The sequence below is a fragment of the Trachypithecus francoisi genome, unplaced genomic scaffold, assembly GCF_009764315.1.
Source record: "Trachypithecus francoisi isolate TF-2019V2 unplaced genomic scaffold, Tfra_2.0 Lachesis_group3, whole genome shotgun sequence".
Classification (NCBI taxonomy): Eukaryota; Metazoa; Chordata; class Mammalia; order Primates; family Cercopithecidae; genus Trachypithecus; species Trachypithecus francoisi.
Genome location: NW_022681468.1, coordinates 120,855,486 through 121,063,831, shown reverse-complemented (window position 1 = coordinate 121,063,831; position 208,346 = coordinate 120,855,486). Strand labels below are relative to the sequence as shown.

Below are 208,346 nucleotides of genomic sequence, written 5' to 3'. Positions count from 1 at the left end.
TGGATCATGAACATGGAATATTTTCCCATTTATTTAGATTTTCTTTACTTAGGAGTGCTGCTTTGTAGTTTTCAGTGTAGAAGTCTTGCACATTTTTCATTAGATTTATTACTATTTATTGGTATTTTCTGATGCTGTTGCAAGTGGTATTTTTTTGACAGTAAATAAATGTTTATTGAACTTTACATAATCATGACAATAAAAACATAAGTGAATTTTAATTAAACTGAATTGTTTGCAAAACATATAGTTGGCATCACTGATGTAGTGTCTTATTTTCTTGATCCATTCTTTTTTTTTTTTTTTTTTTGAGATAGAGTCTTGTTCTTGTCACCCAGGCTGGAGTGCAATGGCGCAATCTCGGCTCACTGCAACCTCGGCCTCCTGGGTTCAAGCGATTCTCCTGCCTCAGCCTCCTGAGTATCTGGGATTATAGGCGTGTGCCACCACTCCTGGCTAATTTTTGTATTATTAGTAGAGAAGGGGTTTCACCATGTTGGCCAGGTTGGTCTTGAACTCCTGTCCTCTGGTGATCCACACGCTTTGGCCTCCCAAAGTGCTGGGATTACAGGCATGAGCCACTGCACCCAGCCTGATCCATTCTTTAGTTAAAAAAAAAATCAATTAACAAATGCATTTTTAAGAATAAAAATTAAAAAAGGTAATTTTAGGAGGCTTCTGATCTTTTTTGAGGTATATCTTACCTACAGTAAAATACAGAGATCTTAAGTATGCAGTTTGATGAGTTTTTTCCCTAAATATCCATTCATGTGACTGCCACCCGGATCAAAATATAGGACATTTCCAGTACCTTCAAGTCTCTTCCCAGCCAGTCCTGTCCTCTTCTCTGTAGGTAACACTGTTACTGAGAAGGCTTTTGTTTATAAATATTTTGTGTCATTATTTGAAACTGAAGAAGTAATTGCTTAAATTATTATAAAATGAGTATTTTCAGTAGAAGTGATAAAGGGTATTGTTTTTTGTGTTGATGTTAACTGGGGTTAAACCGTGATATGTATATGTCTTAGTCTGTTCTGTGGTGTTATAACAAAATACCTGACACTGTAATTTATGAACAGAAATTTATTTCTCATATTTCTGGAGGCTGAAATCTTCAAGATCCAAGTGCTGATAGGTTCAGTTGTCTGGTGAGGGCCATATCCTCCAGAGGGGAGGAATGCTGTGTCCTCACATGGTGGAAGGTGAAAAGGCAAGCCAGTGGAATGTTGCTAACATCCCCTTTGTTTTTCTTTTCTTTTTTTTTTGAGATGGAGTTTTACTTTGTTGCCCAGACTGAGTGCAGTGGCACAATCTCAGCTCACTGCAGCCTCTGCCTCCCAGGTTCAAGTGATTCTCCTGCCTCAGCCTCCTGAGTATTTGGGATTACAGGCATGTGCCACCATGCCTGGCAAATTTTTGTATTTTTGGTAGAGATGGGGTTTCACCATGTTGGCCAGGCTGGTCTTGAACTCCTGACCTCAAGTGATCTGCCCACTTCAGCCTCCCAAAGTACTGGGATTATAGGCGTGAGCCACCACGCCGGGCCTAACGCCTCTTGTATATGGTCCTTAATCTCATTCACAAGTGGAGGAGCCCTCATGACCTAATCACCTCTTCAAGGCATCACCTCTTAATGTTGTTTACATTTGGCAACACCTGAATTTTGGTGGGGACACATTCAAACTGTAGCACCAGGAGCATTATTCTCTTTTCCACTTCGTGGGGGATATAATTTGACCAGTGTTGTGAGGTTGTATAGTGAGAAGCTCACTAGTGAGGTTTTTGGTATGTATATTTAATTGCCCTAGTGAATGTTCCTTTGATCAGCCTTTCTTGTTAACACTTCCAAATATACTTACTGCTTCTAGCACAGTAGACTGTCTCCAGCAAAAATCTACTTATCAGGTCTTTTGATTAGTGGTAAAAATTTGAGAAATTGCGGTTGGGGAAAAATTGACAGTAGAAAGGTGGGAAAGATTGGACTCTAGCAGTAGTCTAATTTTGTACGTTAAGTAGTGAACCTAGCACATATCAGATGTTTAGTAAGTAAGTGATAAATATAAAACCACAAGTCCAGTCATGTCAGAAGATAACTGCTTGGTTTTCCAAAAGTGCGAATTATTTCCTGCTGTTAGTTTTTTCCTATAGTGGTTGATTGAGGAACACACACAGACAAGCAGTATATGCACGCACATATACATATATGTTTTTAAAACTTTTAAATTGGAGCATGATGTAACTTAGAGAAAAATGCACTAATTATAAATATATAAAAATTTCACAAAGTGAACATATTTGTTTACTAGAGTCCCCTTTGTGCTTTCTCCCATTCACTTCTCTCCCCAAAAGTAACCAGTATCCTCACTTCTAACACTGCAGATAAGTATGTAAATGTAATAATATAATATGTGCTGTATTCATCTGACTTCTTTTTCTCACCATCAGGTTTATGTTATCTATTCATATTGTGTAGGGAGCAATAATTATTTCATTCTCATTGCTGTAGTATAGCACTCAATTAGCTTAGGGGAAACTTAATCTGCTTTATTTTTTTCTTCTTAAAGCGGCTTTAATGTAGGGTTGGGGTGGCTTTCGTAATTGTCAGAAACTGCTTGCTGCCTGGAGGCTACTGGGAAGGAGGAACATGTTCTTCTAGGAACCAGTGAATCAACTTGGTGGTGAAGAAGCTACCTCCGTACATTTCCTCTGTGTCTTCTGAAATGAATTTACTTTTGCTAGTAGAAAGTTGTTGATTTTTCAGGTTTGTTTTTTAGAGTTATATAGTAACAGTAATGGCTAGCATATATTGAGCTTTATATTAGGTATAAGTACTATGCAAAGTGATTTCCTTAAATTACCTGTTTTTATTTTCATGAGAACTGATGTTTTATTAATGTACTGGAGAGTGAGGTCTTGGTCGGTGCGAGTGAACACATCCTTTAAATGTATGTTAGGCTGTGGCCTCCATAATCTAACTGCTTATTCTTTTCATGTGTAGGTATGTCATTGATGGTGCCACTGCTCTTTGGTGTGCAGCTGGAGCAGGACATTTTGAAGTTGTTAAACTTCTAGTCAGCCATGGAGCCAACGTGAACCATACCACAGTAACTAATTCAACCCCCCTGCGGGCAGCATGCTTTGATGGCAGACTGGACATTGTGAAATACTTGGTTGAAAATAATGCCAACATCAGCATTGCCAACAAATATGACAACACCTGCCTAATGATTGCAGCATATAAGGGACACACTGATGTGGTCAGATACCTTTTAGAACAACGTGCTGATCCCAATGCTAAAGCACATTGTGGAGCCACAGCATTGCACTTTGCAGCTGAAGCTGGTCACATAGATATTGTGAAAGAGCTGATAAAATGGCGTGCTGCTATAGTAGTGAATGGCCATGGGATGACGCCATTGAAAGTAGCTGCCGAAAGCTGTAAAGCTGATGTCGTTGAACTGTTGCTCTCTCATGCTGATTGTGACCGAAGAAGTCGGATTGAAGCTTTGGAACTCTTGGGTGCCTCCTTTGCAAATGACCGTGAGAACTATGACATCATAAAGACATACCACTATCTTTATTTAGCCATGTTAGAGAGGTTTCAAGATGGTGATAACATTCTCGAAAAAGAGGTTCTTCCACCAATCCATGCTTATGGGAATAGAACTGAATGTAGAAATCCTCAGGAACTGGAGTCCATTCGGCAAGACAGAGATGCTCTTCATATGGAAGGCCTTATAGTTCGGGAACGGATTTTAGGGGCTGACAATATTGATGTTTCTCATCCCATCATTTACAGGGGAGCTGTTTATGCGGATAACATGGAATTTGAGCAGTGTATCAAGTTGTGGCTTCACGCCCTGCACCTCAGACAAAAAGGTAACAGGAACACCCACAAGGATCTTCTTCGATTTGCTCAAGTTTTCTCACAAATGATACATTTGAATGAAACTGTGAAGGCCCCAGACATAGAATGTGTTTTGAGATGCAGTGTTTTGGAAATAGAACAAAGTATGAACAGAGTGAAAAATATTTCAGATGCTGATGTCCACAATGCTATGGACAATTATGAATGTAATCTCTATACCTTTCTGTATTTAGTGTGCATCTCTACCAAAACACAGTGCAGCGAAGAAGATCAGTGCAAAATTAACAAGCAGATCTACAACCTGATTCACCTTGATCCCAGAACTCGTGAAGGTTTCACCTTGTTGCATCTGGCTGTCAACTCCAATACTCCAGTTGATGATTTCCACACCAATGACGTCTGCAGCTTTCCAAATGCACTTGTCACAAAGCTCCTACTGGACTGTGGTGCAGAGGTGAATGCCGTGGACAATGAGGGAAACAGTGCCCTTCATATTATCGTTCAGTACAACAGGCCCATCAGTGATTTTTTGACCTTGCACTCCATCATCATTAGCCTAGTTGAAGCTGGAGCTCACACTGACATGACGAATAAACAGAATAAGACTCCGCTAGACAAAAGTACAACTGGGGTATCTGAAATACTACTTAAAACTCAAATGAAGATGAGTCTCAAGTGCCTGGCTGCCCGAGCAGTTCGGGCTAATGACATTAACTACCAAGACCAGATCCCCAGAACTCTTGAAGAGTTTGTTGGATTTCATTAAGTGACTGGATATGTAAAGTCGTTTAATGTGGTGCTAAAAAGTAAAGGACTTTAATCACAGACAGTAGAATTATGTGTTCATAAATTCTGCTTTTCTTTCCACTACCCTTCCTCCCATCCCATCCTTCCTTAGTTCTGTATTTGTTTTTCTTGCCTCATGGTAATTGATTTCAGACAGACTTTAAACAAAGCCACATTGTTTGGTGTAGTGATAAGGTATTTGGATATTGGTCACCTATTTGTCTTTTTTTTTTTTTAAAGGAACAGATATAAAATGTTTTGTTTATGTAACAAGGGACATTTATAATTTTGAGTTAATAATGTTTTAAACAGCTGCTTACAAAAGTATTTCTGTTAAGCCTATGTCAGCATGTTATCCATGCAGCAGTTTTGAGGATTTTATGAAGAAAAAGAGCTAAAAAGGAACATTAAAAGGAATGGGATATCCAGGTGTTCTGCACATGCCAAACTGCTGTAGATAGTTTTCACTCTTCCATTATTTATACGGAGTGATGCAGCACATTTTAGCATTCAGGAGGATTTTTAAAAAATAGCTGCAGATTAATCTAGAAAATGTGCTAATTTAATAGTTACAAATTTATAAAGTTAAATCCATTTGAAATTGTTGCATTATGCTGGGTAGTATATACAAAATGGTTATCATCTTAAACCAACTTTTCAGAGAATCTTGATGGACTCTGCCTTTAGGCTTGAATTCTTCAAAGTCTATTTTAATGAAATTTATCTAAATTGCAGCAGTCTATTTGATTCAGCTCATAGACATGTACAAATTATGAATGCTGTTTTCTTATGAAACAAATTGTCACAGTGTAGCTATACATTCTATTTTTGTCCCCTTTTCCCTTTTCCTCCTGTATCTTTTAAAATTTGGAAACTACTTTTCCAGAAGGCATTATTTATGCCTCCCTAATAAGGTATTTTTATTTATGACAGATGAAAAGGAACCAGGATATTTTTGAATTTTTTCACTTTCTTAGTTTGTGACAAGAAGTAGAAATATCACTAGTGTGGTATAGGAACTTACGTGTTTTTTATGATAAAAATAATTCTTAATGCCACTTGAAAGGTAATTTTGTCTGAGAGCTGCAAATTTTTCAACCACAAAATGTCACTTATTCCTACAGGCTATACAGAGGTCTTTATGGTTTTTTTGTTTTGTTTTGTTTTAATGGCAACATTTTAACTGTCAAACTAAAAGGGTATTCTGTGATTATCTTTTAAGCATTACAGAAATTCAAGTGAAAGTTACACACTTACTTCTATTGATGTTAAAAATGATAATGAAAGCAAAATTAGCTGTATCTGTAATTTTCTCTCTAGTGCCAAATGAATGCCTTAGCTACTCCTAGTGCATGGTACTGTAAGTGAAGACCTGCAGCTTTTTTTTTTTTTCTCCTTTAATGAAAAGCATTATAATGATGTAGCAGCATCAGATATAAACTTAAAAAAAATAAGGTTTCAATTAACATTTTATGTATGGATAATGCTTTGTAAAGTATAAGAGAAAGGTTGCAGTTGGATCAGTATAAAACAATGACCAAGCCAAAATCAGCACCTAGGGCCTTAAATAAAATAGAAATACCCCACAAAATGAAATATTTTGAAGGGTGGGAGGGGACAGAAGGGGGGACTATCCCCCAAGGATGCAAGATACTTTTTACAGTTGCTATCATTATACTTTGTGTGTCTTCTTGCTTCAGTTAGGAATATTTTGATGGTAAATTCTGTCATGGTAATAGATTTCTATTTTCCTAACCTGAGATTTTACAAGGAAGGTTTTTAGGTTGGCTTAAATGGAGGTATTTGAGTGAGCCCTAATTTGAAAATTACCAGACTTGATCCTCCTGGTATGAGTCAAGGAAATACTGTACCTTGCTCTTAGCAACTCTCAGTGGCCTGAAAGAGAAAATGCTCTTCTTCAAGGTGAGTGAATCATGCTTTTCCACAGTTCAGATCAGACCCTTTATTTTTCAGACTACAAGGCCTGCTTATTGGACAGTCTAAGGAATAACTTTGATACTTGGTATTCAGTTGGTTCCATTATTAATGTATATTATTTTTATTTAAACATCAAAACTTAAAATATCAGATAATGTTGCATGTTTTAAAAACACATTTCATCCCTTTGGCTACCCAGGACCAGCACTATTTAAGACACTGCTTATTTATAAAATGAGGATAATGATTATATGTACATATTCAGACATCAAAATTTAATGACATTCTATTTTGAGAAGGGAAGACAATGCTGGAGAAAAACTGTTGATTGAAATGCTGACAGGTTGGAGAACAAATTTGAAGACAGTGGAATAAACTATGAACTATGCTAATGGTAATTAGATTTTTTTTTTGTTTGTTTAGTATAGTGGTAAATTGTGTAGTATCCTGCTGAGAATCTAATTCTATCTTGTAAAATCAATCCAAATGTGTATTGTGAAACACCTGTATAAAATCATTTTTGAAATAAGTGATCTACATGCCTGTTTTTTTAAAATGTTTTTGGTAGAATTGTTTTAAAATATGTTTAGCCAGACCCTTCCCCAACTTAATTTTTTTTTTTAAAAGAAAATAGGTAAGAAAATGATAGTTCTATATCTTAGCCCTCTGTGAACTCTAGGCTGTCTCCATTTTGCAGCCACTTTGGTCATTTGATGTTTACTATTGGTATACTTATGCTTTGAATTGTATCTCTTCATTGATGGTATTACAGATTCAACCAAAACTTCTCTGTCCTGTTCAGTAATTGTTATATAAATCTGGATGAGCTATGGAGGCCCAGATGGATGTTTTCATTTGCAAATCATGAGAAACTTAAGTGAGTTTTATGCACTTGATAGAGTTGGCAAAATTGAGCTATTGAGTTTAAGTTAACTATTTAACTCAAGGAATGGGCAGCAAACCCATCCCCTCAATTGATAAAGAAGGGGGAATGTTTTTACATTAGAAATGACACTGACAGCATAGCTTTTTCAGTCCACCCTGGTTGCTCTAGTAGGCCACAGCCCAATCATGTTAAGGTTCTTTGCTGTGGGAATTTTAAAGAAACCAAACCCAAAAGCAGACCATCTGTAAGCTTTGGTCTGCTTGTTTCTGAGAAGGGTTTTATTTCATTATACTAATAGTGGACTAACAATTGGTAATTGTGAGAACTTAGGTATGATAGCATTGTTTGAAGTAAAATATGATTTGGGGGCAGCAGCTTTCTAAATACCAACTCTGTTTGACAAATGTTTTGAAAATTGAAATTTCAAGTGAGCAACACCCTGTTAAGAGTTTCCACTATGGTTGAGGCAGCTACTTTATGAATAAGACCACTTTGGGTTGTTCAAACAAGCATTTCTTTTCTTTTGGAATGGGGTGGGGTGAGGAGTGAGTTGCCAGACCTTTGATTACAGTTTGCTGGTTTAGAAACAGCCAGTCAGTGGCTGAATTAGTGAACAGATGAATGAAAGTATAAAGGACTTGTTTTTTTTATGGTAGATTTTCTGTAAGAATCTTAAATGTTCCTTTTACAGATTAGTCAGATGTATTGATGCACACATGACTATTCTGTTTTTCTCACTGACTATACTATAACATTAAAAAGGGGTTAAAGAAAACAAAACTCTGCCTTTTGTGCTGTGAAATATTTTTAGTCCAGAGGTTTTAAGCTATGTGTCCATTCCTGCTCTGAAAATGCATAGCTTTTTTCTGGATGTCATCTCTTGAAAGTAGAAAACTCCTATGTGTATATCACATTGCAGGGCTTTCTTATGTATTTCTGGCAGACTTTCCCAAATCTTTAGATGGACTGGGTTGTACAGCATGCCCTCCCCCAAATATGGGATCTGAAATAAATACTACACTGTTGATAGTGGAGATATATTAATTTTTAAAACTGTAAAGTAAATGTCTCTAGTCTAGGTTTGTGGTGTGTACCTTTGTGTTAATGTATAGGGAAGAGACAGTGACTTGATGGTTATGGGGAGTGTATCTTGATGTGTGTACAGGGGTAAGTATTGCTAAATTATTAACAGCTTTTATTCAGGGTGAGTCATGTGATGAATGGCCTAATCAGAAAAATGAAGGAGCGAAGATGCAAGCTTGCCAAGTGGTGAAACGAACGCGATTTTGTATCTATTTTTTATCAGGTGTTGTAAAATTTGTGCATGGCTTTTTGTTGTTGTTGCTTAGTAACTGGTAGAGAAGAAAAGATGAGGAAAGAAACTCAGCTTTCCTCACCAGTGTTTTCAGAGGTACACAGTTAGGGAGTAAAATCTGACTGGCCTAATCAATGGAAAAGACCCTGTCCTTTTCACCCCATCCTGCAATCCTCCGTGTAGAGGAACTACATTGTTGTATTCTAGTAATTCACTGTGATTTATAACAAACCAGTGATGTCATTCTATTGTGCACTTTTGTCAAACCATTTATGTGACTTTAATAAACATAGTAAACTTGCTGACTGCACCAGAGGTCCATTAGTGATTTATATATTGCATGACATTTTCTATTTGAGTTTGACATGTAGAGTCATTTTTAGTTTCATGGCAATTGACAGTCCTAATAACAGCTAATTTGAAACTAACAATCTTGCTGTGTAAAAGGAAAAAATGGTGTTTGTGTTCAGTAAATGTTTGAAAAAAACTACTTTGAGGTTTGTGTCTTTATTATTCAGTGTGCCGTAGTTGCGATGTTCTTTTGTTGAGTGCCTTAAAGTTGTCAAAGTTATATATGTGCACGGGAAAAAATTCAAATAGTAAAGAAAAATTCAAATATATTTTTTTAAAGTTCCCTTTTCATCTCTCCCCGCCTCCCATTTGGACGCTGCAGAGACAGTCACTATTAATAGTTTTTTGAGTAGCTTCCCAGAATGTTTCTGTGCACATATGTATTATTTCTCCTTTTCAGTTTTTAAAATGCAACACTATTCTGTATCTTATCTTTTTCATGTAATATATCTTAGGCATTTTTCATTTCTATATGTATAGATTTTTAAAACAACTTCATAGCATTTAGTTCTGTTGATGGATTGAAAATGTATTTAACTAGATTGTATTGATGGACTTTAGGTTTTCAGTTTGTGGTATTTCAAATAATGATGCAGTCAACATCCTTAAGTACAATACTTATAGGACATATTCATTCCTAGCACTGGAACTTGGTTTAGTGACTACTTAAAATCTTGACAGAAGTTACCAAATTGCCTTCCATCTTTCTGCATCTTTATTGACATCAGATATTACTTAATCATTTAGTTTTTTCAAAGTTGTGATTAATGAAAAATAGTATTTCATGGTTTGATTTGTACGCCTTTATTATGAGTAACGTTGAGCACTTACATATATTTATTGACTGTTCGCTTTGGGGTTGTGTTTTTTTTTTTTTCCCCTACTTGTTAGAAGTTCCTTAGAAGTTTGAGTACATTTTCTCTGTCATATAATAGTTGCAGTTTATTTACTTTATGGTACTTCTGTATCCAAAGTACATTTTTCTATAGTCAAATTTATCACAATTTAAAAAAATGGAGTCTTAAGTTTTAGATCCTGCTTGTAAGGCTGTCTCTATTCCAAGTTGTATGTCTTTCCCCGCCCCCCCCACCACCATGATCTATTTGAAAGAGACACTTTTATGGCTTCCTTTTCCTTCTTTCTCTTTCTCTTCTTTGGTTTAAAATTTTGATTTTCCTAGAATTTGTTTGGTTTTTGTTTGTTTGTTTGTTTTTTGAAACACGATCTCACTCTATCACCCAGGCTGGAGTGCAGTGGTGCCATCATGGCTCACTGCAGCCTTGATCTTCTGGGCTCAAGTGATCCTCTCACCTCAGCCTCCCAAGTAGCTGGGACTACAGGTATGTGCCACCATGCGCAGCTAATTCTTTTCTTGGGGGGTATTTTTTGTAGAGATGGGGTTTTGCCATGATGCCTAGGCTGGTATTGAACTCCTGGGCTCAAGCAGTCCTCCCACCTCAGCCTCCCAAAGTGTTGGGATTACAGACATGAGCCACCACACCTGGCCTTGGACTAGTATTTCTTCATTTGTCTTTTTTAAGTGGAGAGGTGGAAGTGGCTAACTTTTTTCATTATTATATGTTTATTTTTCCAGATGAAGTTTGGTGTCACTTCATCATGTTAAGAGATTATTTCGTTTAGCATTGAATTAACAGATTTAGGGACATCTGTGCAGTTCTGCATTTCTGAATCTTTTTTTTTTAATCCAAAAGAAAGCTGTGTCTGGTTAGGTAAATCATACACCTCTATCCAGAATTTGTTTTTTTTTTTTAGGTTTTTCTTTTTAATGAAAGTCTGACAACTATTTTCCTTTTATTAGCACTACGTACTTCTAAATATTAATGTTTTTACAAAAGCACTGTAATTTTTTTTTTTAAAGAAATACATTTTCAGTTACTTCTTTTGGATGTCCCAGATACACTAATCATTTGCAAGTAGCAATAATTTGGCCTTCTCATTTCCAGCATTCACACCTCAGGAGAGTATTAAAGGGTGGTATTGGAGCACACCCTCAGGACATGTTTGTTTTCAAATTTAGATTCTGAGTGGCTATTCCAGTCTCTATAGAGATCTGAAAAAAAACTGCAGCCCTCTCGTGTTATAGTTAAGGACACAAGCCCAGAAAGGCCGCACAAGGACTAAGTGTGTCATAACTGAGAGTGGGCTCTGGGTCTCTTGACCCACTGAGCAGTGCTCCTTCACTATGAGATGCCAGTACTAGGGAAGCTCACCTTCAGATCTCTGCTGGGTCACTCCCCGGCTGCAATACCTAATGAGACCACGGAAATTATCCAGACAGGTTTTAAAACATTTTTTTCTTTGTTTCAAGTACTGTCTGCTGTATGACAGATGACTAAAGAAAATACTGGCAGTACTATATTCCTTCAGATACTTGACCTAGAACATTTCAGTATGAGAGAGGCAAACTTTAGATAGTTCAGAAAACCTTAGCTTGTTGGCAAGTTTAGACAAAAATATATTTTCTAATTTGCCTGTGCTTTAAAACTGGTGTGCTCAGCTTTTGCCTTAATCAACGGCAAGATACTCTTGCAAATTGGTGCTTCCTGAACACCTACTATATTTCAGGCACTGCACCACAGATACGCATACAAAAATAAGAGACCAGCCTGGGCAACAAAGTGAGACCCCCTTTGTACACAAAACTTAAAAATTAGCTGGGCATGGTGGTGCACATCTGTAGTCCCAGCTACTCGAGAGGCTGAGGTGGGAGGATCACTGAAGTCCAGGAGGTCGAGGCTGCAGTGAGCTGTGATTGTGCCACTGCACTCTAGCCTGGGTGACAGGGCGAGACCTTGTCCCAAAAATAAAAATAAGAAAGATGGTCTCTCTCCTTGATAAGCTTGTTCTCCAGTTAGATGCACCTATTTGAAATATGATTTTCTGTATTTCCTCTAATTTTCTAAACAAATTATTTTTTGACTCTGGCTTGGGCCACCTTCTGAAAACATTTCAGACACATCACTAAGTTGCTGCACATCTTTTTAAATGCAGTGCCAGGGAGATAGTCCAGGAGTTTGAGACCAGCCTGGGCAACATGACAAGACCCTGTCTCTACAAAAAATACAAAAATTAGCTGGGTGTGGTGTGTGCCTGTAGTCCCAGCTACTCGGGAAACTGAGGTGGGATTGCTTGAGCCCGAGAGGCAGAGGTTGCAGTGAGCTGTGATGGAGCCCCTGCACTCCAGCCTAGGCGACAGAGCGAGACACTCTCAAACCATGCAAAGCTGATTAAAAGGGTAAGTCCCTCAATGATAGTGCTCCTCCTTTAAAAATAACTTTCTGCTTGCACTCTACTTTGGACTTGATAAGTTTGTTAGGTACAGTTTAGCATACATCTTATTGAAAAGTTTTGGAGTCCAGGTGCAAGGCTTATAATTCTCTCTTCATGCTAAATCAGCAAGGCTCTGTTCCTGCTTCAGTTTCAGTTTTGGAACATGCTGTCCTATTTTAGCGTGATGTTGAAACTAATTGAATAGACAGTGACACAAAAGCACTCTGCAGATTTTTATGTGGCCAATTAGGCCTGGCTGTCCTTTGAGCAGAGAAGAACCTAGTTGATGTTAACACTAACATAAAGATAGTTTGGGAGTTGTTGTTGTTTTTTTTTTTTTTGTAAGAAGGAGTGCAGAATAAAAGCTGGAACCACATTAGCTAGCTGAAGGTGAAAGCAAAGACCAGTATGATATTGAATAAGAACAGGGGACCATTCATACTAATGGCTGTATTTAAGTCACCCAAGGCACATTTGGATGGTGGGGAGACTGCTTGTTGGGGGCGAGGCATGGGTGCAGTGAGTTATGCCAGGAAAGGAACATGATTAAGCCAGCAGTCTCCATTACAGGCTGCTTGGCATCCTGGGCTTGAAGCCAGGGGACTGACTCAAGTCTAGTGTCTTATTCTCAGACAATATTGATGCTAAAACCTTTTGAATACTGATGGAGGTAGCAATTTATCTTGTAAAGACCTCTAGGGATGGAAAGGTCCACACTGTCTCCCAGAAGCTCTTCCACATGTCCCTGGGCAGAGCTATTCCATAGTGTCTCCACTGTGTTTGCGTTAGCACTTTGCTCTTTTCACCTAGATACCCGTCATGTTAAGAAACATTACCTTCCTTAACAAAAGTAAAACCCAGAAACTCCACTGGGGTTTTTCCTGATTTTCTTTGCTGGCTGCCACCAAGATAGTCCTCAGCACAGCTGAAGGGCATCTAAAGACAGGCCTGACAGTTTAAGAAAACGGACATTGAAGATTAGAGCATAGCAGAATATTACTATAATATAGCAGAATATTATAGCTGTTATGTAATATTAAATCCAGATGGCTGTTTAATGTGCTTAGAATTACCTCATAGAACTTGGATCTGTGGTCTGAGGAGGAACTTAGGAGTCTGTGGTCTGACTGAGGCAGTCCTGGGACCACTCAGCTCTGCAGAGATCTTCTGCTTTATGAGGCACAGTGGGCTTGGGCACAACCCCCTGTTTCTTCATCTTCTAGCTTGGATATTCACTTATCTGTTGATGACAACTCTCAGCCATTAGAGTCATCTAGGGAAGTTGGAAGCAAATTTGGCCCCTCTCCCAACCAGTGAAATTGGGATCCATAGTGGGTAGGGCCCTTGCAGTGGTCACTTTTAAAGCTCCCAGGTGGTTCTAAGGTGCAGCCAGGATTGAGAAACACTGTTAGCATAGACTTTGCTCCCTATAAGATGCATCTTTGTTTGCTCTACCAGGCACTCTTTTTTTTTTTTTTTTTTTTTTTTTTTGAGACGGAGTCTCGCTCTGTCGCCCAGGCTGGAGTGCAGTGGCCGGATCTCAACTCACTGCAAACTCCGCCTCTCGGGTTTACGCCATTCTCCTGCCTCAGCCTCCCGAGTAGCTGGGACTACAGGCGCCCGCCACTTCGCCCGGCTAGGTTTTTTGTATTTTTTAAGTAGAGACGGGGTTTCAACGTGTTAGCCATGATGGTCTCGATCTCCTGACCTTGTGATCCACCCGTCTCAGCCTCCCAAAGTGCTGGGATTACAGGCTTGAGCCACCGCGCCCGGCCATCCAAGCACTCTTAAGGCTCATATTGGACATTTATACTTCAGAGTAAATAGATTCAGAAAGGGAGACTTGATAACAGAAATTGAGAGGCTAAGGGTCTTGATACAACTCTCCGTTTGCCTACCTTTTGACCACTTAGTTGGTCTTGGTGTAGGTCTGGGGAAGGGTGTGAAGGGACTGTGGAGTTCTGGAATAAGGGCTGCCTGTCTCTGACTGTGAGTCCAGAGGCTGCAATTCAGTGACCTCTGGGCTGCATTTGACCAGCAGGTACATTCTGTTTGGCCTGCAGTGTGGTCACAGGTAGCAGTTTTTAAAAATATGAATGCCAACCTCTAAAAATCAGGTTTTCCATAAGAGTATTCTCTCAGATCTGATGATATTTGATGGAAGACTTGGTGCTAAATCAAACAACGCACTTCTGAGTGGGGGTTCATTAGTTCTTATTTAGCCAGGTTACCCCATTCATAATAGTGATGACTGAAATGGAATATGATTTAGCAACATTTCCTTCTGATTCTATTAGAAGGCAATGGGTTTTGATACTCAAATTTTAGTTTCACCATTTTCACCTTTTGCTGCACATCAAGCCCTTCTGAGGCTGCGCTTGAATGACAGAATCTGGCTTGGGAGATAGCAGTCCTGGGTTTAGTTTTGGTTTTGCTGTGGGAGCCTAGGGCTCTCTGTGGTTCTCAGTGTCCTCATTTATGCAAAAACAAGATCAAATTATTTCCACGGTTCTACTTACTGGGACTCCAAGACATGAATGGCACAAGAATAGAATGGAGACGCCTTGGTTGAAGTCAGAGTGTAAGAGGGTTAACAATGAAACTGGCCTGGAGAAGTCTGGGAGGCGCGAGAGGGAAGAGCTGGAACCAAGGGCAGAAGCTACAGTGAAACATTTGGGTCCTCACTGTCCACACTGGCCATAGATGGAAGGGTGATCTTGGGAGAGAAAGCACTCCGCCCCTAGAGACGCCACACACAAGCCAGGCAGCCACTTGGAGGGCATGTTGTGGGCAACAAATGGCGGATGAGTCCCTTCCGACACGTAGGGGGGAGGAAGCAAGAAACCCCCTCAGCCACTTGCTCTCCTTCAAAGGGGAGTGTGGCTCACTGTGATGTGTTCTGCCCACAGAATGGGATGTCAGTGCTTGGTTGTTTTTAAACACTGTATTTTTAATTTTTCAAAAATATTTACGACAGTAAAGGTCGTACTGTGCACAGGGGGACAGATGCCTTTGATGTGTCCCCCTTTCATTTCTACCTCAAAACAAGGTTAAGGCATAAATTACTCCGCTGGGCACCAGGCATGCCCCTTGTCCTTGGGGCATTATCACTGGTCATACCACTTGTCCTGGGGGCCGGCGGATGAGATATTTGCCACCGAGGCTGCACAGGCTCCGGGAGTCCTTGCACGCGCTTTATTCAGTGCATTCCAGAGGGCACCCCTCAACAGCGCTGGCCAAGCCCTTCCCTGTGCACTGGTTGGCATAAGGGAAGGATGGGAGGCAGTGTGTGTGTGTAGGGAGGGGCTGATACAGGGAGGGGAGGCTCCCACCCCTACACCTGCTGCCCAGCTGCAGCCGGGCCAGTGCGTCCATGTCTAGGGGCAGCCTGCAGCAAGAAGACATGTGGGAATGCACAGCCCCAGGGATCGTGTCATCCACATGCTTCCCATGAGGTACCTGGGAACAAAAGTGGCCTGGGAGGGTTGGCAGCTGAGAGCAAGGGGCCACAATTGGTGGGGGAATGTGTGAGTTGCGGTCAATGTGAATGCACGTGGGTGCAGAGCCCGGCTGCCTCTCATCTCAGGGCAGCGTCCAGTATCCTGGTCCCACTTGCCTGGCCATCAGTCTCCACATCTCAGAGTCTTTCTTCATCCCTGGCTCGCAGCTGTCACCATCAAGCCCTTGGGCTTGGGTTCATTCTTTGGGAGCCCCAGGGGCCTATGTATGGGGAAGGGAGTGGGTATGACTTGGGAGCCAATGGAGGGGTGGGAAGGGTGAGAGAAAAGGGCAGACTTCAGATCTGTTCTGTCTTGGGTCCTTCTGGAACTAGAGGCCTGGAGTGTGCAGATTGGGTTCGTATTTACAGTCTTCCTCCCTAGGTTTCTTTGAAGGATGGGGATAATTACGAATTCCTAGCACCTTAGTAGCTGGGGCAGCAAATGCCCTCCAGAGAGCCTGAGGGAGGCCTTGGAGTGGGCCTGGGTGTGTGGGGGTATCCCTTTAAATCCCTAGGGGTCTGTGTTGAAGGTGTCCCAGCCTCCCAGTAGGGCAGTTCCACTTAAAACCAGCTTGAGTTCCATTCTGGAGGGAGCAGGCGCCGTTGCTCAGGAGATGAGGTCAAGTGCAAAGCCAGCTGGCTTCCTCTCCACTCCAGCTCGGTGGGGCCACAGGCCTGGGTCTGAACACTGCCTGGACAGGTGTCCTGGCCCCCATCAACTCAAAGTCTCCTCTGGAGCCTCACTCCAGCACTTTGGGGGTGGAGTCCAGACCAGGCTCCCTTCTGCGCCTGGCACTTTTGAAGAAGCCGAGCTGTGAGGAAGCAAAGGGAGACGTCTCAGAGGAGGACAGGGTGGACAAGGCTACCCCTGCTTTCCCTCCACTATGCTTCCTCGAGATTCCTCCCTCAGGGCTTCCTTGAGTACCCCAGCTCCTTCTGAGCACCCCCTCCTCCAGAACTGCCTCTGTGGACTGGAACACAGTGGATGAGACCATGGGTGGCATGCAAGAAGTCATGCTGGCTCCTACCACCTTGCTGTGTGACCAGCCCCAGCCAACATACCTCTCTGGGCCTCCTTCATCTGTAGCAGGAGGAGGCTGAGACCCGGGGTTTGTAACCAGAGCTTCAGAGACAGAGATGGACTTTGGGAGGCTTGTTAACAGCTTGACATTGTTGGAGAAATTTTGTGCAGTTGTTTGTACTTGCTTTTTTTTTTTTTTTTCTTTCTCTATTAATAGGAACCTTAGTTCTCATCAGGTTCTCAAAGGCACCCACAGATAGGTCAGAGCCATAGTCTGAGTGCCCTCTGTTGGCCCTAACCAATGTGTCTGCTGTGGTAAGGGGGTGGGGTGCCAGCTCCCTTGGAGAGGAGAACATGGCAGTGGCCACGAAGCTCCAGGGGCTGGAGCCTGAGCCCACCAGCCAGGATGCTGCTCCTTCCCTCCCCTGCAGGGGACCTCACCTTCCACAGTGCCAGGACCAGCAGGGCCAGCAGCAGGAGGCCCCCCAGGGTGCTGCCCACAATGATCCAGATGGGGACCTGCCAGTCCTCTTGCTTGGAGATCTCAAACACGATCTGCAAAGGGAGGGGGGCCAGGCCAACAGCATTACTGTTCTGGGGCTGGGGTTGCAGCCCAGGAGGGGCAGGAGGGTGGAGACAGCTGGCACCTGGTGGGGGAGCTGCATCCTCTTCCTCAGGGGGATGCCAGAGGGATGGGTGGACAGGCCAGCCGAGGCCTCAGGACGACCAGCACCTGAACAGCCGACACTGGGTTCAGTGGCCCAGGTGATCCTGCCTCCTTGAAACACTTGCTGCCTTTGGCCTCAGGCCCCGCCACTCCCTGGATCCTCCTCCCACCACATGGGCTACTCCTTCTCCCTTTGCTGCCTCTGCATCTCCTCCCGCACTTCTAAAGGTCAGTGTGTCCCACGGTTCAGTCCTTGCACCTCTTCTTTTTCTAGAGTCACTTCCTGGGTGAACTCAGGGCTGACTTTCCCACGAGTCACGGTAGGCATGGTGCCAAGGCCCATAACACTTTTAGGAGCCCATGAAAATGTTTACATTTCTTTTAAAATTAGAGGAAAAAATGGAATAGAATCCAGCTTGGATAACATTTTTTTGTCTTTGTGCCAACACAGTTATAAACCATAATTTTAAATATTTTATTTCTGGCCGGGCGCAGTGGCTCAAGCCTGTAATCCCAGCACTTTGGGAGGCCGAGATGGGCGGATCACGAGGTCAGGAAATTGAGACCACCCTGGCTAACATGGTGAAACCCCGTCTCTACTAAACAATACAGAAAACTAGCCAGGTGAGGTGGCAGGCGCCTGTAGTCCCAGTTACTTGGGAGGCTGAGGCAGGAGAATGGCGTGAACCCGGGAGGCGGAGCTTGCAGTGAGCTGAGATCCGGCCACTGCACTCCAGCCCGGGTGACAGAGCGAGACTCCGTCTCAAAAATAAATAAATAAATAAATAAATAAATAAATAAATAAATATTTTATTCCTGTGGAGAAAGGTGTCCCAAAGGCAAAAGTGGCCAGGGCTGGGAAGGTCAGAAAGCAAGTCCAGGCCAGCTCCCTCAGTCCTGTGGCTATCACCGTCTACATGCTGGCTACTCTCACATTTCTATCTTCCGCCTGGATTCTCCACTGAATTCCAGGCTCATACCGACCGTCTCCTGGCCTTCCTGGCAACTGTAACAGGTCCCTAACCAAGCTCTTAACACCCCAGCCCCTCAAGCCTGCTCCTTCTAATTCTTTCTCACCTAAGCAAATGGCAGCACAATCCCTCCACACTGCTCAGGCCAGAAGCCACATATCCATCACTGACCCTAACTCTCATACCCGCACGGAGCCCAGCAACAACGTCTGTCCACTCTATCTTGGAAACACCTGGAATGTGGCCACTCCTCTCACCTCCTGGACCTGAGCGCCCTCACATCTCCTCTGGAGACTACAGAGCTGCCCGACTGCCTCCCGTGTGCAGTCTGTTCTCAGCACAGCAGCTAGAGGGATCCTTCTAAACAGGAAGGCAGGCCCATGCTCTGCTCTGCTCAAGCTCGCTTAGAGTAAAAAGTGCAGTCCTGGCCCTGGCCTGCAAGGCCCTCCCCTCTCTGGTCCCACCTGTCTTGCTGACCTCACCTCCTGCTCCCTCTTGCTCTACTCTAGACTCCGGCCACCTGGTCTCCAACATGCATGCCATGGCGTGCCTGCTGCAGGCACTGCTATCCCCTCTCCTACAAGGGTTTTCCTCACACAGCCGCAAGACATTTCTGTCTTCCTCATGGTCCCTGTCTGATGTCACTTTATTGGAAAGGCTTTTCCCACCTCCCCTGTATAAAACAGCATCCCCTGGCACTCCACCCTTAGATGTGTGCCTTTTTCTGGGTGGCCCTTATCACCAGTTGATAATGTTTATATTTATGTTTATTGCCCGCCTAGAATGTCAGCTGTAGGAGAGCGGGGGCATTGTTTTGTCCCTGCTCTATCCTCAGAACCTGGAACTGTGCTGGGAATGCAGCAGGAGCTCAGCTAACATGTGGAGTGAACGGATCACCTGCAACAGCAGACAGGGCCCTGCTTTGGCCACTGACTCGCTGTTCAACTTGAGGCGAGTCACTGTCCCTCCTGCCTCATCTGACATGCCTCGGTGTGCATACCTGAGAGATGGGGGTGGGGACAGTGCCTCACAGTGTTGTGAGGTCTGTCACTGTGTTCGGCACACAGCTGGGGACCAGCAAATAGCAGGGCCCTTATGTGTGCTCTTTCTGTCCCTCAAGGCGAGTACCTGGCTCTGCCTCCCCAGCGCTGGCACCTAGCACAGAGCCCAGCATACAGGGGCTTAATTTCCGGGTTGCTGGATTTCTAAAAGAGAAGTGAGGCATCCACAGAGTATAAGAGGAATTTTTTGGGGGGTTGGGTGGGGGTGGAAGAAGGAAAAGTCACCTAAAAGACAAGCATCAATGTGAGAAGAAGGGTTCTCTCTCTCTCTCTGTCTCTCTCTCTCTCTCAATCTCTGTACGTGCAGGATATGTGTGTGTGGGGGGTGCCTGTACCACACCTCCATGTCTTGGATGCCGGGAACATTCCAGCATCTTTCAAGATTCGGTTCAAACAGTCTCCAGAAAGCTTTCCAGGGACGTCTGTCGCTCTGAAGCGCTCCCCCGGGCCTGTGCTCACCCCTAGACTGCACTCACCCGTTTATTGTCACTGTTCCCCTGCCTGCCTAATTTATCTGTTTCCCCTTTTGGGGCCGAAGGAGTCGTAGGACAGGCACCCAACAAATGCCAAATGAATGAACACACAAAACAGCTCCTTAGGTGGATTCTGATACCCCTCTGCCTGGCATCCCCCAGCCCTGGTTGTGATTGGTTTTTGTTGAGTTGTTTTATAAGGGATGCTTCCTGACCCTGCCTCTTTGCTCTCCAGCACCTCCCTGGGGTCAGGATGGGAGCTTACTCCGCCTCTGTACCAGAAACACTCGTCTGGAGCCCAGGCTGGCATTTCTGGGGTGTGGCCAGTGGAGGGCAGCAGCATCCCGCGCCCTGCTGCCCCGTCTATTTCCACAGGACTGGGCTTTGCTTGCTTGCTTGCTTTTACAAATGTATTTCTTTTCTTTTTTCTTCCTTTGCTACTTCTTCCAGGAATGGGCTTTTCTTTAAGACTTCACTTCTCGTTGGGTCTCACGCAGAGTCTCACTCCTTTCCCGGACCCCGAATGAAGCCAGTGTGATCTGTAACAATCTGCTTTTACCCAACTAATAAAGAGACCAATCCCGAGGCATCTCCCATCCTTTGGTCTTCACAAATTCAGTTCACACTAGACCTCTGGACCTTCCCTAGTGTTGCCCCTGAGGCCCATTTGTCTTGCTTTTTCCCCTCTCCTCAGCGGCCGCCCTAACAGCCCTCGGGTCTGCCTGATTCTCTGCTGCTGGGACATGCAGCCAGGGGTTGTAGGAAAACTCTAGAGGAGTGCGGCCAACCCTTTCCCAAGCTGTCTGGCCTAAGCCCAGTTCTGGAGGGCTCCCAGGGGCTTACCTGGCGGCTGGGATCCTCCTCACGGAAGATGAAGGGGCTGTGGAACTGCCTCTGCAAGGCTGCGTTGACCATGATTTTCATGGATTTGTACTTGAGCTGTGCAATCAGAGGGCTCGTCAGAAGCTGGCCTGGAAGCTTTTCTTCCCGTCCCCTCCCCAGACAGCCCCAGGTGGAAGACATCCCAACAGCCACCCCCTTTCCCTTCTTCCTTCCAGCGCAGCCCAGGGGCTCTACTTACTGCTTTTAGGGACCTCAACCACAGGTTTCCCAGTAGATGGAAATTGATTTCCTGATTGGGGGCCAGCCGTATATTGCAATTGATGGAGACGACATCAGAGTTGCTGTGATTCTGAAAGAGAAGATGGGTCTCAGGGCTGAGCTGCTGGGCTAGGGGAGCAGGGGGCGGCAACACTGCTTGAATGACTGGGGCTCTGCTCCTGGGGGCAGGCGCAGAGGACAGGGGACAAGGAGAAATTTGGGAGTGGGGGACATGTGCACTGCGCCTGCCAGGGGATGACTGAAGGACAAATGAAGGACGGTATATCTGATGCTCCACTTGACGCTGTGCATTGTGACTGGCCTGGGTATATTCCAGGGACAGAACTTTGGTTCAACATTAGGGAATCTATAAATGTTTCCCATCACCATATAAACACATTAAGATAAAAATTCTATGATCGCTGCAACAGATGCAGAAAAAGTATTTTAGGAAGTCCAACTTCTGTTCATGATAAAAACTCCCAGGGAACTTCCTGAATCAGACAAAAGGGGTCTTCATAAAGTTCATGGAAAATGTGTATTACGGAAAAACTATGCATGGATTCCAAAACCTTTTTTTGCACCAAAATAAACTTGTATTAACTTGTTGTAACATATGTGAACAGGATCTAGTTTGAGGCACTAAGAAGGACAAGACATCAGTTTGAGAAGAGTCCTATCAGAGCAACATGAATTCTGCTACAATTGAAGCAAAAGCAAATATCAAATTTATGGCGAAACTTGAGTGGAAGAACAGTGAAATCATTGATGCGTTATAAAAAGTTGATGGGGATGATATCACAAAGAAATCAGCAGTTTGCAGATGGATAACTTGTTTTAAGAAGGGATTAGAGGGCCGGACACGGTGGCTCATGTCTGTAATCCAAGCACTTTGGGAGGCTGAAGCAGGCAGATCACAGGGTCAGAAGATCAAGACCATCCTGGCTAACCCGGTGAAACCCCGTCTCTACTAAAAAATACAAAAAACTAGCCGGGCGAGGTGGCAGGCGCCTGTAGTCCCAGCTACGCGGGAGGCTGAGGCAGGAGAATGGCATAAACCTGGGAGGTGGAGCTTGCAGTGAGCTGAGATCCGGCCACTGCACTCCAGCCCGGGCGACAGAGCAAGACTCCGTCTCAAAAAAAAAAAAAAAAAAAAAAATACAAACAGTTAGCCAGGTGTGGTAGCATGTGCCTGTAGTCCCAACTACTTGGGAGGCTGAGGCAGGAGAATCACTTGAACCCGGAGGCGGAGGTTGCAGTGAACCGAGATCACACCATTGCACTCCAGCTGGGTGACTGAGCAAGACTCAGTCTCAAAAAAAAAAAAAAAAAAAAAGGAGGGGTTAGAGGACACTGACACTGAAGATGGAGCTTGCAGCAGATCATTCATATCAATTTGTGAGGAAAAAAATAATCTTGTTCAGGCCCTCATTGAAGAAGCCTGACAATTAACAGCAGAACCATTAGCCAACACTATAGACATCTCAGTTGGTTTAGTTGACATCATTCTGACTGAAAAATTAAAGTTGAGCAAAATTTCCACTTGATGGGTACCCAATCTGTTGCACCTAGATCAGTTGCAGAAAAGAGCAGAACTTTCAATGGAAATTTTAAACAAGTGGTATCAAGATCCTGAAGCATTTCTTCAAATAATTATAACAGGTAAAAGGTGGCTTTGCCAGTACCATCCTGAAGACAAAGCACAAAAAAAGCAGTGGCTACCAAGAGGTGGATGTGGTCCAGTCAAAGCAAACGCGGATCAGTCAAGAGCAAAGGTCGTGGCAACAGTTTTTCGGAATGCTCAGAACATTTTGCTTGTTGACTTTCTGGAGGGCCAAAGAAACAGAACATCTGGTTATTACGACAGTGTTGTGAGAAAGTTAGCCAAAGCTTTAGCAGAAAAATGGCTGGGAAAATGTCGCCAGAGAGTCCTTCTCCACCATGACAATGCTCCTGCTTGCTCCTCTCAAAGGGATTTCAAAAAGTTTGTGGAAAAATGGAATTAAAAGATAAAAATTAAAAATTAAATTTTACTTCTCAACATAAGCTCCATCAAGTTCAAAACACTTTTGTAAGCAATGATACCAAACATTCAGTCCATTCTTAAATAACTAAGTGTCCTGGGAATTTAACCATGTCAATGCAGTCCTTTTTTTTTTTTTGAGACAGAGTCTTGCTCTGTTGCCCAGGCTAGAGTAGAGTGGCATGATCTCGGCTCACTGCAACTTCTGCCACCTGGGTTCAAGCGATTCTCTTGCCTCAGCCTCCCGAGCAGCTGGGACTACAGATGTACGCCACCACACCTGGCTAATTTTTGTATGTTTAGTAGAGATGGGGTTTCACTATGCAGGCCAGGCTGGTCTCGAGCTCCTGACCTCATGATCCGCCTGCCTCGGCCTCCCAAAGTGCTTGGACAACAGGCACGAGCCACTGTGCATGGCCTAATGCAGTATTTTTTTTAACATTATTAGTTGAGGAAAAATGGGTGTCCTTTAAATATATATTTTTTTAAGATTTAGCAAACCAAAAGAAGTTAGAAGGAACCAAATCAGGACTGGAAGGTGGATGCCTAATGATTTTGAAATCCCCTCGTGTGTGAAGCCTATAGCAATGATCATATTTAACAATCAAAATAAAAATAAATTCCTTTAAGTCATCATGATTAAGGTAATCCTGATGATTCTGTCATCATCATATCTATTTACCATTGCACTGGAGGTCTTAGCTAGAGTAATGCCACAAGATCATTTATAATATAAGGATTAAGTGGAGAAACTAACGTTGATGGGAAATCCAATCTTCAAACAGAATTCATTAGGTGAAAGTTGCTAGTGTTGCTGCCTCGCTGCCCACCTCAACCCCAATGCAGCCCAAATCTTTGGCAAAGCACGCTACCCTCAGTAAGTGCTTTGTGGGGGGCACTTGTCTGGGGAAAGTAAAACTAAAACAGCGAAGTTTGTTGTCTGGGTAAAGAACAGTGGAAGCAGGGTGAGAAACTGGTATCTGGAGGCAGAAGCAACCCTGAGAAAGCAAACCGGAAATGAGCAGGTGTTTCAGGAGGGCTATGGAAATTGAAGCTGATCTGCATTCCATCTCTAGGGCAGGAGGCCCCAGATGATGCGGCCAAATGCCTCCAGTACAAGCCATGTGCGTGTTCCAGTGTTCCGCTTCTCTCTGCTTCTCTGTATCCTATGGGTCTGCTTGGCCCAGGTGCAAGTCCACTGTCCCCACCCCTTTCTGCTCGTTTGCCTGGCACACCACAGGCTGTGACCTTGGCTTCTCAGACACCCACTCTGTGGGTTTGTTCCACTCCCTGTGAGATGGGGGACTCACACAGGCCAAGAAGTCTTTTCCTCCTTCAGTTTTTTCTTGGTTTGGGGCTGGGTACATATAGGTGCTCAGTAAGCTCTTACTGACCAGCTGTTGGATCAGGAGGGAAATGGGCCCCACAGCGCTGGCGGCACGCCTCTAACCCCAACCACTGTGGCTCTCTGCATGGGGGACACTCACCAGCTGCGGAGCACGACTCAAGTCTTCCTCCATTGGGGTGGGCCGGTACTCAGTGCTGTTCCCCCAGATGTTACAGGACGTGTTCGCCTACATAAAGGACACGGACACACACACACACATCCTCACAACCAGCTCTGGCAGATGCAGGTTCCCAGAGATGCTTCTTTTCTCCTCCTCTAGCCCTGGCCCTGGAGAAGGGAGCTGGGGTCTGGGAACCTGGGGACACACGTAGGGGGAATGTCTGTCTCCTTCTGGTCCCCTCCCCTGAGCCGGCTCCCAAGGGCATCGGTACCTGATCGGTGAGGAAGTCCCTCAGCTTCAGCAGGCGGTTGCCGCCCCTGGTGGCGATGGGAACGGTGATCTTCATCATCACCCCGTGGATGGGGAACAAGCCCAAGTTCTGGATCTGTGGCCAGAGACGAGGGGGTGTCAGTACAGTCAGTTGAGGGGGGCGGAAAACAAGGTCCACAGGGGCCAACCAGCCCCTGGGGGTGGCAATTCCTCCACCAGGCCTGGGAAAAAGGCCCACTCAAGGCCCCTGGTGTTTTCACTGTGGAAGCTCCTACGCTCTGTCAAATTGTGGCCGGGGACTGCACGGACGAGTGCAAGAAAGCCTGAGAGGGGAGGGGTGGCTGGAAGCTGAAGACAAGCCAGTGGGGATCCAGAGGTCGGAGAGCAGGGGCCACCTCCATTTTCTTTTCTTTTCTTTCTTTTTTTTTTTTTTTATAAGACTGAGTCTTGCTCTATCACCCAGGCTGGAGTGCAGTGGTGCGATCTCGGCTCACTGCAACCTCCGCCTCCTTGGTTCACGCCATTCTCCCGACTCAGCCTCCCGAGTAGCTGGGACTACAGGCGCCCGCCACCTCACCCGGCTAATTTTTTTTTTTTTTTTTTTTTTTGTAGTTTCAGTAGAGACGGGGTTTCACCATGTTAGCCAGGATGGTCTCGATCTCCTGACCTCGTGATCTGCCCGCCCTAGCCTCCCAAAGTGCTGCGATTACAGGTGTGAGCCACTGCGCCCAGTCCACCTGCATTTTCAACTCTTTTTGGCTGGGGTGGGGATTTTGTAGAGGCCAGGGTGAAGACGGTGACAGCAATGAATGCATTATGAGATGGAATCATTAATTAACAAAGGATGTATTACTAAATAGCGAGTGCGTGATTGTTCACATTCTAGCAGTGTCACATTTAGTGCCAGGGCAGCAGTGATTCTAAGCAGGAGTTTGGAATCAGAAAGATCAGGAATCTAATCCTGGGCCCACCACCACCTATGAGCTGTGTGGCCCTGAGCAGCTTACTAGGCCTCTCTTGAACAAGCCATGCAGGGCTCAGTGTGTCTGAGGTCCAGTATTCAGCTGTCAGCCTGTCCTCAGCTTTCACGCAGCCTAGGAGAAGTTGATAAACTTACAGCAGTTCTGGGTTGAGGGAGCTATCAGGGCCCACTGTAGCAGAGGCTCCTGAATTGCCTCCTAACTCTCATTCTCCCTTTTTCCTTAGTGACAGAACTGAGACTAAAAGCCACATTTCCCAGCCTCCCTTACAGCTGAATCACAATGTTTTGGATAAAGAGAGGTCACTGGAAGAGTGAGGAACTGCCAGGGAGGTCCCTTAATAAAGAGGGAGCATGCTCTTCTCCCCTTCCTCCTCCCTGCTGCCTGGAATGAGAATGCAATGGCTGGAGCTGCAGCCATCTTGTACTGTGAGGCAAACTGGAGGCTGGTAAGTTCACATCGAGGATGGTGGAATAGAAGACCCACTCCTGGATGACTCTGTGAAGCTGCCGACTCTGGACTTCTTTTATGGGAGAGAGTAAACCCTAGTGTGTTAAGCAACTGTTTAAAAATTTTTTTAAAGAATTTTAGGCAACCACACCCTATCTTCACCCATATGTCTCCCACTGCAGTCCAGTTGTTTTTCAGAAGACTGAGAGGCCCAGAGAGGGGAAGTGACGTGCCTAAAGTCGCACAGTGGGTGGGTGGCAGGGTTGAGACTGGACTCCGGGCACTAGTGATGATTCCACATTCCTCCCCTCCAGGATGGGGGTGCTCAGATCCCATCGTTCCCCCTCCACCCGGCTCCCCTCCAGCCTCACCCTGAAGATGCAGCTGAAGGGAGGCCCGATACCATCGTATCTCTCCAGCGAGCTATTGGGCTTGACCTCGTAGTGGCTCAGGCTGCTCCTCCTGCAGAGACAGAGGACAGGGCTGTCGTGAGCTCAGTCAGTGCTGGCTGGAATGACAGATGAATGAAAGAGGGAGAGGGCATGTGTCGGCCTCCCCTGGGCCACAAAAAACAGGTTCCCTCTTGTGTCGCTTGGGAGTGAGTGTCATGTTGGAAGGATTCTGAGCCTTCGCAGGAATTAGCGCTGCCATGGGTGAGCAATGTCTGCCTCCTGGGTGGGTGGGCGTGAGTCAGAAGAGCCAGTTATTTCATCCCTGCCCAGCCTGTTTGCCTAGGGGTGTAGCTGCTTTTCGGTGTGACCGTGCCACTGTGCTGCCTTCCACCCTCTAGGGATGGCTGGCGTGGGAGGGCCTGAGCTTCCTCTTCGTATCTGCTGTTCTGCCCTGACTTCTCCATCTGTCCATGAGCTCTCAGAGGACAGGGGCTGTTTCCTCCGTCCGACTGGGGGCCAGTAGCGTACCAAGGGGGCGGGGGTGGGAGCAGTCTGTCTTTTGGGGAGGAGTCTTTTCCCACTGACGTTGTTTAGATGTGCTGGCGTAAGATGATAATAAAAAGTAGACTTATGACAGATATTATTACTGTTTTTAAATTCTCTACAGACCATGCATCCACTTGTTGCCTATGCCAGGGGTGGACGCCTCCCACTGCCCCCACCCTCCCTTCTTGCCTCTGCTAGGAGCTCCCCAGGGCCGGGCCTGTGTCTCCTCCTTCCTCTATTTTGATATCCCCTCCCAATATTGGATGGGGGGCTGCACTCTCTGACCCATCAGGGACACTCTTGGCTCCAACCATAGTCCCTTAGTGCTGGTGTCTGGCCCTATTAGGGCTCATCAGAGGGTACCACCCCCATTAGGCCTCCGTCCTCCCACTCCCCATGCCTTTCCTCTCTGGCAGCCCCTGGAGCCTGGCCCACCTGGTGAAGAGGACGTCAGCCTCGTATTTGAGGTGGAAGCGTAGAGGGGCCACGTTGTCTTCCTTGGTGCTGTCCCGCTCGTTACTGTCACTGCAGGGAGAGCCAGGCAGCAGGATCAGGAAGGGGTTCAGCACAGGCAGCGGGAAGGGTCTGAGGCAGACTGCGGAAGGAGCATGCTGGCTTATCTGGGGCTGATGGGCACCAGACAGGCCAGACAGGGAACCTGAGGCGTCTCCTAGGAGAGGAAGGGCCAGAAGTGGGGATGGATGACACCAGCTCTACCTGCTGCCCCTTTAGGTGGAGTGAGGGGAGGGCTCTGGACTGGAGCTGGGAGGCCTGTGCCTGGCCTGGCATGGACCGGACCCCAGCCTGTTTGCCTCCCTCACCGGGCTGCCCGTCTGTCAGGCTGTCAGGCAGGCCAATCCTGCTGCCTGCCGGATTCTCAGGGTCTGTGGGAGGCGACACCTGTGGCAAAGGCTCGCCCATGGAGGAGGGATGGTGAGGAATTCACAGTAGAGTCGTTCATTTATCCCTGGACTGACCGGGGACAGCTCCCACAGGGCGGCCAGGGCCACTCTGCTGCCACGAGAAGGCTGGGAGTGAAATTCAGAGACATCCTCAGGGGGGTTCTGTCCAGTGTGTCTCTCTTCATATCTGAGCACCATGAACTACTGGGACAAATCATTTTAGACATAAAAATGTACGATTCTTGCTTGCTACATAGACCAAGTTGGATTCCCTTTGGAAGCCTTACCCCAGGATAGGGGTTTGGTTAGAAAAGGGAGACCCGCCACACACAGATGCACCCCCAGAGCCCCCTCCTACACACACCTAGTTCTCAGACACCACCCACAGCTGTGCCAGAGACACTGCTCTGCAAGTGCACGCTCATTTCTACCGTGAAGACGGGACTGGGTTTTTAAGAGCAGGGCAGAGCGCAAGGGAGACCTTGCCAAGTTTGCCACGTGGCGTGTGAGAATTCTACCACAATGCGCAATTCATTTAACTGTAGCTAGGACGCAAGCACATGTGGAGTGTGAGTGCCCAGTGCTTCTGTGACCTCTGACCTGCGCGTGTGTGTGCTGCAATGTTAGTGTTCGGTTTGTCTGGGGTATTTATTTCTTAGCTAAGGATTTTTGCCATTTATAAGGCTCCAGAGTGGACAGAATCCCTCTGTCCTTCCCCACATAGAGGTAATTCTGCACAAAAGAGACATGTATTTACTACTAACACAAAGTGATTCATGGTGTCAGCATATAGCAAGCTGCCTCTGAGAGGCCTGGGAGACAGACAGATGGACAGGAAGACCCACACAGAGTAAGAAAAGGCCTCTTAAAAATGGGAGAGAGGTGACTAGGACAGGAAGAGCCCTGGATGGGGAATAGGATGAGTAGTGTTCAGCTTCCAGCTGCACAATTCACTGCTGTGTGTCCTTGGGAAATTCACTCACCCTCTCTGAGCCTCTCTTTTCTTAACTTGGAAGATGGTGTGGGGAATAACCCCTGCTTTGATGATCTTAAGGGGCCTCTGTGAGGACTGAGATTTTTGCCTGTACAATGCTTTATAACCGTAGGGTTTGTGAATTACTGCTGTATACAGCGTTGTCTAAAAGTAAAGGGCTGACATTATTATTTATCACCCAAAGAATGAAGAGTGGCGGCAACACAAGGGGCAGCAGGTTGGCCCACACCTGCAACAGATGCCGGCTCACCTCCCCACCCCGTTCCCTCCACTCAAGGTTGGGGCAGTGAGGGACAGGGCGTGGGGCGGTGGACTCAGTGTTGGGAGGAGCAGTCGCTAGCAGCCAGAGAACTGGGCCCCAGAGTAGCAAGCTTGGGGGAGAAGGAGCAGGCACGGCCCTGACCTGCCTGCAGCGAGCTCGATCTCCAGGTGGTGTAGGAAGATGGATTTGCTGAACTCAAAATCAAGACGGAAAGCCACCTGCAAGGAAGCGGTCGCATGTCTGGGCATTGCCGGGACCAGCCCTGCCCACTCCCCACAGCCCACTCCCCACAGCCCCCTGCCGGGCTTGGGGAGGGAGAGCTTGCTAAGGGGTTGGGGAACTGCTGGCTGGGAACAGGCTGGGAAAGGGAGGACCAGGTGCTAGAGAACGTGAGCTGAGCTTCAGGGCTGCTGTGGGGACACAGCCAAAGACAACAGCTCCCACAGTGGGGTTTCTCGGGGCTGAGCCAGCCCCCCTCCCTCTTCCTCTTCTTTTGTTTTTAACAAAAGGCAGCCAGAAAGCAGCAAGTCCAGCTCCAGACTCTTTGTCTGCAGGATTTTTAGGGTAGCGGGCCTTGATGGCAGGAAGGGCCGACGGCCGTTACAGGATGTAGGGGCCAGAAGCGTTTGGTACGACCGCCTCACCCACCTCTTCTTTGTGTGTGATGGGGAGGGGATGGCCCGGAGAGGGATGAGGGCCAGTGGCCACCCAGCAGGCCAACAAGGCGTCTGCCCCTTGTCTGGCAGTGCTCCTGCCACACTGCTGACCTGGGCCCTGATGCTCCCCTTGCCCTTTGCCCCGCGGTGGGGAAACATGCGACCCTCCTCGCCTCCTCCCCGCCCCACCTGGGGGCATTACTGGGACTTTGCACAGACACCTGCTGCTCTCCCCGGTCTCACCCTCACGAGGTTTCCCAGGAGACCTCAGCAGCCCCTTCTCTGCAGGGGTGGCTGGGCATGGGTGGGGAAGCCTGGGCTGTGTCCTTCTCCATCCCCACTCCTGGGTTTGTCGGTGCCTCAACCCAGAAACTACACCTTTGACTTGTTTCTCACCAGGGAGGTGCTTTGCTAAGGAGCCCTCATCCCTGCTCCCATTTCTTCCACTTTCCCCAGCCATGCAGACCCTGCTCCTGGGAGCACAGCTGCTGCCTAGCTGGCTCCTGCCACGGCTCCTCTCTGATTCCCAAATCCAAGCAGCTTGGCCTCAATTAGATCTTCTCCTGCTCCAGAACCTTCTGTGGCTGCCCACTGTCCAGGGCTGATGTCCAAACACTCCCTGCAATCTGGTGTCTCCCTCCCTTTCCCAGCTACTTTGCTTTTCCCTTCACACACCCACCCTCTATTCACATGAGCTCTTAAGCACAGTTGGGTGGTAGGTGCTCACGAAATGGTAGTTTCTCTCCCCATCCCTCCCCATACACAGCACAGTGGCAGAGGCCAGAAATCTGAAAAACTTGTGAGGGTGCAGAACAGTGGGACTGGCTAAGGGGAGGTAGGAGACTAGTGGCTGGGAATGGTAGGAATTCTCTCTGAGTTAAAGGATGGGCTGCTAGCCTGGGGATGGCTGGCTAATTTGGTCACTTGCATGTCATTTCATGGGAGAAAAGACAAATAAAAGCCACCTCAGGCCTCCCACCCCTCCCTGGTCTTCCGTTCACTCCTGTTGCTCTTGCCTCCCTCCCCAAACTCCCTGTGCCTCCCAGTGCCCACCCTTGCCCTCCCCGACTGTCCCCAGCCTCAACCTTGGCCTTGGCCCTGAAGAAGGGGTAGCTGATGTTGCAGACTTTCTTCTGGAGCCTCCTCTCCTCATTCACGCACTCGATGTTACCGTCCGAGTCCTCCTGGAGGTGGGTGGCAGACATCATGGCAGCAGTTAGGCGGGGCCTGGGACCGGGTCTGGAGGCTCCCTTACCCCCAGCCTGCACCCCCCTCCGCAGGGGCCGCCTCAGCCCCTGATACCCATACAAAAGCCCGGACCACAGCCCTTCTGACATCTGAGATCCCAGAGACCCCAGAGGCCAGGATGTGACTTGGTTCCTGGTACTTGGCTTGACATGGGATGGGATACACTCAGAGGCTGTCGGGCGGTGGCAGGAGAATGGCAGGGGCTCATGTATGCGTCTCATGTTGCTCATCTGTTAAATGGGGGTGACAGTAACTATCTCATCTAGTTGTTATGAGGATTACATGACGCGATGCACATAAATGCAGCGCCTATCCTACGCCCTGCCTATTGTCATCACTCATATGTGGCAGCTACTGTTAGGATGATTATTTGTCCCTGCTGAGGGCTCTGCACTGTTGGGCATTACCTGGGCACACAGCTGTGCATGTCTCTGGGCATGCATGCACCCGTGTGGATGTGAGCCTGTGTCTGTGGAGACTCTGTGTGTCTGCATGTCAGTGCATGTGTGTGCATGTACCTGCTGCATGTATACGGAGCATGTGCGTTTCCCTGGATGAATATGTAGGCCACTGTGTTTTTGCATGTGTGTGCAAAAAGTGTGTGATCAGACTAACACATCTGCATTTGGCTGAGAAGGGTGCTTTCTCTACTAGAGTCCCCCTTGGCTGGATGTTGGAGAGAGAGAGGAGAGGAATGCCGACCTCGCAGCCATGAGCGTTTCCTGGGTTGGGGATGGGTGGCGGCATCTGTGAAGGTGGCAGGTCCAGGCTAGCCCTGCACCCCACCTGCCGTGTGTGGGGACACAGCACTTCATAGAACGTGTCTCCCACTTCTCTTTACCTCCACTCACTGCCAAAAGCTCTTCTGAGCCACAGAAACTAGCTCCATGATTCCCTCCCCAGGATTAGGAGCAGGCACGGGACTGGCCTTGGCCTTGTGAAGTCTGAGCCAGGGAAGCAGGGGAAGGGGGATGCTGGTGTGGGGCTTGATTCCCTCCGTATATCTGAAATCCAGACAGACACAAGTCCCCGGGCAGGAGGGGACTTCGAGAGACCATCAGGTGGGCTCTTCATCGTCAGCCTGGACTGTCACTCTGGGCAGTGGAGAGGGAGTGGGGTTGGGGCCCAGGCCTGGGCCTGACAGAAGGGACTGTGGCTGCAGATAGGCCTTGAGGTCTATTTGAGGATGGGGGAGCCCACTGAGGAGGAATGGGGGGCATGAGCAGGCAGCTCCTCGCTTTCCTGGGGTGGCCTCCCTTCACTCAGCTTCCCCTCCTGGCTGCAGGAACTGCTCCTGTGTGTGTGGCAAGCAAGGGGGGTGCTCGGGGAGGGGTGCTGGGCAGCGGTTCTGGGGTGGAGAGGACAGACTGGCCCAGCACCTGTCTTGCCCGGCACACTGGGTTCCACATTGACACTGAGATCCTCGAGGACCGGGGCTGTGTGTGAGGGTCCTGGGACCCCCAACACTGACACATGACATTGATGTCTGAGTTTACTCAACAAACTTGTCTTGAGGGTCTTCTATGTGCCCAGCTCTGGCACAGACATGGCTAAGACAAGGCTCTTGTCCCCTGGGAGTCGAGGGTTTCAAGAGGCCAGCACTTGGAGACTGATGTTTCTTCAGAGCACACAAAGGGCTGTGCCAGATGCTGTGTGGGCTGGAGGGCTGCCTGTGGCCTTGGAGAGCTTCCAGAAAGATACCCCAGAGAGCAGGGCTGAGGACTATCCTTGACCACAAAGCGCAGGCTCAGGCACCGGCACCAGCTGTGGGGCGGGAATTCCGCTCTGCTGCTCACCAGCTGTGTGGTCCCAGGCAGGCCTTAATCCCTCCCTATGCCTCAGTTTCCTTCTCTGTAAAATGGGGACACCACCATCACCACTACCACCACCACTACTGCTATGCCCGAGGCTGCTGCAAGGGTTAAGTGTACGCCAAGTGCTAGCACAGCGCTGGACGCCGTGAGTGGGCGATACATGGATGGTCACCAAGTAGGAGCAGGAGCCTCTCGGGCAGAGGAGAGAGGAATCCCAGTTGGGGGTCATGGTGGGAACCAGCAGGGCTTGCTGGGAACAAGGTGGCCCGTGGCAGGGTTAGGGGAGAAGTGGCAGGAGGTGGGTGGGATGGGCCTTGAATGCCACAATGAGGAGTCTGGAGTTTGTTCTGACAGCAGCTGGGAGTGATGAGAAGTTTTAACGTGGGGAGGAACTGGTTCTGAATCTCGTCAGAAGGACCTTCCAAGCAAGCCCGCAGGGTACACTGTTGGTAGAAGGTGTGGATGGCTGGTGGCACACGCGTGGTGTGTGTGCACCTAACCAGGGCCCAGGAGACAGGCTGAAGGGTATTCCTCTCCATGTTCCCAAAGGGCTCAGACTCCCCTGGTGCTGGTGGTTCTCAGCCCTGCCTGCACACTGAAGTCACCGAGGAAGCTTTAAAAGCCTCCCGACACTAGGCCCAAACCGAGAGCAAATCAGTTAGGACCTCCAGAGAAGGAGTCTGGGGGCAGGCTTTTTAAAGCTGTCTTGTGATTCTTTTTTATTTAATTTTATATTTTTGTAGAGATGGGGTCTCACTATGTTGCCCAGGCTGGTCTCAAACTCCTGGGCTCAAGTGATCCTCCCACCTCAGCCTCCCAAAGTGCTAGGATTACAGGCATGAGCCACTGCACCCAGCTTTCTCGTGGTTCTAACATGCAGCCCGGACCCCACCTGGCCTTCCTTTTCCTCTGCCTCAGGCAGTCTGGGAAGGTTGCTGAGGTCTTACCTTCTGGATCAAGCTGGCAAACTGCAGGTTTGCTGACTGTGAGATATTTAGGACTGTGCTGTAGGCGTTCTCGCCCCTGTTCTCCAGTGTGGCCTCCACTGCCACTCGCCGGCGTGTGCTCTCTATGATGAAAACTGTGGTGTCGAAGGACAGCGTGTATGCAGAGCAGTCCTGCGCAGGCTTCCTCAGCACCCTCTGGCAGTACTCCCTGAGAACAAGAGAGCACCAGAGATCGGGCAGATGGAATGAGGAAAGCAGGGGTAGAGAAGAGCCCCAGGGTTGGGGCAAAAAGGTGGGTCTGGGCACTTGACTGGCCTCTGCTCATGGGAATAGCCACTGGGAGAAGAGGGGAAATGGATGGCAGGGCTGGAAAGAGCTCACCCTTCAAGACCACTTCCTATTTCAAAGGCCCTTGGTGTTCCCACCATAGAGATCATACCCTCCGCTGAACCCAGAGCTCTTATTTGACCTCACCACTCATGCATCACCACTCTATGCATCCTGTTTCCCTTTTGGCCTTGGCTGCCAGGAAGCTCAGCACTAATGTAGAGATAATCCTTATTTTAGCCTAACTGGTTAGAATATGTGCTCCATTATCCTTCTACAAGTTTTGAATGTGCTATTTCTCTTTATTGTCTATGTCATGGTATATATGTTTTCTATCTAAATCATCTCATAGTTGAATCAAAGTTGAGCATAAATTATTGGAAAATATGTTACATAAATTAAGAATATGATATTGTTGATTATTTTCCCTGGTATGTTCGTTTGTCTCTTCCAGGGGATTGTGGGTCCCCTGCTCCCCCTCTGCTGGTGTCCCTGGCATCTTTCCATCAGAAGGATTGGAAAGCCCAAGGTGTTCAGCCAGCAGGCTCTAGAAGTCACCTTATTGGGGGGGCTGAAGGACAAGCACCCAGAACTCTGAGTCTCCTGTCTCTGCCTTTCATCTATTTTGTAATGGGGGCTCCAAAGAAAGAGTTTCTTTTTTTAACAAAATTTGAGATTAGATTAGACTAGTAGTTTCATATTACAGAGGAGACTTTCCTGAGGTTATGCAGGAGTTGGAGGTAGAGCCTGGGCTAGAACACAGGCTCCAAGTCAAGTGTTTGATCCACGCTGCCTGTGAGGAGGACATCCAGGAAACAATCCAGGGCCCCAGGAGCCCCAGAACCTCTGACAGTGAAGGGGAAGGGGCGAGGGTGGGGGTGGAAGGAGCCAACTCACATGGCCGTGGGCAGGTCACTCCGGGCATCCAGCACAAGGTCAGGGACACAGTGCTCATCCTCATTGCAGCCATTCCAGAAGGGCACCTGGGCCAGGGAGAGCCAGGTGTGGGCAGCTGGGTAGGGACCCGCAGCCCCTCGCCCTCCACGTACACCAGCATCTGTCTCCACCACACTAGACATGTGCTGGCTTTCCTGCACTGTCCCCAGACACCACACTGCTCTTTCTTGGGCTTTTCCATAGATGCCTCCCTCTTTAAAACGAGGCTCAAAACTCAGCTCCTCCTGGTTCCCCTCCAGTTCATAACTGAGCTGCTGGCACAGAACCCCCACCCCCACTCACCCAGCAGAGCAGCTCTGGTCAGCATTTATTGATCGTCTACTGTGTGTGGGCAAGGGCTTTGGTACTGGGGATACGAAACAAGGAAGACGCAGCTTCTGCCCTCAGCTCATGGGGAAGATTGGTGTATGAACAAATAACTAGTGTAAAATGTGCGAAAAATCCAAAGAGAAGTGCATGAGGAATAGAAGAGGCAGGGAGGAAAAACAGCTGTTTTGGCCTGTAGGAAGTCAGGGAAGGCTTCAAGAAAGTGACCGTGGGTCAGAGTTCTGAAGGACCGTCAAGGTAGCTGGGTGGACCGGGGTGGAGGTGGTGAAGTCCAGGAGGAAGGAGAGCCTGATTCAGAGGCCCTGGGGCAGGAGCAGGACAGTGAGTCGGAAATGATGGGTGGGTCAGTGTTGCTGTGATAAGAGGCACAGGGCTGAGATAGAGGAAGAGATGGTCATGGGCCTGTGTTTACAGGGCCTTGGGGTCATGCCTTGCAACTGGTAGGAGTTGCCAAATGCCTTAGGCAATGAGTGTCCTGACAGACCTCCTACTGAAGGCTGCCCTGGCTGCTGTGGGAGAATGGAGTGAGAAGATGGAGGTTCGAGGCAGGGAGGCCATTGAGGAGGCTGCCACAACATTCAGGCAAGAGGTGATGCTGGTGTTGGTGTGGTAGTGGGCATGAGAGGAGAAAATAGGTTACTGACCCCAGAGGCGGGATCAATAGGAACCTGGAGGTTGTCGGGGCTGAGGGAGAAAGGGGTCCAGGGTGTCGGCTGAGTTTCTTTTTTATGTGTCTGGAAGGATGCTCATGGCATTCAGTAATAAAAGCAGGGGTTGGCCGGGCGCGATGGCTCATGCCTGTAATCCCAGCACTGTGGAACAGGCAGATCACCTGCGGTCAGGAGTTCGAGACCAACCTGGCCAACATGGTGAAACTTTGTCTCTGCTAAAAAATACAAAAATTAGCCAGGCGTGGTGGCGCACGCCTGTAGTCCCAGCTACCCGGGTTGCTGAGGCAGAAGAATCCCTTGAACTCGGGAGGCAGAGGCTGCAGTGAGCCGAGATCGCACCACTACACTCCAGCCTGGGCGAAGTGCTTGTGGCCCACTGGGGGCGAGGACCTCAGCAGGCAGCTGGATATTCAAGCCTGGAGCTGAGGAGCGATAACTGTCACCACCAACAACATAGCCCAAACCAGGGACGAGGAGTCACAGAGTCATGTGTATCTTCAATTCACTACCTTTTCTCGAAGGAGCCCTCTCTGGCCCTCACTCAGATCCATGCACTCTTGCTTTAGGCATGGATCTACCCATCTCGCCCCCAGCTCCCCACCGCAAGGTGGATCTGCGGCTGGAAGTAGGCCGACCGCAATGGCAGCCAGCGAAGCCATATCCAGGGGTCGCTGTGGAGCCGTTGGGAAAGGGACTTAGTTCCAGATGGGGGCTTTACGGCATTCTAGCACCAAAGTTCATCCTGGTGACTTCAAGTCTCGAAGAAAAAACTGCCCGCTCCCACTAGGCATACTGTTTAAGAAGTTTGAGAACTATATAATGACCTTCAGAAGAATTTCTATCTGGCTGATTAAAATAAGTAATTTAATGTAATAAGCAACTGTTACCCTCAATAATATGGAATGGCTCACTTCCCCAAGAGGCCAGATCTTATGATATTAGAACAGTGCTGGGCATTTCGTAGAGGTAAAGTAAGACTTTTAGAATGATGGGAGGAATGTGTCTCACTTGCTGGGGGCTAGAAATCCAGATAAACCAGAGTTTTAGAAACTTAGCTGCTCTTCAAAGTTTTCAGCTCTGTTTCTCACCTTTTCTTTATAAGGTGAGAAAGAGATTTACATGAAGCCGCAACCTGCCTTTCCTATTTCCCTGCCTTGGTGATGCTGTCAGCTCTCGAGGAGTAAAAGCCCATCCTCCCTGTCTCCGCATGTCTGAATCCTGCCTAGCCTTTAAAGTCTGGCTAAAGGCCGCCTCCTCCAGGAAGCCCTGGCCTATCATCTGATTGCTTGATTGTATGTCCTCTGAGTGCATTCTGCCTCCTACCTGGCCTGTGCTGCTCATCACCACCTTGCACGGAGATCGTCCGTGTCAGAGCAGGGATTACCCTGTGTGTTAATCTGCACTGTAGGCTTCAGCCTTCTTGTGGGGTAAGTGCCATGTACTCATTCATTTGCCATAGTGACTTTGTAATTACTGCGAGAGGACAAAAATGACTTAGTGCACCCAGCTTTCCCCTTCTTCCAGCTCACTAACGAGGAATCCAACTTCGCCAGCCCAGGGGTGCAGACTTAGGAGGATGGAGGGGAGGTGTGAGGATGGGGGTTTGGCGGGGGACTGTGGGAGGCCTCGGGAGAGGGGTGTGGAGGGGCTGTGGGGGATGATGGGTGTGAAGGAGAGAAGGGAGGTTTTCAGGGGCATTGCTGCGGACTGTACAGTCCTTTCCTGGTGTTGAAGAAATGCAAGTAAGAACTTGAATAATTAACTGCTTCCTGGCCGGACTGTGTCACTTACACAGACGTTGCTCAGTGACTGGACCTCACAGAATGGCTTAAGAGTGCCGTGGTGTGTTTAAAAGTTGTTTCCTGAATCCTCAAGGTTCAGGCATTAGCTATTCCATTTTACAACTTTTGCCTGCTCTTACAGCACAGCAGCAGAATTGATCACTGCCTGACATTTTCCTTGAGTGGGATTTACATGGAGTTGCAGCTGCAGGGGGCATCTGAATGTTAGATGTCAAACATTTTGGATGCCCTAGAGCCAGGGATTAGAAAATGTGGTTGAGGGATGGGGCCGCTTCTTTCTGGAATGCTTAGGAGCTCTGTCAATCAGTTAAAACACTTCTTTTTGCAATGCTTAGGAGCTCCGTGAATCAGTTAGTCATCTAACAAGCAGAACTCCGGGCTCTAAGAGTCACTCTCTGGTCTCCATTGTCCTCATCTGTAAAGGAGGGAGGTGGGTGATCAAGATCTCAGATCCTTTCTCATCCAGTGATTCTTTGTATTTCTCCAGTGCTCACCCCTTATTCCCCTGTGCTGGGGATATGGGGAACCTTAAACAGGAGAAGGCCTGGGCCTTGCCTTTAAGGAATTGATCTGCTAATACTCAGCACAGGCCCCGAGGGAGGTGGGAAGGAGCCACACTGTGGGTTTGCCGAGACAGAAGGTGGGAAGGCGAGGTGAGGGATGGTGTCCTCTGCACCCGGCACACTCAGGCTCTGGCCTTTGGGGAGGAGGTGGAGGTGGGGGTGGGGTTCATGCCTGAGGTATGTGCCCTGTACCGAGATGTACCGAGACTCTGAGGGTGGTGGGCCAGCCGTCGTCCAGCATGGGGCCATGGTCAGGGTCCTCCAGGGAATACTCGGCTGAGAAGGTCACTGGCTTCACATAGTCAGCAGTGTCCTGGGGGGTGGAGACAAGGGCAGGGTTGAGGGAGGAGAGAACGTCATTTTATGAGCCAGGACCATGGATGCTGAGATAGAACTTTCACCTTCCTAAAGTGGCAGGGCAGCTGCCCTGTCCCCTCAGGATGAGTCCGCGGGTGGATGGAGGTTTCTAGCAGGTCTGTTGGTGGGAAGAGTGTGCCTCTGTGAAAGGAGCTCCAAGCTCAGCTTATGCCAACCTAGCTGCCTGGCTGTTTCACCAAGCTCCTGAGCATCCTTCAGGGCCAGACTCCCATTGCCCGGATACCTTGGCCTCCGGGAAGCCTGGCAGTGCCGGCCTGCATCCCACCCCACCCACCACTCTGTTCAGACCAGTTACGCCTGCTGCTCACGTAGCATTTGAACCATTTGACTGTGATCACTCTTCCTTCCCAAGCAAGGAATGGGCCTGGAGCCTCCCAGCATGGCCCTAGCACTGTAACAAGGGCTTCAGCATGTGGAATGAGTGAATGAACAAACTCATGAGCAAGACAGGGGCACTCAGGTTGGTTCTGAGCATAGATGGGAAGTAAAAGGGTTGCTTATAGCTGCCTAAAAATTTCCCCTTGGAACTTGCAATCCCTGATTATATAAAGGCAGTGGCTCTCAAACCTGAGCTGGTATCAGAGTCCCCTGGGAGCTTGTTAAAATATGGGGTGCTGGCCCCATTCCCAGAGTTTCTGAGTCAGAACACGTGAATTTCCAAGTTTGTGGGGAGGATGAGGACGCTGCTGGTGTGGACGCATCTCAGGGGACCCCTTAACAGGGATGTGCCTTCTCACACCTGCTCACGTCTCTGACCTCTGGCCATTGAACTACTGGGGCCAGGAGGGCTCTGAGTGACCCTGCTTGCATCTCTGAGGCTGGAGCTCTGGATAGAAGTAAACCTCTCATCCTCTTCCTTAGCTATAAAATGGGGCACCAGGCCACTACCCTGCTCGTGACATCACTGGCGCCCCTCTCTGTCTCTCCTCCCGTTTTGTACATGCCACTGCCTCCTGGACCTGGCCTTCAATTGTTAGCTGCTGCCTGCTTACCCCTCCCTTTGGGGCTGTGCCCCCCACTGGCTGCTCCTGGTTCTCTCTGCTGGACCTACTGAGCCCACCTTCCTTCCCTCGGCATCTGAGAGTGGCAGGATAAGAGGTTTTGGAAGGAGGTCCAGTGAGGTGGTATGTAGCATGTCTCTGGGGCATGAGGTGGGATTGTCGAGTGGCCAAGTTCAGGGGATACAGACCCCGGCTGGCTTCCTGAGGTCTGCTGGGGGCTCAGAACCAGCCAGGCACCAGGTGGACTCTCTGCCTCTCCCACGGCAGGTGCTCCTTCCTGTAGGAGCTTGGGCTCTGCTGATGGGGCTGCCAGCTCACCAGGACATGGAAGTTGATCCTCTCACAGAGCTCCTGGCCGGAGGAGAGCAGGACAGCTCTGTTGGTGAATCGGTCCCCGCCCTCGTCCAGGTGGGCCCTCGGTGTATACCGCCTCTCGTCCATGGTGGCATTGTATCTGATGCCTGCAGGAGGGGAGAGGGCAAGACCACAAAGGTGGAGCCACATGCCCATCCAAGACTGCCTCCTCCAGGAAGCCCCCCAGGCTGGCCAGAGGAGAACTATTCCTTTCCTCTCACGAGCCCCAGTGTGGGTGAGAAACTCCCACAAGGAGAGCCAGTGATTGCATGAGGAAGGAAAAGGAAGGAACCAAAGAAAAGGGGGAGGAAGAGGGTGGAGAAAGAGCAGGAGGAAGAAATGGAGGGAAAGTAAACACCGCAGACAAGGTAGGGAGACAAGATGTGGGGCCAGGGCGGTGCCATGTTGAGCCCCTGCTGCAGTCAACAACCCCCTCCGCCTCTCCCTCTACCTTCCCTGTCTCTCCCTGGGCTCTGGGATCCCCTCAGGGCTGGTCAGAGCCTTTGCTGGGTGCTTCCTGTCACACCAGTGAGGGCTGGCCAGCCCCTTCCCACCAGCTCCTCAAACATTTGACTCCATTCTGGGGCATAAAACCTGCAGCCTCCTCCCCTTCAATTAGGTTTTGTCAATTCCAGGAAAGACTCAGTCCCTTCTCCTGTTCTCCAGCCCGCCCGCAGGTTGCTGCTGGCTCTCCTATCTGTCTCCTCTCAGGGATGGAAGTTGAAAGAGAGAGGGGCACAGCCCCCAGGCCAGCCTTTGTTCTCATCTTCCTTTTGGTCTCTGTCTGGTCCTGTTCCTTGGCTGAGATGCTCTCTGAGTCCCCGTTTCCTGTGCCAGTGCAGACAGTCCTGGAACCTGCAGCTCACTTCCTGAGACCACCTGGACCTGGGGCTGTCAAGAGGAGGTATCTGACTCCAGACTTAGCTGGAAGTGATGGACCCTCAGAAGGAAACTGCCCTGCTGCAGACTCACACCCACTTCTGAGCAAGGCTCCCTGCCGCGAACTCACACCCACTTCTGAGCGGGGCTCCCTGCTGCTGGGGTCTCATTGACCTGGACTTCTGGTTTCCAGCACCCCCACTGTAGGACTCCTGGGTCTGCCTCTTCCTCTGCATCCAGGCAGACTTCTGGGTTTCCGCACCCCACTTTGCTCCACTGGCATCAGTCCTGTGTTCTGATCCAAACTCTGCACCCAGACTGTTTCCTTCTTCTCTTGTCCTCCCTGTCATGATCACCCCTGCTCACTGCCACTCTCACCCTGGCATGACATCCCCTCTTTGCTCTTTGTAATGACAGCATCAAATGGGGTCCAGTGGTCATCCAAGGTGGCTCTAGGGCGACCTGGCACTCAGCATCCATTTCAGGAAAAGCCCAGGCTTTGAAATAGAGTAAGGTGCAGGGGAAGACTGGAGCCGGGGGGTGAGGAGAAAGGAGAGGCCTGCTTTACCAACAGTTGTCGTTTGGAAGTGGGGTGCCAGGAAGACGGGCGTGAAGCAGAGGAAGGCGGCCAGGCAGGTGGCATCCCTGCCACTGCGCTTGCAGTCTCTGTGGAAGATGTTGATCTTGGATGGCTCAAAGTGGAGGCTGGCATTGATCTGAACCACAGGGCGGGACCTGCCGGAGAAGGGCCAGTGAGCTGGGGTGGGGCAGGGGCTCAGGCTGCCCTGCTGTGACCACGGGGAAAGACAAGAACCAGATGTGAGTGGAATCTGCAAAGCCACTGGAGGGGGTGAGGTGGAGGATGGAGGGGGCTTTGGATGTCAAAGGATTGGCAAGAGGGAGCACAGGGGAAAGAGGGGCTTAGCCACCTCACAGCCCCTCCATGCAGCCTCTCAGCACTTTCCCCCAGGGGCTGTGCTCGCTGTGGATCATGCTGACTCCCCTTTGTTCCCTCATCACCTTTTCTATCAGTGGTTCCCCACCTGGATGCACGTATGAGTCATCTGAAGAGCTTAAAAAAATCCTGGTGCCTCAGCTACACCCTAGGCAAAACCACATCAGAATCCGGCCTTCGCAGGTTTTAAAGCAGTGCCTCTGAAATTTTCGTATGTGTGCACGCCCCCTGGGGATCGTGTTAAAATGCAGATTCTGATCCAATAGCTTGGCACCGATTTTGCATTTCTAACAAGCTCCCAGGTGATGTGAACGTTCCATGGACCACACTTTGAAGAGCGAGGCGTTAAAGTACCCCAGGTGATTCCAGCATGCAGCCAGCACCCATCCACCCCCACACCACCCCATCCAGGTAACCAAGGAAACACAAATTTACCCTTATACCAGCCTAAGTCAAATGTAATTAGGAACGAAACCTATTGCCTCTCCCAACCATGAATGTAGATAGAAAGAAATAGGAGTAGAGTGGCTTAGAGGTTTCATAGCTTCAACGTGATGATCTGTACCAATACTCTGTTCTTCTTGGCATAAAGGTGAACAGCACCTCTGCGTTGTAGAGTGAAAGGGTGGATTTGAGTCTTGGCTCCATGGGTTCCTCACTAGACCTTGGCAGGTCACATGAACTCTGCGATGGGGGATTGTGAGGATTAGAGGAGGTGAGAATGTCCTTTGACAGTGTAGAGTGCTGTGTCAACACAGTGGGTTACATCTGAAGTTCTCAAACTTGACTGCCCATTGGAGTCACTTGGGGAGTTTTAAAAAAATTACTGCTGCCCAGGTCCCTCCACAGAATTCTGCTTTAATTGGTGTGGGTAAAGCCTGGGCAATGACATTTTAAAAGCTCCCCGGTGATCCTAATGGGCAGCCATGTTTGAGAACTATGGGGCTTGACCATAAAGTCTTCCCAGAGGACTCTGGCCCACAATTTCATCACTATTTAGGTAGCACATAAGTGTGGACTTCAAAGGCTAGAACTTGATCCAATCATTTCTGTGATTCTGATTATCCTGGGGTGTGTGCGCATATGTGTATCTTGTTTCCTGTAGAGGAGTTTATGTGTTACTTTAAAGACCTGCTAGGTTCTGTATACCCCTCTCTCCAGGCCTTGGTCATCTGCCTTGCTTTCTTGGTTGGAACCAACGCAGTGAACACCTTTACCACGCCTTGCAAGCCCAGGCTGCTGTTGCTGCCACCATCACCACCACCAAGGACCTAAGAGCCCCCACATACAGCACAGACCTTCGAAGAGACAGACCCTACTCCTATACATTAGTTGGGCTGCACAGGCCCTGGCTTCCCAGTGCTCCCTAGAGGGCCAGGGGACACCACCAGGACTGTTGGGCAGCAGATGCTCTGGCCATGACAAATGAGGGCTCTGAAGGAGCCACAAGTCTGCTGCTCCCCCTTCTTTCCCTACAATGGGCTGTGTTATGCCACACTGGAAATGCCGAGATGCTGAGCAAAGAGCAGTACGCGTGGTGAAGACAGGCTGGCTTGCTCGGCATCTGTGCTCCCTTCCGGCTTCACTTTTGCTTCTGGGATTGCACCCCACTCCCAAAGCATTCAAGAGGCTTTTGCCTCAGGCTCTGTTTTCTAGGGAACCCGGAAGAAGACATTTCCCTCTTGGGTTGTAGTAGCCTTGCGAACAGGAGCCCGTCCTTTCCTTTATTCTCCCTGTGAAGTTATATATCTCTGTTCAATGCCTTTTTAAAGTTGTAGGGCAGATAAAATTGCATTTATATAAAATTATAAGTAGCGGAAAAAGGACTGGGAGAAGATATGCCGCAATATTAATAGTGGCATTGTTAAGGTGATGGCAGGCTGAGCGATTCTTTTCCTTATTTTATAAATGTTCTTCATGTTATTGTATTTATGATGAAACATACCTCATCAACATATGTGAAAAAATACTCGAGGTCTTTTTTTTCTGGCTCAAAAAGTAGCCAACATATGGTAAAATAAATGGGTGTTTAGGAAGCATGAAAATGAAGCCCCGAAGAAAGGAAGCAAGAAGTCAGAGTGCTTTGGAGGAAAGAAATCTCTGTATTAGATAAACATTCCTCCATGCCAGGGTAGAAGGAAAGGTCCTCCCGGATGGTAAAAATATGCTCAACTTGCCCCTGCAAGTGTTATAGCTTGAAAAGCTGAAGTGGAAGACATGCTCGAGTAGCCAGAACTTTTAGGACAAATTCTAACAGCGGGGGCTTTTGGACAGGACTTCAATTTATATTGAATTTACACTGATTCCACCAAAAGGAAATGTGTAAGCAAGTTGGGGTAAGAACAGGGTGAGTCTAGCTGAGGGCAGTTAAAGACAAGAGAAAAAGATCCTGAAGCCCGTTTTTAAAACCCCTGCATTCATTGTGACCTTCAGGGGAGCCCAGGAGGTGGGAACAGTGGGGGAACCAACCAGAGAATCACAGCGTTGCCAAGGGCTCCCACTGCCAGGTCGATGAGCCCATCCTCATTGAGGTCCAATTGCCCGTGGATGCTGCAGCCAAAATACTGGAGGCCGGTAGCCAGCTCTGAGGCTGTGATTCTCTGCAGGGAGCAGGAAGAGAGGGGGAGGGCATGCACACCGTGAGTGTGGGGGCGGGCAGCCCTGAGCTGCAGGAACAATCAGGAGCCTGTTTGAAATCAGGAAGAAGCTTCCCCAACCCAAAGCAATCTCCTCTTCTGGCCTGTCATGGCACCTGAAATTCCTACCATTCAAGTCATTCTTTTGGATTAAAATATCGTGTCTTAAAAGAGTTCCCTATTAAGTGTAAATACATGTTACCTGCCAAGCGACCCATCCACGTCTCGCACACTGGTCTAGTTTTTAGGCTATCTTACTAATAAACCGTGGGGCAAAAGGATGATCCTCAGGGGATGGGACCCAAGACGGGTCGGTTTTGAGGTGGGCACGATTTCTAGCACGAAGCTTTTCCAGAGAAGAGTGAGCCCAGAAGAGATGCTCCACTGGTAGGCAATTGCATGTGTGCATGTCTTGGGAGGAGTGAGGGTCAGGTGCCAGGGATTTGTTGTTGTTTGTTGTTGGGGTAGGATAAAGGTAAGCAGGGAGAGGGTGCCAAAGTGGGTGGTGGGGGGGATCCTGAAGGTAAAATGTGACCTTTTCAAAATTTCCACGTGGGGAAGCCTGACCAGGACAGATTGCCATCTGTTCCTGTGAGAGGGCACGGAAGAAAATCCTGAACCAGATAAGGCACAGAAGCTCCTGGGACCCCTGCAGCCCCATTTGCTCCATCCACTTCCCCGGGGAAGACTGACCTGCTTAGGTGTCTTCAGGATGCTGCCTCGGAAGCCGTGGAAGATGTAGATGGCTCCTGCGTGGTTGTCCTCGAGGGGGGCTCCCACCACCACATCGTCGTAGGAATCCTGGTTGAGGTCTCGAACTGAGGCAATGGAGGACCCAAACCGGGCATTCTGGTAACTGTGTGAATCCTTGAGCGTTCCGTTATAAACAAACCGGTTCTGCAAAACCAGGGGCAGAAAAAGGCTGGGGAGGGCTTGGCAAAAGTCCTCAGGCTCATAATTCCCTCTGCAGGCTGCTCCGGCATCCTCTCCCCACTCCATTCCCCCAGATCCCCGTCTCTGGCTATATGAGCCCAGCCACAGAAGAGGCTCTGATTCTCCCCAGGCCTGGCTCCAGCACTGGCCTCGCTAGTAACCCATTTCCCTCGTGGCTACCCAAGTTAAAGCAGAGGCTGGGGCCCCTGAGAAGCTGCCCAGCCCCTGCCCAGCTGTACCTGTCTCAGCTCGTAGACGTACACCTTGCCTCGCTCGCGGCCCTCACTGAAGTACATGGGTGCACCCACCAGCAGGACATCAGTCACACCATCGCTGTCAATGTCCACCGAGGTGATCTCACTCCCAAAGTAAGAGCCTATCTGCGGCACGTGATGGGAGAGAGTAGTGGGCTGGCTGTCCAGCTCGCACAGCCCAGAGTCCTTGCCTCACCGGCAGAGGGAAGCCAAGGTCATCTTTTGACTCAGAATTTTTGGTGAACAAATGGGTCCTCCCTTCTCATGCGCTCCTTCCCTCTCGTCTCCCTCAGAGCGGACTGGCCTGTTTTCAGTTTGCTCTTCTCCCCTTCCCTCTTTTCCTTCTGTCATTATCCCCTTCCCACTCTTCTTTCTTTCTGTTAATTTTATTGGTGGCCATTTGTCTTGTGTGTAAAGTGAAATAATGGCAAAAAATAAGGAGAATATTTAAAAGTATGAAGAAGAAAACAAAAGTTACCCACAATCCTGACATCCAAATATAACTACCATGAATGTTTTAGCAGATTTTCTTCTAGTTTTTTTCCCCCTGAGGCATGTTGCCTATTTGTACTTGTGTTTTATTTTTACAGATTGGAGTAATAATGCAAATATAGTTTATACACTGATTTTTAAATAAAACAGTATATCATCAACACTTTTCTATGATGTATTATATTTTCTTTTTTTTTTTTTTTTTTTTGAGACGGAGTCTCGCTCTGCCGCCCAGGCTGGAGTGCAGTGGCCGGGTCTCAGCTCACTGCAAGCTCCGCCTCCTGGGTTTATGCCATTCTCCTGCCTCAGCCTCCCAAGCAGCTGGGACTACAGGCGCCCGCCATGTCGCCCGGCTAGTTTTTTGTATTTTTTTAGTAGAGACGGGGTTTCACCATGTTAGCCAGGATGGTCTCGATCTCCTGACCTCGTGATCCGCCCGTCTCGGCCTCCCAAAGTGCTGGGATTACAGGCTTGAGCCACCGCGCCCGGCCGATGTATTATATTTTCATCTACAACATAATCACTGATGATTCCACAGTGCTTAAAATTATGCATGTATCATAATGTATTTAATCAATTATTGCTCGACAGTTAGCTTTTTTTTTTTTTTTTTTTGAGACAAGGTTTTGCTCTGTCACCCAGGCTGGAGTGCAGTGGTGCAATTTTGGCTCACTGTAGCCTCGAACTCCTGGGTTCAAGTGATCCTCCCACCTCAGCCTCCTGAGTAGCTGGGACCACAGGCACTTGCCACTGCGCCTAACTATTTTTAAACATTATTTGTAGAGATGGAGTCTCACCATGTTACCCAGGCTGGTCTGGAACTCCTGTGCTTCGGTGATCCTCCCACCTCACCCTCTCAAAGTGCTGGGATTACAGGTGTGAGCCACTGTTTTTAATTTTTGATGTTATAAATCATTCTGGCATTAGTATCGTGGATGGTGAACTACGATTTCTTTCAGTGTCTGAGCACTTTCTGTGTTCCCCTTCCGTTTGGGGTGCAGTGCTCCCCACTTCAGTGAGGACACCATCCACCCCCTCCTCAGAAACCCAGAAACCCTGACTCCGTCCTCCACCTCTCCCACCTGCAAACCTGCCAGCAAGTCCTACCTGGTGGGTGCCAATTCATCAACTACTCCCTCCTGCTTCTTCCCTAGGTGAGGCGCCTTCTAAAGGGCCTTCCAGCCTCAGGTTGGCCCCTTCAGCCCACCCCCATGGCAGCTGGCGTGGCCTCTAACACCATTCCACCTCTTGCTTTTGGGGTGGTATCTAAACTCTCCAGCAGGACCGTGCTAGACCAGCCTCCCTCCCCAGCCTCTGTCCCCACAAGCTCCTGCTCCCAATGCAGTGCTCCTGGGTCCTGCCAAACTGAGTTATTTCTCTTCTCCAAAAGCCCCAGGCCTTGGCCGGCTTCCAGGCTTCCCTCTGCACAAGCTTTTCTCTTGCATGCACTCCCTGCCCCTGCGTCCTCCCCACATCATCCCCTGCCATCCCTCAGGTCTCAGCTGAAGTGTCGCTTCCTGTTAGAAGCTGTCCTTGACCTTCTCCACTCCGCTCCCTCCCCCTTTTCCATGTGCCTTCAGCTCCACACTCCTCCCACCAGCCCCTGTTCCCTCTGCTGGGATCCTCATGAGGGTGGGCATTGAACCTGCTGTGTTCCCTCTGGGCCAGGGTACTGTGCCTGGTACATAGAAAGTAATTAATTAAAGCTGGGTTTCTAAGGAAAGGGGAAGGCACCCTGTTCATGGACAAGCCCTGTTTGGGATGGTTTATAGCCTTGGGTTAGCTCATGTGAGCCCCATGCTACTAGGAGAGAGAGTCATCCTCATTTTACAAGGGAAGGAACCAAAACTCAGAGAACTGGAGTTTCTTGCCCAAGGTCAGAAGGCTGGTCACCTGGTCACCGCCAAGCTGGTTGGAATTGGGGTCTGTCTGACACCCTGGCCCATGACTCTGCCTACCCCATCCTTCTCTGGCTTAGTGTGTTTTCAGAAGAAATCTATTCTCAAGGATTAAAAGCTGTTAACTGAGGAGAAAGATAAAAAATTTAGAAGAGAGGAAAGGGAAATAGTACACATGGGTGGGAGAGGGAAAAGATGTGCCTACATAAAGTAACTAAGAAGCAGACAGAGAGCAAGTGAGGAGGGGGGGAGAAATTTGTCTAAATATGTGGCCTCAGCTATGTGGGTCACCGCGATTTGGAATTCACTTAATTTAGCTGCCTTCAGCACTGCGGTTTCTCCTTCGGATGTTGGAGGCGGAACTGGGCAGGAAAAATGTCATAAATTCATCAGCAAATTCCCTCCAGCTCTCAAGGTCTAGCCCTCCATTCCAAAAGAGTTGGCCCTGGGCGAGTGTGGGCAGGCAGGGTGGAGGGTGAGAGCTTCGCCGCCTGGAATGGCTCGCACCCAAGAAACAGGAGGAGGAATGGCAGGAGGGTAGCACTCTGCAGCGAGAGGGATTTAGGTTAGACTAGGTGAGGAGCAGGTTCTCACAGTGACAGGCCAAGGGCAGTCATGGACTTAGGAGACAGGGCTGTTCCCAGGCTCAGGAGAGCTGACAGGGAGCTGGGGACAACATGGAAGGGCCTGGACAGCACTCAGCTCTGGCCTAGAGAGGGCACGGATGCTGCTGGTTAGGAAGAGCCAGGACTGGTTTTGGGGTTATTGGGGGTCAGGAGATGGCATGATGCAGGCAGCCCCACCAAGAGGGTTCTTGGCTTGACCCAGTCATGAATTCACCATAGAACCCTGGAAAATCCACATTGCTTCCCAGGAGCCCAGTTTCCCTCTGCTCTGGAAGTGACTTGGATTGGAGCCCTGTTTTCACCACCAATGACTCTTATCATAGCTTTCCAATTTGCATTCATCACTGTCCAACACAGCACTCTTAGCAGCACAGTCTGGTTGCCAACCACCTCCCTGTGGGGCAGTGGCATTGGCAGCCTTCCCATTCCTCATTGCTTCCATTCCAGGAAAAAGGAAGCAGCTGGCATCCTGGAGGACCCATGGGACCTTCTGTGGGTGGATGCACACTCCTGCCACTCCTGGAAGCATGAAGGTGGCTGGAGGAACATGACTGCCCTTCGGAGCACCCAGTGGCCCAGGCGTGCTGTATTCACTGCCCTCCCATTTGTCTGATCCGCCCCTCTTCCCTCCGTCCCTGCCCCGGGCTCCCCCTCCATTACCTGCTGGCCCCGCAGAGCCTGGTGGATGGTGAGGCTCCGGTTGTTGTGCATGGTGAACAGGATGACTTTGCCCGTGTGGTTGAACCGGGGGGCTCCGGCCACATACACCCGCCCCTGCCTGGAGGACACGACCGATGTGACTGTGTACCCTGCCACAGGAGGAAACAAGCTGATATTTGGCACCGTGTCCTCAGCAGGCCTTGCTTGGCCCGGTGCATGGCTCGGCCGTGCCAGAGGATGGGCCAGAGGTGGGGTAGGTTCAGGACCAGCTGAGCAGATTCAATCATTCAGGGCTGTAATTCCTAGGGGCAGCTGGGGAGGCCTGGAAGAGGCAGGGCCCAGGGGAGGGTTTGGAGGGTAGGGAGGACTCACTGCACCCCAGCCCCTACTGGAGAAAATAAAGGAAGCCAGGTGGGGCTGCTAAAAGACTAACTTGAAATGCACACATCCCTCCTTCACCCGCTCATGAGCACGGCGGAGGGCAGCAGGGAGTAGGGCAGACTCTAGCCTCACTTCAGTTAATATTGGGGATACTTTGTTTTGGTTCCCCACCAATCTTCACTCTTAGGGACTAACCAGTGTCCTCTTTATTACCACAAATGCCTGCTAAGTGGCCCACTGAGGACTAGAGTGTTAACCGTAAAGGTGGAAGGAATTGGTCTGCTTCAGATATTTACGTGGGGTCTCAGGGATTCTTGCAACCCCAAAGCTTTGCAGACTCAAAGGAGGAAGCTCCCAGGCTCCTGTCAGTCCCATACGTGCAGCATGCCAAAGAGAAAGAAATGGAACCCCAGGGGCTCTTTCGGAAAGGCTGCCAATCCCTTTTCCTGGTATGGCTGTGCCTGATCACTGTGAATCTCATGACCCACCCAGTACCCAGGAAGCAAATGTGCAGCATCTTCAGGCAACTCTCCTGAAAGTGGGCTCCAGCAGGTGTGGAAAGCCGATTGCATCCCAGAATCCCACTTTCTGCCAGATAATCTTGGATCCCAGATTTTAAATGGGTGTTGGACTTTGTTGACAGTCCCTGGGCTGTTTCTGGGGAACAGATGTCTCTTGCAATGCACGTGTGTGAGTGTGTGTGCACATATATGCGTGTGCATATGTGTATCTGTGTGTGTAACACTGTCACTTGGGTCCCATTGGCTGCTTCCAGAGTGGCTACAGGGTGTACAGATGAGCTGACTCAGTGCCTGGGGGTGAACCACTCTGGTTCCAGACACAATAGTTTTCACTCTTGAGGCTGTACTTTGGGAAATGAGGCTTGACAGGTCCATAATACGAAGACCTCACAAGGGGTGGCTAACATGGCCATGTATTTAGAGCAACCATAAATATATGGGTGGGGGGAGCTTAGCCTTGTGGTGTGGAGCAAAGGTTTCTTTTGAGCTGAGCCCTCAGTGACACTATTGAAAATGTTCTCAGTAGGCCTTGAGTTTCTGGGCCTGCTTGGAAGGAGGGGCACTGAGACGCAGTCTGGGGGCCAAGTGTCCTACGGGCAGGTGTGGGTCAGCATTCAAAACTCACAGAGCTTCCTGCCTTCCAGCTGTCTGTAGGCAGCACCTTTGATTCCCAGGCAACTCTCTGGCCAGCAGTAGGGGCCATTCTGAGGCTGGGCCAGCCTCCCTACAGGCCTGATGAAAGGGTAGGGCCATGGCCCGAAATCTATACTGCACCCCCAGTAGAGGCTGGGAGCCGGCCTCCTGGTCTCCTTCCCCTGTAGTGCTCCTCTGGGCCTGCTTGGAAGGAGGGGCACTGAGACGCAGTGATCTGCCTTTCTGTTTAATGCCTCGTAGCACCTGCGTCTTGCGCCCCTTCTTTGGTTTCCTTACTTTCAGCGCAGTGCTGTGCACTTGGGAGGAAACACAATGAAACACGAATGATTCTAGTTTCTAGTTAAAGGGTTGCTAGCCTTTGTTCTTCCAGCATCTTTCCCAGTGTTTGAGCATTTGCCAAGGCAAGGACTCCAATCTTTCTCTCCTTTATTTGTGCTTTTATCTGAGCTCCCACCTCATTTGTGTTAAAATTATATGTGCACACGTCTGTGTCTCTCAGGAAGCAGCTTGAGAGCAGGTGCTGTGTCCTGCTTACCACGGCACTTTAGCACGGCACTCTGATAGCATCAACTGCAGTGCTATGCAATTCAGGTTTAACACCTTGCGAATTAAATGGACCGCAGGCCCTAGGGCCAGGCGCTGTTGGGAAACTTCTAGGGATCTACACTTCTGGATTTTCTAGCACAGTCCTGATTCCAGCATTTTGCCCGTTTGTCAGCTGAGGGTCCCATAGTTGGGGATAGAAAACAGGGTAACCACAGTGTGGGCAGAGTCATAGGCAGGGTATTGGCTAAAGAGCTGAGGAACAAAGGTCAGGATGGGATGAAGCACCAGAGAGATGGACACATGGACAGATTCGCTGTCCACTCTGGGTGGCCCAAGTTCATGGAGGAGTGGGGTCTGAGGAAGCCTTAATGAGGGGTGACTTCACAGAGAGTGGACTTGGTTCAGAAATTCAGAAAGACCCAAAGACAGTGGGGAACCCCCTCTTGCCGCCCTCCCCTCTGGCCCTTCCTTTAGAAAGGAACAAGCCTTGGCAAATGGGACATGGCTGGGGATGGCCAGGTGACTGCTCCTGCAGAGCTGGAAGGTGACTTTGGCCAACAGGCTAAGGCCTCGCTGCTAGGACCTTCACCATCGATGATGTGCGCTTCTCTAGATATCCAATTCCAAAGTGCTTCATGGGCAGCGACTTCTGCCTTGATTATGAACATTAAGAAATAAAAACAAGTGCAGATTCCACTCGACTTGCGTTTTGCCTTCAGAAGGCAGGCTCGGTGTACTGGAACCCTAGTCAGCCCCAAAAGCTTTAAAGGCACAACAACAGCTGACCCAGAGTCTAGAAGCACCAAATGAAACACATTGGAGGGAGCGGGGAACTGCTTGTCCTTTATTCTGCCTATTGATGGAGTGCCTGTTATACGCTGGGCAGGGTGCTTGGCATGGTGGCTACCAGGGTGGAGAGGAAATGCCCCCAGGGATGCTCTTCAGAATTGGATGCTTGAATTAGCCCAGAATATACACAGCAGGCCCCCCTCTCGTGTGTGGGCTGGGGGTTCTGCAGCCCCTGGGTGCCCTCCCGGCCCACCACCCGCCAGCCTCCCCTCACTCTGGGCTCTTACCCAGGTATGCACCGTGGTTCTTGAGCTCCTCGGGGAACTCTTTCAGGTAGGACTCGCGGAGAGGAATGAGCTTGCCGGCACTCGTCTCCTTTAGCACAGCTCCGTTCCAGTCATAGGCACCAACGGCTCCCAGCAGAACCCCATCCTGGCATTGGGAAGGGGATACACATCAGCACCTGTCCTCATGGGCCTGTTGCCAGGAGCCACGTGACGTCCTGTGATCAGTGACGCCCCTGCCAGCCACCTCAGGCACCTTCTCCTGGGTGCATTATTTAGCAACGTAACTTCTGACTGGGACTCTTGGCTTTTGAATGAGCCAAGGAGACATTTTTGCCCCATTCCATCCTTAGGACAAAATGGGTCAAACTGATCCCAAGGACAGGAACTTAGGGAAAAAGGAATGTTCTAGAAACAAACTGTAAATCCAGGGCCAAACCTCCATCCCTCCTTGGGTTTCAAAACCCTCTAGGGACCCTCTCGCCACTGTCCACTCCTGACATTTATTGAAAGAGGGAAAGGGCCTCCTGCACTTGCCCTTCTTCAATATTTCTTTGCAGTGTCTGAGTTGCTTCCCTGCATGTAAATCCTACTCCTTGGTTTCTTCAGCAAACATTCACTGAGGTCTCCTTTGTGCCAGACACTTGTTTGGTGCCAGGGATATTGTCCTCCGCCCCCAGCCACGCCCCCTGCTCCCTGCCACAGAGCTTGAGGATACAAAAAAATACTCAAACAAACACGCAGTTGCAAACTGTGATCAATGCAATCAAGGAAAACCACAGTGAGGCTGAATCTAGATTGAGATGGGGGTCAGGAAAAGTCTCAAGGTTGTTATGTTTAACTGTGCACCTGAAAGATGGGTAGGGCTAGAAAGAAAGAAGAGCTGGAGAAAAGGGCCAGGAACACCCTGTGCAGAGGCCCTGAGGCTGGAGAGAGTGCAAAGCCTTTGTTCCTAAGGAACTGAACGCTGTTCAATGGGGCTGGAGCACCAAGTAAGAGGGGAGGAGAACCTTGACATGAGGCTGGGCAGATAAGCCAGGGCCACCTCCATGACAGCCAGCACCCAAGGCACTGGTGCTTGGGCTTGTTTCTCAGGGCTTGGAGGGTCTTGTTCTACCCACCAGTTGTAGGACAAGGGGAAGCTGCAATGCTTGGACAGGAAGACAGGAAACTCTGGCTCCTTGAAGGGAAGTTTCTAGGTTACTGACCCCATGGCCCTTACTTGAAGACTGGGTCCACTCACCTTCTCTCTTGTGTACCCCCGATGCCCTGCTTCAGCAAGCCACACAACTAGTGGGTACAGGCAGACAAACAGCCAGCACTTGGAAGAGGAAGGAAAATGACCAGGGACAATGAGGGGCCCAAGGAAGGTGGTGGAAGCAGGGAAGGGCTGCCTTTTGGGTTACCTTGGTGATTACAGGGGTGGGGGCAGACTGTCTGGATCCCAGCTTTGGGCTTTCAAAACACAGGCTGGTAAAGTCACCACTGTCTCCCATGGAGCCTTCCCTGAGCCTGGCTGCCTGGCTGCCTGGGTGAACTTGAGATTCCCACCACTTTACAGAGTCAAGCTGATCTTATCAAAGAGTTAACATATCCTAACCCTACAGAGGTAGAACTGACTGTTCAGACAGAATGTTTTTACAGCTATAAATAAGTTGGTCTTGGGAGAGTCAGTGTGCTTGGTTATGTTTCACATTGCACTTTCTAATTAGCCTTCTTCCTCCTACTCTGTGCTCGAGCCTCAGCCTAGGAGGCTCTGACAGTCTGTCTGGGCCAGGACGGGAGCCAGGAACTCACATATTCGCTGTCCACAAAGTCACCGCCAACATTCCTGCACGTGGGGTGTGCTGTATTCTTTGTGGAATACTTTCTCACCCGGCTGCCCATCTGGGCCCAGAGGCCTTGTGAAATTAGAAGGGCAGATGTTCATTATCTGCACTTGACAAATGAGCCGTGAGGTTCAGAGGGAGAAGGGACTTGCCCAAGGTTACACAGCAGGTCAGAGGCAGGGCTGGGGCTTTGACCAGACAGGTGAGTAGGGCCGAGAAGAAAACATCTCTCTGTTTCCCCAAAGCCTGCTGTGGGTCCTGCTTTCCATTTTCCACCTGAACCCTCCTGAGGGAGGAGCGCACTCTTTGGGGTCTGACTTTCTTCCTTTCTTTCCTCCGTCTCTCTGCCTGCTGAGTCCAAGTTTGTAACTGCCGACCAGGCTTCTGTGCTTCATGGACAGGCCTTCGAAGATGAATTTCCGGCTCTGCAGATGGCAGGGAGCGTCTGTGATGTACTGAGAAGGGCTGGCTTGGCCCAGCGTCCAGGGCTTCAGCCGGGGAGACCCCTCACACTGACTCTCCTTGTGGGAGCTTGGGGAATTCCGTCCTGACTTTTGGGTTTGGCAACACTGGGCCAGGCGATTGCTTACAGTCTCCCACCTCATCCCATTTTAACCCTGGCAGCAGCTGCAGTCTTGGGCCTGCAGTGGGAGGCCCTTTCCTGAGAGTGAATTTGCTGTGGCCAGGGGGAGTCTTCTGAGGATGAGGACACTGTGAGGAGCGGTCAGGTGAAGGCCACCGAAGCAAGCCTCAGTATGTCACAATCTCTTCCCAGCTGGGGAAGCCCAGACATTTTGAGTTTAGAAAAATCTAGAAGGGTGGGGAAAAAGAAGAGAAGGGACCAAATCCTTAATAGGGGAAGCCAGGCATGTGGGCCCAGCTGGCGAACAAACAGTGGGCATTCCCAGGAAGAACCGTGTCCCCCGCTCCGCAGGCCTGGCACAGGCTTCCTGTTTTATAGCCTCCTTTCCCATCTGAGGTCACCTGGGCTCCCGCCAGATATTACCAAGGTGTGCCTGGGTGGCCTTGCACAAGGGGACCTTCCCCACAAGCTGATTTTCCTGGCGTTCTGTGCAGACATGAGGTCGCAGGCTTGGCAGCTGTCAGAAGGTCCGAGGCCTTCCCAAAGGACATTGTAGCTCTAGCACCTGCAGTGTGTGTAGCTCCCACCACCAGACCCTGCCAGCTGAGCTCACAGCTGCCCTCTGACCTGGCCTCTGAGGCAGTCTTGCCTTCCCAGCTGAGCTGCATGCTCCCAGGGCATGTGACCATATCTCTCAAAGCTCTGTGTTCTGGTCAGTCCATGTCTAAGCCAGGGTTGGCCCACAGCCCCGGCAGTGGAGGCAGCACGGTCTAGGGCAGTGCTGCTCAACGGGGACAGTTTTGTGCCCTAGGTGATATTTGGTTGTTACAGCTGGGGGTAGTGGTGGGGGTGCTATTGGCGTCTAGTGAGTAGAGGCTAGAGATGCTGCTAACCATCCTACAATGCACAAGATGGTTCCTTATGGCAGAGTTATCCAGCCCAAGATGTCACTAGGGCAGAGGTGGAGGATCCCTGGCCCGGTGGTGACAGCAGGAAGGAGCTCTGGAGTCAGAGGCTTCTGAGTTCCACTTCTAGCTCAGAGCTTCTAGCTGTGTGACCCTGTTCTCTCTCTCTCTCTCTCTCTCTCTCTCTCTCTCTCTCTCTCAACCTTGAGTTCCTCAGCTGTAAAACAGTTCTGTTGTGAGAATCAGCATTTTTAATTCTTAGCAGGGTGCTTGGCAGCCAGTGAGTACTTGGGACACGGTAGCTTTTCTCGTTCATGAATCCATCTGTAAGCATCTCCTGGGTGGTCGGAAGTCGAAGAATCAGGTGTCACAGTCACGTTTGTCATTGCGATAGCGTGTGAGAAGTGCTCTGATTGAGTCAGGGACTGGCTACTTTGGCAGTCCCAGGAGCAGGTGAACAACTGAGACAGGAAGTGAGTGCATAGTGGGGTTAGAAAAGGCTTTTAAGAAAATCTTCCTTGATTTATTAGTATGTCTCAAAATGAACACTTCCAGTTCCAAGCCTTGATTCGATTTCACAAATATTCTTCAGACATCTACTAAGACAAGCTCAGAGAGGTCAAATGATTTTTCTGAGCCCACACTGCCAGACAGTGCTTTCCTCTTGCCCAGCAGTCATGGAATTAGGATACTAGGTGCCAGCAATTCTTCCTTCTAGCTCTTTTTGGCTTTTGGGAGGTAAGACTGTGGAGCCAGGTGGAGGTAGTTGCTGGTGGTGCTGTGGGCTGGTGTGATGGGAGACCCCCTAAAGGACACCAAGGCTGTCCTCGTCCCCAGACTCCCGAGAGTCTGAGTCAGAGTGGCTGAAGAGGGGTGAGGCTCTGTTCCCAAGAGCCCCTTCTAAGGCACATACACCATTTGGAGGGTGGATTATGCTTTCACTAATTGCTTGGACTCTTAGAAGGCCTGTTTCAACAAGCTTGAAGTGGGCCCGAGGAAGGGATGAATGGCCAGGAGGCTTGTGGGCAGGAAAGGCCCAGAAACAGGCCCTCTGCCTTTCTGTGGAGGAGGGGCCCTCACCAAGTGAGGGGCTGGAATCCGGCAGCTAGGGTGAGCAGAAGGGGCCGTGGGGACCAGGGCACACTACACTGACTTCTCATTCCCCATCAGAGAGTTGGCTGCCTCCTGTCAGAGGCCCCGGGAAAGAGGCCCAGGAGTGGGCACTAGGGCATAGCCTTAGGACGTGGGGCCAGGCTTAGGAGGATCCGAATGAACCAGAAATGATTCCTGCTACCAGGAGTCAACTTGCAAACCATCGGGACCAGTGTGGCAGAGGACCTCAGCCGTTGTGTCCTGGACTGTGGGGGAGAGGGCCAGGAGACCATCTTGACGGCCTGCCCAGCCTGGCAGGTGGAGGAGTCTATTGTTTAGGTCTAGGGGGGACAGGAGGGGTTTACAGCTTCCACAGGTCAATCCCTCAATTCACCATTATTCATCAGTTTATCTCATTTTTTGTTGAATCAGATACGCAAAACCAGTTCAAATGCGAAACCCTTAGGGAAGATTACACATCTAAAGCTTCAGCCACTGAGAACCTTAGCGAATAGCCAAGACCCTTCATTGTCTAGATCTCAATCCCAGGAGGGCCTGTGAGATGAACACGGGCTGAAGAGGCAGGAGGGTGGCTGGGGTAGCTCAACTGGGAATGTTTATACCTCCAGAGGGGGACTAGACTCTAAGACTCTGTAATCCCATGGGCCTTGAGGGGAAGATGTGGAAGGGGAAAGAGGACTACAAATAATTGATGCGCATGAGTGACGGTGTGCAGAGGACCCCTCCCACACAGCTCAGCTGGACTGGACCTGTTTCAAAACAGAACCGAACACTGGCCCTGTTAGGTCATCATGTGCAGGGTCAGTGACCTCACCTTTAGGTACAAGAGAAAAAGAATCTCTTCCCATCTCGGGTGAGTCACCGAGGTTTTTGTGTAGACAAGATCTACCCTGATAAAACTGCTTCCCTCTGTAAACTTTTGGAGTTGGGGCAGATTTAGGATTCTAGTGTAGGAAGGCCGATGCGAAATCCCTCCAGCTGAGCCCTGTGTGGGAGGGGTCCTCTGCACACCGTCACCCATGCGCATCAATTATTTGTAGTCCTCTTTCTCGCTCTGCATCTTCTCCTCAAGGCCCGTGGGATTATAGAGTCTTAGAGTCTAGTCCCCCTCTGGAGGTGTGAATCCCTTCTCCCAGCTTTCTGGCAGATTCTTGCAGCTCCTGCTTGATTACCCAGCTTGACAGGTAGTTCACTACCTCAGCAGACAGCCAGCACTAATGGAAGCCACTCTGGCTCTTAGTGACTTTTGTGTTCATTTCCAAATCCTAATGGAAGCATTAGCTTAAAAATCTATTCTAAAGTTTGACCAGGGATCCACAGCTAGCCTTCCTGATGGTAATTTTTGGAATACTTTCTTTCCCCTTTCTGCAAATCAAGACTAGAGTTTCCAGCTCCACGGGTTTTCCCAATGACTCGGACGTTTTGCCTTCAGCCTGATATGTAATGTTTTGGGGACTTGGACTCTGTGGATGTCAGGTGATGTCTTGGGGTCTCCCCTCTACCCTGGGCTCTGGTCCTTTCTCTCTCCTGTTGCTTTTACCCTTGCTAATTCAGAGACTGATTTCCTTGCTCATTAAGACAGCAGCAAACCAAGAAAGGAGGAGCTGGGCCTTTCTTCTGCCATCTGAGAACATTCTACTAGGGATCTCTCCTTCTGCCAGAACTAAATAGACCCAGGGAGGCCTCAGATTCCTTCAGTGTCTTTTTGGGCAGCAGCTGTTTGAGACCATCTGTGGCACTTCTGGCAGGGAGGAAGTCTGGGGGCTTGCCTGGGAGACAGACATACTCAGGGCAAAGTGGAAAGGCTGGACCTGATCCCCAGGGAGGCCTAACTGACCCTCAGAGCTGAGGAGCTGCACTCCTGGGGACAGGATGGCTGTGGCCAATCATGGTGGCATCAGCGGCCTGGCACTGAAAGACCTCTGTGCTCTAAAATAGCCACCTAGTGGCCAGTCACAGCTCCAGTGAGCCCATCATGCTTGCACCATTCTTGTGCATTTGAAAGTTTTTTTTTGCTTTCGTTTTTAATACTAAAGAGTCTCAGATTCAAATGTGATCGTCGTCTCTTTTAAAGTCCAATTAGATGAAAATGTCAGGGGTGAAGGAAGAACTAGGGTATATGGGAGAGGCAAGCTGGGCCCCTCTGCCTGGGGAACAGAGAAGTTGAGCATGTGTGCAAGGGCTTGCACATGACAGTCATGACCTTGACTTGACCGAAGTCATGTGCTGGGGCTGTGAGCTCCTGGGTCTCCCCACTCTGGAAGCTGGGGAACCTGCTGATCCTGCAAGGATCACCTTGCTCAACACTGAATTGCTTGGGCCACTTTTAAGGCTCCGCTCAAGCTTCCCTAAGTCCCTGAAGCCCGTCTTAATGTCCTCTTCTTTTTAGATTCTGCGATTCCTAGACATACACAGATCATGATTTTAGAAGCAGGACAGTGAACTTATTATTTAAGAGTTTTTCTCCCCAGCTAGGCTATGAACGGCTGTCAGCTGAAATGTTTCTTTAACGTACCTGGTACAGAGCCTGACACACATGAAGATACTAAAAAAATGTCTGTGGAATGGACAAAGGAAACATTGGGACATTCATTTCCTCTTCTGTCCCCAACACCAGGGCTGACCTCTGAGCTGTGCCAGAATATCGCACAGTGTGTGTCCACAATGCTCTCTATTCTCCTGCTTACTGCTACCCAGGACCGCTGAAATCTGTGTCCTTTAGGGGCTGCTCGAGTGCCAAGCCCTCCCGGATCTTTCCCTGACCATCCCTTCTTTGAGCAGAGGCCCTTCCTTCTGTACTACCCTGATCACATTGCTTTGGTTAACATTAGGCATGACCATGTCTCCCCCCATTCCCCGCATTGAGCAGGGGTTCTTCAGATGGGGGGCCTTCAGGTGTTGCACACTCTTACCTAGGAGGCATCTATAGTTTCTTTCATCCTACTCTCAAAGCTAAGAAATGCCATTCAGGATTGTTTGCAAGTTGACTCCTGGTGGCAAGAATCATTTCTGGGTCCTTTTGGTACTTTAGTGGCATTTAACAAATGCTTGTTAGATTTAATTAAATTGCATTTCCTTGTTGCATTCTCTAATCAGCTCTGACCTCAGAGTCTGGAGACCAGGACTGGTCCTGCCAGACCACATGACTCTGCCAGCCCCCATGTGAACAGATGCTCTCACCTCTCTGTGCTGGGCTCTTTACCCTCAGACTCTGAGCACCTTGAGGGCAGGACTCCCGCCTCTGATTCTCCTGGCATCCGGCTCGGGACCCAGCACAGAGAAGACACTGAAAAGAGTGGCTGATCCAACCACCTAAAACGGGATAACTATCATCACCTGCCATCCTTGTACGGCTGTTCTGGCATGAAATGAGGTGCAGGAATTTCCTGGAAAAGTTTAAACCGCTGTGCACATGTAACAGGGCTGCTATTAGGACAGGGCAGCTACATTTACATCTTGCTGTTACTCAAGACAGTGGGCATGAAACTGTCCAGATGCAACTCAGAAAAGTCTGAGTGTGAGTGGCATTTCCGTCCATCTGTCAGCTGCATGTCACGCACGTGTCCCCTTCCCCTCCAGTTTGGAAGTTCTGACTCAGACCCCCGGAGATTCCCTCTCACAGAGCAGCTGCTTGGTCTAGAGGAAAGAGCATGAGACCAATATTTTTCTCACGAATTTTACTCCAGCAGGTCACTTAACCTTCCCATGCCTCCAATTCTTTATGTGTAAACTAGGAACAAGGAGTCCTCCCCTATCCGCCTCCCTGAGGAGTTAGGAGAGGGCAACGGGAGGATGACAGTGACATGTAACTAGGATGCACTAACGGGCCTTCTCTGGTAAATTAGGAGGAATAAGTATCATGGTGCCGGCCCAGGCAGAACACACACATGCACACACACACATGCACACACATGCACCTGGCTGTGCAAAGCACACCCATGGGAGCACGTATCGATACTGACAGACGTAGTTGGTATGTTTTCCCATGTGACAATCCTGGGCAGGACTCTACAGTACATTAAGCATATTCACAGACATGGATTCTTCTGTACCCCTTGCAATCCTGGGAGGCTCCAGCCCTTTCTTATGAAGCACCACCAGGTGAAGCACACAAGCACACAGAGGGGGAGTGATGCAGAGCCCCAGATGTCACATGTTGCTTGTGACACCACACCCCTCTCTCTGTGGGCCAGCCCCCAACCCAGGACCTCTGCAATCTGATGCAGCACCCGCACAGTGGGGGTGCCTGTGAGTCACCTGCCAGAGCACAGCTGGAACATCTGGATACCCTCCCAACATTGACATGGGGACACGCCCTGGCATGTGCAGGCCTCCTCGGGCACTGGAACTATCCGAGGCACGTGCCATTGGCTTTGTCACCTGCCCTAGATTTTGCACAAGGCTCTCTGGACTGAATGGGAAGGTGCACCCCGCACCTCACAGGTGAAATTATGGGATTATTAACTGTAGTCCATTCACTTCTGAAGAGGGCTTAAGACGATATAAATAGGTGGAAGACCTCGACTGCCCTCTTCCAGCCCACAGAGGATGGGAGGCAGAGAGACCCTAAGAAAGAGAACCCGAAGAAAGAAAGAGAGAAGAGCCAGCCCATCTGTGAAGGTGGATGACAGATCGAGAGAGCTAGAAAGGGAGAGTGCATGCCCTGAGAGACAGAGGCGGGGCTCTCTGCCGGGACCTCCACCACGTACCTCCACCACGTGCGAGGAAAAGCCTGTCTGTGACATCTCCAGCCCAAAGGAGGTCTCGTTCTTGTTGGTGCCTGCAACAGAAGGACAGAGAGATGTCAGGTCTATGCCCAATCACTTAGCTCCAGACAGAGCTGCCGCTCAACCCACAGCTCCTGCCTCCTTGGGGCATCATTAGGAGGTGGAGCTCTCTTTCAAGGGGGTCTCTGAAGCGGAGGCCGGTAGGGTGCCAGCCTCCTCAGCTCCCCCCTGCACTCTGTGCGGTGGGGAGCACCACACACCTTCCAGGTGCCCATGTGGGTTGTTACTGGTAGCCCACTTACTTCTGAAAAGGGCTCAGGACAAATTATATGACAGGGCATGCATACTGTAAGACTGCTAAAATTGGGAGGAAAGCAAGCAAAAGTGCACAGAAATAGTGTATGTTTTTGGCAAGAAATGGAATTTCCCACTTTGTTCATTCCTTTTATTCACTAGCTTTGGTTCCAGATGCCTTTGGATGGACCTCAAACATCAAATCCACCCTCCGAGGGAGGTCTGTCGCCACTGCAGATTTGTGTAAGAAATCCCATGAGTGCTGAAAGCCTCTCCCCACGGAGGGGCTCCCTGAACACATCATTGGAACCAATGTTCTCATCATCCAAGGCAACCATTTTGAGGAGAAATACACAGATTTGGATATTTGAGTTCTGGAGTGGGTGTCAAAGCTCACGTTCATACTTTATATTCATCTGCCCTTGTTTACGAGGGCCATTTTAGTCTCTTTTCGTGTGCCTGTGGCTTGTCATTTCCAATGCACTGCAGACTTCTCAGGCTTTACATGGCCTTCTATTTCTTTTTTTAATCCTCCCATATGCCCAAAGCCCGATATTGGAAGGGCTCACTATAGCAATGGTGGAAATGAAATTCGTGCAAATCACATAAAAAATGGAGCTTAAATCACGAGGAGAGAGGCAATCTGAAGGACTCTGCCAAAAATAAAAAATGCTTTTGGTGGAGTGGAAGCAGTTGGCATATAGAGATTAAGGTTTCAGGATACGGAGTCAGATTCTGCTAGGTACAAGCTAGGGTTGCCTGATGCAACACAGGATGCCCAATTAAAACTGAATTTCAGGCAACAAGTAAGTTTTAACCTAAGCCTGCCACACCCACTGTATTTTATTTTTGCGAAATTTGGCAGCCTAGTTCAAAGTCCACCCCCCTCCCAAGCTGTGAGATCTTTGGCAGGTCACTGAACTCCTTTGAGTTTCTGTTCTCCCAGTGGTAAAACTGAGAACATTAGCAAAGTAACCTTTCAGCATTGTTCATAAAACGCACAGCCTCACGTCCGGCACAGAGTAATACTCAGTTGTTGGAATTTATGACTTCTTTATTTCTGGGGACAGGATCTGGCTCTGTTGCCCAGGCTGGAGTGCAGTGGCATGATCTCAGCTCACTGCAACCTCAACCTCCCAGGCTCAAGTGATTCTCCCATCTCAGCTTCCCAAGTAGCTAGGACTACAGGCACACACCACCACACCTAGCTAATTTTTGTAAATTTTTTTTAAGGAGATGAGGGTTTGCCCTGTTGCCCAAGCTGGTCTTGAATTCCTGAACTGAAGCAATTCACTCACCTTGTCCTCCCAAAGTGCTGGGATTACAGGCGTGAGTCACCATGCCTGGCCTGGCATTTATTTTTATGGAAGACTTTTGCTAAGCCATTCCGTTTTGTGGGATTGGGTTGTGCTCTGTGGAGTTTACCTGATATAAGCGCAGGAGAGAGTGGATCCCCTCTTAGCATGCATTGCTCACCTTCCAGGCTGAAGATTCTGTCCCCCAGGGCATCGACAATGTCCTTCAAGGCAGCCTCATCAGTGACATTGAAGAAGTGCTTGTCATCGGGGTCACTGGCGATGTATTTGATTTCATTTAGAAAAGTTTCTGGATTGATCCCCCTGCGGTTGTAGTAGCCCAGGACCTGCCAGGGAATAGGGGCAGGAACCACAAACCAGAACATAGCACAGACTTTCCCGTATACCACACGGCCTAGACCCTGGGGACCCCAGGGTGGGCTGGAGCCAGGGCCGGTAGCCGTGACAGTTCCTCTGGATGCCATTTGCGTGTGGAATGGACTCTCTTTTAGGGACAAGATAAGGCCTTTGTGCGAAGCTAGGGTCTGGGAGCTGGGAGGTTTGGAGGTGTGTTCCAGTTTTCTGAGGTTCCAGACTCTCCCTGGCAATGGATGGGGGGGAACCCAAACCCACAGCTTTTGTGGATAGGCCAGAGCAGTGCAGAAAGATTCTCAACTTGTTGTTTAGAAGATGAAATGGGAGGCTCTTTTGAGGGCCTGGACACTTGTGATACTGCCTGGAACTAGTCCCTTGGAGTCCCCAGGGATTTGATGGCAAAGCCTCTAAGAGACTATCAGGAGCCCTTGGGCGGGCCAGGACTTACGGCCACCGCATATCTTGTTACATTGTCTCTCTCGCTTTGCTGGATCACCTTCTCCAGGTCTGGGCTGTCGTGGGACTCTCCGTCTGTGATGACAATCATCACCTTCTTGGCCCCTTTCCTTCCGCCCTTCTGGAAAGCCTCTGAGCTGGAAGCCAAGCGCAGGGGCAGGGTCATGAGAAGGAAGTGGGATTGGGGCAGCCCCTGACGCTCCTGCAGAGGGGCGGCCACAGAAACCAGGACTAAGTCCCCCTTGGGCAACCCAACAGGTACCAGGACCTCGAACCAAAAAAGTAGCTGGATTGAGATGGCCAGAGCTACTCTTTCACCAGCTGCTCAGAAGGTTCTTAGATCTGTTGTCTTTAAATGAAATGTTGAAAAGCTCCTTTGGAGTCCTGACCTTGCTGTTTTGGGCAGGCCAAAGGGATGAAGTGGACCTGGGAGGGGAGTTCAGGGGCAGGTGACAACCTTTAGAGGCATTAAGTCAGTGGTTCACAACTCCAGCTGCTCACTGGCATCTTGTGGAGTGAGCCTTTAAAAACTGTTGGCCAGGTGCGGTTGCTCACGCCTGTAATCCTAGCACTTTGGGAGCCCAAGGTGAGCGGATGATCTGAGGTCGGGAGTTCGAGACCAGCCTGACTAACATGGCAAAACCCTGCCTCTACTAGAAATACAAAACTTAGCCGGGTGTGTTGGCATGTGCCTGTAATCCCAACTACTCGGGAGGCTGAGGATTAAAATTGCTTGAACCCGGGAGGCGGAGGTTGCAGTGAGCCGAGATCACGCTACTACACTCCAGCCTGGGTGACAATAAGACTCTGTCTCAAAACAAACAAACAAACAAATAAAAACTGTTGATGCCCCGGCCTCAGCCAGACCCCTGAAATTGGAATCTCTGGGATGGTGGCCTGGATATTAGTATTTTTATTTGTTTGTTTGTTTGTTTATTTATTTATTTATTTACTTACTTTTTTGAGGCGGAGTCTTGCTCTGTAGCCTGGGCTGGAATGCAGTGGCCGGATCTCAGCTCCCTGCAAGCTCCACTTCCCGGGTTCACGCCATTCTCCTGCCTCAGCCTCCCGAGTAGCTGGGACTACAGGCGCCCACCACCTCGCCCGGCTAGTTTTTGTATTTTTTTAGTAGAGACGAGGTTTCACCGTGTCAGCCAGGATGGTCTCGATCTCCTGACCTCGTGATCCGCCCCTCTCGGCCTCCCAAAGGGCTGGGATTACAGGCTTGAGCCACCGCGCCCGGCATGTTTATTTATTTTTAATTGAGACAGAGTCTCCCTCTGTTGCCCAGGCTAGAGTGCAGTGGCACAATCTCAGCTCACTGCAACCTCTTCCTCCCAGGTTCAAGCGGTTCTCGTGCCTCAGTCTCCTAAGTAGCTGGGATTAGAGGCCTGTGCCACCACGCTTGGCTAATTTTTGTATTTTTAATAGAGATGGTGTTTTGCCAGGTTGGCCAGTCTGGTCTCGAACTCCTGGCCTCAAGTGATCCGCCCGCCTCTGCCTCCCAAAGTGCTGGGATTACAGCTGTGAGCCACCGTGCCTGGCTGGCATCAGTATTTTATAACGTTCTGGTGAGCATCCAGAGCTGAGACTCACTTTCCTTAGTACTGAAAACAGGATGTGCCAGGGTGACTCAGCATCCAGACAACACTGACCCATAAAATACGTGCGATGAGGCCTGACAGAGCTCTGACTTCCTCACAAGGATTGCTTTGATTCTATTTTGGGAAACATTAAGTATCAAATCCATGACAAATATTTCTCTTTCTCACTTTTTATTTTGTTTTCAGTATCCGGAGCATGAGCTCAGCCCACCTATCAGGCAATCCAGCCCAGGGGACAGCAGGGCTGGCACCTCGACTGTCAACCTGGCAGACAGGCTCTTGTAGTGGGCCATTGGGCTACAAAGTGTGAAAAACTGGCTGCCAAATCACCATTGGCTTTTGGTGTCCCTGTGGCCTGACTTCCTTTAGACCATGAGGTTCTGAGGGGTACAGACATGGTCTCACTGAGGAGTCTGGCCCAGAAGTTATAATTTGCCAATAAGGACCTAAAAATAAATGTTACTCTTAGACTCTGACGTTATTCCTCATGAGTCTGACCCACAGCAAGGCAGGACAGGCCACAGATTTAAGCTCTGTAGTGACAGGTTAAAGAGCCACATGGCTTTGGTATTGCAGGTATCTCTTCTTACATAGCACACTGAGGAATGGATGCATATGATTTAGGAGTTGAGGAATTTACAAAAGCTGAAATAAATTAGTTTAGAACATCTTCAAACTACCAGCAAAGAGAAAAAACATCCGCCATTCTCTTAGCAGTGCTCCAATATGCTGGATATGTTGCCTTAAAAAACCCACTAATTTTAGTATGTGCTGTGGACTGAAGCCTGCAGAAGCACGTGCCACATGACGAGAGCAGATTTTGAGCTCAAGCTCAACCCAGTAGCAGGAGAATTCTGCTATTCTTTCCAAGGAGATTCTAGATGCTTCCATGACTGCACGGAAGGGCCAGGCCCAGGAATAAAACGCCCTGCAAAAAAGCATGGCAGGAGCAAAACATGTTTTATTATATATGGAGCCAAGAAAAATGTCAGGATCATATTTCCATAGAGTGGAATAGTGTGAATGTCATATGAATCTGTAATCGTGTGAATATCAGCATGAATCATCAGATTTTAAATTGTGATTCTGCACTGGGAAAGGGACTTGGATTTGTTCGTTTGTAAATTAGATTATACATTCCTTGAGAGCAGTGAGAGCTTTATACTAACAACAGGCTCCATGGGCCTAGAAACCAGAGTGGCCCATGGAGATTGAGGCCACGCTCGTTTCTGCTCAAAACCTGCACAGGTTCCTCTTTCTCTCGGGGAAAGCCCAGGTTCTGACAACGGCTCCCTAAGCCCTCTGAAATCTGGCCCATTTCCTCTCTTAGCTTCTGGTCCTGCTCACTCACCCCCACCTACACTGGACTCTTCGATGGTCTGGAGTCCTCAGGCACACCAAGCCTTTGAGCTGTTCCCTCCCAGCCATCTGCTTGCCAACAACTCCCTCACCTTCTTTCAAATCTCCAGTCAAAGGTCATCTGTCAGGGAAGCCTTTCCTCACCGCCCTGTTCATGCTGATTCCGTACCTGCCCTCTGCAACTGCTCCGCTCCCCCTACCACACTTCATTCTCCCCATAGCTTTCATCTCCTTCTAGTATGCTATGTTATTTATTTATTTGTTTATTGTCTGCCTCTCTCTCTAGAATGTCGGCTCACGAGGGCACAGTATTTGTACCTATGTTGTTCACTGATCTAGCCCTGGTGCCTAAAATAGTGAGAGGCACATAGCAGATGCTCAATAAAGTGTTATGTGGCCAAAGGTAGAATCACACCACGTTGTTCAGGGGCCCTCTCCGCTTCCCTGCTGTACATAGCTGCCAGGCTCGTTTTCTTAACGTGTATATCTGATGATTACACTCTAGTACTCAAGAACCTGCTATGACCACCCATGCTGGTTTTAACTACAACATCATCACTCCCACCATCTTTACATGGCTCACTTCCCACCAACATGAACCCCTTGCTGTGGTCAAGAGGAGTGCATCTCTGAATGCAAATGTTCCTTGACTTTCTCTCTCCTCTGCTGGCATCAGGGTGGAATGTCTTGTGTGGCACGTCTTCTGTTCACCTCTTTATGTTGGAATCCCAGGGTCTTCCCAGGACAGGTCCAGTGCCACCTCCTCCTGGCAGTTCTCCTTGGCCCCTCCATGGGGGCCTCTCCCTCTCTCATCCTCACTGAGTCAGGGTTAGGCTGAACACTTGTCACAGCCCTCCCATCAGAGTGTGAGCTGCCACAGCCAGGACCCACAGGTTACCGACATCTTCATAAGCCCTCATGTTCATGGCCTGAATCTTTGCCCTTTCGTAGGAGCGTAGGATAAAGAAATGCATTAAGAATAAACTGAGTGAGGACAGAAAACCTTTCACCTTAAAAGGCACCAGCTGTAGTTTGGGACTTGAATTTGGCAGGTTGGGAAGATCAGAATTTCGACCTTCATTTGAGGTGAAGATTGCAATCTCAGCAGTGCTTATGAGTCAGGGATGGTTCAAACTACCTGGTGAGTCACACACAAATAATTGACCTGAGGTTGCTGAGTTGTAAAGTCAGGTCCAAATAGTGGGTTTTATTCCTGTATGAGTCAGTTAGCTTCACACTGAGAAAGTGAGAGCTGGTGGTTATGGGCTGCCTTCCTTGCCCCAGCCATTTCACAAGGGCCTGCTGGGAGTCTCAGGTCTCACCCTGATGAAGGCAAAACAAAAGCAGAAAAACGGCCCATTCCTTGTGAGGATGAATAAGAAGCCACCTTCACATGGAGAAATGCTCATTTAGGAAAAGCTTGAGCAAGTTTTATCAGCAAACAGAAACACGCTAGTTGAGCAATGACTTAATTGTAAAGAGCTATGAGGTTGGAAAAATCTTAATCTTTTGAGCACACAAAATCACAATACTACTATATAGTTCTTTTTTTCTTTTCTTTCTTTTTTTTTTTTTTGAGATAGGGTCTGGCTCTGTTGCCTAGGTGGAGTGCAGTGGTGTTATCTTGGCTCACTGCAGCCTTTGCTTTCTGGGCTCAGGTGATTCTCCCACTTCAGCCTCCTGAATAGTTAGGACTACAAGCATGCACCACCATGCCTGGCTAAGTTTTGTATTTTTTTTAGTAGAGACGAGGTCTCATGGTTTTGCCTAGGCTGGTCTCAATCTTATGGGCTCAAGTAATCCTCCCACCTCAGCCTCCCAAACTGCTGGGATTACAGGTCTGAGCCACTGCACCTGGCCTCAATAGCTCTTACATTGTGGATTTTTTAAAAACACATCAACTAACCCTACATAAGGTGGGATCATAAGGTAACAAGTCTGTGGTCTCAACAAATGTAGCAGAACTCATATTTATAGGTGTAACATTTAGACATTTAAAATCTAAATGCCTTTCACACAGTCATCTTATGAGTTTAGGTCTTGGCTTGAGACATCTGGGGCACTGCTTTTAAAATCGGCTAATTTCAGTGAGGGGATGACCACCTTGTTTTGAGCAACAACATTACTGGAATAAGCATGCAGACTTCTGCATGGACAACATCTAGGGATAACATTTATTTGGATGAGTGAGTTCTGGTGTGATTTTATTTTACTTTTTTATTTTATTTTTTTTGAGGCAGAGTCTCGCTGTGTCACCAGGCTGGAGTGCAGTGGCACCATCTTGGTTCACTGCAACCTCCGCCTCCCGGGTTCAAGCAATTCTCCTGCCTCAGCCTCCCAAGTAGCTGGGACTACAGATGCATGCCACCATGCCTGGCTAATTTTTTGTGTGTATTTTAGTAGAGGTGGGGTTTCACCAGGCTGGTCTCAAACTCCTGAGCTCAGGCAATCTGCCCGCCTCGGCCTCCCAAAGTGCTAGGATTACAGGTGTGAGCCACCACGCCCGGCCAAGTTCTGGTGTGATTTTTAAGGAATCAGCCTCACTACTCTACAGTCTCAGGTGTCAGATTTGACTGCGTTCTTTCTACTCCATTGATGACTAACTCTCCATAAGAAGACCCCACCCTCACAGAACCTACTTCTTATAGAGTGTCTGTGGCAGAAGCTATTTTTCAAAGTTGGCTGCAACAGTATTCCCCATCCTAAATGCTCTTCTGCAAAATGACCTCACTATTCATCTATCAAGGCAGAACCAACTCCCCTTCCCCTTGAATCTGGGCTAGGCTCAGTCATTTGCCCAACCAACAGAATGTGGCAGAAGTCATATTCTGGGACTTTGAGACCAGGTTATAGGCAGTCTCCCAGGTCCTGCCTGGGTCTCTTGGAAAGTTCACTCTTGGGATGCTCTCTCTAAAACTCCAGTTGCCATGCCACAAGGAAACCAAGCCACATGGCCACATGTGGGTGTTCAGGTCACCAGTCCCAGATGAGCTCTCAGCCAACAGCCAGCAACAACTGCCAGTCATGTGAGAACCTTGAGATGACAACAGATCCAGGTGACACCAGACTGCAACCACCTGAGAGGACCCAAGAGAAAACCAACCAGCTGAGCCCAGTCAAACCCCAGAATTCTGAGGAATTAAGAAATTATTGTCTCAAGGTACTAAATTTTGTGGTAGTATGTTATATGGCAATAGATAACTACAATTCTTCTACGTTTTTTTCTTTACCGTGCAAATTCGATGCCAAATGCTGTCCGGGTCTCTGTTCCCCCTCTCTGCTCAATGTGGCTGGCAGCTTCCACCACGTCTTTTACAGACCTGTAGTCATTGAGGTGAAACTCATGCACCACATCTTCTCCATACTGCACAACTCCAACCTGCAAGGTAGAGGAGAGGGCAACAGAACATTTTGACCCCCTGAAACTTAGAATTTGAGAGTGAGGACCCCCGGGAGTTGTTTTTGTGTGATAATTCAGAAGGGAGGAGGGCTGAGGACCTTTGCAAGAAAGTAACCACAGCCAAAGGGAAGTAGGTTCTGCAAAGTTCTGGGAATGAATGGACAGCTTGGTGGCACAAGAAGGGGTGCATCTAGAGAATGGAGACTTTGTGATTGAAAGAAAGGCCCAACAATTATGCTTCTTTCTTAGGAAAACAAAAGCGGAGCAGAGAATCTAAGTCCAAAATATTACGAACAGTGTGGGTGTAAGGTCACAGTGTTTACCAAACTCCAAAACTGAGGTTCCTTAAAACTTGTTAGAGAAGAGGTTCTTTTATCCCCATGGATGATAAAATAATGACAATATTAATAGCTTCAAAATAAACAAAAAGCTTCAAGACCTACGGTAGGAATAGAACGATGAAGCGTTCCTATTGGATGAGCCCACACGGTTTATTTGGCACATGTGCCCTTCTAATGCTGGATTTTCACCTATGATACCCTAAAAGATGATCTTCTGGTGGTGGGGAACTCATTACTTCATGAGAAAGTCCACTCCCTTTTTAATAGCCCTAATTGTTACAAATAATTTCTTAGATTGACTTGAAATCTGCCATCTAATAACTTCTAGTCATTAGTCCTCACTCAGGCCGAATAAAAGGGAATGAATCTACCTCGCTTTAGCCAGGCAGCATTTCAGATATATGAGCCTAGCAGCCCTTACCTCTTCTCCTGCCATCTTCCCTCCACGATCTATATGTCTAATTCTCCCCTGTGCCTCACTCAACAGGGCTCTAGCATCCACTCAACCATTCCCACCTTCCTTCTCACTTTTTAGCTTGTCTAAGTCTTCATAGGTGGTGTGTTGTGTCTGACCTGTGAAGTGAGCCCTCCCCCAAACTGTCATTTGATGTGCTGCACTGGAGAGGAGTGTCCTGAGCTGCAGCGCCTTGGTGCCGGCTGGCCCTACTACCTCTGTCCTCTTACCTACACCTCCTTTGTGCACACACAGATCTCGCCTAGACCTAAGGCAGCACCTACCACAGGTTTGGGTGGCCCTGTTCAGAAGAGGGCCCAAGAGATGCTCACCTGGATCTGCCCTGGGCCAATGTAAAACTTCTTCAGGATGTTGATGAGGAAGTGCTGAACCTCCACCCAGGGGTAGATGCTGTTGGAGCCATCCAGGACAATGACGATGTCCATGTAGGTCTGGCACCCTGGGAAGTGGGGACACAGTTATGGCTACCCAAGGAGCAGTGTCTGCAAGTCTCTGATACTCTGGACGATTGTTCAAAGGACGAATGAATGACTCTGCTCCATGTGTGTAATTCCCTGGGCTGGGAAGCTGTCCCTGGGCTGGACATTTATTTGGGCAATGTGAATGAGCCCAGGAAGTCCTGGCTATGTCCCACCACTCTGCTGGCTGTTTGAACAAAGCTTAAATAAAGCCTGATCACTTCTATTCCTAATCAGGGACTGACCACTACCAATTGGCCAATGCTTCCGAAGCAGCCAGCACTGCTCAAATCAGTACCTTGTTATTGTTTGTTTTGCTGTGATGAGCAGGCGGCATTTACCACTTACAGCCCTAATGAATGGATTTCTTCTTTTAGGAGGGAGATATGATGTCGTGGCTAGAAATGTGGGATGTGGCATCACACTAACTCCTGGCTTTGGCACTCCCTAGCTGTGTGACCTAGGGCCAGTCACGAAACCGCTCAGCCTGTTTTCTCTTCTGTAAAACAGGCACAATGATAGTAAAGAGTTGCCTGGAGTCATTCATGAGAAGATGCTTCTAAAGGGCCAAGCACAAAGCAAATGCTCAGTAAATCTGAGCTGATCATGGTTTCACTTTTTTTTTTTTTTTTTTTAAGGAAACCACTGAGTTAATATGGTACTGATATCATCAGGTCAAGCTCTCATGCCATTATCTCTGCCTCTGAATATAAAGGTTGCTTTATGCTCTTGTAATATTAATACTAAATTAGGCTGGGAGTGGTGGCTCACACCTGTAATCCTAGCACTCTGGGAGTCCAAAGTGGGTAGATCACCTGAGGTCAGGAGTTCGAGACCAGTCTTGCCAACATGGCAAAACCCCTTCTCTACTAATAATACAAAAATTAGCCAGGAGTCAAGATGCACACCTGTAATCCTAGCTACTCAGGAGGCTGAAACATGAGAATTGCTTGAACCCAGGAGTCAGAGGTTGCAGTGAGTCAAGATTGGGCCACTACACTCCAGCCTGGGTGACAGAGTGAGACTCTGCCTCAAAAACAAAACAAAACAAACAAATAAACAAAAAAACTAAATTAAAAGGAATAATGAAAATCAACAAAGAAAATTAAGAAAACATTGGCCATAAGAAATGTAAAAAAAAACCCTCCTCTTTTAAAATCTAAGTAATTTATTTCTGTTTGTCAGCTGTTGGAGTTACTTTGAAATATTGCATACACTCTGCGTCTGGGCATCTGCTCATTTTTATTGGTGAGTTTTTATACTGCTATAAAATCTACTTTATAACAATGCTGCATGAACCTTTTGTGTGTTAACTGTTCCAGTAATTCTTGCATTTCGAAGAGGCACTATGTTGAAGTCAGTGCTGAGCAGACAGAGGAAGGTGGGGGTGGCTTTGGGTTGGGACGCCTGTTGCAGGCTTTGTGTTTAGCAGAGCATTTTAGAAGCATTTGGGCAACTTGAATGCTCTGCCACTTCTTGTCCCATCTGCATACTGAGTACAGCACGTGATGACCTGACACTCCTGGCCTGGCAGAGCCTCATACATTTGTCCTTTTCTGGTTTAGTTCAGCTCTACACACGTGGACTGAGCGCCTGCTATGTGCTGGAGCTCTGCATGGTGCAGGCGGCAGTGGGGGTGACCAAGACAGAAATGCCTTGATTTGCGGGAGTTCATAATCTTTTAACAGGTTATTTTTATTTTTATTTTTAAGCCAGCTTTATTATTAGAATGTATTTATTACTGCTGATTTCTTTATTACAATTTCAAATTTTTCTTTTTAAGACACCTTGGGAACAAACTGGTTTGAGGGCTACGGTTCCTAAACATGACTGAACACTCCTTTGGGGAGCTTACAAACACACACACTCACATGCACGCACACACACACGCACGCACATACTCCTACTGAATTAGGACCTACGTGGAGGTGCCCTGGAATCTGCATTTGATAAGCTTCAGAGCAATGCTGCTGGTCAGCCACGTGAGGAGGCCTCCACCACATGAGGTTCAGGGACCATAGGATGGTCACATCTTGGCCTGGAGGGACTAGCTCTAGGGGTGGTGACATTCCCCAGTGGACCCCTCACGTACCCTGACCTCAGGCTTCCTCCTGTGCCCTGGCTCTGCCATTTCCTCTGTCATTTTGTGTGAATAGAATCCACGTCTCCTTGTCCCTCAGGAGGACCACCTTTCTGACCCTACTGGATTGATGCTTCCTCCTACTCCCTTCCCCAGCCCCCTCTGACTGGGCCCTGTTGTCTGGAGGGCGGCTGCCGGCAAGCCAGAGGTGCTAATTCCCGAACCCTCCATAAAACAGGCAGCAGCCGCTTGGGTGATGGTATTTAGTGCAGAGGAAACATCGAGGCTCAGAGCCAAGAAATTTGGGCTTGTGGGAGGCAGGGTCTGAGCAGTAATTCCGCAGGTTTTCTTGGCGGGTGGGCAATGAACAAGAGGTTTTATGTTCCATGAGGCTCTGGACAAGCTGGACAGAACTCCCTGCTGTCCAGGAGCACTGGTTTGGTGGAACTATTACCAAGGAGATTTCTGTTCTCCCTGTTCCTTCACCTACAGGGATACTGCATTGCACAACATCAGGGGGTGCCATTCACATGGTAGTCTAAGCGAACAATTTCCCCAGAATTGTGCAGTGCACAGCTTGTCTGCTGCATGTGCTCGCCAGGTAACCTCCTTTATACCCAGGGTTTCTGCAGTGAGCCTCCCTTGAGGCCGGGACTGTCTTTGAAACCTTAGCTCATTTGCTCCTCACTATCACACTTGGGAGAGGGAGGCCAGGATTATGACTCCCACAGAGGCCCAGAGAGGTGGAGTGATACATTCCAGGTTATTTGGAGAGCTGGGGCAGGGCAGGGCTAGAGTCCAAATGCTGCTTTCTAGCCACAGGTTGTGGTGCTCAGGGCCCAAGTCTCTCTGGACAGTCCACTGCTCAGCTTGAGGTTGCAGATTTGAAACCACTTACTTTGGAGAGCTGGGGCCACGGTCTTGGAGAACCTGAAGTTGGAGTTGACTCTTGAACACATCCCTGTGGTGTAGTAGGAGCTCCCACACTCGTGAGACCAGAGGGGGCTGCAGGCCTGGGGAGGACAGTGCAGACCCCTAGTCAGCGAGGGGCCTCAGAGAGGATCCAGGTCCAATGGCCTGAGGTCCAGTCCCCTCTTCCATGACCCAAGACAGACTTCTCCTATCCGAGGGGTGAGGGGGTGAGGGGTCGTCTTTGGGTCTAACTGAACTCTCTCTTGCTGCAATGTGTACTAGTTCCTTTGGTTTCAGGTCTAATGGAGAAAAACTAATCTTGGAGTCTCTCATTGTTTTTTCAAGGCTCCGTTCTCCATCTCATCATTTAGGAATATGATACTTCCTCACGCTACCTGTCCACCCCACTCACCCATCCATCACACGGGATCTGGGGAAGCCTTTTCATTCGTGGGTGTGAACCCTTCAAGAGTCACTAGAATCACTCCTCTGTCTGAGAGGTCACCGGAAAGGCCTTCCTGGGCGAAGTTCTAGGACTGGGTCCCAAAAACATACCATGGCTCATATCGGGGCAGGGGAAGAGAAGAATGTCTGTATTCTTTCTGTGAAACGTTCTACCAAAAACAGAGACGTTAGTCCCCATTGAAGGACCGAGTGATGAGTTCTTCTCAGAGTCATTGTCATTAAAAATGAAAGCTCAGCTCCATGCTTCCATTGCTATTAGGAAACCCAGAGCTAATTTTGTGCTGTAATTTCCTTTGGTTTAGGGGAGTAGTATTCTACTTCCAATCCCTTTCTTTAATTACTTTATTTTTAATCCCAGACCTTAAAGGTTATGTTTTATGTGTGTACTTTGTTGAAGCTGCTGTACATAATGTTTGGAAGTGGGCGGGGGGGTGTTGGGAATAAAGAATGGACAGATGGGTGGATGGATAAGTGGATGGATAGACAGATGATGAATGGATAAGTCGATGGTAATTGGATGGATGAATGATGGATAGATGGATGATGAATGGATGGATGGATAAATGGATGGAAGATGGATGGAAGGATGATGGATAGATGTGGATGGATGGACAGATAGATGAATGGATAATGGATGGATGATGGATAGTGGATAGATGATGGATGAATGGGTGAATGAATGATGGCTGGATAGATGATGGATGGATAAGTGGATGGATGATGGATGGATAGATGATGTATGAATGGATGGATGAATTATAATGGATGGATGATAGATGGTTGATGGATGAATGGGTGGATGGATAGATGGATGAATGGATAAGTGGATGGATGATGGATGAATGGATGATGAATGAATAAGTAGATGAATGACGGATGGATGATGAATGGTTGATGGATGGATGGATGATGAATTGATGGGTGGATGAATGATAGATAGATGATGGAGGTTGATGGATGGATGCAGGAAGGAATAAATGGAAAGATGGATGATTGCATGGGAGATTGAGGGTGGATGGATGTATAGACAGATAGGTAGAAGAATGCATGGATGGTTGGAGAGATGAATGGAGGAATGAATTGTTGAGCGGGGAATGGACTGATGAGTGATTCAATGAATAGGTGACTATAAGCCAAGGATTAACCTACTCACAGAGGCCCCAGAGAATATATCACACCATTCCTCTCAGACCTTCATACCACCTTGTGAAGAAGAAATGTGATAAGGAGCCTGAGAAATGTGATAAGGAGCCTGAGAGGGAAAAGGGAGTAGAGACAAAGCCCCTGATGGATATGTGTGTGGATAGGGCCAGGGGTCCTGCTTTGCCCCTGGTTATGGCTAATGAAGGGCTGTGGGCTAAATATACATCAAGGCATCTCATGACTTTCCCTGGCAGAGCCACTATGTACTGAAGTCCCCTTGCATCCCAGTCATCTTCTTATCTTCTTGTCTTATTTGTCTGATCTAATTTGTCTTGTGATTCATGCCCCAGATGTCTCATTTGTCAGTAGAAATAGACAAGAACAAAGACTGACACAAGCACCCCCATCTAAAAATGGGTAGTAATTTGTACTGGGCTTTCTGGGGTAAATTTTCTCTGAAATCCTCTCTTGCAACTGTTTCTAGGAACCATCAGTCTCAGAAGGATCCTGTTTGAACCCCAAGCATTGCCCATACTCAAGGCACCACTCCAAGGTGGTGACAAGGAGCAGGCAGTGCCAATCCATCATGCCGCCCACACTCGCTACTGTGTGCAGAACCCACATGTGCTTGCCTGGGCACAGAACAGAGACCTGTAAGCAGGGCCTGCTATTGTCTGTCCCCCAGCGTCCTGTTAGACATTACTCATTTGCTTGTCGCCTCTTTCCACCAGAGTGTAAGCTCTAGCAGGGCAGGGTCTCTATTCACTGCCGAATCCTGGTGCCCAGCACTGGGCTTAGCACATACTATGGTAAGTGCTCAGAAACATCGTTGTTTAAATGAATGAATGTTTCTACCACCTCAACCCAGACATCCCCTTTTCTTTCTTCCTTGCGAAGGCCTGTCTCTTTGAAAACAAAACAGAAACCTCCTCCAGCCTTCTTCATCTAATCCTGGATAGTTGAGATGGCTTGTCACTGTGTAGCCCTTCCCTTGGCTGTAGTAAATCTGTGTTTACTTATTTAAGGCATCCCTTCCAAGTCTTCTTTGGGAATGTGGTGCAGCCTGCTTCTTTTTTCAAGCCTGGAGCAGAGATTTGACCTCCAGCCCAGACAACTAGCTCCCCAAGGGAGGCGACAGTCCCCCATCAGACTTGTTGGCTATCTGTATTTTTTTTGTGTGCCTTTTCTGGCTGTTCCTCCCTTCCTCGGGTATGTACATAACAGGGCTCAATTGTGTCTTCTGCCTGGACTGTCCCTGCCAAAACACCCAGGGTCCTGCCACCCAGAATGGTATAAGCAGGGAGCTGGTTGGGGAGCTGCTCCCTGGAGCACGCAGGGCCAGGCAGCTTGGATGGAGTGGGGGAGAGTGGGTGTACAGTATGCACATGAGGGTGTGTAAGGAGACGCTCCATCCCTCCCCACCTCCACCCCCACCTCTCTGACTGCAAGCAGTGGCAGGTGGCTCTTACCAGGAAGCTGTTGTCCTTGGGGTTGGTGGCGAGACTAAGGCCGAGGCGCATGTTGTCCTTCCGCTCGGACACGTTGGACAGGGTGACCCTTCCTGGGGTGGGGAGAGAAGCTCAGCTTGCAGCCCCCTCCTGCCCGCCCACTGCCCAGAGCCTGCTGCTGGTCTGGTCACCTGAGGTGCCTCCCCGATTCTCCCTGACCCTGGGGACCTCTGGCTCTCAGGGTTTACAGAAGGCCTTCCCCCAGATGTACTTTCAGGACTTCCTCACAACTACCTGTGAGATGAGAAAACTGAGTCTCAGAGAGGTCAAACGACCTGCCCAAGGTCACACAGTAAGCACTCACCGAGCCTTCCATCTCCTAGCCCCACAGCTTTTCCTCCTCCAGTCATCCGACTGGAGCCCCACTCCCCCGTGTGCCCCCAAACATGCCATGGCATCCCACCTGGGCTGGTTTCTTCTTCTTTTTTTTTTTTTTTTTTTTTTTTAGTAGAGACGGGGTTTCACTGTGTTAGCCAGGATGGTCTCGATCTCCTGACCTCGTGATCCGCCCATCTCGGCCTCCCAAAGTGCTGGGATTACAGGCTTGAGCCACCGCGCCCGGCCTGGGCTGGCTTCTTCTGTGCAGTTCCCCTGCCAGGCTTTCCTCCAAGTCGACCCCCATCCACACATAACCAGTCCTGTGCCCAACTCTTTCCATGCCTGCTTCTCTGCTCATCTGAACAACCAACATATGACAGCGGAGAGAGTTCCCTCTCATGGGTAACAGACAGGCAACTCAACAAGAGCCTTCCAGAGCTACCAGGCCTTGCCCAGGAACGCCATTCTGAAGGTGGCTGCCAAGAGAGGTACTTAGGAGCTGGGTTATCAGCCTGCTGGGAGTAGGGAGAGGGTCAGCTTGGCGGCAGATTAGAATAAAAAAAAATTGCATCACTTAAGGTTTTACCAGATCATCCTGGAGGCCACTGAAAGAAGGGAAGTGAGTCTGAATTCCCTAGAAGTGTGCGTGCGCACACACACATGTGTACAGGAAGAGGGAGTGGGAGAGGCTAGGGAGCTAGAGTGTGCCAGCCCTAACCTGCAGTGTGAACAGCTCTGGATGGCTTCCCTGCCTGGGGGAGGAGTAATTTCTTTTCTTTTCTTTTCTTTTTTCTTTTCATTTCCCTTCTCTCCCCTTCCTTTTCTTTACTTTTCTTTTTTTTTGAGGCAGGGTCTCACTGTGTCACCCAGGCTAGAGTGGAGTGGCACCATCACGGCTCACTGCAATCCCCAACTCCCAGACTCAAGCAATGGGAGGAATAATTCTAAGGAAGCCTCAAGCAAGAACGAGTTGCATCGTGCTGTGTCAGTGACTGGAAGTGTGAAGAGTCGGCCTGGCTCCCGGGACACACAGGTCAGGAAGGCCAGCTGGTGCGGGAGTCTGGGGGTGGGCCGCTGGCAGAGCCCAGCTTGTCAGACACGGACTGTTTCGTGGACTGGAGGGTGGGGGCAGCTGTGTTTGTTGTTTTGCCTTTTTGGTTTTCCTCAGTTTGAAGCAAGGCTCCTTTTGAAATCTGCCCTTCTTGACTGTGCTAAGAATGACGAGGCTTGATTTCTCTTTTGTCTGTCCAAACAGGCACGAGAGAAAATAACAGTAAAGCCCCAGTGTTTCTGAGATGCTTTATCATCTGCAAAGCACCGCGCACACCTGCCCTTTCAGGACCCCTCATGGTCCTGGGAGACCCGGGGTCATCATTTCCATGTTACAGATGAGAACATCGAGGTATAGAGAGGGTTAGTTACTGCCACAAGGTTACGTGCTGGGAAATTAAAGAGCAAGATCTTTAGCCCAGATCATGTGACGTTTCATCCTGAGTCCTGTTTTTTTCCCCATCTAATGGCGTCATGGTGGCAGTGGGAACTAGAGGGGCAGCTCCATGCTCCACTGGGCTGGGTAACCCTCGCCCCCTTCTGGCTAGAATTCTGCCCTCCATTTATTTAAGGGACTCAGCCCTCACCACCCTGCCTCTCTCTTTCCTCCCTCTCCCCTGGGACTGACGTTTGTAGTGAAACTGTGCAGCTGGTTGAGACAGAGGGGCAGGGGAGGAAAGATCCCTGTGTTGGAGTTAGACAAACTCAGGTTCAAGTCCTGCTTTACCCTACCCCTCTGTGAGTGGGAGAGACTCACGCCTTCCTCAGCAGGTATGGGTGAGGGTCCTGGGCCCAAGCCTCTCCCCACGCAGGGCCTGGCTTTGAGAATCACGTCACCGCCCCCAGCCCCCGCCCCTTATTGAAAACCCTGACTTTATCCAGGTGTTGGAGGAACAGTGCCAGTGGTAGAGTCTTTCCCACTGAGGTGTGAATGACTGACACCCACTTAGCCTTCCCTGGAGAAAGAAGAAAGAACATTCCTGGCACTGTGCTGCCCAGGGCCTGGAATGGCCGTAGGAAAACCCAGGACTCAGGTTTCCCAGCCTTGCATTTTCCACTGTGGGGCGAAACTGACAGATGTTCTTTCTGCCATGCATTTTCTTCTCAGTGGGAGAGAGAGAACCACACCTCAAATGAAGAGTAATTTTCCTCTGTCCCAGCTCACTTTGCTACCCACTGCCTCCTGGGCTTGTGCCCCAGCTCAAAAATGTTTTTCAGGGTCTGATGGCTTTATGCCTCCTCCTCCCTCTAGAGAGAAATGGGGTCCACATTGCAACAGGGAAGAAAAAAAAGATTGGTTCACGAATCCACGTCCCTGCCCGGACCAGAAGCTTCTCTCGGTGGCTGAGGCCCTGAGCAGAGTGGTCACTCTTCCACCACCCCCCAATCTCATTGCCTCTGTCCCAACTACATGGCCTTTCTTTATCTTCTCCAACAGGGCAGACTTGTTCGTACCTCAGGTCCTTTGTACTTGCTCCTCCTTTGTCTGGAGTGCTCCACCCCCACCTATAACCTTCTTAAAAACTACCTGCTCAGAGAGGCCTTCCCCAACCACCTTGCTAAGGTAGAAATCCCTCTCCACTTCCACCACCCCCTAGCCACTCTTATTACAGCGCTTGGTTTATTGCACAGCATTAATCCCTGCCTAAAATTATCCTGCTTCCTAATTTGCCTACCCTATTACCTTCCCCTTCCTTGGCCTCTTGTTCCCGCCATATCCCCAATAACTAGTACAGTGTTTGGAACATGCTAGGTGCCCATTAAAAGTTTGGGAACAGATTAGACCCAGAATGGATGCTAAGGGTTGTTGAGTCCAGCTTCCTTGCTTTACACATGAGTAAACTGAGGCTCAGAGAGAGGATGTGAACTCCCCATGGACACACCGCGAAGAAACTGTACAGCTGGAAGGGGACTCTAGCATGGCCAGTTTCAGAAGCCTGTGCTCTCAGGGTGCTGATGACCTGGAACCATACGCCACCCACCAGGCACCCTCTTCCCTTAGACAATTTCCTCACTGAAGCTTGGGCCCCAGCTGTGCTGGGTTTTCAACTTCCCACCCATGGCGCTGACGCAGATGTGGACAGCGGGAGCCTCCGGGACCATGTGACAGACAGCTGGCTGCCCTGGGGAGTTCTTTGGGCTTTCTGTTGGATGCTGACCTTTTCATCCATCAGCTTATCTCTTGAATCTCTGCCATTCCCATGAGACCCTGCTGCCCTTCCCATCCGCTATCTCCCAGGGAGCCCCACCCCACTGCTCTGGGATAGGGGCCCCCCTCCTAGAAGGAGGAAGGCCCAGGGTCCTGGTCCTAGGGAAGGTCAGTCCTCCAGGGCAAAGCCTAGAATTGCAGCTTGTCTGCCAAAATGGAACTTTTTCTCCCTTCTGAGAGCAGAGCAAGCAATGGCCCAGCCGCTGTCTGACCTTTAGGACAAGTGGGAGCACTTTAGTGGACTGGTGTGTGTGCTTAGTGGATACACATGTTTGCACACACATAAGCAGACACACACATGCATGCAAACACACACGAGTAGATTTTAGGAGGGCTTCGGAGGCTGGGGGCTGTTCACAGCATCTCCCTGTTCCAGAATATGCCTGAAAGTTCTTCAGTGAGGAAAGGCTTGCACTTCCGAAGTGCAGTGTTGCATGGTGGTTAAAGGGATGCCATAGCCTGTATGGACTGGACTCCAAGCCCTGCTCTTTGTGAGCTGAGTGACCCTGGGCAGGTCCCCTCACCTCTGTATGCTGTCATTACCCATCTGTTAAATGGTTAAATCCCATATGGGTGTTGTGAAGATTAAATGAGTCCAAATGTGCCTCACATATGGTGAACATTATCTAAGATATCTGAATGTTAGCTATTGTTGTTATTATTTCAAAATCAGGAAAAAGACAGGAAGTCCTTTCTCTTTCTCCTGGGAGAGAAAACTTTGAGTTGAAGGACAGTGGCTGAGTCAGAAAGAGGAATGGCCTGGGACAGCTAGGTCCTGTGTTGATTCCTGGTGGGCCCCTGGCAAGCTGTGTGGCTGTTGGAAAGTTGCCTCCTCTCCCTGGCCTCAGCTTCCTCATGTGGAATGTGGGGGCAGTGACATCAGCTGGGTCACCTCGTGGGGTAGCAGGAAGGAGTCAGTGTGACCATGGACATGGGCGTGCATCAGAGCCTGCCTTGTGTTAGACAACCGTTGGCCTCATTGTGAAGAGACCGCCAGCCCACGTTACCCAGGTTGAGTTTGGTGCAGTTCCCGTGGATCACTGGACACTTGTACACGTCTCCCGTCTTCTGGTGGCCATTGGTTTCCAGTGGGGCGCCCACGACCAGCCTGGGAAGGAAGAGAAGATGAGCAAAGACACTGGGGGAGGTATTCCTTCCCGGCAGAGGATGGAGCCTGGTGGGCAGTGTGGAGGTGAAGCTGGGTGGGGAGGGTGGGAGGGAACCCTGGAGGTGTGAACACATGCAGATCCTCAGGCTGGGACCACTGTCTCCCTAGGGGAGGGATGCTGGGCTTTCAGCATAAAGTCATGGCACCTGTGGCCCATTCTAGGCCCGTGCCTAGGTACAGAGATGAAGACCACATGGGCTCCACAACAAATGGGATGGAGGCAAATCCCTGGTGGAGGAGGGGACAATGTTTGAGCTGGGTCTTAAGGGATGAATATGAGTTTGTCAAATGACAAGAGAGTGGTAATGGAAGTCATTCTGACAAAGGAATGATGTTTCTGGAGCCACAGAGTCTTGACCATCTGTCATTACCTGAAAGGGGCCTCATTCTTCTTCTTATAGGGAAGCCTTTAAGCTGGTGCCCCAGAGTGGGTCAGGGTGGACAAGGCAGCCAGTGGGCGGGCCGTGCAGCGGGGGCTCCTGCCTTGAGCCTATGCCTTTGCAACCTTCTTTGGAGAAAGTGTCTTTGCAGATGTAACTAAGTTAAGGTTCTTGAGTTGAGATCATCCGGGATTATCTGGGTGGGCCCTAAATTCAATGACAAGTGTCCTGAAGAGGAAACACAGAGGAGAGGCATGGGGAGAAGAGAGACCTGAGAAGACAGAGGCAGAGTTAGGAGAGATGCCGCCCCAAGCCAAGGAGTGTCCGGGGCCACCAGAGCCAAGGAAGCATTCTCACCTAGAGCCTGCGGAGGGAGTGTGGACCTGGTGCTGCTGCAGTTCAGGCTTGCGTCCTTCAGGACTCTGAGGGAATGCGTTTCTATTGTTTTAAGCCACCCAGATTGTGATCATCTCTTATGGCGGCCCTAAGGAACTAATGCACCTGACTTACTTACTTTACATGTATCTAGGGAAAAGTGAGCAGCCACTCCTTCCTGGCCCGGCCAAGCCCCAGTAGTCGTGCCCTGGAGGAAGAGCCTGTGACCTTGGAGGTGTGGCTGTGGACTCACCCCCCTTGATGCTGGGGAGAGTTCTACCTCAGACTGGAGGGTCCCCAGGTCCTGTCCTTAGTGCTCCCCAGGGCCCTCTATGCCTCATCTCCCACCCACCAGAAAGCAGCTCCATCACGGGGGGCCAGAGTGTCCCAGGATTCTGACCTGCCCGCTGGGTCTGAGGCATGTGACTCTGGCACACCTGGGGTCCTCTAAGCCTTGGGTGCCGGTCTAGTTCTCTACTCAGGCCATATACTAACAGTGGCTAAGAACAGTAACCCTCCCCAGGGACAGTGGTACTGTGTGGGAGGGGACACCACTGCCCACAAGAGCCCTGAAAGGCTTTTGATCCCAAGGGATAGAGAACAGATGATGGTGGGATCTGGCACACAGGGACGGGGGGACTTTCCGGAGCTTTTTAACCTTGCTCTTCCAGCAGCTTCCCACTGCCTGGTGACATGGCCCAAAGAAGAAGCTACTGCACGCCAGCTGACTTAGATGGTTGGGAGGAGGTGGCTGGGAGGTTCGGGCTGCACGGGACTTAAGTGGCTTCTTGTGGTCCATTGCTCCCCCTGCCCCGGTCCACCTTGACACTGTCAGGAAGGAAAGCCAGGTCTGAAGTGGGAGTTAACAGAACTCTGTTCGAAATTAAGCGTCTGTGAAATAAGAGCTGAGGTTTCTCCCCTGGGGAGCCAGATGCTGGCAGATTCTATATATATCCCCTTATTAAGCCTGCCTATTTTTGACTGGCAGGAACTAATTGGACCCATAAAATCTGTTTGTCTAGACGAGGTGATTTTTGGCTACTTAATTCTGCAAGTGATTGTGTGGTCAAGGCTGCTCCATCCTTGAGAGAGAGAGAGGGAAAGTGAGAGAAAGGAAGAAAAAGGTCAGTAAGAGAACCCTGGGCTCTAAGCTTACTTCTCTGGGGCTGCTCTGATTTTCAAGGTTCACTTGACACGTGTCCAAGTCTTCCTGAGGGACACGGTCCTCCTGGGCACTCTTGCTGGATAGAGGTGCACCTCTCAGGGTGCCTCTGGGAGAATCAGTGCAGCATGCTTTAGATTAGAAAAGCTATAGCCAGCTGCGTGCAGTGGCTCACGCCTGTACTTCCAGTACTTTGGGAGGGTGGGCATCTGTAATCCCAGTTACTTGGGAGGCTGAGGCAGGAGAATCGATTGAACCCAAGAGAAGGAGATTGCAGTGAGCAGAGATCATGCCACTGTACTCCAGCCTGGGTGACAGAGCAAGACTCCATCTCAAAAAAAAAAAAAAAAAAAAAGGCAATGAGAAACAGAAGGGGCCATATCTAGGCAAGCTACGTGCAAATACTGGTGACTTCCCAGAAGTCATGTGTCCTGGCAGTGGCTGAGATGGGACAATCTGGCAGTAAATTCACTAGGTCACTGAGACCTCGAATTTGCAATGAGACCGGTTTTGTCCTTTTCAAAGAACAAAGGCCATTCCCTGGGTCCCATCTCCACTCTCCCAGACCTCATTTCTCTGGGAGTCCATAGTACTTCACGAGGTAGGAGGGCAGCGCTTACTGTCCCCATAATACAGATGCAGAAACTGAGGCCCCAGGAGGGGAGCTGACCCAGCCTCAGAGTTGGTTTGTGGCAGGGCCGGGACTGGAGTTCTCCTGGGACTGCTTCCTCTGCATTGTCTCAAATGTTTCTTTGCCATGAAAGGAGGGCCTGGGTCAGCCCTTCTCCTTATTCCTGAGTCTGGGCATTGCGTGTGCCTGTTGGGCTTGAGGTTTTGAGGACATGATTCAGTCTCAGTTTGAGGGGATAACTGCCGAAGCGCAGGAAAATGTTCACGTCACCACTGAGACCAGCCAAATTGCCTGGGGTCTGGCAGCCCCTGCCACCCCCTGTGGCCTCAGCCTTATATAGCCATCTGCAGCCTCAGGGCCTGCTGTGTCTCTCGGGGGCTTGATACCCTATACCTCCTGGCGTGGGCACCAGACGGCACGGCAAACCCCAAAGGTCGTTGCGAGCATCCGGCCCTTTCCATGGGCTGTGTGCTGTGAGTCACCGGCTGCGGGCTCTCAGCATTCTTCCTGCGGAGGCGCAGGGAGCAGGGATTCGGTGGATGGGAAAATGGGCACGAGGCATTCCAGCCACAGCCCTGTAGGACCCTTTCCCTGGTGACCAACCTCTAAGAAGGGGCTTGCTGAGAGAGGATGCTCGCTGTGGAGATTGCCACTGTGGAAGGCTGGACGTGGCCCTGCTCTGTGCTGGGCTCCTTGGCTCCCTGCCCGACCCAGGCTAAGACAAAGGCCCCCTGACTCCAGAGCCCTCCCACCTGACTCTACCTCACACCCTCTCCAACAAGGCCCTTTGGGGACTCATCCTGAATTCTGCTTATCCTCAGTTCCATTCTTCCAGGCAGTTTTGGTCTCTAAACTTTTAAAATTCAATCTCCTGTGAGAAAAACGATGACATGTACCCCTAATTATGTGTAAGTGTATGTGTAAATTATACCAACACAAACTGTCCAATTTTAATTAACTGTATATTAAATGTTAGCAATTCTATTTTTTTCAGATAAAATATTAACCTAAATAGAACTCACATTATTTTATTTCTGTACTCCAGTATATAGTCCAGCACAGTCCCTGTGGTGTGTGTATCCCACCCTGGAGACCATCCCTTTAAAATCCAACATAAATTCCCACCTGCTCCAGGAGGCCCTCGGTGATTACCCTGCCCTTTCTCATATAAACTGGCATGTAATCCCTGCTGTCTGGTGTGGCCAGTGTTGTAATGTCGTGATTCCCTGAGGTCTGAGGTGTCCTGGATTGCCCTGCTGCACCAGCGTAGGGTGATCCTGAAGGCACTTGGCAAAGAGGTGCCCAGTGACTGACCTAACCTTCTGTAAGACAGTCTGCAGCAGGAGCAACCGTGGGAGCTTTTGGCTTTGCCTCAGACCTAAGAGAAGCCCCCGAATTCAATCCTTGGAAAGAGGGTTGCTGAGAAATCGAGTACTTTCCATGCATAGGAGTTCAATGGAGTGACCCCGCTTCCGTGCTAAAGTCCATGTTGACTGCTTCCCTGATTTCCATTTCCTCCTTCTCAACAGTACTCATTTCTGTTTGAGGATCCAGGGAATCTGACTGTATTCCCCAGTCGCAGGGATGGAGCACATAGCTCATGTTAGGACAGTTTATCCCCCAGCTGCAGTGATTGAGTCAGGGTGGGCCAAAGACTTAAATCTCCCCAATCAAAGTGAATCTCAAGACTTGTGCTTGGGATGCAGAGATCAGGGTGGTCTCTTTCCTCTGGATGCCGTAGTGAGTGAATGCAAGGCCTGGAACTGTTGGGAGTCACCTTGTGATGATGAGGGGTATGAGCTGATGCATTGACAGCGGGAGAGCTGAGAGAAGCATAAAGAGAAGGAGCTGAAGTCCTGCTGATGCTGTGAACCCCTGGATCAAACGGTACCTGAAGCCTACTACCACTAGACTTTTCAGACATAGGCACAATGACTACCTTTTACTGCATAGTAAGCCTGTGAGGTTTTAGGTACTTATAACTGAAAACATCCTAATGTTTAGAGTGCACAAGGCAAAAAAGTGCACATAGTTAAAATTACTCCTAGAAATTCCGTATGTTATTATGCTATAAGTAAAACATGGCAACCAAGACCAACAAGGGAGGAGTAGATTCATATCCCCTAGCTCATGCTCCACCTGGGGCCTGGACTTACTGAGGGAGGGGTGGGTGGAATCACCAGCACCATGTTTATTATTTCTTTCTTGCTGTTTAAGTGAATGCATAGAACTTTCGCCTGGCCCAGACTTGTGGGAACAGAAACCCTTTTGTCCTACGTGCATCCCACTTACAACAGCTGCTTAGACAGGGAACACGGCATTCCAGATGTTTCTGGTTACCTGGTAACAGGCCTAGAGATCATCAGAGCTGGGAGGAAACATGCAGGTTCCTTGGGCCAGCCTCAAATGTGGGATCCAAGGCCAGGATAAGAAGTGCTGTGTCTGAGTCCTCAGAGCAGGCAGTGGCAGAACTAGACTAGTACATGGTGTCCTGACTCCCAGGGTAGTGCTTCTCCCAAGCCATGGAGGGCAGAAAGCCCAGAGGCAAGGGCTGGGGCTCTAGGCCCTGTCAGACTTTTACAGGGGTTGTGTCTGCTGAGGCAGGCAGGAGCAGCTTAGTTCCCTAGCAGATGAAATGAGCCCAAGGGCATGAATTGAGTTCACTGGATGCTAGGGGAAGGAAGAAGGAACCTCCAAGGATGGGCCCACCTCTGGAGGAGGTCCTAGGACCAGAGGATGGCATGGACTGCCTAGGAAGGGAAGAATGTGGGTTCAATCCCCTCTCTGATGGGCCTCATGGCCTCCCTCTGCAAAGCCTCAACCTCACATCCCGGGAAATCCAATTATCATTGGTTATCCTTTTCATTTGAATGAATCACTTTCAATGCAATTTAATTGCACTTGATTTTGATCTCCAGGACAGCTTTGGGGCTGGCAGAGCAGTTTGTGTCTGAGGCTCAGAATGTAGGTGTGATGAGCCTGTAGAGAGACACTGATCAGTTTCACAGCCACGATTCCACGTCCTGTGCTCTTTTTCCCATTGTGAAGAACTGCAAAGCTCAGTGCCCAGAGAGGAGCGAGGTCTGCCCTCTCTAAGGCCAGCAGGGCCTGTCCCCACAGGGGCCTCTTACCTCTCTCCTCTCTCACCCCATTGCCTCCTTCACCTGTTCCTTTCTCTCAGCACAGCCCCCGCCCCCTTAAACCCACATGGGCCCTTTGTCTCTTTTTTCTCCGGTTTCATTTTCCTTTCTGAAATTAGATAGGGGCATCAGGGAGGGGTTTCACTGGAGGAGCCGAGAGAGAGCTCGAGGGAACAAAGGGAGATTACTCCTTTAGTGAGGCCTTTCTCCCCCTCTCTCTCCATGGAAAATGGAATCTCCTCCAGCCCCTGTGAGTTCGGTGGCTAATGGGTTCAAGATGGGGCTGGGGAAGCGCTGAGCGCAGCAAGTCCAAATGCCTGCCCTGTGGGGGCCCCGGGGCTGCCCTAACTGGGGGTTGGGTGTAGATGGAGAATCTGGCCCAGGATCTGCCCAAGGGGAGAAGTTAGCACCTTCAGGTCTTCCTGGGCTGACTGCAGGGGCTTGTGGTTCACCTGGGCGCACACATCTGGTGAGGCCTGGCCTCGTGGGGGCTGCGGAAGTGAGAGCCCCTTATTCTCCCTCCATAAAGTCCTATCAGACACTGGAAACCTTTGTGTGCATTTTAAACAGGGACATATACATGATGATTAATTTTATGTGTCAACTTGACTGGGCCACGGGGTGCCTAGATATATGGCCAAACATCATTCTGGGTGTTTCCGTGGGGGAGTTTTTTGCACGAGATTAACACTTAGATTTGTAGGCTGAGGAAAGCAAATCGCCCTTTCTAATGTGGATGGGCTTCATCCAATCAGTCGAAGGGCAGAACGGAATAAAATGACTGACCCTCCCTTGAGAAAGAGAATTCTCCCTGGACCCTCCCCCAGACCATCAACAGAGGCTCAAACTGGGGGTGGGGTCCAGCGTTTGTGTTTTCACAAGCCCTCTAGGAGACACTGATGCATGCTTAAGTTTGAGAAGCATGAGAAGTGTTTATATGGGGGAAACAGAGGCATGGTGACTCTCACTGGGCTCGAAGCCCCAGATCCATGCCAACAAAATCCACCCTCTTCACCACGCCTTCTGAGGCTCTGTATCACCTCATTGATCTCCTCTCTTTTTTTACGTGGGCTGCTATAAACACTGTGCACAAGTGGGTCCTCTCTGCCATCATCTAGGGCTCATCTCCAAGGCCAGCTCCCCAGAGTGGCCTTTCCTGAAGACCTGTCACTCTCTGTCTCACCAACCTGCCTTGCATTCCTCAAGTGCTTTGCAGTGTCCGGTGCTGGCTTCTTTGTATGACTTTTCATTGTCCTTATTTCCCTATACGATTTAAGCCCCAAGGGAGCTAGGATCTTGCTGGTCAAGTGGGCAGCCACAAATACCCCAGCACCCAGAACAGCATCTGGCACAAAGTGGATCCTGGAATGCAGTTTTTGTATGAACTGGTGAATCACCTGGCTTAGTGGGATGCCTGTGACCCAGTAGCCTGCAGCTTGGGACCACTGGCTGCCAGCTGCTTGCTTTTGTCTTCCAATATGGGTTGACCCAGCTGGGCGAATAGAGCAAGCTCTGGCAGGGGAAGCCAAGGTCATTAACTGCCTTGGGCCTCAGTGTTCTCACCTACCCAAAGGGACTGAATATTATACCTGGGCTGCTCACCCTTCAGGGTTTTAACGGGCAGTGGTTTCCGCCCTTGCTGGTCATCAGGATCGCCAGGGGAGGTGCAAATGCAGGTTCCTGAATCCCACCTCCAGAAGGTTCTGACTCAGCCAGTCTGGGACATGGCCCAGGAATCTGCAGATCCTCCGGGGTGTAGAGGCAGGATGGGAAACCCTGTTTGAAGGATCTGCTAAGGAAGCAGGTAGGAGGCCCTCTGGCCAAGTGAAGCAACACTTCTTACCGTGGGAACTTCCACTGTGTCTGGGGATCATGACCACAGCCATCTCCGACCATCTGGCTCACCCACATTGATTTTATCTATTTATTTTTTAAAAATTTGTTTTATTTCTTTTGGTCATAAGAAAATATGTAATAAATAATACTTTAATTGGTTCAAAAAAGTATTAACGTATTTAAAAACTGATTTTTTTATTAAAGGTAATACACATTTGTTATCTAGTGTTCATGTTGCAAAACTGTGCAAAGTAATATTTTTGTTTTGGTTTGTTTTTTGAGACAGAGTCTCCCTCTGTTGCCCAGGCTGGAGTGCAGTGGTGGGATCTCAGCTCACTGCAACCTCCACCCCCCTGGGTTCAAGCAATTCTCCTGCCTCAGCCTCCCTAGTAGCTGGGATTATAGGCATGAGCCACAATGCTGGCTAATTTTTGTATTATTAGTAGAGACAGGGTTTCACCATGTTGGCCAGGCTGGTCTCAAACTCCTGACCTCAGGTGATCTGCCCGCCTCAGCCTCCCAAAGTGCTGAGATTACAGGCGTGAGCCACTGTGCCCGGCCCAAAGTAAAACTGAGAGCCTTCTCCCTCCCCTTCTCAATCCAGCCTTCTATGGAAAACTACTATAGCAGCAGGGATGCAGACAATCTAGAGGACATCCACATTTTAAAAACTGGAATCATTCTACATATGTGGTTCTGTAACAGGCTTTTTCCATTTAATTATTTTGTACGTGGACCTATTTCTGTGTTAATATCTATCAATGCCCCCCTTAGACTGTGTGACTAGGGCCCCTGCTCTTGGTTTGGCTCCAACCCTTCTCTAGCTGTGCCCCTTCCTACGGGATGAGGAGTCCTAGGGGTCAAAAGGACAGGATACCTAGAGCCACTGTCCTCCTACTCTGGGTGGTTGGGATGCTGGAATCTCCTGCCCAAATAGCCTGGGCCTGAGTCCAGGGCCTGTGCAGGCCTCTCCTCTAGACCTGTCTTTCTGATAGAGAAGCATACCTCTGATGGTAGTAGCCAAGGAGTGGCCATTTGCAGGGCTGTAGAGAGAGCTTGGGTGTGCAGGCTGGAGTGTCTACATGTGTAATGCCCCCCAATTATTGAGAGAGAACCAGGGTGGGAAGAAAAGATGGCAGGTCATGGACCAGAGCCTCTGTTTACTTTCTTGCCTCAGGGTGGGCCTGGTATAGATAGATAATATAGTTTTGCCTCCTTCTTTATAGTGGTTGCACAGTGTTACACTTTTTAACCATTCTCCTGTTCAGGGATACTGAAATAAACAGTTTCATTCCTCTTTCTATTGATAGACATTCAGGTACTTTGGGCAATTTTTCTTGAAGCTGGGCATGGTGGCACGTGTCTATAATCCCAGCTACTAGGGAAGCTGAGGCAGGAGCATCAATTGAGATCAGGAGTTCAAGACCAGCTTGGGCAACATATCAAGACCCCATCTATAAAAAATAAAAAATTATCTGGGTATGGTGGCATGTGCCTGTAGTCCCAGCTACTCAAGAGGCTGAGGCAAGAGGGTCACTTGAGTCCAGGAGGTCAAGGCTGCAGTGAACTATGATCATGCCATTGCACTGCAGCCTGGGTGACAGAGAGAGACCCTGTCTCTAAAAAATAAAAAGTAAAATAATTTCTATTGCATATCTTTTATCAATACTAATAAATAAAAGGCCTCCATGCGTAAGTGGCTATGGGTAGTCATGAAGTCAGTAAATACAAAGCCCACATGCTATCCTGATGGCTGGACGTAGAGGTGGCCCCTCTCGGCTTGGGCACACACCTGTTGACAAGCATTATCACAAACGTCAACTTCATAGTCGACATTTGGGTCTCTGGTTTGCACTTGACAACTTTTAGGTCCACCTCAGCTGACATCCAAACAGTGATTCTTTCCTAAGTTGCAGAAGTTCTTAGAAGAGAAGAGGGAAGAGTGAGGGAAGGTGACTGCAAAGGAAGTTCTCAACCCATTTGGAGGGAAAATGAGAACCTCTGCCACTGACTATGTGGAATAAAAGTAGCCAACTTGTGCCGTTTAGAGTGTCTGACATTCGAGTGTCAACCTCTGAGCACCCCTCCCCATCTCACACCCCAATGCCAGTCACACGCAGCTACTCATCCGTCTGTTTCTCAACATTGCCTGCATTCTCTCCTTCCCACCTCTGCATGAGCAAACTCCTCATCTCAAACTCTCAGTCTATCCTCCTTCCATCCACCCTTCAGTGCCTCTTCCTCCAGGAAGCCTTCCTTGGTCTCTTAGCTGAAAGCTCTTTCAATTCCTATGAAGCTTTGTCTATACCTTTATTGTTTGTGTCTTTTCTCTCCTCTAGATAATTTGCCTATAGATAGCAGAGAGAGAGAGACCCTGATGCATTTTCAAATCCTCCCCCAGTGCTGGTCAAATCCCTTGGACACAGTCAAGGCTCAACCACTGTTTGCTGAGTGAATACATGATGGAGGAAGCTGCTCATTTTGCAAAGACAAGCTGAGTCTTCACTTTGCTTCTTGGGGTGTATCTGGCAGCACAGCTGGGCCGAGCTCTTCTGGGTCCCGTCCACAGGTGGACAACCAGGCTTGGTAAGTTCTTGGCTCAGCTCTCTCAGGAAGGTGGCCGTGGTCTGTTCTTCCCCCAGAGAGGCTGGACATGCAGTGTAACCCCTCGCCCTTCTCTTTGCAAGATGCCTGACAGACCCTTGCTTATTTTTCCAAGTCATGCTCAGAGGTTTTTTTCTTTCCACTTTATAGCAGATTTCTCCTCCAAAAATGAAACATAAACACAGCAATAGTTTGGACAGATGTTTCTCAGCAGAATGTACAGCTTTAATTTCTGGTATGTGTGAGTCGGACAGCTTCTCAGCCATTGCGTGGTAGGAAGGAAACGGGCCTAAGCATTTCCTGCTCTCTGATCCGGGCCGGTGTGCTTGCTTTGGCTCATGAATAGGATGGTGACTCTTTAAATATGGACAGTGAGGTGTACACACCCAACTGTCTCCAGCAAACCACAGCCAGGCAGGTGGTCCAGCAAGGAAGATATTCCCACTGGACTGGGGAAGAAAGCAAGGCCCAGAGAATGTCACAATTGGCCCCAAATCACGCAGTCAGGCAGAGGATGAGGCACAACTGATACCCTCATTCTTCCAGCTGTGTCCACCAGCCACAGGGATTTGGGTAACACAGAAAAAGGAGATGACCTGGACTTAAAAGGACAGATACTCTTTTCTTGTTCATGGGCCTGTTGACACGTGCATGGCTATCTCTAATCTATCCCCAGATGGGTTAAGCGACCCACAGTGAGTCACCTGCCATCTCTGAGCCTCAGTTTCCTCATCTGTAAAATGAGGGACTTGGACAGGTTCCGTTCAAAGAAGTGATTAAGGAGCACTTGCTATGTGCTGGGCTCTGTGAGCATAAAGGTGAGTGAAGCACAGCCTCACCCCTAGCCCATTGAGGGCAGGGAGACCTGTACCCGATGAATTTAGTGTGGAGGACATGCCGCAAGAAGGGTGTTCAGGTGTGGCAGGGCACAGAGGAAGGGTTCCTGCTCTGCTGTCTGGGGAGCCTTCCTGGAGTGGGAAACTCCTGGACAGAGGCTTGCACAATGAATAGGTATCATTCAGGTGAAAAAGGGCTGGGGTTCACAGGGAGGGCTGCGCATGGTGCCAGCGCTCATGTGCATTATTTCTATGCTGCCTTCCGTGATGAAGGCTGGGCCTGAGGTGGGATCTGGAGGGACAGACAAGTCCCTGCCTTCATGGAGCTTGTGGCAGAGTCATCCTCAACAGGTTCATCCCTGTTCCACCTTTCTGACTTTCCAAGTCCCCTCCCTTCTCGCCTCACTTGTCCAGAGAACTCTACTTAAAGTGGTCCTAAGTACGGACAGATGGTTAGACGCCTACATGGTTGACGAGCACAGCATTGTCCCCCAGTCAGGTTGCCCCTACCTGCTTTCTGGGATTCTTAACTTCTTGCCATTGGTCATCCTTCTTTGGATTCAGGCACCAAGGGCCACTCTCAGTATAAGCCTGGAACGGAGTTAACCTGTGGATCCATGGGAACTCACAGACCTCTTAGAAAAAATTAAGTCAGTGATTCCAGCACCTGGCTAGGCATTAGACTCACCTGGGAATTTTGAAAATATGGATTACCAGGCATCACCTCTACAGGGCCTGTCTTTGTAATTCTTAGACTTGATTGAGATATCTGCATTCTTTTTGACCTTTCACAGGTGATTCTGTTTTGTGGCCAGCTTTGGGAACCCCTGGATTATCTTATCAGGTGATCACCAGGCTTTAAGATGATGGAAAACAGATAATATGGGGATAGAGAACAGGATGCCCAACCAAGAAATAAACAATGGGACATGCGCGCCTCTCCCTTCAAAGCACTTTATATGAATAAACAAATAAATGGATGCATGAATGAATATTTTAGGGGGAGTTTATTATGTACCAGGGATTGCGCGACGGGTGTCCCTGACTTTGACCTAGTCTTCTCAACCCTGAGGCAGAGACAGCATTCCAATTTTTTTTTTTTTGAGATGGAGTCTTGCTCTGTTGCCCAGGCTGAAGTGCAGTGGCGTCATCTCAGCTCACTGCAACCTCCGCCTCCTGGACTCAAGAGATTCTCCTGCCTCAGCCTCCTGAGTAGCTGGGATTACAGGCATGCATTGCTGTGCCCACCTAAATTTTGCATTTTTAGTAGAGATGGGGTTTTGCCATGTTGGCCAGGCTGGTCTTGAACTTCTGGCCTTAGGTGATTTGCCCACCTTGGTCTCCCAAAGTGTTGGGATTACAGATGTGAGCCACCGCCCCCGGCAACATTCCCATTCTGAAGCTGAGGAAACTACAGCACAGAGAAGTCACCCAGCTGGTTAAGGGGCAGCTCTTCGGCCTCACTCTCCTCCCCGGGCCTCACCCCACCTCTGGCAGGTGGATGGAGTGCAGGAGAGCAGAGGACGCAGAAGCTGGCTTTGGTTTACATCAGGGAATCATTGTTTACATGGACTCCTTCGAAGTCTTTTCTGTCTGGTTAAAAGCTCAGATTTATTTTCCTCCTCTCCCTCTGTGTTGTGACAAAGAGTCATCCTTACAGAATTATTCTTATTTCAAGAAACCATAAAGAAACAAAAAGGCTGTGGGCTAGCTTCATTGGAAGGTGAAGTGTGTCATTACATTTTCAGAAATGTCCTCCTCCTGGGTTATAAAATTATTGGCTCAGCAGTTGGGAAGTGGCAGAAGAGAAATTGCAGAGAGGATCTGCTATCACAGGGCGAGCCATCCCGGAGCTGGGCCAGGCCACCAGCCACCACTCACCTGATCTCCTGCCTGAGTTCGCTTTAGTAGGGTCCTTCCAAACTTTGCAAGGAAAATTTAGAAAAACAAGAAATCTCAACATCTCCCATCCAGGGGCCATGGTCCCCAGTCCCTTTAAAACAAGGACATCCAGTTTTGGGCTTCTCCAAGATTTACCTTGGGTCACACCCAGACTTCTAGAATCATTCTCTCCCTCCCTTTCTTCTTCACCATCTGCAGGCCTATGCCAACCACTGAAGAGGCCAAGATGAATAAAGTCAAGCCCTACCCTTGGGGGCTCACAGCCTCCCTTCCCTCTTTTCTTTCTTGTTGGCATTTTATTTTCCATCTCATCTTTCCTCTTTCCTTTTCCCATTCCAGTTTCCATTTTTCTTGATTCGCTTTTTCTACAACTCTCTTTCCATGTCTGTCTACATTATCATCTCAAGGTGACTCATCACAGATAAACCAGGAAGAAAAGATTCAAGAGGGAAAGTAGCAATTCAACAGAAGATGACAGAAACCTTGTCAAGATGGCCTCAAGTTGATAACAAGCATCGTGCTATTGGTTGTATGTCTGAGGGTTGTGGCTGCTTAGAAGAGAAGGCACTGAAAAAGAAAAGCGATTTGAAAGAGTTTGAAATCCCAAGGAGCAGCCAGGCGCGGTGGCTCAAGCCTGTAATCCCAGCACTTTTGGAGGCTGAGGCGGGCGGATCAATGGGAGCTGGGAAACCTCTGGGTTTGGAGAGGAGGAAGTGGCTGTGCCGGAGGACATCACTCCTGGGCCTGGGCTCCACAGCTGGTTTTGTGGATTTACTCCTCATGGATTACCTTTGCAGTCAACCCAAATTGCACCATAATTAGCCTCTGGTTTTAGATATGCAAGACCCTAGGTCAGGAGATTGAGACCATCCTGTCTAACACAGTGAAACCCCACCTCTACTAAAAATACAAAAAATTAGCTGGGCATGGTGGCGGGCTCCTGTAGTCCGAGCTACTTGGGAGGCTGAGGCAGGAGAATGGCGTGAGCTCAGGAGGCAGAGCTTGCAGTGAGTCGAGATCATGCCACTGCACTCCAGCCTGGGTGACAGAGCGAGACTCCATCTCAAAAAAAAAAAAAAAAAAAAAGAAAGAAAGAAAAAGAAAAAAGAAATCCCAAGGATCCCTTGATTCCTCATGAAGGAGTCAGGGAAAGTTAGAAGGAGGTATTTTATCCAAGCCTGCAGAAAACAAGGGTTAGATAGTGATTAATTATAGTTAAAATTAGTGAGAAAAGGACACCTTCATTTGTTTTTCTAATTGTATATAACCTTAAAACACGCACATTGCACCTTGTGGTTTTCAATAAGAAATTCAGTTTTTCACATTTTATAGCCTAACTGAATGGAAGCACATGCTACCCTGAGGGATATCTATGGAAAGCCTCAATGGTTGACTAGAGGAGCCATTAGAGGGCTATCTTGCTCCCTCTAGTGTCAGTTATGATCATTGCACTTAACGTGCCAAGGAGCAATTAAAAACAGTACCAGCCTTGAAAATTCAAACCTATGAAATTATAGAAAGCCACTCTCAAGATACAGGGAATTTCGACATTTGTTTATTCTCCACCTCATATGAAAAGCTCCCCTTTCCTCTCCTTCACTGGACTTAGGAAGGATGTTGGCATTGCAGAATGAATGGTGTTGGCTTCAGAAATGGAAAGGAGGTTGCGGGGAGCCCACAGGCTGCTGTAGGGGGAGGCTGGTGAGGGAGTGGGAAGAGACGGGTGGCAAAGATGCTGAGTTGGCAAACCCCTCTGGCTTTCCTGAACTGCCCACGTTAAATTTATTTTCTTTCTTGGAAGTTAGTAAACAGGAGACTTTCTTTTCAATATTTCCACTACCGAGATTGTGCGTCTTACCTCTAAAAGCATACAATGGCTGGCCTCCTGCCTTTCCGAGTTCAGCACTGAGGACATTCTATGGCTCTGAGGAATGGCCTTAGAGGCCTTAGAGGGTGGAGCTGAGATTAGCTCCATCTCTGGTTGACCAGTTTTTGTGTGTGTCAGAAGTTTCCTGGCCCCTCACTGACATCTCTTCAATTTCTGGGACTTTCTTGTGTGGTTTGGCATTAAAAAAAAAAAAAGAGAGAGACAGAATGAAAGAGCAAAGAGAGAAGAGGGAAAAAAAATCACCCAAGAGATGCAAGGAGCCTTAGGAGCTGTTTGCAGGCCGCATCCTAAATCCACTGTGCCCCAGACTTTGCTCTTGGTTCTGGGGCTACTGTTCTCTCCTTGGTCATTTTCACTGCTGCTTTGTGCGTTTGAGTGCCTGAAATGCCCCAGCTCCTGCCAGTGAGGATGAATGTCTGGATTTCCACTCTCCCAGCCCTCTGCGGCTCATTTTCTTGTCTGTGCGTGCCTGCCAGGGTCTGCTGGGTGGCTTGGCCTGGGGCCTTAGGCCAACGTTTCCCCACGAATACAGTTTTTCCTCTCTCCCTCTCTCTCTCTCTGTCTCTCTGTCTATCTCTCGTGCGCTGGGTGGTTTCATCCTATCCCGGGCTTCGCTTCTGTAGTGATTTATTCTTTAACCAGAATGAGTCATGATGCCGGATTTTATTTGTTCCAAGAGAAAATAGCAGAGAGCGTTTATGCGCTGCGGTGTTGGGAGCCTGTTCTGGGGGCCCAGGCCAGGAAAAGAGTAAAGGATGTTCCTCAGAAAGGCTTCCACAGCAACAACCAAGGCTGCCCCAGGCCTGGCAGCCTGCACTGTCACTGATGAAAAAGGGCAGACTTGTGTAAGATCCATCTTTCTGCTCAAAAACAAGCCCCAGAGGCCCTTTCCTCAAAACCTGCCCCTGGACACCATACTCTTTCTTCGGGGCATAGGCGGGTGTAGGGAACTCACTCATTCAGCCTCTGCCCCGCAGTGGACACTTAAACACCATCTCTTATTTCTTCCTGAAAAGAACCCTCTGGGATTCACATCACCATACCCATTTTACAGATGAAGAAACCGTGGTCCAGAAAGTGGATGTATTGTGCTTGAGTTTCCATGGCTTGGAAAGTAGCCAAGCTGCCAAGCTGGGAAGGGAGCTCAGTTCTGTGATTTCGAAGCCTAGATTCTCCCTGCAGTGAGGAGCCACTCAGACGTGCCTTTGCTTCCTCTGCTGAGGCAGAAGGCCTGTGTGTGCTCCGTGACAGCATTCTCTGCCTGTGAGAAAGGGCTGCAATGGGAGCTGGGAAACCTCTGGGTTTGGAGAGGAGGAAGTGGCTGTGCCGGAGGACATCACTCCTGGGCCTGGGCTCCACAGCTGGTTTTGTGGATTTACTCCTCATGGATTACCTTTGCAGTCAACCCAAATTGCACCATAATTAGCCTCTGGTTTTAGATATGCAAGACCCTAGTGAAAAGGCAAATTTGTTATCTGGGAAGGTCAGTACCTAAAGCCACTGTAAAAGGATGAATGCCTCACCCCAACTAGAATTTAGTTTGGGTAAATGTCATCTAGAAAGTCTTGAGACATGAGATCTGCAATGGTGGGTGAACTGCCCCTTGGGTAGTTTTCACCTAAGTGCTTGTTAAGCCTGGTGGAAATGCCACAGAAATGGAAGCAACTCTGGGCTGCGGACTGGGAGATTAGGTTTTGGTCCTGGCCCTCCCACTGACTGGCTGTCTGACCTTGGTCCAGTCTCTTCCTACCTCTGGGCCTCAGGGCCCTCATCTGTAAAATCATGAGGCTGGGGCAAATGATTTCTCAGACCCCTCCCAGGCCTGGGGAGGAGCTGCAGCTGATGGAACAGCTCGAAGGCCAACCCTACCCACAGGCCTGAGTGGTCCATCTGCGCCTCCGGGGCCTGTCTCTAGCCACTCTGTCCTTCCCCACCTCACCATCATCTCTGAGAATTGGGGTCTTCTGAAGATCATGGGAATGGTGGCCCCGTCTTCAGGTTACGGGGCTCTCCCCTCTGCCTGGAGTCTCCACAGGTAGAAGACACTGTGTTTATAGAGAGGTCCCCAAGGAGAGATGGGTATTAACCTGATCAACCTATGCCAGATAGGTCCACTCCAGCCCTGATCCACCTCAGGGGCTATGGCTGCCCATCCACTGTGTGATGCCAAGCTTTGGGGGGTGGTAGTGGTAGTGGTGATGGTGGGTGTTGGCAGGATCTGCACTTGGCCATGGTGGATGATTTGCTCCTAAGCCAGGCAAGCTGCTGGGTCTCCCTCCTTACTGCCTCACAGTCCATCCTCAGGACACCCAATCCCACAGCCCCTTCCATGTCTGGCCACACAGTGCAGAGGTCAGTTGCTGCAAAATAATCCCAGAGTATCCTTCAAAGAGGTGGGAAGGCTGCCCAGGACCCTTTGTGACTCTGGGGAGTCAAGCCAGCATGTCTGTCCCTCCATGGCTGAGGGTGATGAGAGTGGGGCTTAACATGCTCCCTTTTCCCCAAGAGAAGCTTCAGTTTCCATTAGGACACTCCCCAGGACTTAGGAAACTGAGGCTCCGGTCGGTTCTGCAGGGGGCAGCCCATCTCCCAACTTCCTTTCTCTCCCTCTCTACCAGGATCCCCTTTCTCCTTTTTCTCCTGGTCCAGGGACTCTCCCTCTTGCCGCCCTTGTCCTTTTCTCTGTGCACACTCTCTTCGCCCCGCCATGGGAGTCTGCAGGCCCACTGCTGCAGGTGGGCGCTGGGAGTCTGGATGGGGCTCTTTCTCCTTCCCTCCTCTTGTGGGTAAAAGGCAGGCTGATGAGACTAAAGACACTGGCAGCTGCAGAGAGAAGCAGGGAGAGGCGGGACAGGGCAGCCTCCCCTCACCTTGGCCACCTCTCACCCCCTATCTCACCCATGTCTATCAGAGACTCGGGGCAAGGGAGTGAAGAGGGGAAGGAAGAAAGAGAAGGGATGTGGGAGGAGGGGATGAGGGGAAAGGGAGGGGAACAAGGAGAAAAGTTGAGAAAGTAAGATGAGAAATCCAGAAATCAGTTAGAGGAAACAGGCAAAGAGAAGGAAAACGGATGGAAAAGTAGAAGAAGGTAGGGAAAGAGATAAGAGGGAGAGAGGGAAGGGGCCTCTGGGTGCATTACAAGAATGAAGTGTGAGCAGATCGCCTCAAAAATAGCACCTTCTGCCCTCCCCACTTCACCTCCAGCCCCACCCCCGCTGTCTCTGGGCTCTCCATGGCCCCACACATGGAGGCATCTACACCGTGATTCTGCCTCTGCCTGTTGTCACCAGCTTAAGACCCTGGGAATGGCAACCACTAAGTGTGTGTGGTTCTTAGAGTGCGGTTCCCAGACCGGCAGCACCAGCACTACCTAGGAAGTTCTACAAAAGCACATTCTCAGGCCTCACTCAGACCTACTGAATCAGCAGCTCTGGAGGTGGGGCCCAGTAATCCAATTTAGCAAGCTTTCCAGGGATGCACGCGCGCTAAGGTTTGAGAATCATTGCTGGACAGTAGTTCATTCCAGACTCTTTACACATGACAGTAAATCCTTGCAGAGACTGGAGATTTTCTGTATGTGTTAACGTATATTATGAACATTCCTTTACATCCGCAGGGCTCTAGTCCTGGTAGAGGCTGCCCAGTGCTGTGAGCTGCCCAGCCAGGCCCCTTCAGCTGCTTCTGGGAGAGGCACTCCTGGCTGCTGCTTTCCCTCCTAGAGCTGGAAGTTCTCACGATGCTGCACCCACCTTCATCTTCCTCACAATCCTCTCCTCTTCTGCCCCCGGACACAGCACCTCCTCTGACCCTTCTCTCTCAGCCTTCTCTTCGTCCTCCCTGCCCATACCTACGGACGTTCTGCATTCTGTGGTTCTTCCTAAGCCCCACTTCCTTCTCCTTGCTGAATGGAACTCTCCTGACGCACATCTGGGTCTCAGCCCTAATCTCCCTGCCAAGCTGAAGTCCCCCTTCCCTGCACCTGGATGGCCCTTGGATCCTTCAAACCAATGAGTCCAAAGCCCAGCTCACCTGAACTTCCAAAGCCTGCCCCCTGTTGCTGGATTTTGCTTTTGTACAAAGGATGCCACAGTCTTCCTAGTCAGCAAGATATGTCCTCAATCATCCTGCAGCCTCTTGCATCTCCAAACTTGCCTCCTTCTGCTCTTGCCCTAGCTCACTCTACTCCAGCTTCCTTGAACATCTCAAGCATGCTCCTACCTCAGGGCCTTTGCACTTGCCATTCCTTCTGCCTGGAATACTCTTTTCTCAGATAACCACGATTCTCTCAGATTCTTCCTTTCCCTCGTGTCTCTAATGACTATCATCCTGTCATGGCGGCCTCCTAGACAGCCTGTATAAAGTTGAGCCCTCAATTCAACCACTGTTCCCAAGCCCACTTACCCTGCTTAATGCTTTTCCATTGCACAGATAACTATCTGACAGATGATGGACAAACTAATCATACGTTTTGCCCCTCCAGAAGAAAACCTCCATCAGAGCAGAGACCTTGCAATTCTATTCACCATTGAATTTCCAGAACCTATAACAGGTACTCAAGAAGTATTAATGGAATGAATGAATGAACTACTGATGTTCATGAAGCACGCCCCTTTCTCGAGCCCCACCCCATAGCTTAGGTGTCCTCTTTGCTCACCTAGACCTCTACAGCCTTCCCCCTTGGCTCCTCACCTCCAGGGTCTCCTCCCTCGATTCCATCCTCCACATGGTAGCCAAATTGATCACCTGAAATTATAACTCTGGTGAGCCACTGTCCTGCTCTAAAACCTCCAATGGCTCCCTATTGCCTCCCAGGTAGTCTTTTCACTCTGCTATTTAGGAACTCCATGGTAAGATCATCACTCTCCCAACTTTGGGCCTTACTTCTCTGCTTTTTGTACCTTCTCTCCAGTCAAATGGGACAGCAACCTTTCTCTAAACGCAGTTTCTTCTTTTCCATCTCTGTACTCTTTCCCATGCTGTTCCCTCCATCAGCTGTACTCTTCTCACCCACGTCTACTCTGAACATTGGAATCCTATCCACCTGGAAGCCTCCTCCACAATCCACTCTCAATCCGCTCCACCCCCGCAGCCTCCTGCTATGTTGGAAATTAACTCTCCCTCCCATGAACACCTGAGATCCTTTCTGTGTGTCCCTCCCTTGGGATTCATCTGAGATCGGGGTTCTGTGAACATACACCTTCTCTTCCAGGTTGGGCAGCACTTGATCGCCCCCCAACCCACTTATGCAAATACACTTAGTGCTGGGCCCTGTGGACACCACAACCTCGCTTTCATGGGGCCAGCAGTGTGTCTGGGGAGGGGCATGGCAGCCCTGGGGCTGAGGCTGCCTCTGCTCTGTGTCCCCTTGGGGCTCACCAGGCCCCTGCCCTGAGGCAGAGAGAGTAGACAGATCTGGGCTCCAGTCTTGCCTCTGCCTCTGACACTTACTAATTATGTCATCATTTGGAGTCTCAGTTGCTTTGCCTGTAAAATGGGGACAAACCTACTTCCCCTACAAGTTGCTCCTGTCTGTACACCTGTACCCAGGGAATTCACCGAGATCTCTTGTTCTTAGAGCCCACCGTGCCCCTCGAGAGTCCCCTTTTGGAGCTCACTGGGGACTGGCAGTCTTCTGCTCCCTGGCGCCCTGGAGGAGAGGAGGAGAAACGTTCTGCCTTGCCGACAGCTGAGGCTTCTCCTCTCTCCAGGGATGAGAGCTTCAGTGAAAAATGGGAAACTTGTGAGGCCCAGCTCTGTTTTTTCTCAGCACCAGGAGGCTTCCTGCTTCAGGGCGCCAAAGGCTCAGAGAGGCCCTCTGCAAACCCTGCATCGGAGCTGCTGGGACATCAAATGGCCTTCCACTGAATTAATAATTTCAATGTAAATGCAATAGAATCATGTGGATTAAATTTCTCCGAAAATACACAAGGGCTTAAAAAGCAGGGGCAGAGAACACTCAGCCCAAGAGGAATTTGTTTTCTCTTTCCTTTTTGTGTGTCTCTGCTAGTGTTGTTATTGTTGCTAAAACCAAGGGATGTGAAAAACTGTTCAAGATGTCTGAAGCGTTGGTGTATGGTCAGCTTTGCTGAGTTTGAGCTCTGAGTTGGGAGTGAGGTGGGCAGAAGGGGAAATGTTAAGAAAATAAAGTGACTGCCCCACCAGATCTGTCCTCTCATCCTCCAGCTGTTTACTGCAGGCCCTTGACATTCAAGGAGGCTCACAGCTGGTAAACGGGGCATATCTCATTGGTGCCTGAGGTGGGAGTCAATGGTGGGTTCTTCCCTGGGGGCAATGCTAGGACCTGGATTTGGGGCCAGGGCTGCGGAGTGATGTTCTTTCTCACTGGAGTCTTTCTGTCCTACACGCTCAGTGGAAACAGCGATCTTCGGGGGATCACAGTCTCCCTGCTAGTGTCCCCTGGGAAACTCTTTCAAACGCAGCTTTCTGGCCTCCCCAACAGGCCCAGGAGATGCAGACCAAGGCACGCAAGCTCTGCCTGAAGTGTTGGAAGCCAGGTCCACACCACAGAGGCAGGAAAAGCCTAGGTCAGAGGGAGCCTCTCCATCAAGTCAGCAGTGGCCTGCAATGACTCAATCCTCGTTTCCTGTTTTACTGATTACAAAATACAATCATGTTTTGGGTATTCTTTGATCTCGCCTAGCTCCCTGGGACAGATATGCTTATTCCTATTTTACACATGGGCAAATAGAGGTTCGGGAAGGTTGGCAGAGGTTCTCCCAAGGTTCTTCCTCCACGTGGCAGAGGCTTCGAACTTCGAACCTTTGTTCCTGTCCTTCCTTTGGGGTACACCCTGGCATGGAGCTGAATCAATACATACCACTGGGGTCATGCTTAATAGTCAGCCGATGTCTCCTAAATGACACTGGCATCAACCTCTCCTTTGCAGGATCAATACCCATAGGGTCCTAGGTCTGAGTCAAATTCTTGGAATGCTGCCCATATGACAGGGAAGATGGGGCCAGAAGAGCAAGCAGGGAGGGGAAAATCAAGTAGGATTTGTGGTGGGGTCCTCACAAGTGGGGACAGAGATTCTAGAAAGGCCCAGTGTGCTTCTGTCCATTCTGGAGGTGGCTCAGTTCTCGGGGTCCCCAAGGCCACCCTTTCTGTTTCTCAGCTTAGTTGTGGCAGTAACATGCTGAGGTTCAGCGGCTGCAGTGGGTGGGACCCTGCCCACCTGGGGCACCATTTCTCTCCCACAATGCTCCAGGCTGCACTCAGATCAACAAAAGCTGCCAGGAGTTGATTCTGTCATATCTTTCTGCTCTTCTATGCCCAACCTCCAAGATCATGTTCAAATGCCCTCTTCCATGGAGCCTTCCCAGAGACCCCAGGCACAGTGATTTCTCCTTTCAGAGTCTGGCTGGGTTTCTGTTGTGAGGAAGATGCTGAGTTGGCTGCTCTTGGGCTGCAGGGAGATGAAGCTGGTGTCCAACTGGGGAGATGGGCCATGGGCCTTAGTGACTCCAACACAAAGTTGAAAGTGGTATGTGTCGTCAGGGAAAAGGCTTGGGGAGGGTAAGGTCATTTTAGGCTAGGAGAAGGGTTCAAAAAGCCTTCAGGGAGAAAGTAGCCTCAAAGATGCATATAATTAATACCAGGTCATATTTGACTTGCATTGGTTTTAAATTATTTCAAGGGTATTAATGTTGCCTCCTTAACTGGTCTGTGACTTATTTGAGAGTGAAACCATGTTTTACTCATACCAGTATTTTGCAGAGTCTAGTAAAATTCATTAACAGAAGCCGAATAAACAAATACTGGTCAAAATAAATTCTGTCTTGGAAAAGTCAGTTCAACTTAATCTTTAACCTTTCATACCATGTAAACAATATGGATGTCATGGGTCTTATGTCTGGGCTGGTTGAAAGAAGCTCAAATCCTTAATTCAGTCTGCCAAAGTAAGTTCTTTGAGCACCTACTAAATGCCGGGAATTACACCCCTGATTTCAGGAAGAAAGATAATGATACAGGCAATTACTATTCAATTTGATAAGTGCTATGAAAAGAGAAACACAGAATTCTATGGGGGCAGCTTATATAATGATGGGAAGGGATGGTCAGAGAAAGTTTCTCAGAGGAAGTGATATCTAAGTTGATAAAAGAATATGAAAGAGGGATTTCAATTCTAGCCATAAACAACTATGTAAACAGCACAAAGTATCTAAAACAACTATTTTCAGGCACTGGACAGCAATCAAAGCAGAGCTCAATACTTGTAGGAAGGGAAATACAGAAGCTGAACACCTCTTCACTCCAGCTTTTCCTCTGAGGGCATTTTCTTTGCTGTGGCATGGGGAAATGGATACAGACAGTAGCAGTCTTGTTGGATGGAGGAAATAGGGATTGAAGTTGGGGCTGCAAAGATGACTAGGATTTGGGAGGAGCAGCGTACTAGAAAAGAGAGAACAACAGAAAAAGAGTCTCAAAAGCTCTGTTGAAAGTTTCCCTCAGATTATTGGCTGACTCCTAAGCTGTGTATGCATAGTGTGATACACTGGAAAATCTACCAGAAAACAGCCAATGGGAGCAGAGATTTTAGAGGATGCCTCCTAGTCTTGGAGGGAGGTGTTGGGGTTCATGCCCAGTCAGAAAGGAGAGACCTTAGTGAATACTCTGGGATTTCATTTGAGACACCAGAAAATCTATGCTCTAAGAGTAAAGACCATATCCTAGGAATAAGGGCAAAACTAGGTTAGACCTATCTATCCTGACCATTAACCAAACCATACCTTGGTAAGATCTAGATGATTTCACCAGTAATTTAGCTATCAGAACAAAACATAGCTTTCTTTAAAGGAAGGTAAAGTAATCTATAGCTTCGATAATGTAACATCCACAATATTCACAATATTTACAAAGTAAGTAAATAATCAGGAAACATTGGATAACCATGAGATAAAATAGTCACTAGAAGCAGATCAGAGATGATCCAGATATTGGAGTTAATCAACCAGGACCTCAAAATAATTATAATTAATGCGTTAAAGAAAATAGAATAAGGGATGGACAAATGGGATCAAGACAGATTATTGTGACAGAATTAGAATCCGTAAAAAAAAAAAAATCCAGTGGAAATTCAGGAGCAAAATAAAATATCTGTAATAAAGAGTATATTGAATGGATTTAGCCACACACTGGATACAGCAGAAAGCTGGATTAGTGACCCTGAAAACAGATGAATAGAGGATATCTAAATTGTTTCATACCAAGAGAAAAATTGAATAAAAAACTGAACGGAAATATAAGAAACATGGCAAGAAGACCTAACATACATACAATTCAAGTTTAGAAAGAAAATGAGAGAAGAAATAAAAGCTGTATTTTTAAAAATGAAGGTAAAGAATTTTCCAAATCTTATTAAAAGCATCAATGCAGATTCAAGAAGATTTGGAAACCACAGGCAGAACAAATACAACAAAACTACATTTGGATTCATCATAGTCAAACTGCTGACATTAAAGGCAAATAAGAAAGCAACCACAGGAAAATGACATATTGCATTCAAAAGAATGATACAACTGATGGCTGACATCTCAACAGAAACTGTAAAGCCAAAAGACAATGGAATGACATTTTAAAATGCAAAGAAAAACTACATAAAAAATACTTCAGAAATTAAGGTGAGATTAAGATCTGTTTAGACAAACAAACAAAAACAAACAGAAAACCCAACTCCCAAGGCTGAAAGAACTATTGTTAGCAGACTTATACCACAAGAAATACTAAGTAGAGCTCTTTGGCTAAAAGAAAATTATCTCAAATGAGAGCACAGAATTATATAAAAGAGATGAAGAACACCAGAAAGGGTAGTTATGTGGAAAAGTAGACATAAATATTAACAACTTAAAGCAACAATAACAATAATGTCTTGTGGAATTTATAACATATGCAAAAAAGGTAAAATATATGACAAAAATAACACAAAGGACAGGACAGGGAACTGGAATCAAACTGTTGTAAAGTTCTTGTGTTACTTACAAAGTGGTAAAAACACTAATTGCAAGTAGATTGTAAATCTGTATTAGAAATGAAAATGGAGATATTACAACTGACACCACAGAGGTATAAGAGACCATTCAAGACTACTATGAACATCTATGCAAACAAACTAGAAAATCTAGAGGAAATGCATAAATTCTTGGAAGCATACAACCATCCTAACTTGAATCCGCAAGAAACAGTAATTTTGAACAGATCAATAACAAGCAGTGAGATTGAATCAGTAATTTAAAATATTGCCAACAAACATCTAAGAATTTAAATTATACAGCATTTCTCTTGACCACCGTGGAATTGAATTAGAAATATAATTGAAAGACAACTAGAAAATCTCCAAATATTTGGAAATTAAAAAACACATTTCTAAGTAACCCATGGTCCAAGGAAGAAATCAAGATGAGAATTAGAAATTACTTTAACCTTAATGATAATGAAAACATCAAAATTTGTAGGATGCAGCTAAAGCAATGTTAGAGGAAATATATATGCATATAGAGCCTTATATGTATATTTCAGAAAAGAAGAAGGGTCAGGAAGTCAACAATTTAAGTAAGAAGCTAGAAAAAGACAATTTCAAAAAATGGAAGAAATAATTAAGAATAGAAACCAATGAAAGAAAAATCAGAGATTCAATAGAGAAAATCAATAAAGCCCAGAGTTGATCCTTAGAAAACATTAACAAAATTAATATACCCATAGCAAGACTGATCAAAAACAAGAGGAACAACACAAATTACCAAAAAAAGAAATGAAAAAGAGGATTTATAGATCTTATAGACATTGAAAAGATAATAGGAGGCTAATATCAATATTTGTGGATAAAATTTGAATGAAATGCACAAATTACTTGAAAAACCCAAGTTACTAAAATTAACAGAAGGAATAGCAAATCTGAATAATCCATTATCTTTAAGAAGTTGAGATCCATTCCAAGATGGCCGAAAAGGAACAGCTCCGGTCCGCAGCTCCCAGCGTGATCGACGCAGAAGACGGGTGATTTCTGCATTTCCAACTGAGCCTTCACTGGTGATATACAGGCAGACAGTGTCTGGAGTGGACCTCCAACAAACTCCAACAGACCTGCAGCTGAGGGACCTGACTGTTAGAAGGAAAACTAACAAACAGAAACGAATAGCGTCAACGTCAACAAAAAGGTCATCTACACCAAAACCCCATCTGTAGGTCACCAACATCAAAGACCAAAGGTAGATAAAATCACAAAGATGGGGAGAAACCAGAACAGAAAAGCTGAAAATTCTAAAAATCAGAGTGCCTCTTCTCCAAAGGATCGCACCTCCTTGCCAGCAATGGAACAAAGCTGGATGGAGAATGACTTTGACGAGTTAACAGAAGTAGGCGTCAGAAGGTCGGTAATAACAAACTTCTCCAAGCTAAAGGAACATGTTCGAATCCATCACAAGGAGGCTAAAAGCCTTGAAAAAAGTTAGATGAATGGCTAACTAGAATAAACAGTGTAGAGAAGACCTTAAATGACCTGATGGACCTGAAAACCATCGCATGAGAACTACGTGACGCATGTGCAAGCTTCAATAGCTGATTCGATCAAGTGGAAGACAGGGTATCAGTGATTAAAGATCAAATTAATGAAATAAAGTGAGAAGACAAGGTTAGAGAAAAAAGAGTAAAAAGAAACAAACAAAGCCTCCAAGAAATATGGGACTATGTGAAAAGACCAAATCTATGTTCAATTGGTGTACCTGAAAGTGGTGGGGAGAATGGAACCAAGTTGGAAAACACTTTTCAGGATATTATCCAGGAGAACTTCCCCAACCTAGCGAGGCAGGCCAACATTCAAATTCAGGAAATACAGAGAACACCATAAAGATACTCCTCGAGAAGAGCAACCCCAAGACATATAATTGTTAGATTCGCCAAGGTTGAAATGAAGGAAAAAATGTTAAGGCAGCCAGAGAGAAAGGTCAAGCTACCCACAAAGGGAAGCCCATCAGACTAACAACGGATCTCTTGGAAGAAACCTTGTAAGCCAGAAGAGAGTGGGGGCCAATATTCAACATTCTTAAAGAAAAGAATTTTAAACCTAGAATTTCATATCCAGCCAAACTAAGCTTCGTAAGTGAAGGAGAAATAAAATCCTTTACAGACAAGCAAATGCTGAGAGATTTTGTCACCACTAGGCCTGCCTTACAAGAGCTCCTGAAGGAAGCACTAAACGTGGAAAGAAACAACTGGTACCAGCCAATGCAAAAACATGTCAAATTGTAAAGACCATCGATATTATGAAGAAACTGCATCAATTAATGGGCAAAATAACCAACTAACATCATAATGACAGGACCAAATTCACACATAACAATATTAACTTTAAGTGTAAATGGGCTAAATGCTCCAATTAAAAGACATAAACTGGCAAATTGGATAAAGAGTCAGGACCCATCCGTGTGCTCTATTCAGGAGACCCATTTCACATGCAAAGAGGCACATAGGCTCAAAATAAAGGGATGGAGGAAGATCTACCAAGCAAATGGAAAAAAAAAAAAAAAAAAAAAAAAGCAGGCATTGAAATCCTAATCTCTGATAAAACAGACTTTAAACCAACAAAGATCAAAAGAGACAAAGAAGGCCATTACATAATGGTAAAGGGATCAATTCAACAAGAAGAGTTAACTATCCTAAACATATATGCACCAAATGCAGGAGCACCCAGATTCATAAAGCAAGTCCTTAGAGACCTACAAAGAGACTTAGATTCCCACACAATAATAATGGGAGACTTTAACACCCCACTGTCAACATTAGATCCATGAGACAAAACGTTAACGAGGATATTCAGGAATTGAACTCAGCTCTGCACCAAGCGGACCTAATAGACATCTACAGAACTCTCCACCCCAAATCAACAGAATATACATTCTTCTCAGCACCAGGTCGCATTTATTCTAAAATTGACCACATAATTGGAAGTAAAGCACTCCTCGGCAAGTATAAAAGAACAGATATCACACCAAACTGTCTCTCAGACCACAGTGCAATCAAATTAGAACTCAGGATTAAGAAACTCACTCAAAACCGCTCAACTACATGGAAACTGAATAACCTGCTCCGGAATGACTACTGGGTAAATAACGAAATGAAGGCAGAAATAAAGATGTTCTTTGAAACCAATGAGAACAAAGACACAACGTAGCGGAATCTCTGGGACACATTTAAAGCAGTGTGTGGAGGAAAACTTATAGCACCAAATGCCCACAAGAGAAAGCAGGAAAGATCTAAAATTGACACCCTAACATCACAATTCAAAGAACTAGAGAAGCAAGAGCAAACACATTCAAAAGCTAGCAGAAGGCAAGAAATAACTAAGATTAGAGCAGAACTGAAAGAGATAGAAACACAAAACACCCTTCAAAAAATCAATGAATCCAGGAGCTGGTTTTTTGAAAAGATCAACAGAACTGATAGACTGCTAGCAAGACTAATGAAGAAGGAAAAAGAGAAGAATCAAATAGATACAGTAAAAAATGATAAAGGGGATATCACCACCGATCCCACAGAAATACAAACTACCATCAGAGAATACTATAAACACCTCTACGCAAATAAACTAGAAAATCTAGAAGAAATGGATAAATTCCTGGACACATACACCTTCCCAAGACTAAACCAGGAAGAAGTTCAATCTCTGAATAGACCAATAACAGGCTCTGAAATTGAGGCAATAATTAATAGCCTACCAACCAAAAAAAGTCCAGGACCAGACGGATTCACAGCTGAATTCTACCAGAGGTACAAAGAGGAGCTGGTACCATTCCTTCTGAAACTATTCCAATCAATAGAAAAAGAGGGAATCCTCCCTAACTCATTTTATGAGGCCAACATCATCCTGATACCAAAGCCTGGCAGAGACATAACGAAAAAAGAGAATTTTAGACCAATATCCCTGATGAACATCTATGCGAAAATCCTCAATAAAATACTGGCAAACCGAATCCAGCAGTACATCAAAAAGCTTATCCACCATGATCAGGTTGGCTTCATCCCTGGGATGCAAGGCTGGTTCAACATACACAAATTAATAAACATAATCCATCACATAAACAGAACCAATGACAAAAACCACATGATTATCTCAATTGATGCAGAAAAGGTCTTTGACAAAATTCAACAGCCCTTCATGCTAAAAACTCTCAATAAACTAGGTATTGATGGAATGTATCTCAAAAATAATAAGAGCTATTTATGACAAACCCACAGCCAATATCATACTGAATGAGCAAAAACTGGAAGCATTCCCTTTGAAAATCAGCACAAGACAAGGATACCCTCTCTCACCACTCCTATTCAACATAGTGTTGGAAGTTCTGACCAGGGCAATCAGGCAAGAGAAAGAAATAAAGGGTATTCAATTAGGAAAAGAGGAAGTCACATTGTCCCTGTTTGCAGGTGACATGATTGTATGTTTAGAAAACCCCATTGTCTCAGCCCAAAATCTCCTCAAGCTGATAAGCAACTTCAGCAAAGTCTCAGGATACAAAAATCAATGTGCAAAAATCACAAGCATTCCTCAACACCAATAACAGACAAACAGAGAGCCAAATCATGAGTGAACTCTCATTCACAATTGCTACAAAGAGAATAAAATACCTAGGAATCCAACTTACAAGGGATGTGAGGGACCTCTTCAAGGAGAACTACAAACCACCACTCAGTGAAATAAAAGAGGACACAAACAAATGGAAGAACATTCCATGCTCATGGATAGGAAGAATCAATATTGTGAAAATGGCCATACTGCCCAAGGTAATTTATAGACTCAATGCCTTCCCCATCAAGCTACCAATGACTTTCTTCACAGAATTGGAAAAAAAAACTACTTTAAAGTTCATATGGAACCAAAAAAGAGCCTGCATTGCCAAGACAATCCTAAGCAAAAAGAACAAAGGGAGGCATCATGCCACCTGACTTCAAACTATACTACAAGGTTACAGTAACCAAAACAGCATGGTACTGGTACCAAAACAGATATATAGACCAATGGAACAGAACAGAGACCTCAGAAATAACACCACACATCTACAACCATCTGATCTTTGACAAACCTGACAAAAACAAGAAATGGGGAAAGGATTCCTAGCCATATGTAGAAAACTGAAACTGGATCCCTTCCTTACACCTTATAAAAAATCAATTCAAGATGGATTGAAGACTTAAATGTTAGACCTAAAACCTTAAAAATCCTATAGGAAAACCTAAGCAATACCATTCAGGACATAGGTATGGGCAAGGACTTCATGACTAAAACACCAAAAGCAATGGCAACAAAAGCCAAAATAGAAAAATGGGATCAATCAAACTAAAGAGCTTCCACACAGCAAAAGAAACTGCCATCAGAGTGAACAGGCAACCTACAGAATGGGAGAAAATTTTTGCAAGCTACCCATCTGACAAAGGGATAATGTCCAGAATCTACAAAGAACTCAAACAAATTTACAAGAATAAACCAACCCCATCAAAAAGTGGGCAAAGGATATGAACAGACACTTCTCAAAAGAAGACATCTATGCAGCCAATAGACACATGAAAAAATGCTAATCATCACTGGTCATCAGTGAAATGCAAATCAAAACCACAATGAGATACCACCTCACGCCAGTTAGAATGGCAATCAACAGATGCTGGAGAGGATGTGGAGAAATAGGAACGCTTTTACACTGTCGGTGGGAGTGTAAATTTGTTCAACCATTGTGGAAAACAATGTGGAAGACAATTGTGGAAGATCCTCAAGGATCTAGAACTAGAAATACCATTTGACCCAGTGATCCCGTTACTGGGTGTATACCCAAAGGATTATAAATCATGCTGCTATAAAGACACATGCACACATTTGTTTATTGTGGCACTATTCACAATAGCAAAGACTTGGAACCAACCCAAATGTCCATCAATGATAGACTGGATTAAGAAAATGTGGCACATATACACCATGGAATGCTATGCAGTCATAATAAAGGATGAGTTCATGTCTTTTGCAGGAACATGGATGAAGCTGGAAACCATTATTCTCAGCAAACTATCACAAGGACAGAAAACCAAACACCACATGTTCTCATTCATAGGTGGGAATTGAACAATGAGATCACTTGGACTTATGGCGGGGAACATCACACACTGGGGCCTGTTGTGGGGTGGGGGCCTGGGGGAGGGATAGCATTAGGAGAAATACTTAATGCAAATGATGGGTCGATGGGTGCAGCAAACCAACATGGCACATGTATACCTGTATATCAAACCTGCACGTTGTGCACATGTACTCCAGAACTTGAAGTATAATAATAATAATAAAAGAAGTTGAATCTAAGATGAAAAACCTTCCCACAAAACAAACCTAGATGCTGTACTAGTGGATTATCCTAAACATTTAAAGAAGCAATAATACAGATCTTATGTTCTACCAGAGAATAGAAAAAAAATGAAAACATTTCTTAGCACGTTTTATGAGCTCTGAATAACTGTAATACAAAAACTTGATAAGAGCATTTGCAAAAAGAAAATTTACAGGTCAATATATCTCATGAAATAAAACAGATACAAATACCCCAACAGAAACAAAATTCCTGAGAATATATACATACGAGAATACAGGGTGACTAAATGAGGTTTATCCCAGGAATGCAAGTTTGGTTTAATAGTTAAGAAAAAAGAAATCAATCCAATCAATCAATCAATCAATGTAATTAACCATATTAATAGAATGAAGGAGAACCTTTTGTCAGGTGTTGCAGAAAAATCATCTGATAAAATTCAGCACCTATTCACAATTTTTTAAAAAACCAACCTCAGAAAGCTATGAATAGAAAACAACTTCTTTAATCTAGAGGTAACTACAACAAGTAAATGAACAAATTAGAACTAACATCTTATTTAATTATGAAATATTGGAAAAATTCACTATCATAGCAGAAATAAGATAAGAATGTTCAGTATCACCACTTCTTTTTGACCTTACACTGAAGATCCTAACCAGTGCAATTAGAAAAATAAAGGTAGGGCCGGGCGCGGTGGCTCAAGCCTGTAATCCCAGCACTTTGGGAGGCCGAGACGGGCGGATCACGAGGTCAGGAGATCGAGACCATCCTGGCTAACACGGTGAAACCCCGTCTCTACTAAAAATACAAAAAAAACTAGCCGGGCGAGGTGGCGGGCGCCTGTAGTCCCAGCTACTCGGGAGGCTGAGGCAGGAGAATGGCGTAAACCCGGGAGGCGGAGCTTGCAGTGAGCTGAGATCTGGCCACTGCACTCCAGTCCGGGCGACAGAGCGAGACTCCGCCTCAAAAAAAAAAAAAAAAAAAAATAAAGGTAGGAAAATTGGAAAAGAATAAACAAAACTGTAATTATTTCAGATGATCTGACTATATACGTAGAAAATCCAAAGGAATCCAAAAGCGAGTTATTAGAAATAATAAATCACTTTAGTAAAGTTGCTGGATGTATTGTAAATATACAAAAATCAATTGTATTTTTATATACTAGTAAAAAAGATTGAAAAATGAAATAAGAATATTTCATTTTTAACAGTATAAAATATAAATATATAATATATAATAGTGTAAAATACAAATATAAATATATTTTATATTAAATATAACACATTTATTATAATATGATTTATATTAAATATAATATAAATATAAGTATAAATATTTTTATAGTATAAAATGAATAGTATAAAATGAAATAAAAATTTTATTTCTAATAGCATAAATGCAAATATGAAAATAAAAATATTTATATTAAAAATATATTTATTATAATATAATTTATATTAAATATAAGTATAACTATAATCATAGTATAAAATGAAATGAATAGTATAAAATGAAATAAGAATAGTTTATTTTTAATAGTATAAAATATAAATATATTTTATATTTTATTAATGCAATAAGAGATAAGTAAAACTTATACTGAATATTTCAAAACATTATTAAGATTTCATTTTCTCCTAAATTTATCCATAAAATTGAATATATAAATTCAGTATAACTCCCATAAAAATCTCAGCAAATTTTGTTGGAGAAAAACTGACAAGCTGACTTAAAACTTTATGTGGAAACATAAAGGATCTATCATAGCTAAAATAATCTTGTCAAAGAAAAACAGCCCCATTAAAAAAAAAACAAAGGACATGAACAGACACTTCTTAAAAGAAGACATACAAGCTGCCAAGAAACATGGAAAAATGCTCCACATCACTAACCATCAGAGAAATGCAAATGAAAGCCACAGTGAGCTATCATCTCACACCAGTCAGAATGGCTATTATTAAAATGCCCCAAAGTAACAGTTGTTGGCAAGGCTGTAGAGTAAAGGACGTGCTTATACACCATTGGAGGGAATGTTAATTAGTTCAGAGTTTGGAGATTTCTCAGAGAACTAAAACTAGAATTACTATTTGACCCAGCAATCCCAATTACTGGGTCTATTACCCAAAAGAAGATAAATCATTTACCAAAAGCACATGCACTTGTATGTTTATCATAGCACCATTCACAACAGCAAAGACATGGAATCAACCTAGGTGCCCATTAGTGGTGGACTGGATAAAGAAACTGTGGTGCGTATACACCATGGAATACTACACAACCATGAAAAAGAATGAAATCATGTCCTTTGCAGCAACATGGATGCGATTATTCTAAGCAAATTAACACAGAAACATAAAACCTAATATGGTGTGTTGTCACTATTATAAGTGGGAGCTAAACACTGGGTACACATGGACATAAAGAAGGGAACAATAGACACTGAGGACCACTAGAGTGGAGAGGGAGGGAGGGAACAAGACTTGAAAAACTACCTATTGAGTAGCTCACTACCTGGGTGATAGGATCACTTGTACCCCAAACCTCCGCACAATGCAATATACCCTTGTAACAAATCTGCACATGTACCCCCTGAATCTAAAATAAAAGTTGAAATAAAAAAGAAGAGAAAACCAAATACAGAGAATTCACACTACCTGACTTCGAGACTTATTTTAAAGCTGCAGTAACCAAAGCAGCTTTTTGTTTGCTCAAATTTAGATAACTAGACAAATGGAATAAAATAGAGTCAAGAAACAGGCCCATATATCTACGGTCACTTGATTTTCAACAAAGATGACACTAGAATTCAATGGGGAAATTAGTCTTTAACAAATTGTGCCAAATCAATTGGTCATCCATATGAAAAAAAGAAAACAAAAACCTCTGACCTTTATCTCACACCTTACACAAACATTAACTTGGGATGAATCACTGACCTAAACAACAAAGCAAAAACATCAAACTTCTAGAAGAAAACAGAGAAGAATATCTTCATGATACGCGGAGAGGTGAAGATTTCTTAAACGGGACACACTAAAAGCACTAACCATAACAAATATTGATAAATTAGATTTTATTAAAGTTAAGAACTTTTGTTTATCAAAAGATGCCATTAAGAGAATGAATATATATATATATATTTTAAAGGCCTTTAATCAATAAGAAAAAGACACACAACACAATCTTTAAAATGGGCAAAAGACCTGCTACAGCATTTCACAAAAGGGGATACAAAAATGGCCATTAAATTTATGAAAAGTTCCTCAACATCATTAGTAAATAGCGAAATGCAAATTAAACCCACCGTGAGATACCACTACACACAACTAGAATGACTAAAATTAAAATGACTGATAATGTCATGTGTTAGTGAGGACACGTCACAACCAGAAAGCTCTTATTTTACTAGAGAGAGTTTAAATTGGTAAACCACTTTGAAAAAAATGCCTGGCAGGTCCTACTAAAAAGTTAAACATAACTACCCTTCAACTCAGCAATTCTATCCCTGAGTAAAAACCCCACAAAAGTGAGCACATATGCCCATTGAAAGACACGTACATGAATGCCAATAGCAGCATTATCTGAAATAGCCCAAAATGGAAACAATCCAAATACAGTAAAGTAAACACTAAACTTAAATACATTGTGGTAGATTAATACAGTGGAATACTGCTTATCAATGGAAGCATGAAGTATGGTTCATTTAACAACATGTTAAACCTCACAGGCATAATGTTGAGTGAAAGAGGTCAGATACAAATGAGCACCTACTGCATGATTTCTCCTCTATGAAGTTCAAAACTAATCTGTGGAGATAGGAGTCAGCATGGGGGTCCCTGGAGGGGCACTGACTGGGTGGGGTGAGTGGGCACCACCTTCTGGGAAGCTGGAAATGGTGTATATCTCTGGGAGGTGATTGCCTAGTAGTATATCACATGGAAGCTCATTAAGCCATACACTCAAGATGCCTACACTTTATTGTATGTATGTTATACCTCAGTAGAAAGATAATAAGTAAGATATTTCTTTACAAAAAGCAAAAAGAATATGAGAGAATTAGCCAGATGGTGGTGGGGTGAGCAGAAAAGTCAGGAGAGGGCGTCGCAGAAGGGAAGAGCATGTTTGAAGAAGATCTGGGGAAACAGCAATGCTGCGATCGTGCCATGTGGCTGGAGCGTTGAGCACAGGTAAGGGGGTGAGGGAGGCACAGGAAGGGAGAGAGGCTGGGGAGGGTAGACAGGCCAGAGTGGGAAGAGGGCAGCATAGAACATTGATCACCAGTGTTCATGTGATCTCTTGACTATGCAAGGGCTTCTAAAAGGGCCATGCAGAGGCCTGGCCCTTTCCATCCCAGGAAGGATGGCCTTCTGCCAGCTAAAAACCAAGTGGGGAGGAGGATGACTAACCATAAATGTGGTGAGAGATCTTATTGGGGTGATAAAAATATTCTAGAACTGATTCATGGTGATGGCCTCATAACATGGTAAATTTTCTTAAAAAAAATCATCGACTTGGACACTTGAAATGAGTGAATTAGGTGATAAAATATGTTGAAATAAAGTTATTTTTAAAATTGGAGGTGAATCCTTTCTTCCTCCTGATTGCCCCTGCTCTGGAGGGCTCTCGGGGATCTTTCCCACCCTCTCCCTCCACTTGGTCTGGCTCTCCCTCCCCTTTGCCCCATTGTTGCCTGGGTTTCAGCTAGAGAGCACACTCACACCCACCCTCTCGGAGACACCCCCAGCAGTTCTCCAGGTAGACAGGACCAGGGGCTAACAATTGGTCCCCAGGTGGCTGCTACCTGCGCTGTCACATAACCCAGAGAAGGAGGGCTCGTTCATTCCCTTTTCACAGATGAGAAGACAGAGGGCTTGAGAAATTGAACACTCCAGCTTTCATAGTCAGGAGCAGAGCCTGTGCAGCCTCTGACCTGCTGGGACAGAGTCAAGTCACTGGAAATGTCAGTCTCCATGTGAGGGCCGGTGGGGCAGCCACGGGGCAGGATGGAGGGGCTAGGTGTGGAATGGTACAGGGCTGGCTGTGGGCGGCCACCCTCACTCACCACTTCTTGCCACTGATATCATGCTGCTGCACTGTGTAGCCAAAGAAGGCGGTCCTGGAGCCAGGGATGACCCGGGGCTTCCTGGTGTCCATGTTGAAGGTGTCCGTGAACCCTGAGGCAGGGGGAGAGGAGAGGAGAAGAGAGGAGAAGCAGGGGAGTCAGACAGGCAGAGGTGTAGGCCTTGGGCTGTGTCAGGACCCACTGGCAGGTCATGAACCGTGGAGGGTCTTGGCTGTGGGGTGAGCATGTTTCCCCATCTTGGGGAGCCCCTGTATGAGATGGCTGACATAGTCTCTGCCTGGAAGGGCCCACAGTCTGATGCGAGAGATTCCACCCCTGTCCTGGGGGAGCCTGATACGGTTTCATTGTGCATCCCTTCCAAATCTCATGCTGAAACAGGATTCCCAATGTTGGAGGTAGGGCGTGGTGGGAGGTGTTTGGGTCATGGGGGCCGATCCCTCATGAATTGCTTGGTGCCATCCCCTTGGTGATGAGTGAGTTCTCACTCTGAGTTCTCACAGACCTCGGTGTTTAAGAGTGTGGGGCCTCCCCACTCTCTTTCTTGCTCCCACTCTTGCATGTGACATGCTGGCTCCCCTCTGCCTTCCACCATGATTGGAAGCTCCCTGAGGCCCTCATTAGAAGCAGATGCTGGCACCATGATTCCTGTACAGTCTGCAGAACGGTGAGCCAAAATAAACCTCTTTCCTTTACTTTCTTTCTTTCCCTCCCTGCCCTCCCTGAGACAGAGTCTCACTCTGTGGTCCAGGCTGGAGCACAGTGGCTCGGTCTTGGCTCATTGCAACTTCCTCCTCCTGGGTTCAAGCGATTCTTGTGCCTCAGCCTCCCAAGGAGCTGGGACTACAGGGACACGCCATCGTGCCTGGTTGATCTTTATATATATTTTTTACTAGAGACAGGGTTTCACCGTGTTAGCCGGGCTACTGTTTTCTTTATAAATTACTCAGTCTCAGATATTCCTGTATAGCCCCACAAAGAAAGGCCTAATACAGACCCTGTACATGGATAGGGGAGGCATAAAACCTGTTCTCAAAGAGACCCAGTCTGAATGGAAGACCTGTCCTTCCCCTAGGGAATTCCCGATTCTACCAGGGAGAGACAGTTGCCCTCCTTCTCCATCACTCCTTCCTCCCACCTGCTGCTTCCGGCTTTTGTTAGTTTCTTCTTTTTTATCCCGTTCATTTTCTTCCTCTCTCCTGTTCTCCCTTCTCTTCCCTCCTCCTCCCCTCATTACCCCCTCTCCTATCTGCTGAAGAGTCAGGGAACTGACATCCCCCTTCCCCTGCAAGCCTGAGGTCCCAGTGGCCATGGGCTCCAGCACTGGGCTCCCCACTTCCCTCTGAACCAGTTGGTGAAGCTCCATCTGGCTTTGGCAGGGGCTACTTTTTGGCCGGGGCAACTGAAGCGAGCACAGAGAAAGCCCCATGACCCTTTTGCCCTGCCCCAAGGGTCGCCCCTGTTTGTTTAAGTCACCTGTCAATTAACTAATTCACTAATTCCTCCTGGCGGGAAGCCTGTGTTAAGCCAAATGCTTTATCCCTTTGGGCAAATCACAAGAAATAACAAAATAACAACTCACATCTGTATAATACTTTTGGTTTCTGGGCCTCCTCACATCTGCCATCATTTACTGTCACAGGACCTTGGAGAATGAGTGCGCATCATCCTCACTTGGCAGATGCAGTTGGTACAGCACCAGAGAGGTTAAGAGGTTTGTCCAGGGGTGCACAGCAGGCCAGTGGTAGCATCAGACCTAGTACCTCAGACACCTACTCTGTGACGCCTCGCCACCACAAGGCATTTTCAGGGCACATCTGGCCTTGATACCCATCCAAACTTGGGACCCATTAAATTTGAGGGGTGGGATCTTGCCACGAGTCAAAACTTTTAGATAAGTGAAAATGAATTAGCAGAACAGACTTTTATCATTGTGGCCCCTTTCACATGTAGGGTACTTATTAAGTTGCAAAGACCATTCACATGTATGTTATCATTCGATCTCTGTGACAACCCTGTCAGGTGGGCAGCAAAGGGAAAACAGAGGGTCAGAGACGTTAACTGACCTGCCCAAGGACCCAAGCCCATTGGTTAGGGCCTCTGAATTTGAGGGTTGGGCCCGCACACGAGTGCCCCACTCTCCTTCCCCCTGGGCACTGACCCCCTGCTCAGTATTCAAGGGTGAAGCCCTGGGGCACTTATTTGAATAAGGCCTATCGTACAAGTTCCATCATTAGAGTCATAGAATTAAGGGCCCCAGAGGTAAAACTGAGGAACCTTCAAGCAGGGATGTTAGATACGTGTTGTCTTATTGAGCATATGCCAATTGATCGTGGACACTTCTGGAGCACTGAGTTAGGAAAGATTCTGAGGTCAAGCCTGGGCTCAGCAGGCAAGAGGAGTGTAACTGATAGCAGTACCTGCTACGGGTTCAGGGGAAGACAGTGGCGGCAAGTGACTATGTAGCTGTCAACTCTGTCTTCATGATTCCTAATCTGCCACATGGATTTAGTGTCATGGCCCTGGAGTAGCGGTTGGGGAAGAAGAGTATGTGGACCCGTTAGTGCTTTGTTTACAAAGCCCATGGCATAAATAAACTTATCAGCCTGGTTAGCAGCAGGCGGCCTTGGAGAAGAGGACTCTGTTCAGGTAAACACAGGATCCTGAAGAACACACGTCCCTGGCCAGTGAAGGCATATCACAGAGGAAAGAGAGAGAGACACCAGTGTCACCTGTGCAGAGCTGGGAGCCTGGTGGGCACAGGGGGGGTTACAAAAGTAGTGTTGCAGTGGCAGAGAGAAACTTACCCTCTCTCCAAATCTGTCTCAGGAATGAACACACACATATGCACACATGCACACACACACTCAGGTATACATGTATGCATGCATGTACACACACAGACACACATATGCACAGACCACATACACCCTGATTGTGGACGGCCCTTTGCCTGGCTTCCTGGTGCCCACTAGAGACTAGGACTTCCCCTTCCTGCATCTGACCCAGCAGGAAGAGGAAAGTATGTTCTAGCTGTCAGGAAATCCAGACCACCTACCATTTCCAGGCCTCCAGAGGGGTGAGGGCCAGTGAAGCTGAAGCCACAGATTGTGTCTTTGGGGCCTTGTCCACCCCATGCCCTCTATCAGTGCTTCTTGTGCAACCATGGCCAGAGGGACCCTTCCAAGACCTGTGAGATCCCATCACCTCTCAGCTCCACCCCCTCTATCAATGAGTTTTCCACCCCATCAAAGCCAAGGCCAAACTCCTCATTACAAGGCCCTCCATGATCTCACCCCATTCACTCTGCCCCACTAATTTCTACCCTCTCCTCCTCCTCTGCTCCAGTCACACTGACCCTCTTGCTGTCCTTCCAACGTCAGACTCGTTCTCTTCTCAGCGTCTTTGCCATGGCTGTTCCCTCTTCCTGGAATGCTCTTCCTCCCATACCTGCAAGGCTCCCTCCAGTCTTAGAATCTCTATTTCAATGCCATCTTGTCCATCACCAGGCCACCACAACACCCCGGAGATTCCTTCCTGTGCCCCATTTTTCCTCATAGCACTTATCACAAACACACGACATTTATTTGTTTATTGCCACGTGGCTGATATTTAGAATATTCCTATAGTCTCTAAGTGCCATGGGACTCTGCTGTGTCCTCACTGCTGTATCCTCAGTGCCTTGAATGAAGGTCCAGCTCATAGATATTGGTTGACTGGACAGTTAGAGACCAGGCCCTCATTTGTCTGGGACAATCTCTCCCCTCAGTGAGGAAAAGGAGAAAGGAACGAATGATGAGCACTGATATACTCCAGGTATGATTCTAGGCATCTAACCATGAGTTTTACATGAATCAATTAAATCTCACACCAACCCTGTGAGACAGATATGATCACACCTCTGGGATATTACATAGTTTTCCCCAAATCACTCAATTGGGGACAGATTAGCTGGAAAAATGACCACATATCTTGGGGTGCCGGGGTGATGTGTTCTCTTCCCTCCCTAGATCAGCCTTTCATAAGAAGCACTCACTGGAGAGAAGGGAAGATTCCTTTCAGAGAAGAGGGTCTCTGCTTCTTGCCCTGGGTCCCACTGCCTCTGCCTTTGGGTTCCAGTTGGGAGACGCAATGGGAGGGAAAACCAGCCACCCGTATTCCATCCTGCAGCCAAAGTGAGGTGCCCAGTGAGGGGGTGGTGGGGATCCAGGGGGAGGTGGGACTAGTCCTAGACAGAGCCCCAACCTCACTGGGGACAGGATTAGTGAAATCTGGCCCCAAGGAAGAGGCATTAAATTACAAAGTGCTGGTTTCTTCCCCAGAGACAACTTGGCATTTGCTTCTGACCAAACCAAACCAACCAGAGAGTGGATTTCCTAAAAATGATGTCAGTCAAGTCCATCTCTCTGACCTCGGCTCCTGACAAGATCTCTGGCCTCCTCCTTTTATGGTAGATGGGTTTCATGTTTGGGGAAAGTACTTTTCTCAGAGATTGACGACTGCCAAATACCAACAAGATAAAATAAAGTTGTTTTGATGGGAACGAACAGGCCGATTCCAGAGATGTTGGGAGCCTGGTTGGGCAACTTGCCACTGTTCTGCCCTTGATATTGATGACAGAGGGGGAAAAAACCACAATTCCTGGGCTGCTGTCCTGTGGGCCATGGTCAAAGTTACGTCAGCTGTTGCTCCCTTTCTCAGAATCTTGTCTGTCTTTCAAAAAAAGCATCAGTCCCGTCTCAAGAAGGGACAAAAATAACATCAAGCCAGAGCATCACTTGGGGCTCACAGTTCTCAAAGCCACTCCACTCCCTGCAGGTTAAGGTGGAGGCCAGGTGGGGCAGTCCCGGTCCCAGGTGCTGAGGGCTGCTGGCCAGCATACGGCTAAGGCCATTCAACAGCTCAGCAGGGAGAGTTCGCTCCAGCTTAAGGAGTGTCTGCTGTGCTGTTCCATTTCCCTGCCTCTCCTCCTCCTCCCAAATAGCTTCCCAGGGATCTTGGGAGAAAGTCCAAAATGTTCCATGTGGCCCCATGGCCCTCAGCCTCTCCCCAGTCTTGTCTTGTGGGAGTTTTCCTCTGGGTTCCTTTTCTGCTCCCTCAGATGCACCTTGCTTCCTCTGCCTCAGGGCCTCTGCCTGTGCCATTTCCTCTGCCTGAGCCTCTCTAATGAGCTTCCCATCACCTTCAAACCCCAGCATAACTGCATGTCCTCCCCTGGCCTCCCCTGAGAAGCTTCTCTGATACACTGATTACATCAGGTCTTGCTTAAGATCTCATCACCCCTATGCCTTACTAATGGGTGACTGGTGACCTCTCCTTTTCTTATCACATTTAGTAATTCCACTCCATGGATTTGACTATCTGATTACTCCTGTCTCCCGCATCAGGACTCAGGCTCCATGAGGGCAGGATAGGGTCTGTTCACTACTCATTGTTGGGTCTAGCACTTAGCACAGGGGACGAGTGGAGAGCAAAACAAGAAGAGAGATGGGCCCTACCAGCTTGAGAGAGTGGCTCACAGGAAGCACGTGGAGTGCAAGTGTGCCCTGCAAGCAGATGTCATGGTTGTTAGAGAGAAGGACCATGTGGGCTGGGTGCTCAGGAAGCTTCTGGAGGTGTGATTCTGGCCTTCAAGGGCCATGTGGAGGAATAGGTGAAGTGGCCCAAAGGTGTTCCTGGTGCAAATGTGGAGCCAGGGAAAGGAAGAGAACAGCCTACTTGGGTAGAGTGTCAGGAATTGCCCGGCTCCCTCTGCCATCCTGCCAGGCTCCTTGAGAGTCAGGCCAGACATGAAGAGAGGATGGGCTTTCAGTTCTGGGAGAACTTGGTTAGAAGCCTGGCTCTAGCACTCATTCATAAGTGGGTGACCCTGGGGAGTTACTCTCCCTTTCTGGTTCTCAGTTTACTCATCTATAAAATAGGAATAAAAATATCTATCCGGAAAAGTGGTTGGCAAGACTAAACGGAGTAGCAAACCTCTGGCACTGCCTGGTGTGGGGAAGATATTCAATACTTCTTGGTTGAATTGAACTGGATCAAGATGCCCTGTTTCCTGAGCTGGCCTCAGTGCTTTTGCCCATGCTGTTCACCTTGCCTGGAAGGCCTTTCTTCCCTTTGTCCTACACTTTCAAGGCCCACCTCTGATGACACCTCTGCTACAAAGTGATCCTTCCTCTGGGGCCCTCAGCATGGGCTGCTCATAGCTCTGTTACTCCCTGCCCTGCATAACAGCTGCCTTCCCACCTGCCTTGCTCTCTTAGGTTATATGCTATTCAAGGCCACATCCATGAATGGCTTTTATGTTTGGCCAGTGCCCAAAAGATGCAGATAGACTTGCCTACTGGATTTCTCACCTTCTGAGAATCTGTTTTCAGAATCACTACCTGTTGGCTCCTCCTGCCTTAGTTTACCTCCTAGCTCCCTGATTTAGGTACTGATAGTAGGTACTGATAGGTAGTACTGATACTCTACCTATCGGTACTACCTGATTAGGCAGGTACTGATAGTTCCCTACCACTTAGATAACAATAATGAAAATAATTGTGTACATGCACAAAGCTCTTACTATGTACCAAGCTCTATTCTGAATGTATTTCATGCTTATAACAACCTTTTGGAGTAAGTATGCTATCATTCTCATTTTAAAGATGAGGAAATTGAGGCACAAAGAAAGTCAGCAACTGGCCAAGGTCATACAGCTAGGAAGTGGCCGGGATGACTTTGAGGCCTCATGGGTCCTGTGCCATCCAGCCCATCACCATCAGGTCTTCCTTTTCCCTTTGAGTCACCCACTGTTTCTTGAGTCCTCCCTGGAGTGGCCTCAGCCAGGCTTGTCCCCTCCTACACACCTCTTCTTCTTCAGACTCATCCATCCCAGCCACATGCTCTAAGATCCTGCTCAATACAGAACTGACTAGTGACTTCCGGATCACAACAAGTGGAGTATAGCAGACCTGGTATACCAGAAGGATGGGGCCAGAGTCCCAAGGGCCTTGAAAGTCTGCATGAAGCACCAGGCTGGAGCTGACGGCCAGAGGAAGCCGCTCTGTGGAACCTAAGCGTGAACACCTCCCAGCAGCCTCCCCACAGCCCTGCCCCAGGCCTCCGCTGGTTCTTTGGGCTCCTTTCCATATTGCAGATGCACCTGTGTAAGCAAGAGCTTTCATTTTCCTTGGACGGAGGGTGCTGGGATGGGGTGAGGGAGGCGGGGTTTATCACTAAGAATCTCTGGTATTATCTTCCTCTTCCAGTTTTACTTGGGCCCCAAGAATCTTCACATCTAAAAGCAAATCACAGACAGGGAGAGGAGGAGGGATAAAAGACCATAAGCTGGCCTAAGCAAAAAGATGTGGCAAAGTGAACTTCTTGCTGCTATGGGGGAAGAAAACAACCGATTCGAAAGTGAGGAAGTAATGAGCTTCAGATGGCTGACTGTTCCACATCCTCTGCATTACTGCCCCTTTTGCCCCAGCGAGTAGGGAACATGTGGGGGTTCTTGCTCTGCTGTCAGCCAGCCTTCCCTTCTGCCCAAGGACATCATTTCAAAGAGGCATCTAGAAAGGCAATGCTAGGTTTGGGAGCATTGCTGGAGGCCCAAGGACCCTAGTCTAGCCTCCTGTAATAGGCACTAGTGAGACAGAGCAAGGGAGGGATGAGGGGATGTGGTCCCCACATCAGAGAAGTTTCTAGCTAGCTGAGGGAAGAAGGTCTCCATTAGAGAAGAGCTTGGGGAGTCCTCTGACTCTGGGGAGAAGCAGGGATCCTGCCCTTGGGGACCTGCTGCTCTCACGGGAGACCTAGTAACTCTGCCCTCACCCTGGGAAGCCCCAGGCAGGTGGGGAGTGTGCGGTTCCGCCCCCATGGGCAGGTGCATGGCCAACAAGGAACTTACAGTGGACTGTGAGTGTCCCATGGGCAGCAACTCTGCCTGCATTGCCACACGGAGGGTGTGGAGTGAATATTTAAGTAATAGGATTAGACGTGTACACTGAGCAGAGCTGATTCCACACAATCTTCTCCCCATCTAGGACTGAGCAATGTGAGGAGGAGAACTGGGTTCTATTTATCCCTTTATGCCACCATAAGGCCTGGTGCTCAGAAAAATGTGTCGAGTTAAAGTAGAAAATTCAGCTCTAACAACAACAAATTATCAACAACAACAACAACCCTGGAGTGGTTTCACCCAGGCTTATCCCCCTCCCATACACTCCTTCTTCAAGACTCACCCATCCTGGACCCATGCCCTCTGCTCGCTGCAGAACTGATTGGGGGCTCCCTCATCGCAACAGGCAGAGCACAGGAGACCAGGTATACCAGAAGGACGGAGCCAGAGTCCCAAGGGCTTAAAAGTCTGGATGAAACAGCAGATGGGAGCTGACAGTCAGAGAAAGCCCCTCTGTGGCAGAAGAGAGGAACTGGAGGCACAGCGATCCCATAACTTGTCCCAAGTCACACATCTAGTGGGTGGCAGAGCTGGGATACAAAAACAAGTGATCCTGCTCCAGCTTGCATCATTGGTCTCAGTTCTTCACTTCTCTGTATGCATACCCTTTGCCTCGGGACTTTGCAATTCCTGCCTCTAAAAGAGCAGAGTATATTTCCCCTAACCATTTGACTTTGGGCTAGGCCGTCTGAGCAGAAGTAATGTGTGCCCATCCCCAGCCTTGGCCTTAGGATGCCTTATCTATTTCTGCTTCCTTGCACTTCTGGCAGCAACGTGAGACGTCTAGTCCACTGACCCCAGGAAAAGAGTGAGAAGTATTCAGAGCAGAGCTGCCCCAGCTGAGTTGTTGCTCCAGCCCAACCTAGCTGAGGTCAGCACCCCCAAACTCACGAGCAAGCTCAGTGAGCCCAGCAGAGCCACTCAGTTGAGCTTAGCTTGGACCGGTTCACTCCCCTACCCTCAGCTGACCCCAGATATGTGAACTAAACAATTATTATTGTGTGCCACTGAGATCTGGGGGGATTATTTGTTACAGGACATTATTATAGCAATTGATAATTGATGCAGCTTAGCTCTTAAGTGATGGACCATCAGGGAGGAGGAACAATGTCACAGTGATTGGACAAAGACAAGGAGAAGAGGAGCTGGGGCTATTTGGGGACTCGTGGTTTCTGGGATAGTACCCCAATCATTTCCTACTCAAGATCTCATCAGGAAGGCCCAACATTAGGCAGGGCTGGGCCTGGGCCTACCCTGTCAGAGAGAAGTATGGTCTAACAAGCAAATCATGGCCTCTTCCTGCCTCAGCCATGCACCAGCCTGATGGCTGGGTTGTCCTGGATCACTCAGGGAATGGCAGACGCAGACCCATGGCCAGCCAGGCACCCGATGCAGATTCTGTGCTCTGGAGCAGCTCTGTGCAGAACGGAGCCTCCAGAGCATGAGGCCTCCTTCACTTCATTTTCTCTCTTTCCAGTTGCTAGGGGGCATGACACAAACTCCCCACTAGACAAGTTATCATTAGGTCAAAACCGGTGTGTAGCAAATATGTTATGAGGGAGGGGTAACTTATTATTATTATTATTATTTTTGAGATAGAGTCTCGTTCTGTCGCCCAGGCTAGAGTACAATGGTGTGATCTCGGCTCACTGCAACCTCTACCTCCCAGGTTCAAGCAATTCTCCTGCCTCAGTCTCCCAAGTAGCTGGGACTACAGGCATGTGCTACCACGCCTGGCTACTTTTTGTATTTTTAGCAGAGAGGGGGTTTCACCATATTAGCCAGGCTGGTCTTGAACTCCTGACCTCAAGTGATCTACCTGCCTCGGCCTCCCAAAGTGGTGGGATTATAGGCGTGAGCCACCGGCACCCAGCCAGGATTTTATCTTTAAGAACAAGCAGAAATTTTCCAGATCAAATAATCTGTTAGCCTCCAAACTTTGTTTTCCTACAGTGAATTCCACATTTTTTGAACAAAATATATACATGAAAAGTAGACACAAGAAGTGGATGTTGGAGTTAGGACTGGGGGTAGGGAGGAATTTCCCACCCTCAGTAGCAGACCTAAAACACTTCATTGAAACCTTAGGGTCTCCTGGAACACAGTTTGAGAACTGCTCTATCGAGTTTAAAAAGCTTGTTGCTATAAATGAGAAGACTAAGGCCCAGTGCAGGGCAGTAATGTGTCCAAGGTCACCAGACTCTCTTCATACTTATCTATGTTCACCACCACTCCTTCCGTGTTAATCTGCTCTACAGCCCTTCAGTTCAATAAACCTCTATTTGGGGTCTATGGAGCTCCAGTTTCCATGGTAGGAAGTGAGGACACCAAGCTGGCTGAGACATGACTTACAGTGTTCAGAGCTTACAGCTCCACTGGGCAGACGACAGACATGTTTGTAAGTCAACAGAGCCTGAAGTGAAGCCAAGAGAAGTTTGGACTGGGGTGGGGTGATCTGGGTTCTAATCTCAGCTTTGTCATTAACTCTGCTGGATGTCCAATGAGAGCCCCGAGGCCTCTCTGGGCCTCAGCTTCCCCATCAGTGAAATGAGAGGCTCCTGCTCTGTAACATCGAAGACGCACCCCGACACATGTCAGTGAGGTTCCCTTGGGCAGACGCGCAGCTGACTTCCAGTTGTCGGCATTTGAGCATCTGTCTTGAGTCTCAGCAAATAATTTAGAATTGGAAACCAGGCAGTGTGGAGGAATGCAAACTCATCTTAATGTTGGCCGGAGCCAAGCGCATTTAGGAAGGGAAATCTCCAGGCAAAAATGATAATATTTTGCATTCCCAAGCCAAGAAAAGAACGAAAGAAAATCACCATCAAACGTTTGGCATTGTCCAGGCCCCGGCTCCCTCTCTCCCTTTGCCTGCACCATGGAATTTGGCTGCAGGGCCCTCCTGCCCTGGCCAGGGCTTCTGGACACACCCAGATGTCAGAAAGACAGAGGCCTTGGTGGGGGGCCAGGCAATGTGGTCACCTTTCCACGGAAAGCCCAGCCTATCCCCAGAGCTGGACTGTGCTGCTGAAACCTCGATGAGGAGACTTAGGGCAAGTGGGCAAGAGGGCACCATGGCTGCCATCAGACCACCTCTTAATTCAAAACTGGCGGATGCCAGGCAGGGAGCACCAGCTCCTTGAGGCATGACTGTGGCCTCGGAACAACAGAGGCTTCTGTCTCCCTGAGGTCTTCTAGGAACGGTCACTGGGGGACGGGGGGCTGGAAGGCAGAATGCTAAGGTCAAAGGCCACAGGATGGACTTCTGACTTTAGGACAGCTGGTTCCAGGACTCAGCAAAGGGGACATGGGAGTATAACAACCCCTCCTGAGTGTTGAGACCACTGTGGTGAGAACTAGGCTGGACATCAGAAGACCCGGTTTCTCGACTGGCTATGTGACCTGAAACAAATACTTTCCCTCCCTGGACCTCTGTCTCCTCTTCTAGAAAATGAGGAAGCGGGGCCAGGTGGTCTAAAAACATTTCCAGTACTGATGTTCTGAGTCTGTGTGCTCCTCCTCCTCTGGACTTATTTCCAAATCCATCTCCCCTCAGAGGGGAGGAGCAGGCAGACTGGCACTGGGGGCACTCCCATGGGCAGGCAGACGGCCAGTGCCTCCGCAAGTCTATCAGATTGGCTTCTGGGACTGAGGACATTCCCTCCTTCCCCTCCAGCACTGGGGTCCAAACAAGTGTCCCTCAGCCTCAAACCCCTCAAGAAAGTGAGCTGTAACCCTTCTCTCCACGGCTTAGCACCCAGCTGGGCCTGCCCTGCTGCTACAGTTGCAGGCTGCCACTGGGGCTAGCCTGGTGATGCCAAGCCAGTTCTTACCATCCTGATACCCTCCTGTGCTCCAGAGAAAACTTGACCAAGCTTGGGTCTTTCCAGGAGAGGGATGCATCTCTCCTCTTTACTCTTGCAAAAGACACCCCTGTTTTCTGGCTTCTCTGATCAACTTGTCAACATCTTACTTCTCTACCAAACGACTGCCCCTGGGTGGACTGCTTGTCTCTCTGCTAACCGGGCCTTATCCCCCTGCCTTTTGCTCTGAAGGAAGCTCTATGGGGTCTCTTCTGCTCCTTATTCCTCCAACCACAACATCAGCGCCAGCCACCGGCCTTCCTCGTCTCTGGACGTGTCTCTTGGCTTCCCCAGCCTCTGTGCAGGTCAGAACGCAGCTCACTGGAGAAGACGGGGAGGAATAATGGGAGCAAGAGATTATTTCTCCTGATGGAGTCTAGAGAAAGAGGAGGGGTTCAAGAGATGGAGGGTGCTGTCCATTTGAAGGCTGGATAGAGACTGGCCACAGAAGGGAAAAGAGACAGATTTCAGCAGCAGAGGGGGCTTCTGTGGAAAAGCGTCATCTGTCCCCATGGTATGAGCACACCACTCATTTCTCAGCGGAATCTCTGGGGGAGATTATCTCATTTGGGAAACAGCACATCCCCAGTCCACACCCACTGGTGCTTCTGGCAGGGAGCGGCTCCGAGCGCGCCAGTGATTTGAGGCAAGGCCTGTGTCATGGAGCTGCAGTCACAGTGTCCACCTTCCCCGGGAGGAGGAGCCCTAGATAGGGATGTGCTCGCATGTCCTCCCGAATGTTAAGCATGTGAAAAAGAACACACCAGGAAGCAGAGAGCTTACGTGTGTCATGAGGGGCTGGGAGCCAGCACTAGGTGATTTCCAGGGTCCGCTTCAGCTGAGAGTCTTAAAGATTCAGCGGGCCTTCATGTGGATGCTCAGAAAGAGTGAAGCGGGTGCTGCCTGGCGCCAGGGCTGAGCTTATCAGATGAACTTGATATTCATCCAAGAAGGGCCTAAGCAGATATTCATCCAAGAAGGGGCTAAGCATCCCTCTATGCAGGGCAGCCTGCCATTCACCCACCGTCCTCTGTCAATTCCACCTCCCCTCTCAGCCGGGTCCTGGCATGTCCTCATCACACACACTGGGTGCCTGCAACCTTGGAGTACCCTAGCCCTGGCCTGCCTCCCTTCCTCCAACTTTAGTCTTGTCATCTCATCAAAAGCCTTACCTGTTATCTGTCCCATCCCCTCAATGTCCTGTTCTATGGTAGATAAACTAATGCTTGTTAACGAGTGACTTACCACAACAGCCTCCCCTCAGCCATCGGAAGCATTTGCAGCTGTATATGAGGAAGAATTCTCCAAATCAGAAATAACCGATCAACCAGGGGCTGGGCAGCCTGTGGAGGAGTGAGGGTCCCTTCGCTGGGGTGCGGAGGAGACCAAATGCTGATAGGGCAGGTGGCATGCGGGCTGAAACAGAGACCTTCACAGAAGCATCCAGAGACAGGGAGACAGAGAACAAGCAAGGGCTGGTGAAAGCCTCGGCTGCCCTTTGTATCTTTTTCTGAGAAATCAGGAGTTTGCCAATGGTCTGGTTAAGCAGATGTCAAGCTCAAGGAAAACAGGACTAAAGCTTTAAAGCAGCAAACAGCACATTGAGGTGGACTGTAATTAATACTGTTTTTCCTCCGAGCCCTGGACAGCCATCTCATGCCTTCAGAGAGTACATGGATCATCTCCTTCAAGAACAAGGGTCATGGCGGGGCACGGTGGCTCATGCCTGTAATCCTAGCACTTTGGGAGGCCGGGGCAGGCAGATTGCCTGAGCTCAGGAGTTCGAGACTAGCCTGGGCAACACGGTGAAACCCCGTCTCTACTAAAATACAAAAAATTATCCAGGCATGGTGACGGGCGCCTGTAATCCCAGCTACTCGGGAGGCTGAGGTGGGAGAATTCCTTGAACCCAGTAGGTGGAGCTTGCAGTGAGCTGAGATCATGCCACTGCACTCTAGCCTGGGCGACAGAGAAAGACTCTATCTCCATAAAAGAAAAAACCAAAAAAAAAGAAAAAAAAAGAACAAGGCTCACGGTTTTATGAAAACTAGTGTATTTTTTCTGTCTTACATCATTTATCATTTTCTCTGTGTAGGAAAAGTGATCAAAATGGACCTCCTCTTTTTCTTTTCTTTTTTTTTTAAATTTTTTTGAGACGGAGTCTTGCTCTTTCTGAGCGAGCTTGTGGGACCTTGGCCTCAACGTGGCCTGAGTTCCTGAGGACCCCATATTTCACCCTACCGAACCCAGGCTTGCCCTTTGAGCTCCACAATCAATTTCCTGGCTGCTTATAGGACATTTCACTTGGACGTCTCATAGCATCTCACATTTCATATGCTGGAAAAGGAACCCAGGTTTTCACTTCCAAAATGGTTTTTCTCCCCATTGCAGGAAATGGCATTACCACCCACCAGACGGCTCAAGCCAGAAGCTTGGAAATCATTCCTTATGATTTTCCTTCACTTCCCATCAGCAAATCCTGCAGGTTCTAGCCCTCAGTTTCTCTCCAATGTGCCCATTCCTCTCTGTCTCTTTTGCCATACTTGGACTAAGCCACCCTCTTCATTTCGTATCTGCGCTTGCACTGGAGTGTTCCAACTGGTCCCTCATTCCAGTTTTGCCCAGCTTCAAGCTATGCTCTTCACAGCAGCCACAGTGATCTTTTCAACAGTGTCAACTAGATCCTGGCTCTGCTTAGCCCCCGAGAGTCTCTCCATTGCATTTAGAATAGATTCTAGACCCTTCCCAGGGCCCAGCAGGCCCTGCGGATTTGCCTTCTCACTTACTACCTTCTAGCCTCATCATCTTCCTCTCTGTTCCTCAGATATACCAAGCTCTTTCCCACGTTGAGGTCTTTGCACTTGCAGTCCCCTTTGTCTGGGACATTCTTCCCCAAGAACTTCGCTCACCTGACTCCTTCTCAACTTCCAGTTTTAATGCCATGGCCTCTGAGAAAGGAGAATCCATTGCTATGGATAATCTGTTCTTCTCCCTCACAGCATCTTCTTTATGTGTTTTACAATTAAAAATAATTACAGGTGGTTATGAGAGCTGTTTGCCTGCTTGGACACTTTATCCTCTCCCAATGGAGTTTAAGTTTCACAAAGGAAGGGACCAATGTGTGCTGGAGTCTGCATACAAGAGCTGATTGTGTGCAATCTTCCCATTCAGTGATGTTATGTTGGTAAACTGAAACTGACCATGGTAGGAGGATTTACATCATGGTAACTGGCAAATATTACAAATAAGAATGATAGGAACTCTTTCCATCCCATCCTAAGAGCCCGAATCAGTGTGTCTGTCTCCCCACTTTATCCTCAGCATCTAGAACAATGCCTAGCTCACAACAGGTGATCTATATACATTTGTTAAACGAGAAGGAAAAAATGAATAGAAATATTCAGGCTTCTAAGACCCTAACCTGCCAATAAGGGGTTAAAGGGGAAAATGATAGAGCCTCAGGGAGGGAAGGAACTTAGAGTACTGGATTTGGCTTCAGAAATCCTGGTTCTATTGCCAGTATGGTTTCTAAATTGCTTTGCAACTTTGGACCAGTTTCTTACTTCACATGGCCCTCAGTTGCCTTATCTGTGAAAGGCACACACAGGACTAGATGATTTCAGTCCCTGTGTAGGATTTTTAAAAGCACATTTATGTACACCTTTACCACTTTCTTTACTCCCTCAACCCCCTTCCTGAGGTCACTTTTACTACACAACTGCAGAGGAAGCTGTTTACATTGTAGTGATGCAAATCATGTAGAGCACAGCCAGTACAGCTGTACGTGGCGGCCCTGCCCACACTGATTCTGGCTTCAGGCCATTTCAAATGGAGCTGAATTGGACTGTGAGTCCCTCCCTTTCCTGGCATACTAACCATCTCAAAGAGCTCAGACAGTTTGGTTTTGGTTTTCCAACTCCTAAGCTTGTCTCCTGCTTGTCATGGGTGTGTGGATCAAGAGCCCTGTGCATGTGGGATGTGCCCCAGCCCAGAGTGTTTGGGCAAAATAAGAGCAAGACAAGGCTCAGGGTATGCAATTTGTGGCAGGGCTTTCCCTCAGACGAGAGGAAGTAGGGTGAAGAGGACCCAGAGAACTACTGGGCCAGTCTGCCCTGCTCTTTGAATGCAAACTAAAAAAAGGAATTGTGGGGGCCCTTCCCTTCTAAGCCTGCCGGGCCCGCCCTCCAGTGGATATACCCACACCCATCCGAAAAGTTCTCTGGCTGCATGGAATTTAACATAGATCCACCAGATGCCATTGTCTAGGCTTGGTGGGGATGGCGGACTTTGGGGAGTGCAAGTGTTTTTGTTCTCTGAGGGTTATGCAGAGGTCTTTTTGGTTTTCAGTACAAGCCAATTTTTCATGATTGCAAAACCATCTCAAATGCCTACTGCTACTTTTAGGTCCTTAAAGGAGTCAAGGGCTCATGACTCCATCTGCCTTTGCTAGAAAATGAAGGACTACCATGCAAAGTGGTGAGCCCCCGTCACTGGAGGGATGCAAGCCTAGGGTGGCCATTTGTTTGGGATGTTCAGGCTCTGTTAAGGGCCCTCCCAGGCAGATACTTGGTGCTGAGGCCTCTCAGGGAACTCCTGAGGCCCAGGACCCCTCATGAACCTGTGGATGAGGAAGGACCAACCATGCACTGAGTGTACCCATTGTTTGGAAATAGAGTCCCTGTTGTCAACTTCTTTCTACTGTTACATCTGGATTTACAATCAGGATCGAGGTTCTGGCTCAGGAAATGTTCATGGCAGCATGGAAGCATAGTCCCTAAAGGGCTTTTAGAAACATGAAGGCCAAATGTTTATATTAGAAATGATAGAATGGAAGTCTTGAGAGGTTTGGATTCTGGCTCTCTTGTTTAGCAGCAGATGTATGACCTTGGGCAAGACACTTGACCTCTCAGAATTGCAGTCTCTGGAGTCAGACTGCCTGGCTTCAAACACCAGGCTGTGACTTTATCATCTGGGTGATCTTGGCTAAGTTACTTAACTTCTATGTTAGCTAGTATTACTGTTGCCATTAACATTTATTGAACACCTCATCCCTGCCAGACATTTTGTTTGTTTTTGGGCATTATTTCTCATTTTTATATTAATCCTACAAGGTAAGCATTATAATTTTTGTTATACATTCTACAATTTTTGTTATACATTCTATATATTGTTAAAATTTTTGTTATACATACTCTAAAGAGAGGAAGTGAGTTGCCCAAGGTCACATACTTAAGTGTCGAGACCAGTGTTGAAACCTTATGTCGGTGGAACAGGCTCCTAATATGGACTTTGTTAAGTTCAGACTCAGTCTCTCCACCTGTGCAATGGGTTTCATGTCATCTCCCAAGCCACCAGGGCAGATTCTGGTTTGGTGGTTCCCAGGGATTGGACTGTAATCTGGGGTCTATATTCAGCTCCCACCATCTTCTCTGGGCACTCCCAGCTCCTTCTTGGGTGCTAAACAACATGGCCACATTCTGTGGCATATGGATGATGTCTGAATCACTACCCTCTTGTGGGAAATGAGGCATTTTAAATTCCTGCTGGATGCCCCCACCCCTTGTTTCCTAGGAAGTCCCATTATATAACGAGGTTTACACTGTGTAAAAACAAGGCCATTCGCCTGTCTCCTTGTGTCATCTCAGAGCCCTAGTAAATCGTGATGAACAGCATGGGGCCAGCTGGGCTGACCTGGACTGCCTGCTGTGAGCCAATTTACTCCTTTCTAAGGTTCTCCTCCCTTCCAGGGCCCTCCCTCCCTTCAGCAACCTTCCTTGCCCTGCCCATTTGTAAGTGATGCTCAATGGCCACCAATCTCTTCTTTTCTGGAAAGAAAGCCTTTGATAACAAGTGACCAGGGAAACGTCAGGAATGAATGTGTGCCCACCTAGTGGCCTGGGGCCATAAGAAGGTTGATTGGCTTATCTAAAAGGGGTAATTGATTAGTAAATGGGATTTCTAGCAAATGTGACAGGCTGGCGGGGAGATTTTAACTGACTGATTGATTCATTCTTGAACTAGTTACCACTTGTGTACTCTGGCCAAGTATTGCTCTGGGCCCTGGAATGCATAAGGAAACTCAACAGACAAAAATCCTTGTTCTCCGGAAGATTACATTCCATTGAAGCAGGCAATATACAACACGAATAAATAAAACAGGTAATAATGTGAGATAGTATTAAAAGCCTCGGAGGCCGGGCGCGGTAGCTCACGCCTGTAATCCCAGCACTTTGGGAGGCTGAGGTGGGCAAATCACGAGGTCAGGAGATCGAGACCATCCTGGCGAACACGGTGAAACCCCGTCTCCACTAAAAATACAAAAAAATTAGCCGGGCGTGGTGGCAGGGGGGCCTGTAGTCCCAGCTTCTAGGGAGGCTGAGGCAGGAGAATGGCGTGAACCCAGGAGGTGGCGGAGCTTGCAGTGAGTGGAGATCGCGCCAGTGCACTCCAGCCTGGGCGACAGAGCGAGACTCTGTCTCAAAAAAAAAAAAAAAGCCTTGGAGAGACTAAAGCAGAGAAGGGTATAGGAGGGGAGTTTATGCATGTGAATGCATGCGGGAGGGTTGAATTTTAGGTAGGAGCCCGAGGTAAGGCCTCAATGGGAGAAGCATGTTGGAGTAAAGACCTGCAGGAAGTGAGAGAGGTTCTCGGGGAAGAGCATTCCAGGCAGAAGAAACAGCAAGTGCAAAGTCTAAGGTGCCTGGTGTGTTTCACGAACAGCCCGGAGGCCCTGGGGGTGGAGCGGAGTGAGCCAGTGAGGAAGGCACAGAGGATGAAGTCAGAAAGGCAGGGGAACCAGATCACACGGGACCTCTTACTCAGAGTAAGCCCTGGAGGGTTTGGAGCAGAGCAGGGACATGACATGATGTGACCTACATTCTGGTGGCAGCCCTCTGGCTGCTGGGTGGGAGATCCTCAAGGTACAAGGGCAGATGCAAGGAGGCCAGTGAGAGGGGCTGTCGCCACAGGCCATGGGAGCTTTTCTGTCCCCTTACCCCTCAAGTAACCTGACTCCTGGCCTTCGTCTTTTGGGCTGAGCAGAGTGGGGAAGACGGATGGGAGATCAGAGCCTTCACACAAGGGTGATGTGGGGCCAGCCTGGGTGGGGGTGGCGGTGAGGGGCTGGGTTTCAGATGGGCTAGAATGCAGACAGATTCATGCTGAAAAGAGAGGACATTATGTAGCCCAGAAATATGTATAATTATTATTATGTGTTTATTAAACATTTTTAAAAAGAGAGTTAAGAGCAGTGATACTCTCAGTGGCAACTGGGACTTGTTCAGGACGATGGCAGGGCCTGCTGCTGAGCCTGCCGGTGCCTTTGCCCCTGGCTGGCCTCACCGTCAGCAGCAAGCACATTCCACAGCTGACGTTTGGCTTGTGGTCTGGCCTGGCTCTCTGGTTGGTTTCTTCTGCTCTAAGAGGCTTTTAAAGTCAGAATTTGAGTTCTCTTTAAGTTTGGGGCATGAATCACTGCTTCTGGGCCTGGAAAGGGGTGGAGGGACAGCGGCTCCGTGCTGCGGGGCGCTCTGCCTCACTCAGGCTCACACCACTGAGGCACGTCTGTGTGAAAGCTCCCAGTCAAACCACTCCAAGTCCGACTACTCACTGGCATGCTCCCAAGCAACATTCCCCCCTGCCTGAGCGCCACCTCCACCTGCCCACGAGCACTACAAAGTCATCGTTCAGGCCTGACTCAACTTCCCCTGTAAAACCTCTAGTCCTCTCACACCTCTCTTCAGGTTGGTGACACCGCCCTTGGTCTCCCAGATACCTTTCCTTTTCTGGTGACCGGGCCCTGTTAAATTCTATCCCCCTGGGTTCACTTCTTTTGCATTTCACCACCTCACTTCACTCTGGCGTCCCCTTGCTGGGTCGCTCCAGTAGCCATCTTATCATTCCACCTGCTCCCCATCGTAGCCCTGCTGTATCCAGCCTCCCCCTCCCACCTGAGGAAGCTCCTCCAAGCACAGATAGAACATGTCACTGCTCTCCCTCAGAAACCTTCCATGGCTCCCATCTGCTAAACCCAAATGCCTTAGTTGGCTTTCGGTTTCCTCTCAGTGACCTCAGCCCACTGTTCTGTTCTTGCCGTTCCTCACAGCACACACTCCAGCATCCTGCCAACCAAACCTCAGGCAGTTTGCCCACATGAACTCTCTACCTAACCCTCTTGCTGCCAGACCCAGTCCTTCTTGCATTTACAAACAATCTGTCTCCACCTCTCAAATCCCAGAGTCCCTTATCTGTAGCTGTCTCGTAGTCATTACTTCCTCCCTTGCATTGTAGTTATTTATCCAAAAATCTCTCTCCTGCTAAGCCATAAGCTCCTTGAAAGTCAGGAGTTATCTCTTCTCATCTTTTATCCCCGAGAGCACCTCCCAGGGCCTGACTCACAAAGGCTATTGTGCTGTCACCTCCTGGAGTGCATGTGCAAAGAAATTTAAGACATTTACCCTGCCCTTAAATAGCTTTCCATTTACTTGGACAGAGAGTTCTTTTGTTCATTCAACACATCTTAATTGAGTGCCTGCTATGTCTGGTGCTGTGCAAGACCTGGGGGTACAGCGGCTGATTAGAGATATGGTCCCTGTTCTCCCGGTGCTCCCTCTGCAGCAGGGGAGATGTGCAGTCAGCTGGAATACAGTGTGGTGGGGAAAGTACAGGATACCTTGGAATCACACAAGTGGGGGCCCCACTTGACTGATTGAGGGGGTCAGGGGAGGTTTTCAGGAGGAAGTGGTGACCAAGCAGAGACCTGAAGAATAAGTGGGGTGCAGCCAGGAGAATTGAGCGGGAGGGTAGAATCAGACATAGGCACCAACAGGAGTGAAGGCCAGGGACAGTTCAGTGTGTTTAAGAAACTAAGAAGCTCGGTTTCATTGGGGCTGCTGTTGGGGTGTGCCCGTGCCCAAACGTATGGCTCTGTTAGAGGTGAGTCCTGAGTGCAGGCCATTCCTACCTGGTCTGGTTGGCTCTGTCAAAGAGTCTGGACTCAACCCAATGGTAGCAGAGAGCCACTGAGGATTTAGGGAGGAAAGGAAGCCAACTCCGTTTGTTTTTGAGCCTCACTTTGACAGCTGTGGAGAAAGCTCTGGATGAATGGGGGCAAGAGGGACAATGAAACCTGAGCTGGGGACCTTAGGGAGGTCCTAGAGTCCCCCTGCTCAGCCCACCCCCCAGGCCAGCCTCCTTCTTGCTGACGTACTATTCCTTCCTCACCCAGCCTGGGCTTGTCGTTGCTGGTGTCCCATCCCGAGTCAGGTGATTCCTTCGCCTGAACCCTCACTTCAACTTCAGCAGAGCCCAAGATCACAGGGTTGGAATGACCCTAATGGACTTCGATCAACCCCTGCCAACACCTCCCATAATCCCCCGCCCCAGTGCTGGTGCATCTGTCTGTGGACAGCTCTGACTGGCATCCTCAGCCAAATCAATCTATCTGTAGCTCTTCTTTGGTTTTCCTGGCCTCCCGTTTGGGACCACACAGGGATCAAGTAGCTTATGCCTTGTAGGGGACAAGGAGAGTATCACCAATGAATCACTCCCCACCTACCAACTCCAATCTGCAAAGTCCACCTTGCACTCAGCTTCTCAAACTCTCAAGCTGTGTCTCCAACCCAACCCAGCTGTGAAGCCTGTAGCACTGCAGGCTGGGCAGTTCCAGAAGGACTGAGAGTCAGGAGAACTGAGAACTGGTTAAATCTTGGCTTTACCACTGGTGTTGTCTGACCTCAGGCAAGTCATTTTCCTTCCCTGGAGAGTGTTTGGTTTTTTATTTTTATTTTTTTGCTTGATTGGGGACTGGGTTTACATTATACCAGTGATCCTCCATCTTGGATGCCCATTAGAATTATTGGACAGCTTCGAAAAGTGTCCCTGCTGGCCCCAATGTGGAGAGTGATGATGTGTTCTGGGGTGGGGCCGGCACGACAGTTTTCTTCTACATCGTTGTTCTCACACTCACCCAGGATGAAGGACCACCAGATCTGCTGGTCCCTGCCTTCCCTCCTAGCACTGACTCTCTACAATTCCATGCCAGAATGAGATGGGAGGCCCATGTGGGCAGGTGAACAGGAGTCACCCTTGATTTAGAAGTGCTGACCCTGGAGGACCATGCCAATATAAATACTTGGGGCTGCCGAAAGGCCAGGAATTTTAAGTACCAGCTTCTCAAGTCTGCCAAGGTGGAAACTCCAGAGCCCAATGTTGAGGATGCAGAGATCCCCTAAAAAGGTTCCCAAAGAAGTCTTGGGGCAATAACTGGAGACAGAATCATCTTAATTCCATGGCTTAAAAATGACCTCACAGCCCTGGCGTGTGCCTTTAGAACTGCTCCACGGACATCCCCTGCCCTCCATGTATATCAGTGTTTGGAATGAGCCCTGCAGTCTGTGGGATCTGTGGGGCGCCTTCTGCATGTTCCTTGAGGCAGAGACTGTGCTTTATCTAATTTGGAATTCCTGGAACTTGGAGGTGCCTGGGGCTTAGTGGGTGCTCAGTACATGCTGGTAAAATGGACAGGCCACTCAGTTTTTTTCATCTGTAAAGTGGGATCATGGCGTCTTCCTTGCCAAACAACAGGCCCATGGGGAGAGCCATGTAAGCAGGGCTGGTTTGATGAGCGCTTGGCCTGTACAGTGGCTGAGGGCCTCGTGTTCACAAAGGCCCTGCACTTGGTGAATGCTCTGCTGTGGCCATCTAGAAATTAATAATAATTTTAGAACAAGGGGTCTCACATTTTCATTTTGCACTGGGTCCTTCAGATGAAGTAACTGCTCCTGCATGTGTCATATGTGGTTTGAATAAACCCAGAGAACCCTGTCTACAAATTATTGATGGGACTTTATTATGGCCACCGATCTCTGAATGTAGGTGGCTTTGAGTGCCAGGGAGAGAGCAATTCCAGGAGATGGAGAGGGAATGGAGACTGCTTTGTGCCTTTCTGCCTGGAGGAAGTGGGGACAAGGGCTTCAGTTTCTCTATCCATCCAATGAACACACCTGTCTCAGCAGGACCTCTGACCTCATCTGGCCTGGCCTGACTGACAGAAGGAATGTCGGGAGTGCTCTTTGCAGAGCTACACCCACTTGCCCATTCCACAATTTTTCCATGGCCTTCCCGAGGCCCAGTCCTCTCATCTTCAGGGAAGAAATGGGTCCTGAAAATCCGCAGGGTCAGGATTTCTGGTTGTCTGGCCCAGCTGAGTGATGCTGCTGGGGGAAGAAAGCTGTCAGCACCAGCTGCGCAGGCAGGAACCCCTTCTCTGTGTCATCCTGTTTGGAATCCCGGAGTGCATTGCTATAGCAACTTGCCTAATTCACCCCACATGCCACGTGGAAAAACCTCTGCCCGCTTTAAAGCTGCATCACCCAAGCCACAAGCTGGGTTCTTCTACATTGTAGAATGAGGCTGCCCATCAGCAACAAGGGCTGGGGTAGGACGTATCTGACCAGTGATGCAGTAGGGGGCTGAGTGGTTGGACTACACCAGGTAGGTCTTCCAGCCTCACCTGTTTCATCTGCTGGCTGGCCCTTGTGCCTGACATCCTACCATTAGCCCTTTATTCCTTGGGCTAAAGGCACAGCCAGTTGAAATGGAAATCCCTCTGGGTAGAACACATCACGTTGTCATCACTTATTAGTGCGGTTCAACATGAGTTAACTCATTAGGCCTGAAGCTCAAAGAAGGTTCTGATTAGCAGAATGGGAGCAGGCGGGGCAGGCAGGAGAAGGTCGCCAAACCTTGACCCTGAGAATGGGCTGGAATGACAGCCCCTGGGAAGTCAGTGTTCCAGAGTATTGGGCACCTGGGGGCAGGTGGCAGAGCCTGGTGGGCCCTGAGCCGGGTGGGGAGAGGGGAGGGGGAGAGACGTTCTCACATAATAAGTCATCATAGGAGGACCACTTCTACCAAGCCAGCATCTTGTTGGAGGAGTCACTGTCTAGCTGGGCCTAGAAACTGGTGCCCCTGTCAGGGTGGCTGTCTGCATACTGATCTCAATTCCCCAACAATTCCCCAGTTCCTCAGTTCCTCAGCTATTGAAGACAGCTCCTTCAACAAGGACAACTTACTGTCTTTCTGTGCTCTCAAGGTCCATTTCCTGAAGAGAGTATGGTGCATGGATTAAAAGTAATGGCCCTTGTAATCCCAGCACTTTGGGAGGCCAAGGCAGGCAGATCACCTGAAGTCGGGAGTTCAAGACCAGCCTGGTCAACACAGTGAAAACCTGTCTCTCCTAAAAATATAAAAATTAGCTGGGTATGGTAGCACAGACCTGTAATCCCAACTACTCAGGAGGCTGAGGCAGAAGAATCACTTGAACCTGGGAGGTGGAGGTTGCAATGAGCTGAGATCATACCACTGCACTCCAGCCTGGGTGACAGAACAAGATTGTCTCAAAAAAAAAAAAAAAAAAAAAAGCAGTGGCCTTGGGATCAGAAAAATCCTGACAATGCCTCTTAGTCTATCAACATGACCTTGGATAAGCCATTTAACTTTCTATGTGTAACCCGGTAGTGGAATGGCAGAATTGTAGTAGTGACTTCGTGCAACTGTAGCAAGGCCTTATTGAGATGTGAGAAGGTGCTTGACACAGTGCCTGGCATCAATCAAATATTAAATGATGGGAAGAGTAATAATGCTTCTGTTAGCTGGGGGCTTATTGGGTGCCAGACACTGTTCTCAGCACTTGACACAAATGAATTACATATGGACCACTTAACCTGATTGTTGTCCTATGAAGTCATTATTCTGACCATTTTACAGTTGAGAAAAATGAGGCCTGGGGTCTTACCCAGAGTCACCCAGGTAGAAAGGATTTGCATCTGGGCAGTCTGGGTCCTAAGCCCACACACATGCTGATTATTCCTGCTGTGTGGTGAGTGCTTCAGTGAAGGAGGAAGTGAGAAACAGCAGGGAGGGGGTTTGGCCTCACTGACTTTTTCCTCCAGGTGGGATTTCACACGTCTTGTGACTCAGGTCTTAAGTATACAGTATGAAAACTCTCCATGGAATTTTTTTGCAGCTCACTTATTTTAGATTTACAAGATGACCAACACCAGTCTCTTCCTCTCCTTCTCCTGTCAGTGGTAACAAACTTAATGGGCATTTGATGAAGAATTCACACAGTTAGTATCTGCACGATGGGGTTGTGGAGGGTTGCCCTTGGACCACAGCTTCTATAGAAAGCACTCCATGCTGAAGATGTGTGGGTGTCTTTGGAGCTCACGACTGCTTAGGGAAAAGTTCCAAATGGCTATGAATCCTTGATGGTAACCTACAGTTGGTGGGGAGTGGGTGGGCAGAGAAGGGGACTTCGGTGATTAGGATTAGCAGAGATATCATTTTTGAACCGTATTAGAGGATTTTTAAGGCTCATTTTGCAGCTGATCTTCCCTGAGTCAGCCAGAGCCCATCACTGCCTGGGGAGGGTTATGATGGATTCTAGAACAATGTTCAACTTTGACTCCCAAAGTAAGCTCTGGAAGCCCATGATGAGACAATAACACCCAAAGTCAGGCATTGTGGAGAAGACACAGGGGCTTTTAAAATTCCCCAAATTCCCTTCTACATAGCAAGAGCCAAGCCAGCTCAGCTTAGAACATAGTTTTATCCTAAGTGATAGGAGCTGGGGGTGTTGGTGGAAGGGAGGGAGAGTGGAAGGGAAGGTCCCTGCTGTTAGAAGAAGGAAGAGCTCCCCACTACAGGAGGGTAGAAAAAGAGGTTCAGAGAGGGCAAGGTTGAGAAGTAAGATACTGTCTGAGTTCTTCCAGGGCTCACAGCCTTGTGTGGATGGGCTGGGAATGGTGGGACAAGCGTGGAGATAGACATCCCATCTCTAGGGGTCCACTATGGGTAGAGTTGGGCGCATGGTGAGTAAGTAGAAAAAGAATGAGACTCCAGGGCCTGCTTGTGATATGGAAAGATCCAGAAGCTCCTCAGCTAATGGTAGCTGAGGGGCTTGGCTGACAAGTTCCCAGCAGGTGGGCAATGGGGTGGCGAAGTGACAAACTTCCCCTTCTTCCCTGCTTTCCACTGGGAAGGAGAGGCTGGGATCAGGTCTTGGACCTCTGTAGCCTTTGTACACCCGTGGTGTCTAACACTGTGCTTTTCCACAGGATACTTTCTGTTGGGTAGGACCTCCACCCACAAGGGCCATGTTGCATGGTATAGGCCTTCTCTACTTTCACACCACAATACATCCACATCAAGAGCATACTGACTTCAAGACAGCCCCGATGGCAAACAAACAAAGAAAACAACAACCCTGAGTTCTTATTATGATCAAGAGTTTGGGCCAAGGCTTTGGAGGAGGGACTAGGAAAGTCTTAACTTATTTGGGGCCCTGGCATGTATATCTCCTCTGATTCTTCAATGCACTTCCTCTAAACTTCTCTTGCAAACGTGAGTTTGAAAATTCTATCTCTGTGTCCTTAGATCCTGAAGAGTCAAAACCTTGAGTGCTGCTGCTGCTGCTGATGATGTTGGAGAAGAAAGACAACCTCCTTGAGTGCTTAATACATGCCTAGCACTTTCTAAGCATTAATCTTTGTGATAACTCTAAGTTCTATTATTACCCCCACTTTGTAGGTGAGGAAACTGAGGCACAGAGCCATGGAGTAACTTGCCAAGGGCACAGAGCCTTAACTGGTAGGGCATAGGCCAATCCCAGGCAGTGAAACTCCAGGGCCTCCACCCTTACACTGTGTCTGATCTCCCTTTGTGTCTTTATGGAGCCTGGCAGATAACAGGTGCTCAGCAAAGATTATGCTCCTAAGAATCATCACCCTTACTACAGATAGGTTATGACTGTAAAGCTCTGGTCAACTGATCTCCTCTCTCTTTGGACTTGATTACTTCTTTTTTTAGGCTTTCCTGATAGTTTTGTCTACCCCATCACGCTGTCCAGCCTGCAGCAGGAGCTCTGGGAGCTCTGGGAGAGTAGATGCTCTGAGGTCTCACTCTCAACGTGGCCTCTGACAGATTCCCTGCCCAGACAAACTGCCATCACCAGTAGACAAGCTTCCCGGTAATCCTCACATTGAATCCATGCAATGCACGGATGAGAGGTCAACATCAGTCCTGTCCTGGAGCCTGAGGAATGAACCCAGTGATCCCTGAGACCCTTCTAGTCTTCAAAGTCCACACTGACCAGAGTGGTTTAAAAATATTCATCATCTTCTTTAATTAGTCTCAGAAAATAACACTCCAAAATACGAACATTCTCACTTTAAGGCCCACGCACACTCTACACACTTTTTCAGGACCAGTTCAAATGATATCTCCTCCTCCAGGAAGACTTCCTTGCTTAATCTGGCTGAAATTGAACTTGTCTTGTTTGAACACCCAGCCCTTCGTTTCCCCGTGCCATTCACGCCCTCGTGCCTCTGTTTAGCTTTCCCTGGCCTTGGCTTGTTCTCAGTTAAAGGCAAGACCCAGATTGCACACATGCTTGGGCCCCACCCCCAGCTCCTTGCAAGCAGATGTCGTTGTTCCAACATTGATTGATACGTTTAATGAATCCCATATTTCAAGAACGCAACTGACCAGACGTAACTCAGGAGTGGTTTTTGCCATATAAGCAGAACTCTGAGTCACAAATCCTGTGTCTTCAGAGGTCCTTTAATATCCTTGTTCTTCACCACCTCCTCCTTGAGTAGCAACAATATTAACAACCATTGATTAAAGCCTACTGTGCACCCAGCCCTGTGTTAAGGTCCTTTCTTACAGTGCCTTACTGCATCCTGACAACTTGACTGACAAGGAATTTGTGTCTCCATTCCTCACATAAGGAAACCTGTTGGAAAGGTTGCATTACCAGTCCGATATTGAACAGCTAGCGGGATGTAGAGCCAGAAGTGGAAGCCAGTTCTGATTCCAAAGCTATTGCTCTTAGCTTCCTGAGGTCCAGGCTGTCCTTAGCCCCTAAGGCAGCCACTCCTTCCCAAGGTTCTGATGGAGCCACCTATCTGGAGTCACACAGGACTGCGTCTCTTTTCTTGTGGCTGGATCTCTTTTCTTGTGGCTGGATCTCGAGTGATAGGAGGACAGCTCCCGGAGAAGATTCTCCCCTCCTGTCTAAATGCACCTAAATGGGCTTGGCCTCCTCGGCAGCTGGCTTCTAGTTGGCCTGGTGGCAGTTCTTCCCCTGCTCTCCCTTCCAAGCCCCCACAGCTCAATGCATCCATGATTGTTTTAAACTGTGACTCTAGGAGTCCACTAGCCAGAGGCCCATTCAACCATGGGCCCTCTGAGAAGCTCCTCTGCAGACCGACAGGAGGGCGGACTTGCTTTGCGTGGTACCCGGGGACTGGGGCAAACGGCTGCGGGATGGGGGTCTCCACCTGAGCTCCCTGAGGGCACCTCTCCCACTACCACCGCATCTGACCCCCACTACTGGCCCCAGCTCGGGCCTGGAGCCCACGCAGAAGGTAAGGCAAGGTCGAGCGCCCACGCCCGCCAGGCCAGTAACCTAGGCGCTGGCCCTTGCTGGAGCACTGGGCCGCCTTCCACAGAACAACATCACTGGCGGCCGCCCCCGTGGAGGGTGGAGCCGGGGCGCCCGGCGTGTGACGGCCGGGGCCGGGGTACCCTAGGGAGGAGAGCCCAGGGCTGGCCTCCCGCTCCTGGCCGTGCGCCCCTCGGACCGGAGGTTCCTGCCGCGCCCAGACACCTGGAGTGCATTAGGCGGCGGCGCGCGTCTAGGCGACGGCGGCTTTCCCCAGATTATTGAATAATTGCATAATTCCGAGCGCGGGTTGGGAGGCGATGCTGGGTCCCTACCCCGGGTGTCAGGTAACGTTTCCCGGGGTCCTACGTTGCGTGGCTGCGTCCCGCTGCTGCTGGCCGGGCCTACGCGGGCTAGCCCCCGCCTACTGGCCATAGCCCAGGAGCTTTGCTCTGTCTTTGGCCGGAGGGACTCTGGGCAGCCCTCATCCCCACCCCTCAGCCCTCCGGGGCCGCCGCGCCAGCTCTCCAAACTTTGAGATGCTTCCCCGGAGCCAGGGAGGGCAGCTGGGGCACACTCTCTCGGCGTTGTCCCCTTCCCCAGCCGGGGCCGCGCGCCCTCGGCGCTCCCGGGACACCCGAGTGCCACTGGCAGCCGTGCGGGAACCCCGGCGTGGGCCTTGGAGGCACCCAAGGCGCCCAGGAGGGTCACCAGCTCTGGGCGCTTTTCAACTCAAGCCTCTTCAACTCTTCCCAAACACACCAGAGTCCCAGTTCTCAACAGCCTCCGCGCACCTCCCTCTTTTGCGAAACTTGACGGAACCGCTAGACTGGGGCCGGTCCCTAGGGGACCCACGTCCCCAAGAGCAGCCAAGGTCTGACCCTGGGAGGAGCGTCGCGTCCCGATCCTGGCGGCTGTATCCAAGCCCCGAGGGCCCAGGGAGGGACTCCGAGAGGCAAGGGGAGGCAGAGGGTGAGCACGTACCTGGCCACAAGCTGAGGGCCCAGGCCACCACCAGGCCCCTAGGCAGGTCCATGGCCCGCGGTGCGGCGGCGGGGTCCGGTGTGCAGCGGCGGCGGGGGGGCGGCGAGCCAGAGCGGCAGCCTCCTCGGCGCGGCGCCTGCAGCCTGCACTGCGCGGGGCGCCGGGCTCCCTGACAGCAGCGGCTCATTCAGAGGAAGTGGGAGGGCTCGAGCGGCGGGGAGGGGCGCCGGACACCACTCCGGCTCGGGCTCTGGGCCACCTGGGCAGGCGGCGCGCTGCCTCGACGCGCCTCCACAGCGCTCCTTCTCCGCCAACCCCACGTCAGCCTCTGGAGAAAACTCCAGAGAACCGCTCCTGGGAACCCCCTCACCAATGTAGCACCGCACGGCCTCAGTCAGATTCTGTTCAGGAAAAGCGGTTTCTATTTCCACTTCCCAGTAAGAAGAGATTCACAAAACTCAGAGGGTACCCAAGTTGACCCAAGTTGACTCAGAAACACCTGCTGGAACTCAGGTCTCCCTTGGCCAAGTGAGTGGATGTCCCTCAAAGGTCCATTCTGAGACATCCCGGTGTCTCCCCGCACCCTGAGGCTTGAATTGTAGAGGCTACAGTGTTTCTTCTGACCCTGGAATACGTGCAGATTCGTCTCCACTGCCACTCCCCAAGCCTCCACACCTGAGGCATTCCAAAGCACCCAGGAACACCGTATACCCCCTCTTACCCTAACATGAAGCTCTTCTTTGGAACCCTGCCACCTTCTTTCCCCCTTCTAATCACTGACAGTTAAATTCAATGCACATTTATCTCAAGAGCTTTAAATCCAGGCCGTGGACCTCCACCGCGTGTGTGGAGGCTGGCTTTTCCAGCAATGGAGTAAGCCAAGGCAGAGGGTAAGATGGCGGGATTCAGGGAAAGCCACAGCACAGCGCCCTTTCCCCACTTTCTCAAGAAAGGCTTCCTTCACCCCCTCTTCCCGTCCCCACCAGGTAGGGTCCCAGACACATGCTGATATTCCCCAGCCCGTTCTCCCTCATTTCTCTTCATTGTGCTTAGCAGAGGAGCTAGACATCAATTGGTGTGATTATTTGACTAACTTTTCTCTTCTGTGCAGACTGAAAACACCAACAGGGTAGAAATCTCTAGCTCACAACAGAGGACTAAGCCCCCAACACCCAAGAACGAAGTAGGTGGGTGGGTGGGTGGATGGGTGAGTACAGGTGGTATGTGGGTGCACAGAGGATAGAGTGTTCTATCCGGGAGGTATTGGAAGGGCTTCCCAGAGGAGATGATGTTCAGACAGGGCCCCTGAAGATGAGCTGGAGTTTGAGAAGACCCAGGTTAACATAAGAGAAGTGGGCATTGTGCTCATCTCCCAACCTCACTCTCTTTCGGGTGGCTATCTGGGTTTTACTTCAGTATCTTCACCTCTCCCATTCAGCCACAGACTTGGGGAAGGTGATTCTGTCCCTGGGGTGTGTGTGTGTGTGTGTGTGTGTGTGTGTGTGTGTGTGTGTAGGGAGGCATGTGGTTCAGGCTGAAATGAATCAGTATGTTGCCTTTGCCAGCCCATAGTTTCAGAAAGGGCAATATGACAAAAGAAAAAGGTGTTCCGGGAAGCAAGCTTTCTTGCCTTTCTAAAAGAGCCCCTAGAACAAACAAACAAATGAACTAACTTCTCTTCTCCCCTCTCCCTCTCCTGCCTCCTCTCCCAGGCTGGGACAAGGAACTTTGTAAGCTCAGAACAAACAAATGAACTACAAACAAATGAACTAACTACAAACAAATGAACTAACAAATGAACTAACTAACAAATGAACAACTAACAACTAACTAACAAATGAACAAACAAATGAACTAACTTCTCTTATCTTCTCCCCTCTCCCTCTCCTGCCTCCTCTCCCAGGCTGGGACAAGGAACTTTGTAAGCTCAGAAGTTGACAGGGTCAGGGTAGGGAAGGAAGATCTGGCCTCCAGATGAGGTGGACACTGGATGACAGAATGGAGGATCTTGTTGAACCTCTGAATGAAGCCACCCCTTAATCTCGCTCCCCTTGGGACTTACCAGTTATGTGACGGTGAGTCCCCTTTATTGAGTTGAGTTTAAACCAGCTGAGTTGAATGTAGAACACCCCCACAGCTAGGGAATGAGCTGCAGCCCATGTCCCTGCCTTGCACAAATCTCCAGGTGTATCAGAATGACCTGGAGCACGTGCAAAGAATGCAAATTCCTCAAGGATCAGGGCATGCTGGTGGGTGCCCCAGGCACCTCTGATGTGTGGGTGGTCTGCAGCTTGCGCTTAGAGTCTGCACGCTGCTGGCTGAAGGGGCGCACTGTGGTGGCTGTCCTAGCTGCACTGCTGCTGGTCTCGCTGGTAACAATTCTACCATTCATTCACCTTCACGGTCCTCACAGGGGCCTGGGGATCGATCTGTGTGCTTTTGTGTAACACGGGAGGGAGCGGGGAGAGGTGTGCCCTCATTTGTTCTTTGAACAAATCCTACTGTGAGCACCTACTGTGCCCCTGTGCTCTGCAGGACACATGGGAGGAGAACCCCACACTAGGGGAGCTGGTGATGGAGCCAGGGCGACAAGACATGACCACGTATTTATTTATTTAATCACAATCTGTTATTTATTAATCTATTTAAAACCATTTATTATTTCATCACTATTAAACACTATTTAACTCACACCCAAGGCAGCAGCATATGAGTGACAAGTGCACAATCCAGACTCTAAGGCTGGAGAGCTGCAGAGAATTTGGTGAAGGGCTTTATGAAAGCTGTGATTTCTGTTGAATAATAATAATAATTCTTTACATGTACTCAGTGTTTTAATTTATTTATTTATTCATGTGCCATAAACTGTACCATAGAATCCAGTAGTTTTTAGTATCTTCACAAGATTGTAAAATCATCCTCACTAATTTCACAATATTTTTATCACCCCAAAAAGAAACCCTGTAACCATGAGCAGCCATTTCCCATTCCTTCCCACCAGCCCCTGGTAACCACAAATCTATTTTCTGTCTCTGTGGATTTGCCTATTCTGGACATTTCATATAAATGAAATCATATAATACGTGACCTTTTGAGTCTGGCTTCTTTCCCTTAGCATGATGTTTCCAAGGTTCATTCATGTTGCAACATGTATCAGTATTTCGTTCCTTTTTATCGCCAAGTAACATACCTTTTGTTTATCCATTCATCAGGTGATGCTTATTTCTGTGTTTCCACTTTGGGTTACTGTGAATAATGTGGCTATGAACATTTGTGCTACCAGTCTTGCTGGTAACAGTTCTACCATTCATTAACATGGCATAATGTTAGCATAATATTCATACAAGTTTTTGTATGAATGTATGTTTTCAGTTCTCTTGGGTATATACCTAGGAGTGGAATTGCTGGTCATATAGTAATTTTATGTTTAATCATTTCAGGAACTGCCAAACTGTTTTCCACAGTTGGTGCATCATTTTAGATTCCTACCAACAATGTACAAGTGCTCTGTATAGTGTTTTACTATTTTTGAAATCCCTTTCACATCCATGATTTAATTTAATACTCAGCAGTCTTGTACAAAATTGTATTTATTTTTTATAGATAAAGAAATTGTATAGTTGAAGGTTCTTTCACTTGCAAGTGACAAAAATTCAACACAATCAAACTGAAGCGGAAAATAGAATGTAAAAGGTCATGTAACTAGGAAGTGCAAAGGTGTTCTGTCTGCAGGTATGGTTGGATCAAGGGTCTCAAATCAACGTTACTGTTCTCTCTCTGTCTTCTCTTAGTTTTGCTTCACTCCATTTTCCTTTCCTGCAGCAGAAGAGTCAGAAGAGTTTCTCTGTCTGTCTAGCAGTCCCAAGCTTATATTTTATAGATTCTAAAGCGAGAGAGACAGTCTCCCTTTAGTAGATCCAGCAGAAAAGTCTAGGGCTTTGGTTCATGCCCACCCCTGAACCAGTCCTAGTGTCTAGAGGATATGGTGCTATAATTAGCTTAGTGTAGGACACACACCCAGCCCCATGACTTGGGAAGAGAAAGGCACCATGACTGACAGCCCCACCAAAACCACGTATTACAGGAGGACTTTCCTAAAGGAACCAGAAAAAGGGGGATGGTGAAGTATACTGGACAGACAAATCCAAGGTTACTAAAAAATCTAAGCTCAAAGTAGCAATAGATTCACCCAAGATTCCACATCATCTATGTGGCAGAACTGAGATTGGAATCCAGCATTCTGACAGCAGATTGAGAATTAATCCCAACATCCCAGCTAGGTGGAGGGAGCGCGCATTTCAGGCCAAGACTGCATGAACATGGTCAGCTCAGAGACAGGTCCTATGGGCAGCTTCTGTGGCTCCCAAGCTTTCAGTCTGAGCATGCTCCTCTGGGAGGACCTCGGCTTCTCTAGGGAGGGAGAACGAGCAGTGGTCTGGAGCACTGATGACAGAGGCCTTGGCTCAGTTAGGACCAATGCATTCTTTTTTGTTTTTTTGGAGATAGAGTCTTGCTCTGTCGCCCAGGCTGGAGTGCAGTGGTGCAATCTCGGCTCACTGCAAACTCTGCCTCCTGGGTTCAAGTGATTCTCCTGCCTCAGGTTCCCGAGTAGCTGGGATTACAGGTGCCCGCCACCATGCCTGACTGATTTGTGTGTGTGTGTGCGTGTGTCTGTATCTTTTTTTTTTTTTTTTTTTTGAGATCTCGCTCTGTCACCCAGGCTGGAGTGCAGTGGCCGGATCTCAGCTCACTGCAAGCTCCGCCTCCCGGGTTCACGCCATTCTCCTGCCTCAGCCTCCCAAGTAGCTGGGACTACAGGCACCCGCCAACGCGCCCGGCTAGTTTTTTGTATTTTTTAGTAGAGACGAGGTTTCACCATGTTAGCCAGGATGATCTCGATCTCCTGACCTCGTGATCCACCCGTCTCGGCCTCCCAAAGTGCTGGGATTACAGGCTTAAGCCACCGCGCCCGGCCTCTTTTTTTTTTTTTTTTAAGTAGAGATGGGGTTTCACCATGTTGGCCAGGCTGGTCTCGAACTTATGACCTCAAGTGATCTGCCTGCCTTGCCTCCCAAAATGTTGGGATTATAGGCAGGAGCCACCACACCTGGCCCCAGTGCACTCTTCTTCCAGAAAAGTTATTGGGGTGCCCTGATCTGCACTCATTTCAGAGAGGTGTCTCTCTTTCTAACCTTTCTCTGAGTTTTTCACCTCTCTGACCTCGGGTGATCAATTGTCCTGGTTTGCCTGGGATTAAGAGCTTTTCCAGAATATAGGACTTCACTGTCAACATTGGGGAACCATCTCTGGCAAACTGGGATGAACTGGTCTCCCTGTGTCTATCTTGGGCCCTCTGCCTCACTTTCTCCAACTCTCTTTTCCAATACTCTTCACTCTCTTCCACTGTCTGGTTATTTCTCTCCACCCTTCTCTGTCCTGCTCCCGGGTACCTCCAATGCAGCCAGTCTCCACAATCAGCCTGGGGGCTCCACCTTGAGGCATTCCCTGGCTTCTAGGCTCCTTTCTGCCCTTGCAGGGCCCCCTCACGGATCTTATCTCCTCTCTGTACTATGAGTTGTTTTGTGCTTAGGAAATGCAAACTTTTTTTCAAAGATAAACTTAAGCAAACTTTACAGTTACTGAGAAGGCACATCTTCTGCCAAAAAGTGATATAATAAATCCCAAAGGGAAAAGAAAAAAAAAGAAGCTAAAAAAAAAAAAAAAAAAGGCCACCAGATTGCCTTGTTATCTGCTGTTTGAATGATGCATGCCACTGTTCTGGACCAATGACTTCTGTGATAGGAAGTGGCTGCATTTGTCACGCACAAGTGTGCTTAGAGGGTGTCCGTTGGTTTTTATTTGTCATGCCAGGTCTCAACCCCCAACAACAAAGTGAAGCAGGTTAACTTTGAAGAAGTGTGTTTGCACCAGTAGTGTATGCTTGTCCCGGCCACTTTCCACTTCAAAGTCTAATCCGAAATGTTAGAGCCAGGTGGATGCCGCCATTCTTCCTAATCCTGTGCCTGCGGGTCAGTGACTGGAATTTCTACAAGGATCAAGCCCTGTACACAACCTATACTGAATCTAGAAAGTTATTTTGTGATCTCCATTTCTCAAGCCACAAGTATGTACAGCATTTGCAGTAAAGATATCAAAGGGAAGGAGCATGGCCACAGCACAGACACGCAGGATGGATAGGGAAACAGCTCTTTGAAGAAAAAGTATGTCAAAGGGTATGAGAGAATAGAAATTGCTTTAAAAGTCTAGAGGTGTCAGTGGATGTTCCAGCTGAGAGGTCATTTCTGAGGGGGTTTAGCTGGGCTAAACCCTTGACATTGGACCAGACTGGAAGCGCCACATCAGAATTGAATGTCACTACAGCGATGTGAAGAATACCTTTCATTGAGAAGTTAGTATGGGCTAACTGCAACTCTTGCATCATTTCCTGCAGTCCTCAGCACCACCCAGGGGATTTCCAGGACTTCCATCCTGGTCCTGGGCTGGGCTGAGATGTCTGGGAGAAGCCATGAAAGTGAGGATCTGGGTGCAGTGCACAGGGGTAAAGAGGACAGTCTTGGGAAGCAGTCATGACGTGAAACAAGACATGCAGCAGAGTGCAGAATTCCCACGGTACATAGGGTTCATGGCCAAGGGTGCAGCTTGGCGAGGGAGCAGGAGTTGAGCCATTCTATTAATGCATTTACTGGCCACTCTCCTGGGGATGGAGTGACAAACCAGATGTGTTCTTCCCTCTCCACAAAGCTCCTAATCTAGGAAAGGAGAAAAACATGAACGGTAATAATCAAAACAACACCTCCCATTTATTGATCACTTACGGAGCTGGATGCTTTCCTCATATTTCCTTTAGTCTTCATGACAACCTTACAAAGTGGTATAATTACTACCTGACTTTTACAGAGGAAGAACTTGAGGATCACTGAGGTAAGGTTTCAGAACTTGTAAAAGGATGACCCAGGATTTGAACCTGGTCTTGCCTGATTCCAGATCCCAAGCTCCTAACCACTTGGTTTCATTGCTTTTTGGCACTGGACGGTAAATGGGACTGTGATAAGGGCTAAAAAAGAAGTGTGAGCAGAGTACCAGAGAAGCACATAGGAGGACCAGAGAAAGAGATCACCTCAGAGTGGGCCTTGGAAGTAGTTTTTCGGAGGTGAAGTGAACACTCTAAGTAGAGGAAATGCAAGCATACCAGAGTCTGTGCAAAAAAGTCAGCATTTGAGCTGTTTCCAGGGAGTGAGGAATAGTCAGAGGTGGCAGAAGTGTGAGAACAGCATAAACCCAAGTTTCAGGTTCCTGCCCCTTTAAGGGTAAGCTCTCTCTGGTGTATTTGGAGAAAGGGAGTTTGCCTCATGATTCCCGACTCCCTTGGAAACCACTTCTTTGGTCTAAGTCTGGTCAACTATAAGTCTCTCCATTGGCAGAGGAGGCAATGTACACATTTGCCCCTTCTCTGTGGGCTTTCAGTGGGCATGACAGGAACACACACACACACACATGCATGCATGCATGCATACATACACATGCAGCAATAATAAACAATGTTCTTCAGATCCAGCACAATCAAATCCATGTTAAAGAAGAGAAACATTTCCTTAAGTAAACCTCAGATGTACACATGACCCCAAATATTTTGAAGGTACCATTTTCCATTATTTCTCCGAGCAGTATTGGTTCTTTCTCCCACTTTCAGATGTTGCCTAAGGGTTATGAGTCACTGCAGCCAGCATTGTCTCAAATGCCAGGGACAGATCCCCTGGAGGACTCTCTCTGGCTATACATAAGGCTCTGATAAAGCTTTCACATTTTAATCTTTTTCTTTACTTTGGGGAGATTAAATTTTTTGCAGAGGTGGGTGGGAGGGAGTGATAAAAAGATAAGAATTGAAAAATAATTTGAAGTCACATTGCAGGGGATTTTTAATGTCATAATGTGGAGTGTGGCTTTCATTTGATAGGTAATAGGAAGACTTTGGAGACTTGCAGGAGATGGAGGAGACTAGGGTAGGACTGTGTTCACACCAGTCAGAAGGACAGAAGCCTGTGGCCTTTCTAGCAGTTGAGGAAGGTTCTGTGAAGGAGGTGTTGTTGCCTTGTGGATGAGTTTTCAGATGCCTCCTCACACTCCCCGAAGGCACCTTGTGCTTTCACAGCCATCATCTGAGCTCCCATAACGATGATGTCTTTCCCCACCTTGGGCTCCACAGGTGCTATGTCCTCTGCTCACCTGAGTGCCCTGCACCACCCCGCAGCCCTGCTGCTCATAAGATCAAATCTGTGCCCTGCCTGCCCTTCAAGGCCCTATTTAAGGGGGGCTTACTCCTGCCTTCCTCATTTTCTTTCCCACCTCTCTCCAAAACAAACCACGAACTCCTGTCTGGGTAGTACTCAGCATCCCCCAGATATGAATAACAAGACCTATAACCATCATTGATGAAGCCCTAACCGTGGACCAGGCACTGTGCTGCGTGCTCTACCTGACTTCATTCAATCCTTCAGCATACCCTGGGTCTTTTTATTCCCTCTAAAAGGATGGCATTGAGTCTCTGTCAAAACCCCAATATATTCCCTTGGCATTCACCATTCCTGTGAAAGCCAGATCTTATGGCCTCCAACTAAAAGCCCAAGGGTGTTCTCCAGCTCCTGGAGCACGTCTCAGCAGACTGGGCATGGTGTGGCATTAATGGGAGCAGTCCTCAACCAATGAGCGATGACAGCTGGTGGACAAGTACCCCAGCTCCCTCCCCTCCAAGGGACCACTCTGAGGTGTGTTCTCCAACAATCTCCCAGGAGTCCCCAGTGGGACTGCACCCCAGTCACACAGAGTGGTAACTGGCTCACTGCTGCACCCTTAGCTTCCTTCCTTGCCTTATTTCTTCATTGCTTTGACAGTGCTCTCTGGGATCACTTCCTCCAAAAAACAACTTACACTTAAGCCCTTGTATCAGAGTCTACTTCCAAGAAAGCCCAACCTATGGCAAATGGTTTAGAGAAGTGAAGCAACTTGCCCCAATTTTCATAGTGAGAAAGTGGCAGAGTCAGGATTTGAACCCCTGGGGTTGTGGGAGCAACACTGATAGTTCCTCCAAACCATGCTAATTATATTGCCTCCAGACTTGCTCACATCTGTCCAAGCAACTGGGATGTCTGGGAATGCCGGAAACTCTGCCGTTTGAGTTTCTGGCTCTGGGTACACTCCTTGAAAAAGAATATCCCCTTTGGGAAGTAGATTAACCTATGAAACTAGTATCAGCCATTCACCTGTAGTGTGAACTTATTTATCACATCGTTTTCTTCCCCAAGTTCCCTGAACAGAGGAGGAGTTTTAACAGGAAAGAGAAAGGATATGAGTTTGTAGTGAGTGTGGGTCAGGAGCACCAGCCCTCGTACAGCTCGAGGGCCCAGAAGGAGAAAGAAGACCTTCAGAAAGGCAGCTGAGGGAATGATAAAAATTAGCACATTCTGTTTCTCCATTTAGCTGAGAGCTGGTCCTAGCCTTCTGGGCTGGTGTCCTCGGTCTGGAAGGGTGTGCAGGAATTTCTGAATATCACAAGTTGCATAACTGATCTTGGAATTCGAAGAGGAGAAGATAGGAGAACACAACCTAAGACAAACCATAAAAAAGTTCCTGACTAATGAAACTCACCAGCTAATCTCCACCTCCAGCCAGCCTTGTTAGTCAGCCTCACTAGCCCAGTAGCCAGAAGGTAAAAACGATGCAGCCATCCTCTACTTCCCCTCCATCACAGGATTGAAGGGCTGGCCTTTTTCCTGTGATCAAATGCCTCGTAGGCCGGGGCAGCCACCAATGGGTGCCGGCTTAGAGACTGCTTGTCTACACTTACTTCTGCAAAGAGGACAACCTTCTTGCTCTTCCAGGGAAGGTTCTCCCAGACTGCCCCAGCTGCTGCTGCTCATCCCCAAGCATGTCCCAGAAATAAACATATCCCAGGAAATTTGCAGCTGGGGGCAGAGGCCAAGTGGTGGTGTGGAGGAGGGGTGGAGGTATGATGTGTGTGGGTGTTTTAGTTAATGTTTGGGTAACAGATGCTTCTGTGAGCATTTTTTCTCTGCTAAGCATTAGTGAGAAAAATGTGGGTGCGAGTGTTGGGCTTAAGGCCTCTTGGGAGTGTTCCCCTCAGTGAAGGCCAAAAATCAAGCATCATTTGGAGGGTTATTGCAAGGGAAATGGAGCTAGCATTTTCCCTGGTCTTTGCAGAGCCTCAAAACAGGCTCTGCAAATGGCTGATGGCCTCTGAAGTTGCTCCTGGGGCTGCCGGATAGGAAGGTTAGTAGTTAAACATAGGCTCTGTGGTCAGAGAGACCTGGATTAGAATCCCAGCCTGGCCTCTCAATAGCTGGGTGACTTGCCACTTACAACTATTTACTGCCTATAAAATAAAAATGATAAAACAGCAAGCTCTTACAGAGAACTTACCAAGCGCCAGACGCACTTCTAAGCACTTGACATACATTAACTCATCCAATAATCACAGCTCTATGAAGTTGATGCTATTGTCATTCTCATTTTACGGATGAAGAAACCGAGGCATGGAAGGAACCATACCTTGCTCAAGGACACTCGATTGGTAACATGGTGGGGCCTCGAGATGGTTTCAGGCAATTGGGTGGCAGTGCCCTTGACCACTCTGCATCTTGGGCCACTGTAAGGAAGAGATGAAATGCAGCCTTAGAAAGAGTTTGTCACAGTGCCTGCCGCATGACAAGCTCTCAATAAATGTTAACTTCTATTATTAACAACACATGAAACAGCATGCAACAGACTAGTTGAACTTTCCGCATCATTTTGAGATTCTTAACAATGCCTGACATTTGTTTAGTTCTGTATATAGTTCAAGGGGCTTTCTGAATTATGTCTCCTGTAACCCTCCTTGAAGCCCTGTGAAGGCAGTGGGCAGTTTACAGTGGGCTTGAGAAGGTCAGTGACTTGCACAGGGTCCCATACCAGCTCTCCAGTCATTCCATCCTTCATTAAGTCTGTATTGATATCCCAGAATCGGAATCACACAACATGTGGGATGAAAAAAAAATCCCAAAGCATCATCAATATGTGACCCTTTAATGTGTTTAGCTCAGATTCTATGTACACAAACATTTTGATACTCAGCTGTACAAACTGTGATACAGCAACAATTTATCAGTTATTCAGATTCTAACTTTTTACAATTGGGATCTGAAGGGACGATAACAAAAGTGGATATTACAAATATAAAATGGCCTGAAAATAAAATAAAATAGGAGATCAAGAGTAAAGCAAGAGAACTGACATTTTTATAGCATTTTTCCAGTTCATAAATATGTGATCTCATTTCAACCTCATGACAATCCACTACCAGCCGTTATTGTGCCATAAAATTTGGGCTTAAAGAGCTACTGCCATAGAGAATATAGGACTATGCCCAAACCTCCTGCCCTGATGGAGTTTTGCCTGTGTGCTTTTGTCAGTTACTAAGAGAGTAGTGTTAATGTCTCCCACTACATGTCAGTAACACTCCAGAGCTAGAATGCTTGGTTTCAAATCTCAGCCCTGATACTTTACCAATTCTGTGACTTTGGGCAAGTTACTTAAGCTTTTGGTGCTTCAGAATTCTCACCTAGTAAGTGAGGGTACCTACTGCGTGCCACAGTTGTGAGGGTTAAATGAGCTAGCACATGTGAAGTGAGTGGAAAAGTGCTTGGCACAAAGTAACAAAATGCTATCTTCTTATACAAAAATAAACAAAACTATCTCCCTCAAAAATTGTAGAATTGTGTCTCTCCTTGTAGTTCTGTCAATTTTTGCTTTGTAGATGCTTAGGCTAAGTAGTTAGATGTGTACAGATTTTGAATTGTCATGTCTTCTTAGTGACTTGAACCTTTTATTATTACAAGTGTCTTTATTTTTAATAATGCGTATTGCCTTACAGTCTACTTTGTCTGATATGAACATGTTTTCACTGCCTTTTTTGGTTAGTGTTTACATGGACTGTCATTTCCCATTCTTTTCCTTTCAACCTTTCTATATCTGTGTTTTAGACCTATCTCATGTAAGCAGCATATAACTGTTTTTAAATTTAACCTCTTCAACTTTTTTTAAATTGGAGCACTTAGTTTATGTACATTTAATTTTATTGCCTCTATACTTGACTTGAAATTTACTATCTTAGAATTTTTTATTGTCCTGCTTGATTTATGTTCTTTTTTCTTTCTTTCTTTTGGATAGATCATGTATAATTATTCTATTTCCTCTCTGTTATGTTGAAAGCAATAAACTCATTTGCTATTCTTTAATGTTTCCTTGAGATTCCAGCATGTATGTTTGCTTGATAAAGTGCTAATATTATTATAATTTGTATCCTTTCATACACTGCAGGGACCTCAGCACATTTACCCTACAGCTGCTACCCTCCTGATTCAAAAAAAATTATTTTTGTTTATTCTCTCTATATTTCAAACACCAGGAGTCATTTTCTTTTTTTGCAGCCGGTCAAAATGTAGATTTATCTATATATTTACCATTTTTCTTGCTTTTCTTGCATCTTCAACTTTCCATATGGGATCATTTTTCTCCTGCCAGAAGAATATTATTTAGTGTTTCCTTTAGGACTAGAGTTTCTGGTGTCAAATTCTCTCTGTTCTTGTTTGTATGAAAATGCCATTATATCATTTTTATTTTTAAAGGCTATTTTCTCTGGGCATAAAATTCTAGACTGGCATTGTGTTTTCTTTTAGCACATTGAAACTATCATTTCATTGTCTTCCGATTCTTGTTTTGGTTGAGGAGTCCATTTTCAGTTTAATCTTTGCTTCTTTGAATGTAAAGTGTCTTTTTTTCTCTATAGCTGCCTTTAAGATTTTTCTTTTTAATTGTGGCTTAGAGAAACTTTGCTATGTTGTGGGTTTATTTTTACTTATTCACCTGAGGCTTCTTTTATCTGTGGATTTAAACCTTTCATTAGTTTAGGACAATTCTCAGTCATTACCTCTTCAGACATTGTGTCCATCTCATTTTCTCTCTTCTCTACCACTGGGACTCCAACTAAACACTTGTCAGAATTTCTAACCAAATCTTAATGTATCTCATCTTCTCCTTGCAATTTTTCAATTTGTTCTTCCTATTGTTCATTCTGGATACATTCTTCTTCTCTGTCTTTCAACTTATTAAGTCTTCCTCAGCTGAATCAAAATCTATTCCTTAGGTTCTTAATTTTGATTATTTAATTTTTTAGTTTAAAATTTTCCATCTGGCTCATTAAAAATTCTCTGTTAAAAATTTAAATCTTGTCTTTTATCTCCTCAAGCACAGTAAAAATTATTATTTTGAAGTCTGGGTCTGAGAAACTGGAGTCCTTATGATTTATTTATATTGTATGTTGTTTCCTCTGATATATATGTGTGTGTGTGTGTGTGTGTGTGTGTATGTATGTATGTATTTTTTTTTTTTTTTTTTTTTTGAGACGGAGTCTCGCTCTGCCGCCCAGGCTGGAGTGCAGTGGCCGGGTCTCAGCTCACTGCAAGCTCCGCCTCCTGGGTTTACGCCATTCTCCTGCCTCAGCCTCCCAAGCAGCTGGGACTACAGGCGCCCGCCATGTCGCCCGGCTAGTTTTTTGTATTTTTTAGTAGAGACGGGGTTTCACCATGTTAGCCAGGATGGTCTCGATCTCCTGACCTCGTGATCCGCCCGTCTCGGCCTCCCAAAGTGCTGGGATTACAGGCTTGAGCCACCGCGCCCGGCCGTATGTATGTATTTATAGTCTTGAGTAATCTAGGTAAATTCTTCCTCTAAAGGGAACTTAGTAAACTGGACAAAATATTTTCCAAAACTCAGTTTGAAAGAATGAGACTATATATGTATAGTCTTGTTCCTCATGTGATTCATTATCTTTGTGCACAGGTGATTGTACTTGAAAATTGTTTGTAAAAAATAAATTGAGAACTTGAATTTTATCTTCCAAAGATAATCATTTGCTTCTGCTAGGTTCTTGAGACCATTCAGAACACCTGTATCCTGTTAATAATGTTATAGGAATTGAGACTTTTTTGGGTACCCAGACATTTAAAGGCTGCGTTACAGTCTAGTGAGGAGGACTGGTGTACTGACAGATCTCTCTCACTCTTAGGGCATAACCCTTTTGGGTTTTAAGGTGTTAAGGATTTACTGTGATCCCCACTGTGGCAGATCCTGAACTACAACTTTTTCTCCTACCCACAAATACTGTAAAAAAATGTTTCCCAGTCTCAGTCACATCTTCCAGATTTGCAAATGCCTCCAGGGCAAAAGCAGCCCCAAATGCCAGGCTTACATCTTTGAGTTTCCTTTCTCTTTCAGATCTCAGTCCAGTAATTCTTTTTACTACCTTAATAGTTTTCTCATTCTTTCAAACTGAGTTTGGGAAAATATTTTGTCCAGTTTTTAAAGTTCCCTTTAGAGGAAGAATTTACCTAGATTACTCAAGCTTCCAAACTTGGAAGTGAAAATCAAAATATGGCAATGTCATTTCCTAATGATGGCCTTTAATAATGTCTCATAAAATTCAGCAAGAATTTTCTGGTGAATCTTCTAGAGTTTCTAATTCAAAATCACCTACTGCTGGCATAGTGATTTTATTTGGTCTTATCTAATGACAACTTGAGGACTAGGAGATTCGTTCATTCACTTATTCATTACATATTTGTTGGGTGTATGCTATGCCCCAGGCACTGATCTAGGGAGCACGGACACCCTCCCTCTCTCAAAAAGTTTAATGTCTAAACAGAGAGAACAACAAGTTAAAAGAAAAAAAAAGCTACAACTGAAACGCCATGAGAGATTGAGAGGAAAATTGAGAACTATCGATTGCAATAGGAAGAGGGTAAGAGTGCCAAATACCAGAAGAATTACATCAATTATGATGCTTTGTCTGCAAGCACCAGAAAACTGAACCCAAATGGGCTTAAATAATGAGTGAATGTATTATCCCTGATAAAATAAGAAGTGCAGAGGTAGAGGAACCTCAAACAGAGGTTATCACAACCCTAGCTCCTCTTCTGCCTTCTCATTGTCCTCGGGCTGGGGCAAGATGGCAGCTAGAGTTCCACTGAAATACATCCATCATGATGACATCCAGAGTATAAAAGGGAAGCTTCCCAGATGCCCCTGGGACACCTCTCCTCACTTTTCACTGGGCAGAATTGGATCCCATGCCTGTACCAATCATTGGCAAAGGGAATAAAATCACCTGATGGACTTAGAATAGCCACGATCTGTTCGTGGCTGGGGATGGGGCCATATTACTTTGAGTCAGCTGTAGGAGAGGCTAATTCCTTAACAAAATTTAGGCTCTGTTGGGAAGGAAGAAAGAAGGCGCAGAATGGTTTTTGGGCAAACAGCCAGCAGTGTCCATCTCAAATGGTTGATGGGAGAAGTGGGACATCACCAAAGACCCACCTTCATTCCACAGTTCTCTAGGGTCTTTTACATATGCATTCTAACGTGTTCTTCAAAAATAACCACGCAAATCAATAATAATGGTCATTGAGTGGTTATATATGTTAACTCATTCAGTCCTCATTTTATAATGGCAAAACTCAGTCACAGAGTGTTAAGGAGCTTGTTCAAGTTATGTGATTGGTGAAGCCAGGATTTAACCTTAGTTAATCTGGTTCCAAAGTTAATGATTTTAACCTCTTTGACCAATTGCCTCTCATGAGGTATAAGGAGATGAGAAATTTCAGATGAGAAAACTGAGGTTCAGAAATGTGAAGTCCATTAATCTATTTATCCGCCCAACGAAACTTCGCTTTAATGTTCCAGGTGCTATGCTACCCCTTAGGAATACATTATTAACAAGACACTGCCTGTGACCTTATGATGCCTATGGACTAGTGGCATGGCAATTATTGGACTACTGTGAGCAATTTGGTACAAAGTGAAGAATGTAAATTCTGGTATCAGATGCCTGGGTTCAAGTCCCAGCTTCCTGTCTCACTAGCAGTGTGACCTTGGGCAAATTTCTGTTTTAATCACCTCCACTTCACCCCATTGGTGAGGGGGAGATTACCCCTCTAGGATTATGGGAATGGCTGAACACATGACACCCAACACAAGACAGGTGAGGTACACAGCAGTTTATTAGTCACTTGTCCTTACAGTCTGGGGGATGAGTCATGCCACACAGGGTCACACAGGGGCTGCACTCAGAAACAGAGTGAATAGCAAGGGTTGGGGGAGACAGGCTTTGTAGTATCAAGAGGGCGAGGTGCCTCCTGGCTCCTGCAGGATTGTGTGATTGGCTTGTTTGAATAATTCCAAGGGTTGGCAGAGAACTAAAATCCACTGTTGAGGGATAAGGAGAAATTCCACCTGACCCACTTGATATGGAGGGCAGTTTAACTAGGAGACCTTATCCAGGGAGCATACTGGGAAGGGGAAGTGGGAATTGGGCCATCTGGGGCCTGTGTGGTTTCACCACATGTCAAGACAGCACATAAAACTGAACCTTAATTTCAGGCCTTATGCTATGGTTTCTTAACTTTGTAGCACCTTTCTTTCTTCATCTGTAAGATGGGAACAGTAGTGCCTAAATCATTGGTTGGTTGTGAGTTTTGAATGAGACATTGTGGATTAAGCATTTAAGGCAAAGACTGGCACATGGTGAGTATAGCTGTTATGAAGTGCCAGACCTGGGCTAAATGACTTGGATAAGCTCATATGGCTGGTGAGCAGTGAGCTCGGATTTAAACACACATCTTTAAAATATATATATAGTTTAGATTGAGAGGGCACATGCACAGGTTTGTTACATGGGCATATTGTGTGGTGCTAAGGCTTGGGTTTCTAACGACCTTGTCACCCAAGTAGTGAATCAACCTCCATCTTTTGTTTCCAGGCACTGGGAACTTTCCACAACACTGAACTGAGATCTTGTTCATTGGGAAAGTGCTGGTTTGTTTATCCATCCATCCTTCCCTCTAAACATGAATGCATCTGTTCACTCACTTGTTCACTCATTCAACAGACATTTAATGAGTGCATCCTATGTGACTGGTGCTGGCACTGTGAAGATGGCCTTTTAAAAGCTTACAGTCTGATGGAGGAGATAGCCATGATGTGGGTGCAATACAGTGTGGTGGGCGCTAGACCACAAGAGGTCAGTGCCAAAGACAAACCAAGGGAAGAACCTTTGTATGTGAGGTGTAGGTTGTAAAGACTCTGGGAATATACTCCAGAGGCACCAGCTGAAGTATCTTCTTCCTCCCCATGACAGTTGTGGACTGATGACTCCTCTGTTACACACTAGAAAGGATTTCCCACTGGGATCCCTGGCTGACAAGTGACAGACTTTGAAGACTTTCTCTGAGTATGCAGAGGCTCCTTCTGGTTCCTAAATTGTAGCTGCCACTCATGGTGGTATGATCTCAGGCAGGTCCCTTCCCCTATCTGAGCCTCAGCTGCTTCATTTATAGAGTAGTGAGGTGTTGGACTAGGAGGTTCTTTCTAGCTCTACCTAAGGCTATGTTTTTTTGTTTGTTTGTTTTATTTTTTTTCTCCTTTGGAGACAGAGTCTTGCTCTGTCACCCAGGCTGGAGTGCAGTGGTGCAATCTTGGCTCACTGTGACCTCCACCTACCGGGTTCAAGTGATTCTCATGCCTCAGCCTCCAGAGTAGCTGGGATTACAGGAATGTGCCACCACGACCAGCCAATATTTATATTTTTAAAAGAGACAGGGTTTCACCATGTTGGTCAGGCTGGTCTCAAACTCCTCACGACAAATGATCCACCTGCCTCAGCCTCCCAAAGTGCTGGGATGACAGGTGTGAGCCCCCATGCCTGGCCAGTAAGGCTATGTTTTTAAACACCGTGTCTCCTGAGACCTTTACTCTATGGAACCACAGCTGTTCTCTGAATTAACACCCACTTTTCTCCCACTCTACCCGAATCTACTCTGGCCTCCACAACGTACTCCTCTGAGCAGAGACCAGCCTTTTCAGAGAATTGCTTCCAGGAAGAAAGCAACAAAAACAACAAGAAAAGACCATTGCTAGCCCCTTTGTCTATCTTTGAAGGTTGACACATTTCATTCATTTGAGCAGCCCGACTTTTTCCTAAACAGGGTTCCCCTTTAAATTAGACTGTACCATGGCCTGGAGGCTCTATTTTTCAAATTCTATGCCTGGTGCTCCTCGGGATTTCAGAAAGGAGAGCCAGCTTTGCAGTTTCCTCCAGGTCCACTTGCCCAAGGAGCTTCCAAGGCTGGACAGAAAGACAGAAACCCAGTAGCACTCGATGTTTCCCATGCTGGCTCTACAGTAGCCCTGAAGGCAGCTGGGCTGGCAGTGAAGCGAGGACTCAAAGAAGTTTGCAGGGAATTTGCCTCCTCCTCCAACTGGCTGTGCGGGAGGTATGAAGGAGAGCTTGGCAAGACCTCTCTTGCTCCTCTGTGTCTGTAGTCTGACTGGGGTCAGAGCATCCGAGGGACAGTGTTGCGGGACTCTCCCCTGACCTGTAGTCTCTCTTTTCTCAAACAGTTTATTTTCATCAATGAAAGCAACCAAGTTTGTACAGGGGGGATAACTGGAAGATTTCAACTGTCCAGGCCAAAGAAGGTAGTACACCAAGGGCCAGACCCTTGGAAGTTACAGGGAGGGCTTCCATGCTTGCTCATTGTCCCTGGGGCATCAAGAAGAAAATCACACAAGCCTGGCACTGCCACTGACAATGAGACGTTGGGTCAGTTGCTTCATCTCTTATGTGATCTGAAATTTCATTTCAGGCCATAAAGTACCATGGACAGGTCAGGATCATGGAATCTGAAATTAGACAGACCTAGTTTGAATCCCAGCACTACTTACCAATAGTGGGACCTTGAATAAGTGAGTTAACCTCTGTTAACTTCAGGATTGGCATGAGAATTAGGAGAGTTACTGCCTGTCAGGAGTGCAGCTCAGGCCTAATGTAAAGTAAGCATTCAGTAAATAAGTTATGAGCTCTCGAGATGATGAAAGTAATGAGCCTGGGTGCTCAGCTGTGTTCAGCTTTCTTTGGCTTACCCTTCCTGGGACAGAGATCAGAAAACAAGTGCACTGAATGCCAGGAGCCAACAGTGGCTCTTCACTCCCACAGCAGATATTTCCTCCTCAGGCACCCAGGCCAGTGGCCAGACATCAGGTGGCTGTTGCTGAGTATGAGGCAGGGAGTCAGGAGAGGTCAGCTGAAAGCCAGCAAGTGCCAATGGATGGTAAGAGAAGGGGCAAGGAGCATTTTCTGGAGTGTACTATAATTGAGAAGAAGCTCATGATTCTACCGCCAACTGGTCTGGCCTTGTCTTCCTGTCGTGTTCCATGTCCTCTTCTTGTGAACCATAAGTATAAGAGGAAAAGAAAGCATGGAAGGATGGCTGAGGGACACTTGACCCTCCTTGACCATAAACTAGAGACTTCTGGCTATTCTGCCTTCATCAGCCATGGTGAACAACCTTTCAGGTCAGCCATGACCCCAGAAATCCTTCCATGTGTAGTAATCTCAGTGGACTTACCTAACTGCTGCCACAGTGTCAGCATTCATGGCTGTGAGTTGCTTTTTTGCTGTGGACCTTGGTCTCCTCTTTTGAGAAGTTATGAAGACTCCTTTTTCCTGCATTATGGCAGACTAGATACCATAAATGACCCTACCAAATGAAATAGTGGATAATTCTGTATGGAGTAGAAAAGAATATTGTTAATTGCACTAATGAGCTGGCATAAAGGTAAGGGATCACAGATAAGAGGAAACCAGAAATCCTCGGCTGGAAGTTGATGCCAAAACTCTCTTTTGAATTGTGCATTGCTGTCAAAATTTGGGGGATCTAGAGCTCCTGATTTATGATTTTACAGAAGCAGGGAACAGAATAGGAAGACCACCCAAGGTAGAAAATCTAATAGGAGATCTTCTTGTACAAAGCTAGGACATCCCTCCTGCCCCACCAAAGCTTTATCTTCTGTGTAAGAGTGAATAAGAAAAAAACTCTACAAAGAAGGTAAAGCTTGGAAACTGTTTTTTTTTTTTTTTTCTTAAATTTATTGTGGATGGAGAGGAAAAAAAAAACATGAAAATTCAAAACTATAGGTTGTCTGTATGTGAGTTTGGAGTCCAGATTAATCCTATCAGCCTGGCTCCAAAACCTCAAATGGAGAATTTAATTTTAAGTGGTCCTAGGATGATAAAAGCAAACATAAATAATCTCTAGGGGAATTAAAACCCAACCCTCAAATAATTCTCACAAGTAAATTTCCAAAGAAAATGAGCAGCTCATAATAAAAACAAAATAAAACAAAACACACAAGAAAATAAGGCACCAAAGAGGAGAGTCAGAAGAAACAACAAACAGCTGAAACAGATTCATGAAGACTTCATATGCTGGACTTACCAGATTGAAAAACTGTTTAAATAAATTAAAAAGTATCTTAAAAATGTGAGCAAGAAACAAGCAGGTTGAAACAGAATCAAGTAGATCCAGAATTTTTAAAGTATAATAACTGAAACAAAAAACCCAGTGGAATTGGTTAATGAGCAAATTAAACATTGAAGAGAGAGGCTGGAGAGGAAATATGTGAATTGAAAAACAGCTTTAAAAAATAGCCAGATATAGTATAACAAAACAAAGAGCTAAAATGGGATAATAGACAATATTGTAAAGAGATACAATAATGAAAGGATACACAATATGAAAGGTTGCAAATTGTGACATCAATAACACAGAATGTGTGTGGAGGAGAACTAAAAGTGTAGTTTTTGTATGTGATTGAAGTTAAGTTGTTTTCAGTTTGAAATAGATTGTAATATGTTTTGTGTCTAAGTTGTGATATGTAAGCTTTATGGTAATCACAAGGAAAAAATGTCTAGTAGATACACAAAAGATAAAAAGAAAAGAATCAAGCATACCATTACCAAAAAACTATTAAATCACAAAGGAAGACAATAAGAGAGGATCAAAGGCTCTACAAAATCGTCAGGAAACCATTAACAAGATAGCAAGAATATGTCCTTACCTGTTAATAATTAAATGTAAATGGATTAAATTCTCCAATTAAAAGATACAAAGTTGCTGAATGAATGTAAAAAAACAAGATTCAACAATATGTTGCCTGCAAGAAATTCATTTTAGCTTTAAAGACATGGATAAGCTAAATGTGAAAAGTTGAAAAAAAGATGTTGCATGTAATGTTAAACAAAAGAGAACAGTGGTGGCTACACTTTGGTAAGACAAAATAAGACTTTAAGTCAAAAAATGCCACAAGAGACAAAGGAATTCATTATATAATGATAAATGGATCAACTCAACAGGAAGCCATCACAACTATTAATATGTATGTGCCCATATATGTAAAATGAACATTGACAGATCTGAAGGAAGAAATACACAGCAACACAATAATGGTAGGAGGCTTTAACCGCATTATCTATAGTGGATAGATAATTCTGACAGAAAACTAATAAGTAAAGAGGAAAACTGAACAACTCTATACACTAAATGGACCTAAGAGACATACCCTGAACTTTCTACCCAGTAGCAGAATACATATTCTTCTCAAGTGCATATAGAAAGTTCTCCAGGAAAGATTACACATTAGGTTGTAAAACAGCTCTTAACAAATTCAAAAAGATTAAAATCATTCCAAGCATCTTCTCTGACCACAGTGAAATGAAACTAGAAATCATTGACAGTAAGAAAATGGGAAAATTCACAAACATGTGGAAACTAAATAACAAATTATTGAACAACCAACCATTGGGTGCAAGAGAAAAATCAAAAAAGAATTTAAAAAATATTTTGAAACAAATGAAACAAAAATACAACATACCAAAACCTATGAGATACAGCAAAAACAGTACTAAGAGGGCAGTTTAGCAATAAATGCCTATATTTGAAAAGTAGGAAGATCTCAAATAAACAACCTAATTTGCATGTCAAGAAACTAGGAAAGAAGAAGAAAAAAAAACCCAAAGTAGAAAAAAGAAAATAGTAAATATTATAACAGAAATAAATCAAATAGAGAATAAAAAATAAAATTAAAATTAACAAAACTAGGAGTTGGTTATTTGAGAAAATAAAATGGACAAACCCTTAGTTAGACTAACTAAAAAAAGGGAGGATTCAAATACATAACATCAGAAATGTAAGAGGAGACATTATAATAGATATCTAAGAAGTAAAAAAGATTATAAGGGAATGTTATGAACAAGTACACACCAACAAATCGCATAATCTAGAAGAAAGGATAAATTCCTAAAAACGTACAACCTGCCAAAACTGAATCAAGAAGAAACAGAAAGCCTGAACAGACCAATAAAAAGAAAAAGATTAAATCAGTGATCAAAAACCTCCCAAAAAAGAAAGGTCCAGGACTAGATGGCTTCACATGTAAATTTTACTGAACATTCAAAGAATTAATACCAATTCTTCTTAAACTCTTCCAAAAACAGAAAAGAGAATACTTCCAAACTCATTTATGAGTTTAGCATCAACCCAATTCCAAAGCCAGACAATGATACCACAAGAAAGGAAAACTACAGGTCAATATCCCTGATGAACACAGATGCAAAATCCTCACTAAAATACCAATGAGCTGAATTTAATAGCACATTAAAAGGATTATGCACCATGAACAAGTGAGATTTATCCTTGGGATGCATGGATGGTTCAGCATATGCAAATGAGTCAATGTGATATACCACATTAACAAAATTAAAGAAAAATATATGATCATCTCAAGAGATGCAGAAAAAGCATTTGACAAAGTTCAACATCCACACATGATTAAAGTTCTCAAAAAAATAAGTAGAGAAGGCCATTTACCTCACAATAAAGACCATATAGCAAATACCCACAGCTAACATTATAAACCATGGGGGAAAACTGAATGCTTTCCCTCCAAAATCTGGTACGAGGTAAGAATGCCCATTCTCACCATTTCTACTAAACGTAGTACTGGAGCAATGAGACAAGAAGAATAAATAATAAACAATCAAATCTGAATGAGAGGAAAAATACAATTATCTCTTGTTTGCAGATGACATGATCTTATATGTAGAAAATCCTAAACACTCAAGAACAACAACAACAACGAATCTGTTAGAACTAATAAAAAATTCAGTAAAGTTGCAGGACACCAAATCAACTTGTAAAAATCATTTGTGTTTCTATACAAGCAATAAACTCTCTGAAAAGAAAATTAAGAAAGCAATCTCATTAACAAGAGCCACAAAAAGAATAAAATGCTTAGGGATTTTTAGTTAGACCTAACAAATGAGGTGAAAGACTTGTACACTGAAATCTATAAAACATTGATGAAGGAAATTAAAGAAGACACAAATAAATGGAGAGACATTCTGTATTCTTGGACTGAAAGAATTAATATTGTTTAAATGTCCAAACTACCCAAAGTGGTATACATTCAATGCAACCACTATCAAAATCTCAGTGGTATTCTTTACAGACATAGAAAAAAAATACTAAAATTCATATGCAATTACAAAAGACCCTGAATAGCCAAAACAAAGCTGGAGACATCACATTGCCGAATTTCAAACTATATTATAAAGCTACAGTAATTGAAACTGTATTGTACTGACATAAAAACAGACTATAAACCAAAAAGATAAAGAAACCAAAACTAACCCTTGTATCTACAGTCAGCTGATCTTTAACAAGGGTACCAAGAACAGACAATGAGGACAGGATAGTCTCTTTCTTTCCATAAATGGTGATGAGAAAACTGTCTATCCATAAGCAGAAGAATGAAATTGAATCTTTATCTCATACCATATACCAAAATCAACTCAAAACAGATTGAAGACTTAAATGGAAGACTTGAAACTATTAAATTACTAAAAGAAAACATAGGGGAAAGCTTCTTGACATTGGTCTGGGCAGTACTTTTTTGGAACATTACACCAAAAGCATAGACAACAAAAACAAAAATAGACAAGTGAGATTGTATCAGACTAAAAATCTTCCGCACAGCAAAAGAGACAATCAACAGAGTGAAAAGGCAGTCTATGCAATGTGAGAAAAATACCTGCTAACTATATATCTGATAAGGGGTTCAAATCCAAAATATGTAAGGAACTCAAACAACTCAATAACAACAACAACAGAAAACATTAAAACATGGGCTAAGGATCTGAGTAGACATTTCTCAAAAGAAGAAGATATAAATAGCCAACACATACATGGAGAGGTGCTCAACATTACTAATCATCGGAGGAATCCAAATCAAAACCACAGAGACATACCTATTAGAATGGCTGTTATCAGAAAGACAAGAGATAACAAGTGTTGGTGAAGATGTGGAGAAAAGGGAGCACTTTGTACACTGTTGGTGGGAATGTAAATTGATACAACCATTCAGTATGGAAGCTCTGCAAATAATTAAAAATGTAACTACTGTATGATCCATCAATCCCACTTCTGGGTATACATCCAAAGAAAATGAAGAAGTACCTTGAAGAGTTATCTGCACCCTCATGTTCATGACAGCATTATTCAAAATAATCACAACCTGTGTCTATCAATGGACAAATGAGTGAAGAAATGTAGTGTGTGTGTGTGTGTATGTGAAACGGAATTATTCAGTCTTAGAAAAGAAGGAAATCCTGCCATTTGCAACAACATGGATGAGCCTGGAGGACATTAGGCTAACTGAAATAAGCCACAACAGAAAAACAAATACTGAATGATCTCATAGGTGAAATCTAAAAAAGTCTAACCCATACATGCAGCGAATAGAATGGTGGCTGCCAGTGGCTAGCAGGTGAAGGAAATGGGAGGTGTTTGTCAAAAATACAAAGGTTCAGTTATGCTGGATGAATAAATTCTGAAGATCACTAGCACAGCATGGTGACTATAGTTAGTGTTAATAATACTATACTATATACTTAAAATTTGCTAAAAAATTTGATGTTAAGTATTCTTATCACACACACACACTCAAAAGCTGTGACTATGTCGGGGGATGGATATGTTAGCCTGATTGTGGTAATCATTTCACAATGCGTGTGTATATCATGTTATAAACTTTGAGAACATATAGTTTTTTGTGCAGTTTACCTCAAGAAAGCAGAAAACCGCATAAAGCAAAAACAGAATCAGTATAATTTACAATATTACCGAATGAATATAAAAAAAATGATCATCTTAATAGATTCAGAAAGTACATTTGACAAAATTCAATATCTATTTATGATAAAATATCATATCAAACTAGAAATAGTAGGGAACATCATTACATTGTTTAAAAGTATCTTTTAAAAACCCTTACTGCAAACCTCATGCTTATAAATAAATATTGTATACTTTCCCCCTGGGATTAGTAAGAAGATGAGGAAGGCTGCTATCTCATCTGCTCAACATAGTACTGAAGGTCCTACCAAGTGCAATAAGGCAATAAAAAGAAATAAAAGGCACAAGAATTGGAAAGAAAGAAAGTTGTGTTCACAGAAGACATGAATGTAGAGCCAGAAAATCTGAAAAGAATGTACAAACTATTGAAATTAGTAAATGAACTCAGCTAGGCCATTGTATACAAAGTTAATAATTAGAAATCTATTTTCTTTCTATAGCCCAGAAACAAAGAGAAAATGGCACTTTAAAAGGATACAATTTACGTTAGTATCAAGAACCACCAACTACTTAGGAATAAGTTTCACAAAATATGTGCAAGATCTATTCTGAAAACTACATGATGTTATTGAGAAAAAGTTTAAAAGTCCTAAATGAAGGGAAATATGCCATGTTTATGGATTCAAAATGGAAAGATTAATTACTGCAAAAATGTCAATTTTTCCAAATTAATCTATAAATTCAATATAATTCCAATCAATCAAAATCAGTGTGTATGTATATGTTTGGTGAACATAAGCAACTTGCTTCTAAAATTCATTTACAAATTCAAAGTATCTAAAATACCTAAAACTATCTCTAAGAACTAAACTGGAGGACTTTCACTACCAGGTAACAAGTTATCATAAAGCTACAGTAGTTATAGCAGTATGGTAGATATACAAATAGACTAATGGAACAGATGAGAGAGCCCATGAATAGATTCATGCGTATTCTGTTACCCGTTATGATAAAGGCCACACTATAGTGTAGCATGAGAAGGGATTTTCATTTCAATAAGTGGTGCTAGTTTGATTGATTGTCTACGTGTAAAAAAATGTATTTGGCTCACTACTTTAAACATGCACAAAGACAAATCCAGAAGGATTGCAGATCTACATGTGAAAGGCAAAACAATAAAATTTCCTCTAATAAAATAATTAGAGGAAAATATTACAGAACATTTTTATGGTCTTGAAGTAGGCAATGATTTAAACAGGGCATAAATCGTAAAAGAAAAAAATGATAAATCAAACCATATAAAAATTAGAACTTCTGTTTATCAAAAGGCACCATCAGGAGAGTGGAAATGTAACTCAAAAGTGGGTTATCCAACAAATTACTCATATCCAGACTACATAAAGAACATCTACAAATCACTAAGAAAAAAACAAACATCTCAATTAATAAATGGGTAAAGTATATGATGAGCCAGGCACTTCAAAAACAAGTATCCAAATCACTAATAAAAATATGAAAAGGTGCTCAACTTAATTAGTCATCAGAGAAATGCAAGTTAAAACCACAATGAAAATAAATTTGAATCCTTATCTCACACATACACAAAATTAAGTTGAAGTGTATCATAGACCTAAACATAAGAGCTAGAACTGTGTAACTCAGAAAAAAATATGGACATAAATCTTTGTGACCTTGGATCAATCAGGTATTTCTTAGATGTGACACCAAAAGCACAAATGATAAAACAGATTGTTAAGTTGGAATTTAACAGGATTGAAACCCTTGAGATTCCAAGGACATCAAGAAAGTAAAACACAATCCACAGAATGGGAGAAAATTTTTCAAATTATAAATTTCATAAGGGACTTGTATCCAGAGTACTTAACAAAATGATCACAACTCAACTGTCATAATAAAGACATATAACCTAATGTCTTGAATGGGTTAAAGATCTGAATACCATTTCTCCAAAGAAAATATACAAATAACTAATAAGCACAGGGAAAGTGTTCAGCATTGCTAGTCATTAGGGAAATGCCAACCAAAATGAGCTATCCCTTCACATCCACTAGAATAATGATGAAAATAGATAATAACAAGTATTGGCAAGAATATGGAGAAATTGGAATTCTCACACATTGCTGCTGGGAAAATGAAAATGGTGCAGGAACTGTGCAAAACAGTTTGACAATTCCTGGTGGGTTTACCGTGTGATCTAGCAATTCTATTCACAGAAACTATTCAATAGAAATGAAAACATCCATCCCCACAAAAACCTGTACATGTATGTTCATAGCAGAGTTATTCATAGTAGCCAAAAGTGGAAAAAACACAAATGTCCATCAGCTGATGAATGGATAAATTAACCACAGCACATCCATACGATGGAGTATATTTGGCAATACAAAGGAATGAAGTACTGATATACTCTCTATCTCTCTCTCTATATATGTATGTGAAAGAAGCCAGTCATAAAGGACTACATATTTTACAATTCCATTTATATGAAATATCCAGGATAGGCAAACCCATGGAGACAGAAGCAGGTTAGTGAAGCCTAGGGCTGATATAGGAGGAGGAGCAAACAGAGGAAGAATGAGGAATGGTTGCTAATGGGTACAAGATTTCTTTTTGATTTGGGGGATGATGAAAATGTTCTAAAATTAGATTATGGTGATGGCTGCAAAACTCTGTAAATATGCTAAAAATCACTGAATTGTACACTTGAAATGGGTGAAATTCATTGTATGTAAAATATATCTCAATAAAGCGGTTTAAACACATACACACATGAGATACAGCTTCATCCCTGCTGGAATATTGAAATGAAAATGACAGAAAATATCAGTTAATGGCAAGGATGAGAGGTATCCAGAGCTCTCCTGCATTGCTGGCGGGAATGTCAACTGGTACAGCCACTCTGGAAAACTCTCGGGCAGTGCAGCGTCTCCTAGAGTTGAACACATAGGCAATTCCACTCTAGAATATATTCCTGAAAGAGATTTTAACCATACTACTTGTAATAATCCCAAGCTAGAAACTACTAAGTACTTATTAACAGAAGAATGGATAAATACATTGTGGCATTTTCACACAATGTAATACTGTGTTGAAATGAGAGTGAGTAGTCTGCAATAACACATAACAATAGGAGACAATCTCACAAATATCATGATGAGTAAAGAAATCAGGTCTCAAAGAGTATGTACTATGTAATTTCATTTAAATGAAGTTCACAAATGGGTGGGATGAATTGATACTTGCTTGGGTGAGAATGAGTTGGGTTAGTGCTTACCCCTGGAAGCCAGTGACTGGCAAAGGGCATGAAGGTCTTACGAGATGCTATTGATGGTCTATTTCTTAATCTGAGTGCTATATAAATGGGTGCATTCAGTTTGTAACAATTCAGTGGGCTCTTATGATATATGTATTTTACTAATGTATATCAATTTAAAAATTTAAAAATTACCAAATATGAAAACAGCAAAAAAAAATCTAGGAATAATCTAACAGAGATGGGCTAGCCCTTTATTAACAAAATTGTGAAACGTTATAGAAAGACATTAAAGAAGACCTAAATAAGTGAAGAGATAGACCATGTTCTTGGATAGGAAGACACGGTATCATCATAATGTCAGTTCTCGCTAAGTTGGTATGTAAATTTAATGTAATTCCAATTAAAATCTCAACAGTATTTTACTTTCTTTAACAAGCTGATTATCAGATTTATATGGGGGAGCAAAAAGGTCAAGAATAGCCAACACATTCTGATTTTAAAAAGAACCATCAAACCAGTGGTGAATTTACCAGGCCAGGTGTCAGGATTTACCATAATGATATGGTAATTAAGGCAGTATGATATTAGCATAGAAATGAAATGAAAAACAGAGCCCAGAAATAAAGCCTCACATATGTAAGCTTGATATATGACAGACCAGATGCTGCAGACCTGCAGTGCTAAGACAATTTGTTATCCATATGGAAAAAAGGGAAATTAGATTCCTACCTTATACAATACACAAAAATCAATTCCAGATGGAATAAAGGCTTAAATACAAAAGGAAAAAACTATAAAACTATTGGAAATTATATAAGAGAATATATTTATGACCTCAGGGTAGGAAATGATTCCTTAAGTAAAGCACAATAAATATAAACCATAAAGACAAAGATTGATCAATTTAACTATATTAAAATTAAGAATTTTGTCCCTCAGGAGACTCCATAAAAAGAATAAAGAGACAAGCCACAGACTAGGAGAAGAGAATTGAAACACATAAAACTAACAATAGATTGAGTAGCATCTAGAATATATAATAAGAATCAATAAGAAAATGACAATTTAAAAAGGCAAAGGACATAAACAGATTGTATAGAAGAGGAAACAAAAATGACTTATAAGTGTAGGAAAAGAGGGTCAACTTCATTAGTAATGAGGGAAATGCAAATGAAAGGCACAAGATACAAAATTACACCCTAATGAGACAGGCAAAAATTAAAAAGTCTGACAACACCAAGTATTGGGGAGAATATGGAGGCATGGAACTCTCTTCCACTGCCAAAGGGAGTATAAATTGATAAAACTATTTGGAAAGTAATTTAGCATTACCTAGTAGAGTTGGACATGCAAAAACACCATGACTTGAATTCCACGTCTAGATAAAGGCTGTTTTGCACATGTGCACCAGGGACCACTTTAAAGAGTGTTCATAGCAGAACTGTTTGTACTAGCCCTCAAATAAAAACAATTCAAATATCCATCGCTGTAAAATAACTGAATTCCAGCATGTTCAAACAAGGGAATACTATACAGAGACAGAGTGAACAAACTACAGCTGTGTAAAAACACACATTAATGTCAAACAATGCCGGGTGGAAGCAGTAAGTCACAGAATAATTCATACAGCACCATTTAATTTATTTCCATTTTTTAAAAAAAGTACCCATTTTAATGTATACTTTCATGATTTTTGACAAACACAGTCATGTAACTATTATCACAAATTAGTGTTTCATTATTCAACGCTGATATCTGTTGCAACACAGATGATCCCTGAAAAATTATGCTAAGTAAAAGAAGCCAATCACAAAACACCACATATCATCTGATTCTGCTTATATGAACTATCCTGAGTAGGCAGATCTATAGCAATGGAAAGCCAGATTAGTGGTTGCCGGGAGATATGGGGATAGGGGAATGAGGAGTGACTGCTGATGAGGACAGAGATTTTTTGGGAGGTGATAAAAATGTTCCACAGTTAGATAGTGGTGATGGCTGCACACTGTGGGAATATACTAAGCACCCCTGAATTGTTAATTGTAAAAGGGTAAATTTTATGAAATGTGAATTATATCTCAATCATAATAAAAAGTACATATCAAGTGGTAAAACTTATTTAATTCCTTATTTATTTATGAGATAGGGTCTTTCTCTGTCATCCAGGTGGGAGTGCAGTGGTGCAATCAGGGCTCACTGGAGGCTCAGTCTCCTGGACTCAAGCGATCCTCCTACCTCGGCCTCCACAGTAGCTGGGACTACAGGTGCACACCACCACATCTGGCTACTTTTTAAACTTTTTATTGTAGAGACAGTGGTCTCACTATGTTGCCCAGGCTGGTCTTGAGCTCCTGGCCTCCAGCAATCCTCCTGTCTTGGCCTTCCAAAGTGCTGGGATTATAGGCGTGAGCTACAGTGCCCTGCTGGTAAAACTTTTTTTTTTTGAGACGGAGTCTCGCTCTGTCACCCGGGCTGGAGTGCAGTGGCCGGATCTCAGCTCACGGCAAGCTCCGCCTCCCGGGTTTACGCCATTCTCCTGCCTCAGCCTCCCGAGTAGCTGGGACTACAGGCGCCCGCCTCCTCGCCCGGCTAGCTTTTTGTATTTTTTTAGTAGAGACGGGGTTTCACCGTGTTAGCCAGGGTGGTCTCAAACTCCTGACCTCGTGATCCGCCCGTCTCGGCCTCCCAAAGTGCTGGGATTACAGGCTTGAGCCACCGCGCCCGGCCTGGTAAAACTATTTTTAAAAGTAAAGACTGGTTAACTAAGAATCAAGATACGGTCGCCTCTGGTGTGTAGAGGCTGGAAGTTACTACAGGGGATGGTAGTGGGGACAGTTCTAATACGTTGGCAATGCTTCTTTTCTTAGTTCAGGGAGTGTGTACATGGTGACATTATGACTCCACACACCATACGCCTGTCTCTGTGCACTCCCGTTATGTATGATGTATATTATAATAAATCATTACTATAAAATGAGGGATTTGGATTAGAATGACCTCCCAGAGTCCTCTGCCCATATGGTCTCCTGCTCTGGAGAAGTGACAGAGGAGTGGAAGCAGTTTTTAAGCACAAATGCAGTGGTGCTCCACACTGGGGAGCTACAATGCGCCATTGTTGGTGTCGACATTCCAACAGAAAGGAGCCCTGCCAGACTGACCTCAGGGGTCTCTGGGGACTGCTCTGGGGACTGCTGGCTGGCCATCCCCTGGAAGTCCTCAAGGGGGGTGTCAGCACGTGGCCTCTCAGCCAGGCACACTCAGACCCCTGTGGCCCCCACCCAGAGCCTGCACCTAGGTGTGGGTGAGGGTATTCCTGTGAATAAAGTGTGTGAGTCTGATGGATAAACCTAAATACTGCATTATCGACCTGCAAGGACAACTCAGCACTCACGTTGGGGTGCTCACATTCTCTCCCGGAGGGGGGACTGAGTCAGGGCCAGTATCACCAGCAGGAAGTGGTTTTGTGTGTTCAAGTGGAGCAGAGCACATCCCTGTCACACCTGGGTGGCCTTGCATGAGGCTGGAATCTTCATGGTCATTGATAAAATTTCCTGCCTCTCTCTCCTCAACAGGCATGACATGTCCTTCATTCAACCAACAAATGTTTATCAAGTGCTACCGTGAAGAAGGTTCCATCCTGGGCAGTGGGGACACAGCATTGAACAGAAGAAAGCTTAAAGTCAAACCATGAAGGTGAGATATAACCAATAAACAGCTAAAAATAAAGTAACACATTGTGATAAATGCAAGGGAAACTCATCTGTTCAATGCGTCAACCAATCCTAGACCCTAGAGGAGTGCCTGGCATAGGCATGGCCAGTAGTAGATGAATGACGAGAGACTGCATGAAGTGGATTTGTTACGTGAATGACAATGTGGCCAGTCCACAGGCAAGGGGCTGCCTCTCCTCTGCCCTCCTGGGCACTGCCAGTGTTGGTCTGGGCACATCATCTTCCTCCACTCTTCTGTGATCAGCCAGCCCCTCCCTCATCTGACCTACACATTCCTTCTTTGGACCTTTCGGTCAGGATGTAACTCAGTTTTGCTGATGTGGGGACCAATCTGTCTCTGAAGGTCACTTTGCTTATTACTGCCCTGGTCTAATTTCCCAGGGGAGCATGCCCCTGAGGCTACTGGCATTGACAACACTTATTTGGCTATCATGGTGTAACCATGGGAATCATTAGAGTAGCCTAATGAAGAGATGGTGACCACACCCCATACATAAGTATGTGTCCACTGAGGAGCAGTAATGCACCTAGGATTTAAATGACATGATCTCTTAGCACAGCACTTAGAATGTACTAAGTCTCAATAAATGTTAGCTATAATATTATTATTATTATCATGGTTCAGAAAAGGGAGAGAGGGCTGGAGAACCTGGAACAAGCTTCAGGGAGCAGGCAGAATGACTCCCTTAAAAGCAGAGTAAAAATTAGATAGGTGGGAAGGATGGCAGCAGTGGGGGAAATCAAGGCAGGGGCCAGGGAGGGGTGGGTGAAGGTGGTGGCTGGTTGGTGAGGAGCCCTCCAGGCCAAAGCATAAAGTTGGAGCTGGGGAGATGAGGGATGAGGAAGGATAGGTGAAGGGACCTGATGGGGTGAGGATGGGCTTTGAACCTGCATATAAAAAGCTCTTTGCACCCCAGCAGAGAGCAGGATTCCCCACAACCTGCTGAAGGCCTTGAAAGTCTCACCCCTCACATCCTGAGATCACCCGGCTACCTGTGATGAATATATGAGGCAGCTGCCATTTTGGAAAGAGCATCATATGGAGAATAAGGAAGACTCAGGGTCTCATCCTAGCTTTGCCTCTAACTGGACAAGTGACACCATGCTGATTCCTGTCTTCTACAGACCTCGGTTTCCTTATCCGTAAGATGGGGAGAGGGCAAGTACCTGATCTTTGAAGTTCCTGATCTCCGCAAAAACAAAAAACAAACCAAAATACCCACCCAACTCTAACCTTGCTACTCCTGTTTCAAAGCTTTGGCGGGGACAAAGCTTCAGGTATTTTATTTGGTTGGAGTTCATGGAGAGGTTGCTATGAGCTGACCCTGTCTTTTTAGGTCTGAAAATTGACAAGGCAACTGTTGTCTCTGGTTCTGAATTTGAGAACTAATATTTTTTTTAAAAACCTCTTTAAATGCAAAGTGGCTCCAGAATAGCCCACAGGCAGCTGTGGGGTGGTGGAGGAAACCTTGGTCTTGGGATCAGTGGATGGGGATGGAGTGCTGGCTCAGCCGTTCACCATCCACTAGATCTTAATCAAGACACTTAACTTCCATGACCTCAGCTTTCTCATCCCTACAATAGTGTGGGAGGTCAGATGGACCGTGACCATGAGCGTGTGTGATGGAAGTTAGCCATTATAGTCTTATCTTGTTTTTGTTCAAAGTGTTGAAATTTGGCCATCACAAGTCTTGTGAGCCAGGGTGGATACTATCATCTCCATTTCCAGGCTGGGAAACTGAGACTCAGAAAGGGGAAGTGAATTTTCTAAAGTACCACAGCAATGGCAGAGCTAGGATTATAAAGCCACTTTTTGTCTCCTCTGCACCATGACAATACTCCTAAAAACCTGCATTTTCACAACCACCATACAGGAGATTTTGAATTCTCCATTCTTGTCTTACAGACACAGGTGAGGCCAGGCTAGTTTCTGCAGTGCTACGTGGACGGAGTATTCCCTGACATCTGTGCTGCTGGGGCAACCTGGCAGGGCCTCCGTGGGAGCAGATCTCCAGTCCGGTGCATGAGCAAGAGCTCCTCCCCCAATCAGAGATGACCATGGCCCAGGAAGGCAAGTCAGGGCCATGTGGCTGTTGACCACAATCACCGGCAGGCCTCTGATTCCAGTAGCTGTCCCGGATGCTGCAACCCAGGCCTGTAATTTCTAGGCTGGGTCTGGACCAAGAGCAACCCCACTGCTGAATCAGTCACTCAATCAGTCCTATCTTATTATTTCTTGGCTCCCTGGTGGTGCAGCTTTGCTTCCAGGAAGCAGTGCTCAGGAGTCTGCCTTCTGCTTAGCATTCCTGGGGTCTCCTCACTGTCTCCCGTCCTGCTCCCCAGAGCTCTCTTGTCTGGAGGAATCCATGCCCCTCACTCCCTACCCTTCCCCCAGCCTCTCTCTGGCCTCCCTCATCAATTGCAAACCTTTCTGGTTCCATCCCACCGGCTGAATCATGCATTTCTTCTCCCCAGAGGGCCCCGGCTGGAGTTTCTGCCAGACAATCTGACAATCTATGCAGATAACTGCAGGGCACTTTCCCACAAAAAAATGGGAAAATGGCCCAGAAATTAGAGAACTTGCCTCTCTTCTTCACCCTCCTCCAGTCTCCTACTATTTCACAAAATGCCTGAGCTAAGCCAAAGAGGAGATGGTCTTAGGAGGGACTTTGTACCACCTTCAGGTGCCTACTTCTTTCTTAGGTGGGCCAATAAACTGACCATCCCTTCCTGGGCACCAGTGTTCTGCAGAAGAGCACTGGCTGGTGAGGAAAGACCTGGTGTCCTAAAAGACCTTGGCATCTTCCACCATCATCTCGATGGTGATGGCACTGGAGCATATAATCACTGCCCGGCAGGACTCACCGCGTCTCCACTAGTCCCCCTTTATCTCTATCCCACACTGAAGCCAGAGTTTGCGTCCTGAAATGTAAATCTGTTTTGACTTGTCTGGTCCCCCCGTTAAAACCCATCAATGGCTCCCTACTGCTCTGGAGGAATTGTCTCTGTCAGGATTCCAAGGCCCTACCTTGCCTGCTCACTTAACCCCAGCTTCTTGTGGGCCATTTGCCACCCCCATGGCTGCTCAGGCCCTACCAGCCTTCAGCCAGTTCTCCAGGGCCACACTCCTTCCCATTGCAGGGCCCTTGTTCATTTTGTTCTCTCTGCCCAGAGCACTCTTCCCCATCTGCTATCTGAACAACACCTGCTCAACCTCACAACTTGGTCTCTGGGTCTCCAAGCCCAGTTCAATCACAGACCCTCAGGCTGTGTCCTCCTCATAGCACCACAAAACTCCTTATCACAGCAGAGTCATGGTGCAATTGCATGTTTGTCTGTGTGGTTGATTGTCTGTCTTCTTCATGAGAGCAGGGAGCTTGTCTGCTTTTGCTCATTCCCATATTCCCAGTGCCTAGTACCCTGTGTGGCCTGGGACAAGTGCCCAATTAAGATATGCAGTGTGGGAGAAGGAAATGCTGAATATGCCTGGTGCCAAACTCCTGTGGTCCAAGAGCTCCCAGCAGAGGTCACATGATGTGCCCAGAGGAAGACACAGCAGAGTTGAGAGCTGTGGTTGGTTCAGTCCCATTGCAAGTATGCAAAAGACATGTGTGTGCATCCTCAGGAAGTGTGTGTGCATATGTGTGTTCACATCCGGTGTACGTATGTGTAGACATCATCCACGGCCTGAACTCCTGGCAGGCCCAAACTCTACTGCATACCCGACAGAGGCTCACCAGCCTTTCACTGGACATTTTCCAGTGACCAGGGAAGCTACTTCATAGGGAGGTAGTATTTTGAAATATAGACCCTGAGGTCAAATGGGCCTGGGTTGAAATCCCAGCTTCAGCACTGAGCATACCATTTAAATATTTGGGGCCCCAGCTAGGCACAATGGCTCACACCTGTAGTCCCAGCACTTTAGGAGACTGAGGTGGGAGGATCACTTGAGCCCACGAGACTGAGACCAGCCTGGGTAACATAACCTGGGTAACACATGGGTGTGTGTGTGTGTGTGTGTGTGTGTGTGTGTATTTATTTATATTTGGAGCTTCAGCTTTCTTTCTTGAAAAAGAGGGATGGGTACGGGCGGCGGCGGCAGGTGGAGCCGGAGCCTCAGCAGCAGCCGAGCCGCGGCCACTGCCCGCGTCGCCGCCATTAGACAATAGCGGCATTCGGGCTCTTCGCACCTACCCCAGCAACTCAAATTCACCACCTCGGACTCCTGCGACCGCATCAAAGACGAATTTCAGCTACTGCAAGCTCAGTATCACAGCCTCAAGCTCGAATGTGACAAGTTGGCCAGTGAGAAGTCGGAGATGCAGCGTCACTATGTGATGTACTACGAGATGTCCTACGGCTTGAACATCGAGATGCACAAACAGGCGGAGATTGTCAAAAGGCTGAACGGGATTTGTGCCCAGGTCCTGCCCTACCTCTCCCAAAAGCACCAGCAGCAGGTCTTGGGAGCCATCGAGAGGGCCAAGCAGGTCACCGCTCCTGAGCTGAACTCTATCATCCGACAGCAGCTCCAAGCCCACCAGCTGTCCCAGCTGCAGGCCCTGGCCCTGCCCTTGACCCCACTGCCCGTGGGGCTGCAGCCGCCTTCGCTGCCGGCGGTCAGCGCAGGCACCGGCCTGCTCTCGCTGTCCGCGCTGGGTTCCCAGGCCCACCTCTCCAAGGAAGACAAGAACGGGCACGACGGTGACACCCACCAGGAGGATGACGGCGAGAAGTCGGATTAGCAGGGGGCCAGGACGGGGAGGGTGGGAGGGGGGGACAGAGGGGAGACAGAGGCACGGAGAGAAAGGAATGTTTAGCACAAGACACAGCGGAGCTCGGGATTGGCTAAACTCCCACAGTATTTATGGCGGCTGCCTGCGGAGGCCCCAGTCCAACTTGCAGGCCACCTCTAGCTTTCTTCCTACCCCAGTCCCGGCCTCCCTCCTCCTGCCCTGCAGCCTGGATAGGTGGATACCTGCCCTGACACGTGAGGCAAGCTAAGGCCTGGAGGGTCAGATGGGAGACCAGGTCCCAAAGGAGCAAGACCTCGAGAAGCCCAGAACCCCCGGCCCTTCCCCCGTTTTGAACACGTGTAACTGACAGTCTGCCCGGCCCCCTCGGGGCACACGCCACTGTTCTCTCACCCTGGTACTGCATGCACGCAATGCTAGCTGCCCCCTTCCCATCCTGGGCACCCTGAGTCTCCCCCGAGCCCGGGTCCCAGGTATGCTCCCACCTCCACCTCCTGCCCCGCTCACCACCTCTGCTAGTTCCAGACGCCTCCACGCCCACCTGGTCCTCTCCCATTGCCCACAAAAGAGGGGGCACGAGGGACGAGCTTAGCCGAGCTGGAAGGAGTAGGGTGAGGGTGGGCGACCCAGGATTCCCCCTCCCCTTCCCAAATAAAGATGAGGGTACTAAAAAAAAAAAAAAAGAAAAGAAAAGAAAAGAAAAAGAGGGATGATGATTTCTACCTTAGAGGATAATAGTGAAAACTAAATGTAATACTGCATTTAATGTACTTAGCACCGTGTGTGGCACACAATAAGAGCTCAATTGCCAGTGGCTGTTAGCATTGCTAAAACCAATATTTGGCTTTTCTTCTATGAGCAGTCTTTGATTTTTGTCTCAGGTCCAACTTGATCAGCAATCAAGACTACCATGTCCCTCAAAAGCCCAAAACATTGGTGAAAACCCTAAAGCTTAATGAAGATTTTGAGGTGAGATGAAAGCCAGGTACTAATGTCATATACAACATAACAATAGAGGTCCCCAGACATCTTTCTTATCCTGTTTGCTCTCCACAAGTTTCTCCTACCTTGATACCTCAGTGATACACTTCCCCCACCACCTTTCCCCATACAGCTCTTTACTACTGTGTCTGGCAGTTCAACTCCGGCCCAAATTTGCATTCACCACTAAGGAAAGATGCCACAGTTTTTCAGATCTCCCTTCCAACAGTGATTTAACAATGGTGATCACATTTTGTTATGGAAGATTTCTTTTTGGGCATTTATTCCATTCTTAAGCCCAACTGCTGGTCATTGTTCTCCTTTCTAGCCCTGTGAATGCTATCTCAAAGAAGAAATGATGGTAAATACAATTTTCTCCAATCTTCAAGCAAATCCTTTAACCCAGTATATTGCAGGGTGAGTCTGTGATAAAATTCTTTCTTATTCGGAGCTGAAATCTGTTTCCCTGTAACTCATACCCTATGGGTAAATGCCCACGAAGTCCATATTCTCCTTCACAAAACAAATCTTAAAAACTCACATCCACTTCCTTTAAAAAACCTTCTTCAGTTTATTCTGCAATTTGTTCTTGGCTGTGTGACTGTCTGTCCTTTCAGTTTTCATAATGTCCTTTTTTCAGCTGTGGCTCCTGAGAATACCTGATGCTTGATTTATCAACCAACTCCCCTTAGCCTCCTTCATGACGGGTCATATCTTTGTTGAATTTTCATTTGCTGTTATAAACTCTAAGATATAGTATTTCAAATTGAGATGGGAGATTGCTATTTGCTTCTAAGTTGGATAGAGAGATTATTAAAATGCAGATTCTGGGCTTCATCCCAGAACTAGGAAGGCCAAGCCTCTGGCTACAGAGCATAGGAGTAAACAAACTCTCCAGGAATTATGATGCCCAGTCAAAATTGCAAACCAGAGCTCTAAGGAAAGCACAGATATACCTGGTAAAATGGGGACTCCTTGCACATTCTATTGCTCTTTCTCCCCAAGTGGATTTGGCTAAAGAAGGATGAAATTATTGATAGAGTTTGTGGTGAGAGGTGGTTTTCTTTGTTTTTTGTTTTTTGGCTTTGGTGAGAAGTTGTTTAACAAGTAACAAAATGTTCCTTTCCTGGGGCTTTAGTAACATTATTTCTGGAGCTACTGGGATTTCCAAAAATGCTCCAGAAGCTGATAAATTGAGCTAATTCCAAACCCGCTGGCCAGTTGCTCAACCATACTATGCATTTGTTGGTGTTCAATAATATTTCCTGAGCACCTAATTTATGCCAGGCACTCGGGATACTTCAGTGAGCAAAACAGACATACATCCTGCCCTCATGGAGCTTACTTGCTAGTAGAAAAGGAATAATCCCACAAGGGCAACGAGGAAGAAAAGAGACATCAGCAGATGAGTGATGCTCATTATTTTGGTACGATAAGACGCAATGAGGCCGGGTACAGTGGCTCACACCTGTAATCCCAGCACTTTGGGAGGCTGAGGCAGGTGGATCACCTGAGGTCAGGAGCTCGAGACCAGCCTGGCAAACATGGAGAAACCCCGTCTCTAGTGAAAATAGAAAAGAAATTAGCTAGGCACGGTGGCAGGCCCCTATAATCCCAGCTATGCAGGAGGCTGAGGCAGGAGAATCGCTTGAACCCGGGAGGCAGAGGTTGCAGTGAGCCAGGATTGCGCCATTGTACTCCAGCCTGGGCGACAAGATCAAGACTCCATCAAAAAAAAGAAAAAAAAAAGATGAGGCCAGGCACGGGGGCTCAAGCCTGTTATCCCAGCACTTTGGGAGGCCAAGGCGGGTAGATCACAGGGTTAGGAGCTCGAGACCAGCCTGACCAACATGGTGAAACCCTGTCTCCTCTAAAAATACAAAAATTAGCCAGGCCTGGTGGTATGTGCCTGTAATGCCAGCTACTCAGGAGGCTGAGGCAGGAGAATCTCTTGAACCCTGGAGGCAGAGGTTGCAGTAAGCTGAGATTGTGCCACTGCACTCTAGCCTGGGTGACAGAGTGAGACTCCATCTCAAAAAACAAAAAACAAATAAACAAACAAAACATGCAATGAGATGCAGGGGTAAGGAATAACAGAGAGGGATGACCCGTGAGGAGGTCATAAAGGAGAAATTCTAGGGTGGAGAAGGGATGGGGGGAGTGGAAGACTCTGAAGGTGATTAGGGACTGTGCTGAGGAGAAGCTGAATCTTACGTGAGACTAGAGGAGGCAAGGACCCCCACAGTAGACTGGTGGCCTACCCAGGCTGTTAGTAGCTGCAGCTGGGATATGGGGATAAAGAGAGAGAAGTGAATGCCAAGGTGAGGAAGGGGCACCTGATATTTAGGAAAGTGAGCTAAAAAGCTAGATTTCCAGAGACATGGGATTTCTGTGTGGGTCCAGGCAACTTAGACAGGGCTGGGAAACCTCCAGGCAGATAATTTATAGGTCTGGGTCAACCTTATGGCATTCCAGGTCTACTGAACATGGTGCGTGGGTCCTTCTCTGGGCAACTGTGGTATAATAAAGTGGAGAACATGGCTCCAGAGCTCACAGGAGGTACCAAGTGAAGCCTGGGTTCTGAACACCTTACAGGGAAAGAAGTGGCACACACACACTCACACAGGAGGACACACACACTCAGGCATATGCACACACAGAGTCACATACACTCTCATGTACACAAGATCACCCTCCTTCCTTTGTATTACTGAGATTCCTAAGGGTGGGTTGGAGGGAAGGCAGGGTGACAAATACTGCTGGCAGGCTGGTTTGGGACATCTGAAATATAGAAGCGAAAAGAGGAAGGAGTATTTGCAGCTTTCTGACATGTGAGCAGAGCTATGACAATCTCATTCCAGTCCAGCTGTCTACTTCTGGTCTGCAATTGAACATTTCACAGTGGATTAGTAATAATAGAATCAACAAAGGAAAGAGCTCTTCAAGTAGCCCTGAATTGGCATTTAGTCCTCCTGAAAAGTGGAAAACACATTTTTGAGGCCAGATTTTTCATAGCCAGGAACTCATTTTAACCAAAGCAACAAGTCTAGTGACGTGTCACTTTTGACAATAAAATTTTGTATTTATTCTATTTCTGCAGTATAATCTTTTCATCTTTGGATAAATATTTATCTTGTACTGGCTCTGTACCAGACCCTGTTCTGGATGCTAAGCATACAGTGGGGGTAAGGATGAGCCCAGCCGTCCTGGAGCTTACCCTCAGTGCAAGGTCAGGCCTGAGAGCAGAGAGGCTTTGCGTGCACAGCAGGGCTGGGACCTTGTACTGAGGCCCTGTGGACTTTCTAGTTATGCGGCCTCCCAAGTGGTACTCCAGGAGATGCTACTGCACCTGGCATCTGCCATCATCAGTAGAGAACAAGCCTGCGGCTGTGTGGGACTCTGGGAGGCCCCAGGACGGTGAGCGGTACAGCAGAGATCTGAATCCAGCACTGTCTGCTCCCAATCACCAGGCCATGCTCTTTCTTTCGCCCACCCCTCCCCGCAGGAAAGAGCCAGCAGATCAGGTTCTCCCTGCTCCTCACACTGTGAAGATGGAAGCAAGAGAGAGCCACTTTGCATGTGGTTGGCTTCAGAAGTCAGAACAGGCTGGGGAGGTTCCTAAGGTGAGTGCTAAAGTCCCAGTTCAACTTCCTTCATTATCATACGGCCTCCAAGTCTCCCTGCCCTGGGTTTTTCTGGTCAACCACCTCCATTCAGCAAATGCGCTGATGCCAGCTGTGTGCTGGGCACCAGGAATCCGGGAGTAAATGAACAGATGTATCCACTGTGCATGGAACAGCACACTGATGGTTTAATGGAGGAAGAACAGAAGCCAGAGGAGGCCTAAGGTCGGGGGACACTGAATTCTGATAGGCAAGTGTGCCCAGACTTAAACTGATACCTTCTTCTCTTAAGGAAGCTCCTACAGGGAAGGGATTAGCCCCATCATGTCCATTGCACCTCACTTCCCAGCACAGAACCTGGCATGTGGAGATGCTCACCAAATATTTGGGTGAATGACTCAAAAAAGCAAGGCTGGGGTCATTGAACCTGGCTTCCCTCATGCTCTCAGTGACACGGCCAAGCTGTAGTTTGTTTGCCCTCCTTCAGGTGCCCCAGAGAGACACAGCAACCACCACCAATGCCATCCCTTAGGGTCTAGTTATGAGTGACCTCAGAGGAGCAGAACTGGGCCACTCACAAGCCCTGGTTCCAGAGGTGACTGGCAACAAAGCTAATGAGGCTTCTGTTTCAGAGCCCCCCTCTTGTGTGGGTTCTGCAAGGCCGAGGCATCCACTGCTGAGCGTGCAGGAGGAAGCAGTGGTCCAGCCACACAGGGCATCTGTAGCCTCTGCCCTGGTAATACCAGTACCACCCCACATCCACAGGACTCCCTGATACTCCCCCAGGGGATGTCACTGAATGTGTGGGTTCTGCTTTTAAAGCCACAAGAAGGACTCTGAAGGAGACAGTTATAACCCAGGCTTCACATTAAATCAAGTTTAGCCTAAAGCTGTCTCCTTACATATTTTAAGTTCAGCCTAACGTTTTGTTTGTACATCATGAACTATAATAAGTGGAGGTGTAACCAGACCATTGCCTGTGCCAGTCACAGCGTTTAGGCCAGTTAAATGTAGCCAACTGTTTGAACCATGTTCAAATAAGGCAAACACCTGAGCTGTAACCAATTCAGCTATTTCTTCATCTCATTTCTGTTTTCTGTATGTCACTTTCCTTTTTCTCCCCATAAATCTTCTTCCACCATGTGACTACACTGGAGCCTCTGAGCCTACTCTGGCTCAGGAGGCTGACTGATTCATGACTCAGTAATTGCTCAGTTAAACTCCTTTAAATTTAATTTGGCTGAAGTTTTTCTTTTATCAATGGCCACCTGGCTCCAAGGGTTACCAGTCCAGCAGGTGCAGATGACAGTGGTCCTAGGCATAAAGCACCAGCTGAGCAAGAGACTGCAGGGGATATTTCAGGTGTGACATTATTAGTAACAGGTCATGGAGCTGCTTTCTCCAAACTACCATCATGAAACACAGTTTGAAAACCCACGCCAGAGGGAAGGCCAAATTATCTTTTTCTTTTCTTTAGAAGAATAACTTTATAAAATCATTATTACGTGAAGAGGTGATCACAGAGTATCGGTCAGAAATGTTAACATATAGGAAAAAAGTGTATCCATATCATAGAGATGTATAAGGCTGTCCATTACTATGAATAATAAAAAATGTTATTCTTCTGGATTTTGTCATGATTGTGTTATTTGTCATATTTTAGAAATGCGTAATTTCTCATTCGTTTTTTTTTTTTTTGAGACGGAGTCTCGCTCTGTCGCCCGGGCTGGAGTGCAGTGGCCGGTTCTCAGCTCACTGCAAGCTCCGCCTCCCGGGTTTACGCCATTCTCCTGCCTCAGCCTCCTAGTAGCTGGGACTACAGGCGCCCGCCACCTCGCCCGGCTAGTTTTTTGTATTTTTTTTAGTAGAGACGGGGTTTCACAGTGTTAGCCAGGATGGTCTCGATCTCCTGACCTCGTGATCCGCCCGTCTCGGCCTCCCAAAGTGCTGGTATTACAGGCTTGAGCCACCGCGCCCGGCCTTCTCATTCTTAATAATAATCACTTTGATACCTGATTTTGTATTTACAAAACATACAAAAATTAGCCAGGCGTGGTGGCACACATTCCTGTAGTCCCAGCTACCCGGGTGACTGAGGTGGGAGGATCACTTGAGCCTGGCAGGTTGAGGCTGCAGTGAGTCATGATCAGGCTGCTGCACTCAGGCTGGGTGAGGAAGTGAGACCCTGTCTTAAAACATAAAAATAAATAAACAATTTGCCAGTCTACTGTCTTGTAAATTTGAACAAATTTGTAACTTGTATATTTTTTTTCTTAGAAGGTCTCATCTGCCCTAAATTGTCCAAGCTGCAGGATTGAGATCTACACAACCTGGATATGTGTGTATGGTTCATGGCATATGCTTATCATGGCTGTATCCATGGCCTATCTTTTCATTTATGTATGTGTCACCTTTGAACCTACCACCAATGACAAGAAATAGAACACTGCTCACTGGCTTTTCCCATCCCTTCTTCCTGCTTCCTCCTGTTGAGATCATCATTATCCTGAATCTCGTATTCATCATGGCTTTACCTTAAAAATATTGTTACCATTATACATGTATACACACACGTACACACAAATATACGTACATATATGTGTGTGTACATGCAAAACAATTTACCACTACACTTCTGAGGAGTAAATTGTTTAATTTGTTTTTGTTTTTATCTTTATAATCTTTATAAAAATTGTATTGTGCTGTCTGTAATCTCACTTAGGCTTTTTATTCAATAGTTTACTGGTGAAATTCACCTATATTATTGTGTAGCTATAGTTCACCAGTTTTGACTGTGTAAAAGATTCTACCACAATTTGTTGATTCAATCACCATTTGATGGGCAGTACTGTGCTTTTTTTTTTTTTTTTTTTTTAGGTTTTTGCAGTATAACATTGCTTTGAAAATTCTTGTATGTGTCTTCTGGTTTTGGGTATAAAACTAGGAGTAGAAACGTTGGGTTCTGAAGGGTGTGTGATTGTTCAAATTTACAAGACAGTGGACTGGCAAATTGTTTCTTTATTTTTTTATTTTTTATTTTTATTTTCTCACCCAGGCTGGAGTGCAGTGTCATGATCATGGCTCACTGAAGCCTCAACTTGCCAGGCTCCAGTGATCCTCCTACTTCAGTCTCCCGAGCAGCTGGGACTACAGGAATGCGCCACCATGCCTGGCTAGTTTTTGTATTTTTTGTAAAGACAGCCTATGTTGCCCAGGCTGTTCTTAAACTCCTGGGCTCAGGCAGCCCTCTCGCCTCAGCCTCCCAAAGTGCTGGGAATACAGTCATGAGCCACCATACCTGGCCACAAACGATCTCTTGGAGTGGACGTGCTATTTTATACCCTCCAGGGCTATCTGTGAGCGTGAGTACTACTCCACTGTGAAAAAGGGCTGGGGGAAGACCTCTATGAACTGATATGGAATTAATTCCAGAAAATATTTTTAAGTGACAATAATTTAGGTGCAAAAAGGCATATACAGTGGGCTACCTTTTGAGTAAGAAATGGAGAAATAGCAAAACATACCCATGTCTGCTTAGCTTTATAAAAAAAGAGCAAAGATGAACTAGAAAACAATGAAGCTGGTTACTTACAAGTGTGGGGGGATGGGGCGGGAGGAATGTGGGAGACAGTGACACCTCTCTGAGTATACCTTTTTGTATAGTTTTGACTTTTGGAAGCATGCAAAGTTTTGTATATTCAAGAAAATTAAATACAATTTAAAAGAACTTAAAGGGGAAAGGTTTTTTCCCCTTCCCATTCTTTTTAGCACACTAAGCTCAACTTATTTAAATGAACTCAACTGTATTTCAGAAAAGTACCATAACCACACAGAAGGGAAAAAAGAAAAAATGAATCCAAGAAGCTTATGAACACAGTACTCGACTATGTAACTTCAGACTTGGGTCGGATGCAGCAGGGGTCGGAAGCGCAGCTTGTTTTGGTGTAGTGCTATAGGTGAAGCAATTCCGAAACCACTTTAGAAGAATGTAGGATTGATTAAATGAGGGGATGGTGCTCGTTGGGAGAGAGAATTTTCACTGTGAAAGAAGGGGCAGCTAAATACAGACTGAAGGAAGGCAAGAAAGAATGGGCACAAATTGGAGTTGGAGGTATCAGTGTAAACTCATGATTTTTAGAATATGTCTATGTATGTGTACATGTATAGGAATATGTACCTGTAATGTGTATTTGTACAGATGTGTGTGTGTGTGTGTATATATATGATTGCGTGCTTATGTTTCCTAGCTCTGTTTACTAAGAGGACCTAGAATCAAAGACACCCTGGTAGTGGTGTGCACACCCAACGCCCAGATCTTGGTCTCTACTACTAACCCAATGAAAGAAACCAGAACTGCTTGAAGAAATGACTGATTCTAGGGCTGGGTCAGGATAGGTGCAAGATAAGCCTGAAACATCTTAGTATGCCAGAAAGGAAGGACTGGCTCAAAAAATGATGGGAGCATGTCACAGGGACACAAGAACCAACTGGAAGGGATTTCCACTGGTCAAATCTAGGATAATTTGAACACTCAAATCATTTGGAATAACAGTGAATTATAAATTACTGAAAAGGTAGAAGTGTTAGAGTCTATAGCCATGATAAATAGATAAATAGGTAAATACAAACAAATAGACACACATGGGAGAGGAGGGAGGGCTATCGCCAAGAATGTAGAATGCTGCATGCCCTTGGCAAATGTGGAGGCAAATGCAGCAGTAAACATTGGAAGAGGCAAGTTTCAGCAATCGATGCAAACGCTCGTGTATAGTTCAGTGATGAGTAAGATATTTTCATAGTCTAACAGTATCTCTCTACGTGTTGGTTGATAATTGTGAGGAAAAAATAACTTTTTTTTTTTGAGATGGAATTTCACTCTTGTTGCTCAGGCTGGAGAGCAATGACGCTATCCCGCCTCCCAGGTTCAAGTGATTCGCCTGCCTCAGCCTCCCAAGTAGCTGGGATTACAGGCGTTCGCCACCATGCCCAGCTAATTTTTGTATTTTTAGTCATGACGGGGTTTCACCGTGTTGGCCAGGATGGTCTGAAACTCCTGACCTCAAATGATCCACTCGCCTCAGCCTCCCAAAGTGCTGGGATTACAGCCGTGAGCCACTGCACCCAGCCTGAAAAAATAACTTTTCAGTGGAGAAATTACATGACACCTAAACCAGGTGATCAAAATTCGTATCCTCCATAAGGGGCAGGTGACGTCATGTGTCTCCAAATGTTTCCGGACCTGATGTTTCTTAGGTAACATTCCAGCCAGAAATGCATAACTTGAATCCACTCACGAGGAAACAATGGACAAGCCTTCTGCTCCTCCTCCTCCTCATTCTTAGTCTTCTTCCTCCTCCTTCTCCCTCTTCTCCTCTTCCTCAACTTCTTCCTCATCCTCTTCTTCCTCCTCCTTTTCTTATTCTCCTGCTTCTCCTTCTGTTTCTCCTACCCTCTCTCCATCTCTGTGTCTTTTACTATACATTTTTCTACTTTATTTCTTTTTTAAAGAATGGACTTTGTCTTTGCTGATCTCTAGGTTATTCATTTTCTATTTCATGAATTTTCACTTTTATTTTTATTAACTCCTTCCTTCTAGTCTCTTTCAGTTTATTCTTTTGTTGTTTTTCCCACTTCTTGCACTGGACACTCAGCTCTAATTTTCAGCTCCTGGGTTCAAAAATAAATCCGTAATAGAAATTTAAAAATCCTTCAAAGTGAAGGATTATATATATATATAATATATATATATATATATATATACACATACATACACACACACACACATATATATACACACACATATATATATATAATTTTCAATTATATGTAAAAATTAAATTCGTAATTTAAAAAACTTCCAAGAAGAAATCTCCAGGGCAGATGGTTTTACTAGAGAATTCTACCAAAACTTTAAAGAAGAATTAGCACCAATTCTTCCCAATTGTTGATATAGACAAGATTATTTGAAAATTTATATAGAAAGGTAAAGGAACTAGAATAGCTAAAACAATTTTGAAAAAGTAAATGGGGAGAAATCAGTCTGCCCATGTTCAAAAAACTTTTACCATAGCTACAGTAATCAAGGTTGTGTAGTATTGTTGGAAGGATAAACACATAGATCAATAAAACAGAATAGAGAACTCAGAAGTAGACCCACACAAATAGATACAACTGATTTTTGACAAAGGTACAAAAATTCAATAGAGAAAGAATCGCCTTTTCAACAAATGATGCTGGGGTGGTTGAATATCTATAGGCCAAAAAAAAAAAAAAAATGAACCTTGATATAAACCTCACACCTTATACAAAAATTGCAGACTGAAATGCAAAGCATAAAATTATAAAACTTTTAGAAAAGAATCATAGGGGGAAATCTTCATGATCTAGGGCTTAAAAAAGTGTCGCTAGGTTTGACACTAAAAGCATGATCCATAAAAAGGAAAATGTATAATTTGTGCTGACATAGTTTGGATGTCTCCTCCAGATTTCATGTGGAGATGTCCTCCCCAGTGTTGGAGGTGGGGCCTGGTGGGGGGTGTTTGGGTCGTGGGAGTAGATTGTTCATGGCTTGGTGCTGTCCTCACCACAGCGAGTGAGTTCTCACGAGATCTGGTCATGTGAGAGAGTGTGGCACCTCCTCCCTCCTTGCTCCTGGTTTCTCCATGTGAAGTGCCTGCTCCTACTTCACCTTCCACCATGAAGAAAAGCTTCCTGGATCCTCCCTGGAAGCAGACGCCAGCATCATGCTTCCTGTATAGCCTGCAGAACCATAAGACAAGTAAACCTCTTTTCTTATAAATTATCCATTCTCAGATTTTTTATAGCAACATCAGAATGGCCTAGTACATAGACCTCATCAAAATTAAAAACTTTTACTCTGAAAAATACCCTGCTAAGTGAATGAAAAGCTACAGACTGGGAGAAAATACTTGCAAATCACATAACTGACAAAGGACTAGTATCTGAAATAAAGTCCTCAAAACTCAACAGTAAAATATGCAAACAATCCAATTAGGAAAAGGGCAAAAATGTGCACAGACATTTCACCAAAGAGGACATACAGATAGCAAAGAGACACATCATCATTAGCCATTAAGCTAACGCAGCTAAAACTACAATGAGATATCACTACTCAACTTTCAGAATGACTAACCTAAAAAGGTTAGTGCTGAGACTGGATCATGCATACAAACCTGGTGAGAATGAAAAAAAACGGTACAGCCATTCTGAAAAACAGTTTGACAGTTTCTTTAAAAATTAAGCGTGCAACTACATATGACCCAGCAATTGCACTTCTGGGCATTTATCCCAGAGAAATGAAGATTTATCTTCACATGAAAACTATACATGAGTGTTTCCAGCAGTTTTATGTGTAATAGCCCCAAACTGGAAACAATCCAGATGTCCTTTAACAGGTGAATGAATGGTTAAACAAACTGTGGTACATCCAGATCATGGGACACTATTCAGCAACAAAAAGGAATGAACTATTGATACATGCAGCAACTGGCTGAATACCCAGAGAATTATGCTGAGTGAAAAAAAGTCAATCCCAAAAGGTTAGAGACCATATGATTCCATTTGTATAACACTCTTTAAATGACAAAATTATAGAAATGGAGAGCATAAGATTCTCTAGTGGTTTCCAGGGGTTAAGGAAGAGGCGGGGATAGGAAATAAGTGAGTGTGGCTGTAAAAGAGTATCATGGGAGATCCTTGTGGTGGGAAACATCTTGACTATACCAATGCCAATTTCCTGGCTGTGATAGCAAGCTATAGTTACCAACAGGGGAAACTGAGTAAAGGATACCTGGGATCTCCCAGTACTGTTTCTTAGAATTGCATATGAATCTACAATTAGTCTACATGTCTTGCAGTTTTCTGGGGATGGAGAAAAAGAGAGTGTTGGTCAAAGTGAGTTGAAAGGTTAATGGTATCCTATAGATTTAGTGGATGTCATGGCTGCTGATGTTGACCATAAGATGCCCCTGGTACTGGCTAGGTGCTGTGGATCACAGCTGTGGTATAATGAAACCAACCCTCAGCATCAAGACAGAGCACCTGATTTCAAATTTCAACTTTATCACTTACTAATTCCTTGGTCTTTAGTAAGTCACTTCTAATTCAGTGCCTTGGTCTTCCCTATTCCTCTCCTCCACTCCCTGTGATTCAGGCGGGGCTGACCTGTCTTCGCTGCCCAGGTGTGGGCATAAGGCTGTTTTCTGACCATTCAGGGCTTCATCAATCTAGCCAGAATGACTGATTCTTGTATCAGGCTGCGATCAAGGCAAGATTAATTAGAGTCTTCCTCAAGCTGCCTCCTCCTCTTTTCCTTCCTCCCCAAGGGCCATAAGAAAGGGCTCCTTCTTTTTCTCTGGAACCACAGACCCTAAGAATTACAAGGAACTCCCTAGAATCTTCCTCCTCAGCAACCTGGAAGAAGCAATAACTTGACATTGTTAGAGTTCCTAACTATCCTCAAGGCAAAGGCCTATCCTCTATCTAGAGGCCTCAAGGCAAATACTGAAACAATAGCCTTTTTTACTTATGCTAATTTGAAAGAGGTTTCTGTCACTGGCACTTGAAAAAGTCATGATTATTACTTCCTTTAACCAGGTTGAGTCTGTTGTGTTATCTCTAAAATAAGTGTAATAATAATAACAACAATTTCATTGGATTGTTGTACTTAATAGATCATACACATAAATCTGTGATCCTTTCCCCATTGCTAACTGCTTGATTAACCTGGGTAGAGTCATAGAGATGATTAGAAAAAATAAGGTTAAAAGGTCATACTTGGAGGGGATGTTAAAGGTCATCTAGACCACCCATTCAATACTCTCTTGAGTTTTGTGTTTTACAAAGGGGATAATAACAAATTTTGTGGTGCAGGGTACATAGTGTGGTTGGAGGGATCAAATGGCTTAATGAATATCAAAGCGTTATGCACAAAATGTAAGAAAATAGTTATTATCTTTCAAGGAGTTTGTAGTCTGGCAACAGAGATAAGGAATATTTCAAGAATCTTCCAGACAGGATTATAGTGTGCTTAAGAATAACCTGAGGAATGGGCAGGGTGATCAAAATGCAGATCTTCTTTTTACAAATACCCTGGTCATTCTGGTGCTGCACTCTGAGAACTGCTGCATGAGTGACCAGAGAAGAGGATGAGAACCCACGGAAAGGGAGCACTTGGACCCTTGCTGCCACCATCATTGAAAGGCCAAGCTATGATGGCCTGGCCACCAGGAAAGTGCAGAAAGGGCAACTGGTCTGGAATCAGGATGGATGCCTGGAGGACAGGCGTCATAGGAGGTCTACCCCAGGAGTAGACCTGGAGACAACATTCAGGTGCCATGGATTGGCCCAGGGTGTGCTGCCGTGGAGGACTGCTAAGGAATTGGGTGAGACAGTATCAGCTAGGGGAAGAAACCAAGTAATGGTTCCATGGCAGGTGAAATCCCATGCTCAGCCTGATCCCAGGGGGAGCTCTGAGATGGCAAGCATTGGCTATGGAGGTTGGGTGGATGGGGATCAGTCCTTCCTATGTCCAGGTCTCCCTGTGGTGAGGCTGCTCCAGTTTCCAAGAACATTGCTCTGAAGGTCACAGTTGCTGCCGTTAGCAGTAAAGCTCCAAAAAGCCAGAGGGTGAGATCTGAGAGAGTCTGGGCGGGAATCGACCGTATCCACTAATGGGGTTGGATAGAACCTTGAGACTGGGTGTATTTTCAGGAAGGAGGAGGAAGACATTTCAGAACCCTGGACTGAAAGCACTGTGGGATGGATTCACAGCTGCCTGAGCTGCCACTCTTGTGTTCTTGTTTCTTATATTCCTAGCAAAACACAGATAAAAATCCAGAGAACGTTGGAATGTCACCCACCTTCCCACAACCCTCCCTCGGCCCCCCACCGCACACGAAAATGAAATATTTTTAGCTGTGCTCATTTGCTGTCTGTCTTTCCAGACAGAGTTGCATAAGAAGGGGCCGTTTTCCTCTCCACAGGATTGCAGGGGGACGGGTAAGCTGCACACGTGGATGGTAAAGCCATTTACACTCGAAGAGGCAGCCAGTGTGGCTCGAAGAAGTTGGCAGGTCCCACACCTCATAAAGGGAAAACCTGAGGAGTGCCAGGGAGGCGAGGTGACCTCATACGGGGGATGATTTACTGCGAGGAATAACACACGAGCCCTCCCACTGCTCCTGCCTTTTCAGAATTTTGAAATCACAAAATGTTACAGCTGAGAGGACTTTTAAGAGCAGAGCATCTGGCCCAAACTGGTCATTATAAAGATGAGAAAACTGAGGCCTTAGCGTGGGGCAGAGAAAGGGACTAATATTTGTAAAGCAGAGGTACCACTAGGCCGGGGCACTGTGCTGGGCACCTCTCCCAGATTGTTCCATTCCCCATGTGGTTCCATGTCAGCCCCACTGTGGGGTGGGATAATGAACGTCTTGTTTTCATAAACAAAGATACAAACTCAGAGGCATAACAGCTTTCCCTGAGTCACACAGCTAAGCAGGGAGCTGAGATGAGAAGCCTTGTTTGTTTTTCTCAATCTTCAGGGTGAGTTGGAGATCAACTGTCTAGCCAGCCGGGAAAGAGCCTTTGCCTGCAACTTGCACTGACGTGTCAGTGCCACAAGGGCGGGGCAATATCTCTTTTGTTCGTTGCTCTATTCCAGTGCTTAGAATGGAGGCTGATACATAGTAGGTGCCCAATAAACATCTGTTGCATGAACGAAGAAGCAAGCAAGCAAGCATTTATTATGCTCCACCTCCATGCAGCGACTTGTCTCCATGGAAGATGAAACAGTCCTGGTCCTTGGGGTGCACTCACTTGAGTTGACTGGACAGGTTGTACACATGGCAAATGCTGGAAAATGGTCCCAGGTGACACAGTCACACATACGAGTTAGGGGTTGTCCAGCTGGGCCTGGGTTCAGGGCAGCTTGGAGGGGGTGTATTTCACCACTGCTCCACCCCCTCCATTCCCACTGTGCTCTGGCAGAAAGGAATCTTGGTCTTCCCAATCAGGGCCTTGACCTGAAACGGACTTCTGATTCTCCATGTCCAGATCCCACTAGCCTTCAACACTTAGCTTCAGTGCCATCTCCCATAGGGATCCTTCCCTGATTCCTTCCGCTGGCAGGGATTTCTTCCATGTCTGAGTTCCTGTAACACTCGACCAGTACCTCTCTTGTGACACAGACCTTATCTTCTTTACTGACCCTAGGGTGGGTATCTGGTTCACCACAGTAGTCCCAAACGCCTAACAGAGAACCTTGACAAACTGGTGTTCCCCAAATGTATGAGTTGAGTGAGTAAACAGAGGAAAGGATGGAGAGGTGGGTACCAGACAGACCAGGTTGCCTGGTGCTTTTTGGAGTTGGTGGTTGTCTTCACGATAGAATTGGAGGAACACAAAAGCCCACTCCCCTGATCAAATACCACCCCCCGCCCAGTGGTGCTAACCCCTTGCACTTACTATTAGCCATTTACTGCTTTGAGTTGAGGTAGGGGTAGAGAACCTCTGTACCCCTGGCTAAATGAAACCTTGCCTTAATTTCACCTCATGCATGGAGCAAGAAGTAACAAGCACATTCTTATTTGGTGCTTATACTTGCAAAAAAGGTGACATGACTATAAACACCTTGGTATAATGGCCTGGAAAAGTGATTTTCAAATTGTGTTCTGAGCCACCCCTGTTTATAGAGTTCCATAAACAGCTCACTTCTATCTCCCTAATTGGTTTTATGTTTTTCCCATTCAATTTGTTTGAAGAAATTTTACAGTAAGAAGTTTATAGATCCCCAAGATGGAAACATCCCACACTGTGTCCCCTTCTGCCTGTCTTTCTCTATGTATCTGGGCCCCCCAGCCACCCTGGGAGCCTGGACCTGTGTAGGTAGTGAGACAGCCAGGTGGGAAGGGGCCCCCAAAGAAACTCCAGCACTGGGGTGGAGCCTCAGGAAGTCTGCACCGCTTGCAGCAGGGAGGAGCCTGGCCTCTCCTTTTTCTGTGTGGAATCTGGGATCCAAGCTGCCTGCAGAAAGCTCTCCAGCAAGGGGTTCTGATCTAGTGAGAGTCCCTGTTTCCCCCTTTTCTTCCTTTTCACCCAGTAAAACCCTGTCTTACTCACCATTCAAATGGTCTGAGAGCTTGAATTTTCATGGCCATGGGACAAAGAACCCCGTCTTTAGCTGAACTAAGGAAAAATCCTGTAACAGTAGCGTTCAGGAGATAACCTCAAACTTCACGTTTCCCTCTCACCAGATTGCAGGCTTCTGGAGGACAGGAGCTGACCGTATGCATCGCACGTGCTCCAGCACTGGGCACACTGCCTGGCACCCAGGAGCTGTTGGGTGTTTCTTCTTTAGTTTTTTTACACAAAAGGGGGAAATGGAATGGATGGATGAGATGGTTTGAGGTATTGGCGCATCTGGTGAAATCATTGCTAGACATTTGACAGATGTATCTGGAACACTGTGGAAAAATGGCTGTGAGAATTTAGAAAATCCAGTCAATGGAGGGAGGTGGGGGACCGGGAGAAAGCCATTCAGTCTAATGTTGGCCCAGCACGAGACCAAGCGCAGGCCCCTGGAGAGGCCCATCTCCATTTCTTGCCTCCTGAGGGTCCTGGTGCACATGCACAGGGACACGTCGGCCTTCACGTTCCAGTCTGTCCACGTCCCTCCAGAAAGTACCCACCTTTTGGTCTCCTTTAGGGCTCAGGAGTATGTGCCCTCCTTAGAAGGGGTGAAATGGGCCTGTGGACATTTGACCAGGGAATTAGGGAGTCCCAGGAACTGGAAGTGTGGCTAGAGAGGAGGTGTGGGAGCCCAGGTACGGACATCCCTTTGGGCCTGGGAGCACCTCAATCTCTCTGGAGAGATGCAGTCGGAGGAAGGCCAGCATAGGGCCAGTGCAGGAATCCTGAGGGCCAGGTCTAAGGGGTCAATGCCAGCGGGGAAGAAAGGGTTAAATGCCACAGGAAATAAACATGGTCACTATTTGATCCATCCAGAACCATTTCTACGCAGGCGTAGTAATGGTAATATGCTTACTGATTTAATTAAAATGTGTGCTTTTGGAAATATAGGAATAAAGGAAATGGGAGAGTCACAGGTAAAGTGTTAAATTCCAGACTACCAGGACAGGAGATTAAGAGATTCTGTAAAAACAAGCAATTCAAGCAATAACATTGTAAGCACATACATATTTATTTTTAAAAACTTGGAAATCAAAACCAGAAGAAAGAGCTAAAAGAATTGAAAGTTGGTGCCATTAGGGACAGGAACCAAGGGTGGGGAGGCAGGAGATGACAGTTTTTCATGAATTTTTGTAAAAGAGAAGATATCAGCCAGGCATGGTGGCTTATGACTAGTCTCAGCTACTCAGGAGGCTGAAGTGGGAGGATCAATTGAGCCCAGGCGTTCTAGGCTCCAGTGAGCTATGATTCCTCCACTGCACTCTAGCCACAGAGTGAGACCCCAGCTCTAAAACCAATTAAAATAGAAAAAGAAGAAGAAGAAGAAGAAGAAGAAAATATCCATGTATATCTTTATGTAGAAGCTTGGTACTCACTATTTGTTACAGCTATATTCTGGTTATCTTTTGTTGTAAAACAAATTACAAAACGTAGTGGCTTGAACATTGCCTTTTAATTATATCTCATTGTTCTGTGGGCCAAGAAATTCAGGCAGAGTTCAAATCAGCAGTTCTGTGTTCGTGAACTCAGCGGAGGTTACTCAGTAGCAGTCAGCTGGGTGATGGGCTATCAGTGGGTTTAGGATGGCCTCATTCACATATGCGTCTGGCACCTTGGCAGGGTGAGGTGGCAGACTGGGCTCAGTTTGGACTGTTGGTCTGAGCATATACACGTGCCCTTTCCAGTACTGGAGGTCTCAAGGACCTTCGATATAGGAAGGACTTCTATCATGGCTCAGGGCTCCCAGAGACGGTGAGGGCCAGGTGAAATTCTCAAGGTTTCTTATAGCTTAGCCTCAGAAGCCCCAGTCCATCACTTTACAATCTTCTGCTCAAGCAGGTCCCTAAAGCCAGCCCAGCTTCAAAGGGAGAGGAATTTGACACAGAGCAGTAGCAAAGAATTGGTGGCATCTTTAATTTCCACATCTACCTTGCTCCTTCTAAGAATTTGAGGTATTTTGCATTATTTTTAAGTAATAAAATAATTTAAAATGTTTTTACAATATTGGGAATTTAGAAAATGTGTTTTGGCCCCTGCATACCTTTTTGTCTGTTCTTGTTTATGCCACTGATTAAGACCTGCTGTACAGTGATGAATAAATGTGGCAATGCAACCATGCTGGTCTCATTCTTGATTTGAGAGGGAAAGTGTTCCACATGGTACTCCAAGGATCACGTCTGTGGTAGGATTTTTGTAGGTACTCTTTTATCAGCTTAATAAAGTTCATTTCTGGCCGGGTGTGATGGCTCATGCCTGTAATCTCAGCACTTTGGGAGGCCAAGGTGGAAGGATTGCTTGAGCCTAGGAGTTCAAGACCAGCCTGGACAACATAGTGAGATCCCCATCTCTAAAATTTTTTTAAAATTAGCCATGCATAGTGGCACACTCCTGTGGTCCCAGCTTCTAGGAAGGCTGAGGCAGGAGGATCACTTGAGCCCAGGAAATCAAGGCTGCAGTGAGCTCTGATTGTGTCACTGCACTGTAGCCTGGGCAACAAAGCAAGACTTTGAATAAAAGAAGAATGAAAGAAAGAGAGAGAGAGAAAGAAGAAAGGAAGAAAGAAAGAAAGAGAAGGAAGGAAGGAAGGAAGGAAGGAAGGAAGGAAGGAAGGAAAGGAAAGGAAGGAAGGAAAGGAAGAGGGAGAGGAAGAGTGAGAGGAAGGAAGGAGGGAAGAAAGGAAGGAAGGAAGGAAGGAAAGAAAGAAAGAAAGAAAGAAAGAGAGAGAGAGGAAGAAAGAGAGAGAGGAAGGAAGGAGGGAAGAAAGGGAAGGAAGGAAGAAAGAAAGAAAGAAAAAAGAAAGAGAGAAGGAAGGAAAGAAAGAAAGAAAGAAGGAAAGAAAGAGAAAGGAAGGAAGGAAGAAGAAGGAAGGAAGGAAGGAAGGAAGGAAGGAAGGAAAGAGAGAAAAAAAGAAAGTTTATTTATATTAGTTTGCATTCCTGAATTTGTAGCACTATTTTTGAAAATAATGTGCTTATATGATATTTTGGTTAAATAAAAATTAAACGTGAAAGATGACTTTGTTAGCCATGTGGAGAAAGAACACAAATGATGAGTTTAGAGATGGAGAGACTGGGGGAGACCAGGGGATGTCTGGGGAGAGGGCAGCAAGCCAGGGCCTGTGGAGGAGACTTTTTGGTGGGACGGGTACCAAGGCAAGGACTGAGTGAGGAGCTGCAGGTCTGAGTCCCCAGGACACTCATATGTCGGGGGACTGAGGGGTCATATGAGGACAGCACCACAGGGCAGGAGAGGCAGGCGTCCCAGGCTGGCCACGAATGAGATGTGGGGTGTGGAGGCTCAGTCCCGCCTTGGCTGTTGCTGCTGCGGTGGCCGGGTGGACCCCTCTAGTCATATCTCTGACCGTCACTCAGGCACCTTCATGACAGCTGGGGAAGGGGCCCAGGGTTTCTGTGGCAATAGGGCAAAAAATCCCAGAAGAGGAGAAAGAAAACCACTAAATTAAATCTGGCTCTGAAATAAAAATAGCCAGTAGTTGAGAATTTTAAGAAAGGAAAAACAAAAACAGTGTTGGTACATGAGTCACACCGACTTCTCCCAATTACCAGTTTTTAGGCTCCAAATAAAACTTCCAACGGAGGAGCCTTGGAATGTCAGTGGTGGCCAGGACGCTGAGCTCCGACCCCTCCTGCCAGCCTTGCGTTTGGCGCTCTCCTGTGGAAACAGTCATCCTTCCTGCCCAGAGCTGTATGCCTCCTCTGGCATATGGAGTCAGGAGACCTGGCCCAAGCTATACCCATCTTTGGGTCTCAGTTTCCCCCTTGGCAAAGCAAGGAGCCTGGACTGATTTTCATCTTTGACATGGCTATCGTGCTCAAATATGGCTATTGTGCTCAAATATGGCTGAGTGCTCAAAGAGCACTCAGTCAGGACTGAGGACAAGACAAATGGCAGGAATATTCCAGACTGTTGATCAGTTTCAGGCCTGTGAACATCAGGTGAGTCCACCCTGCTGAGTGCAACTGTTGTGTAAAGTCACAAATGCCACGTTCCATCATAGACACTGACCTCAGGACCCAAGTCTGTGGGATCCCATTCCATGGAGCAATGCACAGAGACCCTGGTGCACAGCAGGCTCAGGAGTTGCCAACACTTACTGATCAGGGACATGGGCATAGTGGCTGAGAGGCTCCTGGCAGCCTGCAGCTGGACGGCTAGGGTTTGAATTCCGCCTCTACCTCTTACCAGATGAGTAATGTTGAGCAGGATCCCATAGGAAATGGATGTTTGAGCAGAGTTTGCAGGAGGGGCTGTTTACAGAGGTGTGTGCAGAACCCACAAAGAATGGGGCAGCCCCAGAAGGCTGTGCAACCTCTGGGACTGGATGGTCAGGAACAAGGGGCAAGGGGCATGTGAAGAAAGTGGTGGCAGCTGGAGCCCTGGGAGAGGGCCCGAGGGTGGGACCTGTGGCCAGGGAAAGAGGAAAGCAGCTCTGCAAAAACCAAGGCTGGCAGGAAGGGAGCTGGGCAAATACTCTGACCCCCTGTACTCCTGCCAATGCCCCTGTGGGTTGAGTCCAACTAGAAGCTAGAAGACAATGCAGTGGGTAAAGTTGAGGGCAGACACCAGCCCTCAGGGCACAGAGCAGGGAGGAGAAAGGTGGAGGGTGGGTCTGGAGGGCAAAGACCAGTACACATGAACTTTCTGGGCCTCTGTTTTCTGATTTGTAAAATGGTGATGATAACAACATCCATGGCATAGTACTAATGCCATAATAAATCTCTCTCTCTCTCTCTCTTGCTTTCTATCTATCCACTTATCTTTCTATCTACCCAGTACTTAGAACAGAGCCTGGCACACAGGCATGATGTATAAACGTCTGCTATTTTACCTATGTTATTACCATGCTCCCACTCACATTTGTTCCCTTCCTCCAGGCACCCAAGTTTTCATCTTCCCTTTTACCCCAGTGTGCTTCCTGTCAGCTGGCTCGTGGGAAGGGTCTATTAATCAGCTCCCACTAAGCTATACATAACTGATCATGACTTCAGGAGCTCCCTCTGCCTGGGAGCACTTGCATTTTACAGGAACTGCTGCACCTTCCTTACGGTGTGAAGTTCTGATGGTGGAACCTCAGGTCTTTTGTTGCTGTTGAAATTACAGGGGAGTGGTCTCCTCTTCCTGCATTGAATAATAATAACCAGTGGGGAAGATACTGGGGAGCAGGGAGGCTTCTGTAGTGCCGAGAGTGGCCCCTGCCCAGGGACAGAGCTGTGAGTCTCTGATAGGAGGAGGTGGTCAAGCTCCAGCCACTTGCCAACTTTGCCAACTTGCCAACTCTGGAGAAGCCAGCTCTGACCCTAAGCCTGGAAGAAGGGTCCTCTCCCCCTCAAAGCTGGGGCAGAGCTCCTTCAGGGGCCCAGATAGGGAGGTGCTCAGAGAGGGGTAACATGGCCCCGGGTTCCCCAGGAGGCTGGTGGTGAGTCTGGGATTTGAACCAAGAGGCCTGACCTCCAGGCCAGGGTCCTTCCTTCCCCTGCCCCCATCCCACCCTTCTCTGCTCTGGAGTACACACCCCTGAGTGGCCGGAGACATCCCTGGGCGGCAGTCTGACCTCACAGCTGGCCCTGGAGCAGTTCAGCCTTTCAGCCAGAGGGAAATATGTGTCCCAGAGAGGGTCCAAGAGTGACTCAGGCTGAGTGTGGACTGTTCGTGCTGCTGAAGCCCCTCCATCCTTGGCTTTGTCTGGCAGTTATGGCCTCTCTCCTGGGCCAGGTGGCTGTGGCCGTGACTCTACTCATTCCCATCTATGGAACTGCCCCTCAAGTAAGGTTTCAGTTGACCTCAGAATGGCCTTCTCTCCACCCCACGGCCTGCGAGTTCTCCAGGTCATCGGTCATATGCTCCGGGACACACATGTGAGCTGATTGTTTATGCAGTGTTTGCTCACAATAGCAACAAGCACCCCTTCTTCTGCAGCCCTTTGATGGTAAGATGCTGTCACACAGGAGGGGCTACAAAGTAGCTGGCAGCAGAATGCATCCACAAAACAAGCTCAGGCTAGTGAAAGCATCTGGCAAACAAGCTCAGACTCAAGAAATCATCA

The 208,346-nt window shown here is 47.0% G+C and overlaps 3 protein-coding genes and 2 long non-coding RNA genes across 10 annotated transcripts in view; 4 read left to right on the top strand and 1 right to left on the bottom strand.

The window, feature by feature from the left end:
- The window catches only part of FEM1B (fem-1 homolog B), an 18,828-nt gene extending 9,548 nt beyond the window's left edge, over positions 1-9,280 (top strand). For all 4 annotated transcript variants that reach the window (XM_033189608.1, XM_033189610.1, XM_033189609.1 and 1 more), the window contains one exon: positions 2,999-9,280. In XM_033189608.1, the coding sequence (XP_033045499.1) occupies positions 2,999-4,634 (1,636 nt within the window). In that variant the 3' untranslated portion in view covers positions 4,635-9,280. The remainder of the gene's footprint in view (positions 1-2,998) is intronic.
- A 5,652-nt stretch (positions 9,281-14,932) lies between these two features.
- ITGA11 (integrin subunit alpha 11) lies at positions 14,933-148,807 on the bottom strand. 2 transcript variants are annotated; one of them, XM_033189606.1, is made up of 30 exons: positions 148,610-148,807; positions 119,353-119,464; positions 83,015-83,115; positions 78,392-78,483; positions 75,301-75,415; positions 72,176-72,303; positions 70,879-71,027; positions 64,678-64,822; positions 64,036-64,201; positions 62,248-62,318; positions 53,112-53,256; positions 49,934-50,082; positions 46,243-46,383; positions 45,764-45,967; positions 44,904-45,034; positions 42,048-42,214; positions 40,565-40,707; positions 39,070-39,180; positions 35,445-35,530; positions 34,221-34,428; positions 31,297-31,395; positions 29,697-29,773; positions 27,833-27,922; positions 26,831-26,921; positions 25,031-25,144; positions 24,739-24,825; positions 21,209-21,319; positions 20,971-21,066; positions 17,397-17,510; positions 14,933-16,746 (listed from the first exon to the last, which is right to left on the bottom strand). In XM_033189606.1, the coding sequence occupies exons 1-30, from the start codon at positions 148,794-148,796 to the stop codon at positions 16,675-16,677; spliced, it is 3,702 nt and encodes a 1,233-aa protein (XP_033045497.1). In that variant the 5' UTR covers positions 148,797-148,807; the 3' UTR covers positions 14,933-16,674. The 2 variants fall into 2 exon arrangements, with proteins under 2 accessions (XP_033045497.1, XP_033045498.1); XM_033189607.1 differs by lacking the exons at positions 14,933-16,746; positions 17,397-17,510; positions 20,971-21,066; positions 21,209-21,319 and adding an exon at positions 22,945-23,054.
- On the top strand, positions 35,904-45,241 carry LOC117070449. Of its 2 annotated transcripts, XR_004431930.1 has the most exons (4): positions 35,904-36,420; positions 37,605-37,929; positions 42,730-42,845; positions 43,027-45,241. It is a non-coding gene; the product is annotated as an uncharacterized LOC117070449 (long non-coding RNA). The 2 variants fall into 2 exon arrangements; XR_004431929.1 differs by having other exon boundaries at positions 35,910-36,420; positions 42,730-45,241.
- On the top strand, positions 79,602-95,069 carry LOC117070450. Its single transcript, XR_004431931.1, has 3 exons — positions 79,602-79,781; positions 93,039-93,285; positions 94,934-95,069. It is a non-coding gene; the product is annotated as an uncharacterized LOC117070450 (long non-coding RNA).
- A 36,000-nt stretch (positions 148,808-184,807) lies between the features above and the next one.
- LOC117070447 (TLE family member 5-like) lies at positions 184,808-186,151 on the top strand. The gene has a single exon (XM_033189604.1). It carries the CDS (start codon positions 185,034-185,036, stop codon positions 185,457-185,459), a length of 426 nt encoding a protein of 141 aa, XP_033045495.1. The 5' UTR covers positions 184,808-185,033; the 3' UTR covers positions 185,460-186,151.
- Positions 186,152-208,346: the final 22,195 nt, after the last annotated feature.

Coding starts and splice junctions, on each gene's coding strand:
- ITGA11 (XM_033189606.1), bottom strand. CDS start 148,796: ATGAGCCGCTGCTGTCAGGGAGCCCGGCGCCCCGCGCAGTGCAGGCTG. Junction 83,116..119,352: donor GATATCAGTGGCAAGAAGTG/GTGAGTGAGGGT, acceptor CTTCCTTCCCAG/GCTGGTCGTGGGCGCCCCAC. Junction 75,416..78,391: donor CCAAGGACAACAGCTTCCTG/GTAAGAGCCACC, acceptor TGTCCTCCCCAG/GCCTGCAGCCCCCTCTGGTC.
- LOC117070447 (XM_033189604.1), top strand. CDS start 185,034: ATGCAGCGTCACTATGTGATGTACTACGAGATGTCCTACGGCTTGAAC.